General features: G+C 43.2%; 4 protein-coding genes and 2 pseudogenes across 7 annotated transcripts; 2 read left to right on the top strand and 4 right to left on the bottom strand.

Annotated features, from left to right (window-relative positions):
* Nucleotides 1–20,554: 20,554 nt before the first annotated feature.
* SPPL3 (signal peptide peptidase like 3) lies at nt 20,555–158,953 on the top strand. 2 transcript variants are annotated; one of them, XM_023241495.2, is made up of 11 exons: nt 20,555–20,998; nt 109,790–109,867; nt 134,247–134,335; nt 141,969–142,088; nt 143,332–143,410; nt 144,331–144,443; nt 153,894–154,000; nt 154,261–154,424; nt 155,178–155,377; nt 156,368–156,477; nt 157,131–158,953. In XM_023241495.2, exons 1-11 carry the CDS (start codon nt 20,976–20,978, stop codon nt 157,200–157,202), a joined length of 1,155 nt encoding a protein of 384 aa, XP_023097263.1. In that variant the 5' UTR covers nt 20,555–20,975; the 3' UTR covers nt 157,203–158,953. The 2 variants fall into 2 exon arrangements, with proteins under 2 accessions (XP_023097263.1, XP_019670183.1); XM_019814624.3 differs by lacking the exon at nt 20,555–20,998 and adding an exon at nt 119,981–120,124 and having other exon boundaries at nt 109,784–109,867.
* Nucleotides 122,926–128,397, top strand: LOC109493242 (annotated as a pseudogene).
* Nucleotides 136,780–138,091, bottom strand: LOC101098169 (annotated as a pseudogene).
* Nucleotides 158,954–200,482: 41,529 nt separating the features above from the next.
* ACADS (acyl-CoA dehydrogenase short chain) lies at nt 200,483–212,581 on the bottom strand. The gene is made up of 10 exons (XM_023241494.2): nt 212,444–212,581; nt 210,740–210,903; nt 203,605–203,754; nt 203,255–203,366; nt 202,642–202,793; nt 202,171–202,341; nt 201,962–202,099; nt 201,690–201,785; nt 201,432–201,488; nt 200,483–201,272 (listed from the first exon to the last, which is right to left on the bottom strand). The coding sequence occupies exons 1-10, from the start codon at nt 212,487–212,489 to the stop codon at nt 201,120–201,122; spliced, it is 1,239 nt and encodes a 412-aa protein (XP_023097262.2). The 5' UTR covers nt 212,490–212,581; the 3' UTR covers nt 200,483–201,119.
* Nucleotides 212,582–214,735: 2,154 nt separating this feature from the next.
* UNC119B (unc-119 lipid binding chaperone B) lies at nt 214,736–226,699 on the bottom strand. The gene is made up of 5 exons (XM_003994729.4): nt 226,421–226,699; nt 223,657–223,770; nt 220,981–221,095; nt 220,683–220,855; nt 214,736–218,526 (listed from the first exon to the last, which is right to left on the bottom strand). The coding sequence occupies exons 1-5, from the start codon at nt 226,662–226,664 to the stop codon at nt 218,414–218,416; spliced, it is 759 nt and encodes a 252-aa protein (XP_003994778.2). The 5' UTR covers nt 226,665–226,699; the 3' UTR covers nt 214,736–218,413.
* Nucleotides 226,700–232,884: 6,185 nt separating this feature from the next.
* Nucleotides 232,885–248,181, bottom strand: MLEC (malectin). 3 transcript variants are annotated; one of them, XM_011287783.4, is made up of 5 exons: nt 247,903–248,181; nt 240,870–241,048; nt 240,104–240,280; nt 239,940–239,997; nt 232,885–238,530 (listed from the first exon to the last, which is right to left on the bottom strand). In XM_011287783.4, the coding sequence occupies exons 1-5, from the start codon at nt 247,904–247,906 to the stop codon at nt 238,301–238,303; spliced, it is 648 nt and encodes a 215-aa protein (XP_011286085.1). In that variant the 5' UTR covers nt 247,907–248,181; the 3' UTR covers nt 232,885–238,300. The 3 variants fall into 3 exon arrangements, with proteins under 3 accessions (XP_011286085.1, XP_003994777.2, XP_011286086.2); XM_003994728.5 differs by lacking the exon at nt 247,903–248,181 and adding an exon at nt 247,438–247,833; XM_011287784.4 differs by lacking the exons at nt 239,940–239,997; nt 240,104–240,280; nt 247,903–248,181 and adding an exon at nt 247,438–247,842.
* Between the last annotated feature and the right edge of the window lie 216 nt (nt 248,182–248,397).

The raw sequence follows: 248,397 nt of genomic DNA, 5'->3' as shown, positions 1-248,397 counted from the left end.
TTCTCTAGGGCTCCTTTAAATGGACACCCTGACCTCCAGTTTACCATCCCCTCTCCCCCCACCCAGCATAAACATCTTGCCTCAGTTTACACAAAACTTATCTGGAGGGCACCAGTGTTTGAAAAGTCAGGGCATGGGGCGCCTGGGTAGCGCAGTCGGTTAAGCGTCCGACTTCAGCCAGGTCACGATCTCACGGTCCGTGAGTTCGAGCCCCACGTCGGGCTCTGGGCTGATGGCTCAGAGCCTGGAGCCTGTTTCCGATTCTGCGTCTCCCTCTCTCTCTGCCCCTCCCCCGTTCATGCTCTGTCTCTCTCTGTCCCAAAAATAAATAAAAACGTTGAAAAAAAAAAGAAAAAAAAATGAAAAGTCAGGGCAGTCACACCTAGAATCAATCACAAAGGAAAGGGAACGAGGAAAAGCCTGAGTACCTACTATGTGCTACTTCATTGAAGCTCATTCATTCATCCAGAGGAGCCCCCCACCATGAGGCGTGGATCAGAAACAAAGCCGAGGGTTCACCGCACCCCCTTCCCTTCCTGGGCCCTGGCTAGACCACGTTTCCAAGCGCCCTTGCATCTAGGGAGGGCTGTGTGCCTTGTGCTGCCAGCAGAGGGTGGCTGGAAAGGATGTCCACTCCACCCTGCCTGGCCCTGAAACATCCCGCCCCACCTCTCACGTTCTCTCTCCCGGCCACATGGAAGGGAACAAAGGAGCTTAAGATGGTGGACCCTTATGATGGAAAGCAACCCCATCCCTGAGTCTATCACTTGGCAGAAGGCTCGTCTACCTAGCCAGGAACATCTGCATCAGACTTGGCACCAGAGAGAAATGAACCGTGGTTGGGTTAAGCCAGTGAGACTTCGTAGTTGTTTGTTTCAGCAGCGAGCCGATCTTGATTAACACAGGGCGTCTGCGGGTGTCCTCGTTTTATAGATGAGGAAACAGAGGTCCAGGGAAGTTGAGTAACTTAAGGTCACGCTGTTCAGAAAGAGTACAGCAAGAGTCCCCCCCCGCCCCCAGCCCGGTGACGGTTGTTCCCGCTTTCCCTCCACCGTCGAAGTGATCCTTCAGTGAATATACTTCCGGCTAAACCTTCGTGCATAATCCTCGATTTTCCTTTAGGATGCGTTCTTAGTGACGGAATTTCTAGGTCAAAGTGTTTGCGTACTTTTATGGGAGGGGGTGGCTGTGGAATGTATATAGCCGAATAAGTCCCACACCGGTTCCTCTGCCCTGTGCTGGCTCCTAAGTGGGCGGCTGATGATTGGGAGGGTCCTTGAGGTTTCTCTGACTTCTGTGGCCTCCATGTAAGGCATCAAGAAAGCTGGAGTCCAGAGCTTCCGGCTGCGTGTGAACCTAATGAAATCAATTACCTGCTAGGTAAGCAAGCCAGCTGGCCAGGGCTTCTTGTACAAGTACCACGGATAGGTATTCCCCTTTCACGGACGTTTAGGTTGTTTCCCACCTCTTGGTATCATGAGCGCTGAAGCAAGGAACACCCTTCACCAAATATTGGTTAAGCTCCCCCAAGGTGCCCGGTGGATAATGAGGATAAGGTAGAAAATGACACAGATGTGGTTTGTGCCCTTGGAGAACTTAAGGTCAAGTGAGGAAGAGACAATTGACAGTCAACAAGCCAGTGAAATATGTAGGGGCACAAAGGGGAAGTGCATGACGCCTTGGGAGTACCGATGGGGTGCCCAGTCACAGGGTCAGTGCCAAAGGGGACTTGGGGAAGGGCATAGCCTTCCTCCCCATCATTTCTACCAGCAGAAGCCGGGAGGGGATGTATTTGATATTGACATGGACAATTCTTCAGTCTCACGCAAAATGTGGTTATCTTAGGCTGAGTCTGAGGCAGGTGCCTGAGATCCAGTGAAGGAGTGAGGGAAGCAGGATGGGGTGGGAGAGGGGCTAGAGAAAGTCTAGCCTTGGCCTGATTTACCACAGCTGGGGCAGAGGGCGAGGTACCCTGGAGTCTAAACTACACCATAGATTTGTCCCACACTGAGGCATGACGTCTAGTCTTTTGCATCCCTGTATCAGTCGTTGCCTGCAGGCTGCTGGGAGGGGGAGCAGTAGGAGGTGCTGGAACCTCCTAGGTGAGGCAGGACCCCTTAGATGAAGGCAATTCTCTGGAAAAAGAAGCAGCAATGCTCCTAGTGTCTGGACAATGGATGTTGGGAAGAGGGACCCGAACAGAATACCAACAGCATCTTCTACAGCTGCCAAAATGCAGCCTCAAGGCAAACCCCCCACCCTTGCCCTGCTGAACCCGATTGCCCCACCTTCAAGGTCACAGAAGGCTTGTCTGCAAATATGAGTGATTTTTCCCAGGGGACCTAAGGGATGATGAGGAGTTTGCAGACAGAAGAGAGGAAGGAGCAGGAAGAATGCTCCCAACCAAAAGCCAGCACTTGCAGAAGCATGGAGGTGGGAAGGATCATAGCTCGTTTGAGGAACTGAGACCCAGCCAGGGAGGCAGAAGTACAGACACCCTCGGGTGACCGCGGGGCTGGAAGTGGGGTACAGATTGTGCCGGGTCTTCAACTTTATCCTCAGGGTAATGGGGAGCCACTGGAGGTTTACAACAAAGGAATGACATGACCTGACTTCCATGTTCAAAGGACCCCTCTGGCTGCTGTGAGAACAGACCCTAGGGGGCCAAGGGCAGGAGCTTGGACTCCAGCATGGGTGTTAGTGGTCTGGCTCAGGCAAGAAGTAATGGTGTCCCCACAAAAACTGTACACGTGTTCATCGTAGCCTTGTTCATAACACCCCCAAACTGGAAGGAACACGAATGTCCACTGGCGAATTGATACACAAAATGTGGTCTAACCATACGATGGAATATTTGGCCATAAAAAAAAAAAAAACGAGGAAGTACTGACGTGTGATATGATGTGAATGAAACTTGAAAACCTTACGCTAAGTGAAAGAAACCAGAAACAAAAAGACCGTGTATTCTGTGATTCCATTTATATGAAATGTCCAGAGTAGGCGAATCCTAGAGGCAGAATTTAGATAAGAGGTTAACCAGGGCTAGGGGGAGAGACAATGGGAGGGTGCGATTGCTAACAGATGAGGGGGGTTCTTTTGGGGGTGATGAAAATAATTGGGAAGTCAGACGGTGATGATATGGCCCAAGTTGGTGACTATACTAAAATTCACTGAATTTTAAAAGGTGAAGTTTTTAGTACGTTGGGATGGTTGATCTTATGTGTTATGCCAACTCGGCTAAGCGATGCCCAGGTAGCCAGTGAAACGTTACTTCTGGATTTGTCTTGTGAGGGTTTTTCTGGAAGAGATTAATATTTAAATTAATGAGCTGAATAAAGCAAGTATCCTTCCTCAATGGGGGTGGGCATCACTCAACCCGCTGAGGGCCTGAATAGCACAGAAAGATGAAGGAAGGGAGAATTTACTTTCTCTGCTTGAGCCGGGACGGCTATCTTCTCCTGCCCTCAGACCCTGGTGCCCCTGGTTCTGGGCCTTTTGGACTCAGATCGGAACTAGACCATCTACACCCCTGGTCCTCAGGCTTTCGGACTCAGATTGAATTTTACCATGGACTTTCCTGCAGATGGCAGATCATGGGACTTCTCAGCCTCCATAACCATGTGAGTTAGTTCCTAGAATAGATCTCCTTCTTAAAAAAAAGTTTATTTGCTGATTTAAGTAATCTCGACACCTAATATGGCTCAAACTCACGACCCTGAGATCAAGAGTCACACGCTCTTCTGACTGAGCCAGCCGGGCACCTCATACATCTCCTCTTACATGTCTCTATCCCGATACCTACCCCATCGCTGTCTTTATCCCTACCCCTATCGGTGTTGTTTCTCTAGAGAACCTCGGCTAACGTATATGTGAACTATATCCCAACCGGAAGGAAGGGGAGGGGAGAAGGGGAAGGGAGACTCGGACCCAGTGGAGGGAAGTGGCTGGATCTGGGACGTATTTTGAAGATGGGTTACTTCAGGGGACAGAGTGGGGCAGGGGGTGGCTCTGTAGGAGTCCCTGCTTCCCTCAAATGTAATACGGCAGGGGAGCGGAAGCAGCCGCAAGCAGAGAGCCCGTAGCAGGGAGTCCCCGGCTCCACAGTCTGAGCTGCTCAGAGAATAGAGACCATGCAGCTCTGGGATTCAGAAAGTCTGATTTTTTTTTTTCTTTTTAAGAGAGAGAGCAAGAGCGTGAGCAGGGAAGAGAGGCAGAGAGAGAGAGAGAGAGAGAGAGAGAGAGAATCTTAAGCAGGTTCCATACTCAGCATGGAGCTGGGTCCCACGACCCTGGGATCACCACCTGCACTGATATCAAGAGTTAGACGCTCAACCGACTGAGCCACCCAGTAACCCCAGAAAGACTCAGAGTTTGAAGCCTCCCCTCGCCGGCTTCTTGGCTGCCTGTCATTCTACACATAGCTTGCCCTCCTGGGCCTCTGGAGGGACTGGAGGGGTGAGTCCGTGAGGCTCTGAGCCGCCTTCCCAGCATTCCTCAGCACCTTGTAATCTGAGTGCATCATTACAAGCTCCAGGCAGCACTGACACCTGCCAGAGTCCACATGCGGCCTTCTCAGCGTGGTTTCAGAGTCCCCAGGCACAAACCCGACCGCGCCCAGCCAACCCCCCGCTCTTAAACAGCACAGCCCGGCTTCAGAGGAGCGTTTTCCCTCCGTGACCTCACCTCAGTGCCACTGCTTCTGGAGCCCAACCCTGTCCCCAGTTCACCTCCAGAATCACTCCGGCCTCCTGTCTCTGCTAAGTTCGAATTCTGCTGCTGCCCGTCCTAGCTGTATGACCTTGGGCGAATGTCGTGCTCCCCGAGCCTCCGTTCCTTCATCTGCATCATGAGGATTCAGTGAGATCTTAATGGTGCCAACCCAGGACTTGGCCCGTGGCAATGCCCACTAATTGTTAGGTATGGTTTTTACATTTTAAAAGCCATTTTATTGTACGGTATTTGATGTATGCCATGTGACCTCTTCATTCCAAAGACACTTATTGAGGACCTATGGGGTACCAGCCCTGCTGTGGATGCCGGGGATACGGCAGGGATGAAAACGGACCCAACTGCTGCCTCTGCACCTCGTACACAGAGAATCCACAAACAAAAACACTGACACTTTTCGTCTTTCAGATGGTAGTAAGCTTTCCAGAAAGAAAAAATAATACAAATAAAGCAGGAGAGAGGCGAAGGAGCACAGCGTGGATATAATTTTGAACGGTGCGACTATAAAAAGCTTCATTGAGGAGGAAACTCGTGAGCAAAACCCTGAAATATGTTATAAAGCCTAATCACAAAATAAGCATTATCTGGGAGCCCAACCCCTGATTTATGAGCTAGAATATTATCACTCCTGAAGCTCGGGTTTTTGTTTTGTTTTGATAGCTCGGCTCTCCCCCCACTGAGTAAAGCACTGCGTCTCAAGCTTTTGCACACGCACCGCGATCACCTGGGGATCTGGTGAAAAACGCAGGCCGGGCCCGACGCTCTGCATTTCCAACAACAAAGCCACGGCTTTCGTATCAATTATCTCTAGTTCTCCCTTATGGCCTAACCCCGCTTAAGCCTTCTTATGATGTTCCTTCACCTTCCTCTCTCCCCTCCACCACGATGCCTTCTTGCCTGTCACACCCCACATTTCTCTCCTTTCTCGTGACTTCTGAAGCCTTTTACAGCTCAGTTAGAAAGCCCGAGTCAGGAGGTCAACGTGTGGCTTGACCACAAGCTCTATGTGTGGCTTTGAGCAAGCCGTTGGCCTGCTTGGTGCCTCAGTTTCCCCATTCTGAAAATGGAAGCCAAGAGGCTCTTCAAGACCCCTTCCGGCTTAGACTATGGGTTGGACGGTAGGTGTGTGTATGTGTGGCTTCCCAGCATCTGAACCTCATACCTGTGTTTGGGAGGGGTCCACCTTCTGGATCAAACGTCAGATTTTCTATGAAATAAAAGTATCAGATATTCGTTCTCACCAAGCTGAATCATTTGGCTGGAACTTCTGGAAGCACAGGGTGAGGGCTACCTACGAGGAGAGATGATTTAGGCTTCGTGGGGCCTCTGATGCTCAGCGATGGCCACAGGCTATTTGTGGCAAAATCCTTAGGCGTCATTCCATCCCTCTCCCTCCCCTGGGTTTCTGCCAATTTTCTGCTTCTATTCCTCTCACCGGTTCTCTAAGCTTCCAGATACCCTTCTAACAAATTCCTTTCTGCCTGAGTTACCTAGAAATGGATTCTGTTGTTGGCAGCTAATGAGCTCAGACCTTCAAGCAGTCCTGTGTTACAACCATGTGTCTTTTTCTTTTTCTTGTTTTTAACTGTGTCTTTTCTTCAAGAGTGGCACGCCTTTTGGGTGTGCGTGTCTTATGTCTTCCCATCTCTAACCTTCCCTCCCCCGATAGAGGGGTATCTTGAGGGCCCAAACACATTGCAAAACTGGAAACAGCAGATTCATAGACATGGGATCCTTTCCAAGATTGTGGAGCATCTTCTGGTTCAGAGGGCCAAATTGTCAGCCTGATACAGCCAGAAGTAAAAATGCTTTGTTTGTTTGTTTTAAACAAATGGCTTTCATTTATTATTTTTTAATGTTATTATTATTTTTAATGTTTATTTATTTTTTGAGAGAGACAGAGACAGAACGCAAGTGGGTTAGGGGCAGAGAGAGAGGGAGACACAGAATCCGAAGCAGGCTCCAGGCTCTGAGCTATCGGCACAGAGCTCGACGCAGGCCTTGAACTCACAAACTGTGAGATCGTGATCTGAGCCGACATCGGATGCTCAACCGACTGAGCCACCCAGGCGCCCCTAATGTTATTTATTTTGAGAGAGACAGAGACAGTGGGAGCAGGGGAGGGGCAGAGAGAGAGAGAGAGAGAGAGAGAGAGAAACAGAGAGAATCCCAAGCAGGCTCCACACCGTCAGCGCAGAGCCCGATGTGGGGCTCGAACCCATGAAACCGTGAGATCATGATTGAGCTGAAACCAAGAGTCGGATGCTTCACCGATTGAGCTACCCAGGTGCCCCAGAAATGCTTTGTTTGTAAATTTCACACAAAAGTTTCAGATTTCCAGATTTTCTTGAAAAATTAGAAGATCTGGCCACACTGACGCACGGTCCCACGCGCTAACATTTGGTAGAAGATGAGTAGCACCTGTTGCCTTTCAATGGGGTGTGACCTCCTCCAGTTTTCCATGGTCTCCACTCATCCCTGTTGGCCTGGACTGCTTCGCTTATTTAAATGATCTGTTTGGGCCCCGGAGGCTCTTGGGTTTGTACCCCTTGTTTCGGTGAGTAGAGTGTTGTGATTCATGCCTTGTTTTCCTTGAGCGGAAAGTTTATTTATTTTGAGAGTAAGAGAGCGCGTGTGCAGGCGTGTGTGTGTGTGTGCGTGCGTGTGTGTGTACAAGTGGGGGAAGGGCAGAGAGAGGGAGAGAGAGAATCCCAGGCAGACTCCGTACTGTTAGCACAGAGCCCGATATGGGGCTCAAACTCATGAACCATGAGATCATGACCTGAGCCAAAGTCAGACGCTTAACTGACTAAGCCACCCAGGTGCCCCCTTGAGTGTGTCTCTTAAGGCCACAACTGGGGATAGGATGTGACAGGCTGAGACAAGCATGGACTCTGGAGTCAGGTACCAGCTGTAAGCCTAGGAAGGCCCCTTCACCTCTTGGACCCTCGGTCTCCTCAACTCTGAGATGAAAATCCTTCCCAAGAATGGTGTAAAAAAAAGATGAGGTCCATAAAGTGTGACACAGACTAGGTGTTCACCAAAAGTTTATTCAACAGTTAGGGGATTCTGAGACCTTCCGTTTGGAAGGGCCCAGCAGGACGCTTGGCTCATGGTGGGTGCTTAGAAAATATACCTTCTCTCCCCCCAGCCTCTTGATTGCTGGGTTCTTGGGTAGGACTGTTTTGGCTCAGCGAAAGCAGAGCCATCCGGCCACAGTACCCTCCAGAGGGGCCCGTGGGCTAGAAATAGACTGGTTCCCAAATGGCTGTGGAACATTAGGTGGGAGGCGGGGGGCACGGTACCTCCTGCAATATGGCTGGACACACCCTCTGATCTGCATGGGACCCATGGGCCTCAAGGAAAAGAGCTGATACCCTGTCCAGGTATCTGAACCTAGGGTTCAGACAAGGTCACACTAACCCAACAGCATCAGCAGGGATAATAACTACATGCAGGGAGGAAAGGCCCCTGAGAGAGAAAATCCCAGGAGGAAGACACCAGGCGGAGAGGGCCTGACAGAGGACTAGGCTGAGAGATTGTTAGGAACAGGTGTTCAGGGAACAGCCTGAGGATGCGTTTGCCCTTCTTCGTCCCCACATAGCCCTCATTTGTTCTGGGATGAGGAGGCTGTGGGGTGAAGGCAAGGAGGGGTTCACGTGGGGCCCAAAACGCTCTGCTAAGGGATCCCCCTCTCTGACGGAGCTCACCAGGAGACACTACAGGGGACTGGCCACAGAGAGGAGTGAGCATAAAGCCTCCCAGGCAGGCAGGCCCCGAAGGGAAGTCAGCAGTGGGGCAGCGCCTGAGCCCCACGGACAGTGGGCAGAGGGGCCTCGAGCCAGCAAGGAGCAGCTCCGGCCGCACCCGAGGCGTCTCCTCCCTTCCCGGACCTCGGAGGGAGCCACAGCCCCTACCGGAACCCAGAGCATGGCCGGAATCCTTGGTGAAGGGGACCCACGTCCGGGTCAGGACTTCCTGCTGGCCCAGCTGTGGTGCTGCTGGTGGGGGGCAGTTGGGACACCAAGACCGTAGGTGGAGGCGTGGTCCTGTCATACTCATGGCTCATCCACCGCTATTCAGCACGTGCTCTGTGCCCAGTTCCGTTCCACACCTACCGTGAACAGGGAGCAGGAGCTTCAAAGCAGCAGGGAGATACCAAGCAAGTGCGTCAGATGGGTCAAGGTCAATCCTGTGGTGAAATGTGTTGTGAAGAAAATGTGATACACTGGAGCAGCTGAGGTGGGTGGGGCTGAGTGACCAGAGCAGACTTGGTCATTTGTGTCACCAGGGGATGAGCTAGGGGCAGAAGGGTCGCAGCTTTTTCCTTTTCTTGGGTGTTACCCCAGCCCTTGCCCTGTTGGGGCCTCTGTCCCATCTGAGAAGTCAGGTCCACCGAATGCTTGCCCAGGAAGGCAGGCCAGCTCTGTAGCCCCCTCACCAAGACGACCCCAGGGGTCTCACCTAAGAATGAGGCCAAGTGGGTGGGTGTCCTCTGAACCACTGATGGGGTTTTCGATGTGCTCCTACCTGCCCAGGTACGCCCAGACTCCAGGGCAGGGGCGTCACCTTTGACTCATCTCAGGCGGAGCTGGGAAGCTGCCTGCTACTCCCCACCTCCCCACACTACCCTGACTCTAGGACTCTGGGAGAGGATCTGACCAGAGGCACAGAAACAGGGGCTTGTGATCACCGGGGCAGGAGCCATACCCCTCTGCGCCCTGTGGCCGTGATGAAATTTAAGGTTCATTTCTACCCTCTTCCTGTAGGAAGGGGGTGTGGTCCTTGAGGACAGGATGTCAGCATTCTTCTTTTTTTTTTTTTTAAGTTTATTTATTTATTTTAAGAGAGACAGAGAGAGAATGCATAAGCAGGGGAGGAGCAGAGAGAGGGAGAGAGAGAATCCCAAGCAGATACTGCCCTGTCAGCTTGGAGCCCGATGCTGGACTCAAACCCCACGAACCGTGAGATCATGACCTGAGTCGAAATCAAGAGTCAGAGGTTTAAGCGACTGAGCCACCCGGGTGCCCCCACGATGTCAGCATTTCTTAGGGGACTGGCCTGGGTTTGTAGTGCTGCATGTGAAACATATGCTCTAAGGGGTGGCCAGCTGGCATCGGCCCCCACCAACATTCGCTGGTCTTTGCCCCTTCTTCCTCGGAGATGCCTCCTTCAAAACCCACTAGGTTTTTTCCCTTTGCACCTTTATCTCATTCACTCAACCCAGACCCTCCCTTCTACTTCCTGGGATGCCACATTTCCCTGGATTCAAAGCCTGGCCCCACTATTCATTTATTACCTGTCTGCCCTTTGACTCCCTCCCCCCCCCCCCCCCCCCACTTCTCTTTGTTTCAGCTTCCTCTTACGTAAAATAGGAATCAAGAGTCTAGCCTCATAGTGTTGTCGTATTTTTCGTTCGGCAAATACAGCATGAGTTAAGACATATAAAGCCCTTTGAACAGTACTTGGCATATAATAACCACTCAATAAATGGTACCTATTTTACTGTTATCACGATTAAGTATTTACCTAGTGTCTATTCCGCTGGGCATTGGGGATTCAGTGCTGAGGAAGACAGACACCTCACAGTACAGATGGAGTACGATAAAGAATGTGCAGCATCTGGCACATAGAGGGTCCCCAGTAAAACGGGGGATCCTTTTCCCTTCCTTCCCGGGAACCAGCCGTGGGAACCCTTCCGGTCCTCGGTGTTTCCTGAAACCTACAGACCTGACATATGATGAAAGCAGAGGGAATGCTCTGGCGGGCATGTGCCACATTGGAAAGGCTTCCCCGGCCAGGCGTCCTGTAGTGAAGTCTACCAGATGGGGCAAGCTTCAAGGGTGGCGGGTGAGTCCTCTCATACCCCCAGCTGTTCAGCCAGTGTCCAGGAACAGGGTGTGAGAAGCTTGCCTTCCTTGGATCTTCTTGGCCAGGCCTGGATTCCCCTTAGGACGCTCTGACTCAGGCCTGACTCGGGAACAGAGGTAGTTAGTTTCAACAATGTAAATCTGGTTTTGCCATTGTAACGCCCCATTCTGGTATTCAAAGCTGTCACTCAGGGCTTCACAGAAGGTGTGGCCTGTAAGGTCCAACGCACAGGCAAGAAGGGGCACAGCCTGACGCTAAGGGCTACTTAGTCACTGCTAAGAAGTTCTTTCAAGTTCTAGGCTCGATTTATAAATTATTTTTAATATTTATTTATTTTTGAGAGACAGAGACAGAGAGAGGGAGCTAGAGAGCAGGGGAGGGGCAGAGAGAGAGAGAGAGAGAGAGGGAGACACAGAATCTGAAGCAGGCTCCAGGCTCTGAGCTGTCAGCATAGAGCCCAACGTGGGGCTCAAACTCAGGAACCGCAAGATCATGACCTGAGCGGAAGTCAGACGCTTAAGCGACTGAGCCACCCAGGTGCCCTTCTGGGCTCAATTTAAAATGCCTCCTGCTGCGGGTGCCTGGGTGGCTCAGTCAGTTAAGTGTCCGACTCCAGCTCAGGTCCTGATCTCACAGTTCCTGAGTGCGAGCCGCGTCAGGCTCTGAGCTGACAGCTCAGAGTCTGGAGCCTGCTTGGGATTCTGTGTCTTCCTCTCTCTGCCTCTCCCCTGCTCGTTCTCTGTCGCTCTCTGTCCCTCAAAAATAAATAAACATTAAAAAAAATTTTTTTAAACGCCTCCTGCTCAGGGTGGGAATGGATCGGTTGCAAGGTCAGAGATTGTGTTAACTTTTGGGAGAGGGGGATTTTGAAGTACCTTAGAAAACACGGGTGTAGTTTAACTCTAGAAGCTGGGTTTAGATAAGTGATAAAACACAGTTTATGCAAGCAGAAAAGCTAAGGGAGGGGGTTTTCATAATAATAGTTGCTATCAACTGAGGGCTTACCAGGAGTCAGGCACTCTGTGAAATGGTTCAGCTGAATTATCTCATGTAATCCTTACAAGAGCCCTGTGAAGGTGGTGCTCTTGTGATCCACATTTAAGATAAGAGAAAGCAGGAGGCTCAGAGAGGTGGGGCCACCTGCCCAAGGCCACACAGCTGACCAGTGACAGAGCTGGGATGTGACTCTAAGTGGAGTGACTCCAGGGCCCACAGCCTTAACCAGTGTCAACACCAGTGTTAGTATCTTGGTGAAGCATGATGGAAAAATAAGAATCCTGAGCTGCGAGAGACAGAAGAATCCAGGTGGCGGTTACTTTGCCTTTACCAGATAGGTTTGTAACCCTGCCTGGGCATTAGAATCATTAAGAAACAGTATAAAATGTAGATTTCAAGTCTCTCCCACTAGAGATACCTCTCCAGGAAATGGGGCTTAGCATCTCTATTTTTCATAGTTTCTCAAATGATTCTGAGACTGTGGGTTGAAAATTACTGCCCTAGCCTGAACAGGCGTTTTCAGGGATCTCACCTCTTCCCATCCTCGAATATTTTCCAGGGGGCTCTAGGGTGGAATCCAAACCACCTTAAAGACATATAGGAAGTACTGGGAATTACAGCAAGGATAGGGTTATGTCATCTGGTTTGTTTCAAATCCTGGTTGTGCCATGAACTAGCTGTGTGACCTTGGGCAAAATGCTTCTTTTCAAATTCTTGGTTTCCTTAGCTTAAAAATAGGACTGATTATACTGACCTTGAGGTGGTGCTCTGAAGAATAAAAAAGTTAAAGAGTGTAAGGGAGAAGGGGTGGTAATAGGAGACTAGATTGGGCAGAATAACCCTCCATGAGATAACAATGATAAAATCTGAACAAAATATAGACCGAAAACCTCCAATTATTTGATGGCACTGTAGAGCACCCAACAGGAGGCAGAAATGTGAGGGGAGTTGATACTTGAGAGACAAGAGCTACATTGGGTGAAATCTGTATTGTGGCCTCTTGCCTGAGGCACTCTCTAATCTGTGTGGGAGGTAGGGAATGTGTAGAGAGCTGTGGTCTTACTAGTTTGAGGTGTCAAGGGTACAGAATTCCATGCAAATTGCTGGAAAATTAAGGCGTGGTGGTGGTGGGGAATCCCAGAAAGACATGAGCTGTAGAAGAGATGGGTCCCCAAATCTGTATACAAACTCTGTCCAAATCCTTAGCTGTCCACTGACCTACACACATGCACAGGAGGCTCCAGAGATCCCAGTGAAATCAGCACCTGGAAGCTCAAAGAACTGAGTGGAAATTTCAGGGGTCACCCTCTACAAGGGGGCACAGTTGGGAGTTTTGAGTCCAGCCAAGTTAGTTGCCTGCTGAAACCAAACTAAACGCTCTTGAGAGGAACATAACATAATCCAGGGTGTCTACAATGGATCATTGACAATGTCCAGCATACAAAAACCAAGTAACTTGTAGTAGACCTGTGAAGAAACAGAAAATTGACTTATACTCAAGACTCATTTTCAAGGAGAAAAGCGATGATCCAAATGTTGGAATTAAATATCGAGGATTTGAAAGCAACTCATAAATATTTTCAAGGCCTTAAAGGAAAATATGGTCACAGTGAAGAAACAGATGGAGAACCTGAGCAGAGAAATTGAAACTATAAAAAAGAACCAAATGAAAATCCAAGAACTAAAATGTGCAACAAATGAAATGAAAAATTAACTTGATAGGTTCAATAGCAGTATGAAGATGACCAAAGACTCTGTGAATCCTTCACAGGGCTATTGTAAGGATTACATGATCAATAGAACCCCATTCTGGGGGTGCCTGGATGGCTCAGTCGGTTAAGCATCTGACTCTTGACTTGGGCTCAGTTCATGATCCGAGGGCTGTGAGATTGAGCCCCCTCATTGGGCTCCATGCTGAGTGTGGAGCCTGCTTGGGATTCTCTCTCTCCCTCTTCCTGTCTCTCCCCTGCTCATGCTCTCTCATGCATGTACTCTCTCTCTCTCTTAGAATAAATAAATAAACATTTAAAAAAGAAGCGTGAACGATCTTCAGAAAAGAAAGAAAGAAAGAAATTACCCATTCTGAATACCAGAGAGAAAAAGAAAATTGAAAAAAATTAAACAGAGCTTCATGGACCTGTGGGAAAACATTAAAAGATCTATATACAATGCGTAATTGAATTTTTAGAAAAAAGAGGGAGAATGGGGCATAAGAATATTTGAAGAAATATTTGCTGATGATTTCTCAAATGTAATTAAAGATAAATTTGCACATTCAAAAAGCTCAGTGGAGCCCACACAAGAAAAATACAAAGAAAGCCATACCCAGCATAGCATAGTCACACAACCCAAATCCAAAGAGAATGAGAAAAATCTTGAAAACAGCCACAGAAAAATGACACATTATAAACAGGGGATCTATGATATAAATGACAGCTGACTTCTCATTGCAAATGAGAAGCTGGAACCTAACAGATCGACATCTTTAAAATGCTGGAAAACAAAACAAAACATAGCAAATCCCTTCTTGAACCAGATATCTATATCCAGTGAAGATATACTTCAAACATGAAGGCAAAATAGACACATTTGCAAATAAACAAAAACTGTGTTTGTCACCAGCAAACCTGTATAATAAGAGATGCCAAAGGAAGTTTATCTGGAAGAAGGGAGATGACATCAGATAAACACTCAGATCTAAAGGAAGGAATGAAAAACACTTGAATGGTAAATATGTGAGTAAATAATTTTTAAAAAATTCTATTTTCTCATTTCTTGATTTCTTTAAAAGACATAACTGTTTGAAAGCTAAAATTATGACATTATATTATAGGGTTTATAACAGATGTAATTTATGTAGTAACAACAGCATACAGGCTAAGAATCCATATTCTGGCACTGTATATATATTCCTGTATATATTGTTGTGAAGTTCCTATATTTTATGTGAAGTACTACAATATTAATTTTAAGTAGATTGTGATAAGTTAAGGATTTGTGTTATAATCACTACAGCAAATACACAGCAAATACACTACACAAATACAATTCACAGAAGGTGTAGCTAAAAAGGCCAATAGAGGATTTAAAATGAATACAAAATATTATTCAATTAAACCAAAGGAAGGAAGGAGAGGAGAAACAGAGGAACAACAACAACAACAAAAAGATGGGACAGCAGAAAGCAAATAGCAAATGGTAGAACTAAACCTAAATACATCAATAACTACATTAAATGTAAATGGACAAAAAGCACAAATTGCCAGAGACAGCGGAGAAGCAAGATCCATGTATATGCTATCTACAAGACACATTATTTAAACACAAACTACACATAGGTTGAAAGCAAAAGAGTGGAAAAAGATACAAAATAAAACCACAGATCATAAGAAAGCTGGAGTGACTATATCAATACCAGATAAAGTAGACTTCAAAGCAGACTGTAACAGATATTTCACAATGATAGAAGAGGCACTTCATCAGGAAGATATAACACCTTTAAATGTATATTAACCTAATCACAGAGCTTCAAATGTATAAAACAAAAATGGATAGGATTATAGGGAGAAGTAGACTCACAATTATAATGAAAAATTTTAATACTTCTCAATAATTGATACAAAAAATCAATTACTAGACAAAAAAATTAGTAAGGATGTAGAATATCTGAACATTATCAACTATCTTGACTTAATTGACATTTATAGAACATTACACATCAAATAATACAAATTCTTTTTAAGTGCATATGGAATATTCATCAAAATAAGCCATATCCTGGAGCACCTGGGTGGCTCAGTCTGTTGAGTGTCGGACTTTGGCTCAGGTCATGATCTCACAGTCTGTGAGTTTGAGCCCTGCATCAGGCTCTGTGCTGACGGCTCAGAACCTGAGTCTGCTTCACATTCTGTCTCGCTCTCTCTCTGTGCTCCTCCCCTGCTCGTGCTCTGTCTTTCTCTCTCTCTCTCAAAAATAAAGATTAAAAAAGAAAAAAAAATATCCTGGGCCAGAAACAAGTTTTAGCAAATTTCAGAAGGTTAAAATCTTATAGAATATATTCTTTGACCACAGCAGGATTAATTAGAAATAAATGGCAATAAGATATCAGGCAAAACCCCAAATATTGGGAAATTAAACAACACACCTCTAAAAAACCCATGACATTCTGCATTAAGTTGAAAACGTATGTCCACACAAAAACCTGCACATGAATATTCTTAGCTGCTTTGTTCACACTTGCCGAGATCTGGAAGCATCCAAGATGTCCTTCAGTAGGTGAATGGATAAACAGACACTGGTACATTCATACAGTGAAATATTATTCTGCGATAAAAAGAACTTTGAAGCCACAAAAAAGACATGGAGAACCTTAAAAGCATATTGCAAAGAGAAAAAAAAGCCAATCCAGAAAGTCTGTATGATTCTAACTATATGACATTCTGCAAAAGGTAAGCTTACAGAGACAGTAAAAAGATAGGTAGTTGCTAGGGGTTTGGAGGGAAGGAGGGATGATGAGTAAGTGAAGCACAGGAGATTTTCAGGGCAGGGAAACTATTCTGTACCATACTGTATTGGTGGAGACATATCCTTATACTTTTGTCAAAACCCACAGAACTGTACAACGCAAAAAGTGAAACCTAGGGGCTCCTGGCTAGGCTCAGACGGGGAGCATGCTACTCTTGATCTCCGGGTTGTGAGTTTGAGCCACACGTTGGGTGTGGAGATTATTTTTTAAAAAAAGACTTTAAAAAGTGAAACACAATGTAAACTATGGACTTTGGTTAATCATAATGTATACCATTATTGGCCCACCAATTGTAACAAATGTACCACACAAGATATAAATAATAAGGGAAACTATGTGTTGGGGGCAGGGGAGTATGCGGGAACCCTTGGTACTTTCCCATCAACTTTTCTATAAACTTAAAACTGTTCTACAAGAAATTAAGGTTTTTTTGAAAGACCCATGTCCAAAGATTGCAGGTGACCTGATACCTAAGCTTACCATATACCTTCCTTCCAATCTTTTGCCTTCCCATAATATTTCTAACTGAGATTTATCTGTCTTGAAGGATTCTCTTTCTCAGTCAGGGAGGGGGTTTTGGAGGACAGGAGGGGATGCTGAATACGAACAAGGTCATGGAGAGAATCATGGGAACATCAGGCGAAACCAGTTGTTCTGGTTCAAAACCTGGTTAGCCTCTTGCTCACTCAAGCATTCATTCCACAATATTCAAGCTTCTCTGAGCTAAGTTCTGCACTGGGAACTGAAGGTGTAACTGGCAGCAAGCCACAGTCCCTTCCCACAAGGCATTCACGATCCAGAGGGAGAGAATGACAAGTAAACAAGCAGTGACAGTTCAGTGTGCTAAGTGTTACCATACATGTAGATTCAGGGGCCTGGGGGAGGCCTGGGGAGGAGTATCTAACCGAGCTTACGTTTGGTCAAGTGAGACTTCCCTCCTGGGTGACAGAGAAGCAAACCTCAAAATTATGAGCAGCAGTGAAGAAGCAATGGAAATGCCTCCCGGGCTTGGTCAGAGATCTAGAAACAAAAAAGAACAGAGCCCATCAGGAAGTGCCATCCACTCACTGTGGAATGTAAATAGAGAGCATGTGTGTGGGGGTGGGGAGTGGACGATAGAGGTGAAAATGGGTCGGAGAGGCAAGGGGGACGGTCGGACCCAAGCCTTTTACCCTCTCACTAGTGCCTACTCAGCCCAACCAGACCTGCAAAGCCTGCTCCCAGGAGTCTGTGCCTAAGGCAGATGACAGGTCCTGGGGAGACTCACCAAGTCTCTTTTGAACACAGTTGATAGAAGAAGTGATCCTATAATTACCGTGGTGATAATTAGAGGAACTCCCATTGCTTCTTTCAACAAACATTGCATAAAATGTGGCCCTCTTATCTTCGGGGATGGGGGGGGCGGTGCGGGGGGAGGAAGCCAGGCATCCCCCATGGGGGAAGCCAACACCTGCATCTATCTCCTCCTGCCAAGGCCAAGCACACCTGACTACCGGGCTGAGGCCCAGAGGTGCCATAGATACACCTGGGACTGCTCCAGGTTGGAGCTGAGTGCTGCTGGCAGAGTGACTGAAAGTCACTCCCCAGAGATCCTGCCCGGGACCTGGAGGTGCTTTCTACATCTTGGCAACCTTAGCTCCAGATGCTCAAGCCACTAGCCTGGGCTCACACTCCATCCTCCTTGGACCACATACACAGGGTTTCTGTGGCCTAGACACTCTCTTAGTCTTGTCAAATGCTGTTTGTTTGTTTGTTTTTTTATGAAATTTATTGTCAAATTGGTTTCCAAACAACACCCAGTGCTCATCCCAACAGGTGCCCTTCTCAATGCCCATCACCCACCCTCTCCTCCCTCCCCCCCTCCATCCACCCTCAGTTTATTCTCAGTTTGTAAGAGTCTCTTATGGTTTGGCTCCCTCCTTCTGTAACTTCTTTTTTCCTTCCCCTCCCCCATGGTCTTCTGTTAAGTTTCTCAGGATCCACATAAGAGTGAAAACATATGGTATCTTATGGCTTCTTATACAGTCTGCCTTCACTTGTTCACCCAGGAGACACTATGAGGACCCCTGGTTTAGATGGAGAGACAAAAACCTTTCTTTTCGTTTCTGACCCCATGCCTTTACCCAAACCTCTTCTCCTTCCTTTCTTCTACCAGATTTTTCTCAGTGCAATGAATGGTCCCATTGCTTCTGGGAAAGCCTTGACTTTCTTTCCTCAGCACCTCCTGTCCCATCCAGCAGATACCAACGTTTCACTTGGCTTTGCCTTTAATGACTCACTGGGAACTAAAAACCAAGTGAATTTCCCAGAGGCTCTCCATCTTTTTGTTTCATTAGCAACACGTCTGGTCTGTTTTGTTCTTAGCTTTCCAGGCAAGAAGCTTCTGCACCTCTCAAAGCCACTTGTACCAATGGCTTCTGGTCTTTCCCATGGGGTCTGAAACCTCAACTCATGCTCCTCTGAGACTCAGAATGACTGTATGTCACATTCAAGGGAATGTTTGGCATTCTGTAAGAGCACCTGGCAAAGCTGTAAGAGCTAAGTGAACATCAAAGTGTAGGCTCTCTGCCTTCCTATCTCCCCATGATATCCCTACATCCAGTGCTATTTACAGCTGGGAAGATATTTGCAGGCTGGTATCTTTCTGTCAATGGTCAGAGGAAGGGCACTTGGTGGCCTGGCATTTTCTTGGGGCCCTATCTCAAACCCTCTTTGGGACTTTGATCTTATCAGCTGGCCCTTTCCCAGGGCTCTGTGGTGGAGCTTCAGGAAACATGTCGAACCTGACTGGTCTTGGCATCTGGCAGTGGGGCAAGGAGGAAGAAGGAGAGAATGCCTCTGAAGGAAAAGTGTACTTGGCTTTCTCATTAATGGGTTCCCTTTGGGGAACAGGCAAGCAGCAGATGTATGGGCAGTGGCCAACTGATCCATTTGGAGATAGATTCGGGGTGTGGTGTTCCCTGTAAGCCCGGGCAGGCCCTGGGAAACTGGAGCAGAGCTAGATCCCGGCCTGAAATTGGCCAAGCTGCAGAGGAGCTTGAATATGCTGGTTTCGGGTGTGCAAGGTCTGCTCCCTCTGGAGATTGGGGTCCAGGGGGCACTCGTGTGTCTGTTGCCCAAGCATGCTTCTCAAACCTGGAGCTGCACTGATCATTTTCATTCATGAACATAGTAACTGGCTTATCTTGGCCCTTCAGAGTCTGGCCTCAATGCACCTTATCAGTCCCTTCTCTCAACACTCCCCAGCACAAACTATCCACTCCCACTCCCGGATCCAAGCTCACTCCAAGCCTTCACGTCTTTGGGCCTTGCCTCATGCCATTCTCTCTTCATAGAATGCCTTTTCTCCTCATAAGCCACTCCTGGAGAGGCATCCCCTGATGCCTAGAAGCTCAATCCATCTCTCCTCTCGCCTCCTACGCCCCAGATTCACTCTGTTGGTCTCTGGTCTAGCGCTGTTATTTTACTTTGTGCCTGCCTCCCGTCATCCCGATGGGCAGTTCCCTGAGCTTTTTGCTTTTGCAGGACCAGCTCCTTCCCATCCTTCAGGTGTCCACTCAAATGTCATCTGCTCAGCTAAGCCTTCCTCGACCACCCTATCTAAGGGTAGCCTCCACCCGTACACACTCTGTCCCATTCCCTTGAGTTATCGTCTTCACGAAACAGCACTTGACATCATCTTCACCTATTTGTCGGCTTGGACTATGTCTCTTCCTCTGGAACGTAAGCTCTTAGAGGGCAGAGATCCAGCAGAATCGGTGGATTTATCGTTTGGTTCCCCATAAATATCGGATGACGGATTAAGTGAAGGCAAGTGGGGGGTATTCGAGTTGGCACCCCGAGGACCTGGCACAGAGCCTGGCGCAATAGAGGCTGGCAGCACGGAACATTTGCTAAACGAATGAATGAACCAACGAACGAAGGGATGCGGCGCTCGGCCTGCGGACTGACAGGTTGACTGACAGTTGGGGGACCCGCGGCCGGCACACTGTTGATTGACGGCTGACAGCTGACTGGCAGCCAACGGACGCTTCGGGGCTCCTGATTGGCTGGCTGCTGCAGCCCCCTTAAAGGGAAATGGGAGGGGGCCCGAGGCGACGGCTCCGCGTGGGGAGGAGGCGGCACCAGGCGGCGGGAGGCGGCCCATCCGCCAGAAGCCTAGCGAGCCACAGTCGCCTCGAACCAGCGAACCGACGTCCCCGCGCAAGGGCCTGGCGCGAGGGGCGGGGCGCGCGCGTCACGTGAGCGTGTTTTGGGCACGTGACCCGCGCGGGTCCAAGGCTGGCCCCCGCCCCCTCTTCTCCTCCCCTCGGCGGGTGTGAGCCGAGCGGCCTCGCCTCAACGCCTAGCGCCCCCCTCAGCCGCCGCCGCCGCCGCCGCCGCCGCCGCCGTCTCCGCCTCCGCCCGCCGGCCATGTCCCCCGGCCGCCGCCGCCGCCGCTCGAGCGCGGCGCTCCCGCGGCCCAGCGCGCAGTGAGCGCGGGGCCCTCTCGCCGCTCGCCCGCCCCGGGGCCCCCTTGTTCTCCGCGCCGCCGCCGCCGCCGCCATGTTGGGTTTAGAGCCGCAGCGGAGCCGCCGCCGCCGCCGCCGGTGAGGGAGGCCGAGAGCGGAGCCCGCCCCGCCCCGGGGCCCAGGGAGCGGGGCCGCCTTGGAGCCCGGCCTCTCCCCGCCAGCCGCCTTCCCGGCCCGCCCGCCGTGCGAGCCAGCGAGCGAGCGCCGGGCCGCGGCCGCGCCTTCCGCTCCCGGCCCGAGCGAGTCCGCCGCCCGCCCGTTCGTGCCGCCGCCGCCGCCGCCGCCGCCGCCGCCGCCGCCGGGCCCGGCCAGAGCCTGCAGCGGAGCCCACGAGAGTCAGCGCCATGGCGGAGCAGACCTACTCGTGGTGAGTGCGGGGCTCGGGAGGCCGGGGCGCGGCGCAAGTGGGGGTCGGGGCGCCGGCGCGGCCGGCTGGGGGCAAGAGGAGGAGGAGGAGGAGGAGGAACAGGTGCGCGTTGCGGGGGGGAGGGCACGGGTTGGGGGTGCACGCCCCCCTCGTCCCCACCAGAGGGGGCGGCTGGCGCTGGAGGGAGGCGGTCAGCGGCCGGGGACCCGGCGCCCGAGAAGGGGGATGGAGGCGGCGGCGGCAGCAGCGGCCGCGGCGGATGTCATCTGGTCATGGGCGGAGCAGGTGATGGAGAAGGGGAGCATGACCCCAAAGGTGGGAGGCCCGCGGATGGGAAGTTGAAGCCCCTGGGCACCCCGGAACTGACTTGAGCGGGTGGCTCCCGGGCAGGAGGAATTGAAAGGGTGGGCAGAGGCGGGCCGGGGCAAGGGTTGAGCCACTGGGCTGCGAGGAAGCTGGTGGGAAAAACAGGTGATAAAAGAGGACGAAGTTGGAAGTTGTGAGAGAGGAGGAGCCGTCTAACTGGGGCCGCTGCTCAGCACCTGGAGGGCGAGTGAGGGAGAGTTGGTAAGGTGGGCAGAGGCCCGGGCATGACGGAAGGGTTAACGGCGGAAGGAGCGTCTTGGGAGCCATGGAGGGAAGTCCCTTGTGAAGAGTTTGGAAGGGGAGCCTGTTTGGATAACCACGTTCTGGAAGGGAGGTCGTTGGTGGCGGTGGGGCATGAGTAGAATCTTTGTGAGGGTCGGTACTCTGTTCTTCAGAATTTAAAGTGGCCTGGTGCCCTGGGTCAGGTGTGGAGATGGAAGATCTGCAAGATCTGCCCATTTTTATAGGACTTTTAAAGTTATTAAATAGCTTATTAAGGACTGAGAAGCGTTACTATGTAGTTTATAGAGTGAGAACATACCTGTCTTGAGAAGGGAGTGCGGTGTTTGGGGAGAAGGGGGTGAGAGGCCTCCCTGTAGCTTGTGGAGGTGGAATATTTGCAGGAGGGGTTGAGGGAATGATGATAGTTTCCTTGAAGGGTGGAAATTGGATAGTGCGGAGGAGGTAGTAACGGGAGGGTGAGGAGGCAAGAAATGGGATGATGGTGTGGGGATGGGGAATCCGGTTGCAACCTAGAGAGATTGAAGATGGTTTGCCTTTGGTTTGAAGCAAATTTGACTTGGGACAGAATTGTGTGCTTTCCCTTGTTAGAAAAGGGCACAGTGGAGTAGGAAGGGCAGGGCATTTGGAGTTGGAAGACTTGGTTTGGAGGTCCGGTTCACCACTAAGTTGCTTTATAACTGGGCAGGATAGTAAGCTCTCCATTTCTCTTCCCTTACTACTCGATAGGAGAATTGCCTTTTTCTTGGGTTGTAAAGATTAAATGAATAACTTTACAAAGCACATGGCAAGCTGTAAAGTGTTACATTTTACTACATTATAGTTAGGGAAACAGAGAGTGGGTAATAAGTGAAAACAAAGAATGGTTTTAGGTGGAGAGCTTTAATTGAGTGGATGCTTTGTGGTGGTTGGCGTTAGGATAAGTCAGGAACTCATTCTGTCTTCACAGAGGGAAAGAGGGTTGATGGTTGAAGATGATCATTCAAAAGGGAACCTCAGTGATGTATATACAAGCTCAAAAAGAAGATAACGGAAAGACCGAAATAAAGCAACACTAAAAGAAGAATTAAAACGTTGGTAAACAGTTGTGACCGCATATGTATTTTTAAAAGCTGTTTAATTGGATAGTTTTGAGCAACAGCGAGCTGCCTCTCCCTAGCAGGTAATAAGGAACACAAGACTGCGGCTGGACAGAGTAAGTTCGCCTTGTGGTAGCTAACTCATCTCAAGCGCTTAACACTCTGGCCCAGCTGAGAGTCCTGATGGCCACCCCGCTTTGTGCTGTATACAGGCCGCGGATGGTTGGAGGAAATACACTGGCCAAGAAGTGGGGGAAATGAGAGTGTTTCACTAGGTAGGTTGGCCACACACTATCTCTGTGTGATGTTGGACAGCTCTGCTCGTTCAGTAGGGACTATTTTGTGAAGTTTGATAGTTTACAATATTCATGCTGCTGAAATACTTCAGTCTCCGCTCCCTTTGGCTTTACAGGCAGAGAAGCTCCTTGAAATCAGAATGCTTAGCCTGTCATCTTTAGTATGTTTTGAGATGGAGAAACTTTTTACATCATCTTGAGAGAGGGAGTTGTCTGAGGCGAGAGGACTGGAAAACCAGGCAGCTTTCTAGGTTCTGATAGTTACCAGAGGTAATGATCCATGTGGCAGTAAGGTACTTGTTTAATTCTCCCAAGGCCCTGAGGTCGGTGGTCACTCCCTGTTTTAAAGAGGAGGAAATGTATGCTCAGGAGGACAAGTGATTTGTCTAAGATACTTCATCTGTGATGCTTTATTTTGTTGGACATGAATTCTCCCATCATTTTATTCATTCTCCTTGAAATGTAAGTATGGAAAAGGTATTCCAAAAGTACATGTAAACTGAGTTTTGGAATATCTCTCATTTGCAGTATCTTTGTCACCATTCCTTAGGTTCAGGCAAATAAGAGTTGATTTTTTTTTTTTTTAATAGACTTATGCTTTATTTGTATGTGGCCTTGAGGAAAATCAACCTCGTGGAGACCACTGTGGCAATATAGATTTGTCTGAGGATGGAGTCAGCGAAGAATGTAGAAGTCAGAAGAATGAAAATAGGTTTCTTTAGGATTTTCATATAATAAGATAATGTAAATCATAAAGCAAGATTGGCCATGAGGTGGTAATTGTTGAAGCTTAGTGATGAGTACATGGGGGTTTATTATTTTATTCTGTATACCTGGACATATTTACATTTCTCATAATAAAAAGTTAATTTAAAAACTCTACACATGCTGTTCATGCTGTTTTCTGATTTCTTGTGCTTGCTTTCTGTGTTGAGAAGCTTTCTGTGAGTAGGTGTATTAAGAATATGTAGGTTATGACCTGATGAATGAGGGGGCACGAGCCACCCAGGTAGTGGGCAGGTAGCTCCCTGAGCATGCGAGCTTCCAGTTTGGGCACATGAAATCCATGGGGTTGCTCTGGTTGAAGGTGCAGTTTCAGTACACCCATACAACAGAAGTACAGAGTTCCCCTTGTCTGTGGGGTTTACATGCCAGGACTCCAGTGGATGCCTGAAACCAAGGATAGTACTGAACCCTAATATATCCTATGTTTTCTCTATCCGTACATACTTACGATAAAGTTTAAATGCTAAATTAGGCCTAGTAAGAGATTAACAACAAAAAATAAAATAATTATGATGGCATACTATAATAAAAGTCATGTATGGTCTCTCAGAATATCTTACTGTACTGTACTCACCCTTGTTGAGATGATAGGAGATGATAAGATGCTTATGTGATGAGATGAAGTTAGGTGCATGAACATAGGCATTGTGATGTAGCATTAGGCTATTATTGACCTTCTGACGGTACGTGAGGAGGAGGATTATCTGCTTCTGGACTGTGGTTGACCCTGGTAACTGAAATCGTGGGGCCCCATGAGCCAGGGAGAGGGTAGACCTGTGTCCCAGGTCATGAGCAGGAGATACATAGCCGGGTAGCAAGCACCTGTGATTGGTGTGGTGGTCAGTAATTTGGGGGGCTTAATGCTAGTGGTTATTTTCAAAAGGTGCCCAGGGAAAAGCAAAGCAGGGACTTGTGATGAGTATCCCAAACTTGAGTCCTTATCTGAATGTCCAGACTCTGGGTGTGATTATGGATATCATACTAAAAAATGGCTAGGTAGCAACTCAGAAAAACAAAGTTCTTGTTCTCAATAGTTGCTTTCCTCATCACACTTTCTTCCTAGCAAATTCTATCAAAATCCTGTCACCCAAGGGTTCACTGCAAATTCCACTGAGCTGTGAAGCATTTTCTGAACCCCCCAACTGAAAGTGATCTCTTTATTGTTGATACTTGTAGTCTGCATCATTCCTCCCTTTACGTGTGTGAATACCTAAGCCTCTTCATTAGATTGTAGACTCTTTGAGGGTAAGGACACTATTAACACTAACCTTTGTCTTGCCCATAGCTCCTACTTAGGAGCTGATTGAGTGAACATGATTTTCAGAGTGTTTCATCCTTTGTTGAAAGGATTTTTTTTTAATTTTTTAATGTTTGTTTATTTTTGAAAGAGAGAGAGAGAGAGAGTGTGACAAGAGTGCAAGCAGGGGAGGGACAGAGAGAGAGGGAGACACAGAATCCGAAGCACGCTCCAGGCTCTGAGTTGTCAGCACAGAGCCTGACGTGGGGCTCGAACTCACGAGCCGTGAGATCATGACCTGAGCCAAAGTCGGACGCTCAACTGACTGAGCCACCCAGGCACCCTTGTTGAAAGAATGTTTTAAGTGTAAAGGGAAGCTACAGTTAGATGAGTGTTTATTATAATCCATATACTTATAGAAGAGGGCTTTTGGTAACTTAGTTTCCTGGTATCACTTGCTATAAGAATGAGTAATGCCATCCTTAATAAAGTTTTAAATAAAAGCTATTGACATGTGAAATTAAAGTTATTGGTAGTAACACCACAGTCTTTATCATGATTAAACCACAAGATTCTGCTTGTATCCTTTTTACTTGTAAAGGGAGGAAGTAAAGGAATGCATGTGAAAACACAAATAGAAGGTGCAAACTAGACTTTTATTAATTTGAGAAAAATACCTTGCTTGATAAATATTTTTGAGCAATTGTTTTAGCTTAAGTTCTGTGGGAAAGGGGAACTTGTCTCTCTTATTTCTATTTTTTAATTTTTTTTTAGGCTTGTCTCTTGATGGAGTCAATGCAGTACTTACAAAATTTATAAGTGCACTTGAATCTTGGTGGTAAAAGTTACTTATGTTAGGGTTAATGTTGGTGTAGGGGGAAAAGGAAATAAGTACATGTGAACCTCATTGGGATGAATTTTGTTACCAAAATAGTATCATAATAATTTATTGTGTTTCTCCATGCTAGGGCTTTACACGCATTGCTAAGTAAGGAAACTGAGGCTCAAAGAATTTAAGTAACTTGCCAGATAACATGTAAATGGTAAAAGGGCTCAAAGTCCAGACTGACACGAAGATTCTGTCACTGACTCTACTTTCATTTCCACAGTCGCCACTCAAGCCAACCCATCTATTTTTTTTTTTTTTATTTTTTTTTCAACGTTTTTATTTATTTTTGGGACAGAGAGAGACAGAGCATGAACGGGGGAGGGGCAGAGAGAGAGGGAGACACAGAATCAGAAACAGGCTCTAGGCTCTGAGCCATCAGCCCAGAGCCTGACGTGGGGCTCGAACTCCCGGACCGCGAGATCGTGACCTGGCTGAAGTCGGACGCTTAACTGACTGCGCCACCTAGGCGCCCCGAGCCAACCCATCTATTGAGTGAGTTCCTTGTTAGCCTCCTCACTGGGTTCCCCCCATTCTCCACACGATGGCCCTTCTGAGTGGCCTTCTAACTCCTTGACTCAGATCCTGTCAATCCTCTGCTTTTAAAACCCTTTGGTGGCCACACTTAGAATAAAATTTAAGTTCCTTAGTAGACTCTTCATAGTCTCATCTTGTGTGTGTCTCTGAGGGATGACAGACCATAAACAAACTAAAAGTTACACAAGGGTAAGAATCTATTTTGATACTCTCTCCAGGGCCTGGCACGTAATGGGTAGCTCGTAAGTATTTACTGAACAAATGAATGAGAATGCTTCCCTCTGGCCTACGTTTAAGATCTGCTCTAAGGATTGCATTATGTTGAGGTGATACAGTGTTATGATAATGGACTTTATCCTGTGAGGTATTTACAAATAGTGCTAAACCTGAGAGTGAGAAATAACACAGATCTCTGGAACTCACGGAAGTCACTTCTACTTTGCAGTTACTGTTGTGTGTCATTTTATCTCTAGTGATCATATCTGATTGTTGTATCTTGTGGTCATTGCATCTAATACAAGTTTTTCAGAGAGAAAATACTCAGTTGAAAATATGTCTCTAGTATTATAAACTTTAGATTTGCTCATTTAAAAAAATTTTTTTTATGTTTATTTATTTTTGAGAGAGACAGAGACAGAATGTGAGTGGGTTAGGGGCAGAGAGAGAGACACAGAATCCGAAGCAGGCTCCAGGCTCAGAGCCGTCAGCACAGAGCCCAACGCGGGGCTCGAACTCACGAGCCGTGAGATCATGACCCGAGCCGAAGTTGGCCACTCAACCAGCTGAGCCACCCAGGCGCCCCAAGATTTGCTCATTTTAAAAACATGTTTTGCTTAGGGTTAAGGTGCTGTAATAATGGTTTGGTGATGCATGATTCAAGCTGAAAATTAACCGAAACTAAAACCAAGAATTTGTACCAAAATCATTTTCCTCAATGTTTCTTATGAAGCCTGGGGAGGGGCAAGGGGGAAGCTGGAGAGTTTGTAGCCATATCAGCCTATAATTTAGCAAGTAGTATTACGAATTAAAATGCCTAATGTCCGTGGATTTCTCAAAACAGATTTCTACGTGACCACTTATTTTAGAGATGACCAATGCCACTGAATTGAGGTGTTATGTAGTTCTGTATAGTTGTATTTTACTTCAACATAATAACTTCATTTTTATCATTCTCACGTTTCATCAGACTATCTCAGGGAAAATCCAGGGGTGTTCTAAGAGGAGAGAGTGTGTCTAACCAAGTGCTGTTTTAGTTGGCTACGTTTGGCATCTGAACTTCATGTGGTTGCTGTCCCTGGCAATAGAGCCATAAGAATGACTTGATTTATTAAATTCTATAATATATTTTCTGGCGTTTAATGGTTGTTTCTTGAGAGTTAAAGGGAAGTATTGGTTTTATTCGTTGTATGTTTAAATCAAGAAATTTTTGGAACTTTGCAACAAGTTTCTGTAACACATTTTCCAATCCTCACTTAAAAAGTGAGAGGTAGAGTTCTCCTCTTCCGTAATTTTAACCTCTTAGGTGTGTAGAGGGGCTTCAGGTGACCAAATTCAATTTTACAGGGAAAATCTACAGTTAGTCCCGATAATCCTCACAATGAATTCTTACCTCTCAGATTTTATTAGTAGGTCTCACTAGGTCCACAGCTTAACATAAAACAGACCTACTCATTAGCTGTGATTGGACTAGATTGAGGACCTGTGAAAAGATTTGAAAGTATTTTTAAGATATTAGACTGATGAATATGCAGTCGCCTAATAGAGACCTAGTAGAAAATCCCATTTCTTGGTTTGTAGGTTGCACCCTAGCTTGGTAAGAAAACTCAATAATCTCTATTTTGGGCTTCTGGTATTGATAGTGAAGAACTATTAAGGGATAAAAAACAAAAGTGCACTAAAGTAGAGGTGTGCCCCCGTTGTTTTTTATGTAAATTGTATTGAACGTAAGTGATGGCTCAGAAAGTACTTGATTCTGCCAACGCCATTCACTAAATTTTTGTTTGAAATTCTAAAATACGAGGATCTACTTCTGTTCTGTTTTTTTTTGAATTGGGAAACATTTGTTGGGGGGTGATTTCCATCTCTGATGAACTGTGAGCTAGTCTTGTCTTGGTCCCAGTATTATATTCTGTACAGTGGTTATGCCTGTCCTCCATAGAATTGTTGCAAGGATTCAATGAGATAATGTAAGTGCAAATGCTTTGTAATTGCTAAGTGAAATATAAAAAGCAAGGTATTTGTTCTCTGCATTGTAAGATCCAGACAGGTTCCAGATACAGGTTCCTCACTACAGAAATGATTTTTCTCATTTCACGAAATAACTAGCATTTAACTTTGAGATGTTCAAATAATGTTTTATAAAAAGAATGAGAATAGTTTGCAAATTGTCATTGATTTGTATTGTTGCCTTTGAAATGTGCTGTAAGGTCATCTTCTAGTCCTGTTTTGAAGTCCAACAAACAAGAAAAACCATGAATAAAAGCTAAGTTTTTTCATAAAATAGTTTTATTTTGATCGCTTGAAGGCAGTTTCCTTCATAATGTATTCATGTGAGGGGAAGAGAGCAGTGGTATGGATAAACCTAGTCTTTTCCTGGTTTTCTCTGGAATGGCCAGGACACTTGGACCCTAAAATGTGTGAGGAGGGGCTGTTAGCAGTTTCTTATCTGTTTCCCTACTCCGTACCAGGTCTGCCAGGCACACCCATTTCCCTTCATCTGGAGGCCTCAGATTTTGGCTTCACTCTTGACCTAAATAGGACATGTGCAGCAAAGTTTTAATTGTTTCTTCAACTTAGTTATACAGACATTTTGACTTAAGTACAGTACTTGACTTTGTTGTTTCCTTGTCTTAAGTTTTGCTTGAGTTGTCTAGCTTTACTCTCCAAATCTGTAAATCTTCAGGCTTTGCCTGACAGCCTTAACTTTTAAACATTGGACTGTATGCTTTACTGACTTTATAACCCCCAGAAATTTACATTCATTTCTCAAAAATGCTTGGAAAAATACTACTATTAGAAGTAAAAGTTAGTTTTAGAGAGTGAATTCTTTTATCTATGCATTGATTAGTGCAAGCACCAATACCTTAAAAATATTTTCAAACATTGGGGCGCCTGGGTGGCTCAGGCGGTTAAGCGTCCGACTTCGGCTCGGTTCATGATCTCGTGGTTTGTGGGTTCGTGCCCCGCGTCGGGCTCTGGGCTGACAGCCCGGAGCCCCGAGCCTGGAGCCTGCTTCCGATTCTGTGTCAACTTCTCTCTCTGCCCCTCCCCCACTTGTGCTCTGTCTCTCTCTATCAACAATAAATAAACGTAAAAAAAAAAAATTTTCAAACATAGCTTTCAGAGGGGCTAAGTCTAGTCTTGTTACAGAAATGCCACCTGATACTGCTGCAAGGCTAGCGAGAGTGAAAGATTTGAGATAAGATCAGTTAATTAGGAGGGAGAGAATAGAGAGGGCAGAATGGAAGACCGGAAGTTGAGGCTTGGGAAACTCACAACTGAGAATGGGAGGAAGAAGAGGAATCAAAGGAAGTTCCATCAGAAGTAGGGTAATTAGCAAAGCTCCATGGCAGTGAAAGAAAAGGCACAGAGAATTTGGGGGGGCAAGAGTGTAAAAAGCTACAAGGTTCAAAGAGAATGAAGAAAAAACAGGCTATTGAATTTGCAAAGGAAGTCATTAGTGAAAGTGCACTAATAAAGATCAGAGTAGTGAGGGTGAAAGGCAAATTAGGGAAGGGTAATGAAGAAATAAAGGCATCCTTTGGGTACTGGCCATTTGTTTGCCAAATAAGATGGGAAAGATGTAAGGAAAGAGTATGCTTGGTATAGACAGGACCATAGGGTCTTCTGTTTTTATTGATAAGGTAGAGAATTGTATATTTGAAGCCAGGGAGAAAGAGAAATTGATCTTGGAAAGAGATTATTATTATTTTACTGTAGTTTAAATTTAGAGATTTTTATTTATTTATTGCAGTCATGGATTTCAGTTAGGAGTTGTGAAGGGAACTTAATGGGAAATGAACAACACTTAATGGGGATGTGACATTTAGTCTTTGATTCTTTGGATCTTTACATTAGTACTATTTCGGATTGTATTTCATTTGGATGTCTTGTTTTCTGTGTGTGTGTGTGTGTGTGTGTGTGTGTGTGTGTGTGTGTGTGTGTGTTAATTGTGTCCAACCTCTTTGGTCATTTGAAACATTGTTGCCTTGTAATCCTACTTCCCTGTATTTTCTTTAAAATACTTGTTATTTCTGCCAAACTGGATTACTCACTGTTTCCCCTTTTATTCAAGCTCTTATACCTGGTTAGCCTTTTTCCCAAGTCTCTAAATATGTAAGTCCTATGCATCTTTGAAGGTCCAGCTGAAATGCTTTCCTCTTGTTACAGAATCTTTTTGATTTGTCTAGAAGAAATATTCTTCTGATGCCTGTAGTTCTTTATCTGATCCTGCCATGTGGCAGCACTTTGATGATTTTCTGACCTTGCATTGAATATATTTATGTGGCTATCTTCCTACCTTGACCGTGAACTCTGGGTAGAGGCTGAGGTTTTCTTTTTTTTAAAGAATGAATGTTTTAGACGTGACAGTTGCCAGGTGCTGGATTTTAGAATATAATGTTTCCTTAAAAATATAATGAAAGGGCACATAGAAGAGAGGAGAGAATACTTACCTAACATCTCACAGCTCTTTGAAGAAAATACAAAAGTAAAATTGTTATTGTTAAGTTGGATCAAGTGCTGTGGCCAGGTTTGCCTAACTTTCTAATATCCGTATAGCACCTTGAGAAGGAAAGTGGCTCAGCCCCCGAACCAAACACCTATGGGAGGCGTTTACAGAGGACCACAGGCTCTTTAGAGTCAACGTCTTCGTTTATCTCAGTCTTCTTCAACTGGACTGCAGACCAACTGCTACCAATTTATTTATACTTGATCTCCCAAACAGGCACTTTGTGATATAATACTATTTTTTTTTTAAGTGGAGAAGCTCTGCTTTTTTTTTTTTTTTTTTTTGGTAATTAGCAGGGGACGAGTTTCAGTCACATGCTCAAATGAAAATATTTTGCAGGAAACTTCCTTTGAGGTATGAGGAGCAATAAGTTATGTGGAAACCAGCTTCTGAGCACTTTAACATTTTCTCTCTTGCTTCTATTTCAGAGTTTCATATTCCTTGTATTTAAGCTTTTGTTTAAAGAGCTGATAGCATGATCAGTACCTCTGAGTTACAAGAGAAATGTTTATATTATTGGTTGCATTCACATGAGTGTCTTTTTAAAATTGCATTGCAGTGTTCAGGTACAATTTGGTGGTGGTATAGGAGATATCTGTAAGGGGTTGGATATCAGAAGTTTAAGAGAGAAATTGTTTTTGGAAAGTAATAGATTTTATAAGTAAGGATCTAAAAGATATATTTCTGATGATTTATCTTAAGAGGATTTTATCATATTTTTTCCTTAATTTTCTTTATATTTTATCTGAAAATATTCAGTTCCTTCATATTTTTGTTGCTTTTACTATCAAGAAAGTATATATGTCTCACAATAATATTATTTGTTTCAATTTACAAATTGTTCCTTATGTTATAAAGAATGAACCTCCAATGTAGTCTAATATTTAGATTAAAAATACAATTTTTTTCTGGAAAAAAATGGTGCTAGTTTTTTTTTTTAAATAGAAACTTATTTTGCCTTCATCTTTTCCCTGTTTTTAAGAGACTGTTTTCTCTTTTAACTCATTTCTTTTCTCTTGTTTAATAATTGTAATTCAGAAAGGGCAATTAAAAAAAATCTCGGCCTAGTGAGTACATATTTTAAATTGCATAGATACAGCAGTGCCTCAGTCTTAGTTTAGAGTTCAATAACCTAGTCGTCTGGATAGGGATAAACCAGGAGTTTGGGGGATTAGAAATTTGTTTTTGTTTTGCACCTTTGTATGCTGTGCAATGGTGAAAATAACTGACAGACCTAAGGATGATATATTAGGCTGGTATTCATGGATAGCAAAGGTTCCAAGACCTAATGCTAAAGGTTACCAACCAATTTAGAACAAAAGGGACTAACAAGTAGAAGTGAGAGAGAACAGTGAATAGCAGATGTGATTGGACAGTAGAAGCAAGGCAAAGGTTACGAGACTCACGCATCAGTAAACTCAAGTAGTGAGACCAAATGGAAAAGATAGCCAGCTACTAGAATAGGAAACTCAGCCAGAGTCATCATGTGGCAAAGGTGCAAATAGCCCCATACATCTCTGCAAATCCAGCTTTGTGCTTCAGTTTAGGCTTACCAAGTTGATAATGAGTCAACATTTGGTGATGAGGCAGTCTTAGCCTGTCCCATAGCTATCAAGAGCTTCTGGTGGGGCATCACTGCTAGAGACCTTGGAGACATTCTTAATCCCCGTCAAACAAGTCAGTAAGTCCTGCTCTTTATATATATATATATATATATATATATATGTATTTTTTTCTTCAATTTTAGAAACAATTTGTCTCCTCTTCATTCCCATCGTTGTCCCTAGATGACCCTTATTTGTGTTCCCTTAATACATCGTACTTACCTTTTTCTTTTTTTTTTTTAATTTTTTTTAACGTTTATTTATTTTTGGGACAGAGAGAGACAGAGCATGAACGGGGGAGGGTCAGAGAGAGGGAGACACAGAATCGGAAACAGGCTCCAGGCTCTGAGCCATCAGCCCAGAGCCCGACGCGGGGCTCGAACTCACGGACCGCGAGATTGTGACCTGAGCCGAAGTCGGCCACTCAACCGACTGAGCCACCCAGGTGCCCCCTGTACTTACCTTTTTCAACTGTTGTTTGTTTCCTTATTTGTTTCCTTGTAAAGTATTGAGGGCCTGATTATATTTTGTGTCTTTATCCTCAGTGGCTTGGCACATAGTTTATTTAAGTGTTATTCTAGGGGCACCTGGATGGCTCAGTTGGTTAAGTGTCTGACTTTGGTTCATGTTGTGATCTCATGGCTTGTGGGTTTGAGCCCCGGTTCGGGCTCAGTGCTGAGAGCCCAGAGCCTGGAGCCTGCTTCAGATTCTGTGTCTGCCTCTCTCTCTGCCCCTCCCCTGCTTGTAATCTGTCTCTCTCAAAAATAAGTAAACATTAAAAAAATAAATATTCTGTATTTTATTTTTTAAAATAACCCTAAAAGTAAAATTAGTAAGATGGAAGGTTATGTGATATCTTCTGTTGCTTTCAACTTTCAGTTTAAGAGCTTGAAGGGACAAGCATCAAATATCATTTGGGTCTATAGGTCAGTCTTTTACACTAAGTAATTGAAAATATTATTGTTGAAGATGTTAGGCTGGACCTACCTTGGTTATAACTAGTTTATGGAACCTCTTCAAAATACAGTGGGAGAATTGATCACTGTGTTGGTTAGCTGTTGCTGCAGTAATACTGCATAACAAATTATCCCCACACCCGGTGGCTTAGAGTAGCAGTCTGCAGGTTGGCTGGGCACCTTTGCTTCTTGCTTCAGATCTGTAAGTCAGTTGGACGGCTCTACTGCATGTGTGTTTAATTTGGGGTCTAGACAGAATGGGCAGCAGCATCTGCATGGGTGTGTCGGGGGCAGTTCTTCTCATGACAGTGGCAGAAGCATAGGAGGGCAGGTGGAAACCTACAAGACTTCTTGAGGCTCAGGCTCAAAACTGGCATACTGTCATTTCTGCTTCATTCTTTCAACCGAAGCAAGTCTTTGGTGGAAACCAAAGACAAGGAGCCACAAAACTAAATCTTCCCCATTTGTGGGAGGAGCTGCAAAATCACATGGCTACAGAGTAGATTCTGGGAGAGGCGAGGAATTAGTGCCAGTAAAAGCAGTCAACCACAATTGGAAGTTCCCACTTCCCTTTCATGTGACTAGGTGTCACTTTTTCATTTTGTTCTAAAATGAAGCATATCATATAGTCAGATTTCATGCAGGTCTCTTTCTCTAGCATTCAGGTTTTCTCTCTAATCTTTTATATTTTTAAAATAGCATTTTTGAGGTATACTTCACATACCATATAATTCATTCATTTAAAGTGTACGTCTGGTGGTCCCTGGGTGGCTCAGTTGGTTAAATGTCCTACTGAGCTCAGGTTGTGATCTCACAGTTTGTGAATTTCAGCCCCTCATCAGGCTCTGTCCTGACAGCTCAGAGCCTGGAGCTGTTTCGGATTCTGTGTCTCCCTCTTTCTCTGCCCCTCCCCTGCTCTCACTCTCTCTCTGTCTCTCTCAAAAATAAATGAAATATCAAAAAATAAAAATAAGTGTACATCCAGTGGTTTTTAGTACATTCACAGAGTTGTGGAGCCATTGCCACAATCAATTTTAGAACATTTTTTTTTTCCACCTCCAAAGAAACCCTGTCATTAGAAATTACTCCCTTTTCCCCCTTCTCCCTAGCTCCTGGAAGCCACTAATGTACTTTTGGTTTTTATGGATTTGCCCATTTCGTATAAATGGAATAATACAATATGTGGTCTTTTGACTTCTCTTAGCATGCTGTGTTCAGGATTCATCCATGTTGTGGCATGTATTGGTGCTTCGTTCCTTTTTATTGCCAAATAATATTCCATTTTATGCATATACCATATTCTGCTTATCTGTTCATCAGGTGATGATTGTTTTCATTTTTTGGCTATGATGAATAAATGCTACTATGAACATTCATGTAAAAGCTTTTGTGCAGATGTATATAAATTTACGTTTCTCTTGGGTCAATACCTGGGAGTGGAATTGCTGGCTCATTTTGTTTCTCTGTGTTTAACATTTTGAGGAACTGCCAAATCGTCTTCCAAGACAGCTGTACATTTTACATTCCTACCCACAATGTTTGAGGGTTCTGATATCTTCACCTCCTCACCAGCACTTGTCATTGGCCATGTTTTTTTATTATAGCCATCCTAGTGAGTGTGAAGTGGTTCTTACTTGTGTAGTGTTTATATTTAAGGGTTTATAGAGGATAAAAGCAGTGGTTTAAAATGTTAGATCTGTTTGCACTTAACAGGGTAGTACCAGAGTTGCCACCTCAGTTTTAATTACCTAAAAAAAGGTAAATTGAGGGGAAAAAAATATAATATTTTGACTCAGATTTTTCTTCAGGCTACTCCTTATTTTACATGCTAGAATCATTTAGCAAGAGATTAACCTCAGGTGATTGTTAAACTAGTTCTTTACCTTTGAGTAAGTGAATGCCCAGATTACTCCGGCAGCCTGCTGTGTCATCAGTAGTCTTGGGACTGTGACTGGTTTAATGACTGAAGTCGTTGGTTTTTTTTTTGGGGGGGGCGGGGCGGGGGTTGCATGGAGGGAGTCTTCTGTATCTGTTCTTTGCCAGCAAGGTAATCACTAGAGGAGTTAGTTGTAAAATACGACCTTTTTTGGGGCAGCACTGTTCAATAGAAATATAATGAGGTACACATTAATTGAAAATTTTCTAGTAGCTGCATTCAAAGCAAAAAGAAACTCATGAAATTAATTTTAATAATATAGTTTATTTAATCCAGTATATAAAAATATTTATATCATTGATTATATGTAATCAAAACAAAAATTAAGATGTTTTACATTTTTTTAGTACATAGTCTTTTCAGTTCAGAGTAGCGACATTTTAAAAACTTAACATCTACAAGTGGCTGGCAGCTGCCATATTGAACAACAAACACCATTTTGGAGGTCTAAGAGTTTATGATCTGGATTTCTGCTCACATGTATGATGATCTGTATCATTAGGAAAAACAGATGAGTGCTTGATCAGCCTGTATTTCTAGTTTCTCAGTTTTATGTTATTACTGCCTTTTCTTTTTTTAAATGTGGAAGAGAATCTTCAGAGGGGTACAGAGAGACCAGCTCCTTACAGCTCAGATTCTTGGCTGTGAGTAGAGATTAGTTAACAGGAGAAAGAAGAACTTTGGTCTCCCTCATCATTAAGGGTGTGTACCAGGTTCTGTAGTTCTTGGCAAGTGAAAGAACTGCTACCATTTGGTTCTTATTCTAATTGTTCTTGTACATTCAGGGTCTCATTTGGCCTGCTGTTTATCAGTTATATACCACTCATACTGTTTGACCACATAGTTCTCTCTTGGTTAGACAAAATAAGGCTGTGGGTTTGATCTCTGTAATTAATGACTGACTCTTTGCCTGCTGGGGCTTCACTATAGATAGTAACTAATGCAGAATAAACAGGATTCTCTCTTCCATGAGTTTACACTGTTGATAGAGACTGCTGGCATTTTGCCAGCAGATGTAATTAAGACCACTTCAAGAGAAGAGATTTCAGAATGGGCTATTGTATGGATGGTGTGTCCCAGTCAATCATTTGATTACTAGAGGGACTGAATTTGGTCAAGTGTCTTAATATTTGAGTGTCATTACTCATAGCTTATATTTTCTAGTTTGCCTCAGCCCTCACCACTTTCTGTTGCCTCACACAGATTCTGTATATTACTGGTTTATATCGTTTACCTAGCCCCTGCAGGCAGTTGAGTGTTGACCCCCTCCTGATGTCTATGATCAGTTGTAGGTCATTGCCACAAGGGTGGGTTAGGGATAAGGAGATGGCTGATCAGTGCCCTAGTGACAGTGGATAAAAAAAGACTTTATCTTATGAGTACTTCCATCGTGAGACACAAATACTCCATACTTGACCACTGTATTAAGTTTTGCTAACTATTGGATGTCTTAATGTTCTAATAAATGTTCCATCAGCTTCTTCTTTCTCTCTGGCCCCACTGCTGACTAGGGCATGGCCCCGGGCAAGTCTTACCCTCTCCATTAGTGCTGAGACCTCCCACCAGTGTCCAGATACCAGACGCCAAATTCCCTTTCTATTTTTTTTAAAGTTCATTTATTTTGAGAGAGATAAGAGCGTGAGAGAGCAAATGAGCAGGGGAGGGGCAGAGAGAGAGAGAGAGAGAGAGAGAGAGAATCCCAAGCAGGCTCTGCACTGTCATCACAGAGCCCGATGCGGGGCTTGAACTCATAAACTGTGAGATCATGACCTGAGCTGAAAATTAAGAGTTGGATACTTAACCAGCTGAGCCACCTAGGTGCCCCTTGAGTTTTAAAAAAAAAATTTTTTTTTCAACGTTTATTTATTTTTGGGACAGAGAGAGACAGAGCATGAACAGGGGAGGGGCAGCGAGAGAGGGAGACATAGAATCGGAAACAGGCTCCAGGCTCTGAGCCATCAGCCCAAAGCCCGACGCGGGGCTCGAACTCCCGGACCGCGAGATCGTGACCTGGCTGAAGTCGGACGCTCAACCGACTGCGCCACCCAGGCGCCCCGCCCCTTGAGTTTTTGATACACATTATGATTTTGATAATTTCCAAGTTTAGTTTGACACTTGTTCATTAACTTCATTTTTGAAATGTGCTTGAAAGAGAGAAATAATGCTTTTTAGTTTAGAATTTGAAATGCTTTGATTTATTGGTATTATAAAATATTCATTTAACAGTTTTACCTGTTCTCAACTGAGTGCATAGACTGCAGTGACTAAGCTCCAAGTTGGTTGAATCATCAGTGGGGATAGAATTGGAAGCCTTACTTCTTCTCTGGTCTTAGGCACTAAATAATTCCACTCTTCCGGTGGTAAAACCTAATTTAGACTTCTTCTGATGGCAAAAAAAAACAAGCCCTAGCTGACATGAAGTTCTTTATATTACCTGTTTATCCCTGTTAGGGTGACTCTTTGCTTTGCTGCAGAAATATTTGTGTTTGGTTATGGGGTACTGCCTGAAACCGTGCTAGGGTAATCCTAGTACAGGTTCTTTGTTTTCTTTTTCGTGGGTGTGTGTGTGTGTTGCCTTTCTGAAAGCCAAAAAGGGGTGCCTGGATGGCTCAGACAATTAGGCATCCAACTCTTGATTTCGGCTCTGGCCATGATCTCACAGTTGTGAGATTGAACCCCACATTGGGCTCTGCCCTGAGCATGTAGCCTGCTTAGGATTCTTTCTCTCCTTCTCCTCTGCTCCTCCCCTGCACTCTCTCTCACAAAATAAAAACAAAAATAGATTTAAAAATCAGGATTCCAGGGACGCCTGGGTGGCACAGTCGGTTAAGCGTCCGACTTCAGCCAGGTCACGATCTCGCGGTCCGTGAGTTCGAGCCCCGCGTTGGGCTCTGGGCTGATGGTTCAGAGCCTGGAGCCTGTTTCCGATTCTGTGTCTCCCTCTCTCTCTGCCCCTCCCCCGTTCATGCTCTGTCTCTCTCTGTCCCAAAAATAAGTAAACATTGAAAAAAAAATTAAAAAAAAAAAATCAGGATTCTGAAACATCCCTGGCTGCAAGAGTATCAGATGAGGAATTATGGAACTCTAGTACTACACATTTTATTGGTGCAGTTTTAGAAGATGTAGATAAACAGAAAAAGAAAAGAAAAACACTTCTACCTACCCCCCCCATCCCTCATTAAATTTGCTGTGTATCTTTCAGGTCTTTTAAAAAATGCATATGCTTGTGACTGTTGTTGTTTAATTACACACTAGTTCATAAAAAATCAGAAATCTTGAATAAGTAGTAATAAAAAAAATTATCGTTACCTAAAATTTAACTTACCTAGAAAATTCGTGGCAACATTTCATGGTACCCTTCTGGGTATTATAGGAAGTATAGATTATTTTTTACACAAAAATAAGGATAGATTCATACTGTATTTTCCTTCTTGTGTCAAACTTAATATCTACAGAAGAATAAATGTTCTGTGTATGTTAGTTATGAGACATAATAAACACTCATGAACTTCACCAACCACCTAAAGAACTGCAGGATTACGAGTACTTTCTTGAAGCACCTGTGTGTGTACTCCTTGATCCCCCCTCCTACCTACCCTCCTCCCCCTGTCACGAATGTGATGTTTAACATTCCCTTGCTTTTTAAAAAACTAGTTTTACTATGTTTTACTGTATGATATAATGTTTATTTTTACTTTAATTTTTTACAGTTGAGTATTGTAAAGATATATATGGTATCTTTTATAATTTGCTTTTTTAAAATCAATATTATTTCCAAGACGTGTCCCACTTTTTGTACTCATTTTCCACTAATGTATAATATTCCAGCCTGTGAATTGTATCATAATTTATTTATCTATTTTCCTGTTGACGGATATGTAAGTTTCTAGTTTGGAACCGTTTCAAAGATTTCTGCTGTGAACATTCTTATATATATTCTTGGTGTTCTCTTTTTTTTTTTTTTTTTAATGTTTATTTCGAGAGAGAGAGAGAGAGTGAGCACGCAAGCACTAGCATGGGGAGAGGAAGAGAGAGAATCCTAAGCAGGATCCACACTGTCAGTGCAGAGCCTGACACGGGGCTCAATCTCACAAACTGTGAGATCATGCCTGGTGTTCATGTTTGAGAGTTTTCCTAGGATTTATCCCTAGGGCTAGAATCTAACCATCTCTCCTAGGTGAGTGCTTTTGTGTCGTAAGAAATCCCTCTCTGGCCTGAGGTTTTAAAGGTATTCTCCTGTATTTTTTTCTAAATTGGAGTTAGTGTTAATACTTTGCCTTTCATGTACAAGTTTTTAATCTAAAATCTAGATTAAATTTAGAATTTTGTCTAAATTAAGATGGATTTAGTTAAGACTAAGACATCTGGAATTGTTTTATTTAACCATAGGGTAATAGGACTATAAGATTATTAATTATATTATTATATCCTGTTAGTAGAGGATAATAGGAATCCAGTTGTCACAGCTACATTTATTGATAGTCCCTTCTTTTCTCACTGATCTCCGATGTTACCTCTGAGAGTCTTTTTGGTGTGTTTAAGTAATGTTAGATGGTAAATAGTATTTTTTACTAAACAGCAAATAGTATTTTGTTATCTGCCTTTTTTTCTATTTAAAATACCTTGAACATCTTTTCAAACCATTAAATATAGGTTAGTTTTTAGTGTGTACATAATAGACCACTATAGCCAGCCCTTCTTTATTATGTCTTATTCATTCCTGATCCTTCAGTCTCCCTCTCCAGGAAAATATAGCCAGCTTTCTCTCCATTCTTCTAGAAATGTATGCTTGAAAGCACATGTATAAGTATAATCCTATGTAATCCTCCATTTTTATTGTGGTAAAATATACAAAATATAAAATTTTCCATTTTAACCATTTTTAAATGTGCAGTTAGTTCAGTGGCATTAATGAGTGCATTCAAATTGTGCAACCGTGGTGTCACCACCACCCATCTCCATAGCGTTTTCATCTTACAGAATGGAAACTCCATACCCATGAAACACTAAACACTAATTCCTCATTCTACCCTCCTCCCTTCCCTTCCCCTTCACTGTCTCAGTGAACTTGACTACTGTAAGTATCCCGTCTAAATGGGGACATACACTATTTCCCCTTTTGTGTCCAGCTTATTTCGTTTAGCATAAGATCTTCAAGTTTCATCCATGTTGTCGCATGTGTCAGAATTTCCTTCCTTTTAAGGCTAAATAATACTCAATTCTGTATATATGCCACAGTCTTCTAATCCATTATCCTTCTGTTGGCTTTATATTATTGAATAATGCTGCCATGAACATGATTGTACAGATATCTGTTCAAATCCCTGCTTTCAAATCCTTTGAATATATACTCAGAAGTGAGATTGCAGATTGTGTGGTAATTCTTAGTTTAATTTTTTGAGGAACTGTCATATTATTTTCTATGGCAGCTGCATCATTTTACGTTCTCTGCAGTGGTGCATAGGGTTGCAGTTTTTCCACATCCTCTCCAACACGTGTCGTATTCTGTTTTTTGATCATTGCCATCCTAATGGGTGTGAAGGGTATCCTTGTGGTTTTGATTTCCATGTTCCTAATGATTGATGGTGTTGAGTGTCTTTTCATGTGCTTATTGACTATTTATATATATTTGAAGAAATGTCTCTAAGTCCTTTGCCCATTTCTTACTCAGGTTGCTTGATTTTGTTGTTGAGTTGTAGTTGTTTATATATTCTGGATATCAGTCTCTTATCAGTCATATGATCCGCAAATATTTTTTTCCCGTTCCATAGATTGCGTTTGCACATTGTTAATAGTTTACTCTGGTGCTCAAAATTTTTAATTTTGATGTTTATTTTTTTTTCTTGTTGCCTGTTTATTTTTGCTTTTGGTGTCCTATCCAAGAAATCATGGCCGAATCCAAGGTAAGGCTTTTCCCTTGTGTTTTCTTCTACGAGTTTTCTTGCATTGGCTTTTATGCTTAGGACTTTGATCTATTTGGGATCCATTTTTTTTTTTTTTATGGTAAGCATTCAACTTCATTCTTTTGTGTAATCCCTTTTTGATGAAGTGATAGTGTGTTCTACACACTGTCATGCTATGTCTTGCTTTTTTCGCTTAGTAATGTATCTCAGGCCCACTAACTTGTTTCTTTTTTGTTCTATCCAGCATTCAGTTGAACAGTGTAAGTCAGTATGTAGGAGAGCTTTTTGAGTATGGCTGGCTACCTTAACGAACAGTTAAATTAAAAGAAAATCACATAGGAATGTTAAACCCAGGAATGAAAACCGAAAAGAAAAGGCAAAAGCAAGGAAGGGAGAAAGAGGGAATATAAGGGAAAAGATCATTAACTTTTGCTTTCAGGAGGACAAATGCAATTTTGTTGAAAGTTTATCAGGTTTATATATTCTTAACACACTGTGTGTATATAATTTATCCTTAAATCAGTCCTCTGAAGTGTGGGTATTGCTCCCTTCCCCCGGCCATTTTACAATTGAAAAACTGATTACTCACCCAAGATTATATAGTTAATGAATGGCAGAGCTAGAATTTGAACACAGATATTTTTAACTCCAAAGCCTAGGCTCTTTGCCATTAATGGTTCTCTGAGAATAAAGGGAACCTTTAATCAAGTAAGCCTGAGAAAGGCTGCATATTAAATTCTTCTCTTGGAAATTCATAGTCTGAATTAGCATATCATGAGCTCTGGTAAGTCAGGTGGTAAAAAAGAAATCTGTTTGATTTTGTTTTAAATGTTAAAAGACACTTGCTCAGGGGAAGAGTTTGGCATCTTAACAGTACCTAGAACAATTCCCCCTTAACACTATTTTGGGAAGTTCCAGTCATGCTTGTGTTTTCTTTGTTGTATCAAATTTCAAGAAAGGCTAAGGACAGGAAATTAAATCCTAACCTGGTGAAGAAACAATCTATAGAATTACCTAACACAGAGCAGGCATGCAGCATTTTGGAGCTTTTTCCCAAAATCTGTAAGGTAACTCAAATGGGCAGCCAGCTGCTTTTCCAGAGGTGAATTGCGTGTGACTACAACTTCTCTTGTCCACAAGTAAATAACAAGCTCTAGCTTTATTTCATTGTGTATGATATGGTAAAATTACAATACAATAGAAGAATTTAAGAGGTTCATTTGGAAATATTTAAGAAAAAAATAACACTTTGACCCGCAGTTCTTCTTACATGTGAGCTTTCAGTTAAGGATTCTATCTTGGTCATGAATTGTGCATTTTAGCTGTACCACAGATGATATAAGCTATGATTTAGGAAATGAAAGATTGTCTCTATTATGAGTGTGCCGTTTAAACATTGAACAGAAACTAGTGTCAGAGATGGTCAGCAAATGAATGAATCAGCAGCCTATTTGCATTTATTTTGCAAGAGAAAGCCATTTTTCAGTTTGAGACCCAATCCCTTGCTTAGGCATTGCTTTTAGTATTCCATAGGCCTAATCCTATCTTCATGATTTTACAGAATGTTCTTTGATTTTCCCCCATTTATTTTTCCAAGTTCTCAAGTTGTGTAACATATCTTGTTAGTGTTTAAAAAAAATTTTTTTTAATGTTTATTTATTTTTGAGACAGGGAGACAGCGCGCGAGTCAGGGAGGGGCATAAAGAGAGGGAGACACAGAATCTGAAACAGGCTCTGGGCTCTGAGCTGTCTGCACAGAGTCTGATGCGGGGCTTGAACCCACGAACTGTGAGATCACGACCTGAGCCGAAGTCCGACGCTTAAGCAACTGAGCCACCCAGGCGCCCCCGTTAGTGTTTTAATTGGAAGTACATCACGTTTATTTTTTAACTTGGACAAAATTGTCTGCTTCATGATACTGTGGCATATTCCTTTTCTGTAACTAACCAAGTTTTCCCGCATTAAAGTTTAGGTTTTTTTATACATTCACTACACCAATTAACAAATGTTTTATTCTTTTTGTTGCTGTTTTAACGGAGATACTTCCGCGTTCTTTTTCTAGCTGGTTACTACTGGTGTACAGCATTACCATTGGTTTTTGCAGACTTGCTTTTTATATCCAACAAGTATAGTAGACAAATTATTCTAATGATTCTTTGCTTAGCTTCTATACAGACTCAGGTAGTGATCTGTATATTTCAGTAGTTTCTGTAATTCTCTGTTTTATTGTCCCTTAAAAATTAATCTGGAGTAAAGAATATGTAATATGTTATTACGAATAGCTAAATCAGGTACCTCTTGGTCTGTTAAGTGGAAGACCACTAATGTTCAGCCATCAGATTTGTAATGTGGATTGTTTTAATCACATTAAAAAAGAAATCAAAAGTTTTTTATTGCTTTTTATAGAAAGGAGTGGGATTGATTGAATTTTATAATATGTGGAGTCTATTGCTATCATGACATTTTGCTCGAATCTTTCATGTGCTATCAATAGTTTTACTTGTTTAAAACCCTTGCATTCTTCTAACAAAAGCTATATAGTAGTTCTTTTAAATAAATCTCTTGAGATACTGCTTTAATTGCTTAAATTTTATTTAAGATTTGTCACATCATTATTCATAAATAAGACTGTCCTGTAATTTTCTTTTTTAATTTTATCTAAATGGTTTTAAGACCAGGATAATGTTTACTTCACAGTACTTTGAGGTCAGTATGCCACATTTTTGTAAGAAATTTAAAAATTTCTGTGTAAAGCTAGGTTTGGGGTTTTAGTGCTCTTGTAGGGATAAAGAAGAGGTGGTTGGGTAATTTGTTATCTTGGTCAGTGTCTTCTGTTACAGATTTGTTTAGCCATGTCTTTTTGTATCAATTTTGGTATCTAATATTTTAATAGTATATCTATTGAACCTAAATTTTAAAATTTCTTTTTTTTAAATGTTTATTTTTGAGAGAGAGACAATGGGGAAGGGACAGAGAGAGAGAGAGAGAGAGAGAGAGAGAATATCCCAAGCAGGTTCTGTGCTGTCACTGCAGAGCCCAACATGGGGCTTGAACTCACGAACCATAAGATCATGACCTGAGCTGAAGTCAGATACTTATCCAACTGAGCCACCCAGGCGCCCCAGAGTAGTTTATTTTTTTTAAGTGGTCCAGAATATGTTCATGTTGGTGAATGTTTCAGGTACACTTGAAAAGAATGTGTATCTTGCTGCTATTGGGTGAAATAGTGTATGAATATCTATTAGGTCAAGTTGGTTTATAGTGTTCAAATCCTTGCTGATTTTTAAAATTCTATCCATTACCAAGAAATGTGTGTTGAATGTTGCCGCCTTTAGTTGCTTTGTGTATTTCTGCTTTCAGTTCTGTGACTATTGAAGCTTCGTTATTAGATACATGCATATTTCGGATTGTTATTTAAGTCCTTTTAATGAATCGATCTCTCTATCATTATTTATATCCCTCCTAATAGTCATTGTTCCAAAATCTACTTTGCTGGTATTTATATTGCTTCATCTTTGTGTTTGCCTTCATTTGTATTCTCTCATCCTTTTACTTTTAATCTGTCTGTGTTTTTATATTTCAACTCTGTTTCTTGTGGATAGCATATGGTTAGGGCTTGCTTTTTTATCCAGTTTGACAACCTTTGTCTTTTAATTGGAGTAGACTGTTTAAATTTTCTGTAATTATATGTAATTTAATATGCTAGTATTACACATATTTTCCTTCTTTTTTTTTTTTTTTTTCTTTTTCTTTTTTAAGTAAGCACCATGTGCAACGTGGGGCTTGAACTCATGACCTGGAGATCAAGAGGCTCATGCTTTCTGGCTGAGCCAGCCAGGCACCCCCTGTATTTTCTTTCTTGCTATTTGTTTTCTATTTGTTCCATCTGTTCTTTCTTGTTTCTCATTTTTCCTTCTGTCTTCTTTTTATTAAAACATTTGTTGAGATTTTTTATGGTTTCATTTTATCTTCTTTCTTGGTTTACTTGGTTTATGTCTTTGTTTTATATTTTTCGTGGTTGATACAGGGCTTACAGTATACATCTTTAATTTCCTACCATCTGTGTTAAAATAATGTTACACCACGTCACCTATAACTTACAGGGTTTACAATGGTACAGTTTAATTTTTCAGCTGCCTGGGTTCCAAAGGCACGTATCCTAACAAGAAACAGACAAATAGAAATTTTTTTGCCTTTTATGACCTAACTTTGATCTTGAGTCAGGCAGTGTTTCTCCTGCTGTATTCTGTAGGTGGAGGCAGTTATAAAGATTTGCCCAGATTCAGGGAGAGGGAATATAGACTCCCCCCCAGCACCCCTCACCCATCTTAGTGGAGGAATATTAGTGTCTCATTGGAAGCAGAGCATGTGGATTGCAACAGGAGGCAACCTTTGGAAAATGCAGTCTGTTACACTCTCCTGTATCTCTGTGCCTCTATTATCATCCCATGTAATTTTTTGTATGTTGTAAACATCACAGTACGTTTTATTTTAAACATGTCTTTTGCTTTTGCCCACCTATTTACCATTTCTTTCACTCTTTATTCCTTTTTGTAGATCCAAATTTCCATCTGATATTCTTCTGTGTGAGGACCTTCCTTTAATGTTTGTTATAGCAGGGGTCTGCTTGTGATGAATTCTGTCAGCTTTTATTGGTCTAAAAAAGCCCTTATTTTGTCTTTGTGTTTAAAAATACTTCACTGGATATAGAATTTTATGTTGGCTAAGTTTTTTTTTCTTCAGAACTTTAGAATCTTACTTGTTTTTGTCCTGTGTGATTTCTTTCTTTTTTTTTTAATCCTACATGATTTCTAATGAGAAGTCTACTTTCATTTTTATCTGTGTATCTGTTTCAATAGTGTGGCCTTTTTCCCTGGATACTCAAAGTTTCTCTTTTTATCAGTTTTTTTGTTTTTTGTTTTTAAGCAGTGTTGTGTGCGTTGGTGTTTTTTTCCTTTGTGTTTCTTCTGGGACTTGAGTTTCTTGGATTTCTCATAATTTTCATCAATGTGTCAGATTTTCAGCCATTATTTCTTTGTTGTTGTTGTTTTTTCTGCTCTCCCTTCATTTTTTCTGGACTCTAGTCATGTGTGTTTGACCACTTGACAGTGTCCCACAGGTTACTGAGGTTCTTTCCTCCCCCCCCCCCCGCCCCCCAATCTTTCTTTCTGTGGATAGTTTCTATATTCTGTATCTTCAAGTTCACTGTTATTTTCTTCTGCAGTGTCTCATCTCTTTTTCCCATTCAGTGTATTTTTCATTTTACCTACTATACTTTTTAAAACTCTGCAAGTTCCATTGGGTCTTTTTTCATCTATTTCTCTTTTTTCCACATCACATTTATGTGAACCATATTTATAGTATCTGTTGTAACATCTTTGTCTTCTAAGTCCATCATGTTTATATCATTTATGGTTCTGTTTCAGTTGATTCACTTTCCTTCTGGATGTGGATCTTTTCCTCTTTGTATGGCTGAACATTGTGAATTTTACATTTTCCATCTTTTTTGAATTTATTTAAAAAAAATTTTATGTTTATTTTTGAGAGAGAGAGAGAGAGAGAGACAGCGTGAGCCAGAGAGAGGCAGAGAGAGAAGGAGACACAGAATCTGAAGCAGGCTCCAGGCTCTGAGCTGTCAGCACAGAACCCAATGCAGGGCTTGAACCCACGAACCGCGAGATCATGACCTGAGCTGAAGTCAGATGCTTAACCAACTGAGCCACCCAGGCACCCCTTGATTTTTTTTTAATGTTTATTTTTGAAAGAGAGAGAGAGAGAGCGTGAGTTGGGGAGGGGCAGAGAGAGAGGGAGACACAGAATCCAAAGCAGGCTCCAGGCTCTGAGCTGTCAGCACAGAGCCCAGCACGGGGCTCAAACCCAGGAACCATGAGATGATGACCTGAGCCGAAGTTGGACACTTAACCGATTGAGCCACCCAGGCATCCCTACATTTTACATTTCTGGGCACTGAATTCTGCTATATTCCTTTAAAGAATGTCAGACTTTACTGTCATACAGTTATTAAGTAATTTTTTGGTCAGTTTGATCCTTGGGAAGCTTGCTTTTAAGGTTTTTATGGTTGGTCACAGCAGTCTTTTTCCTTAGACTAATTTAGCCCCACTACAGAAGCGTGGTCCTTCTAGTGATTCTGAGGTTTCTACATTCTGACCAGTAGGATCACAAACTAGTCCCAGCCCTGTGTGAGCTCTGGAGATTGTTGGGCTGATTACTTTTTGGCGGTTTGCTCCCTGCTCTTGAGAAGGTTTCCGAGATTGAAGAGAATCCTTATACGGATCATCAGATCTCCACATGCATGCAGCTCCTTGCTCTTCAGTACTTTGTCCCGCAAATTCTAGCTGCAAATTCCAGGTGCTTCAGCTTCCCCCACTCTCGTCTCCTCAGTGCAGTCAGAGCCAGGAATCCTGTGTCAAATTTCTGTCCCTGCAGTGAAGTCTGGAAATTGCCTCCAGGCCATAAAGTTTGGTCAGTCATGGAATTTACTTTCTTTGTTTCCTTTCTCTTGAGGATCACAGTCTCTGCTGCTGTTTGTCCAATGTCTAAAAACTGCTATTTCATGTGTTTTGTCAGGTTTTCTAGTTGTTTACAAGAACAGGGCAATTCCTGTAGCAATTAGAACTTTATGTTCAGAATTTCAAATCTTCCTGTTTAAATTGTATTAATACTTTCAATGATTTAACAGTTTCATTTGCCAACAAAGTGTATGTCATTTCTACTTTCTGATTTTCCAGCTTTCCCCCCCATTTAACTTTTTGTTTTAAATATATAAAATATAAATAAGTAAGAAAATATAAATATATTTTAATATGTGTTCATACAATATAAAAATAAAAAGTTATCATTTGTAAGCGTACAGTTCCATGGCATTAAGTATATCCACATTGTTGTACAACCACCACCATTGTTCATCTCCAGAACTTTTTCATCTTCTCAAACTGAAACTGAGTACCCGTTAAACACGTATCACTATTCCATCCTCTCCCTAAGCTTTGGCAACCAACATTCTACCTTGTGTATCTATGAATTAGACTATTCTTAAGTACCTCATACAAATGGAATCATATAATATTTCTGCTTTTGTGACTGTCTTATTTTCTTAGCATAATGTCATCAAGATTCATCCATGTTGTAGTATGTGTCAGAATTTTCTTCCTTTTTAAGACTGACCGTTGTATGGATATACCATATTTTGCATATCCATTTGTCTGTTTGTGGGCATGGGTTATTTCTACCTTTTGGCTATTGTGAATAATGCTGCTATGAACATGGCTTTACAAATACCTGTTGGAGTCCCTGCTTTCAATCGTTTTGAGTATATACCTTGGCCTTACTAAGTTTTATGGACACATATCCTGAGAGAATATTGAGACATTCAGGAGTAGTTCCTAGTACTGAGTAGATTGCTGATCCAGTAAAATCCAGTTTTTAAATATTCCTATTTTTGGATTCTCAGCTGTATATTTGAAATCAACTACATTCGAAATTCTTTTGTTCCAAAAGATACATATTTCCATTCTGGTTTGTATTTAAATCGTGTTTGATTACATATATTTGTGATATGCTTAGATGTAGTATTTGTTTCTGTTTTTATAACTACTTTTATGTTGATCCATTATAGTGAATTATAGCTACAGAATAATACTGTGTAGTAGCAAAATGCTAATTTAAGAAATAGAAATAGTAGCATGCCAGTGATTTTTAAATAGCCTAGTTACTGAGCTCAGTAGTTCTCAGCTAGGGCAGTGCTTGCTGTTTGGGAGAGGGGGGCATTTTTGGTTGTCACCACACTGAAGGTTGTCACAGGCATTTAGTGAGCAAGGGGCTAAGTTTCTAGATGCCTTACATTGTTCAGGACAGTGCTGTACAAGGAATAACTGTTTTGTCTCATTTCATGTAATTATCTCAGTCTAAAATATTCTACCTGTATACACAAGGCATTTTTTTACATGATATTAATATATAACGTAGTCTATAAATGCAACTAGTATGTATGTCAAGGAGTGAGTAATGTCCTTTCATGTAGAGCTTTACCAAGAGTTGTTTACCGTTTTGGAAAAATGCATCACAGTGGTACCCCTCAGAGTATGTTAGTCACTGTTTCACATACCTGATTCAGTTGGCGTTTGTAGCTGTCATTTTCATTGTGATTCTTCGTATTGGTGCAAACATCTTATATATCTTATGTATCTTCTAGTGTAGTGATGCTCAAGTTTTTACATTTTAGTGCTTTATTAAATTAATTTCCTTTTCCTTTTCTTTTTCGTATTTATAGTTGGGGCATTGTAATGATATTTTAAAGTTAAATGGATAGGTAAGTTATCACTTAATATAATTTCAGGGTAATAAAGGGACTGTTAAAACGTTTTTTATAAATAGGAGCTTTTGAGTTTGGTAATGTTGGAGCCGCTGAACTGATTAAATAGCAGAAACAACTGAACTCCATAGTCCCTGTGACACATACACAGCCTTTAAGATTGCTTTAGTATTTCTGTGAAGTTACCACTAATACTACATTTCAGATATGTATGAAAATATTCTTTTATCAATATTCTTTGGAAATTACCACACTGTCTCATGAATGACTGGGCAATACCAATAGTACTTTGAGAGGCATTGCTGTATATCTTGTCTTGCTTTTGTACATTGACCTTACTTTTCTCAATTACCGTTTTTGTTCTAAACTCTCTATATAGTTTTTATTGCAAAACTCTGTTTGTTTGTTGATTGTTGTTATTGTTTTAGAGAGAGAGAACATGAGAGTGAGGAGCGGGGAGGGGTAGAGGAAGAAAGGGAATCTTTTCTTTTTTTTAAGTTTATTATTTTGAGAGAGAGATGGAGAAAGAGAGAGCATGCACGCGAGCACACGCATGTGAGTGGAGGAGGGGTAGAGAAAGAGGGAGAGAGAATCTGAAGCAGCCTCCATGCTCAGTGCAGAGCCTGATGTGGCGTTTGATCCCACGACTGTGAGATCATGACCTGATGTGATACCAAGAATAGGCTGCCCAACCAACCAAGCCACCCAGGCGCCCTGGAATAGAGAGAATCTTAAGCAGGCTCCACCCTCAGCAGGGAGCCTGATGAGGGGTTCTATCATGATCCTGAGATCATGACCTGAGCCAACATCAAGAGTCAGACACTTAACCAGCTGAGCCACCTAGGCTCCCCTGTTTTGTTTTAAATTTTATTTTATTTTATTTTATTTTATTTTATTTTATTTTATTTTATTTTATTTTATTTTACTTAAAAAATTATTTTTTAATTTTTATTTTTGAGAGAGTGCAAGTGGAGGAGGGGCAGAGAGAGAGGGACAGAGGATCTGAAACAGGCTGTGCACTGACAGCAGTGAGCCCATTGTGGGGCTTGAACCCACAAACTGTGAGATCATGACCTGAGCCGAAGTCAACTGACTGAGCCACCTAAGAGCCCCTAAATTTTATCTTAAATTAATTAAGATAAACTGACATACAATGTAGTGGTTTCAGGTGTACTCCAAGATTATTTTAGTTTAGTTTAGTTTTATTTTGTTTTAAAATGTTTATTTTTGAGAGAGAACGAAAGCAAAGAGTAGGGAGGGTAGGGGCAGAGAGAGAGAGTGAGAGAGAGAGAGAGATTGAGCATGAATCCCAAGCAGGCTCGAACTCACAAACCATGAGATCATAACCAGAGCCAAAATCCAGAGTCGGATGCTTAACAGACTGAGTCATCCAAGATGCTTTTAAACTCTACCCTTCAGGTGCCTGGGTGGCTTAGTCAGTTAAGTGTCTGACTTTGGCTCAGGTCATGATCTCGTGGTTCATGGGTTCCAGCCCTGCATTGGGTTCTGTGCTGACAGATGAGAGCCTGGAACCTGCTTCGGATTCTGTGTCTTCCTCTCTCTTTGCCCCTCCCCCATTTATGGTCTGTCTCTCAAAAATGAATAAACGTTAAAAAAAAAAACAAACTTAAACTCTACCCTTTAGTCTATCTTTTGTGAACAGTTTGTAATTGAATTTGGGTTTCAGTTCATTCTGCTGTAACTTTTTATAAAGAAATCTGATCCTTATATTTATCACTGTAATTTTCTTATACATAAATTATCTAATACCATAATTGCCCAACTGTCGAATGAACCTTTTCAGTGCTTTTAAATGTTTTTGATGTGATGTGGCACCTGGGTGACTCATTTGGTTAAGCATCTTACTCTTGATCTCAGTTCAGGTCTCAATCTCAGGGTTGTGAGTTCAGACCCCACGCTGGGCTCCACACTGGGTGGGTGCCTGCCTAAAAAATGTTTAAAACAATTGTGTTGTTTTAAATTGTTTCAAATTGTTTTAAATTTAAATTGATGTGCATTCGCAGTCCTTAATGGCAAACAAAATTTGTGATGTACTGGCAGATTACTTTGTATTACAGATGTTATTGCCTGCGTATATATCAATTTAGCCACGTGTAGAGTTGTCTTTTCACCCACTTGCCACCTCAGTTATTTGCACTGACAACATTACACATGGTTGAATTTTAAGTTAAATGTAGATATAGAATTTGTTTTATATTTCTTCAAAAGGAAGAAGATACAAAGATTATTTTATGTGCAAGAAACAGCCTGTGTACCACGACATGATATAATTAAAAGTGACAGAAATCACTAACTCATTGGAACACATCTTGAGAGTTTGAGAGATAAGGGAGTTGAGTGTGACTGATTCATGACTTGTGATGGATTATAATTCAAGTGCTAACATCTTTAAAAATCCTTCTGATTCTTAACAGAAATTGCTCAACTTCTGTTACTATCTAGTTAAAAATGAAACAGAGGATAACTACATGTAAAAATTAGAGGATTCCCAGATATTCCTCTATACGCCTCAAAATTGTGCTGTCAGTTCTAAAGATGTCAAAGAGAACAGAGTTATGGTTTTTGAAAAGTGATGTGTTAATCTGATATTATGCATGGTTGCTGATGGCCAGAAGTTCAGAAAAATTGTTAAACTCTGAATTTGAAGATAGTTTCAATCCAAACTTGGATCAGAATTTGAAGAGGAAAGTGGTATGTAATTACTTTGAGAAATTCTAAAGATAGCATCTTAGAATGGAAGAAATGAGTTATTTCTCCCTTTTAAATGTTTCCTCCTTTCAAACATGCCTTCTTCAGGATAGATTATGCCTTACCATTTCAGTTTATTCAGAAAGTGACTTTATGTATCAAACTTTTCTTCTTTTCTTTTCTTTTCTTTTCTTTTCTTTTCTTTTCTTTTCTTTTCTTTTCTTTTCTTTTTTTCTTTTCAGTAGGCTCCATGCCTAGTGTGGAGCCCAGTGTGGGGCTTGAATTCACGATCCTGAGATCAGGACCTGAGCTCAGTTCAAGAGACTCTTAACAAACTGAGCCATCCAGGCACTCCTGTATCAACCTTTTAATAGTCGTGTTTGTAATGAATTTCACACTATCCACAAAATAAAATAAAATGTGTAAGTTGTGTGATGATAGCCATGATCTAAATCCTTCAATTACAGTATTTCCTCCAGTGGTATGTTTCCCACCCTCGCATGACAATAAGAATTCCCTAATGTGTTATGCAGGATTCCTAGGCTCTTTCCTTGAAGTTTCTGATATACTAAGTCTAGGGTAGAGGCCAGGAATCTAGATTTGTAGGCACCCTAAGTGATTCTTCCAGGATAGTTGGCAAGTACTGCTCTAGATACTGGGCTTGTTCCTGGGGGTGCTGCCTAATTTTGACTGCTATACAAAATTTCTTTGCTATAATTTAGGATACATATGTTCTAGTACAGTGATATTTTGAATATTGCTGGTATCTTGCAAGTACTTCCTTTGTATCAGGCCCCATGCCAAACACTGCATGGGTTGAATCCTCAAACTCTTGGAGATAATGAGTACTGTTATTCTCATTTTGCAGATGAGGCTAAGTAATTTATATAAGGTTACTTAGTAAGTGGTAGACTTAGGATTGGAACCCAGGCAAAATGACTTAGAGCCTGTGCTCTTAGTCACACAGTATTGGCTGTTGCAGGGCAAATGCTGAGCTAAGCTGGTTGTGCAGTACATTGTAGAGTAGTGTACAATTTACCGTGTGTATGAAGTGAGAGACGTGGTAGAACGTAAGGTTGAATGCCCAACAGAGTGTGGCCTCCTAACTATATGAGAGAGTTAGAGTCAGAGCAGAAAACAATAACCAGTTCTAAAGGGCCACATAGGGATCAATTAGATAACTGTTAATGCTTCTGTGGATTAGCAGTTCTCGGTGAGGCCTCTATTCTCCTGGAAGCCCTGGAACTCCTTCAAGGGGTCCTCAAGGTCAAACTGTTTTTATAACATTACCGAGAAATTGTGACTTTTTATGTGTGCTAATATTTGTACTGCTGATATAGCTGCATCGGTGGGTAAAGTGTTGGTGTCTGAGCAATTCCAGTGCCCTGGAACCAGATTGTCCTGGAAGCCATTATACTCTTCACTGCCATACACTCTGCAGTTTAAAAAAAAAAAAAAAAAGCCGGTTTTATTTAAGAATGCCTTTATTGAAGTAAAAAATAGAGTAAAAGAGAACACGTCCCTTTATTAGTCTATATGATATGATGAGAAATACATATATGGAGCTTCTGCATATTGAAGTACTGTGGTTATTTTAAGGAAAAAGCACTTGGAGGTTTGGAGTTGCATGCTGACCTAGCAGAATTTTTCATGGAACATCATTTTTACTTGAAAGAATAATTGACAGAAAAACTATGGTTATTCTGATTTGGGTAATTAGCAGACATTTTCTCACAAAATGAAAGAACTGAGAAATAGGAGGTTCTGGGTGACTTTGGATGTCTGTTCATCCTTGGTGTAGGGACTGCTTAGTGCTGGGCCTTGCGGATATGATCTTTTCTCCCTGTAGACCTGAGGCCTCTGCTGCAGCCGTGTTATGTTGGATCCTCAGGCATCTGAGCTTGATCCCCCTCTTCGTATTTATTGGAGCGGGAGGTACTGGAGCAACGCTCTCTGTCTTGTGCCTGGCATTGTTCAATCCAGATGTCAGTTTGGATAGGAAGAGTAACTCAGAACCCTGGAACAAACGATCTCCGTGATCAATACAAGTTCCACTCAGTGAATGCAGATTACAGCAAACTGATAAAAGAGGTCCAGACTTCTAAATGAAATGTTTCACCATAAAGCTGCTTAGAATGAAGGTGTTCCAGAAGCTGTCCGCACAATTTTCCACTTATCTAGGAAATATCTTTCCTCTAAATGCATGAAATCATGTTGGTGTATTGTGTGGGGATTTACACTGATAAATAAATGTCTGAAACTTGGAAAAAAAAAATGAAAGAACTGTTGCCAGTGATAAAATTTGGACTTGACAGCTTCCCAGTATTTAAAGGCTTCTCTGAAGAGATCAGTGGCAATGTTAAGAAATAGGAATTTTTGATATTGAATAAGGAAGTATATCAGTGTTTTGAAGAGCTGTATAACTCAGTGAAGTAATATTGGCTGAGTAAAGATGCCTAGTACAAGATAGACCAATGGATTTTAAGGTAACGGTGTACAAAAAGTTCATTGATGTGGTTTCAGATTCTGTATTGTATGTAACCTTTAAGAAAACTACCATCTGTTAAGTTTTGTGGCAGTGTTGAAGAAGAATGTTGACAATTTTCTTAAAGACTATTAAACTCCCTTTTATTTTATTTTATTTTTTATTTATTTTTTTTTTTTAATTTTTTTTTCAACATTTATTTATTTTTGGGACAGAGAGAGACAGAGCGTGAACAGGGGAGGGGCAGAGAGAGAGGGAGACACAGAATCGGAAACAGGCTCCAGGCTCTGAGCCATCAGCCCAGAGCCCGACGCGGGGCTCGAACTCACGGACCGCAAGATCGTGACCTGGCTGAAGTCGGACGCTTAACCGACTGCGCCACCCAGGCGCCCCTATTTTATTTTATTTTTATTTATTTATTTTTTTTCAACATTTATTTATTTTTGGGACAGAGAGAGACAGAGCGTGAACAGGGGAGGGGCAGAGAGAGAGGGAGACACAGAATCAGAAACAGGCTCCAGGCTCTGAGCCATCAGCCCAGAGCCCGACGCGGGGCTTGAACTCCCGGACCGTGAGATCGTGACCTGGCTGAAGTCGGACGCTTAACCGACTGCGCCACCCGGGCGCCCCTAAACTCCCTTTTAAACTACAGATTTGTGTGAGGCTGTATTTTCTTTATATACTTCAGCCAGAGCAAATTATCGGAACAGATTAAATGCTGAAGTAGATAGGAGGATGCAGCTGACTTCTGTTAAACCAGACATTAAAGATATTTGTAAAAATGTGAAACAGTGCCACAATTTTAACTTTCTTTAAAAGAAAACTTATGTTTTAATTAAAGCATGTGATTTATGTGAGTATGTAATGTGTGTTTTATTTCGTTTTTTATTTAAAAAACGTTTTTAATGTTTGTTTATTCTTAGAGGGAGCGAGCATGAGCGGGGAAGGGGCAGAGCAAGAGAGGGACACAGAATCCGAAGCAGGCTTCAGGCTCTGAGCTGGCAGCACAGAGCCCGACGTGAGATCATAACCTGAGTTGAAATCAGACATTTAACCAACTGAGCCACTGAGGTGCCCCATCGGTATATTCTTTTAAAATAAATATTTTTAATGTTCTCAGTTCTGATTCTAATGATACATATCAGTAGTTATAATGTACATAAACAGGAGCCTTTTGGGCCCCCAGTAGGAGTTCTGAAACCAAAAAGTTTGAGAACAGCTTCTCTAGACACTGTGGGTATTATTTTGCAGTAGTACGGGTTGTATTAGAATTATTGTTGGCTTATTTACTGTTGTTTTAAAGGCCTAATCCCTTCAAGTATGTTGATCAAAATTCTAGAATTGAAACCATGTGCAAAAAATGAAAATGTTCAAGAACTACCACCCAGAGCCATGTTGACAGTTCTCTCTTACCCCTGAGTCTCCTTATTTTCGTTTTGGGGTCTCAAAACTTTTAGGTTTCGGGACTCAAGAGCCTACTTTGGAGGGTACTTTCTGCTCTTCCCTCCTTCCCTACCACCTCTGTTATGCTTGTCGTAATATGCTAGATTACTGTGATATAGTTATTGGCCCTCAGTTTGGGAGATTGTTCTTGAGAGGTATTGCAGATACCTTTAAGGTTTTATGGTTTTATTTCAGATGGTTGAAAGTCTGAGTGCTGATGGGATTTTGTTCTTTGTATGTACTGAGGAAATCATGGTCTGGTTGGAAAACCTGAATAATAGAGATTAGGAAACCTGGATTGTGGTCTTGAATCCACTTTTAACCAGATGAAATTTTTTGTACCCTTGGTTTCCTTATCTGTGAAAAGCAGATACTAATTACCCACCCTTACTCACATCTTACTCAGTAAATAGTTGATATTTTTTAAAATGTGTTTGGTAGAGAAGATGCAAAGAAGAATCAGGCATGAATCCTGCTGTCAAGTAACATAGGGTATAGTAGGAGAAGTATTGTCATTTTTGCCTTGCATTTGGGTTATTTATAGTTTTTTTTGTTTTTGTTTTTGTTTAGAGAGAGACAGAGAGACAGAGACAGAGAAGGAGAGGATCCTAAGCAGTCTCCATGCTCAGCATGGAGTCCACCTCAGGGCTCAACTTCACAATCATGAGATCATGACCTGAGCCGAAAGTGGCTAAGTCAGACACTGAACCGATGGAGCCACCCAGGCGCTCCTAGGTGTCTCTTATTTTAATTATTAGAATGTAACTGTTTTGAAGGCAAACCTTATTTTTACATCCTTAATAGTGGATACCACGAGCAGACTTTTGTACTATTAGGTACAGGAACTGTTTCAAAAAACAAATAATGAGGGATAGGACTAACCTGTTAGAGATTGGATTGTTTTTTATAAGTTATGATTTCAAGAATGTGATTTTTTTTTAATCTACTAGAAATTTGATTGTATGCTAAGGGTAATAGCAGATGGTGTTCTCCCCTGCCAGATAAACCAGGGTTCAGTCCTTTGCTCTGATGCATATAAATGAAGTCATCTTGCTTATGTAGTATCACCACAAGGCACTGTAGTTTAGTGTAATAAAGCAAGGATCCATCACAGCCTGGTTAACATATGACTAGAAACGTGACTGCTGGCATAGCTAAACAAAATCTAGACTACATTGATAACAACCTCTTAAGGATTGGATTCCAAAATTCTTATTTTTTTCCCCCTTCCTTTCCATTGCCAAAACCTTTTGTCCTTTTGGATAATTTTATGCTTTGTCTCCTTCCTCATTCTGTTTTTCTTGAATGTTATAGTACAGGGATCAGTGAATTTGGCCTGCAGGCCAAATCTGACCCACCAGCTATTTTTATAAATAAAGTTTTATTGTAACAACCATGCCCATTTGTTTACATACTATCTATGGCTACTTTCATGCTGTAATGGCAGAGGTTAATAGTTGGAGCAGAGACCCTATGGTTTGCAAAGCCTAAAATATTTACTGTCTAGCCCTTTACAGAAAATTTGTTGGCTTCTGCTTCTCATGCTGTTTCTGGTAAAGTACCAGTTCCTCCTCTGTCCCTGCCCCCAATTTGTCACGAACAGATTTTTTTGGTAAAATACATTAAAGTAAATTACCAGAAAAAAAGGAAATAAGAGCTTATAAATGTATGCCCTAAAATTTTGTTATTAGAGGCAACAGACCTAAAATTACCAAACTACTGTAAAGGTTTCAAAATCAGTTTACTCTGTTTTTGTGCTTAACTTGAAGTGGGTCACTTGCCAATAGTTTCTGAACCAACACCAGGGGCGCCTGGGTGGCGCAGTCGGTTAAGTGTCCGACTTCAGCCAGGTCACGATCTCGCAGTCCGTGAGTTCGAGCCCCGCGTCGGCTCTGGGCTGATGGCTCAGAGGCTGGAGCCTGTTTCCGATTCTGTGTCTCCCTCTCTCTCTGCCCCTCCCCCGTTCATGCTCTGTCTCTCTCTCTGTCCCAAAAGTAAATAAACATTGAAAAAAAAAATTTATGAACCAACACCAGTGCTGAGTCGCACTTTGAATAGCCCTAGTAGTCAATCTATTATTAAAAACTGTTGCATTTAAATTAGTGGTTTCTATAGGATTTTTGTTTCAGGTACTTTTTTGGGGGGTCAAAATAAAACATATATACACAGACATACTACTATATATGATGTATATATTATCACAATTTTAACCTCAGTTATTGCTTGAAAACATTTGGATTCAGTAATCCTTACCTTATTTAGGAAGATATGTGAGCACTTATTTTTATATTTTGCTTGTGACACAATATAAGTTTTCTTTATAGATAAAATCTCCCCATTGGAAAAAATTTTTAGTGTGCCTCCAGGAAACATGATGAGACAGAATAAAAAAATGAAAGCATAACTACTTATATTAAGGACCCTAAATAGAGTGACTAAATAAGGAAACACTAACAGACGATAAAAAGAAACTGGTTCTTAAAAAGTTAAACATATTTACCATATGACCCTGCAGTTTCACTCCTACTAGGCGTGGCTGCCGATAAATTCTTGGCTCACATTTGTTTTTCTCTGTTGTCTTCTGCCATATTGTGTCACTGTCAAAGACTAAAGATATTCTGATAGTTGTTTACAAGTGATTTGGTCTTTTTTCCTGGATGCCATGATTTTTGCTGTTTTCAAAATCTAGTAATTTTACTAAACTGTGTCTTAGAATTGGTCATTAGGGATTGATTCAGTATACAGTTTCAGTCTTCTGTTTCATCAAATTTTTCTTAAATTATGTTTTTTAGTATTTTTTAATAATTTATTTTTTAATTTACTTCCAAGTGAGCATATAGTGCAACAGTGATTTCAGAAGTAGATTCCTTAGTGCCCCTTACCCATTTAGCCCTTCCCCCCTCCCATAACCCCTTTGTTCTCTATATTTGAGAGTCTCTTATGTTTTATCTCCCTCCCTGTTTTTACATTCTTTTTGCTTCCCTTCCCTTATGTTCATCTGTTTTGTATCTGAAATTCCTCATTTGAGTGAAGTCATACAATATTTGTCTTTCTCTAATTTCGCTTAGCATAATATCCTCCAGTTCCATTCACATAGTTGCAAATGGCAAGATTTTGTTCTGATTGCCAAATAATACTCCATTGTATATATATACCACATCTTCTTTATCCATTCATCCATCAGTGGACATTTGGGCTCTTTCCCTACTTTGGCTCTTGTTGATAGTGCTGTGAACATTGGGGTGCATGGTCCCCTTCGAAACAGCACACCTATATCCTGTGGATAAATGCCTACTAGTGCAATTGCTGGGTCATAGGGTAGTTCTATTTTTCGTTTTTTGAGGAACCTCCATACTGTTTTCCAGAGTGGCTGCACCAGTTTGCATTCCCACCAACAATGCAAAAGACATCCTCTTTCTCTGCATCCTCACCAGCATCTGCTGTTGCCAGAGTTGTTAATGTTAGCCATTCTGACAGGTGTGAGGTGGTGTATCTCACTGTGGTTTTGATTTGTATTTCCCTGATGATGAGTGATGTTGAGCATTTTTTCATGTGTCATTGGATGGTAGTGTACAGGTGGTTGGTTTACTATTAACCATATCTATTTATGTTTCTTAGTAGTCCGGCCTTAATACACACGCTGATAAAATTATTTTTAGCAAAGTACTTGTAACCCGTTATTTAGGATATATTTGTTTTGAGGTACAAATTTGGAATTGACATCAGTGTCTGATCTTTAAATACATAGGGTTTGTTTCACTCCTGTACCAAGGAAAACAGTTTATTTCATCCACTTTTACTTTGCTTATCTTATGAATTGCTATATCTTCAGCTACAATTAACAGCAATCCTGATTTGACTGATATAATAAGACCTTGTTGAATTCATATTGTCGGGAATTTTTATCTGTTGTGCTCATCATTGTAGGATCTTGTCAGTGCTTAGGACCTGAATAAATGAAAATATATAAAATATCTGAATGAGTAAATAGATGAAAATATCTCCATAGTACTGGTTGGGCAGCTCAGTGATCATATCAGGGGCCCATATTCTTCCCGTTCTTCTGCTCTGCTCTTTTCAGCATATCTGTCTCATGTGTAGGCTTGCTACCCTACTGTTTGTAAGATGACTGCAACATTTCCTAGACATCACTTCCTCAAGACCACATCTAGAGGCAAAAAAAAGAATCTTTTCTTCTTTGTGTGTGTGTGTTGTTTTGTTTGTTTGTTTGTTTGTTCTAGATCAAGGAAAATATTTTCCTCCTATCTCATTGGCCAGAATTATTCTAGATCACTGTCGAGGGCGCTGGAATCTCCAGAATTTGCTTGCATCTGTGCTATCCAGTAAGGTAGCCTTTAACCACATGTGGCTGTTTACAGTCATTAAAATTGAATAGAATTACAGATTCAGTTCCTTAGTGGCCCTCAAGTGGCACTCATCACATTTCACTTATTGGACACTGCAGATACAGAAATGTTTTCATCATCACAGAAAGTTCTAGCTTACATTAGCATAAGCACTGGCTTACCTTAACATGATTTATCCTCTGGGCCTTTCAGAATTACACTCACCCTTAAGACTGGAATTCTGTCCACTGCCTTCCAGCCTTCTAGGGACATCTGCATAGTGAATAGACACAGTATCTAACAGTGATTCCACCCTGGTGTGACTCTTGGGCTGTAGGTACACCTCTGCTCCTTTGCAGGGTGATATATTTCCTCTGTGTATGAAGAAGAGTAAGATTTTTACCGCCTGAGAGAAGACCGCACACATTTCTGAAGCAAGTATTGTTTTACTTGAGACCAATAACTTTATTTGAAAATAAAGCTTTGGAGTCATAATGCTAAGTAGCAGAGACCTGTGATTTACTTGATGAAAAACTGGTTTATATACGTTTGTCAGTTTCTAATTGAGTAGTTGAAAAATGACGTTATACTGTGTTATTTCTGTTCCTTTATTGTGCTCTCCAGAAGGTCTTATACCAGGGGATCTACTTCATAAATTATTAGAACTGTGGACGTGGATGTGGGTTACCCTGTTCTGGTGCTTTCCATCACCTAAGTATTATTTCTTTACTCTATTGCTCATCATGGTGGCAGAAAAAGGATGTAGTCATTGATAGTCTTCCGTACCTCTCTGGTCTAATTCTAGCGCTCTCTGGGGTCTTGTGATCATTCTGTATAAAGAGAAGAAAGAGTGGCTGGAAGGATACTGATTTCCCTCTCCTCTTTCCTGAATAGTAGAGGTAGGATCAGGCAGGCTTCTTCTTTCTCTCTTTCTTTCCCCTGTGGAGTGCCACCACTAGTTACTCATATGCGCTGAAAATCCTGATTTGCTGTTAGGTCCATGTAAGTAGCATAAATATCATAAATATAAGAATAGGGGTGCCTGGGTGGCTCATTCGGTTGAGCATCCAACTCTTGATGTAGGCTCAGGTCATGATCTCAGGGTCGTGGGATCGAGCCCCATGTCATGCTCCCTGCTGAGCAGGGACCCTGCTTAAGATTCTCTCTTGGGGGGTTGTCTGGGTGGCTCAGTTGGTTGAGCATACAACTTTGGCTCAGGTCATGATCTTGTAGTTCATCACTGTGCTGACAGTTCAGAGCCTGGAGCCTGCTTCAGATCCTGTGTCTCCCTCTTTCTCTGCCCTTCCCCTGCTTGTTCCCTCCTCCCCCCCCCCCCCACCTCTCAAAAATAAATAAATATTTTTTAAAAATTTTAAGATTATGTCTCTCTTGGGGCACCTGGGTGGCCCAGTCGGTTAGGCTGACTTCGGCTCAGGTCATGATTTCATGGTTCATGAGTTCAAGCCCTGCATTGGGTTCTCTGCCCCTCCCCTGCTCATGCTCTCTCTTTCTCATTCTCTCTCAAAAATAAATAAACATTTTTTAAAAATTTATTTAAAAAAGAATAAAAACTTTAATAAAAAGATTCTCTCTCTCTCTCTTCCGTTGCCTTCTCCCCTGCTCATGTGCTCTCTCACTTCTCTCTCTCTCTCTCAAATAAAAAAATATATATAAATATAAGGACGTTCTCATTATTGCACTGTTTTTCTCAGTGGAACCAGTTTTGATTGTACCAAAGACATGCTCACTTTGGAAACACTTGCCAGTGGTGGTTATTTAGAAGGAATAGGACTCGGGTACCTGGGTGGCTCAGTCGGTTGAACGTGACTTCCACTCAGGTCATGATCTCGCAGTTCATGAGTTTGATCCCCACGTCAGGCTCTGTGCTGACAGCTCGAAGCTGGAGCCTGCTTTGGGTTCTGTGTCTCCCTCTCTCTCTGCCCCTCCCCTGCTCACGCTCAGTCTGTCTCTCAACATGTGAATAAACATTTAAAAAATTAAAATAAATAAAAGGAGTAGGACTATCAGGAGATTGAGTTTTTCATTGTTGATAAACTTTGTAAAGTTCTGTAACTTAATGGTACTTAGGCTTTGGGGCATTTGGGCTAATTTTAGATTGACTCAGGTAACAGCTAATTTTGTTTGAGGTTTTTTAGTATCATTAAGATGCTTTCTTGCTTAATAAAACATACTAACGCAATTTAGCATTTAATTGATTAAGGATTTGATAGCACTTCATACACTTGCCCATTGTTTATGATTTCACTGATTCTATTTTATTTTTTTATTAACTTGGTTTTATTTTTTATTTATTAAAAATTTTTTTTAAATGTTTGTTTATTTCTGAGACGGAGACAGAGCATGAGTGGGGGAGGGGCAGAGAGAGAGGGAGACACAGAATCCGAAGCAGGCTCCAGGCTCTGAGCTGTCAGCACAGAGCCCGACGCAGGGCTCGAACTCACAAACCATGAGATCACGACCTGAGCTGAAGTTGGTCACTCAACCGACTGAGCCACCCAGGCGCCCCATATTTTTTATTTTTTATTTTTCAAAATTTGCATCCAAATTAGTTAGCACATAGTGCAACAATGATTTCAGGAGTAGGTTCCTTAGTGCCCCTTACCCATTTAGCCCATCCCCCTTTCCAACAACCCCTCCAGTAACTGTCCGTTTGTTCTCCATATTTATGAGTCTCTTCTGTTTTGTCCCCCTCCGTTTTTATATTATTTTTGTTTCCCTTCCCTTATGTTCATCTGTTTTGTCTCTTAAAGTCTTCCTGTGAGTGAAGTCATGTGATATTTGTCTTTCTCTAATTTCACTTAGCATAATACCCTCCAGTTCCATCCACGTAGTTGCAAATGGCAAGATTTCATTCTTTTTGATTGCCAAGTAATACTCCATCATATATATATATATATATATATATATATATATATATATATACACACACACACACACACACACACACACACACAACCCACATCTTCTTTATCCGTTCATCCGTCGATGGACACTTGGGCTCCTTCCATACTTTGGCTATTGTTGATAGTGCTGCTATAAACATTGGGGTGCATGTGTCCCTTTGAAACAGCACACCTGTATCCTGTGGATAAATGCCTAGTAGTGCAGTTGCTGGGTCGTAGGGTAGTTCCAATTTTAGTTTTTTGAGGAACCTCCATACTGTTTTCCAGAGTGGCTGCACCAGCTTGCATTCCCGTGGTTTCACGATTTTAGATATAGATTCTGTAAGAGAGTAGTGACCAACACAGCACATCTCCCCCTGATTAAAAAGTGCTGCCTGCTTGCGTACATCTCCATTTTATGTCAGCGGGACTAGATTTACTTATGTTTAACTATTAGAGTGTAATTTATTTACATCTGACTATTAGAGTGTAATTTGGCAAACACCAGCAAAACTTATTTGTTTCTTCATTCTGAAGCAGTTTAGGGATGGACAGGCTCTGTTTACAAATTTAATGCCCTCTCACTAGATGTTGAAAATTATTCTGGTGCTTAATGGTGAACTCTTGGCTTTTCTGAACTTTGGTTTCCTCTGGCCACATTACAGAGGGCTGTTACATGTATGTGTTGTCTCATTTAATCCTTGCAGAGCAGTCAGTGAAGGGTAAATTGAGAACTTGCACAAACCATGAGGAGCTCAGTTTGAGTTAGCTAAGTTTTCTTATTTGGGAAAGTATTGACTGTCAGCGTGTTTTCTTTTTTCTGGGTGTTTTTTGTTGTTTGTGGTGGGTTTGTATTGTTTTGCAGTTTCGTTTCCTCGCTAGCTTTCATAATGCATTTAGTAGCTTTTCGAATTGCCATGAAAATGTGAGTTTCATCTGAAACAGTGTTTTTTTTTTTAAAGTGTGGTCCCTGTACTAGCAGCATCTGCATTGCCTGGGAACTTTTTTTTTTTATGTGTATTTTTGAGAGAGAGAAAGAGAGAGAGGGAGGGGGCAGAGAGAGGGGAAGACACAGAATCTGACTGAAGCAGGCTCCAGGCTCTGAGCTGTCCGCACAGAGCCTGATGTGGGGTTCGAACCCACGAACCGTGAGATCATGACCTGAGCCGAAGTTGGCCACTTAATCGACTGAGCCACCCTGCCGCCCCACCTGGCAACTATTTAGAAATGCCCCAGATCTACTGAACCAGAAACTTGGGGGTAAGGCCCAGCAGCCTGTGTTTAAATCTTTCGGGGTGATTTTAGTGTACCCTCAAGTTTGAGAATACTCATTTAGAAGATCCCTGAATTTGTATCATGTGGGACCAACTCTGAAACTTTCTCTACATGTGCTTTGATTTACATCATACCTTCCTTCCTAACATTAGGTTTTTTTGAGAGAGAGAGAGAGAGCGCGCGTGTGCAAGTAAGAGTGTGAGCGAGGAAAGAGCAGAGGGAGAGAGAATCTTAAGCAGGCTCCATGCTCAGTGCAAGCCTCACATGGGCTTGATCTCATAATCATGAGATCATGACCTGAGCCAAAATCAAGAGTCAGATGCTTAACCTACTGAGTCACCCAAGGTGCCCCCTAACATTAGTCTTAAAATGATACCAAAGAATCAGGAAATAAGACAGTTTATGTTAACAGTTTTTTACTTTGCTAGTATTGCATACATTTTTAAGGTTCTTAAATATTTTTTTGGTGTTTGGTGTCAGGTGTTCTTGTGATGTCTTAATGAGTAAGTACCTTTCATTTGGGCAGATGAAAATGTCAGTGTATTTTTTTTTTTTTTCAACGTTTATTTATTTTTGGGACAGAGAGAGACAGAGCATGAATGGGGGAGGGGCAGAGAGAGAGGGAGACACAGAATCGGAAACAGGCTCCAGGCTCTGAGCCATCAGCCCAGAGCCTGACGCGGGGCTCGAACTCACAAACCGTGAGATCGTGACCTGGCTGAAGTCGGACGCTTAACCGACTGCGCCACCCAGGCGCCCCAAAATGTCAGTGTATTTTATTTGTCTCACACAGTTCTCTTTCAGATGTAACATGCTCCTAGAGACATAAATAAAAATCCTTACTATGTACAGGTATTTTCCTTGATCTGGTCGCTTTTCTCAGGAGAGTATGATGAGCACATGTGGTAATAGAGAATGTATCTTTAATAAAAAATGTCAAATTGGCATGTCAATATGTATGGAAACAGACTGGGAGTTCCCTGTATTGTGTGTCTTAGCCCATTATTCAGAGATGCAGCTATTATTTGCATACCAAATACATAGGCCCACAGGTCCAAATAGTTTGCCCAGACACTGAGGGGTGCCCCAGCAAATTCACATGGGCATCACAGGATGCTTTTAATTTTCTGGGAAACACAGTGACATCTGTCAGACATCACACAAACTGCTAGTTTAACGTAGTTTACAATTCAGCATTAAATCACTGCATTCCTTTTGATATTTTGTCATATTTTTGTGAAGCTGGAATTTTGACCATTGCTATAACTAAGGAAGTACTGTGGTATGAAAGTCAATGTGAAATAGGAAGTAAGGGTGGCGGTGTCTAACCTGATGCTAAGAATCAGAAGTTGAGAAGCTGTGGAGTACCCAAAAGGTGCTAAGTTGTTAGGACATAAATACTTAGTGTGATTGGAGCTAACAGAATATTTTGGCATTTCTTTTGGCCCAGGGAATACCATGAGAAAATGACCAAGATTATAAGGGAACGGTGACCTGAAAAAGTGTAAGGACCTGTGCTGTGGGTTAAACTTTTTTGATAAATTGCAGTTTGGACTTCAGGTATGGTAAAAAGTCGTACGAGAAAATGGGAGGAGAAAGGCAGGGGAATTGTAAACAGCACGGCTGGGGAGAAGGCAATATGTGATGATGGTGTATATTCTCTGGTTCCTTAGGGCCATATTCTCCGGTTTTAAGTCCTGGTTCTTTGGCTAACTCTATGACTATGGCTGAGAAATTAACTTTTCTAGACCTGCCTTAGCATTTATAAAATAGGAATAACACCTCATAAGGTTTAAATGAAATATTCTAGGTAAGTATGCTTTATAGAATTTAAAATCTCTAGATAGGTTTGTGGTAAGGTGAATAGTGGCTACTCAAAGATGTCCACATTCTAATTTCTGTTACCATAAGTATGGTAAAAGAGACTTTGTAAATGTAATTAAGTTAAGGATCTTGAGGTGGGGACATTATCCTGGATTATCCAGGTAGGTCCTTAGAAGGAGGCGAGAGATCCGAGTGAGTAGTAGGAGAGTTGATGATGGAAGCAAGAGGTGGGAGTGAGTGGTGTGGTGAAGGGGACCTGAGCCAGAGTAGAGGAGGGCCCTAGAAGCTAAAAAAAAGCAAAAAAAAAAAAAAAAAAAAAAAAAGCAAGGAAACCAGTTTTCCCCTCAGAGCCTCTGGAAGGAACCAGCCCTGCCACCACCTTAATTTTTAGCCCCAAACGGCTCATTGTAGATTTATGATCTCCAGAATGACAAAAGAATAAATTTGTGTCAAGTCACTAAGTTTGTGGTAATTTGTTACAGGAGCAAGAGAAAATGAATACAGACAGGGTGTTACTTAAGTTGAAAAGGGGACAGTTTCTTTAAGAAACCAGTAGTCCAGGGTCAGAAGACTCCTCATTCTTTTTTATAACATGGAGTCTGGAATAGCAGCAGTTGGCTTTTTCGAGTTCTCTACACTGTGGCATAAACTTCTATGGTGTGTACGTGTTGAGAAGATTTCCTTTGGTCTTAACACTCAGATGGCTCTAGAGACTTAAGAAATTAGATTGGATAGGGATAGTAGGGAGGATTCCTAAACCTCTGGAACATCTCAAATAAGAGCTTCTGTAGGAGGTTTAATGCAGTGGAAAGGGTTCCAGGGAGTTTCCTTGGCAGCTCTGGATCTGTCCTTTACCCACCATCCATCATGATGCATTTGATGCAGCAAGTTACTTTAGAATGGTTTCTCCAGGCCTAATGTATTTTAAGTTTGCACACCAGAGGGTAGTGTTTCAGAGCCTCTCTGAAATGCAAAGTTGGGGTTTTCCATGGACTGGTGATTCAGCTGAGGGAAGCATCTGATCGGTATCTGCTTGTGTGTATCTCATATACTGTTAAGAATGGTTATTTTTTACTGAGTCTTTGTCAACATCTTTTCAATCTCAGATAGAGAAAAGTTTTTTCACACTAGGGCACCTGGGTGGCTCAGTTGGTTAAGCATCTGACTTCAGCTCAGGTCATGATCTCACGGTTTGTGGGTTTGAGTCCCACGTCGAGTTCTGTGCTGACAGCCTGGAGTCTGCTTTGGATTCTGTGTCTCCCTCTCTCTGCCCCTCCTCTGGTCATACTCTGTCTCCCTCTCTCTCAAAAGTAAATAAACATTAAAAAAATTTTTTTTTCACACTAGACTTAGAGATGTATGAAGCAGCAGTTGTCATAAAGAAGTGATAAGGCTTGAGGATATGAAAACTTTAGAGGGCGATGGTATGTGTGAGATAATTTAGAGCCTGTAATCCAGAGTTGTTTTCAGGAATCTCTGCTTATTAGGATTTTCCTAGTCCCCAAAGGTATAGACCATATGTATTATTCACTAGTCAAACCAGTTCACAGCCTAACTGGAATGCCTAGTACAAGCCAGACATTTTCTTGGACATAGTCTCAGTACCATATGGAAAAATCATACAAAATATGTTAGTCTCTGGTTTTGAGCAATTTGGATTTTTTTTTATATATTGTTAATCGAACTGCCCCAAATCTCTTAAGCAGTTGCTGGTATAAACAGATCACTCATTTCAACTGTCTCTGTGGTGGCTCGTTAATCCATTAGTAGCTACCTAAACAGTAGCTCAGGAAACTATCCTCCAGTTGACTACAACTTTGTAGAAGTGGGTCCTAATTACATGAAATTATTATTATTATTATTTTTTTTACCTTTAGAAGACTGACTTAGATGGTTTGATACACAGTACAGCTTTTTAGAGTTGATGATTCCATCTCTGGTAGCTTTGTTAGAGGGAAGAGAATATCAGAGGTATGTTTAGCTTTAGTTTTACTTTATTGATGTAAAAACATTCACACAGTAACCAAGTTAGTGTTTTGTCCTGGGCCCCGAAAGATAGTTTAAAAAAAAATGGGATGTCATACAAATCCTCTCTAGCTTGCTCATTTTTTAGTTATCAGTGTAATTTATCATATAGAGATGATAAAGAGTAGTTTCTGCACAAATTTGTTTAAATTTTTTCCTTATTGTTTGCTTACTTGCTTTACTATTTCCTTATACTTTAGATATAATGAGGTATGCTAAAAGAACAATAAAGTACCTGTAAGAAACAATAAAGTACCTGTAAGAAACCTAGCTTTTCGTTTTGTAACCTTCTGGATTTTTGTGACTTTGGAAATGAAACAATCAGAAAGTAGTTATGAAAACTATAAATTTGGCTTCCTTTAATCTTAAGTATATAGATTAATTCCACAAGTCCATGTAAAATATGTTAGGTGATTAAAGTAATATAGCAATTCTAATATAATACTTGTTAAGCTAGTTTACTTGGTTCAAGGGGGAGCTAGTAAAGTAGTTAAAATAAACTCTTACCATTCTCTTAATGGTACCACTGTTCTCAGTCATTCAGACCAGACAAGAATAGCAGTGCTCGTGTGCCACCTCCCTTGGGTCTTCCCGTGTTGGAGGACTTTAACTTGAGGGCTCAGTTCTGTGAGTATGAGAATAATTGGAGACCTGTACACTTCCATGTAGTCCTCAGCTTCATTCCAGGGCTTTAGGAATGGTTTGACCTGTGTTCTCAGACCCTTTCCTTGAGATTTATATCCTGTGGAGAAAGTGAGGTTAGAAGCTGCAAGTACAACTTTGTTTACAGTGACAAGTTAAGGCAGCCTTGAGCTTCTCTGTCAAGGCAGTGCTAATAATGTTCTTTTAACAGATTCTGGCCACTCTTTTCATCAAGAGGTGGTAAATAATCTAGGTCAGAAACTACTCTTAGACACATGTAAACCCTCTCATCCCACGCCAGTGTTCATGGACCAGGCTAGTTTTGAGGGGTTTTTGTGGGTTTTTGTTTTTGTTTTGTTTTTTTGTTTTTGTTTTTGTTTTTTGTTTGTTTGCATAATGTCTTCTCCTTTCTGTCACCAGACATTCAGTTGATTATAAAAATCACTCCTACTGATGCATAGGGGCACTTGTACCCCAGTGTTTATAGCAGCACTCTCAACAATAGCCAAATTGTGGAAAGAGCCTAAATGTCCATCAACTGATGAATGGATAAAGAAATTGTGGTTTATATACACAATGGAGTAGTACTACGTGGCAATGAGAAAGAATGAAATATGGCCCTTTGTAGCAACGTGGATGGAACTGGAGAGTGTGATGCTAAGTGAAATAAGCCATACAGAGAAAGACAGATGCCATATGTTTTCACTCTTATGTGGATCCTGAGAAACTTAACAGAAACCCATGGGGGAGGGGAAGGGAAAAAAAAAAAAAGAGGTTAGAGTGGGAGAGAGCCAAAGCATAAGAGACTCTTAAAAAGTGAGAACAAACTGAGGGTTGATGGGGGGTGGGAGTGAGGGGAGGGTGGGTGATGGGTATTGAGGAGGGCACCTTTTGGGATGAGCACTGGGATGGAAACCAATTTGACAATAAATTTCATATATTGAAAAAAAAATCACTCCTTGGGGCACCTGGGTCGCTCATTAGGCTAAGCATCTGACTCTCTTTTAATTTTATTTTTGGGACAGAGAGAGACAGAGCATGAACGGGGGAGGGGCAGAGAGAGAGGGAGACACAGAATCGGAAACAGGCTCCAGGCTCTGAGCCATCAGCCCAGAGCCTGACGTGGGGCTCGAACTCAGGGACCTCGAGATCGTGACCTGGCTGAAGTCGGACGCTTAACCGACTGCGCCACCCAGGCGCCCCAATCCGACTCTTGTTCTTACCTCTGGTGTTGAGCTTAGGGTTGTGAGTTCAAGCCCCAAGTTAGGCTCCCTGCTGGGCATGGGGCCTACTTAAAAAAAAAATAAGCAAACACTCTCCCGAACCAGAGATTATTCCTTTTATCTCGTCAGTTAAAATGAACACAGTTCGTATTCACTGTGGCAATTTAAAAGTGAGGGCACACACACAAAGTGATTATGGCATGTAGTTACAGGAGAACAGGAAGACCAGTGCTCTGCTATACAACATGAATTATGAATATCAGCACTATCTTTTTATTAGATTGAAAGCCATTTCAAATGGCTACCTTAAAAAATCAACCTGATCCATATTTCTAGCTTTCCTTAAGAGACTAAATTTGTCTTTTTCTCTCTCTTTTTTTTTTCCTTTCTTTCTAGTTAGCGTTGAAATCACTGTTACATCTTCTTTTCTTTTGGTTTATTTTGTTTGCTGAATTTCCTTTTTTCCTTTTTTTTATGTTTGGTTCTGTGCATAGTGAAGCTTGAGGCTGTTGGTGCAGGCGTTCAGTAACATAAAACTTGATTTATTTGTGTTTATAAGTCAGAATCCTGTTTCACTTCTTCCTGAGCCTGAGGGGAATCTTAGAAAAATCCATTGAGATTTAAGTTTTAAACACAGTACTTAATTACTGCACAGCCTTAACCACAGAGTTTGCTGTCACAATATAAACACCCAGACAGGGCCTGAAGGAAGCCTCCACACTTCCACCCTCGTGAACTCCCTGGGGTTTTCTATTTTTCTATTTCTGCCCTCTGTCTGACAAACAAAAATATGGACTCCATTCCAAGAGCTTCTGTGGAACTGGTTTAGAAACTTTATATGTCTCAACTAAATGCCCAAAACTCTATGACTTCTCTTCCATTTTGCCAGCTTTCTCCAGGCCGTTCTTTAATTTAATTGTTTGAAAACTTTGTGATTGTATTCTTAAGACATTGTACTTAATCTGCTGCCAAGTTTTAAAAACTCCCAATTTTAAGACTTGTTTCTCTTTCTAGCCTTAAGTAACATACACTAAATAAGCAAAAAACATCCTTGGCTCACTATTTTACTCTCCAGAGCCCTTATAGGATAAAACATGTTCAGGCTTTAAAATTCTAAGACAACTATTGTAAATTGAAATCGCAGCTATGTAAGTAAACCAGAGACTGTTGTTTCATCAATTTAAAACAGTAAAGTTTCATTGCCTTCAATGTAATTAAAAATCTATTTGAAGAGCCCACCGTCCATCTTTGGTAAAGTCAAGTGACACACTAAACAACGGTGCCATACTGTGCATGTGTTTGAAATGAATTTGTGAAATTAGTAAATTATTTTATCAATTCTCTTAGAGTGTCCCTCCTTCTCAGTTCTTCAGTCATTTGAAATATTTACTGTGCTGTATTTATGTCAGGCACTGTTCTAGGTGCTGGGGGTACAGTAGTGAACAAGGTGTCAAATCCCTGCTCTAGTGCGGCATACCTTCTAGGGAGCAGTAAACAAATAAGGAAAATATCAATAATGAGTTGTAAGCAGAGAATTAATATAATTAATGTTAATATAGAATGATACGGTGATTGGGATGACTGAAATTGGACAGGCAGGAAATGGCTGAGCAGGTGACATTTAAGCTGGTGTCTGAATAGCAAGAGCCAGCCATGCAAAGATCAGAGGATATATATCCTAAACAGAAGGAATAGTCCCAAAGTGGAAATGAGTTTGAATATTCAAAAACAGAAAGGTGGCCAGTGAGGCTGAATCATAGTGTTTGTGTAGCTAAGGGATGAGGTGTGGGGTGCTAGGGAGGGGTCATGTAGGAAATAAGAGTAAGATTGAGGTCAGATAGGGAGACAGGAGGTTGGATGTTATCCTTTTGATGGGATGCCATTGGAGGATTTTAAACAGGCACAGCAGTGCTGTTTAGACATAAAGAATTGGTTGTGTGTGTATTGGAGGAAGGAGAATGGAAGTAAGACCAGTTAGGAGGCTGTTGCAGTGGTTTAGGATAGAGATGGTGTTGAGTTGTATCAGGATGCTTATAATGCAGATAGAAGTGGAAGGACTGGGGATATATTTTGAGGGCATGCTTGATTTACTCGTGTTGTAGATTTTGACTTAAGTACCTGGGTGGGTAGTACCTTTACTGATCTAAAAACTGGGAAAGAGAAGCTTTTTGAGAAAAACCAAGAGTTTCTGTTTTGTCCATTTTAAGATACCTGTCGTTAGAAAGCGAACTGGAAATACCAGATTACCAAATGACCCCAGAGTTCCAGAGAAAAGCCCAGACTGACAGGTATTAAGCAGTAGAGAGTGTGTATTTAAAACCACTGGACTTGAGGGGTGCCTGGGTGGCTCAGTCAGTTAAGCGTACAACTTCAGCTCAGATCACGATCTGACGGTTCATGAGTTCAAGCCCTGCATCCGGCTCTATGCTGACAGCTCAGAGTCTGGAGCCTGCTTTGGATTCTGTGTCTCCCTCTCTCTGTGCCCCTCCCCCGCTCACACTCTGTCTCTCAAAAAAAAAAATAAACGTAAAAAAAAAAAAAATGAAAACCACTGGACTTATAAGATCACTGAGGAAATTGTGCAGATTGAGAAAAGGAGGAGAGCTGGTACCCTGGGGACCCCAGCAGGAAAAGAGCCAGCAAAGGTAAACTGAGGAGGAACAACCACTGAGGTGAGAGGAAACCAGTGATAGTGGCATCAGAAACCAAAAGTTGAAAGTTTCAAAAAGGAAGGATAGAAACTGACAAACACTCCTGGGAGGGCAAGTTAAATAAGAACTACAGTAATGTTGGCTTTGAGAGCTATTCATGATCTTAATGAGAGCATTCTCAGTGGAGTTGATATGAATGAATGGTCACAGAGAGAACAGAAGTGAGGACAGGGACAGTTACAGACAACTCTTATATCAGGAAGGATGATGTCCCGAATAGATACCACAGCTAATTATGTTTTGTAAGAGAGAACTGGGATAACAAACATACTTTGTTCCCAGTGCAGATCTATAGAAATACCCCTATATGGTTTATATATGTGTACCTCCCACCTGTGGACCCAAGACATGTATTAGTAGATCTATGATCCATCACAGTGTGAATGCTGTTGAATGTGGCATAGGCTGTATTGAGAACCTTACTGTACCAGTTTGAGGCTGTAATTCAGTATATTTCAAATTAGAAATAGTACAAAATGTGTAGTTGAAGGAGTGTGTGTGTGTGTGTGTGTGTGTGTGTGTGTGTGTGTGTGTTGCCTCCTGCAGGTTCCAAATCCTTGATTAGCAGGTCCTTCTGCATTTAAAAAACCAAAACCAAAAAACCTTCTTGGTGTTTTTTTCCATTTACTGAATGTTTGCTAGAGTTTTATCTTCAACACTATATTTTCCCCTTTCATTATTTTTGAAAAATAATTTGTTCAGGAACATTTTTAGAGGAACATTTTTATAAGTTCTTGGTAAGATTCCCCTTCTTGCCCCTTCTTGGTGTGTTTTATAATGTTCTGCCACTATCTAAGGTTGATGAATAAGAGTTTCTGATGTACCCATCTTTAACTTTGTGGTGCCTGTTAGCATCAACCAAGTAGACCTATCATGGGTCTTTTAGGACTACTTTTTTTTTTTTTTTTACTCTCCCTAAAAAGTATCAACTTGCTGTGTGTGAGTCAGACCCATCATTTCAAAGTTGAGCCTTTCTGTTCTTTTTGCTATCACAGTTTGTAGCTGTGCTTTTTCTATCTGTACTGTGATAGTCCAGCAGAAGAGACCTAGACAGTCTGTGTTGGTGATCAGAATTAATTCAACCTGTAGATCCTTAGACTTACTGTTTTAGATGGTAAGATAGTATTGGGGCGTGATAGAAGTTTAAGACATAATAAAGTATCATATTTTGCCTTACATGCCTAGTAGCACTGGTGCATGTTTAAAAGTACAAACCAATAGTTCTGTGATTCAGGCTATTGATTAGTAGTAAAAGCAGAAAAGTCTGTTGTGTTGATGTTTATTTTGCTTTGAAGAAAGAAGTTGTATTGCTGAGACTCTGTAACTATAAGAAAATAGTTATCACTCTCTGTCTGACCTTTCACTTTTCAAACTCAGAAACTGAATAGATTTGGACAACAAGGGGTACTTGTTTTATAACATTGGGCTGATTGTATAAAGCACAGACTGGGACTTGCCCAATTAACACATTTTGTTTCATATTCCAGAACTTCTGATTGATACAGTCAAGTAAATTAACCTAATTCACACCAAAGAGCAAACTGAGGGAGCGTCTCTTTTTACTCTTTTAAGGAAAATACGTAACTTGGCTCTTTCTCATCCTCTTACAGCATGAAGGTCTCAGAAATCTGTAATAATGAAAAACAAAGTTGGAGGAAGGAGACATCCCAGCATATAAGTAATCTGTTCTTTTCACTTAAAAGGGCATGGCAAAGAAAGTCAGTGACTAATAAAGATTTGAACAGTTCAAAGCTTTTATTGTTTTTTTTTTAATACCAGCTTTATTGAGAGATAACTTATATACCTTAAAATTATTCTCTCCTAATACGCAGTTCCGCTTTTAGTTGTGCAACCCTCATCATTATCTCATTTTTTTAAGATATATAATTTATTGTGAAATTGGTTTCCATTATCTCATTTCCATCCCCCCTGCCATGGGGACCCATGCCTACCAGGCTGTCAGTCTCCATTCCCTTATCCCCTACCCCAGCCTGAAGCAGCCTTAATCTCTTTTCTGTTGATTCACCTCTTCTGACATGTCATAATTGGACCCCTACAATATGTGGCCTGTGTGTCTGACTTTTTTCACTTAGCATAATGTTTTCAAGGTTCATCCATGTTGTAGCACGTATCAGTGCTTCATTCCTTTTTATGGCCCCAGATAGTCCTTTGCATGGTTTATGCCACAATTTGTTTATCCATTCTTAAGTGGTGAACATTGGATTGTTTCCACTTTTGAATTAGCATGAATACTGCTGATATATGAGCATCTGTGTATATGTTTGTGTGTGTGAACATGTGTTTTCACTTCTTTTAAATATGTACCAAAGAATGGAATTGTTCAATTAAAAACATTTTTTTAATGTTTATTTATTTTTGAGAGAGCACATGAGAGCATGAGAACGGGGGAGGGGCAGAGAGAGAGGGGGCACAGAGTCCAAAGCAGGCTCCAGGCTCTGAGCTGTCAGCACCGAGCCCAATACGGTGCTGGAACTCACAAACCACAAGATCATGACCTGAGCCCAAGTTGGACACTTAACCGACTAAGCCACCCAGGTGCCCTAGAATTGCTCTATTTTAAAGTCTGTCTTATTGTTTCATAAATAATATCATTGTTGACTAGTCCAGTGAATGGAATGTGTTAAATGTATTTACATACTGAGAAGCAATTTAGCCACAGAGCTAGGGATATTATTATGCCTGCTGTTTTCCACCTTTGGTTATTTAAAGAGAAAGGCTCCTAAATTTAAGATGAGTTGAGGAAAGCTCATTGGGCTTTTTGAATTTGCCTACTTTCTTAGGATGATGGCTATGTACTTTGGTAATACCTCTAATTCTGATTTCACATTTGCTCCTTGATAACCCTGAAAATTTTATCAGTTGAATGTTTGGATACAAATAATAAAACAGAAAGCCCAATGGCTTAAGTAGTAATGAGGCTTCTCTAGTACAATGACTGAAAAGTCCAGGTGGTACTGGCTTCAGGCAAGACTTGTTCTTCCACTCTAAGATAGAGTTCCCTGATGGCTTAAACAGAAGTCCCAGTTGAATCTTACGGCCCTGATTGATCTGCCTTGGGTTGTGTGCTCTTGTTTGGTCAGGATTTGGGATAAGCTAGAGCTGGGAGTGGGTATAGTCCAAGTTAGGGTTCTTTTAGGGGAAGAAGGGAGAATGTATGCTTGAGATGTATCCAATAAGAGTCCACTGCAGAGTCACACATCTCTTTCTGTAGAGCTGATAAGGAAAAAAAAAATTCATATCCAACTGCACTTGCACTTGAGCCTGCACCCGATAACGTACTGAATTCAAGAAGCCCATCTTTCCTCAAGAGACCAACCCTTTTCTTTTTCTAGCCTTTGTGGCCAATCTGTGATATCTGTGCCTCTTTATTATTATTTGGGGGGGGGGGGGTGGAGGGAGACAGAGAGTGAGTGAAGGGGAGGAGTGGAGAGAAAGGGGGAGAGAGAATCTCAGGCAGGCGTATGTCCAGCGCAGAGCCTATCATGGGGCATGATCTCACAAACTGTGAGATCATGACCTGAACTGAAATCAGGAGTCAGATGCTTAACTAATTGAGCCACCCAGGTGCCCCTGTGCCTCTTTATTCTTAAGTTTTGTTTTGGTAAAGTATTGTATAACTTTGTTAAACAAAAATGGTTCCTTTGTTTTAAGTGATAAGTATGGGCTATATTCATAAATCATTGTGTCTGAGATTTAATACTAAAGAAACATCTGTCAGCAGTGAAAAATGTTTTATTTTTGTTTAGTGATAGTCTTGCTCGATACAGGGGTTGGGTTTTTAGTGACCAGTCCAACTTGAATTAAAAAAAAAAAAAATTTTTTTTTAATGTTTATTCATTTTATTATTTTTTATTTTATTTTATTTTTTTTAATTTTTTTTTCTGTTTATTCATTTTTGAGAGATACTGACAGAGCGCAAGTGGGGGAGGGGCAGAGAGAGAGAGAGAGAGAGGGACCCAGAATCTGAAGCAGGCTCCAGGCTCTGAGCTGGCAGCACAGAGCCCGACACAGGGCTCGAACTCACAACACACCAGATCATGACCTGAGCCAAAGTTGGATGCCTAACCAACTAAGCCACCCGAGGCGCCGTGAGTCCAACTTGAATTTTATGTGAAGCAGCATCCCTATATGACTCTTCCAGCTTATTCTAATAAGTACAGGTCAAGGCAGTAAATAGGGTGGCTTAAACATTCTCTTCTGGGCATCAGTGACAAGAATGCAAATAAGCATTCTGAGCATCATATGAATTTTATCCAGTTTAATAACTTTCCTTGCGTAGATGTTGTTAGTCTTCTTTTCCCTTCCTTTTTTTGGGGGGTGGTGGGGGGGGGGCCTGCTGCATAACCTTGAAGCCTCAGTGGACTACAACCAGCAACATTTATTTTTGTTCCTATGGGTTTTGAGTTGGTTCAGTTCCTCTACTCATCTGGGCTTTGCTCATCTAGGCCAGGCTGAACTTCAAATCTCTGGCCAAGGTCCGGTCTATTTTGTAAGTTTTTATTCTGGGGCTTGAGCTGAGCAGCAGTGGCTACCTGGGCATGTGGCTACGTGTTCTTCTCATATAGGATCATAGGAGTATGAGAAGGGTGATTGGAAACGTGCAGTGTCTCTTAAAGCTTTATCTGGGAATTGGCACACTGATACTTCCTCCCAGTTTTATTAGCCAAAGTAAATTATATGGCCACGCCCAAAACTAATGGGACCAGGAAATACACTGCTCCCACAGTGGGAGGCATTATAAAGTCACACAGCAGTAAACATGGGAGTATAATACTTTTTTTTTTTTAACGTTTATTCATTTTTTTGAGAGACAGAGTGTGAACAGGGGAGGAGCAGAGAGAGAGGGAGACACAGTATCTGAAGCAAGTCCAGGCTCCAACAGAGCCTAACGCAGGGCTCAAACTCACAAACCATGAGTTCATGACCTGAGCCAAAGTCGACCACTCAACTGACTGAACCACCTAGGAGCCCCATGGGTGTATAAGTCTAATGAGGGATTGAGTTTTACTCAATTGGGGAATGCTAATCTGCTGAGCCATAGGTATTATCCTAGGAATAAAGATGCATGAAACTGTCATGACCAAAGCAGACTTCTTCTTAGAGTGGGTAAATTAGGATTATATAAGAGCATAATTGGGTACATTTTAATAATCTGATTAAAACCACAAGTGTTAAAACTAAATTAATGATATTTTATTTACTGCTTCCTCTGAGAAAGCAATGATGGTACTGTGTTCAACTCCTCCTCTCAGTGTCTGAAGACATTCCCTAAATTGCTTTAGTGATTCTTAATACTGGTCTCTTGTGTAAATTGTAAAAAGGGCTGAAATCCTTGTTCATGGTCAGTCTCAAATTGTTAACCAACTCTTATTCCTATTATTTCTCTAGAATTTAGCAAATACTAATTAGTCAATTTATACATCAGCTGTTACATGGATTTCATTAACAGCTAGAATATAGAATTGGTGAAAAGGTGAGGCATCTAAAATTACATTTAGAAACATCTAGGTCATCTAGGAACCTATCAGGAACATTGTATGCATTCCCATAGAAAGAATTGTAGGTTTGTTTTTGTCCTTTAGAAAGTTTCCAGTGCTGGTAGAAAAATGATTTTGTAGACTTTGAAGAATCTTAGGTTTTAATGGGTAAGACAGTGTTTTCCTACTCAAATATGCAACTCTTCCACAAGAAAAGGATATTTTCTGTGGAATCTTTCCTAAGATGCCATGGGGATATATTTTGGATAACATTGTTGTAGGCTGGATTTATTAGTTAGGATTAGGTTTAACTATATATGATAAAAAACTCAAGACCGGAGCACCTAGGTGGCTCAGTCAGTTAAGCATCCAACTCTTGATTTCTGCTCAGGTCATGATCTTGTGGTTCCTGAGTTCGAGCCCTGCATTGGGCTGTGTGCTAACAACATGGACCCTGCTTGGGATTCTCTCCTTCTTTGCCCCTCCCCAGCTTGTGTCCCCACCCCACCCCCAATGAATAAGTAGACATTAAAAAAAGAAAAAAAAAAAAACCCTCAAGACAGTAGTGGCATATATATGGGAAAGAACTATAGAAAACAAAAATCTTTGGTGTTTTAAAGTGTGGCTCAGTCAGTTAAGCATCAGACTTTGGCTCTGGTCATGATCTCATGGTTCATGAGTTCAAGCCTTGCATCAGGCTCTGTGCTGACAGCTCTGAGACTAGAGCCTACTTCAGATTCTGTGTCTCCCCCTCTCTTTGCCTCCCCCCTTCTCTGTCCCCCTCCCTCCCTCCCTCCCTCCCTCCCTCCCTCCCTCTCTCTCTCTCTGAAAAATAAATAAACATTAAAAAAATTAAAATGAAGCTAAATATATATTTGGACTTAAAAAAAAAGAGCTCAGATTTTAATATAATGTGTTTTGGCTAATCTAAGACTATTTATTTAAAATGGACCATAATGACTAAGGGAAAAAAAATGCTGTCAATTGTAAAATACATTCCAATTTTAGAGATGTTAAAACATGGGAAAAGTGTGTCTTTGATAGTATTAATCTTTCTCATAACTGGTTTTTGCCTCCTCCCATTTCTCTCTAGCCAGTTGAAGGAATAATTATTGTATGTAATTGAGAAATGTTTGAACAGATGCAAATAAAAAAGGCAAAAATAATGTACCGTAGTAATAATAGCACTTGTTAGCATCAGGGTTTTTTAAAAAATTTTTAAGTAGGCTCCATGTACAATGTGGAACTTGCACTCACAACCCTGAGATTGAGAGCTCCATGCTCTAAGGACTGAGCCAGCCAGGCACCCCAGCATCAGTTATATACCCAGTTAGTGTTTTCTTAGAAAGCTAAGCTAATTAGTTCAATTAAAATGTTGCTACTCTGTATCAGTTATCTATTGCTATATAACAGGCTACTTCAAAACCCAGTAGCTTAAAGTAACCATTTTTAATTGACATTTTTATTGAGATAATTGTGGATTCACATGCAGTTGTAAAAAAAGTAATGCAGAGAAATCTCACATATCTTTTGCCCATTTTCTCTCGGTGGTAAATTTTGCAAAACTATAGTGTAATATCACAGCCAGGATATTGGCATTGACACAATCCACTGACCTTACTCAGATTTCAACAGTTTTACTTGTACTTGGGTGTGTATGTGTGTTTGTGTTAGGTCTGAATAATTTTTTTAATTGTATTTAAATCCAAGTTAGTTAACATACAGTGTAAGGTCTGGACAGTTTTATCACCTGTGCTTTGTATATCCACCACCATAGTCAACGGGACTAACACTAAAAGTACCCTTCATACTGCTCTTTTGTAACCGTGCCCCATACCCACCTCTCAGTGCTGATATTCCACTCTCCCTCCCATCCCTAACCCTTTGCAACCACTGTCTGTCATTTCTAAATTTTGTCTTTTCAGAAATACTTGCTCATGGTTCTGTGGATCTGCCTTTGGAGCAGGGCTCAGTTGGGATGGTTTGTCTTTGCTGGACTCTAGTCGCACTGGAGAATCCCAAATGGTCTCCTTCACGTGCCTGCAGCCTTGGTACTAGCTTTCAATTAGTGTGTAAGTGCTCCTCCTCATAACCTCTCTCATACAGTGTCCTCTTCCATGGGGCCTCTATTTCCACATGGCCCTTTGTTTCTAGCAGAAGAGCTGGGACTTCCTTACATGTAAGTTCAGGGCTCTAAGAAAGCAAAAATTGGAAGCTGCCAGGTCTCTCTCAACCTAAGTCTGGAACTGACAGAACCTCACTTCTGTAAGCAGCCTCTCGGTTGGCACAATCACAAGGGTAGCCCAGATTCAAGGTTGGGGGGGGGGGCGCGGAATAGATGCCACCTCATAGTGGGAGGAGCAGCAGGTGTGTGCAGGAATAAGTGAGGCATTGTTGGTGGTCATCTTTGCAGACAGTCTGCATGCTCCAAACAGGATAGTCAGGGTATAGGATTGATGGCACATGTGTGTGCTTGGATCTGTTGTGTTACCTTACTTCATTTTGAAATGTGAATTAGTTTGAATTCCATAAAAAGTACATAGAATGTAAGATTCATAGTTTTCGGCTGTTAATGCCTATTTCAAGTAGAACATTGCAGGGCAAGTTGCCAGAGTTGAAGTTACCGACCAAATCTAAGGATTCTCAAGGGGCCTGTGGTATTTACAGAACAAGTGGTTGCTTGAAGTGGCTGTTCAGATGTTAGGAATGGTTCACCTCTCTTTTATTTTCCCAGGCTAGCTGTTTTCTTGTGATCATAAAATAGCAAGGGCTTGTATACATATTTCGGATTTCTATAATGCTGACTTTGAAAGACTATACAGATTTTCTTCTTTGTATTAAACTTTTTAGGTAAGGCATAAGGGTATTGTTTTTTAAGATAGTTTGACTTCATAGAAAAGATCTTTTTATAGGGAATAAAGTTGTAGGAGAAGAATTTGAAACCAGAAGAGCATTTTCTCTTGAGATTTTTTTTTTTTTTTTTTTTTTGGACTGTGAAATGTTACTGTGCAAGCCTTTGTTTTGTTGTGAGAGCAGCGGTAGAGTGGGTCAAGGGTTAGGTCCTGGGCTTTTTGGGGAAGAATTCTTGTTTGTCTGTTACACTGTAAGGACTAAGCGTTCGTAGAATTTCTGGAATGACAGGTAACTAAAGGAACATTGCCCAGTGAGAGTCACATGCTTAGAGAACCTTTAGTGAATCATGAGAATATGTAGACTTGTGGTTTTAAATATGGATATCAGTTTTTCACTCTGAGTTGTAGAATAGTATGTTATTTGTTTGCGATTTTCCTTCCTGGTTTCCTTTTGAGTGATAACTGAGTTCACAGACATTTACTGTATACTGTATGTTGAGACACTTTGTTAGACATCATTAAAAGAAGGTTAGAACAGGGTACCTGTTTTTCAGGAGGTTGTGGTCAACAGGGCAAATAAGATGCACATGAATAGCTGATATATAATACCAAGGTGATAACGTAGAAGTTCAACATGAGTTAGTGAAACACAGAATTACATTTGTTAATGAAATACAGAAAGGGAAACAAAAAGGTTTTATTTTTGGTTAAACTAGAGTAGTTCAAGACTTTCTGTAGTGCTTCTCAGATACTAGGGGTGAGAATAGCACAGCTGATTCCTGTTCACGTTGATAGAAAAGGAGAATGAATTTAAAATTGGAGAAGGCAGTATTGCCTAGATAGTGGACAGGAAGTGTCTTCCTTTGTTTTAGTAGACATTGCTAACTTCTTCTTTGGCAACACCCATGGTCCAGTCCTCTTTTGCTGTCTACCTCCTGAATGTTAGTTGTTCACATGGAAGCTGTTCATGGTCTGTCTGTCTTCCCAGCAGTCTCTCAAAGAGTGCTTCAGAGGGCAGAATCCCTGCCACCCTCTCCTGCTCACCACCCACCTCAACCCCTGTTGGAGACAACCATGGAGCCTTCACGGACCCCTGAGCCCTCTCACCAGCCACGCTGTTACAGCTCCCTGTTAATCACGGCACAGTCAGCTTCAAACTGCTTAGCATACATGATTGTGCTGTAGACATCAGGGAGCTACACAGGAGTAAAAATGAATTGAAAGATTCTCATACTAGCCTGGTTGCCTGTTAGGAACAGAAGACTTTTGAAACTCTTCAGTGAGATTTCCTTTGTTTCTGCATTCCAGATTGTGGTTAACGTAAAACTAGTTCTAACTGTGAAGTCATTAGCTAGGAAGAATTTATAGACCGAATATTACAATTTCGGGAAACAGTGATAATCATATGAGATAAATGCTATCTGTTAGGATTAAAGGCAACTATAAGTGAAAGTGTTTAATCCTTGACACATGTGTATTGTGAGTCTTCAAAGATCAGTACTATGCAGATTTAACGGCACTTTCCTTATGTATATGTTAAGGTGAAATCTCAGTCCTGAGCGTTAGCCCCACATTTGCAGTCCACTGTAGTCATACAAAATAAAAGTGGATCTCACCACTGCAGCGTCTGTCACTTGAAGCTCAGTATATGCAAAGCAGCACTCCTTTCCCCGTCCCAACTCACATGCGTCGTCTTCTCCTCCTTTGCTGCATATTACCATTCTGTCATTTACCCAGCTTCATTCCTATTTCTCTCTCGCTCCACCACACCAAGTCAGCTGCCAGACCATGTCTGTTCTGCCTCTTACTATGTCCTTGGTATCAGCCTTCATTCAGGTATTTGCCTAGTGTATTCTAATAGCTCCTCCTCTATGCTCTCTCCCTTTTTTAAGGCCTGTCATGGGCCAACTTCACTTATCTGGCCAACCTTGTTTTCCTGTATTTCCTCTCAGGGCCCCGTGGTCTACATGAGCTCCAAGTACTTACCAACACCCCACACTTCCTTGTCCTGTGCCATCATTCCTGTTGTACGCTTTGCTTCTGAATGTTCTTCTCCTTGCTGGATTCCAGATATCCAGGTCTCGCTTATCCTTTGAGAACGTTTCAAGTATTACCTCTGCAGAAGAGGCTAATTTGACCTCTGCAATTGGAAGTAGTCTTTTTCTCCTCTCCTGTACCTGTCTGTTCCTTTTATTGAAATATAATTCTCTCTGCCTCATTTAGAGTTATGTATGTACATTTTTATCTCCCCACTTAGATTGTAATCTTGAGGTCAGGAGCTGTGAGTTATCACCATATTCCCATAGTGCTGATGTGGTGCCTAAAGTAATCCCTTATACTTTGGAAGGGTTCAGTAAAACATCTGTTCAGTGCACTGCTTTAAAAGTCTTCCTGTGCAGTTAGATCTCTGATATTAAATTGCAGTGTGGAAACAAGCTGCCCACTGTGTAGTATAGTGAGCTCTCAATTGCTGTGAGGGCAACCTTGAGTTCTCCCTTTGATTGTAAGGATTTCCAAGTAAAATAAATTTTTGTTTTTATTTCCATAAATGTGATGTTTCCAAGTAACTTGTTTTCTTTAAGAGCAGTCACACCGGTATTTTTCTTCCCCCACCACCTCCTCCTCCTCCTCTTCTTCTTTTTTTTTTATGTTAGAGCCAGAAAATAACATCATAAGGCAAAAACCACTTTCTCTAATCCTTTGGGAATTAATCAAATGTCATACTCCTTAGTATACTGCCAAAATATTGGTCATTAAAACCAAATTTTAGATAGTTGGTGCTTGCTTATTTTTAAGGTTGGCATATCTCCTGTTTTTATAAATGTTACCTTAAATGCTAATTTTACATGAATAAAATAGGAATAATGATATAACTTTGTCACAGGGTTATTTCGAGTATTAAATTGGCTAATTTATTTAAAGCACTTTGCACAGCACCCCACACATACTAAATGGTCAGTAAAACTAAGCAACTATAATTACTATCAGGAATTTATAATTTGAGATTTTAGATTGTTGTTGGGGTAAAGGCAAGTGCTGCTGCTGGTTTTTATGTTTTGAACTGTGCAGAGTAGTTTCCTGGGAATTAGATTAGCCCTGAAATGTTATGTCAGCTGAGAATTTTGGTTTCTAGGTGACAGTACTGCTGGAGGAAAAAGGACTGGCTCTCCCTTCAGAGAAAAAAGCTTTCAGTGGGAATCCATAGTAGCTTTTTTTTTTTTTTTTTTTTTTTGATTCTTCCTTCCCAACTCTCAGATTAAAATGATAGATTAAAATGGGTGGCTCAGTCGGTTGGGCCTCCGACTTCGGCTCATGTCATGATCTCACGGTTCCTGAGTTCAACCCCTGTGTCGGGCTCTGTGCTGACCAGCTCAGAGCCTGGAGCTTGTTTTGGGTTCTGTGTCTCCCTCTCTGTCTCTGCCCCACCCGTGCTCATGCTCCATTTCTCTCTCTCAAAAATAAACATTTAGGGGCGCCTAGGTGGTTCAGTCGGTTAAGCGTCCGACTTCGGCTCAGGTCATGATCTCTCCATCTGTGAGGTAGAGCCCTGAGTTGGGTGCTGTGCTGACAGCTCTGAGCCTGGAGCCTGCTTCGGATTCTGTCTCTCTCTCTCTCTCTCTCTCTCTCTGCCCCTCCCCACCCTCTCCCTCTCTCTCTCTCTCTCTCTCTCAAATAAATAAATAAACATTTAAAAATAAACATTTTTTAAAAATTAATAATAAAAAAATGGGTAAAAAAATAAATTAAAAATGGGTAGCTCAGACGGTTAAGCATCTTGATTTCTGCTCAGGTCATGATCTCCCCGTTCATGAGATTGAGCCCCACGTCTAGCTCTGCACTGACAGCTTGGATTTCTCTCTCCCTCTCTCTCTGCCCCTCCTCCGCCTGCACATGTGCATGCTTGTGCTCTCTCCCAAAATAAATAAACATTTTAAAAAAAATAAATAAAATGTTAGTGTAAAAGAGAATAGGGAGCCTCTGCAAAAATGATCAGGAACTACAGAACTTCAGAGGAAATGACTGCTTGAAGAGATGGGAGAAACGAGAAGCTTTTTTTTTTTTTTTTTTTTTTTTTTTTTTTTGTGTATTAAGCAAACACTGGTGGAAATAGTAAACTCCATAATAGGAAAGGAATACTGAATCAGAGATACAGGTGATCCAACAGGAATTCCCAAAGTATCCAGCCTCTCTCTCCCTTGCATAAACAGTGGGGCATATACAGTGGGCATAATAAGTGAAATACAGAAATAGTGACATGGAGGAATTTCTGCTAGAGGGGTGTGAGTAGGACCTAATTAAGTTGGAGCCATGGACAGTGAACACATTTTGCCTTTCTTAGAAGAAGAGTATGCTTAACTTGGGGATGAGAGCTGGTCAAACCATCAAGCAGAACTGTATGTGGCTAGGCTTCCTTCTGGGGTCACAACAGAGTCTACATGATGGGATTTCTAGCTAAAATGGAGGAATACAGTGATGTTTACACACACACACAACCTTGGGATCAGTAATGACATTATTTTTCTTTGATAGCAGACTGGAGCTTAGAAGTCTACTCCTAATCAACATCCAGTTCCCCCCCTGTCCCCACCCCCACCCCACCATCTTCCCCATGTAGCCTTCCAATGTCAGTTGTTGGATGCTTCATGTTTCCAGTTACTCAGGCCAAACCGTAGTAGTCATCCTTAGCTTCTGTCTCTTTCATGCGTATCAGGAAATCCTGTAGACTTTATCTTCAGAATACAACTAGAAATCTGATTATTTCTCACCACTACCATGACTTTCACTTGGTAACAGCCACCATATATTGTCGTTTGCCAGGGCTAGCTACTACAGTAGTCTGTTTTCTCTGCTTTTGCCATACCCCCTGTAATCTGTTCTCAGTATATCAGCCAGTCATCCCCTTTTTCCTCCACTTTTTAGAAAGTCAGATTTCTTAAAGTATAATTTACAAACAATAAAATTCACTTTTTAAGCATAGAGTTTTATGAATTTTGACAACACGTAGTCTTGTATCGACCACCATAATCAAGAAGTAGAGGGAACATGAGTCAGGTTTCTACCTCAGTTGTTGCCTCCTAACTTTCTGTTTTGTTTTGTTTTAAAATTTTTTTTTGTTTATTTTTATCCTTGAGAGAGAGAGACAGAGTCTGAGTGGGGAGGGGCAGAGAGAGAGGGGGAGCCAGAATCTGAAGCAGGATCCAGGCTCCGAGCTACCTGCGCAGAGCCCGATGTAGGGCTTGAACTCATGAACGTGCAAAATCATGACCTGAGCCGAAGTCGGACACTCAACCGACTGAGCCACCCAGGCGCCCCACTGTGTCTCCTAAATTTCTAATTGCCCAAATAAATGGCTGTTTGTAGGAAGATGGAGGGAGGGAGAGAACACTTCAATTGCCCCCCAAAAGTTCCTTCATGCTCTTTTGTAATCATTTTGTAATCAGTCCCTTCATCTGATCCCTGGTCCCTGGCAACAGGTTTCTTTCCTCTCTCTTTAGTTTTATGGTTTCTGGAATGTCTTATAAATGAAATCAGGTTTGTAGACTTTTTAGTCTGGCTTTCTTGACTTAGCATATATAGATCCATCAACGTTTCATGTGTTAGTAGTTTGTATTTCTTTATTGCTGAGTCTACTCCACTGTGTAAAGGTTCCATAATTTGTTTATCCATTCACTAGTGGATGGACATTTAGATTGTCTCCCAGTTTTAACAGTTCTGGACAAAGCTGCTGTAAGCATTCACATTCAGGATTTTGTGTGGCTGTGTATTTTTATTTCTCTTGGGTCATATGGTAACTTTTATATGAAACTGCCAAACTGTTGCTAAAGTGAGTACCATTTTGCATTCCCACTGGCAGTGTTTGCAGTTTCTGGTAGTAGCTCAGCTTCCTCAGAGCACTTGTTACGAACAATAACAAGTTGTAATCAACTTGTTTTTAATTTGAACCATTGCAAAAGATGTATAGTTGTATCTTGATAGAAGTTTTAATTTCCTTTTTTTAATGTTTCTTTTTGTTATTCAATTTTGAGAGAGAACGAGCAGGGGAGGGGCAGAGAGACAGGGAAAGAGAGAACCCCAAGCATATTCTGTGCTGTCAGTGCAGAGCCTGTCGTGGGGTTCAATCCCATGAACCAAAATCATGATCGGAGCCCAAATCAAGAGTCAGATACATAACTAAGCCATCCAGGTGCCCCAAGTTTTAATTTTCACTTCCTTAATGACTAGTGGTGGTTGAGCATCTCTTTATTTATTTGCCATCTGTATCTCTTGGTGAAGTGTCTCTTCTGATCTTTTGCTCAATTTTTTATATTGGGTTATCTGTTTTCTTACTGAATTGAGAGAGTCATTTATATATTGTGGTTAATCTTATCTTAATGTCCTTTATCTTATATGTATTTTGCAGAATTTTCTCCCGGTCCATTGCCTGACTTCTTATTTTCTTGACAGTGTCTTTCGAAGAGCAGTTTTTATTTTGATGAAGTCTGATTTACCAAATTCTCTTTTAAGATTTCTGTGTTTTGTGTCTTAAGAAACCTTTACCTAACCCAGTGTCCATGAAGGTTTTTCTCCTCTCTTTTCTTCTAGAAGCTTTGTGGATTTCAGTTTTACATTTAAGTTTATGGCTCATTTTGAGTTACTTTTTATATCCAGTGTGAGGTTTTTGTTGGTTTGCATTTGGATGTCCAGAACACTTTGTTGAAAAAGACTGTTCCTTTCCACGTGGTATTTGTGTCTAAGTATCAGTTGATCATAACTTTTCGATTTCTGGAATCTCTCTGTTCTGTAGAACAGTATGTATATTCTTCATCAGTATCACACAGTGAATAATGTAGTTTTAGAGTAAGTCTTGAAATCAGTTCATGTGAATCTTCCAATTTTTCTTCTCAAAATTGTTTTGGCTATTGTAGTTCTTTTGCTTCCATAAAAAGTTAGGGTTGGCTTGTTGATACTTATAGAAATTTTCTAATTATCAGTTTTATTGATTTCTGCTCTGTATTTTTTCCTTCCTTCTACTTGCTTAGCATTTCATTTTCTGTTTTTTTTCCTAGTTTCTGAAGGTGGAAGCTTAGGTCATTGATTTTTAAACCTTTTTTCTTTTCTGATATAATAATTTAATGCTGTAGATTTCCCTCTATACACTGCTTTGGCTGCATTTTGCATATTTTAGTATTTTTTGTTTTCATCTTCATTCAGTTCAAGATACTTTCTAATATCCTATGTGATCTCTCATTTTGACCTATGGATTATTTAGAAGTGTGTTGTTTATTTTTTTATTTTTTTATGTTTATTTTTGAGAGAGAGAGATAGAACGTGAGTGGGGGAGAGGCAGAGAGAGAGGAAGACACAGAATCCAAAGGAGGCTCCAGGCTCTGGGCTGTCAGCCCAGAGCCTGACATGAGGCTTGAACTCAGCCATGTGATCATGACCTGAGCCATAGTCAGACACATAACCAACTCAGCCACCCAGGCACCCCTAATTTCCAAATATTGGAAATGTCACAGATTTTCTGTGGGTGATTTCTTCTAATTTAATCCCATTGTAGTTGGAGAATATATTTTATAGGATTTCAGTTCTTTTAAATTGCTTTTATGGCTTAGCACGTAGCCTATCCAGGAAAATGGTCCGTGTGTGCTTTGTTTCTTGTTAGCACTCAGAACATGCATTTTGATCCATCGTACAACTTAATGATCAGGGCTGAGGTTGGGGAACAAGCAGAGTTGAGGATCGTGAAATGGTTTAGAGCATGACCTCTGGATCTGGAGGCAGACTGCCTGGATTGGCTTGCTTAGCTCTGCTTCCTCCTTAGGCAAATTAAAATTAGTTTGTCTCTCTGTGCTTCCATCTTTTCATCTCTAGAGCTGATAATAATAGTGCCTTCCTCAAATGGATGTTATGAACGTAAAATGAGTTGGATGTAAACAGCTAGTACAATGTCTAACACATAGTAAGAGCCCCCAAAATATTTGCTGTTGTTATTGTTACTGTTATTATATGACAGCAGTGTAATTTCTTGGTCTCACAGACCTGTCAGATAGGGCCTTGTTTGGTTGCCTGGATACTTTGTAAAAAAATTACTCCCCTTTTAAAGGTTTTTCTCATTTATTATTTATGAGAAGCCAAATAACACTTATTTGAGGGTTTGTGTCATGTATGTGTCGAGGAAAATGGAAAGTTTGGGAAATCTATATAACCCAAGCTTTTAAAACACTGTAATTTAAACTCTAAACAAGAATTTGACTCTTAATCAACAGTTTCCTCTGAAAATATTCTTACAAGTAGCAGAAATCTCCAATTATAAGAGTCCAGTACCCATTATAACTACTAACTAAAAATAGTCTTTCTTTGTGTGACTTTTAAATATTGACATTCATCTTATGAATGTCTCACTTTTTGTCAAGATTAATCAGAAAATTCATAACTGAATTAACCCAGGGCTTCTTGTTCTTGTTTCTGTTTCTAATAGTATATTTGTATTGTTCCCCCACCCCCACCCCCAGAGTCCTGGACAGTAGTTATTTGATCTGAATCTTTTTAGAGGAGCAGAAGTGGATTAATTCCAGCTAAAGACCTCAGTCACTGATTCTTTGCATGTATCTCTGAAAACAAACAAACAAACAAACAAACAAGGAATTAAATATTATTACTGAGGACAGAAGAGTCCTCTTTAGACCATGAGTTTTTGGAGTTATTTAGCACAGATTATTTTAGAGCTCCTGGCTCAAATAGTCTAGATTTGAATCCAGACTTTGTCACCTACTGATTTTGTACCATTGAACAAGTTCTTGAACACTTTTCTGTTCAGCAGTTTCATCCTTTTAATCTGGGGATAATAAAAGTTGCCTGTCTCATAGGGTGGTAATGAAAATTAAGTCATGAAATTAAAGTACCGAATAATACTTAGCACATAATAAGTGCTTAACAGTTATCATTTTCTATTATTGTTGCGGTTATTATTTGTGTTTAGTTTCTGAATCAAGAGTTAGAGACCAGGTTTTTACCAGGCTTGTGTTGGAAAAAAGATTTCTTCTTTTAGAGCGGAGCTTCTCCAAGAGTGTGCTGTGGGTCACAAAAGCTGCTCCAGAAAAAAAGGGGAGAAGTGGTATAAGTTTTGCCAGAAATATATAATGAGCTTCAGGAAGTTCTCTATTTAAAAAACAAAACAGTAGTCAAGTTTATTTCGTTTAGCTCAGCATTTAACAAACCTACTTGTCCATTACTACTTTTAGTTATGCACATCAGTTTAAATGCCTAAGAAACTTATGTCCCATAGAATCTGGGAAACACTATTTAAGAGGCTTGGTGGTGTTACTAATGCTGAAGTTTGCCAGATATTTTCCTATTATCACCCTTATATTTGTCTTATGACATTAGCTCAGCTGTGACCAATTTTATTAAGGTTCTGGCTTACCATTTCTGTTCCTTCTGAATCACTAAATCCTCGTATAATCAAGGCAGTGGTGAAGTAGACAACTGCATTTCTCTTTCTACAAGGGGCTATGCTGTGCGAGCTCAGGAGTAGAAGTTGGGCTCCTGTCCAAATGAGGGTGGGATGGGGCTGAGGGGAACTTGGAATTCAAGTATGACCTTACAGTAAACATATGTTTATAATATTGGGAAAACAGCAACAAAGCTCTTTTTTTTTTAAATGTTTATTTATTTTTGAGAGAGAGAGAGAGAGCGCATGAGCATGGGAGGAGCAGAGAGAGGACACACAGAGTCAGAAGCAGGCTCCAGGTTCTGAGCTGTCAGCACAGAGCCCGACATGGGGCTCAAACTCACAAACCGTGAAATCATGACCTGAGCCAAAGTCGGATGCTCAACTGACTGAGCCACCCAGATGCCCCAGCAGCAAAGCTGTTTTTATAAGAGTTGGAAGACTTGTGTATTACATGAATGTTGCACAATGAATTGCACAACATTGAGTTGATAAATGTTGGCCATTTTTAACATGCTGTTGTAACTAGAACATTGTTTAGATTCTGAAGTCTCAGCACTGTTGGTCTTAGATTCCTTATAAAATCTATTGGAAATAGAGTAAAAGTAATGTTAAAACTTTCAGAACACTATAAGCTTTTACTTTGAAATCTATTATTTGGAAACCTTACCCTTTACGACTGAATTGGAGGCAAATTAATGAATTACCTCCAGTTTAGTTGTCAGACAAATTAACGATGTTTTCCTATTGTGGACCTTCATCCATGGCCAGTCCTGGCATCTGGTACATTAAATGTAGGTATGCCTTTTCCTCATACTCTGTAGTAATAGCTAGCTGATGCAGGTAAAAATCCAGTTGAATAAATTGGGTGGGTTCAAGTTGAAATAGAACATTAGCACCTGAAAATGTGGTAGTACAGCTAGAAGTGAAAAAGGATTGAGGGACTAAGTAGCCAAAAGGTATACGTATAAGTATATGGGTCTCTGTGGAAAAAATTGGGCCCTGGGGCTGATCTTGAATTGTCTGCTAGAAAATGACAAGTAATTGTATCTACAGTCAGTCCTTGAATATCTTCACTAATAGAGGGAAGCCTTTTCTTGGGAAATCCAAAATGGCAACTATTCAGAGTAAACAGAGTACTTTAGAGCTTCTGTACCCAAACTGTCTGGATTTGAATCTGGACTCTGTCACTTAATACTTTGTAACCTAAGCAAGATATTTCATTTCTATATTCCTTAGATTCCTTATATGTAAATTAGAGATAATAAAAGTTAACTATTTCCTAGGGTGGTAATGAGGATTAAATAACTATTACTCAGAATGAGCCAAATCTTTGGTAAATGTTAGCTCTTATCCCCTGTAGAATTATTAAAATAAATTTTCTTACTTTTACCCTTTTCATCATCTCTTAGCTGAAGAATATGTGATTCCCATTGAACAGTGAACTTAAGTTATTAACATTCCATCTACCAGATCACTTCATTGAGAGCTTAACTCTATGAGATAGATGGTGTTATTATCACCCTCATTTTACAGATGACAACATTGAAGAGTAGAGAGGTTAAGCAACTTGCCCAAGGTTGCAGTTGGTAAAGGACAGGGTCAGGATTTGAACCCAGGACATCTGACTACAGAGCCTTTTGTCTTAACTGTAACAATCTCACAGTGCACTTCTCTGTACGCTCCATGTTTCATTGACCCAGCTCTCATAACTTTATTAGGTGTTTATCCTCCTCAATTTCTGCATTTCCATCTTCTTACCATTTTATATTTCATCTTTTCTGCTTAAAATACCTCCATTTTTCAACCAGTCTTCTAGGAATCCTTCCCCAGTTCACCTCATCCAACTCTTGATATCTTTCTTTGGCATCTTTACCTGGCTGATTTCCACAGCACTTAGATACTCATTATTCTTTGAAGGGAATTCAAGTGTCCCTTTTTATATATTAATTCAGTATGAAGAGTTTCTAACATGAATTTTATAAAAGTACATGATTAATTTGAATTTAAGGAAATTTCTGCTTAAGATACTTCCAAGCCTACTCTTTTCTTTGAACCTGTTGTACTTTGTTCACTTCATACTGAATAACTAACTCTAGAAAATCACCTGTAATCTCTCCTAAATCAGCCTTCATCCTCATCTGCTTTTATGAGAGGTAATAACAGGGGTAATGGTTAGAACTGTGGACCTTTGGAGCCATACTGTATTCACATCCTGTTTCTGCCACTTTTTTTTTTATGTTTAGTTTTGAGAGAGAGAGAGAGACAAAACGTGAGTGGGGGAGGGACAAAGAGAGAGGGAGACAGAATCTGAAGCAGGCCGTAGGCTCTGAACTGTCAGTGCACAGGGCTTGAACTCGTGAACCACGAGATCATGACCTGAGCCAAAGTCGGACCCTTAACTGACTGAGCCACCTAGGCGCCCCCTGAAACTTTCTGTAGGACTTGGGGCAAATTTGTTAGCATCTGTCTCACAGCCCCAGTTTGCTCAGTACATATGCTCAGCCTTTAATGTGATCTTTTTTCCCTCCGCTCTAAGTTCTCCCCGTAGTAATTCCTAATTTCCATTGTGCACTGTTCAGGATAATTGAAACCAAAGATTAAATACTGAGTGAAAACGTTTTGCCATCAAAAAAAGTGAATCCAGTCCAGTCCAGAGTCTAGGCTCTAGGAGATGAGATTTGAAGTAGAGGAAATGGATTGGGGCTTTTGAAGACAAAAGATAGTAGAGTACCATGTTAGAAATTGGAGTGTCTAGGTTTTGTAGGTTGCTGAGGCTTGTTGATGAATGAGGTAGGCATGGGGCCAGGAGACGGTCTGTGTCGAGGTTCTTCTGCCTTGGTTTGAGACTTCTGCCTCTGGTACTGATATGTGAGGTACCTGGACCTGGATTTTGGTGCCCAGTCAGGTGTCTCCACTGTCAGGCTAAGTGGTCAGGTCACTGTCATATTATAGAAATTTTCACTCTTTGTCTCTTCTTCATTCCCTTTGCCCAGTGTGTCACCAGATCTCCTTGGTATTTCTTTCAAAATATAGTTTGTAACTGTTTACTTCCTCCATTTCTACTTCTTATTAATCTGGGCTATAGGCCTGGATTCTTTTTTTTTTTTTCTTTAAAAAAATTTTTTTTTAACATTTATTAATTTTTGAGAGACTGAGCATGAGCAGTGGAAGGGCAGAGAGAGAGGGAAACACAATCCGAAGCAGGCTCCAGGCTCTGAGCTGTTAGCACAGAGCCCAATGCAGGGGCTTGAACCCACGAACCATGAGATCATGACCTGAGCCGAAGTCAGATGCTTAACCAGCTGAGCCACCCAGGTGCCCCTAGGCCTAGATTCTTGTAAGAGTTTTAGTTTGTCTCCTTCATTCCAGTCTCCTCTCTTCTGCCCCTTCCATCTACACTGGATATTTCTGTCTAGTTGATTTTCCAGAAATATTATTGTGTCGTTTTTATGATTTTACTTCATTGATAATGGTAGTATTTCTAGATGAGATTAAAATTTCAACAGATAAAATTCTACTGACAAACCTAGAATCTAAGTATACCATATTTTAACCTAATCACTAGATAGAAACTCATCTTCCAGTTAATCTCTTTGGAATTTCACTCTTCTGTGAGAGAAGATACTTGCTCCTAATGATACTATTCTCCCTGTGTACCTATGTCCTCTTCCCAGAGTTTGACTTTAGTAACAGAGATGTTCCTTTTGTGTTACTAAATATAATGACTGTACAATAGATTTAAGGTTTGTTTGTTTGATTGTTTATTTTGAGAGAGAGTGCACACACATGGGCACACAAAAGTAAGGGAGGGACAGAGACTGGGAGAGAGAATCTCAAGCTGGCTCCTTGGGGTCAGCACACACCCCAAAGTGGGGTTCCATCCAGTGAGCCATGAGATATGACCTGAGCTGAAACTGAGAGTCAGATGTTTAACCGAGTCAGATGTTTAACCAGCTGAGCTACCTCCATGCCCCTTGACTGCCCGATAGATTTAAGGTAGTATCATATAGGAGGACATACTATGGGAAAGGGACTGGGGGTCTGTTTACTCTTTAATGTTTGTTCAGCCCCATCTACAAATAAACTGTCTATGTTAAAAATCTATTACAGTAGCTACTTAAAAATTTTTAAGTTGGGGCGCCTGGGTGGCGCAGTCGGTTAAGCGTCCGACTTCAGCCAGGTCACGATCTCGCGGTCCGTGAGTTCGAGCCCCGCGTCGGGCTCTGGGATGATGGCTCGGAGCCTGGAGCCTGTTTCCGATTCTGTGTCTCCCTCTCTCTCTGCCCCTCCCCCGTTCATGCTCTGTCTTTCTCTGTCCCAAAAATAAATAAATGTTGAAAAAAAAATTTTCTTTAAGCTGTCTTTTCAAATGAATTACAGTATGAGAGTTTGCTGCCATTTCCAGTGTGAAAAGGGGTCAATAACCAGAAAACTAACATCTAGTAGCATTTAGTGCTGAATCAAGATCTCAACTGATGTGATTACATGACTAAATAAGACTTAAAATATATATGTAATTGTAACGTTGGTGCTTTAATTTTAAATTTATGTATGTATGTATGTGAGAAAGAGCGTGAGCCTGTGCAAGCTGGGGAGAGGGGCAGAGGGAGAGAAAGAGAGAGAGAGGGAGAGAATTTCAAGCAGGCTCCAAGCTCAGCATGGAGACCAACTTGGGGCTCAGTCTCACAACCCTGGGATTACGACCTGAGTCAAAATCAAGAATCGGGCACCTGGGTGGCTCAGTCGGTTAAGTGTCCGACTTCGGCTCAGGTCATGATCTCACGGTTTGTGAGTTCGAGCCCCGTGTCAGGCTCTGTGCTGACAGCTCAGAGCCTGAAGCCTGTTTCAGATTCTGTGTCTCCCTCTCTCTGACCCTCCCCCACTCATGCTCTGTCTCAAAAATAAATAAACGTTAAAAAAAAAAATTTAAAAAAAAGAATCAGACACTCAACCAGGCCACCTGGGAGCCTCATGATGTTGGTGCTTTTAAAAGTTTAAGAAAACGTTTGTCTTTAAATTTGGCTTTTTGAAAATAAATTCTACCATAGATGGGATGTTACGTTTAACTGAAGGATATAAGCTTTTAGCATATGGTTAAAAATAAATGAAAAAATGTAGCCTATTCAGAAATCACAAGCACTTTCTTTTCTTAGCATATCCTCCTAAGATCCTAAATGCAGTTTTTATTTTTTATTTTTTTAATGTTTGTTTATTTATTTTGAGAGAGCTTGCGTGTAGGAGTGGGGGGAGGGGCAGAGAGAGGAGAAAGGGAATCCCAGGCAGGCTTCCACTGCACTGTCAGCACAGAGCCTGACACACGGCTCAATCTCACAAACCGAGATCATGATCTGAGCCGAAGTCAGCGGTTGGACACTTAACCAACTGAGCCACCTAGGCACCCCTAAATACAATTTTTTAAAATGTTAGTGTCATGGGGCGCCTGGGTGGCTCAGTCGGTTAAGCATCTGACTTTGGCTCAGGTCACGATCACAGCTTGTCGGTTCGAGCCCCGTGTCAGGCTCTGAGCTGTCAGCACAGAGCCTGGAGCCTGCTTCAGATTCTGTGTCTCCCTCTCTATCTTCTCCTCCCCCATTCGTGCTCTGTCTCTCTCTCAAAAATAAACATTAAAAAATTAAAAAAAAATGTTAGTGTCATTTTAAAAATTCACATAAATGCAAAAATGTGAAATAGTCCCATTTTAAATAAAAGTGGTATTATGTGACATATTGGTCTTTAGCCTGCTTCCTCCTGTAACGGTTTTTCCATGCTATTCTTTTAAAATTTCTTCATAGTGGAGTGAAGTATACAAAATACAATGACTATAGCAAAAGGAAAAAGGTTGATTAACCTCACTGTGTTTCAGTTACTTCATCTGCAAAAGCATTTTATGCACTACTTGACACACTACTCAACAGAAGATTGTTATTGTTTCGAGGAGGAGGGAGCCATCAGCCTATAGAGATGGTAACTGAACACATGACAGTAGACAGTGTCACACAAAGACAATGCGTGGAGTAAGAAGTGAGGGGGCACTGATGACAGAAGCCATGATGAGCAGAGGAGAAGGAGACTAAGAACTTTTAGGAGCCAGAGAGATAGGAGGAAGTCCAGAAGAAAATCGTGAATGCTGGGACAAAATTGTTTTAAGAAAGAAAGCGATCGCTGTTTTCAGATCCTGCACGGAGCCAGAGAGAGCATGTCAAGTAAGATACTGACTAAAGTTTACTGGATAAAACAACAAGATTGTTGCTGATCTTGGGGAGAGGGAGAGCATGTTCCATGGAGTACTGAGGGCAGAAGCCAGATTGTGTCAAGAAGACACTAGCAGAGGGGCACCTGGGTAGCTCAGTTGGTTAAGCGTCTGACTCTTGGTTTTGGCTCAGGTCACGTTCTCGAGGTTTGCAGGTTTGAGCCCCGTGTCAGTCTCTGAGGACAGAGCCTGCCCGGGATTCTCTCTCTGCCCCTCTTCTGCAAGTTCTCTCTCTCCCTATCTCTCCCTCCCTTGCTCGTGCTCTCTCTCTCTCTAAATAAATAAACCAAAAAAAACACAAAAAACAAAAAACAAAAACCCTAGCAGAGACAGCAATCCACCCCTGAGTCCCTAGAAGGTTTGACCTGGCCTGTTTCACCTTTCTGGTCTTTTTTCTTTTCACTACCTCGTACCAGTCCCCCCACACCACCCCCCACCCCAGCAGATACTCTTGTGGGAGTGCATTGTAGCTCTTGCTCTCTCTCTCCCACCCATGCGTGCTCCCTCACCTCTCTTTCTAGCCTAGCTGAGCTACTGGACTGTTGGTCATCTCTCAGTAGACCGTACTCTCACGCAGGCCTCCAAGCTGAGCTTCTACACTGATCCATAGTATGGCTTAATTTGATAACCTTTTTACTTTTCTGTTCCTTATCAGACAGTTCTCAATGGGTGATATGGGGCTGGGTCTTTATCTCGGAGTGCCGCACTTATGAGAGTACTAATGTAAATAGTCCTGCATGCATTGATGCGTAAGATAGGATGGAGCAGTGACAGAAGCAGTTATTACCGTTAGAGCCTGTAACAGACGTTACATTTTGCAAGATAATGGGGAGATTTGTTTGGTTTTAGATGTGTTGAATTTGAGGTGATGCAAGTACCCCCATGGGCATTGGAGACTTCTTACTGAAATTCGGTCTGTCTTAGAAATCCCCTTGTTCTGGGACATTCCTTTTGAACTTCTCTAGTTTATCTTGATAGAAGTAAAGGAGGCACTGTGACTTAGGTCGTCAGGCTTCTTTTTGCTTGTCCACAGAAGTAGGTCTGTCGTGAGGAGAGGTCAGCTACCAGGAAATGACTAAATGTCAACCTGTAGCATCCAGTTTTATAAGTCATTGGAAAATCTTCTTAAAGTCCAAATTTTGGAATTGTGTGGATGCTTTCAAGACTTTGTTTACAGAATTATACATAAAGCTATTATATTGTCAGCATTAAATGGCAAAGAATAATCTTTTAATGAGACTCATGAAGTGAAAATTTGCTGAATGTTTTTAAGAACAGTGTTAAAAAAAATCCCCTTCTTGTTTTTTTTTTAATTTTACTGTAAAATAAATGTAAACATAAAAGCTGAACTGCTAACTTTTTAAAAGTTTATTTATTTTGAGAGAGCAAGCATGAGCAGGGGAGGGGTAGAGACAGTGGGAGAGAGAGAATGCCAGGCTGTCAGCGCAGAGCCCGACGTGGGGTTCAAACTCAAGAACCATGAGATGATGACCTGAATGAAATCAAGAGTCAGACACTTAAAACTGAGTCACCCAGGCGCCCCCAGTTTAACCATTTGTAAGTGTACAGTTCAGTGGCATTAAGTCCACTTACATAGGTTGGGCAACCATCACCTCTGTCCGTTTCTGGACCTTTTCATCGTCCCAAACAGAATTCTGTACCCATTAAATAAGAATTCCCCATTTCACCTCCATCTAGTCCTGGTAACCTCTATTTGACTTTCTCTATGAATTTACCTGTTCTAGGGCCCTCATATGAGTGGAATCAAACACTATTTGTCCTTTTCTGTTGGACTTATTTCACTTAACGTAATGTTTCCAGAGTTCACCTGTGTTGTAGCACATATCAGCATTTCCTTCCTTTTTTAAGGCTGAGTAATACTCAGTTGTATGCATACACCACATTTTGTGTATCCATTCATTCATTGATGGACACTTTGGTTGCTTCCGCCTTTAGGCTGTTGTGAATTATGTTGCTGTGAACATGTGTACAAGTATCTCTCGAGTCCCTGCTTTCAGTTGTTTGGGGTATATACATAGGCCTTACTAAGTTTTGTGGACACATATCCTGAGAAAGTATTTAGACATTCAGGAGCAGTTTCTTTATGAAATACTAATCTTGACCAGCATGTTAACACAAATTTTTGTAAGTTTTTAAGGAAATTTATTTAGTTCAAGTTCTAAAGCAATCTTGGCTTGGCTAGTGATACAAAAATGTCTTCAAAAGCTGCATTATAATTTTCTTTTTTGAAAATGAGTCCCTTGGTCAAATGGAAATGCATAAACCACTTTATTCCAGCTTGTTTCTGTCTACTTTGAGAAAACCAGTTGCCTAGGTTTTTCCCTTGCCTTAAAAATGTATGTTACAGCCAGTACAGGGCTATTTCTGGCTGCTGGTGTTTTAACACAGGAGTCACAATTATGTTGCTGGGTGTGTGCTCAAATCACCAAAAAATGCACATGCTTTTGAAATTGTAATATGAGGATCTGTCTAAAAGAGTAATTCATAGGAAAGAATGGAAGCATCTTACCATGGAATCCGTCAGCGTGGGGTCTTCTTTCTGTTTCACTGGAACCCTGTAAACCCTCTCTTACCTATTGTAGGCAATAAAATGTGTCTGAAAACAAAATGACTACAGATCATCTTTACTGCCTTAGAGACTAATACCTTTCTTTCATAGGAATATGCTCAGTCCTCAGATTTTGCATCTCTGATGGAAATAATTTTTCACCGTGCTAGCTGGATAAAATAAAATAGTAACATATGGTGCATCTCATATATGTTTTTTTCCATAAAGTATTTGGTGCTAATGAAGAGATAGGAAGAATGAAAATTCTTCATTTCTAATCCAAAAATATTTTGATATTGGAAATCCACCCATATTCATGGTATGACTCAGAGATGTTCGTGACTCTTGCTAGACTACACACACACACACGCACGCACGCACACCCCTCTTTGTGCAAAACAGGAAATAGTGCCTCCCTGACCAGATGGGCTTGGCTCAAAAATTGTCACCTTTGTGAAAAGAAAAGGTGTCCCTCCCACCAGGTGGCTGCATCCATCCTGTAGGACTCAAGGTTCTGCTCATCAAGCTTTGTGCCCGAAGTCCTGCTGCATCCTCCAGGAGGGAAGGGTAGGATGTATTTCAACATTCGTTGGCCCTCTTAGTTGGGTGGCCTTATTCAGTAACAACAATATACAATAAGGGTGAGCAAGCTTTTTCCATATAGGACCAGTTAGTAAATATTTTGGGCTATGTGAGCCATGTGGAGACTGTCACAACTCTACTGCTCTGCCAGTGAAGCACCAGAGCAGCCATAAACGATACCTGAATGAATGAGCTTGGCTGTGTTTACTGGAATAGCAGTAGGCCATAGTTTGCCCCCTCCAGTACGTGGCAACCCATAGCACCTCCCATAGCACTTTATTTCTCTATTAGAATATTACATTCTGTCACCTTGTACAATGTGTCTTTCTTACTAGATCGTCACTTTCTTAAGTGACTGTCTTACTTTGTGTCTTGGACATAAAGATTAAATTTAACTTATTAAAATTTTATTTCATAAGATTATCTATTCCATTATTAAGCGTAGGATACATATTTGGTTTTTTTCCTTAAAATAATGGAAAAATGTGGAAGGGAATTGTGGATACTATAATGTTAGATATTTTAGATGAAAATACAAATGAAGTCCTCTTTGAACATACTCTACCTTAAAGGGAAAGCTAGTATTGCTGAGGCCTGGAATGTAAGTCATGTTGTGCATATCCTATTTAAAGCCAAAAATCTTGCATAGCAAAATAATTTTAACTACTTCTTGGTGTTTTGTGATTTTAGAAGTTCATATGAGAAAATGCTAGGAATTTGTAAAGCCAGTACCTGTGGGTAAGTGTATAAGGCAGCTGTTCTCAAAGTGTGGCCCACAAATCCCTCAGGGTTCCTCAGACCCTTTTAGGGGGGCTACCATTAAAGTTATTTGTCTTTTTCATTTTGATAGTTTTTCCTTGTCTTTTTCATTTTGACATTTTTTCCTTATGGTGAAAAGCAGTGGTGGGTAAAAAAACCAAAAAACTCTGCTGTGCGACATGAATCAAGGCAGTGGCACCAAACTGCACTAGTAATCATAATGTTCTTCACCACTGTGCACACACCGTTCATTTATTTATTTTTATTTTGGGGGACACCTGGGTGGCTCAGTCGGTTAAACCTCTGATTCTTGGTTTCAGCTCAGGTCATGATCTCGTGGTTTGTGGGTTCAAGCCCCGCATCGGGGCTCCATACCGATGGTGTGGAGCCTGCTTTCTCTCCCTCTCTCTCTCTGCCCCTCTCCTGCTCTTACTCTGTCTCTCTCTCTCAAAATAAATAAATAAACAAATAAATAAATAAATAATTTTTTAAATGTTTATTTATTTTTGAGAAAGTGCAAGTTGGGGAGGGACAGAGAGAGGGGGACAGAAGATCTGAAGCAGGCTTTGCACTGACAGCAGCCAGCTCAGTGTGGAGCTTGAACTCACAGGCTGTGAGATCATGACCCAAGCCGAAGTTGGATGCTCAACCGACTGAGCCACCCACGTGCCCCTCACACACTACACTGTTTTGTTTTGTGTTTGTTTAAAAACAGAAAAACAGTTTCCCTTAGGGTGAAGCAGTGAAAATTACTTTTATTAAATCTCAATCCTTAACACATTTTTAAATAATAAAATAGAAAGTTCTCAAGCATGTATGCTGTATACTAAGGTACCATTGGTTTTCTTGAAAAAATACTTGTGCAGTCATTTGAGATGGTAGCTGAACTAGCTCCTTTTTTCTTGGAACACTGTTTTTACTTGAAGAATGACTAGTGGACAAACTAGAGTTATTCACACTTTGATGTTTGGCAATTTCTCAAAAATTAATGAAGTGAGCCTGTCATTTAAAAAAAATAAAGTCGTTTTGCCAGTAATACAATTTGGGTTTTTTGGTTTGTTTGTTTGTTTTTAGAGTATTAGTTCTCAGTGATTAGAGATTGTTTATTTATTTATTTTTTTTTAAGTATGAAATTTATTGTCAAATTGGTTTCCATACAACACCCAGTACTCATCCCAACAGGTGCCCTCCTCAATACCCATCACCCACCCTCCCCTCACTCCCACCCCCGTCAACCCTCAGTTTGTTCTCAGTTTTTAAGAGTCTCTTATGTTTTGGCTCCCTCCCTCTCTAACCTCTTTTTTTTTTTTTTCCCCTTCCCCCACCTTTCCCCCCCATGGTCTTCTGTTAAGTTTCTCAGGATCCACATAAGAGTGAAAACATATGGTATCTGTCTTTCTCTCTATGACTTATTTCGCTTAGCAGAACACTCCAGTTCCATCCACGTTGCTACAAAGGGCCATATTTCATTCTTTCTCATTGCCACGTAGTACTCCATTGTGTATATAAACCACAATTTCTTTATCCATTTATCAGTCGATGGACATTTAGGCTCTTTCCATAATTTGGCTATTGTTGAAAGTGCTGCTATAAACATTGGGGTACAAGTGCCCCTATGCATCAGCACTCCTGTATCCCTTGGGTAAATTCCTAGCCGTGCTATTGCTGGGTCATAGGGTCGATCTATTTTTAATTTTTTGAGGAACCTCCACACTGTTTACCAGTGATACAATTTGAACTTTTAAGTGAAAATTAGAATTTTGGAAAACTGTATCTGTTATCATTAGTCTCAGGAATGATGTTAACAAATGTGGTTTTTCAGATACTGTGTAATGAAATGTGACCACATCTGGAAAAGCTGCATAACTCAGTGAACCAATATTTTCCAGATGACCAGTGTATGATGTTACAGAATCATTCATGGGTAAAGGATCCATTCAAAGTATAGCATAATCCTTTGGATTTTAACATAATATATTTTTTAAAAAACTTAACCGATACGGTTTCAGATTTCACATTGAAAAAAAATAACCTTTAAGAAATTACCACTTGTTGAAGTGCAGTGTAGCATTAAAGAAGAGTCTCCTCATTTACCTAAAACTGTTGTTATAATACCCCTCCCTTTTCCAGCTACCCATATGCGTCAGGCCAGATTTCCTTCTCCATAGCCTTCATAGTGTTCAACTAAAGCAACATATGGCAACAGACTGAATGCAGAAGCAGATATGAGAATCTGGTTGTCTTCCATTTAAGCCAGACATTAAAGAGGTGTGTAGAAATGTAAGAGAATGCCCCTTGTCTCACTAAATTCTTTTTTGTTTTGGAAAATAGTTCTTTTTCCTTTAAAAAAGAATTATGCTCATGTGTAATGGTTTTGTTACATTTAAATGAGTTAGTAAACGTTTTCATTTTTTCTCAGTTTTAATTTCCAGCAGCTGTTACCCATAGGAACAAAAGCTCTAAGGGGTCTTCCTTGTGTAAATAGTTTCAAGACCAAAAAGTTTGCAAAGTGCCAGTCTAGGGCACCAGACAGTGCTAGGTTGGAATATTAGTTGCTTGGTTTGTTGGGTGGACAAGAATGCTTTCATTGTATAGCTGGAAGGCTGACACATAGAACACGTTATAGAACAGTACTCTCTGTGTCTCAGTTTGGCATGATTTTTAGCAGGATATGTGTTATAAGCACTTGCTGGTAAAGCAGCTAGAAATAGATGTTTGACTGTAGAGCAATTACTAAATAAAATCCAGCATGGTTCTAAAAATCTTAGGGTGTAGAATATAATCTTACTGTATATGAGAGAACTTTCTGGTAGCTTTCTGTCTCTATTAAGGTTTGGGGGAATATGGTAAAAGAATTAGGGGGTTTTGTAGTGACCACGTAAAATATCTCAACAGCTAACCTGTACTAATACATCACTTGGCAAAGTCTCCCGAGTCTGTCTTCAGTACATTTGGCCAACCTGATTTTGGCCTATCTGAAAGGCATGTATTTAGTTTCTTTTTGCATTTCAGTAGTAGTTCTTTTGTTTCAGTCTGTAGAGTAAGTTCCTGTCTTTAATGTGCATTGAGTCTCGGGAAAAGACGCCTCACTAGGAGAAGGTCCTGAGAGATGATACACATCTGCTTTTGGCCGTGGGAGAGCCTGAAGTGTGGGATAGGAAGAGGCTGTGAAATAAGACTGTGGGCTTTGCTTTCCTAGAATTGGCCAGACTACCTACCCTTTTTCCCTGGAATACCTTTCCCTCTGCCTGCCCTACTCTGGTCGTACCCCAGAAGCCCAGACCCCAGTCTCTGCAGTAAAATTCTTGGGTCTTCGCATACTTGTGAAGTGTTTCTGATTCTTTACTTCTCTTTGCAGGCAAAGAGAATAATAGAGGTATGGATGAGGCCCTCTTCTCCCTATCGTTATCAGCAGTTAAAACCTTTATTAAACAATCTGATAATGAAACAAAAGAGCTGTGGGTTAGACCCTAGAGCTGGCCAGTTTTTGTAAAAAATGACTCAAGAGAAGAATTCTCCCTTGGTTGATTAAACCAACCAGTTATGGAATGAGTTAAGTCACGGGAATAAAAGGCACAGCTTAAGGAATATTATCAAGGATATTATAATAGTTGTATGGTAACAGATGGTAGCTACACTTGTGGTGAACACAGCATAATGTATAAACTTGGGGAATCCCTATGTTGTACACCTGAAACTAACGTAATCTTGTGTGTCAACTATAGTCCAATGTAAAAAAATTTAATAACAGTTTTCAGTAGTCTGGAAACAGTGCTGCCTTTGTCAGCTCATTTGCCTATAAACATGCCAGTGATCGGCCAAACATATTTATATGGTAATATTTATTATTTTTGGAGGAAAAACACAGTATAAAAACCTAGAGTCTTGAAAATAAAAATTAGCTGGGCCTTCAAGTTTGTCTAGGCCAAAAGAGGATTTTATAGAGACCAGGAAAATGTAAAAAGCTTGCCTACGGAAGATCAAATGGCTAGTTATAGAATAATTAAAGATAGAAACTGGAGCTTCCTGACTCCCAAGTTTGTCATCAGATGATCAAGTCAGTTTGAGAGATGATGGAGTAAGTCTGCCTATGTTCAGAACTGCCCCCGGCTCCTCAGCTCAATGGTGACAATCACACAGGTCCACAGTTTCCATACCTCAAATTCTGAAAACCCAGAGTTTTTCTGTAATTCACATGGAAGCAAAACCTGACCCAAGCTTATGAAGCGGTTTCTAATCTTTATTTATCTTATTTAGTGTGGTTATTCATGTGTCACTACAGAAATATTAATATTTGATTATAGGGTACTTGCTGCTCTAGACCCCAGTGAGGGGGTTTTCTGCAACACATCTATCCTCAAGGTATTTTTTTGAATAAGGGGTTGTATACATGTAGGACTTAATGTCATAGAATGGTTGTGAAAATTAAGCACTCAGTAAAACGTTAGATGTTGCTCTTACCACCAAGAAAATCCCAGAAGCCCAATTTTGAACTATAACAGGGGTGTCTTCCTATACAAGTATACATCAGTGCAGTCATTAGAACTTGCTACATTGATGGAAATGTTCTTTATCTGGCCATTCAGTAGAGTAGTCATCAACTATTGGATACTTGAAATTCAACTAGTGTAACCAATGAACCAAATTTTTAATTTCATTTAAATTTAAATTGCCACGTGTGGCTGGTGGCTAAGTGGCCATTTTAGTGCTAGTGGCTGCTATATTGGACAGTGCAGTTCTGTATTTGAGTTCCCGTTCCATTTATTCTTTACTTTGATATTTTTGTAATTATCTTATTATCTCTTTGTATTGATTAAGTTACATGATCCAGCAGATTATTTATTGGCTAACACAGCTGGTATGAGAGAGAGAACTTATGTTTCTATGTCCGTCCTGGGCTTATCATCAGCTAAATAGGTGCTTCTGTCTTCAGGGCTTTTTAAAGACTTAATAGTAAAATGTACATGTTTCAGCGTAAACTTGACAAGGGCAACCTCTAATGAAATAAACTTAAATGATGCGTAACGCATAATGTATCTATGCCAAGAAGTCCCTAAACTCAGAGACTGTAAGTAGCAGAAGGTTTTCTGGTAAGTGTGGAAAAAGAAAAACTTCATTGTCAAGTTGTCTTAGGATAGCAGGATGTTCTAACATGTTCAGTGTTAGTGACAAAATGTGCTAGCATGTTCACATTTCTTAAGCAGATGTTATTTTGCAAAAATGATTTCCATACACATTTTAAATGTAATAGTATGTATAATATCAATGTTTTTGATAGGCTCTAGGCTAGACAAGAATTGTTTTTAAATTTTTAATGTTTTATTTTTGCGAGAGAGACCGACAGACAGTGTGTGTGTGGGGGGGGGGGGTGCGGGGAGGAGGGGCAGAGAGAGAGAGAGGGAGACACAGAATCCGAAGCAGGCTCCAGGCTCTACGCTGTCAGCACAGAGCCAGACGTGGGGCTCGAACTCATGAACTGCGAGATCATGACCTGAGCCGAAGTCAGAGGCTTAACGGACTGAGCCATCCAGGCGCCCCAAGACAGGAGTTAGGGTGCATCGGCGAGAGTACAAGATGCAGCTCTTCCTAATATTTTTCACAGGATATTTGACTGTTCAGTATCATGATGTGGATGTTATCTTTACCTGTGGGATTCCATGATTGCCTTTGAAAAAAGGGCAATGGAAACATTCCTGTATTCACTAAATCTTAAATTGACGAAAAAGAACAGCAAAGGCGGAGGCATCCCCGTGTGTTTCTGTTGACGTTAGAAACAACAAGCTACCCTCCTAATTCAGGAGGTCAAGTGAGGTGAAAAAGTGTGGTATGCTGTGGTTAATAACTCAGAAATGAGAATTTGTAGACAATATGTATATGGTTAAAAGTTGTGTTTATTGAACCTAGGTGATTTCTCTTAAAAAAAGAAAGAGTACAGTTTAAATTATCAGGTTTTCCATGTCTTAATTTTATAGCAAAAGGCCAATAAATTAAGGCAGTAGAAAAGAATAGCCCCTGTTACATAGTTGAGTTTGAAAAAAGAGCAAGTTACAGAAGGACACGAAGTGTGTATCCCTTTTTATGGTGTGTATACATTCTGCATACACACTTTATGTGGAAGGATACACATACCAACTTGTAAACAGCGTCTGCTCCTAGGGAATGGGCATGTGGACAGGGGGGAGGGGCAAGGCACTTGTACCTTTGCTTCTTACCTGTTATTTGGATTTTTACAATGAACATGAATTATTTTTGTAATTTTTAAAAAATAAAATTGATACTATTTTTAAAATGCTAAAATTGGCTAAAATTAATTTTAAACCATATTCTGCATAATAAGTTCTTTGTGTTAAAAAGCTTTTTGTAAAACTTCCAGGGCGCTTGGGGGGCTTAGTCGGTTAAGGGTTGACTTCGGCTCGGGGCATCACCTTACGGTCATGAGTTTGAGCCCCGCGTGTCAGCCCCACTGATAGCACAGAGCGCACTTCAGATACCGTGTACCCCTTTCTCTCTGCCCCTACCCTGCTTGCATGCACGCACACTCTTTTTCTCTCAAAAATAAATAATTATTTTTTTAAAAGCTTTTTGTAAAACTTCCATAATGATAATTTGAGTTGAAAATATATGACATTTCAAAAAGTTTTATTATAGGGGTGCCTGGGTGGCTCAGTAGGTTTAGTGTCCGATTCTTGATTTCGGCTCAGGTCATGATCTCATGGTTGGTGAGGTAGAGCCCCATATTGGGCTCTGCACTGACAATGTGGAACCTGCTTGGGACTCTCTCTCACTCCCTCTCTCTCTCTGCCCCTCCTGCCCCCCCCCCCAATAAAGTAAACAAAAAAAGTTTTATTATAAATTGTGGACTAGATTTGGAGTCAGCTTTTACCAGATTTTCTTGTATAGATTTGAAAAATAAAACTGTTCAGGCTAGAAGAAACCATTTCCTGAAAAAAGGCTCCCTTTGTTTTTTATAGCTCTGGAGTTGGAAAAAAATGTTTAAATTCTTTTAAAAATGCTTGTACTAGGGGCGCCTGGGTGGCGCAGTCGGTTAAGCGTCCGACTTCAGCCAGGTCACGATCTCGCGGTCCAGGAGTTCGAGCCCCGCGTCAGGCTCTGGGCTGATGGCTCAGAGCCTGGAGCCTGTTTCCGATTCTATGTCTCCCTCTCTCTGCCCCTCCCCCGTTCATGCTCTGTGTCTCTCTCTGTCCCCAAAATAAATAAACGTTGAAAAAAAATTAAAAAAAAAAATGCTTGTACTAGCCTTTAATCATGTGAAAAGCTGCTTAAGCTCACTTTTAATCAATTTTAAATTTTAATTACGTCAGAAAATTAATGCAAATGAAAACCATATCGAGATACCAATTTTCATGTTTCAGATTGGTAAAAAGTCAAAAATTATACAACATTCACTGTTGACAAGGCTTTGGAAAAGAGGAACCCTAACCTGTTACTGGTGAGAATGCAAAATGATAGAACTTCTCTGGAGGGCAGTTTGGCAACATCTATCCAAATTGCAAGTACATTTCCTCTATGATCCAGCAGTCTCACTTTTAGGACCTTTGTTCTGCACAGACGTGTCATTTCATGTGTGCGTTGCAGGTATAATTTACAAGGCTCTTTATTACACAGTTGTGGGTAACAGAATTTTTGGAAACAACCACAGTGTCCATCTAAAAGGGATTTTTTTAAAAAACAAAAACTGTTTTTCAATGTGTCCACACAATAGAAATCTATGTAGATGTTTAAAGAAAATAAAAATAAAGAAGAGAAACTCTGCACATAGTGATATAGGAAGATCTCTAGGTTATGTTGTAAAAGGAGGGTGGGGGGAGTACAGAGTGTTAATCTTTTGTGTGAGAAATGGTGAGAAATAATATGTGTTGATACTGTATGTTCTAGAACGCTATACAAGAAACCAGCCAGTAAAAGTGGTTATCTCAAGAGGACCTGGGGGGAACTAGATGGGAGTAAGACTTCCTGGTTGTATACCTTTTGGCATATATAGTTGTGATTTTGGTACCATATGATAATCACTGAGACTTTATCTTTGGTACGGTAATGGTAGATATCTTGGCATATCTTAAATTGGGAGTGGATGTTGTAAGCATCATGTGGTATACGGAGATGGGATTTTTACATTGATGTCATTTAACATCCTATGAGTGTTAACTAATAATAGCTGTGAACCTACACATGTATTCTTTATGTTAAACTAGCAGGTCTCAGTTATGTTATTTTGTTAATGCTAATTTACACCTTTTTTTTTTAACTTAAAGACAATAATGAAACTTAGTGAGATCGAACTCCACCATACTGTAAACTCCATGAGGACTTGCTGCCATGTGATTTAACTTTTTTTTTTCTCATTTCTCTAGGGCCTATTCCCTGGTGGATTCCAGTCAAGTGTCTACATTTCTGATTTCCATTCTACTTATAGTCTATGGTAGTTTCAGGTAAGATGCTCTCAGGATGGGACAAATTTCAGTTGGAGGTGGAAGCAGCATTGTGCGGGAAGTATGAAAACTTGCTGCTGTGTGAAGGGAAACATGACTTTGACAAGAATCGAGTGAGAGTGGGATAATTCTGAAATTTGTTCTTTGGTTGGCTGCCGGTAAAACACTTCATTTTAATGCAAACATGTAAATATTGCTTGAAAATTAAAATTTAAAATTGCTTAAATTCTGGTTCTGAAAGTAATGACTCCCATAAGTGTACTCATTGAAAAGATCAAGGAGAGAAGCCTTGCCAACGATTCTACAGTCTCAAAGGGAACGGCAAGTTTTTCTTAATACAACGGCATTGACTTAGGTTGAGCCACATTGAGCAATTGCCAATGATTTCATATGGTTCAGCCTACTATTATTAGGATCGTGCCCAGTATCATTCCCCAAGTATTCTGTCTACTGACCTTGGAAATGCTGAGACTGGATCCTCTTGAAATTCCTGTCCTAAGCAGGCAGCCATAGGAATACAAAGGAAAGTCAGGAAGCTAGATACTCCCTTCTTTTCACACTCCTTACTTGAGGGAGGAGCTTTAGTGGTTATATAACACAGATGTCTTGTGGCTTATATATTTACAAATGGAGGCTGATAATTTTTAAATTGAGAACTTGAAAGGGGGTGACTGATAAATAATCAGGCATAAGAATTTTGGACTGTCCAGTATTATATCTGGATTTGGATGAGTATTTGGTAAAATCAGACCTCCAGGCTTTATCCCAATACTGGCTAGAACAAGTAAAATACATTGATAATTCCAGTATCAGCTGATAAAAGTTTTAATCATTGAGATTTCTGCCGAGAGCCCTAGGTTCATAACCACTCTGAGAAGGCCTTAATCAAGCCAGAGCAATTTAGAACCTTATCAACATAATCTTGATATTTTGTTATCTGTCCTTTGGATGAGTTTCTGATTTTTTCTCTTTGAGTATATCATGTATCAATATTTCAAAAAACTTTGTAATTAAAACCAAAATCTTTTAGACTCAAAATTCAAATACTTACTTTCATCAGTAGAAATGACTTTTTGTTTGGCGTGTATTTATATACGGTGTACATTTTCGTAATTTAACTCATTTATATTCTGATTATTTTTACATAACAAAAAATATTTTCCTTGATCTTCTTCATACTAATTTTTAGTAATTTGATATTTCTTTGTGTTACTACTCTTATTCTACTATTGTTGGACATGTAGATGGTTAAAGTGACCATCTTTTTATTTTTACGTGTTCTGTGGTTGGTTGAATTATATCCTTAAGTCAAATATCTGAAAGTTGAAATACTTTGCCAGAGAGTATGAGCTGGCTGTTACTACATACATATTGCCATATTGTTTTCCAGAAAGGTTATAGCAATTATACAATCGGACAAATTTTAAACAAAATTCTATGTAGTAAGTATACCATGGAATTAGATCATATAGATGGAAAGGATTTCGCCAGTCAACCTTCGTATTTTACAAATAGGGAAACTGAAGCCCAACAAGATGAAGTAACTTGACAAAGATTACACAACTAGTTGGTGACAGACTCTGGATTGGAACCCAGCTCCTGATGCTTCTGGTCCAATACCTTATGTCTTTTATACTTCAGTGCATTTCTGCAAAAAGTAAATCATGATGCCTTTGATTACACATTTAAATTGACCTCAAAAATAAAAATAAATAAATTGACCTCACTGAATAAGTTTGAAAGTGTTTTCTTCTGTTTCCTGGAAAAGATTGTGCAAAATTTTGTTATTTCTTCTTTGTGTATTTGATAGAACTCACCAGTAAAGCCATCTAAAGTTGGGCTTTTCTTTGTGGGAAAAGATTGTTTCTGTTTTTTCCTACTTTGTTCACTACTTTTTTTTTAAGTATTGGTAAGCGCTTAAAATTTTTTTTCATTGTGATAAAATATACATAACAATTTACTGTCTTAACCATTTTGAAGTATACAGTTCAGTAGCAGATTTGAGGGTTTTTTAATACCCATTATTGTACTTTTATTTTTTATTATTTTTTTATGTTGATTTTTTTTGAGAGAGAGAGAGACACAGAATCCGAAGCAGACTCCAGGCTCTGAATTGTTAGCACAGAGCCCAGCGCAGGGCACGAACACACCAACAGTGAGATCATGACCAGGAGCTGTCCATTATTTTACTTTTATTATGACTGTTTTAATACTTGGGTGTGAAATGATACCTTATTGTGGCTTTGATTGCATTTCCCCAATAATTCCAATTAAAATGTTGAAAAGATGTTGGGCATCTTTTCATGTGCTTATTGGCCACGTACTTTTCTTCTTTGGTGAAATGTCTATTCAGATCTTTGGCCATTTTTAAATTGGGTTATTTTTGTTATACTGAATTGTAACAGTTCTTTAAATATTCTGGATACAAGTTCTCTGTCAGTCGTAGGATTTGCAAATGTTTCCTCCCGGTCTCTGGTTTGCCTTTTCATTTTCTTCATACTGTCTTTCAAAGTATAAATGTCTTGGGGCACCTGGGTGGCTCAGTTGGTTAAGCATCTGACTTCGGCTCAGGTCACGATCTCATGGCTCATGGGTTTGAGCCCCACATCAGGCTCTGTGAGTGCTGATAACTCAGAGCCTGGAACCTGCTTCAGATTCGGTGTCTCCCTCTCTTTCCACCTCTCCCTCACTTGCACTGTCTGTCTCAAAAGTAAACATTTAAAAAATCAAAGTGTGAACATCTTTGATTCTGATAAAGTGAACCCTACCAATTTTTTGTTTGATGGATCATGTTTTTTGGTATTGTAGCAAAAAAGTCTTTTCCTAATCCACGGACACAAAGAGTTTCTCGTATTTTCTTTAAGAAGTTTTCTACTTTTACTGCTTACATTTAAGTCCATAATTCATGTGAGTTAATTTTTCTTTGTGGCATGAAGTACAAATAAATCTAAATTCATCTTATGAATATGGCTGTCCAGTTGTGCCGTCACCATTTGTTGAAAAGGCTGTCCTTCACCCCATCAAGTTGCCTCGGCACCACTGTGAAAACACAGCTGACCATAAATGGAAGGATTCATCGCTGGATTCCCATTTCTGTGCTTTGGTCTATAGGTCTTTTCTTAGGCCAGTACCACAGGTCTTGATTGCTGTAGCTTTTATAGTAAGTGTTGAACTCCAGTAGTGTAAGTCTTACAACTTAGTTCTTTTTCAAAATTCCAAATACTCTAGGTCTTTTGGATTTCCATAAAAATTTATATTTAACTGGTCAATTTCTACCAAAAAAACATTCTGCTGGAGGTTTGCAGGTATTGTGGATCTACAGACCAATCCAAGAAGAATGGCTGTCTTCATAATAGTGAATCTTATAGTTCAGGACCTGAAATGTCTCTCCATTTATTTAGATCTTTAGTTTTACTTAGTAATGCTCTGCAATTTTCAGTGTACAATGCTTGTACTTCTTTTGTTAAGTATTTCATTCTTTTGATGTTCCTGAGTATTTCCAGTGTTCCTAAGTACTCCTTTTTTCTTGGATTCATTTTTGGATTTTTCATTGCTAAGCATGTGGAAGTGCAGTTGACTTTTTGTATATTGATGTGGTATCCTGTAGCTTTGATGAACTCATTTGTTACTGCTAGTAGTTTTTTTGTGTACAGACTCCTTAGGGTTTTCTACACACAGGATAACATGGTCTGCAAATAAAGACGGTTTTGCTTCTTTTCATATCTGAATGCCTTTAATTTTTCCTCCTCCTCCTTTTTTCCCCCTTCTTGTATAGGATAGAACCTCCAGTACAGTGTTGAATAGAAAGTGACAAGAGCACACATCCTTCTTTACCTTGTTCCTGATCTTAAGGGGAGAGTATTTAATTGTTCACCATTAAGTATAGTGTTTGCTGTAGGTTTTCATCAATGCTTTTTATCAGGTTGAGGAAATTTCCTCCTGTTTCTAGTTTGTGGAAAGTTTTTATCATGAATGGATTTTGTCATATATATATCATATATATGTATGTATATATATATATATATCGTGTATGTATGTACATATATATGATGTATGTATATATATTTAAAGAAGATACAGAATGAATTAGTATATCATTCTTGTCACAAGAGCATGAGGACCAAGGTAGCTGGAAGACACACAGGGCTTTTTTTTTTTTTTTTTTTTTTTGAGAGAGGGAGAGAGAGAGAGTGAGAGAGAGAGAGAGAGAGAGAGAGCGCACACATGTACATGCCACGGCACACACGCAGGCCAGTAGGGGAGGGTCAGATGGAGAGGGAGAGAATGAATTCCAAGCAGGCTCCACACTCTGCCCTGAGCCTGATGTGAGGCTCATTCTCATGACTGTGAGATCATGACCTGAGTCAAAATCAAATCAGGAGTCGGAGGCTTAACCAACTAAGCCACCCAGGCGCCCCTGGTCATATATTTTTATTATATATATAGACATATATCTATCTATCTATATACATATATAGATATATATATATATATATCTATATATGTATAATATATATATACATATATATACATATATATGTATATATATGTACATATATATATGTACATATATATACATGTATATATGTATATACATATATATACATATGTACATATATAGATATATCTATCTATCTATATATGTATATAGATAGATAGATATATGTCTATATATATATGTCTATAGATAGATAGATAGATAGATATAGATATATGTCTATATATATCTATATATATCATATATACAATTATATATATCTATATGATTTGTGTCTGTATTCATGAGGGATATTAGTCTCTATATATGTATATACATATACATATATAGATATATCTATCTATCTATCTATATATGTATATAGATAGATAGATATATGTCTATATATATATGTCTATATATAGATAGATAGATAGATAGATATATGTCTATATATATCTATATATATCATATATACAATTATATATATCTATATATATGATTTGTGTCTGTATTCATGAGGGATATTAGTCTGTACTTATGTCTTCTTATAACTTTGGTATTTGGAAAATATTGGCCTCATTGAATGAGTTAGAAAGTGTTTCTTCTATTCCTTGAAAAGATTGTGTAGAACTGTATTGTTTCTTCAAGTATTTGATAGAGTTTAACTGTCTAAAGCTAGGCATTTCTTTGTGGGGAAAATTTTTTTGGTTTTGTTTTTTTCCTGCTTGGCTCACTAGTTTATTCCTTCCCCATCCCCCGCCCCCTTTTTTAAGTATTGGTAAGGTGTGGGGTTTTTTTAACAGCTTTATTGAGATATATATATATATATATATACATATATATATATATATATAGTGTAAAATTCTTCTATGTAAAGTGTACAATTCAGTGGTTTTAGTATGTCTACAAAGTTGTGCAATTATCACCAATTTAGAGCAATTTTATTATACCAAAGGAAACCTTGTACCCATTAGTAGTCATTACCCTTTGCTCTCTCTCTTGCTCTAGCCAACTACTAATCTGTTTTCTGTCTTTTATATAGATATGCCTATCCTGGAAATTTCAATTTAAGTAGAATCTTGCAGTACGTGACCTTTTGTGACTGGCTTCTTTCACTTAGCATAATGTTTTAAAGTTTATTCACGTTGTGGCATGTGTCAGTACTTCATTCCTTTTTATTGCCTGATAATACTCTCTTTTGCTAATCCACGCATCAATTGATAGACATTTATGTTTCCACATTGGGCTGCTATGAATATTCCTGTACAAGTTTGTGTGGGGACATAAGTCATCATTTCTCTTGAGTAGATACCTATGACTGGAATTGCTGGGTCATATGGCAACTCTATTTTTTTAACATTTGGAGAAACTGCCACTGTTTTTCAGAGGAGCTGCATCATTTTACATTCCTACCAGCAATGTATGAAGGCTCCAATTTCTGTTATTATCTGTTTTGATTATAGATACTGTATTCTGTTTTGGTGGATGTGAAGTGTATTTCGCTGTGGTTTTGATTTGCATTTCCTTAGTGGCTCGTGATGTTGAGCATCTTTTCGTGCTTATTTACCATATGTGTGTCCTCTGTAGTGAAGTGTCTATTCAAATCTTTTGCCCATTTTAAAATTACATTGTCTTCTTATTACTGATTTGAGAATTCTTTATATATTGTGGGTACAAGTCCTTTATCAGATAAATGCTTGCAAAGAGTTTCTCTTGGCCTGTGGGTTTGTCTTTTCACTTTCTGTATGTTTACAATTTTTATATTTTCCTGATAGAGTGAGATAAAATATCACTCTTTAGCAATAATTTTTGTCTTAAAAGTCTTAAACTGTCTGATGTCAGTATAACCATTCCAGCTCTCTTTTGGTTGTGTGTGGGAAGATTTTTAATTACTAATTTTATTTCTTCTTATACGTCTACTTGGATTTTCTGTTTCTTCTTGAATCAGTTTTGGTAATTTGTGTCTTTCTAGGTTTTGTGCATCTTTTCTAAATGATCTCATTTATTGGCATTAGCTTGTTCACATCGCTCATGTATAATTAATTTTTATTGGTCGGTAGTAATGTTCCCTCTTTCATTTTTTTATTGTAGTCGCTTGTATCTTGGTTTTTCTTTTCCCCCCCTTGGTCAGTCTAGCTGAAGGCTCTCAATTTTGATCTTTTCAAAGAAACAACTTTTGGTTTCATTAATTTTTCTTTTTTTTTTTTTTCTATTTTCTAATTTCATTGATTTCTACTCTAATTTTTATTATTTTCTTCCTTCTGCTTGCTTTGGGTTTAGTTTGTGCTCCTTTTCCTAGTTCCTTAAGGTGAAAGCTGAAGTTAGTGATTTGAAACCTTTCTTCTTTTTTTAAGTTAGGCAATTAAAGCTGCAAATTTCCCTCTAAGCATTGCTTTAACTGCATCCCGTACATTTTATTATGTTGTATTTTCATATCATTCAATTAAAGATACTTTGTAATTTCCCTGGTGATTTTTTTCTTTGACCCATGGGTTCTTTATAAGGATGTTGGTTACTTTCCTACTATTGGGGGATATCTCAAAATTCTCTCTTTGAAAGGAATTTTAAGAGCCTAATTCAATTCCATTGTGGTCAGAGAGATACTTTTTATGATTTCAGTCCGTTTAAATTTATTGAGACTTGTTTTATGGCCTAGCATATGATCGGTCCTGAAGAATATTCCATGTGCAATTAAAAATCAGCCTTCAACAGAGGGTTGAGAGCAGGAAGTGCCATAATCTGGTTTGTGTTTTAGAAAGATTGTTCTGGATTCTCTATGAGAAATAGCTTGTTGGGTAAGGGGAGAAAGTGACATAAAGGAAGCAGTGCCCTAGTACAGACAAGAAATGATGATGGCTTTAATGTTTTGTTTGCTTGGGTTTTTTAATGTTTTTGAGAGAGAGAGAGGGAGAACAAGTGGGGGAGGGACAGAGAGAAAGAGAGACACAGAATCTGAAGCAGGCTCTAAGCTCTGAGCGGTCAGCACAGAGCCCGATGCAGGGCTCAAACTCACAAACCGTGAGATCATGAACTGAGCTGAAGTCAGATGCTTGCTTAACTGACTGAGCCACCCACGAGCCCCAAGAAATGATGGTGGCTTTAACTAGGTTAATAGTGGTGGAGTGAAATGTCAGTGGGTTTAGGACATGATTGCTGATAGAATGGATAGTGTGTGTGTGAGAGGAGGCAAGGAAGCCTCCAAGGTGTATGGCCTAAACACCTGGATCCAACGATGATGCAGTTTCTGAGATAGAAAGCTCTGTAAAAGAAGCTGATTTTTCATGGAAACTTGATCTACAAAACAGATACAATTTGTCAAGAGACTGATGTTCGTTCTAGTTTGGCTCTTCCCAAACTGTTTAATTTGGGGTAAGTTAAACTTAACCTCTGCAGACCCCATCTGGAAGATTGTTACTTGATTAATTATAAGTATTACTATAATTTATAACAATAATAGTGTCATATTAACTATACTCTGACTGTAATGCTATCTCTCTTTAAGCTTCCAGAGGGAGTTGTAAGTATATTTTAGTAGTGCTTAACCAAACGTATTTTTACAATAAAATTTCACATCTCTTTGTTTCTAAGTATTTAATAAACAAGCAATACTGTAATTATTGCTCTGGTAGATCAAAACTTGTCAAATGTTAGCAGTTTCATGTAGTTCAACCTGATAGATTCTTTTTACTCATTGACCTAGGGTCACGTAAGGGTGTTTATGCCTCTTCTCAAACACATCTCTTTGTGATAATAGAAGTGAGAATTGAAATATGAGGTAAAATCAGTAGCAAAGTAATTTCCTTGATTTTTGCTTTCACATAAACGCAGGATAGCTGGTTGAAGAACTGGCCTGTGACTTATTTCAACATAGATTCCTTGATGAAAATATTTACAGAGACTTCTCCATTGAGGCGTAGCCAGTTGGGTACCCTGTGGGTTCTGCATGATGCTTCATAGCCCACTTGCTGTCTGACTTCCACCATTTGGGTTTTCTACAGCTTAGATGCTTTTTAATTATTGCGAGTTGATGTCTCTTGGCTTGCGTGAGCAGGTTGGGTAGAGATGTGTGGTTTCTGTTGGCTGTTAATAAATTTTTACTTTGACATTGACTATATTAAAGAAATCTGATGAAGATGAAGAAAATAGCTAACATTTTACTAAGCATTTATGTGACAGGTACAGTGCCAAATGTGTTACATAAAGTCTTGTTTAATTCTCATATTAATTCAACGAGGTAGATATTGGTTTTTTCTTTTTAATGTTTATTTATTTTTGAGAGAGAGCAGACACCTGAGAGGGAGAGAGGCAGAAAGAGAAAGAACCCCAAACAGGCTCCATGGCATCAGCACAGAGCCCTACATAGGGCTCGAACTCACAAACCCTGAGATCATGCCCTGAGCTGAAATCAAGAGTTGGATCTTAACCGACTGAGCCACCCAGGTGCCGCAAGATAGATATTGATATTCCCATTTTACAAATGAGGAAACTGGTCCCAAAAATGTTAAGTAGTAATGTAGTAAGTGATGGAGCTGGGATTTAAGTACTTTACTGCTTTTGGCCATTGAGAACAATAACAAAATTTCATTTCTGAACCAAATACATTGATCTCATAGTAAAGCCCGAAGGAATGAGAAGCTTTCTTATAAATCCCTTTTTGGTGAATTTTTTTTTCTTCTTTAACAGTGGTCTTCAGGCTTTATTGTGCATCAAAATCACCTGGAGAAGATTGCTTCACTGGGCTTCACCTGGGGGCCCAGGACCCAAGCCTATTCAAGTGGCCTGCACAACACACTTTCTGGAACCTTTCTTGACTTTCTAAGTCATTAGTTCTTAATTGCTGATAGCATTTTCAGGGCCCATTCATTAATATGTTATTTACCCTTTACAGGTCTATTTGAAACTCTCCAGATGTCTCAGAGTTTTTCCCTTTTGCTAAAAAAAAAAAAAAAAAAAATTCCCCTCCAGGCTTCATTTTTGAGCTGTCCTTGATGGTATGCCACCACCTACTCTTGAAATTTTCTCCTCTCTTAGCTTCCGTGATTCACTTTTATGCTACCCTCCATAGACAAGCACAAAAAAATGTTCCTTGAATTTGAATAGAACTGTGTCTGTATTGCCCCCAGCTACTCAACCAAATATTTTCATATCTCCCCTGAGACCATAACAATATGTTATTTGCTCAGTTAAATTACCACATTTTATTATTTTTTAAATTGTATTTTAGAGAATGTGTGTGAGCAGAGGAGAAGGGCAGAGGGAGAGAGGGAGAGAATCTTAAGCAGAGATGGACACAGGGCTCAATCCCACAACCCCGGGATCATGACCTGAGCCAAAATCAAGAGTTGGGTGCTCAACCAAGTGAGCCACCCAGGTGTCCCCACATTTTATTTATTAAAAGCTGTGAAGACATGGTGAATATCATAAAATTTAGGATAAAAGATTTGTCAGTTGTACTGGTTATTTCCCATCAGGCTTTCACGTTTTTAAGTACAGAGGGGAAAACTATACCGCAGAACACCAGATTCTAAAAGCCAAAATAAATCCTCAGTTTAGGAATCCTTATGTTTGCCATCCCGTGGCTGAGCTCTGCTGGATTTCCTAAATTACTTCAACTGACACCTGTCTCTCCTTAGTCTTTCCAGCTACTCAGAAAAAACATAGCATAATTACTCATCTAATCAGTATGTCCCCGAAGAGTTTGACAAACTATAGAAGAGCATTAACAGAAGGAGAGAGACAGAGAGAGAATACGAACTTCTAACTGCAGCTCATTACTGGTAAGACACTTGACTTCTGTCCCGTCAGGAATCATAGAAAAATAACAGGTTTGAGATAGACCTTAAAAAATCAAAAGGGAGATATACTTTATTTCCTCTCTCCCTAAATAATTATATATTTATCTATAATCTCTAAAGTTGGCTATATGAAGGAATAATGAAACTTCTATAACTGCAGGGTAACTACTACCTTTTAAAGACCTTGGGGCGCCCGGGTGGCTCAGTCAGTTGAGCGTCCGACTTCAGCTCAAGGCATGGTCTTGTAGTTCGTGAGTTTGAGCCCCGCGTCAGGCTCTGTGCTAATAGACAGCTCAAAGCCTGGAGCCTGCTTCAGATTCTGTGTCTCACTCTCTCTTCCCCTCCCCTGCTCATGCTCTGCCTGTCTCTGTCTCTCAAAAACAAATAAATGTTAAAAAAAAAAAAAAAAAAGTACCTGTGCTTTCTTTAAAAAAAATTTTTTTTTAATGTTTATTTTTGAGAGAGAGAGAGACAGAACATGAGCGAGGGAGAAATAGAACTTGAAGCAGACTCCAGGCTCTGAGCTGTCAGCACAGGGGCTCGAACTCACAGACTGTGAGATCATGACCTGAGCCGAAGTCAGATGCTTAACTAACTAAACCACCCAGGCGCCCCATACCTGTGCTCTCTTTAATGACAAAGCAGTTTATTTGCTTATACCCTAACCTGGTCTAGGAAGACAATGTCATCAGGTTAATGAGACTACAGAGATAATAAGAAATGTACTTTCTATGATTGTGTTGCCCTTCAAACTAAACTTGTATAATTGTAAAATCAGACCAGGTTAACAAAAACAAGTCCCACCATGCTTGACAGTGTCAGAATGTGTGTCTATCACACAACGGTGTGTGATGTTTTACCTTCTGAGCTGCTCGTTGCCTTCTCAGAGCCTGTCCTACTTTAAGAAAACGTCATATACAGAAATCTGACTTACCAGGTAATGTAGGAAACGGTTATGTGTACCTTGTAATGTATATGGACAAGTTCCTTGATATATTTAACAATTTCATCAACTCTTTTAAAAATACCATAAAATATAGGGTAGGATGCGGTATATTTTTCCATCTATAAAAACCACTGAGTTTTTTAGGAACACACACTTAGCTTAAATCCAGTTCAACCATATAGTGTTTACCCTGACCAAGTGCATCTCTCCTTCATTGCACCTGCTTCTGCTCTTAGGATGATCAAAAAACGTGGTATTCTTAAAGTAAAATATTAAGATAAAAAGTTCCAATTTTCTTCTCCAGTATTCAGTGTACTCTGTTATCAGAATTCAAATGAATGAACAAATGTAACTCAGTAAATACATTCTCGGCTCCGTTTTGCTTCCTGCGATTGTCTGTTTTTGCTCTGCCCTGTTCAAAAGGATTTCAGACCATTCGCTGTTTTCCAAGTTGTGATGAGATAAGGTAAATTAAAATGGGGCCAAAGAAAAGAAAAAGTATGGGTGGAAACAGAGAGCCAGAAATAATTCTAAAAATGCAAACCATATTGGCCAACACCTTTACTACTGGTTGTCCACAAATACCACAGTAAGCTTTCCAGCAGCCAACTTTCAGAAGAAAAAAAAAACTTCACAGTGCCTTTGGATAAAAAGAACCCAGTTCAGGTGAGTTGCATCTGTTCTTGGTCTTAAGATCAGACAGACCTTTATCCCGAAGGTCCTCAAAAAGAGGATGCAGCTTTGAGTTTTGTAGCATTTCACAGTAAGCACTCAAATGTTTGTTGAATGAATTATAGTGCCCTTCGATATAAGCTAGTGGCATTTCATGAAAATACATTTCAGCAACAGTAATTTTGCCAAAATTAGAGCACACAGGGGCGCCTGAGTGGCTCAGTCAGTTGAGCGACTGACCAGCTCAGGTCATGATCTCCTGGTTTGTGAGTTCAAGCCCCACATCGGGCTCTGTGCTGACAGCTCAGAACCTGGAGCCTGCTTCTGATTCTGTGTCTCCCTCTCTCTCTGCCCCTCCCCCACTCGTGCTCTGTCTCTGTCTCAGAAATGAATAAACATTAAAAAAAAAAAAAGGCACACAGCCAGCAGCAGAAAGTGGTGGTCCAGATTGCTAGCTTACGCTCGTCTAATATTATGTTTTAGAATATCTAGAGAAATGAATGGGTTGTTAGTTCATCAACTGATTACTCCTGAGTATTGATCTCTTGATAAATGTTGGCAGCAGTCTAGACATGTAGTCTGTTGCCAGCTGAATATAGACCTCTTTGTCTTAACAGTGCTCACAGCACATTTGTATCTTCATCAGAACCAAGGAACCTAAAAAGGCCTAACGACAAGCCCATCTTTCCCCTTATGCTGGGCAAGCAGTGGGAAGTTCCCACAGGCCTAGGACTTTGCTCAGAAAATCCTGTATGATCCAGTCCAGTACATAAAGACATGAGTAGTTGATTTCCTAAAGTTCTGTTCCTTATAGCTGAGTTAGCTTTAGTCCAAAAAATTTAGAGCAAATACGATGACCAGATCTCCACCTTAGCCAAAATAAAATCTTTTAAAGCTCTCAGGGAATATTAAACCACTTCCTGATGTAGTGTCTGTGATATATTGTGTTGTACATCAAAGTGACCCCAAAAAGGCACACTTAGGATTTATACTTATACGCTAATTTAAATTGGAAGAACCTTGATCGGTGGTTGTTCGTTTGTTCTTTCTTTCTTTCTTTCTTTCTTCCTTTCTTTCTTTCTTTCATCTTTATCTTTGAGAGAGAGAGACAGAGTGTGAGCAGGGGAGGAACAGAGAGACAGGGAGACACAGAATCTGAAGCAGGCTCCAGGCTCTGAGCTGTCAACACAGAGCCTGACGTGGGGCTCGAACTCACAAACCATGAGATCATGACCTGAGCCGAAGTCGGATGCTCAACTGGCTGAGCCACCCAGGCGCCCCTGTTGTTCTTCTGACACTAATTAACTGGCAGGCTCAGTTGTCAGTTGAACCCCACCCAATTCAAGATAAAACCATATCATCTGCTTATAAAACGTTGCTTGTCTTAATATTTCTCTGTAACAAGGCAGGATATATGCAGTTCATCCAAAAATGATATTGGATCACATTAACTCAAGGAGAAATACTGTGTATTTTTTTTTAATGAGAAAAAGCAGTATGTATTGATGTAAAAGGATGCCCTTGACGTACTATTGAATGAAAGCTTAATTTGTGAAATAATATTAATCCTCATTTTTAAAAAAGGCAACTTTATGCCAAGTGCATTTATTTCTAGAGATTATTTCTAGAGATTATGGGAATCCATTATTTTGTACCTTTTTCTATCATTTGAGGCTTTTTGGTAATCATATATATTCTCCCCCCTCCCCCCCCAAAAAAATAGATGTTCATTTGTTTTAGAAGGGAAGATAATATATAGCCAAGGCAAGGTGTACAGTGAGAACCTTGGTTTCCTTAACCATGTAGGGATAGTAATAGAGCATCTTTGTATTAGTTTGCTACAACTGCCATAACAAAGTAACACGGACTGGGTGACTTAAAAAACAGAAATGTATTCCTGGAGGCCAAAAGTCCAAGATCAAGGTGTCGGCAGGGTTGGTTTCATTCTGAAACAGCTTGTAGATTACTGTCTTCATATGTAGATGGTGCTCTTCCCCTGGCCTTCTGTGTGTGCATGTGTCTGGTCGGTCTCTCTCACCTAATGTCCTCCTCTTATAAAGACACCAATTATATTGGATTAGCGCCCACCCTATCTACCCCCATTTTAATTTAATTACCTCTTTAAATGCTCTGTCTCCAAATACAGTCAACATTACTAATTATAGTTATTCTGTGAAACAAAAGAAATCTTGCCTATAAAGCAGTTACATAATTAGCCTGACAGTATAAGCTCAGTAAAGGTGAACTATTATCGTTATTTTAACCTTTAGGAAGTTTTCAGTTTCCTAGACAAAAGACCATCTCTTCTACCTGGATTCTTAGTAGTAGATTCTTGGTGTAGCTTCTTTGCAAGTATCAATAACTGGAAATTTGTCTGCCTCCTAAAGCTTGACCCATAACTATTTCCTGTTCAGTCATAGTTGATGACAAGGCAACTAACAATAGCAAATAATATGCTATAATTTAGATGGCTTTTTCTGTGATGGTAGATAGCTGTCTGTGATGAAATAGCAATAGCTCAAGTCTTTCAGTGAGTATTTAAACATTGGTTTCAGTAACCCAGACTTAGGTTAAGTGAATAGCCCACATACAGTTTGGCTGGAATGTCTAGTAATAACATCATGATGAATTAATGTATGTTATTGTGTAGTAATAACAGTAAAATTGGGATGGCAGGGAGAGAGGGGAGAAGAGTGAAGGGTAGTCTTTTATGAAGATGGAATAAACTGTTCTAGATCCAGCCAAGCAGTTTCATGTCTGTAGAGTTAATAGAGATTACCAAGTAAGGCAGGATAAAGGCCCATAATTCAGAATGGTCCCTGGATAGCTCAGGAGGCAGAGTCTTCAGCAAAGACTTTACTTAAACTGCTTAAGTTGGTTGTTAGCTATGCGGTATGGGTAACTCTTATTGGACTTCAGTCACAGTGACTTGGAATCTGTTAAACCCAGGTTCATTGATCTTGTTTTGTCAAGCTACAATACATGAACCTCCTGTTTGAGCAAATGTGTGGGGCCCCACAACTTCATCTAACCAACTTCATTCTGTTTTGTGTAGTAGTCACCCACGGTCTGCCTCTAAGGATCAGGCAGTGCTTGATTTTAGCTAAGTTTATTTGAGGCAATAAGAAATTCAGAGTAAGCTTCAGATTATATGACATGCTTGCTGACTCTGCACCCCACCACACCACCACCCCAGTACCTCATTAGTCTGTCTAAAGCTTTCACGTCCTTTGCAACAGTTCTTAAATTAGGTTCTACGAAAATGGAACAGTTAAAACTGGTTTTAAGGTAACCACAGCCTACCAGTGTTTGAAAAGAAGAGGAATCCTTGTCTTAAAACAGCCAGGATAGGGGCACCTAGATGGCTCAGTCAGTTAAGCATCCAACTGCAGCTCAAGTCATGTTCTTGCAGTTTGTGGGTTTGAGCCCTGCACTTGACTCTGTGCTGACAGCTGGAGCCTGGAGCCTGCTTCGGATTCTGTGTCTCCCTCTCTCTGCCTCTCCCCGACTTGTGCTTACCCTCTCGGTCTTTCTCAAAAATAAATAAATAAACACTTAAAAAAAAAAAAAAAGCCAGGATAGAGTCTTAAATAGTCCTCAGTTAGTAAAAATTGAACTAGACTTAGATACTACCCCTAAGCCTATCTGGCAGTACTCTCAGCACCCTGTTTCATTTACCCAGTCTTAAGACAGAGGCTCTGTACCAGCTGTGCCTAGGGTCAAATCAGAGATGACTGGCAACTTTCCAGTCCAGACATCAATATATAATGCCAGCAGAAAGCATAGGAGAAGCTAACTATGCCTGCTAGCCTGTCCCAGTGGTAGAGATGGGGGTTAACAATTTCTGTAAATTTACTATGCTGTCTCCAGGATTCTGAGAACCAGACTGTGCATAGTAAATGTTGTTGTCAATCCATTCATAAGTGAATCTGAAAAATGCAGTTTAAATTATTACAGGTCTTTTCCAAAGCATGCCCACAAGGAAGAAGCAGTCTTCATGTCCCCGTGGCTCCACACAGGCCCTCATGACTTGCACCACCAGTCTTAGAGTTTAACTGTCCACAAATCGTTAGCACTTCCATGAGAAACATGAATTAAAGTTTAAAAACCATAGAAATGAAACCGTATACTGAAAACTAGGGCAAGTGTCTTAGCAGGGGAAATATATGCAAAACATTATGTCCAGTTTGTTGTGGAACTAACCAGAATTGACAGGGTAAAGTTTGTCCCCAGAGCTAGTCCTATAGCAATGACCAGGGCTGACTGAGGTGAGAACAACCCGTATACTTGCTAATCTCCGTTAAAGTGTCTTCCTCTGATTGCCAGAGAAATAGAAGCCCCCAGTATTAGATAGGAAAAGATGAATGTTCCAAAATACGGGGCCTTTTTTTTTTTTTTTTTTAAATTAAAAACTCCCAGGAAGGCCAACACATCAGAGTCCTGACCGTATTCAGAAGAGGAGAGGTAGCCATATTTTAGGGAGTCTATCACATCTATATACATACGTATATAGTCTCCTTTGGTCCTATTGGAGAATTTGTCACCCATTAGGGCTGCCCTTCCAGTGGGACAGTTTGCTAAGCAACTAATTAGCCAAGTTTACAGAGGACCAGGGTGAAAGGTACCTAACTAGTCAATACTCCACAGGCTTTTCTAGGCAGGTCACCAATTCTAACTGAAGTCATAACCAATTGAGGCTTCTTCAGCACCAGTAACAGATAAGGGAGTTTTAGACAGTGGTTGATAGAACAGGAAGCCAAATGGCAAAGTCAAACTATTACAGTAGGAGGCAGATTTCCTGTATCTAGCAGATTTTGAGTTGTAAGTGTAGGAAACTATAAAGTGAAGAACATTTCGAGTACCACCTGAGCCTCATGGTTTGGTTAAGAGTCCCTTCCAGGAAGAATTCTGACCTCTCCAAGACAGCATCCTGTATTCTTCCTAAAAAGACAAGGTTCCAGTACCTCAACAATGTTCTAGTACCTCAAGGACTTAAAAACAGCATGAATAAGAATAAAAGGGGACCTCTCCTTCACTTCAAAATCTGCTCAGTTTGGAACCTGAATGTTTAAAAGAACTACCTAGAAGCACTTCTGCTTCCAGCCAAGATGGAGTAACAGGAACTGGACTTACTATCCCACCTGAAATAATGATTTCTAAGATACTGTTCATCAGACAACAAAGGACAAATCCTGAGAGATGATAAACTAGTTTTCTAGCTGTATTAAGATAGTCCTCTCTGTCCTCTTCACCTCCAGAAAAGTTGAATTGATAGTAACAGAGTTGAGTGGTAGTACCAGAGGCTGGAAGGTGGGGGAAAGAGGAGAGACTGATGAAAGATCTAGGATGAATAAGTTCTAGAGACCTAATGTACATTGTGGTGACTATAGTTAATAATAATGTATTTATATACTTAAAATTTGCTTAGAGAGTAGATCTCAGGTATTCTGACCATGAAAAAAGGTAATTATGGGAGGCAGTGGGTATATTAATGAGTTTTATTGTGGTAATTGTTTCATAGTGTATATACACACGAAAACATCATGTTGTGTACAGTAAATAGTACAGTTTTTACTCATCAGAAACAAATTTAAGAAAAAGGGAAAACATTAAAGACAATTTGTAGGAGAAACATTCCCTGCCTGGTGGAGACAGAGCTGGGAGTCTGGAAAGCCTGAGGCAGCCAGAGTTAATAGGACAGAGTATGAAAGACAAGAGCAACAAACAGAGAAAGTCCCAGAGATCTGCAGGTGCGCTCCTTGAGCATTCATCAGAGTATCAATCAGTGCGTGCATGTGAGGAAATCACCTAAGGCTAAGGAAGGAATAATGTGAAGGGGTTAAAAGAGTACCTGCTCCTGTCAGCCAGATTGGGAAACCGTATGACTCACGTGGCATTCAGTAGGGTAAAACTCACAATATCTGGAGTACAAAGATGACCAGGCAACAAAGAAAAAGGAGAACATGACCAATGATGGAAATAATCAAAACCAACCCAGAGCTGACACATGTATGTTGGAATTAGCAGAGAAATACATCAAACCTGTTACTATAAATTATATTCCATCTGTACAAAAAGTTAGATAGATACAGATGGAAGATGTTTTAAAATACCCAAATCAAGCCTCTGGAGAGGAAAACAACGATGTCTGAGACCAAAAATACACTGAATGGGCACTCAGTGGCAGCCACCACTCAGACCAGACTCTGCATGCTCATGTACTTCACTCTGCTTCCTCTGCAACCATGTCTGACAAACCCAATGTGGCTGATAGGGAGAAATTCAAGAAGTCAAACTGAAGAATATAGAAACGCAAAATCTACTTCCTTCAAAAGAAACAGCTAACCAGAAGAAGCAAGCAGGCAAAATGTAGTGAAGTGTGCACTAACAATATGCACTGTACATTCCACAAGCATTGCCTACTTATTCTGCTGCTTCTAGCTCTTTAACTTTGTGAATTGTAAAGAATTTGGATCAAGTTTAAATGCTGCCCCTTTTCACATCAAAGAATCGATGGCTGGGGCACCTGGGTAGCTCAGTCAGTTAAGTGTCTGACTTCAGCTCGGGTCATGATCTCGCAGTCTGTAGGTTTGAACCCCGTGTCTGTGCTGTAAGCACAGAGCTTGGAGCCTGCTTCCGATTCTGTGTCTCCCTCTTTCTCTGCCCCTTCCCTGCTTGCACTCTGTCTCAAAAAATAAGTAAACATTAAAAAAAAAAAAGGGGGCGCCTGGGTGGCTCAGTCGGTTAAGCCTCCAACTTCGGCTCAGGTCATAATCTTGTGGTTTGTGAGTTTGAGCCCCACGTCGGGCTCTGTGCTGACAGCTCAGAGCCTGGAACCTGCTTCAGATTCTATGTCTCCCTCTCTCTCTGCTCCTCCCCTGCTCAAGCTCTGTCTCTCTCTGTCTCTCAATAATAAATAAATGTTAAAAAAAAAAAAAAAAGAATCTAGGACTACTGATGACAAAGGCCACACCTCCCATCTGCCTCTCTGGCTGGCAGGAAAGGAAAAGAACTTGCATGTTGGTGAAGGAAGAAGCTAGCTGGGACAACAGTGAAATCTAGAGTAAAATTCAAGCTTTCCAAGATGTCCTGCAGGCTGTAAAATGCAGTTGCATCAGAGCATTATTTTTTTTGTTCAAATTATTTTAACTACTAGAATGCACAATTTTTTTAATGTGTAAATAAAAAGTTTTAAAACCTGAAAAAAATACACTGGATGAGATTAACAGCAATTAGACATTACAGAAGAAAAGATTAATGAACTTGAAGTCACAGTGACAGAAAATATCCAAAATGAAATAGAGAAAAGAGGGGGAAATTGTTTTTAATGGAAAGAGTGTCTTTGACCTATCATTGAACATCAAAGAAGAACCTCCAGTGGGCTAATATATGGGTAATTGGGGTCTCTACAAGAGAGAAGAAAGGGAAGGAAAGAAAAATACTTGAAGGGGCACCTGAGTGACTAAGTCAGCTAAGCATCTGACTTCGGCTCAGGTCATGATCTCACAGTTGGTGGGTTCTAGCCCCGCATCGGGCTCTCTGCTATCAGCACAGCCCGCTTCGGATCCTCTGTCCCCCTCACCCGCTCACACTCTACCTCTCTCTCTCTCAAAAATAAATAAACATTGGGGCGCCTGGGTGGCTCAGTCGGTTGAGCGTCCGACCTCAGCTCAGGTCACGATCTCGCGGTCCGTGAGTTCGAGCCCAGCGTCCGGCTCTGGGCTGATGGCTCGGAGCCTGGAGCCTGCTTCCGATTCTGTGTCTCCCTCTCTCTCTGTCCCTCCCCCATTCATGCTCTGTCTCTCTCTGTCTCAAAAATAAACAAATGTTAAATAAACAAACAAACATTAAAAAAAAAATACTTGAAGAATTAGTGGCCAAAATTTTTCCAAACTTGAAATAAACTATAACCCACTGCTCTAAGGAGCTTAATAAACCCATAGTACAGGAAACATGAAGAAAACTACTCCAAGGCCCATCATAATCAAGTCACTCAAAACCAGTCATAAAAGAAAATCCAAAGGAGCCAGAGGTGGATGGGGGAGTGGGGTGGGAGTAGGCAGAAGAACACATTACACAGAGAGGAACAAAAATAAGGGTGAACACTGGATTTCTCACTGAGAATAATATAAATGAGAAGACAGTGGAACAACAGCTTTAAAGTACAGAAAGGAAAAACCATCAACATAAAATTCTCTGTTGACAAATTCTGTTGGCAAAAGTATCTTTCAAAAATTAAGGCAAAATAAAGCTGTTTTCGGATACCCCAAACCTGAAACATTTATCACCAACCACTTTCCATTATAAGAAGTGTGAAAGGAAGTACTTCAAACACATTAAAAATTGTACCAGCTGAAAGTCCGGATTTACACAAAAGGAATAAAGATCACCAGAAGTGGTAACAACGTTGATAAGTATAAAATAATTTTTCTTATTATTTAAAGCTTTTTAGAATATAATTGACTATATAAACAAAATTAACAATATATTGTGGAATTTGTAGCATAACATGTAAAAGTAAAACGCGTGGTAATAGTACAAAGATTGAGTGAGTAACAAATGTGAACTGTTGTCAGGTTTTTATACTTAGGTGAAGTACCATAATATAACTTGAAGGTACACTGTATTGGTTAAAGATGTTTAATATAAATGTTATAGTAACCACTAAAATAAAAGAACGAGTACAGATAATAAGACAACAAAAGCGATAAAACAGAATCATTAAAAATACTGTATTAATCCAAAAGAAGTTAGATAAAGGAGAACAGCAAAAAAATACAAATAGCAACATGATAGTCTCAAATCTAATCATAACAATAATCACGTAAAATGAAATTGGCCTAAACACTACAATCAGAAGGCAACAATTATCAGATTGAATTAAAATGCATGATCCAATTACATGGTGCTTACAAGAAGCAGATATGAAGCCAGAAAAAGATTTAAAGTAAAAGGTTGGGGAAGGATATACCTTATAATCATCAAAAGAAAGCTAGAATAACTATATTAATACCGGACAAAAGCTGCTTTCAGAGCAAGGAATATTTATAGACAAGGCTATTTCATAATGATAAAGGGGTCAATTAAACAACAAGACGTAATAATCCTAAATGTTTATGCATCTCATAAAAGATCCTCAAAATACATGAAGCAAAAATTGATAGAACTTCAAGGAGAAATAAAACGGGTGCCTGAGTGGCTCACTTGGTTGAGTGTCCGACTTTGGCTTAGGTTGTGATCTCGTGGTTTGTGAATTCAGCCCCCCACATTGGGTGCCCTTTTGTCAGCCTGTCAGCGCAGAGCCCACTTTGGATCGTCTGCTCCTCCCCCACTTGTGCTGTCCCCAAAATAAATGTTAAGAAATCCACAAGTGTAGCTGAAGATTTCAGTACCTCTCAGTATTCGATAAAACAAGTTGTCAGGAAATCAGTAAGGATATAGTGGCTTGAATAGTATTCTCCACCAACTTCACCTAATTGGCATTCATAGAACACTCCCTTCAACCGGAAAATATGCATTCTTCTCAAGTGCCCATGGAACATTTACCAGTTTAGAACATATCTGGGGACATAAAATAAGTCTCATAAGTGGATACTAAGCATACAAAGTATGATCTCTGATCTCTGTTAATTAGCGGGGGGCTGCCATAACAAAATACTACAGGCTGGGTAGCTTAAACAACAGAAAATTATTTATTTATTTTTTTTTTTACAGTTCTGGAGGCTGGAAATCCAAGGTCAGGGTGCCAGCAGGATTGGGTTTTGGTGAGCACTCTTCCTGGCTTGCAGAAAGACCCCTTCTTGCTGTGTGGTCACATGGTCTTTCCTCAGTGTGTGCCCACTCAGCAGGCTCTCTGGTATTTCTTCTAAGAAGGATACTAATTCCGTCATGAGGGCCCCACCCTCATGACCTCAACAGAATTACATCCCAAAGACCCGGTCGCCAAATACCATCATACTAGGTGTTAGGGCTTCAACAAATGAACTTTTGGGGGTTAGAGAATGACACATTCAGTCCCTAACAGATCACAGTTGAATCAGATTGGAAATCAATAGCAGAAAGATGTCTAGAAAATTCCCAGATATTTTAAAACAAAAATAACACTTCCATGCATCAAAAAAGAAGTCATGTAGAAAAACGGAAAATATTGTGCATGAAAAAGTGAAAAACACTAAATTTATGGAATTTTGCAAAAGCAGTACTCAGAGGAGGGATTACAGTTCTAAATGCCTGGATTAGAATAGAAGAAAAAGGTGTCAATGATCTAAACTTTAAACTTAATAAACTAGGTGGGGTGAGGGGGGGTGCAAATTGAAACCAATTTAGTAAATGGACAAAAGGTAAGAATGAAGATCAAAGCCAAAATAAGTGAATTATTTTCTCTAGGGGTAGAGAAAAATCAGTGAAACCAAAAGCTAATTTTTAAAGACCAATAGAAGTTGGTAAATCTCTAGCCAGGCTATGGGGCACCTGAGTGGCTCAGTCGGTTAAGCATCTAACTCTTGGTTTTTGGCTCAGGTCATGACCTCACAGTTTCATGAGTTCAAGCCCCGCATTGGGCTCTGCACTAATGGTGTGGAGCCTGCTTGGCATTCTCTCTCTCTCTCTCTCTCTCTCTCTCTCTCTCTCTCTCTCTCTGTACCCCTCCCTTATTCATGCTGTCTCTGTCTCTCTCAAAATAAACTTAAAAAAAAAAAAATTTTTTTTTAACCCTAGTCAGACTAATCAGGAAAAAGAGAAAACCTAAAACCAGTATCAGGAACAAGAGAAGTGATGTTACTAGAACCTACAGGTATTGCAAAGATAATAAGGGCCTACTGTCAACAACTTAATGCCAGTAAATCTGACAACTTAAATGAAATGGACCGATTCTTTGAAAGACACACCCTGCTAAAGCTCACTTAAGAAGAAATCGATAACCTGAATAGCCTCATATTTATTAAAGAAATTGAAAATTGTCAGACTGGCTTCCAAAGTATCTGCACCAATTTCCATTCCCACCAGTGATGTCTTTGCTGACACTTGGTTATTATCTGACTTTCTGCTTATAGCCATCGTCATGGGTATGAAGTGGTATCTCATTTTGCTTTGATTTGTATTTCCCTGATGACTAATGATGTGAAAAGTCTTTTCATGTGCTTATTGGCCATTTGCATAGCTTCTTTGGAGAAGTATTTATTCAGATCCTTTGTTTATTGTTTAATTGGGTTGTCTTTTTATTATTGAATTGTAGGAGTTCTTTATATGTTCTAAATACAAGGCCCTTAACAGACGTATAAGAGCAGATATTTTCTCCCATCCTTTGGGTTAGAGACTTTTTTGATAGTGTCCTTTGAAGCACAAGTTTTAAATTTTGATGAAGTCCAATTTATCAATTTTTTGCTTGTATCTTTGGCATCATGTGTAAGAATCTACTTCCCAATCCAAGATTACAAAGATTTATTCTTATGTTTCACCTAAGAATTTTATATAGTTTTAGCCCCCAAATAATTTAAATTACTTAAAATTAAATGTAGAATTCAGTTCCTGTTGCACTCCCACGTATTCAGTGCTCATGTGGCTAATGTCTACCCAGTTCAGATACAGAACATTTCCATCATTGCAGGAAGTTCTTTAGGGCACAAACACCTTAGAGTAACATAGTAGTTGAAGATGAGCTAAGGACTTAAATAGTTTACAAAAAAGGAAAAAATGAGTGAGCTCACATACACAAAATTGTTTAGTAGTTAAAGAACGCTAACTTAAGAGATTGCATTGTTCATTCCCCAGCTGGACAATGACCACTTCCTTCATGTCTTGACATGGAAATCATGCCAGTGTTGACTCCCCAGCCCACCCTATTTAAAATTTCAAATCTAGTCTTTTCATTTCCTGCATGTTCTCATTAGCTGTTACCATTAATATCCATTTAACATACTTTTCTTGTTTATTGTTGGCATCCCCCCTCTGTGAATGTACAATCCATGAAAACTTGTCTTATGCACTATTTATCATCCCTCCACTGCCTAGAGCAGTCCTATATATAGCAGAAATTCAAGTGTATGCTGTTGTTAAATGAAAGCTGACAAGGTATAGAGAAGATGCTTTCATACACTGCTAGAGAGAGCAAATTGGTATAACTTTGTTGGAAGCAGTTGTGTAGTATGTTAAAGTCTCAAAATTGTGCTTGCCCTTTGACCCAACATTTCTCTTTCTAGGTATTTATCATAAGTAGGTAATTAAGGATGTGCACGGAGATGTGTCTGGAAGATCAGCCACAGTGGAATGCTTTTAATCTTCAGTCAGGAGAACTCTTGAACTGACATAATGGAAGGGATGTAGATGGTTTTTCCAAAATGTACCAACAAGAACTGTTTTGCAGAGTTGTTCAAAAGAGACCTTCCTATCTTCCCTGATGCCTTCCATGTTAAAATATTATCTCGTAACAGACTTTTCTGACCTCATTTCTTAAGCAAAATTAAAACTTGCCTATACATTTTTCCACAGGTCCCTTAATATGGACTTTGAAAATCAAGATAAGGAGAAAGACAATAGCAGTTCTACTGGGTCTTTCAATGGCAACAGCACCAATAATAGTAAGGCCTTTTATGTCAATTAACTTTCATACATGCACTGGGCTTAATTTGATTGTTTCTATAACCCAAGTTAATTTACTGGGGTTAAGGATTTGTTTGGTGTAATAATAAAATCTGTATGGTAGAATTTGTAAAAATGCTTACATTCTGAATCTGAACTACAGATTTCTTGTGTACTTTGTGTACTGCTTTTAACTCATGCCTGAAAGCTTACTGCTGAGATTCTTTATTTTCTTAAAAATAAGTAGGAAAATAGGTATCCGCCTGCTTAAGACTTCATTTAAATCCTTTGGTGAGGTTGATAGTTTTGTATGTGTTGATCATAAATTCACTCAGTGGTTCTTGAAGATAGTTACTTCTGAAGTACTTGTAAAGCTAAGTATTGTGGCAACCTGATAATAAAGCTTGCTTTATAAAAAATAGAAGTGTGCTATATGGCAAATGTTTAGCAGCATTGTTTATTATGGCCAAAAAGTAGAAACAGCTCAAAGATCAATAAAGTAGTGGGTGGAGAAAGTATCCACACGAAGGAATACTGTTGAGCGTTAACAAGAATGAGGTGCTGGTAGATGCCCCGACATGGATGCCCTTCAAGACATTATGAAAGGAGCCGTACAGGAAAGGCTGCGTATTGTGTGAGTCCACGGGTATGAAATTTCCAAAAAGGCAAATATGGAGAGACAGAAAGTAGATTTGTAGTTATGTGGCAAGTACTGTACAGTGAAGATGGATGAATATATATAAGTTGTGCCTCAGTGGAGTTATATAAAATTGGTGACGTTTATTATAAAGAGAACTGAATTATAAATAAAGAGACTTGATTTGTTAAGAGCTTGATGCTGGGTTCCTATCATGCACTTTATTAGATGTGTATTTTTTAGATATTCTATTATATATATATATATATCTATATCTATATATATATATATATATATATATATATACTTTTTAATGTTTATTTACTTTTGAGAGAGAAAGAAAGAACACAAGTAGGGGAGGGGCAGAGAGAGAGGGAGACAGAATCCAAAGGAGGCTCCAGGCTCTGGGCTGTCAGCACAGAGCCCGACGCGGGGCTCAAACCCACGAACTGTGAGATCATAACCTGAGCTAAAGTTGGATCCTTTACCAACTGAGCCACCGAGGTGCCCCCGGATATTCTGTTACATATTTTGAAAGCTGCAGAAGTACAAGAGATTGCACCCAAGCTGTCACATAGGCAATGTGGCCAAAGTACTTTCTCAAGTGTTAATAAAGTACTGAGACGGAGATAGCAAATACCACTTCCTGTCCCTAGAGCAGGTACTTCCTCTCACAGACCCTTACCATAGCCTTAGAATACTTCTGAATCAGCATCTACTATCAGTAGATCAGAATACACACTAGAGATGAAGTGATTTTGACATCCATGTACAAAGAGAGTAAAGAGGCAAGTCAGGGTGTGAGCCACAGAGGGCCAATTTAATAAGGGACTTCCTCCCAGACAAGGTGAGTGTGACTTGAAATTTGAAACTGTGAACTTGGATTGCTGGAGAAGAAGGCATTCTGGGTGGGAAGAGCATGTAATAGGCACAGGGGAGAGAATGAGCATGACTGACAGGACAGATTAAAGTCCCCACCTAAGGGGGTGGAAATACTAAGGATCTAATATAAAACTAGAATGCTGATGGAGAATTTTAGAAGTTAACTTAAGAGATCACTTTCAGTTTCTCTAGTTACTACCGCATCAGCCAAATCACACTTGCCCAGTTTTCACCCAGTTAAATGTGTTTGTTGTCCCTAGCAGTGTAAAGTAGGCATTATAAATCTAGTAAGTAGAATCACTGAAACATAATGAGGCTTTTCTTAGGACACAGATCCTTATATGAGGTAAAAGACCATGCCACCAACTTACTAGGAATCAGGTAAAACCCAGTGTCAATATCTAATTTTCAGGTTAAATTATTACAGAGCACTTCTCTTCTATCAACATTTTAAGCCAAATCACCTTATACAATTGAAACTCCTTTATAAGTCCTGTGTTACATAGCATATATGCAAATGATGTACTTAAATCAGATTATAAATCCATTGTACATTCCATCACAGAAACCTAAGAGAAATCGATACTGTGTGTCTAAGTATAATTTTACCCTCAAATAAATAAATCCTCAGTCCATACAGTGAAAGGGTATCTGGTTATGTCAGTTTTCTATTTCTCATTACCAGCATCTGAACTGAATTATAAATAAAGAGACTTGATTTGTTAAGAGCTTGATGCTGGGTTCCTATCATGCACTTTATTAGATGTGTATTTTTTAGATATTCTATTAGATATATATGTATTTTAATGTTTATTTACTTTTGAGAGAGAAAGAGAGAACACAAGGGAGGGGCAGAGAGAGAGGGAGACACAGAATCCAAAGGAGGCTCCAGGCTCTGGGCTGTCAGCACAGAGCCCGACATGGGGCTCGAACCCATGAGCTGTCAGATCATAACCTGCTTTAAATAAATGCTTTAAATAATCATTTTTGGTTTGTTTTGTTTTAAACATCACAAATAAGATTTTTTATTTATCACCATTAAATGCCTGAATTTTAAACAGATTCTCGGACTGGTGGCTCATATCCATCAGTTCATTCAACTTTAGCACCGGTCTCATCCCCAGTAGCTTTTCCAGAACTACAACCTTCACCATGAAGCTCCGTGAGCTTTCCCAGTTCAAACTTGGGCTTCTTCAGCATTTTAAATTTTCTAACGAAGACATCATGGAGTGGATAAATAGACTGGCAAGCCTTCTCTACATCTTTTCGATGCTGTCTGGAATCAATTTATTGACGCACTTCTTTCAAGTCATTTGTCTGCACCTCTAGGGTCATGATTTCCATCATCTTTTTCCGAATTTGGCAGACCTGTTGGTCCTGAGTATAAGAGGTCTTCTGAACCTGATCGTTGCGTTTTTTAGTAAAACCAACACAAAAAAGACGAAGCAAACACCCATCAGTGGTCTTGACATCAACGTGAGCTTCAATCATGTCTGCCATTTTTTGACCATGGAGCACATTTTGTCCCGGGTAAGATCCATGCCATGAAAATTAGGCAGTTTTTGCCCTGAACATCTTCAGTAATTAGCTTGAATTTCTTAAATGCAACTTCATCATGCTGATCAACAAGGCTTACTTCAAACACAGGACCCTGGAGGCCATCAGATGTGATTTTGGTTCCTTGAGTTCTCATGACTAGTGTTTTTCTCATATTTCTTATATTAAACATTGCTGGTGCTTTTACATCGTACCCCTCTTTCTTTGAAAATGGATCGGCCACTCTCGGCTCCCTTTTTGCCACCTTTCTTAAGGCGCTTGTTCTTGCCTGCCACCATGGCGCTGCTCAGGGAGCCAAATGGCTAAATAGTCATTGTCTTAAATCTGTCTCCTGTGTTACACTAAATTATCCTCACAGATGTATTTCCTCAGTGCCTCGTCTGGGCCATGGATACCAAAAAGGGATAGATGAGGAGAGAATGCCTTCCACTTCCACATAATCAGAAAAAAACATAAAGAAATGGCTGTTGCTGCAGGGAAGGCCAGCACTTGATCATGGAGCACGACATCATTCCAGATTGAAGGGATGGCATGGAAAACATGGTACATTTATCAAACTCAAGGAAATAACAGCCAGAAAGATAAACAGAGAAATACAAGAGATGGTGTAGGCACCAAAGAGATTGAAGTCCTGAATGATAACAATTAAGGGGAAGTTCTCAGGAAAGGAAGGTATGAATTTAGTGTTCAGATTTTGGCAAAAGTGTTCTGAACTGATTGAAGGAAAAAGTGTAGATAGATGAGGTGGTTTTTAAAGGTTGCAGAATTAAAAATAAATAAATGTTGTGGTTGCTTACTCCCAAAATAAGTAAGAATCAAGGAATGTGAAAAAGACAGGAAAATGAGTGATGTACAGCTACATAAATAGCATGGAAGTTGCTCACAATGTTGGGCAAAAGAAGCCAGATGCAAAAAAAAAAAAAATCCTAGTAATTCAATGCATGTAATAAGTTCAAAAACAAGCAAAATAAATATTAGTATTTTAGGATGCATGCTTGGGTGGAAAACATATCAAATAGAGCAGAGAAGGAAGTATAAAAACCAGGGTAGTAGTTCCCTCTGGGAGGAAGAGTAGTGACTGGGAGGCACAAGAAAGACTTCTGGGCTTGGCAAGCTTGACCTGGGTGGTATTAGCCATTTGATGATTGACTGAACTCTGCATTTTTGTTTTATGTACTTTGCTGTATGTGTGTTATGTTTTGAAATAAAAAGAGAAAGTGGGGAGGAGGGAGTGCCCTCCAGGGCCTCTCTAATTCTCCCTAACCTTGTTCTAAATCCTGTTTCATCCCTACATCTGCTCCAAGAAACCTAGGTAGATACTTTTTCCCCTGGCGCACCAGTCCTACATTGAATCAGTGTTAGGTGGGTTGAAAAGGACAACTCCCAACCTCACCCCCATTATCTGACATCTTGAAGGCCTTTACCAGGCTACCCATGTAATATATCTGAAGATTGTGCAGGTTTTTCAGTCCCTCGTGTTACCTACTGTGTAATCCAGTAAATAGCCAAAACATGCTTCTCTCACGGAGGTGCTAAATCATTAACTTTCTTAATGATTATCAATAATACATTGATTGGTGTATTGTTCAGTATCTATTTCACGACCATGTATTTAGCCTGTAGCCTTGTTCACTGAATGCTAAAAATAATTTCTCTGTACATATTTTTTTCTGTCACCATGCCTATTTCTTTTGTTTTGAGACTGCCCTCTATCTCTTTGTGCTCCAGCAGCTTCTTGCCTTTGTCCTAAAGCGTCTTATCTCTAGGGTCCGCCTTGAAGAGAAAACCATGCCTATTTCTTACGATAATTTTGGCTTTAAAGGTAATGCCCACTGCATTTGAGTAACTCCTCCTAATTATGAGGAGTGACTGACAGGACAGATTAAAGTCACCACCTAAGAGGGAGGAAATACCAAGGATCTAATATAAAGCTAGAATACTGACGGAGAATTTTATTTTGTTTTGTTTTGAAGTCACTGAAATTTCTTTTTTTTTTTTTTAATTTTTTTTTTTCAACGTTTATTTATTTTTGGGACAGAGAGAGACAGAGCATGAACGGGGGAGGGGCAGAGAGAGAGGGAGACACAGAATCGGAAGCAGGCTCCAGGCTCTGAGCCATCAGCCCAGAGCCCGACGCGGGGCTCGAACTCCCGGACCGCGAGATCGTGACCTGGCTGAAGTCGGACGCTTAACCGACTGCCCCACCCAGGCGCCCCTGAAGTCACTGAAATTTCTAATTAATTAGCTCCATCTCCCTCAGGACCATTATCTCCAGACCTTTAGGAAGTACAGTATTGAAATTTTGTATTTTTGGGGGAAGCATATTGTCAGCAACTAAAGGAACTTCACTTTACCTGTGACATTGCTGTTTGGTAAACTCCCTTAGGCATTCTTCTATAGAACTAATGGAAGCAGTGTCTTAATACCTCTTGCTTTAAAATCTGTGCTTTCAAAAAACAAAAATCTATTCATTCTTATCTAATATTCTAGAAAGGCTCTTTGTATTCAGCTTTGCATTTTAATGGCAGACTAAACTGATAAAATTTAGATTTATTATAAACACATACTTCTCATATACCTGACTTACTAAACAGTTTTTGTTTTCACCAGCCATTTAATTTTTCTGCATGCTGTCCGTGCAGAGCCATTGAGAAACCATTATTTTCTGTTGTGAAAGGCACCTGAAATCTGTAGTTTCCTCTAGTAGTTCTTTGAACTAGTGTAGAGCACTCAGATAAAAAACTAGGTGAAATTCAGTTAGAGATTTCATAGAGTTTTACCTTGTAAATGTCCGTAAGACACTTTAAGATACCACCCCCCCCCCCCCCCCACACACACACACGATCAAGGGGCCAGGAAGACAAGTTTGACTGCACTTCTGGCCAGCTGTCTTCTGAAGAACATCTCTATTTGTCTTGACACATAGCCATTCCTCCTAAATTGAAATGCCCTATTCCTAAGTGAATTATTTGACTCATGTATCTAGCCAGTAGGAAGCAATTGTGTTTTGTAGAAATATTTAATAGTTTATTTAACTAAAATCCCTAAATAGCTTTCTTGGGACAGGTAAATTCAAATATCAAAGAACCATTTTTAAATATTGGTTGATAATTACAACCCTTTGTGCCTAGTTATGTTAATCCTGGTCACATTATATTTTATTCATTGCCTTAATTTAATGGAGAGAGATGTTTACTTATAATTTTTTTTTTTTTAATGTTTATTCTTGAGAGAGACAGACGCGCAATCTGGGAAGGGGCAGAGAGAGGTGGGGGGAGGGACACACAGAATCTGAAACAGACTCTGAGCACTGAGCTGTCAGCACAGAGCCTGACGTGGGGCTCAGACTCACAAACCATGAGATCATGACCTGAGCAGAAGTCGGACACTTAACCAACTGAGCCACCTAGGCGTCCCTAGTATTTCTTTATAATAGCTCATATGAACATTTTTTTTTTTTACTCCACTCAAGAACTTTATATCTCAGCAGTGTTAATTTGGAAGTAGCACACAAGATTAGTAATTTTTTTTCTTTTCATTCAGTAGTTACCAGATTGTGCTGTGTTTCTCTTCTCTACCAAATACTTAGTGTTCCTCAACTCTATATGCAAAATAAAATTTTGTGGAGAGTTTTCAGCTGGGCCTAATAACACCCAGAAATTTCAGTTTAATTGTTCTGGGGTTGTGCCTGGGCATGTAATTTTTAAAGCTCTCCAGATGATTCTAATGATTAACCAAGAATCCTATATCCCAAGTAATTATTTTCCCCCATTTATCTCCTGTTTGGTCCTTACGATGCTCCCACAGAATAATCTTTCTGATTTTTGATTTTCAGATGTCTTGTTCCCTCCACTCTTATGCTCCACTGAGAGTCAGTTCTCAGCAACAGTGGGGAAGAGTGAACATGAGTAAATCTGTAGATAATGAGAAAGGATTTTAGTCAGTGGCTTTAAACTACCTTTTACCAAACCTGTACATGAGATTACAGATGTACTCAGATTGACTAATCTTTTTACTACCTGTTGATGTTCTTAGTTTTTGTTTTCCCTCCTTTCGTCTTTCTACCCCCCCATCTCCCTCCCCCTCTTCTTCCTATTTCTTCCTTCCTTCAGCCTGTCAACCAGATTGTTAGCACCAGGAGGTAGTAGTTCAGTTCAACAAGTATTTGAGTACCTGCTATAACGAATGCACCATGAGGAGAGCAAGGACCTCATAATTTCAGTGGGAAGGAAAGAATCAGAGGTCCTAGATAATCTATATCTTATATACTAACTCCTAGAACTGTCTGTACTTTTTTTTTTTTAGTTTATTTATTTATTTTGAGAGAGGGAGAATCCCAAGCAGACTTGGCACTGTCAGCACAGAGCCCCACTTGGGCTCGATCTCACCAACTGTGAGATCATGACCTGAGCTGAAATCAAGAGTCAGAAGCTTAACCAACTGAGCCACCCTGGCGCTCCATAGACTGTCTGCATTTTAATGGGTTAATGTCTCTGGAGTACATGGGCACAGTACTTATCATATAAGTCATTAATATGTCCCTTATTCTCTTTCAGGTATCCAAACTATTGACTCTACCCAGGCCCTATTCCTTCCAATTGGAGCATCTGTCTCTCTCCTAGTAATGTTCTTCTTCTTTGACTCAGTTCAAGTAGTTTTTACAATATGTACAGCAGGTAAATAAGTTTCTCTGTTCTTTTTTCTTTTAAGTTTATTTTTGCGAGAGAGAGCATGCACACACCAGTGAGAGAGAGGGAGAGGAGAATCCCAAGCAGGTTTTCTACCGTATCAGTGCAGAGCCCAAGAACTTGGGGCTCAATCTCACAAACCATGAGATCATGACCTGAGCTGAAATCAAGAGTCATATTCTTAATCAGCTGAGCCACCTGGGTGTCCCATGTTTCTCTATTCTTGAACATTAACCTAAAAGGAAATTTTTTCACTTTTTTTTTTTTTTTTAAGTTTATTTATTTTTGAGAAAGAGGCAGAGTGCAAGTTGGGGAGGGGCAAAGAGAGGGGGAGACACAGAACCCGAAACAGGCTCCAGGCTCTGAGCTGTCAGCACAGAGCCCAACACATGGCTCGAACTCAAGAATTGTGAGATCATGACCTGAGCCAAGTTGGACATTTAACCAACTGAGCCACCCAGGCACCTCTCACGTCTTTTTTTTCTTTTGAAAGGAAACCAAGGTAAGTTTCCTGGAACCAAGGTTCCACTGAGACTCGAACCCAGGATCTTCTGTGTACTTCTTTTTAATCATCATTCAAAACTTAAGACCTATACAACCTGCCATGCAAGTTTTTTTCCATAAGTCTGGCTTTTCTTCCCCATCTTCTCCTTGAACCATTGGATACCCGTATCATCAGTTCAGGACTGTCAGCACAGTCTGAACAAAAGGCCAGGGGTTTGAAAACTTGTGAGCTTTATGACACCAGAACAGGACCACTTTGACTCCTTGTCTGGAGTCAAAGTGTCCAGAAGGTCCAGTGTGGCGAAGCGGTCATTGGCAACCCCCACCAATGTTTCTGTAGACAGACGCATTGGTAACTAATCAGAGTAATTTGACTGTCAACCCTCTGATCAGTTTTCAAGTCAAGAGATGATGGAAATGTATAGAACATCAACAAAATGCCAGACATGTTAGATCATCCCCTGGCTCGCCATTTATCTTTCCGTGTTAAGATAGAAAAGAATGAGAAAACCTGTCTATGCTTCCCATTCCTTCAAATCAGGTACTGTTTGTTTTTCAAGACTTTATTTGTACAGTGCTAAAGGAAGATATTTTTCTTCTGTAGTTAATTAATTGTATCTACTTATTGAGAAGAGTATCCTGGTCAGTGTTTCCATAAGTCCTGCCATTTTTCTTATAGGTGTTGAAAATAAACAACAAAACTTAACCATGTATTTTCTTTCTCTAGTTCTTGCCACAATAGCTTTTGCTTTCCTCCTTCTCCCGATGTGCCAGTATTTAACAAGACCCTGTTCACCTCAGAACAAGTAAGGACTTGGGATTTTTCTCTAAATTTTAAATGTTTTTATGTCGCACTTGATAACATTGTTAGGAGTCTAAATTTCTGGTATGGACCAGAGCACACAAATGCTAGAAGACTGGGAAGGGAGACGTTTGATCTTTAAGACTGGAAGGTAGTACTTCCTTTTGCACCTTTTCATAGGAGAGGAAATATACACAAATCTTAGGAAGTCGGAGTCGTTGAAACATGCTTCCTGCTCAGATTATTGAAAGATGAGCAGTTTCATTTTGAAGCAATGCTTTTGTCTCTTGACTAGTGAGTTAATGGGATGTGATCAACTCAGACATTCTTTACCTTTTGTCTTTGGTGACCAAGAATATATACTAACCACTTGGGTTTAAACCCAGTGTGCACACCTTTCACACCTCAACTCCTAAAGCCATTGCTTCATGGACACCAAGTGCTGTGTTAATAGAGATCCCATATGAACGTAAGGAAACCAGTCACTAGGAGCAGCTGATTTTCCCAGGAATTCGTGATAACCAGATAGAGTTGTTACCATTTTATAAATATGTATTCATCATCACCCAGTGGATTGAACTGTTGACCTTCTTCATTTTGCTTTCCTCATAAAAACAGAATTACCCTATAGTGTACTTCATTCTCCTAAGATTGGTATTGTCACTTTAAATTGTAAACATCCATGTTGATAATTCGGGATAAAAACTACAATATCAGAGGGCTGCAGAAGGATCATTAATGCCTTTGCATTTCCTGTAGCCTACTCCAAAGAGGTTTGGGTGTTTTCAATTTCTGGAAGTCTAGGTATTGCCTGCTATTCTAATCTGGGCCTGATGAACTCTGATCGTGAAGAACCAAGGGAGAGTTTGATTATTGAATATAATGTATCAGCTGTTAGTCCAATAAATATCATGTGTTTTCCAGGATTTCCTTTGGTTGCTGTGGGCGTTTTACTGCTGCTGAATTACTGTCATTCTCTCTGTCTGTCATGCTCGTCCTTATCTGGGTTCTCACTGGCCATTGGCTTCTCATGGATGGTGAGTAACATGTGACAAGTTGAAGTGTTAATACAGTTTATAGTTAAATTTGTCCTCCCTTCCTCTGCTTTTTGTGTTTTAGTAATATTTCCTCTGATTACCATGAGTATTAGGTGTCCAAAGGTGGTGGCGTTACATATTGTTGAGTTATTATTTTTACCCACATTCTCAAGATATTTTTAATAATACAGCTTTTTGAGGTATAGTCCACATTTTTACTTACTTGAAGTGGCTTTTAGTATATTCAGAGAGTAAAATCATAACATTATATGACCTATGTGTCTGCCTTCTTTCACTTAGCATGATGTTTCCAACGTTTTTATTCATATTGTAACCTGAATCAGTATTTCATTTCTTTTTATGGCCACTCTTCAGTTGTATAGATATGCCACTTTTATTTATCTATTCATCAGTTTCCACTTTTTTAGCTATTATGAGTAATACTAGTATGAACATTCATATGTAATTTTTTGTCTATAGACTATATATTTTCTTACATAAATGGAATACTGTAATATAAAATACATATGTGGAATATATGCCATATATGTATTATATACAATAGACTCTTTTATGTAATGATACAAATACATGTCTGTATCATTACATAAAGACGTATCCTATCCTTTTTAATAATTCCAGAGTATCCCATTGTATGTTGTTTATTGCTGGGCCCTTAGATTGATTTTAATCTTCTCTTATAAATAATCCTGAGGTAAACACTCTTGTTCCACCTCATGGTACACATGTCAGATTACTTAATAAGATTATTTTTCTATGGATGAGTTCCTATATATTAAATTCCTAGATTAAAGGGTTTTTGTAGTAAAAAGTTTTTTTTATCTGTTATTATACTGCCTTTCAGAAAGGCTGTGGCAGTTTATACTCCTGTCCATAGCATGTGAGGATTTCCCTTCATTGGTGATGATAATGATGAAATAATAATGGCAGTATTATTCAGCTAACATTTATTGAGTGCTTCTTACGCATTGGGTGCTTTCCTGGGTGTTTGCGTGGATTATCTCATTTAATCCTGGAAAGTCTTTGAAGTAGGTACTGTTATTGTTCCATTTTACAGACAAGGAAACGAAGTTCAGAGAAGTCACTTACCCAGTCACAGAACTCCTGTGTATACTTGATACTTCTCAAAATATCTTGGAAGGACATTTTCAAAAATCCCCCCTTACTCTTTTCTCTCCCCTAAGACGTTTTTCATTTTTCTTAAAGACCATGTAAGCACCTCCATCTCCTTGCTCATTCAGTCCTGACTCCTGTTCTCACAGTTCATTTTCCTGATCTCAAGAAACTTTAACCATTGCTCTGCCCCACAAGGTCTGTTCACTTTCTCCTTTCCTCTGGTGTTTCAGAAGGGAAGGAAGTTAAAATACAAAACATGATTTTATACTGTTTGTAGTACTATCTAAAGAATTTTTAAAGGAGGAATTTAAAAATCAGAGATTATGGGTATGGATTGCACTTACTCCCATTATCCATTCCAAGCAACTACAAGGCTAATCAAGACCTTGGAAACAGAGCTCTTTGGAAGCAACTGCCAGGTCTGAGAGGCTCGTCTCCACTAAGGCACTGGTCCCTGCAGCTCTGAGGATGGCTTAACTGTGGAACTGTCATTCAGTGTTGCCTAAGCACAGAGCCAGCGAGAGTGATGCTCACTGTCCATGCCTCAAGTTCAGGAGTAGCTCACACTTGTATCGCAATATTCTGCTCATGGTCAAATCAGATAGAACTTGACAAAAAGGATTTTAAACTTTGTGTGCACGTGTGATCCAGAATTAGTAATATAATCTTGATAAGGAGGAAATTTTAAACCTTGAGGAAAATTAAAATCTTATTCTTTTGTTTCAAGGGTTTTTTTTTTTTTTTGTCTTGTACCAGTTCAAGAATTTGAAATTTATGTGTGCCAAGTTAACTAGTGAAAAACTCTAAGAAACTGAGTATTGTAAGGAAACAAGCTATAGAGTGGATTGAGAGCTCTGTAAAGCTATAGGTAAATGGCACATGTGATTTTAATCGTAGGTGATAATTATAGAGAAAGCGCTTTTTAAATTGTAAATCATGCAGAGATACCCAGTATACTTCTTCAGCAAAAAATAAAAAATATTTTGGGGCGCCTGGGTGGCGCAGTCGGTTAAGCGTCCGACTTCAGCCAGGTCACGATCTCGCGGTCCATGAGTTCGAGCCCCGCGTCAGGCTCTGGGCTGATGGCTCAGAGCCTGGAGCCTGTTTCCGATTCTGTGTCTCCCTCTCTCTCTGCCCCTCCCCCGTTCATGCTCTGTCTCTCTCTGTCTCAAAAATAAATAAACGTTAAAAAAAATTTAAAAAAAAAAAAAAATAAAAAAATATTTTTAAAAACAATAAGACAAAATTATGGTGATGGAGAACAGACAAGTGGTTGTGTGGGGGAGAGGGTGTGACTATAGCTCAAGGATTTTATTGGGGTGATACAAGTATTCTACACACTGAGGGTGGTGGTGGCTATATAAGTCTATGCCTGTGTTAAAATTCACTGAATTACCTCTAAATAAAAACTATCAATATTACTGTTTGTTAATCTTCAAATGTTACACATATTCATAAAATATTTAATACTTAAATATTATATAAAATATGTATAACTTTATAAATACATAATTTGTTTGTATATAATTGTTGTCATAGTTGTTGTTCATCACTTTTATTGAGTGCCTACCATATACCAAGCTCTTGAGACCCAAAAGGAGTTCCTGGAGCACCTGGATGGCTCAGTTGGTTAAGCACCTGACTCTTGATTTCAGCTCAGGTCATGCATGATCTCATGGTTTGTGGAACGAGCCCTGCATCTGGCTCTGCGCTCACAGTGCAGAGCCTGCTTGAAACTGACTCCCCTCTCCCCTCTCCCCCTCCTGCCCCCACTCCTGCTTGCACATGCTCTCTCTCTCTCAAAATAAATAAATGAACTTTAAAAAAAAGTTCCATGAGGTTGCAGACCACATTACCCCTTAGATTTATTTAGAGGCCTTTAATGAGTCAGAATGGAAAACAGTGTCAAAATCTGCCTGACCATGTGATAATTCATATTTGCTGATTTCTGACCGGTTTGGTCTCTTATTTTAGCATCTTAAATTGCCTTATAAAAAAACATTTCTGTGATCATTTGCTTTGGAATGTATATAAGCATCCTGAAGTGCAGTGTTTAGGTTGTTTGTTTGTTTGTTTGTTTGTTTGTTTGTTTTTGAGAGAGAGAGAAGGAGAGGGAGAATCTTAAACAGGTTCCATGTGTGTGTTCTATCTCAGGACCGACCGTGAGATCATGATCTGAGCCAAAATCAAGAGTTGGACGCTTAGCCGGCTGAGCCACCCAGGCGCCCCAGTGTTTAGGATTTTTAAGTAGTTACCAGAACTATTAAATTTCCCAAATCTAGTATCAGTGCTTGCAGTATTCTTATGGATTGGTGCTTGATACTTCAGTGCTTGTGGAGGTTGATAAAGAATAAGTTCAGAAAAAGAAGTTACATCTGAAATCACATAAATTGCTTGCCCGGCTTATTGTAGAAGAGTAAATGCCTATTTTTATATACTAGGTATTAAGAGTATTGATGAAGTAGCAAGTGTGTATGTTTGACTTTTCCTGAGATTAAGTCTTGATTTCTGCAGAAGAATGACATGTTAACCTGAAAAGCATGTAGGTGATTTTGAAAGACTTTCATAGAGCCTAATCTCTTTTTAAATCTGTTACAGAAAATTAGGGAGTCTTAATCATGATAATGACTGGAGTAGAGATAGTAAGTATTAGTCCACATCAATCTCATAGCTGCTTTTATGGTTACATCCTTCAGTCTCACCTAAACCAGTGCTTCCTGATGAGAAAGCAGGCAGCACAGACATTTCTCCTCTACTACTTTTGAACAAAAACTATTTAGAAATGCTCGTTAGCTGGTTAATACCTAAACCAGATTATTTCAGTCCATATAAAATGACTTTTAGCTATATATTCTGAAGAGAAACTGTTTTATGCTAATGTCCTTAAATGAAAGAGTCCACTTCTGTAAACACCAATCCATAAGAATACTGCAAGCATAATGATTCTCCCTGTACAAATATTATGTGAAATGAGATGATAAAAAGCTTCAGGTGCCACTGCTTTAACTAGAGTAATATAGGGCAGTCATCACCTGAATCATCACCACATTGATTCATCTCAACACTGGAAAACCCAAAGTCCTTCTGATGACAAATGGTATGTAAATTACCTTGAAGTCTTGGGGCACCTGGGTGACTCAGTCGGTTAAGCGTCAGACTTCAGCAGGTCATGATCTCAGCAGGTCATGATCTCATGGTCCAATCCATGGGTTCGATCCCCACGTCGGGCTCTGTGCTGACAGAGCCTGGAGCCTGCTTCAGATTCTGTGTGTCCCTCTCTGTCTGCCCCTCCCCTGTTGATGCTCGTTTGCGCAATCTCTCTCTCTCTCTCTCTCTCAAAAATAAACATTAAAAAAAATTACCTGAATTCTGTCAGCCCCCTCTGTGGTCTGAGGTTCTCTGTAATCCCACTAACTTTTGGTGACTCTGCTTTCGTGGAGCCCTTTATTCGTGTGTCCAGACACACATGATACTATTTATAGGTTTTGCTAAGGGTTTTAAATTTACCAAGCTGCTGACCCAAAAAGGGATACCTCTCAAAACAGCAAGCAATGTTCTTTATACTCTCTTGTCTACTCTTCCCAGGCATTGCATTGAAGAGAAAAATACCTATTTTCTAGTAGTATGTCACTAAAAAAAGGAAAAGTTGGCATGATAGAAGGTGACATTCTTTTCAAGATACACTGATTTACACAGCCATCTGAAACACATACTTGAGAACAAGTTAGCAGAATTTTCTTCATTGTACCTTTACAGGCAGGGGCAGGGGCCCGGGCCAGGCTTACTAGACTCGCTGACAGCAGAATGGGGTAAGCAGTTGTCTGTAAGATAGCTGCAGAGTACATTTCACGGCAACATTTCCTCTAGACTGTGGAGCCGATAGAAAGCTGCCCATAAGAGGCACCTTTATTTTCCCAGTGACCCATCAGAAATACATTTCCATCATGAAATTCACCTGATAGCTAAAATTCTGAGTGTCCAGTGAGGTTCCCCAAACCCTAATCAACCCTAACATGTAGACGTTTCCATCACCTTTTGTCATTATTGATATTCCCCAACATTTACCCAGGAGTCTCTTTTCCCTGCCAGTTTGCACTGGTTGAACTTCCCGTGACCAAGAGTAGAATTTTCCCCACCCCCAAAAAAAGAACTTTTGAGCTTTTTAAAAATTTATTTTGATGATAGTTTTTAATATTTATTTTTTAGAGAGCGGGGGTGGGGCAGAGAGAGAGAGAGAAACAGGATATGAATTGGGCTCCGCACTGATAGCAGAGCCCGACACAGGGACAAAAAACTCACCAACCATGAAATCATGACCGGAGCCAAAATCAAGAATCAACCGCCTAACCAACTGAGCCACCCAGGCACCCCCAGTTTATATATTTTTGAGAGAGAGAGAGAGAAGGCGCGCGTGCTCACCCCTGCGAGTGAGAGCAGAGAGACTGGGAGAGAGAGAATCCCAAGCCCACGGGGCTCGAACCCACGAACCGTGAGATCACGGCCTGAACCGAAACCAAGAGTTGGATGCTCAACCGACTTAGCCACGCAGGCGCCCCTGAGCTTTTCTTACAATTACTGTTTCTCAGATTCTAGTGTTTGATGTTTGTTTTCTGCTGTTACAGAAAATGTAGCTTTCTAGCCATGGTCTTTAATGTTTTGAAATAGGTTCTTCTCTGACGTGGAAATTATCTTTACAGACTTCTCTGCACAATCAGAAATCATCTTGTAGGCAGTGATAATTTGGTAGTAGAAATTTTTTGAATGAATGTTTCTCAGTTAAAGCCTGTTCTTTGAAGTTAATTTAAAGTGAAGACAGTTATAAATGTGGTTGTTTTAGGGCAAGGCATGAAGTATGGTTTAAAAAAAATTTTTTTTTAACGTTTATTTTTGAGAGAGAAAGAGACAAGAGTGTGAGCTGGGGGAGGGGCAAAGAGAGAAGGAGACACAGAATCTGAAACAGGCTCCAGGCTCTGAGCTGTCAGCACAGAGCCCGATGCGGGGTTTGAACCCATGAACTGTGAGATCATGACCTGAGCCGAAGTCAGACGCTCAACCGACTGAGCCACCCAGGTGCCCTGGCATGAAGTGTGTTTTCAGGATTTTATATACTAAGAAGCGTTAATAGTAAGAAGATGTTTCAGTGTGTTCTTGAACTAAATCTAGAGTTTTATCTACTTTCAGTTTCATCTGGCAAATTAACCTTTTAAATTTGGGAAATCTTGAGAGAATTTGACCAATAGGTGGTATCATGCGTTAGCTAAAAGCTGATGAATCTTGTGCACACACATTTACTGTTCAGGGATCGTTAAACCAGGTTCACAGTGTGGATCCACTGACCAGCTCAGGGACTAGAAGAGTCTTGAACAGATGTCTAGTTCAGCCCCCTCATCTAATACACTTGCTACTAATCTGTGATTAGAAAATGTTCAGTGCCAAAAATCTAGCAATTGATTTGTTTTCTTGTTTTAAAATGCTAGACGCTGGTACTTAGTCCACATAGGGCTTAGCTATCTACAGATCCTTTATCTTAGAACTGAGCACTGCTTAAGAATTTACAGGTTGCATGTTGCTTTTCAAGAACATTTTGGCTTGGTTTGGTGTCATTGTCTTTGTCCCTGACCCTACTGGTTGTGGAAGACAAAGCGACGCAAAGATTATATCGATACTAAGTTGAAAGTAATTCTAGACAAGTGGCTAAGATTAATAATTTACTACTCTTAACGTTTTTGGTTAATTTTAAATGTAAATTAACCCAAAGTGAAGATGGTTGGTAAAGCCATTTGGGAGAGTCTTGAGTCTCTCAAGCAGCATGGAATGAGGGAAAGTTATCACTTCTCTTAATTTTGGCTTGGAAAAGTGCTAAGGAGGAGGTAAGATTATGAAGAGTTACTTGAATGAAAGAATGGAGAAAAAGAGAGGCAAAGTAGAATACTTGAGGGCGTGTTCCTGTGATGTGACAGATTGTGGCAGTATTCTTTTGGGGGTAGGAGTGATACTCGTTATCTGAAACAGTCCGAAGGGATGCATTCTGCTTCAAATGTGGAACTCACAGCACAGCTGGCGACGCTTGGTTGGCATGACTGGGAAGAGGGTATTGCTCAGCTTAACTGGGGAGGAGTAGGAACAAAGGAAGACAGACTCTGGGGACACGCCATCCCGTGAGTTGTGCCCAATGCTGTGGGACTTATAATTAGACTTGATCCATCAGCGTAGGGAGCCTAGTGACTGTAAGGCAGGAAATGATGCAAAGTGAATTGTTTACAGTGGCAGTGAAGAGTAAGTGGGAAAGAGAGAAAGTGAAGAAGGACGCACATCAAACTAGGGAAGTGTGACCGAGGTGTGCTGTAACAACAAAGGGTGGTACACAGAATGGCCGTGGATGGAGTGCACGTGATGAAACACTGATAAATTGAAAACGAATCTAGAGTTTCTTGTATGGAAGATAGAGATAGAATGACAATGTCCCTGAGCAGTTCTGTCTTGTCCGTGTTTGGTTGTGACTCAGGTGGGGTAGGATCAGCATAAGAGGAGTGACAAAGCAATGAGTGGATGCTTAGACCCTGTGGCCTGTAAAGGCTTCTCCCAGTTTAGGGTTAAGGGACTGTATGGTAAATTGAAAAATTCTGGAACGGACCAGTCACCTGCATGTGTCACAGAGGCATATACATTTAACCTTGGGAACCTAGCCCTTTGGTTATCATCAGTCAGCCCTCTGACCTTTACTGCCACACACTTGTCCCTGGTCTGTCCATTAGGCTTTCATCTCTTCCTTTGTTCCCTTGGTGCACTTTGCACCCCACGTTTGCACTTGTAAGTTCCTGAACAGATCACTTGCTACCCTACTGCCCTCACCCCTTCCTCTGCCCCAGGGGCTTCCCACCCTCCACTGACCACTGTTGTTCCTCAGGCCAGCTGAGCTTATCCCTGCCAGTGCCCTGTTTATCGATTCACAGCACAGCCAACTATTTGTTTCTGGAGATCATTATAATGGGAAACCCTGTTTAAAAAAAATGCATATGGGTTGATTATATCATGGGCCTTGGTTCTGTTCTTAGAAATTTATAAAAAAAAATAAAGGAGACCCTAGTAAAACAAGCACATCCTAGATTATCGTAAAATCAGAAATTATGTTCAACCACATCTCTCCAAAATGCATACTGCAGTACACAGCGTGGAGATCACCGAGTGCTTGATAACGGTATGACAGAGGAAGAATCCAGATAGTTTGTTCTTTTTCCCAGTGTTAGCACTGTCTTCCAGGGTTAGGAATGGTTTTTCTCCTCTTGTTTGTGCAACACCATTCCCATGGTAGGAACTCCCCAAACATGAGTTGATTTGACATGTCCAGGGTCTGCCAGACTGCTCTATTTGCCCACTTAGCTACATGTCCTGACAGTTTACCACCAATTCTATTAAAATGATATACATGTGTAATCTGGCCTCACTTTTCTAACTTTCCTTGGAGTAATTTTAAATTTAAAGTAGATGGAACATAATTTTTCATTCATTCTGAAAATATTTATTGAACATCTACTCTGGTAAGTGCTGGGGCTTCACAGAAAGAATAAGCCATGGTTTTGGTCAACCAGGAGTACCAAATTTAAGCAATAAATTTGCTTGTATATAAATAATCACACTGTTACAGAATGGGTGAGCAAGTTGAGAGAGATTTCAGAGTTCTGTGGTGTCAAAAAGAAAAAAAAAAAACCAAAACCCTACTTAATCTGATAGATCAGGAAAGACTCCCTGAAAAAGAGTTTTCTGACCTAAGAATGAGGATAGGGGCACCTGGGTGGCTTAGTCAGTTCGGCGACTGACTTCGCCCCAGGTCATGATTTCATAGTTCATGAGGTTGAGTCCCGCGTCGGGCTCTGTGCTGACAGCTTGAAGCCTGGAGCCTGTTTCAGATTCTGTGTCTCCTCTCTCTGCCCCTCCCCCGCTCATGCTCTGTCTCTCCCTCTCTCAAAAATAAGTAAACATTTAAAAAAATTTTAAAAAAAGAATTAGAAGCTTGACTGACTGAACCATCCAGGCACCCCAGAGCTTTATCATTCAAAACAATCTCCTGGGTCTTACACAGTTGAGCACTATCCAAGAGCATGAGAAAAGGGATGTCCCCGAAAACCAGTCCGTCAGAATGGGCTAAAGTGGGCACTTTGCACAAGTAGGGTGTAAATGTCTTAACTTGGAGCTTAAACTGGGCTGCTTGACTTTTGAGGGGACTTAGAGACTGTTAGGTTTATAAGCAGAATAGCTTGTGGAAAGAAGATGAGTCTACTCCACACTGACCAATGTCTGTGGCCTCCTCCCCAGCCCTGGCCATGGGTCTCTGTGTCGCCATGATCGCCTTTGTCCGCCTGCCCAGCCTCAAGGTCTCCTGCCTGCTTCTCTCAGGGCTTCTAATCTATGATGTCTTTTGGGTAAGTGTCTGTTTCCCTGAAGCCACTGTTCTCTTTTGTGTTTAATTGGAGTACGTGTGTGTCTCTTGGGGTGGAGGGAGAGCAGGCAGGCAAAGTTCTGTGCCCTGGGAGCAAAGATTTTCTTTCACCTCCAAAACATGCAGTCAAAAAAGCTTGATGATGTAATATTCTGAGACTTTGCTCTTAAGAACGAGGAGGGCTGATGCTGAGATCAGGTTGCTTCTGGCTCCCTCTGTTGAAGACGTCTCTCCATTCGGCAGGTGTTTTTCTCCGCCTACATCTTCAATAGCAATGTCATGGTGAAGGTGGCCACACAACCGGCTGACAATCCCCTTGACGTTCTATCCCGGAAGCTCCACCTGGGGCCCAATGTTGGGCGTGATGTTCCTCGCCTGTCTCTGCCTGGAAAACTGGTCTTTCCCAGGTAGGACTAGCATGTGTTGGGCCTCGTCTTGTGATGGTTAATACACTGTCTTCTCCCTGTGCCTCTGTGCTCCTTGATTGGTCTTTGTCATCAGCATTCTTATCCTAGACTGGAAAAGGGCTGTGAGTCATCTGTCCATTATACAAATGAGAAAGAGAATATTGATTTGACTTGCAAAGATTTGTCACTAAATGATACAGGTGCTACTTTTTATTATTGATTAATGTTCTCAAATAACCATATGTTACTACTGTTACCATATTTTGGAGTTGGCTGAAGGGAATTCACAGGAGAATCTGGATCCTTTTTTCTTCTAAGATGTTTGTAAAAATATGTCCTAATGCTAAAATTATACAGTGGCTGGTAATATAATCTTGGAAAAAATTGTGTTGCTTTAATATCCGTGTCTGGTAGTAGTCAGGTGCTTGTTTGAAGTCACAGCAGTGAATGTGTGACAAATACTGAATTGCTTGACATTTCTAGAGGAGACAGTACTTAAACAGATGACTTTAGCAGTCACTTTAGAGGTGCTCTCTTAAAGCAGTGAGGGAGCCTGGTTAAAGACATTCATCGTCAGTATTCTTCTGGCTTGTAATCTCTGAACTCTTACAAACTAGTGCTGTTCCACCGCTAGAGATTGCCTCCCATTCAGGTAAGTCCAACTTCTTAAAAAAAGCTGACAAATGACTCTGCACAGGAGGAGAAATGGGATTGTTGAGGGTGGCATCCCTGACCTGTGCCACTGCATTCCAGCTCCACCGGCAGTCACTTCTCTATGTTGGGCATTGGGGACATCGTGATGCCTGGACTCCTGTTGTGCTTTGTCCTTCGTTACGACAACTACAAAAAACAAGCCAACGGTGACTCCTGCGGTGCCTCTGGACCCGCCAATATCTCTGGACGCATGCAGAAGGTCTCCTACTTTCACTGCACCCTCATTGGATACTTTGTAGGTAAGACAGTGGGAGAGGCACGTGATCCACTAACTGTCCTCCAACCCGTGGAGTTAAATCAGGTCTTCTAGCTGCAGACGCTGGATGGAAGGAGTGCAGTAACTGTGGTTGCTATTACAGACAACCACGAAGGACAAGTAACAGTGGCCTGTGAGATGACAGGTGCTGTCCTTACTGGTCAGCCCGTTCCCGATCCAGCAGTAATCTCTGAAGAACATTGGAAGAAGAGTATGGTCAGTTCTACCACACAGTGATCATGGATCAGTCTGTGTGCCTAATTAAATCTTCGGCTTGAAGTTAATTCATGTCTTGCTTAATTTCCCATTTTTTTAAACAGGTATTTCCCTTCATTTGTTATAATATGTTTATCACCTCTAATCTCAGACTCTCACTAGGCTAGTTTTTCTCTAGGCAGCTCACTTACGGACCAACAGTAAGAGACCTGTGTGATTGGGCTAGGAATAGCGGTAACCTGTCTGCACCTACAATGGCTACAGCGTAGTGGTTCATTTCAGTACAAAAACTCAGAGACAGGCATGGCAAGTGGTGTTAGCCCCACTGAACAGTAGAGGAGGCTGAGGCTCAGAGAGGTGAAGTGCTGTAGCCAGGGTTACACAGCTTTTGTAAGTAGCACAGTTGGGACTTGGACCCAGGTCTTTTGCCTCCGAGTCTGGCATCACATACCACACAAGACTGAGGAAGACCAGGCACGCTCAGTGCGGAAGTGAAGGCTTGAACCAGGAACCTGAGCACAGAAAGGGACTTGAGCCACTCACGCGTCCTTGCAATGCTAGCATTTTTAAAGCTGTAGTGTTCCATGCTTCTTTAACTGCTAGGGCTGGGCATTTCATACCCTACCTATTGGACAGAATGTGTCACAGTAGAGCTGTCCAGTCTGAAGACCCTGGCAAGCAGCAGCCATATTACAGGTTCTTTTCTCTCGGGGCTGGCCCCTTGGCATTATTCACGAGTGTTTTTCTCTCCTTATAGGTCTGCTCACCGCTACTGTGGCATCTCGCATTCACCGAGCAGCCCAGCCTGCCCTTCTCTATTTGGTGCCGTTTACCTTATTGCCACTCCTCACGATGGCCTATTTAAAGGTGAGAGAAGCAGTTAAAAACCTATGAAAGCAATAACTTGGCATATATTCTCCTTGCCAGAGGTGGTTCTCCTTAAGCCCCAGAGCTCTTGGTCTTGACAGTGGGTTGATGGGTTTTTGCTAACCTGGTATTAGCAACCTCTTCCAGACTATTACAGCCATTGGCAGAAAATGATAGTGAGTTAGACTACTCACGCCACCTGGTCATGGATGGACTAACTGAAATCCCTAGAGCTCAGCTGCAGAGACTTCCTGTTTCCCTTAAAAGCAGCTCTCTATTGTCACTTAACAGCTTTTTTTTAGTACTCTGCCTTAAAGTTTGGAAATAAGAAATGTATGATTACAGCTAGGCTTGGAGCATTACCTTATAATATTTGCGTTATCCCCATTTTGCAGAGGAGGAGGCAGAGAGGCAAACTAACTCGCCTTTAGCATCTCACTGAGAAATGAGAGAACTTACACCCTTCTTGGCGTAAGGGGCCTAAGAGCTCTTCTAGTGAGTTCTTCAAAGAATGGTGGTTATCTTTCAGTGCATGAAATTGAAATGTTCTTTGATTCTCTGCAGAAGCAGTGTGGTCTGAGATCAAAAAGGACTTGTAGATGTGTGTGGCTCACGTTTAAACCTGTAACTTAGTAAAGTCCCTTCTTTCCCAGGGTGACCTTCGGCGGATGTGGTCTGAGCCATTCCACTCCAAGTCCAGCAGCTCCCGATTCCTGGAAGTATGATGGATCCCAGAGAGTGACCAGAATGGCCATCTTAGTCCTTTTCTGTCAACGCGTGGTTTTGTTTCCTCTTAGAGCTGGCCTGGTACTCAGAGATGTACCTGTTTAAGGAACTGACGTGTGACTGGATTTTGCGTTTGCAGGGAGCTTGTTTGCAGGAGCGAGGTGCTGGAGCCCTGCTTGGTTCTTTCTCTTCCTGCCGTTGTAGAGGCGGAGCCCCTCCTGAAGTGACAGGCCCTCTCCAGCGCTCCTTCCTCCCCCGTTTTTATGAATCTGCACCAGACTGTTACCCGTGGGGGATGGAGATGTGACTGTTTAAAACTGACAACGGCAAGGAGTCGTTCTGTACCTTTTGAACACTAAAAGGATGAAAAATATTAGCAAACCGAAGTTTCTTCAGTGAACCCTCAAGAACTTTGGGACCAGTTTCCTATGGGGGACTCAGTTTCAGAGAACTGAGACAGAAGCTCTTCTGTCGTTCTATTCTTTCCTTTTTTTGGATTTATTAAATATTTTCTGTGGTGTGAAGTGACTTATTAAATCCACAGACATTGAGTGACTTCTTACAACATAAACATTAAGAATTTGTTGTAATGAGTTCATGTCCACCCAGATGTTGTGTTGGCAGTGAACGAGGGCACGGTTTTTATACATACACACACACGCACATAGGTATATATGAATAAACAAAAATTAAAACCTGCTAAGATCATGCTGTGTAGCAGACAGGGACTTGCTGTAATTTTTAGCATGTAGAGCAGTTTACTCTGGCTTTCTTGTATATGGATAAGCTGCTGTCTTTCCCTCCACAACTGAACGTGCAGTTAAAAACCAGTATAGTATTTGTACTGATATACTCATGGACTTTAGGGGGCTCTCATTTGGTTTTGATCAGTGTAGCAAATTAGGGATGAAAAGTTAAAACTTTTTGGCCCTTTTTTTGTTTGTTTTTACAGGCTTCTCCCTTGCAGGGTTTTTAGTAGTTTCTTCTTGAACCAATGCATGTAATATAGCAGCAGGTGTCTTTGTGCTTTCTGATCATAGTAATGTACTACTTGTAAATACATTTTTCTATTTTCTATTTTTTTTTGTATTTTTTTTTTTTTTTGGCATTTTGTTTCATTGGTGTGCTGTATTTTCCATGCCCTCACTCCTTTAAGAAAAAAAAAGGAAAAAAGCAACACGATCCTGTCCTTGCTGTTGTGATTATGGTCTTGGTTTACCTGTGGTGACAACTGGGTGTTGGGGACAAATGTCAAATGCCCCTCTGAGCTGGGCCCTACATTCTAGAAGTTGTGGAAGGAGCGAGCTGCTCTGTCCCCTTAGCATCTGACCATGTGCTGTGGTCTTTGCTGGAGAGCTGGCATTCTGGTAGTAATTTAAGTGTGATCATGTCAGCTCGCCTTTGCCTCAGCAGCCCCAGCCCGGTAAGAAATTGCCCACTGTACAGGCAGAGAGAATCCTGGCTACCTGACAGCAGAGGTCGGAGAAGGGCCCACGTGTCCTGATTTCTCCCTTTGGCAGGTGACGTGCCTCTGCCTCAACCTGTGTGATGAACTGGTGTGCTGGGCTTCCCGTTGCCAGAAGCCACGGTGGACAGAGCTCGTAGGCCGTGCGCGTCGCAGGGCGTGAGGGCGGGAAGCGATCAGGATGGTGCGTTCTTCTGTTGTGTCTTCAAATCCTGCTGAGGGCTGTTTTGTTTTTTGTGTTCTGTTGTTTTTGTTTTTGTTTTTTTAATAAATGACTCCTTTCTAGCCTTTGTCACCTCATCTTCACTTTTGGTTGTTGGTACCACACAGAGCTCCCGTCACCTCCTACCTGCTGTGCCTGTTCCAGAAGACTGATGGGAAGACCCTGTCTCCAGACAAGGTCACCCGTGGCTCTGGTTCAGTCCTAGAGATGTCAAAGAATTGAAGCTTCCGTTGCCCACAGCACTCATAACAGCCTCTGGATTTGGTGAATACCAAAGGTACACTCATGTGCTCGCTGCTCATCAGCTGTATCCTTCCTCAGCCCTCGAGGATGCTAATTAAACAAGGCAGGGGGTGGGGGAACTCTTCCAAAGTGACTAAGTGCTAGTAATGGTTAGAGGTAGTATCCTGGCAGTGATTATCTTTATTTAACTCTCTTTTCGTGAAAAACCTAAAATCCGGACAATATAATTTTTTGTCATCCTTGCTCCTGTGCAGGTTTAGGGGGAAAAGTACCCACACGGGTCTCCTGAAAGTAATTTGGATTACAGCTGCTAGTCCTCAAAGCCCTTAAAACTTTGGCACAGGAACCGCAAATATTCCCTTTGTTTTAAATCAACCACAAAAGACACATTAGAATTTCCCCTGGTTCTGGAAATAACAGGACTCTTGGGGGGCAGGGAGCAGCTACAGTTATAGCACATTATTTCAATTTCTCCTTACAATCTTCTCCCCTCCCCTGCCTCATACAGACTTCTGTCTTCCTCTTATTTTTTCTGTTTTCTCAGATGCTCTGACTTCTGGTGTTTTCTAAGAAGTCTTGTTTGCATTAGGCAAGGCATGTTGACAAAGCTCTAGCACAGTCCCCCTTCCTTCCTCACTGGTCTGAGGTTCTTCCACCTCCAGAGAGACTGCACTTTGAAACTCTCATAGTAACTGTCTTCTAATTTGAGCTAATGAAGATAAGACAGCAAAGTTTACCCAAAGTCTTGTATGTTCCATCACTGTTCCTACAGCTTCTGTTTTTCTGAATAAGACAACTACACAGCGCCTTGTGTGGGGATGGTGCAAATCAGCACTGGGGGCCTTGGGGGGGGTGCCTTTGTAGCATGCCAGCACAGGCCTTGGTTAAACAGGTAAGTTACGTTACCTACAAGAAAAAAGGCTAGTTCTCTGTGAGGCTGGAGCGAAGGGAGTTCTGTTTTGTCAACAAAGTGTTAAAAATAGATTCTGCCGTGTCTGCAGAGCAGCTCTCACGTTACCGCTAACCAGATCCAGCGTTGTATGTAGACATTTGTGTTTGGTGAAGGCCAACATTTACGTCAGAGCCTCGGAATGTAATCGTTTTGTATATACATGAAGCGCACTCCTCAGGAATCTCGACTGCGGTTCTTTTCCATGGAAGCAAGGCAGGCCAGGCCGCACAGGCTCCGAAGGAAAGCAACGCATCCTACTTCTGGTGTTCCAGCGCACAATGGCCTGCACGGCCTCCTCCCTTCACTCCGTCACATCACCTTGGCAGTTTCCGGCCGTGAAATCACTTCAAGAACAGTGGCTCTTAACACGGGTGTCAGCCTTGCCATGGAGTCTGTATGAAGTCCTGCAGGTGTGGCCACAGAACCCGGGCTCTTCTCTCTTCCGGGAGGGATAAGCCAGGTAAGACCTTTTTTACCCATGAGTTATTTCTATTCTGGTGCAATTTACAGACTGCTCCCTGTTTCCGAGACTGAATGAACTCTTCACTTCTGCAGGTTCGGAGTCTAACTTCTCATGTGAATGGAGCCTCTCCCAGAACAGTACTTTGTCCACTCCTCCTTTTCGGCCATGTAATCGGTTTCCTTCTTGGCCTTTCCTTTGGAACTCAAACCCTTTCCCACCCATAGGTGGTAATTCAGTCATGTTTCAACTTAAGCCGTGTCAGGCACTGGCTGCTCCGGGGAACAAAACCCAACAGCCGATGCCCTACTCTAGTGGTCTGCTGCAGGGGCTGCTTAACCATGGAACGTTGTCCCCGCACATGATGTTACCCAGCAGCACAGCACTGAGTTTCAGAGTGCATCAACCTAAAATTGTCAGGAGGCAGTAGTAAGCAGGGGTGTTTATTTGGGATCAAGGAATTGCAATTCGGGGTACACCGATTTGGGTAGCATCCCAAGTAGTGTCCCACTAGGGGGCAAAAACCAGAGGATTTTTTTGAGCGAATAGATACTGTCTACGAAGAGTTCTCATTGGTGTTGGCGGCAGACAACTAATCTTGGCAGAACATAATGGGTTGTTAAGGCTGTCCCCTGGAAGGCGAAAGCTTGTCACTGTAGCAAGTTGCAGGTCCCAGCAGAGTCCTTGGGAGTATCTGCAGTTTAGCCCAGTTCACGGCCCCACCTGGTGAGGATGTGCCTGAGGCCCACCTCCTTAATGGCCTCCCGGCTCCATTTTATTTCACCTTTGACAAGTACATTCTAGAGCTTTCAGTCCAGGACTCTGGGCTTTCCCATAAATAGCAAAGACATAGTTGGGAATGCTTGTTCACGGGACTGGATGCGCCCAACTAACAAAGTTGAAAGCAGGGTTATAACCATGGTGCAGAAGAAGCCATGTTCCTGACTAAATGTATAAACGACACCGAAGGAGCACCGAGCACATTCTGTCTCTGAAGCATGGTTTGGAAGTCTCACTACCAAGAGCCAGCAGTTCGTTTGTGGCAATTCTAGCTTTCTGCAGTGCTTTCTAGTGGTGAGCACTTTGGTGTGCTATAGAGCTCTTGGATACTCGAATTATTAAAAATTCATGTGGTGGACTCAGGCTTATGGCTCCTCTCATTTGGATGCTGCATAGTCAACTGTTTAAGTTCCAAGAAGTCTATCCCCTGTTAAGTAGAACTGTGTAACTTTCCGCTGGTTCGCAGGTGAACAGTGGTCCTGAAATAGAGGAGTCCGTGAGCTTGCTCCAGCCCCCACTGAGTCCTGGGATCCTCACTAGATCCACAAGACTGAGGAACGGGAACCAAGTTAGGGAGAGGAAACAAGGCTTGAGACTGGGAGTCGGGAAGTATGCCAACCAGTGGGCTTTTGCCTCGTGAGGAATGAAAGAAAGGAAGGGGTGTCCAGAGAACAAAGAGATGGAGAGAGGGCAGCAGGGTGGCCGCATGCCGGCATCCCAGCCTCTGGGTTCTGAGTGCCAGTTCCTCTGCCTTGCCGAATAGACTGGCTCCAAGCAAGTTACCTATCCGCCTTCTTTTAATTTTCTTTTAACGTTTATTCACTTTTTGAGAGAGTGCGAGCAGGGCAGGGGCAGAGAGAGGAGACACAGAAACTGAAGCAGGCTCCGGGCTCCGAGCTGTCAGCACAGAGCCCGACGCGGGGCTCGAACTCACAAACCTCGAGATCATGACCTGAGCCGAAGTTGGGCGCTTAACCAGCTGAGCTGCCCAGGTGCCTCTACCTAGCCACCTTCTAATGAGACCGTTCACACAGCTCGCCTGGACTTTGAGATGCAGGTAGCATGTGTACCTAACTTACGGCCTTTGTAGTTGAACCTTTTCCCCTAGAGACCGTGGATTTCCTCATACTTCAGTTGGTGGGTATGCAGTAGCACATCCTGGGCTGCTGTGCCCACTTACGCAGCTTCCTGGGGAGGGTAGACAGATAATTTCAAAAGAGAGGTTAAGGACCTGCTGGTACAGGAAGGAGCACCGCTGGCCTCCAAGATGACAAAGCACTGTATGGATGACAGCAGTGGAGACAGTGCTGCCCCCCCCAAGGCTGCTGGCAGCTCGGGCCATGAGCCCCAGCCCTACCCAGAAGCTCGGGGAATGGAGAGACACCCTCTCCCATTCTCCACTGCTCTGGCCCTTTCAACAGCCACAGGTGCAATCAGGGCCTGTGCCACTGGATGTCACCTAATGTGTCCCCCTGCTGCCATCCTGTCTGGCCTTCACCGTGGTCTTCACGGAGCTGTTGTACCAGCAGGTCCCCTGCTGTGCCGTCCCGGTGCAAGGTGGCTGGGACTAAGGGTTGGGAAGAACCCTCTGCCATACTGGATGGAGAGGATGGGGACCGGAAGGAGACCCCTCAGCTTTTGACCTGAACAGCTATTTGCCAGAACTGAGAGAAAGGAAAGATAAAGGAGAAGAGTTCTGGTTTAGCCAGTAGAGCAGCTAAAAAAGAACCGGGATGTCTTAAAGATAGAAACATACATTCCCCGAGGCTTTAAATACCAAGGTGAGGGCAATAGTGAGAGGCAGGAGAGTGACTCCCATGACATTCTGTGTGGTAAGGCATCGTCAGCAGTTAGCCTCACATAGCCACATGTGGCCTGGGGTTGGTGACAAAGCCCCTCTGAACCTTGGGGATAACAATGCCTTATTTAAAGTATTAAAGGGGCACCTGGGTGGCTCAGTGGGTTGAGCGTCCAACCTTGGCTCAGGTCATGATCTCGCGTTCGTGACTTTGAGCCCCACATCAGGCTCTGTGCTGACAGTGCAGACAGAGCCTGCTTCAGATCCTCTATGCCTTTCTCTCTCTGCCCCTTCCCCAATCATGTGCACTCTCTCACAAATAAACATTTAAAAATCTAGCTTTTAAAGAATAGAATATTAAATAAATACTAGGCACTACACTGGTCTATTGAGTTTTCATGTATTCCACACAATTTACCAGTCTTCGTGGAGTTAGAATACAATTAAGATAACCCTATTTAAACAGATGTCACACTTTCATTATCTAAACAACCACAGCTTCTGTAAATGCTTCCAGTTCATCACTGAAGAAACTGGTTATCTTTCCACTGTTGAGACGTGAAGAGAGAGCTGGCACTTGAATCCTAGTCCAGTCTTCCAAAACAGAATGGATTCTGCGTAGGTAGTAGGATCTTTACCATAAAACCAGGCCAGACCAGGGTCTTGACATTTTCCTGTAAGCACCGAAGGACTTGATACAAAGCAGGGATGATGGGTGGGAGTGTGTAGCAGTTTCCCACATCTGCATATCCTGGGATGTCTGGGTGGGACCCAGCGGTATGCCTCTCCCTGGCTAAGTTTAAGGAATGGCCTCCCAGAACCTTTAGAGCCTTCCCTTAGCCATTCATTATGAGGCAGCTTCGGCCTTAATTTTTTGCAGCCCAGACTGAGCAGAATGCTCACAACAGAAACGTGACGTGTCCCCACATTAGTCTTTCCAGTAACACAGTTGGGATAGGTTCTGCCTAATAGGTCCTTAAACATTTTGGCCGCCTAGGCCAAGGGTATCAACCTGTAACCAGATTCTGCAAACAACCACTGGTGACGTTTTCACTTTTTTGTAGTACATTTCTTTTCCGTAATAAATGCCACATATGCCCTCTTTTGCACTGGTGTACTTTAGAGTCCTGCTATGTGTTTTGAGGGAAAAGTTAGCCGCTGCACTGTGAAACCACCCCTTCAGTCATTGTGGGCTTGTAGTAGCTCCCAACTCTGTAGGCTTTTCTTGAACACCTTTGGAACAAAAGACTCAGTGGGCCAAACTTGCAGTCTGTTTTAAAATAAAGAGCAGCGTCATTCTAAGCCACTTGGCTGCAGTCCACAAGATAGAAGGGGAACAGGAGCCAGTGTAAGTAAAAAGTGAGAATGCCTTTCTCTCTCTGCGCCTCTGCGCCAGCGAGCATTTGGAAAATTATCCTCAGGGACAAGGTGGGGAAGTCAGGGCTGAGTATCACTGATGCTCATACGTCATTGTTGTAGTGGACTAATAACTGGTTGAATGGCTCTGTTCCAAATGAGCAGAGGAATGGCCTGGCAGTAACTGGGAGGAACGGCCTCGTCTTTGTCTTGAGCCTCGCCCAACATTTCTCTTGCCAGTGTGGCTAAGGACACGACTGCCAGGCTAGCAAAGTGGAAGAGGACATGAAGCAAGGAGAAAACGTAACCATGATCCAGACAGAGCTCAGAGGGCCAGGACAGGTCATTGAACACCGGGAAATTGGATGGAGAGAGTCCTGGCAAGTGACAGCCAGACCCCAGAGATGAGGACCGCCTCGCCTGACAAGAGTCCTCTGAGGTGAGTGCCACCACCGCCACCAGTTTTACAGAGGAACTCGCCAAGCCCCCAAGATCTGGCAAGTGGCAGAATTTGCTCTAAACGCTGGCCTGTGACCTTAACCACTGTACTTCCTCTCCAGCACAGAACTACAGATAGTCCCCACCCTCAAAATACAGCTAAGTCATCAGACACTCTGTCACGGCTCTCTGGCCTACTGGGTGCGAAACATTTGAAGCCCAACCACTGCCCAAAGCAAATAATGATCATTGCAACCACTTCTGCCTGGATCTTCCCAAATCCAGCGCATGTTCCACCTCTGGGGGCCAAGATGGTAATCACCTCATATTTTTAATAAAATCTCATGATACAGGGAAGACAGATTTTATTATCCATTTTACACACCAGAAAAAGGAGTTTCAAGGTCAGATAATTTGCCTCAGATCTTCCTGCCTCCTTGCCCAGCTTATCGGAAAGTAGTCCCACCCAGGTTTTGTAGATAGGACTCATGTGGCTTAAACAAAGGGGGTGGAGGGCCCGTAAACAGGGCACTGCGCAAACAGCGTCCTGTTGGAGGTCAGTGACCACCAACCCTGTTAGGCAGGGAAGAGCTGGAGTTGGGCTGCCCGGGGCCCTGTTCTGACCCGGCTGCTGTTCAGAGGCATAATGCGAGGCCTTCCTCCCAGTAATGTTATGGCAGTGTGGACTAACTGAAAGACTGTTCTTGTACAAATCAGGAGTCCCTAGAAGGAGGGGCCAGGACCAAACAAAACCTCTCTTTGAGGCATCTGAAGCAACCAGATTTTAATGTTAAAATGATGAATCCCCCATTGCTGTCATTAAAACAAAACAACAAACCATAAAAATAAATGAAAACAACTGTCAGCTGCTGTTATGATCTCCAGTAATGGTGGGCTGTAATTCAAACCAATCCTCCTGCTAAAAATAACTTTAAAATCTAGAAAGTGTCTTCTATAAAGCAGTAAAGAAGATTCTGCTTCTGCTAAGGGTAGAAGTATTCATTCAACCCTCCCACAAATGACAACTATAAATTCTCAAGAAAATGAAGAAAACCACCACTGTAAGGCAGTGAAGAGCAACCAAACTGGAGAGAAACTGAAAGGGAGTTAGTTGACGGTTGGAAGGAAATGTCACGGAGTGAGTTCCCATGTTCATGGCTTTTTGCCTGAGGTCAGGTCCCAGGTGTCAGAGGACCTGGTTATTGCTTCAGTCACCAAAGGAAATGGTTTAGAATGACCCTAGCACCTTAAAAGATGAGGGAGTAAATCCCAGAGAGGTCCATGTTCTATGTATAAACTCTGCCTAAATCTTTTATCTCTAAATACACACTTAGCAGACTCCAAGCAGCCAACTAGAAGAACTTAAAAGGAATAGCTGCTGCACGGCACAGGGGAATCAAATTTTTAGTCTGAGGTCAGCCAACCTAACTGCCTGTTTTCAAAATAGTCTTCAGAACTTCTACAGTATCTAGGATGGAATTCAAAATTACTACACATAATGAAAAACAAGAAAATGTGATCCGTACCAAAGAGAAGAGGCACTAACGGAAAGTGCCTTTGAGATGACCCAAATGTTAGAATTAACACTTAAAACTTTTAAATCAACTATTTCAATGATGCCAACAAATATAAAGGAAAATATAATGAATGCACAAGGAGGAATTGTCAGCAGAGAAAAAGTAGTGAACCAAATAAAAATTATACAACTGAAAAATACAAGACCTGAAAGTAAATTCAGTAGGTGGGATTAACAACACATTGACAGTGACCTGTTAAAGGATCATTCAGCTTGAAAAAGAGCGGGGTTGGTAAAACTTTTCTGGGATGAATCATGGTAAATACTTTTTGGCTTTGAGGGTCAAAAGTCTTCATTACAACTACTCATCTCTGCCATTGTAGTGTGAAAGCAACTATGGTAAATGAATAGGGATAAACAGATGTGGCCTGGAGTGATCCAGTTTTTCAACCCTGAAATAGAACAATAGACATCCAATCTGAAGAACGGGGCGGGGGGACCCTGAAAAAATGGTCAGAGCATCTTTGATCTGTGGGACAACAAACAGTCTAACATACAGATACATAATTGGAATGAGAAGAGGGAAAGAATTAGGTAGAAAGAGGAATTTTTTTTCTTTGTTTTTAAGTAGGCTCCACACTCAACGTGGGGCTTGAACTCGGGACCCTGAGATCAAGAGTCACATGCTCTACAACCAGGTGCTTCAGGTTTTTTGCTTTTTAATAATGGCCAAAACTTTCCAAACGTGGAGAAAGTTCAAGAATCACAACAAACCTCAAACAGAATAAATAAAAAGAAAGCTGCACTCAAGAACTTCATAGTCAAATTGCTGGAAACTAAAAATAGAAAATCTTAAAGGCACCAAAATAAAAATGACGCTTTACAAAGAAACCACATTCCAATTATATGAAATACTGCAAACTTCTCATCAGAAGTCACAGGGACCAGAAGACAATGAGATAACATATTTAAAGGTGTGAAAGTAAAACATGTCAACCCAGAATCCTATACCAAGTGGAAATACTCTTCAAAATGCAGGTAAAATATTGACATTTTCAGATAAACTGTAACGAGGAGTCAGCAGCAGCAGACCTACTTTGCAGGAATTACTAAAAAGTTCTTCAGGTCTAGGGAAATGAGCCCAGATGGGAATCCAGATTTACAGGAATTAAGAAGTCAGGCTAATCTCAAAATGGTCTCCAGTGATCCTTTCTTCCTGGTATTTATGTTCTCTTTATCGTCCCCTCCCACACTGTCAGGACTGGTCTGTGTGGCCACCACAGAATGTGAAATGACAGTGTAAGATTTCCAAAGCTAGGTCACTAAAGACATTGATATAGGCATAAATCTTCATAACCTTGGATTAAGCATGATTCTTTTAATATTTTTTAATGTTTGTTTTTGAGAGAGAGAGAGAGAGTGGGAGCAGGGGAGGGGCAGAGAGAGAGAGGATCTAAAGCACTGCCAGTGCAGAGCCTGATGCAGGATTTGAACTCAGGAACCATGAGATCATGACCTGAGGCGAAGTCAAACGCTTAACTGACTGAGCCACCCAGGCACCCCAAGCATGATTCTTTTAGACATGATACCTAAAACACAACCAAGGAAAAAAATAGGTAATTGCACTTCATCACAATTTAAAACATTTATGCTTTAAAGACACAACCAAGACTATAAAAAGCCCAAGGAATGGGATAAATTATTTGTAAATCACCAAAAAAGATTAAGTATCCAGAATATTTAAAGAACTCTGACAACTCAACAATAAAAATATAATTCAATTCTTTGTGTGGGCAAAAGATTTGAATACACATTTCTCCAAAGAAGATATATAAATGGCCTATAAGTACATGAAAAGACGCTCAACATCATTAATCACCAGAGAAATACAAATCAGCCGTGAGATACCACTTCACATCCACTAAGATGACTATAATTTTAAAAAGCAGGGCAGGAGGGGGTCCCTGGACAGCTCAGTTTGTTAAGCATTTGACTCTTGATTTCAACACAGATCATGATCTCATGGTCTGGAGATGGAGCCCCACATCAGGTTCCACACTAAGTGTGGAGCCTGCCTGCAAGTCTCTCTCTCTCTCTCTCTCTCTCAAAATAAACAAACATTTTTAAAATATTTTTAAAAATAAGTAAATTTAAAAAGCTAGACAATAACAGTTAGCAAGGATGTGGAGAAATTGGAACTCCCACATTGCTAGTGGGACGGTAAAATGGTGCAGCTGTTTCGGAGGACAGTTTGGCAGTTCCACAAAACGTAAAACACGGAGTGACCATATGATCTAGCAATTCCACTAGTGGTTATATACACAAGAGAATTTGAAATCTATATCAGCACAAAAACCTGTGCACAAATGTTCACAATAGCACTATTCATAATAGCCAAAAGGTGGGGCCCAAATGTTCAGCTGATGAGTGTCCATACAATGGAATGTTATTTGGTAAGAAACGAAGTGCTGACCCATGATACAACATGGGTCTCAAAAACATTATGCTAAATAAAAGAATCCAGACACAAAAGACCACATAAAGTATTTCATTTATGTCAAATGTCAAAAATAGGCAAATCCATGGGGGCAGCAGAAGGGAGATTAGTGTTTGCCAGGGGAAGAGTGAAATGGGAATAACAGTTAACAAGTGCAGCCTTTGCTTTTGGAAAGGGGTGATTCCATAATTTTGTGAATATTGTATACTTTAAAAGTATGAATTTCATGGTATGAGAGTCACATCTCAATTTATCAAACACGCACACAAAAACAAACCCTGTCACTTTCATCTTTCTCAGATCATTCACACTGGGAGAAGTCAGATGCCATATTCATGAGGGCACTCAAAACAGCTATAGAGAGAGGCTCTGTCTATACGGCGAGAAACTGAGCCATCAATATGCTGTAATGTGAGAACTCGGAAACAGATCCTCCAGTTGGAGTCAAGCCTTCAGATGACTGCAACCCTGGCCATTATTTTGACTATAATCTCATTCTAAGAAACCACAAGACAGAATCACCCAGCTAAGCCAATTCTGATTCCTGCCTCTCAGAAACTGGACAATAATATTTATCATTGTCTTCAGTCACTAAGATATGAGGTAACTTGCTATGCAGCAATAGATAACTAATACAATTGGCAATGGATTAAATATAAAAGACTTTTCTCTAAATTTCATTAATATACCTATAACTGAGTAAAAAACTTAACATTGTATAGTGAGGTTTGTAATATATGAAAATATAATACCTGTAACAACTATTGAATAAAATGTGGGTGGTAGGTAAATGGACCTATATGGTTGCAATATTTTTATGTTTTGGTGAACTGGTAAAATAGTAACTCTAGGCAAGTTGTGAAAAGTTAAGGATGTATATTGTAATCCCTAAAGCAAATACTTAAAAAATAAGTAAATGCAGATGAGGTGGCTCAGTCAGTTAAGTGTCCAACTTTTGATTTGGGCTCAGGTCATGAACTCACAGTCATGAGATCAAACCCCACGTCAGGCTCTGTGCTGGGCATGGAGTCTGCTTGAGACTCTCTCTCTCTGTCTCTCTCTCTCTCTCCCTCTCTCCTTCTGCTCATGTGTGCTCTCTCCAAAAAATTAACAATAAAATGAATAGTAAAAATAAAATGCAAAAGAATAACTTTAAAAGCCAATAAGAGGATTAAAATGGGATACTAAAAACTATTTGCTTAAAAGGCGGGAAAAGAGAAAACGAAGATAATAGCAAAATGACCAATGATATCAATAATTATATTCAATATTAATGGACTAAAAAATAATGGACTGACAACATATTTCTGACAGAATAAAAAGGAGATTAAAGCTCTCCCCTTAAACAATTAAAACAAAAAAATCTACCTCCCAATGCAGTGATTATCTGTGTCACCACTCTGCCATCAAAACACCTTTAATACTTCCCTACTCCAAATCATCTGTCAATTTATAATAATTTTTGAATTTGAAAACACAAAACTAAAATGTTGCTACATCACTGTTCTGTGCTAATGCTTGTCTATGATGAGACTAGGCTGAAGAACAGGTATCAAGAGAGAGCTCCAAGATTAGAGCCCTGAGGACTTGAAACAGGGGTGCTCCAGGATAGTGGATGAGTTTGAAAGACTATTAAGGCTTTTAGAAAAATTATAGATCCAGAATGTATGCAATGCCAAACGGGCACTGGTACTTCATAGCAGGCAGTTTGAACGTTTTCAAACTCAAGGAACTTTTGAAGTGGCAGAAAAGGTAGAGCTCATTGTGGGGAAACACTATTGGGAAAATTGTCTGCAAGCCTCTAGAGCCAGTGGCTTTACTCAGCACTGAAATAGGGAACAGAGGGAAGATAGATGGAGGTAACTTCTGAAGGGCCAGAAAAGGAATCGTCTCTTAAGAACATGCAACCAGAAATGACTTTATATGCCTGAGTTATATGCAAACTTGCTATTCTCCATATTTACGTACATTTTGTACTACCAAAGACCCAGAAATTGGCCTGAGTCTATGTACATTTTTTAAAAATCTGATATTATGAAAAAAAAAATCTATGAAACAACAGGTCTCAGACCGGTCTCAGACAACAGGCAGCACAGGACAGTGGTCTTTGAGAGAAGGAAAACTAATGAAGTAAGCCCTACAATTGCCCCAACCTACAACATGTAGAGAGTTTCCAGACCATGGATCAGAGAGAACAGAACAGAACCCAGGAGCACCTGGGTGGCTCAGTTAAGTGTCCAACTTTGTCTCAGGTCATGATCTCACAGTTGACGGGTTCAAGCCCCGCATTGGGCTCTGTGCTGACAGCTCAGAGCCCGGAGCCTGCTTCAGATTCTGCATCTCCCTCTCTCTCTGCCCTTGCTCCACTCATGCTCTGTCTTTGTCTCTCAAAAATAAATGAAAATGTTAAAAAAAAAATAAAAATTAAAAAAAAAAACAACAGAACCCAGATGTTTCCTTGGGTTGAAGAGAGTGCATGGTTCGGTAAGACCAAAATGCCTAGAATTGTGGGACAGAGTAAAAGAGAAGAAAATTTCAGAGAGCAAAAGATCACTGAAGATCTGCAAAGGCTCACCTTTGACTTTAGTACATATGTATGAGAAATTATCAAAGTCAAGGAAAGAACTGGAAGAAAGGAGCAGAAAGAACAATCCACAGCTCACACATGGCCAGGAATATTTTATACTGTCAACATCAGAATAAAAAGACATCCTAATACATGAGGCAGCAATTAGAGTTCTCAGGTATCAAGTAGGGGCAAATTAGCCACAGATGAAAGGATGTTCTGGATCCACCTAATAAAGCATAAAAATAATCCTTAAAAAGATCCAACTATTTCCAAGTAACTGTCCCAGGACAAACCTCAAGAATATTTAAATGAAAACAAATGATACAAAATATCCAACAAAATGCACAAAATGTACATTTTACATTACAAAGTACAGTGTAAAATACACAATGTCTGGTATCCAGTAAAAAATATGTATATGTATATGTATATGACCCACAAAGGAGAGAAAATTCCATCAATAGGAACAGACCCCAAAATTATGTAAGCAATAGAATTAGTAGATGAGAATGTTTAAAAAGTGATTATATTCTACATATCCAAAAAAAGTAAACATGAGCATGTTGAAAGAAAAAGTGGAAGACAGAAGGAAGACCTAAATCACAATTACAAAAATGAAAACTATGATGTCTGAGATACAAAATACACTGGATGGGATGAACAGTACTTTGGATATTGCAGAAGAAAACATCAGTGAACTTAAAGACAGCCTACAATAGAAACTACCAACAAATGAAAAACAGAAAGAAAAAACAGCATCAGTGAATTATAAGACAACATTAAATAGCTTAATATATGTCCAATTTGAGTGTCAGAGGAGAAATGAAAAATAGAAAAAGACATTTAAAAAAATAATGGCCAAATTATTCTCCAGATTTGTTTGGTTGCTTTTTTTTTTTTCAATTTTGGAGAAAGCTATAAACCCCAAAATCCAAGAAGTTCAATTAACCCCAAGTGGAATAAACATGAGGAAAACTACACCAAGGAACTCATATCAAATTGCTGGGAAGAAATGATAAAAAAAATTTTAAATAGCCATGTGGTGATGGTGGGCAGGGCAGGGTGGGGAGGAGAATACAGAACAAAAGTGAAAATGACAGCAAAATTCTCATCAGAAACAACTCAAACCAGGAGACAGGGGAGCAACATCTCTAAAGTATTGAAATAAACAAGTCCCAGATCTAAATTCTAAGGAATTCCAAATTGTCTCATAATTCTAAGAGAAAGACTTTCAGAAATGAAAATGAGGGGCCCCTGGGTGGCTCAGTTGACCATCTGACTCTTGACTTCAGCTCAGGTCATGAACCCTGGGTCATGGGATCAAACCCCACATTGGGCTCTGTGCTGAGCATGGAGCCTCTTAAGATTTTCTCTCTCTTTTCCTTTGCCCCTCTCCCTGCCTTGTGCTCTAAAACTTTAAAAAAAATTTTTTTTTTTTTTAATGAAGATGAAATACACATAAAACTTACGGGCAACAACAAAAGCAGCACTCTAGGGAAATTTATCCTTATAAATACCTACATTAAAAATGAAGAAAGATCTCAGGGCACCTGGGTAGCTCAGTTGCTTAAGAATCTGGCTCTTGATCTCAGCTCATGATCTCACAGTTTGGGGGATTGAGCCCCATATTAGGCTCGCACAGTAGACCTGTGTATCAGGCTCTGCGCTGAGCTTGCTTATTCTCTCCCTCTCTGTCTGTCCCTACCCTACTCATGCACTCTCTCAAAATAATAAATCAATAAACTTAAAAAAATGAAGATTTCCAATCAGTAACAGTTTACACCTTAAGCAACTAGAAAAAGAAGAGCAAGCTAAACACAGAGCTAGCATGTGGAAGAAAATAATAAAAATTAAGATATAAAGTAGAAAATGGAAAAACAAAATCAATAAAACCAGAAGTTCCTTGAAAAGATAGGTGAAATTGACAAAGCTTTAACTGGACCAACAAAGTGAAAGAGACAAATAATTAAAATTGAAAATGAAAGTAAAGACATTAAATAATGGCCTTACAGAAATGAAAAGGATTACAAGTGAATACTATAAAAACTAAATGCCAACAAATTATATAATCTATAAAAAATGGACAAATTTCTTACAATACACAAATTACTTAAACTGACCCAAGAAGAAATAGAAAATCTCAGCAGACCTCTAACAAGTAAAGCAACATAATCGGTAGTGAAAAATCTCCCAATAAAGAAAAGGCCTGGGCCAGATGGCTTCACCAGTGAATTCTATTGAACAAAGAATTAACACCAATCTGTAATGCCCCAATTTCGAATCCAAGAGACCACCAAAGAGCCGATACCGATGCAAACGCACGAGGCTTTATTTGCAAGCTCGAGCTTGGGCCCAAGTATACCCGACACAGTGGAGCAGGGACTTGGACCCCTAGGTTAAAAGGCGTAGCAGTTTTATAGGGGGCAGTGGCCAATGAGATTGTAACACACACAGAAAGTTGCATAGTCATGCCAGTCCACACGCAGTGGCCAATTGAATTACAATTTATCCTATAGTAACTGTTTGAACTAGCCTATCACTCTGGTCAGAATTTGCGTGCAAGTTTGGCGGGCAAAAGGCGGGGTTTACATTCTTTGGCCGTTAGGGGTTCCACATTCATATTTGAGCCGGTTTCCAGTAAGGGTATGCTCAGCGGCTTGACTAGGGTGGGGGAGTGTCTTAAGCAATAAGCAGGTCATGTGGGGGTTATACATGAGATGGTGGGTGTAGCACAAAATGAAGTTAGTCTTGCTCTGCTTGTCCAGGGGTAGGGGATTTTTGTTAAATTCCTTGGATCCCACACAATCCTTCTCAAATTTTCCCCAAAATTGAAGAGGAGGGAACACTTCCTCTCTCATTCTAAGAAGCCAGCATTACTCTGATACCAAAGCCAGTTAAAGACATCCCAAGAGGGGCGCCTGGGTGGCTCAGTCGGTTAAGCCTTGGACTTCAGCTCAGATCTTGCGGTTCTTGAGGTTGAGCCCCACATCGGCCTCTCTGCTAAACCTACTTCAGATCCTCTATCCCCGTCTCTCTCTGCCCCTCCCCTGCTCACACTCTCTCTCAAAAAATAAATAAATAAACTTCTAAAAGTTTTATGAAAGTAAATAAAGACATCACAAGAAAGCTACAGACCAATATTCCTTATGAATATAGATGCAAAAATATTCAACAAAAAGTTAGTAAATCAAACCCAATAGCACATTAAAAGGCTTATTTGCCATGACCAAATGGGATTCATCCCAGGAATGCAAGAGTGGTTTAACATAAGAAAATCAACATTTACAGAATGAAAGCACCCCCCACGACATGATCATCTCCATTAGTGCAGAAAAGGCATTTGACAATTCAACACCCTCTCATGATAAAGACTCTTAGAAAACTAGAAATAGGGGGGAAATTCTCAACATGAAAAATGGTATTTATGAATATTCCACAGTTAACCTCATATGCAATGATTAAAGCCTGAAAGCTTTAGGATGAGGAATGAGATAAGGATGCCCACTTTGACTGCTGTTATTCAACTCTGTACTAGAAGTTCTAGCCAAATCTATGAGGCAAGAAATAAAAGTCATCCAAATTGGAAAGGAACAGATAAGACTATCTCTATTCACAGATGACATGATCCTATGTAGAGAAAATGTCAAAATCCACAAGTAAGCTATTACAGCTAATAAACAAGGTCAGCAAAGTTGCAAGGTATAAGATCAACACATGAAAATCAGTTGTATTTCTATATACTAGCAATGAACAATCTGAAAAGGAAATTATGAAAGCAGTTCCATTTACAATAGCATTAAAAATAATAAAATACTTACTTAGCCAAGAAGATGAAAGATGTACACAAACTATAAAATATTGCTGAAAGAAATTAAAAACATAAATAGAAAAATCCCATATTCATGGATAATACTTAATACTGTTACATGTTAACACTACCCAAAGCAATCTAAAGATTCAATGCAGTCCCTATCAAAATTCCAGTAGTCTTATCCGGATGGCCAACAGGCACATGAAAAGATGCTCAACGTCGCTCCTTATCAGGGAAATACATATCAAAACCACACTCAGATATCTCCTCACGCCAGTCAGAGTGGCCTAAAGGAACAAATCAGGAGACTATAGATGCTGGAGAGGATGTGGAGAAACGGGAACCCTCTTGCACTGTTGGTGGGAATGCAAATTGGTGCAGCCACTCTGGAAAACAGTGTGGAGGTTCCTCAAAAAATTAAAAGTAGACCCACCCTATGACCCAGCAATGGCACTGCTAGGAATTTACCCAAGGGATACAGGAGTGCTGATGCATAGGGGCACTTGTACCCCAATGTTTATAGCAGCACTCTCAACAATAGCCAAATTATGGAAAGAGCCTAAATGTCCATCAACTGATGAATGGATAAAGAAATTGTGGTTTATATACACAATGGAATACTACTTGGCAATGAGAAAGAATGAAATATGGCCTTTTGTAGCAACGTGGATGGAACTGGAGAGTGTTCTGCTAAGTGAAATAAGCCATACAGAGAAAGACAGATACCATATGTTTTCACTCTTATGTGGATCCTGAGAAACTTAACAGAAACCCATGGGGGAGGGGAAGAAAAAAAAAAAAAAAAAGGAGGTTAGAGTGGGAGAGAGCCAAAGCATAAGAGACTGTTAAAAACTGAGAACAAACTGAGGGTTGATGGGGGGTGGGAGTGAGGGGAGGGTGGGTGATGGGTATTGAGGAGGGCATTTTGGGATGAGTACTGGGTGTTGTATGGAAACCAATTTGACAATAAACTTCATATATTGAAAAAAAAAACAAAAACAAAAAACAAACAAAAAAACAAACAAACAAAATTCCAGTAGTCTTTGTAGAAATAGAAAAGCCAATCCTCAAATTCATATGGAACTCCCAAAACAATCTTGAAATAGAAGAAAACCGGAGGAGTCACACTTCTCAACTTTGAAAATTTACTACAAAGCTATAATAGTTAAAACAGTATGACAATGACATCAAAACATAGAGACCAATAGAATAGTATAGAGAGTCCAGTAATAAACCTTCACACAAATAGTAAATTGATTTTCAACAAGGGTACCAAGGCCATTCAATGGGAAAAGGACAGTCTTTTCAACAAACCATCCTAGGAAAACTAAATATCCACATGCAAAAGAATGAAATTGGACCCTTACTTTACACCATTTACAAAATGGATCAAAGTCCTAAACTTTAGAAATGAAACTATAGCAAACCATAAGAGATTCTTAAATAGAACAAACTGAGAGTTGCTGGGGTGGGGAGGGGTATGGGCTAAATGGGTGATGGGCATTAAGGAGGGCGCTTGTTGGGATGAGCACTGGGTGTAAGTAATGAATCACTGGGCTCTACTCCTGAAACCAATACTACACTGTGTGTTAACTAACTTGAACTTAAATAAGTAAAATTTTAAAAAGAGAAGAAAAGATTGGAGAAAATCTTTATGGCATTGGATTTGGCGACAACTTCAAGGATATGACACCAAAAACATAGGCAACAATAGAAAAAAATAGATTTCATCAAAATTAAGATTGTATCAAAGGATACTATCAAAAAAATTAAAGACAACCTACTGAATGGGAGAAAATATTTTCAAATCATGTATCTGATAAGAGGTTAATATCTAGAATATATAAAGAACTCCTCCACTCAACAACAACAAGCCAATCTAAAAACTTAGTAAAGGATTTGAATAGACATTTCTCCAAATAAGATATACAAATGGCCAATAAGCACATGAAATGATGCTCAATCTCACTGGTCATTAGAGAAACACACATCAAACCTACGAGATACCACTTCACATCCTCTCATTAGGATAGCTATTAAAACACACACACACACACACACACACACACACACACACACAGAAAACAAGTGTTGGTGAGGATGTGGAAAACTAGAATCCTTGTGCATCACTGATGGTAGTGTAAAATGGTAAAGCCACTGTGGAAAACAATGTGGAAGTTTCTCAGAAGGTTAAACATAGAAATGCCATATGATCCAGCAACCCCACTCCTAGGTATACATCCAAAAGAACTGAAAGCCTGGACTCAGATTATTTGTGCACCCATGCTCATAGCAGCATTATTTACAATAGCCAAAAGGTAAAAGCAACTCAAGTGTCCAACAGCAGATGAATGGATAAATAAAATGTGGTATATACATACAATGGAATGTTATTTAGCCAGAAAAGGGAATGAAATTTTGATACATGCTACAACATGAATAGAGTTTGAAAACATTATGCTAAAAAAATAAGCCAGACACAAGAGGAGAAATAGTGTATGGTTCCTCTTATATGAGGTACCTAAAATAGGCAGATTCATTGAGATAGAATAGAGGTTATCAGAGGCTGGAAGAAGGAAAGGAAGAAAGTTATTGTTTAACGACTACAGAGTTTTTGTTGGGGACGATGAAAAAGTTTTGGGTATAGCTACTGGTAACAGTTCTACAACATTGTGAATGTATTTAATGCCACTTAATTGTACACTTCTGAATAATTACGATAAACACTATGCCATGTATATTTTACATATACAAATAAATTTATTTAAGTTAAAGTGAAATAATGACTTTTTCAGTTCAGGTATGCAAAACCAAAAGGAATTCATCATTATCAGACCAGTACCGCAAGAAATGTTAAAGTAATTTCTTCAGGCAGGATGATGATACCAGATGGAAACTGTATCTACACCAAAGAATGATTAGCACTGGGAATAGTAAATATGTGGATAAATATAAAAGACTTTCATATTTTCAATCTCTTTAAAAGATAATGGGCTGTTTGGAGCAAAAGGATAAGATATAATATATAAAAGTAAGATATAATATATAAAGATAATATATATAAGATTATATTATATATATATACATATAAGATATATAAAGGTAAAATGTATGACAGCAATCATAGAAAAGTTGGAAGAGAAGAAATGGAAATATACTGTTTTAATATTCTTATATGTTAGTATAATGTTTAAACATAAACTAAGACAAATTAAAGAAGTATACTGTAAATCCTAGAGTAAATCCTAAAATAAGAAAGTAAGCCAACAAATGAGATAAAATGTAATCATAAAAATAATCTAAAATAAGGGAAGAAACAAGAGATGAGAAGAGTAGAAAACCAATTGCAAGATGGTAGATTTAAAACCAAACATTAATAATCACATTAAATGTAAATGGTCTAAACACACAATTAAAAGGCAGATTCTCAGGACTTTAAAATCACGACCCAGTTATATGTAATCTGAGAAACCAACTTTAAGAATAAAGACACATATAGATAAAAAGTAAGAGAATGGAAAATATATATCATGCTAACACAAATCATAAGAAAACTGGAGTGGCTATGTTAATATCAAAATAGTTTTCAGAACAAGGGGTATTACCAAGAATAAAGCAGATCATCCCATAATAATAAGGTGATTAATTTATCAGAAGCCCAAATTCTGAGTGTTTATGCAGCTAATAATACAATTTCAAAATACATGAAGCAAACTGATAGAGATAAAAGTAGTTTAACTCAAAATTGTAGCTGAGATTTCAATATCCCTCTCACTAATTCAGAGTAAGTAAATAGAAAATGAGGACAAACAACATAGTCAACCAATTAATAGGTTAATTTGACCTATTAACACTTCTAGAACACTCTACACAACAAAATTAAATAAAAAAATCATTAACAAAGATCTAAAAATATCTTCAAATATTTGGAAACTTAAGTAGCTCTTTTTTTTTAATGTTTATTTATTTATTTTGAGAGAGAGCATGTGAGCACGGGGGAGGGGCAGAGGGGGAGAGAGAGAGTCCCAAGCAGGCTCCACACTCAGCACAGCGCCCAATGTGGTGCTCAATCTCATGACACAAGATGAAATCAAGACCTGAGCTGAAATCAAGAGTATGACACTTAACTGACTGAGCTCCCCCAAGAGCCCCTTAAATTGCTCACTTCTGAATAACCCATGGATCAAGAGGGAGAGGGGAGCAATCACAGGAAATTTTAGGGAAAAAAAGACTCTTTGAATGGAAAGAAAATGAAAACATATTTCAAACCTATGGGATTACTGCCAAAGCCGTGCTTAGATGGAATATATAGCATTAAGTGTTGATATTTGAAATGAAGAAAAGTCTCCAATACCTAAGCTTTCACTTTAATAAACTAAAATGTGAAGACCAAATTAAACCTAAAGTAAGCACAAGAGGAAATAATAAAGATTAAAGCAGAAAGAGCAATGAAATCAAATACAGAAAAATAATAGAGAAAAAAAATCAGTTAAGCCAAAAGCTGATACTTGGAGAAGATTGATAAAATTCATAAACATTTAACCAAACTGATCAGGGGCACAAATTACTAATACCAGGAATGAGACTGGGAACATCCCACAGAGTCTACAGCTTTGAAAAGGATATTAATAAAATATTATGAACTTCCTGCCAATAAATTTGAGAATTTAATTGAAATGGAACAATTTCTTGAAAGACAAAAAACTACCAGAGCCCAATGAAAAAACAACAGATGACATGGGTAGTCCTGAATCTACTAAATGGAATTTATAGCTTAAAACCTTTCCACATAAAGAAAACTCCAGGCCCGATGTCCTCAATAGTGAGTTTTACCAAACATTCCAGAAAGAAATAATACTAATTCTCTAAAATTCTCCCAGAAAATTGAAAAGAAGGAAATATATTTCCTGGGGAGGGGGGTGGGGTGGGGGCAGGGTCAGTATTGTACCAAAACCAGAAAGACAATACAAGAAAACTACAGATCAGTATCCCTTTTGAACCCAGACATAAAAATTCTCAACAAAATTTTAGCAAATTGAATCCAACAATATATAGAAAGGACAATATATCATGACCAAGATGGGTTTATTCCATGAATGCAAGTGTGGCTTAAGATTCAAAGATCAATCAATGTCATTCATATCAATAGACTCAAAACAAAACAAAACCATCACACTTATTGAAAGAAATCAGAAAATAGAAGTATGAGGAAAAAAGCAAATTCAGGAATCCCTGTTTTGGGGTGTCAGGGTTTTTTTTTAATTTTTTTTCAACGTTTATTTATTTTGGGGACAGAGAGAGACAGAGCATGAACGGGGGAGGGGCAGAGAGAGAGGGAGGCACAGAATCGAAAACAGGCTCCAGGCTCTGAGCCATCAGCCCAGAGCCTGACACGGGGCTCGAACCCACGGACCGCGAGATCGTGACCTGGCTGAAGTCGGACGCTTAGCGGACTGCGGACTGCGCCACCCAGGCGCCCCAGGGGGTGTCAGTTTTAAACTTTGCTCAGGATTCCTCCAAGCACTGCTTTAATCAACTGTATAATTGACATCACATTTTTTTTTTAGTTTGCACATGCTTGTGCTAATAATTATCCTTAAAATCTTTTAGATATGAAAACAAACTTCTAAATTCTAAAACAACAACAACAAAGTAATTTAATTGATGGACTGAAATATGGAGACTGAATTACTAAACCTGAAATAGCTGAGGAAATTTTCCAGAAGGGAGCGCACAGAGACAGACGACAATGTGAAAGAGAGGTTATAAAACATAGACAACAGGACAAGAGGGTCCGAACTGCATCTCCCAGGAATTCCAGGTGGAAAGGACAGTGCCTGCCACTCACATTTGTTCTGAGAACAAGAAAGACAGTCATCAAAGCGAACATGCACAGTGTTTACTAGGTGCCAAGGATGTTCTGCACAGTAATCACCGTGGCTAAGAACCGGCAAAAATGTCCTCAAATCAGGAGATTTAAATCATGGTACATCCATAAAAGCGAGTGCCATGAAGTTATTAACAAGCACAAGGCAGATCTCCAAGTACAGATCTGGTAATCCGCAAGCGACATTGTTAACTCGAAAAAGCAAGATGCAGAACAGTGTGGGCCTGTTCACGCGAAAGTGATCCAGACCGATACCATCATCCACACACAGACGTCTCCAGGAAGTTGTAAGGATGCATAATAGCTGCTGCCCTGCGGGGATGTGGGATGGGAAGGAGACTGACTTCACTATAGCAGGCACTTTTGTACTGTCTGAGTTTTTTAACTTGGGCCTATATTAAGTAATAAAAAAAAAAAAAAAAGTCACTGAAAGAACGTTTGGCCAGGCAGCAGGAACAGCCAGTGCACGGCCCAGAGGCGGGAAAGAGCCAGTGGGTCACCAAGTATACCCAAGGAAAGCCATGCTATTAACCACAGACTCAGGCCACAGGCCAGGCTCTTGGCCGAACCAGGCTGCACACGCCGTCCCATCGCAAACACCCTCCTCTTGGGGCAGGGGTGCCTCAGGCCAGTCATTCCCTGTGGTGAAAAAGAGCAAGACAGACCTACCTCCTCTTCTTTCCTACGGAAGAGAATTAAGATCACAAAGTGATGTCACTTGTCACCATTCCTAAAGCGGATGATACATGATGCAGTAATAATCTACTGGGAAGCACCAACAGATGTGTGAGGTACAGGGCAGAGAAGAAAGAAGGAATGCACGCTTATTTCTTCTTCCTCAGAGAAGTCAGCATCCTGACCCATTTCTGAAGAGGAGAAACTGGAAATATACACCTAAATATATTAAAGTTAAAGATAGCAACTAGGAGAACTAAAAATGTCAATTTTCCAAATTACCCAGGTGAAGACACTACAGCAAAAGATGAGCAAAGAAAATAATAGGGAAGCATTTAAAAGGGGACAATGTGAAAAAGGTGAAAACAAAGATCAAGAATCTGGTACTGACATAAGTGGGATAAAGTCACTTGTTAGAAGAAAAAATTCAAATCTGACCAAAAAGATAAATCCAACCACTGAGAAGTGACTCAAAATTTCCAAAGTCAGAGTTCAAGCAAAGATGTACCAAGCAAATATACATGAAAAGAAAGGACATGATAGGTCCAGCAAAGTTGAATTTTGGTAAATTAAGCAAAACAAAAGTTTCATAAAGGTGGAGACCTTAATCCACACTGAATCTATCATTGTCCAACCCAAGCTGTGAGCCAAGGTTTCTTTTAGAGAGGGAAACAGGACTGGGAGCCATAAATAGGGACTGTCCATAATTTTGAGTGCTTCATGACAGTGTTTTCAGTTATTATTTTAGCAATTAAATATAAAAATCATGGGGCACCTGGGTGGCTCAGTCAGTTGAGCATCCGACTCTTGATTTCAGCTCAAGTCGTGATCCCAGGGTTGTAGGATCAAGCCCCACGTTGGGCTCTGCACTGAGTGTCGAGCCTGCTTGGGATTCTCTCTCTCTCTCCTTCTGCCCCTCCCCCTCACTTGTGCCTGCATGTGCGCACACTCTCTCTAAAAAAAATAGTAAAATAGAAATCTTAAAATCTGATGTTGTTACGAACTTTTACTGCCAAACATATCAAATTATATAGGCAAAAATGAAACACAAGAAATTGATAGAAATAAAAATGTAGTTGAAGATATATACAGAGGGGTGCCTGGGTGGCTAAGTTGATTAGGCATCCAACTTCAGCTCAGGTCACAATCTCATAGTTCGTGAGTTTGAGCCCCACATCAGGCTCTGTGCGGACAGATCAGAGCCTGGAGCCTGCTTCAGATTCTGTGTCTCCCTCTTTCTCGGCCCCTGCCCTCCTCTCAAAAATAAACATTAAAAACATTTTTAAAAGAATGTATATAGAAAGGCTCCTAATGTTTGCGGCAGATCTTGTGCTCTCCCCCATGACCAGTCAATCCATCACTGACCCCTGTCGTTTATACTCCTAAACGCCCCTGGGATCTATCCATTTCTCTCCATCTCCTCTGTCTCCACCCTGGTCCAAGATAATACCATCTCATCCCTAGATCATTACAGGAGCCTTCTAACTCACTCTGACCACCCTCCCCTTCCATCTCCCATTACCTGCTTTGTACAACGCAGCCAGAGTGGTCTTTCCAAAATGGACATATTCTCATACACCCCTCTGAGTCAAGTGGGCCAGTGGTTTCTTGTTGCTCTCAAGGCAGAAATTTGTAATGTGACACAAAGGGCTGGGGCCACATGGTCCTCCCTGCCTCTCCAGCTTCCTTTCACACCATGCTCCCTCCCTCCATCCTCGAGATGCCCTTCCATTCCTTAAAGACCATGCTCCTCTCCCGCCACAGGACATTTGCACAAGCCGTTCCCTAGACTGGGACTGTTCTCCTCCAGATTGTCTGTCTTATTAATGCCATCTCATCTTTCAGATCTCAGTTCACCTGTCGCCTTGGCAGGGAAGCCTGTGACCTACCATTCGAGCTCTGATTCCTCTATGTTATGCTCTCATAGAACTCCATTCTTTTCTTGCACTGTATTTATTCAGGCTATTACTTGTCTGTCTGCTTCCCATCCCCACCCCCATTATCCTATAAGGACTGTAAGAAAAGGAATTTTTGGTTTTTTCCTATTTCCCCCAGTGGCTTGTACAGTATCCCAAATGTACTAGGTGCTATAATAAACACTAGTAGAACAAATCTGGATCAAATTACTAGCATTTATTAGATCAATCTTATGAATACCTATTTACTATCCTAGAAATCATAAGCTTTTTAGTTCTTACAGAATATTGATGAAAGTCGCAATCCTCACAAACCTCGTAATCTGAAGAGTGAAGACAACTGACCACTTTCTCTATTGCACAGTAGGACTAGAAGTAAACATGAAAAATAAAACCCAGCAAGGGCTCTGTCTCATTCACTGCTGTCCAACACCTATTCCAGGTGCTCAATATGTGTTTGTCAAACAAATAAGAACAGGAAGATGGAATTAAAGGGCCCCAAAAAGTAGGGCGGAGAGACAAAGAAGGAAAAAAGGAGAGAAAAAATTCGAGTTTCAATTAACAAGAGACTGAACATCAGATTCATGGGAGTTTTAGAAAGAAAACCAAAAAGAGAATAAAATGAATAAAGAAATAATGTAATATTTCAGAAGCTCAGAATATGAATCTCCAGCTTGAGAAAGCCCAGCAAACGCTCAGCTAAATGGATGCAAATGACCTACATCAGGACACACTGCCTTGAGTGCCTCGATGGCTCAGTTGGTTGAGTGTCCAGCTCTTGGTTTTGGCTCAGGTCGTGATCTCACATTTCGTGAGTTCAAGTCCTACATCGGGGTCTACACTGACAGCTCGGAGCCTGCCTGGGATTCTCTCTCTCTCCCACTTTCTCTGCCCCTCCCCAGCTTACTCACACTCTCTCTCAAAATGAATTAAAAAAAAAAAAAAAAACGTAAAACATCTCTCAGAACACTGGAGACAAGGGGAGGGTGCTACGCACTCTCAGAAAATACATGTCACCTACGAAGATTCAAGAACAAAATGGTTCTGGACTTCTAAATGGTAACATTGGAAGCTAAAAGACAACCAATGCCTTCAAAATTCCGAAGAATCATAATTCCAGACTAGAATTCTATACCCTGCCTCACTACCAAGGGCTCAATAAACAATAGACTAAAAATATTTCAGATATGCAAGGCCTTTAAAAAATTGCCTCTCGGGGCGCCTGGGTGGCGCAGTCGGTTAAGCGTCCGACTTCAGCCAGGTCGTGATCTCGCGGTCCGGGAGTTCAAGCCCCGCGTCGGGCTCTGTGCTGACGGCTCAGAGCCTGGAGCCTGTTTCCGATTCTGTGTCTCCCTCTCTCTCTGCCCCTCCCCCGTTCATGCTCTGTCTCTCTCTGTCCCAAAAATAAATAAAAAACGCTGAAAAAAATTTTTTTTTAAAATTGCCTCTCACTCATCTTTTCTCAGGAAGCTCCTAGGGAAAATACTCTATCAAAACTACTTAATAAAACAAAAAAGACCCAGGATCCAAGAAACAAGGAATCTAACGCAAGAAAGATGACAAGGAAAGTTCCAGAATGATACTGTGGGTAGTAGGTCCAGATTAACATGAAGATGGAGGTTGGGGGCCATGAAAATGGACTTCTCAGACTCCCAAGTACAGGGAATACAACTGACTGAAGACTTCAGCCGCTTTCCTCTAAAATCTGCGCTGGCATCTGCACCAAGGCCACCTCCCACAAGGTGCTCCCAGTCAGTGTCTAGTGCCACAGGGAAAGAGGGCAGACCTTTTCCCAGGAGACGTGAGACTCCCCTGATGGCTCAGTTCGGCTGGAAGACTTCCCGAAGGCTTTGCTGAACTTTCCTGATGCTGCACAAAAGCCTAGGATGCTTCCACCCAAACTTCTCTCCTTCCCTTGGGGCTGTTGGCTCACCCAGCCTTCTCTAACTCCCTCCCTGTTCTCCATCACAGAGACATTTCTCTTAATAAATTCTCGCATGTTGGGGCGCCTGGGTGGCTCAGTCGGTTAAGCGTCCGACTTCAGCTCAGGTCACGATCTCACGGTTCGTGGGTTCGAGCCCCGCAACAGGCTCTCTGTCAGCACGGAGCCCACTTCAGATCCTCTGTCTCCCCCTCTCTCTGCCTTTCCTCCACTCGCTCTCTCAGTTTATTTTTATTTATTTTATTATTTTATTTATTGTATTATTTATTTTCAAAAATAAGTAAACATTTTTTAAAAAGTAGAATTATGCCTACCACAACACTAAAGAAGTAGCTGGCACGCACCAGCAGGAGCCTGGGCAGTGGTTCTGGGGTGGACTTGAAGCAAGAAAGCTGGAACGTAAGGTGAGATACACGATAATTAGTTGACTTGCTTGCACTTCTTTCGGGATTGGGGTTTAACACCCAAGCAAGCACCCAGGAGTTGGAGCCAAGTTACTGCTTGGTTAGCTCTTAGAATCCTGGAAAAGCCAGAAATGATTGGGCAAGAGAATAAAGAGCCTAAGTTAAGTGGGCATGCTGGAATAGATATTTCACGCACGGCCAGAAGGAGGCCATCAGGAATACAGTGGAGGGGGGGCCCGCGTCGCTAAGAAGTCCAGCGGTGGCTCTTCTCTGCGGGCCAGCACTGATAGGAGAGGCCATCACAGAGCTGGCCTCGTGACGCATCACATGGGCCAGGGGTGGTGCCGACAGCAAGAAGCCGGAAAGCACAACTGCTGGAAGACCAGCCGGCTTGGTGGGGGAGTCAGGGGAGCCTGGCGCTGTGAGGGGGTCAAGAGAGTATGATGTCCCTGTTATTTTTCTATTTCTGCTGCACCAACCAACTTAGCGGTTTAAGACAATACAGACGTGTTACCTTGCAACTTCGGAGGTCAGAAGTGCCACACTGGTCTCACTGGGTAAAATCACGGCATCAGTAGGGGCCACGTTCCTTCCTGGAGGCTCTGGGGGACAAACCACTGCCTTGCCTTTGTTAACTTCTGGAGGCCACCCGTGCTCCTGGGCTCCTGGCCCCCCTCCTCTATCCTCAGAGCTAGTGATGTTGTGAATCTCCGACAGCCCACCCCCTCTACAGCCCATCTCTCCCTCTCCAACTGCAGCCTGGAAAGGCACTCCGAATCCAGGACACTCTCCCTTCCTCACAGTCCAACCCTTCATCGTGCCCGCAAGGTCCCTTTCTCTGTGCATGTCCCAGGAATTAGGATGTGGATGTCTTTGGGGGGTGGGGAGGCGTTATCCTGCCTGCCATAGTCCTCCCTCTAGCCCCCAGTGATTCATATGCATCCACACGCAAGATACATCCATCCCATTGCTTTGGTCCCTAAGAGTCTCAACCCACTGCAGCAGCAACTCAAAGCCCCAGATCTCGTCTTCTACAGCACTTAGGTCAGCTGTGAGCCAGGCTCCAAGCAGACTCCATCCCAGAGCACAGTGTACCCGTGAAACTCAAAAACCAATTATCCTCTCCCAAAATCTGGCAGCAGGAAGCTACAGGATGACAAGTATACAGACATTCAAAAGGGAAGAAAATGGAGGAAAAGAGGAACCATGGTCCCAAACCATTCTGAAATCCAGCTGGGCAAACCCCCTTAGGTTTCAGGGCCTGGGAGTAACTCTCATGGCCCACGGCTCTGCCCTCCCTTCTTTGTGAAATGCGGCATGTTTGCTCAGGTGGTTTCCCGCCTGCACAATTCTAAAAGACAGCCTCCTTTCATTTGGTCCCTCTCTCTGTCCCATTCAGTCCAAGCTGGCAGTGGTATAAAACTCTCAAGAACTCTGTGGGTCACCCGTGCACACAAGGATTCACACCAGTGGACAAGAGGGCCATCCACAGATCTTTCCCAGATAATCTCATCTCTATTTCTCGCTTCTGCTGAGGTGACTCCAGGGATCTGAGTCACAGATTTAATCTCTTCACAGGGACTGGTGTGGGACCCCTGGACTGAAAAGTGGCCAGGTCCTGAGAAGCAAGGACACCCCAGCCATCACCATGGACCCTGTAACATCATGGCAAGCATATAAACCAGGAGAATTCCCCTCAGTCATTCCCCAAAAGAAGAAGGGTCATTTACTTGGGTGAACGCAGACCGGGGGAAAGGGACTAACCAGATATTTCAAGGACCACTGGACACAGGGTCTGAGTTGACCCTGATGTCCAAAGGCCCAATGTTTCATCGTAGTCCACCTCCTTTTTTTTCTTTTTTAAATTTTTTTTAACGTTTATTTATTTTTGAGAGACAGAGATAGAGCACGAGCGGGGGAGGGGCAGAGAGAGAGGAAGACGCAGAATCCGAAGCAGGCTCCAGGCTCTGAGCTGTCAGCACAGAACACGACGCAGGGCTTGAATCCACAAACTGCGAGATCATGCCTTGACCAGAAGTCAGATGCTTAACCGACTGAGCCACCCAGGCGCCCCAAGTCCCCCCTCCTTAGAGTGGGGGCTGACAGGGTCAGGTCCCAGATGGCATCCTGGCTAGAGGCCACCTCAGAGTGGGTTCAGTGGGTCTGTAGATTTACTTACATCCAGGTCGTTGCTCCAGTCCCTGCTTGTATAATTGGCATCGATAAACTTGGCAGTTGAAATGATGCCCATATTATGTCCCTGGGTGTGGAATGAGGGCTGTCATAGTAGAGAAGGCCACACGGAAACCTCTGAAACTCAGACCCTCACACAAACACGCAGCTACCCACTAAGGAAGAGGTGCTGCACAACCAAGCAGACAAAATGACCCAGTGGATCAACACTGGCCAGTGTTCACCACCAGCCACCCTAGAACTGGCACAGCAGGTGCATGGATGGAAAGGCCACAAATGCCCTCAACAGCATGGACTCCCACCTATCAAGACTGATCTAGGGGCACCCGGGTGGCTCCGTCAGTTGAGCGTCCAACTTCGGCTCGGGTCATGATCTCAAGGTTGACGAGTTTGAGCCCTGTGTCGGACTCTGTGCTGACAGCTTGGGGCCTGGAGCCTACTTCAGATTCTGTGTCCCTCTCTCTCTGACCCTTCCCCACTTGTGCTCTCTCTTTCTCCCCCCCAAGAATAAATAAACATTAAAAAAAAAAAAGACTGAGCTACTTGCTCCTGTCTCAGGATGTCCAGCTGGTCAGCAGCAGAGACCAACCCTGAGCTCCCCTTATGGCATAATTCCTTGGGAAGACCACTTGGTAGCAAGTCAACATTGACCCTTTTCCATCCTAGAAGGGCCAGTGGTTCGTCCTCATGAGGACAGACAACTACAGAGCCTCAGCCAGCACCACTGTCCAGGGGCTTATAGAAAGCCTGATGCCCAGGCCTGCGGGCCAAACAGCAAGCACAGCATGTGGCCGTGACGGAGGCGTAGAAGTGCACCCACGATTCGGGGAGCCACTGGCTGTGTCACACACTGGGCCTTCCAGAAGCCGCCTCACCCAAAGCTTCAGTGGCCTAAAGGCACAGCTGAAATGCCAGCTAAGGAAATGTTCTCAAAGAATAGGTGTTGTCGATCAGAATACCGTGTTTTTATTAAAGACTTCTGGGGCGCCTGGGTGGCTCAGTCGGTTGAGCGCCCGACTTCAGCTCAGGCTATGATCTCACGGTCCCTGAGTTCGAGCCCCATGTCAGTCTCTGTGCTGACAGCTCAGAGCCTGGAGCCTGCTTCGGATTCTGTGTCTCCCTCTCTCTCTGCCCCTCCCCCACTCGTGCTCTGTCTCTCAAAAATAAATAAAAACATTTTTTAAAAAAATCAGAGACTTCTATCTAGTTCTGAGACCTCATAGGAAGGATACATGGCTCTCGATCGGAACGGAGTGGGAACAGGAGTTGCCCCATTTGCCATTTTTGTGCCTCCCATGCCACCACCCTGGGGCTCGGCAGGATAGGAAGTCCCCGTCACCAGAGGGGCGAGCAGAGAGAATCCTGGTGCACTGCAAGTTCCGGCCGCTGCCAGGGCACGGTGGACGTCTGCAGGAGGCAGCAGAAGGAAACAGGAATCACCGTGTTGGCCGAGGCGACGGATCAGGAGGAAGGAGGCTGGGAACAATCCGTAGGGAATCCAGGTGATGCCACGGGGCACCTTCTGGTATTCTCTCGCCCCATTCCCACCGTGGACGGACACGTGCAGCAACCCCAGGCTGAAAAGGGTCTGCAGGTAAGTGTTCAGACCCGTCAGAAATGAAGGTTTGGGCCACTCCACCAGGCAGAACCACCAACACAAGGTGATTGCTGGGGCCAAGATGAATGTAGAACGGACAGTGGAGGAGAGTGAGGAGGAATTTGCAAACCCAAGGTCGACCGCAGCACCAAGAACCGTAGTTCACCTCACTGACTTCCTCCTGAGTTTCCCCGGAAGAAGAAAGGCCCACAGAAACCACAGAACTGCTGCTCCCCACACCTACGTAGAGAAACAACTGAAAATGTGCCTCGCGGACCTCCAGCGTCAGGGAGAACAGCTGACCAATAGCCCCCGCGGCCTAGTTTTGAACTCCGTCCTCCAGTTTGCACGGAGGCCTCGCCTGCCATGGGCCCCTCCCGGGACAACAGGGTAACTGAGGTAGGTGACTCCTGGGGGACCCAGGACTCCTGTGATAGCCAATCTTAGCTTCAAGACTCCCTGATGGCTTTGCAGAAATTTCCTCAGGATGCGTCCACCCGACCTTCCCTTCTGCTCTCCTCCACGTGGTGTAATTACATCTCAGTCCCGTGGCTCTCCCAGCCCGGGGCTGGCTCCCTCATTTTCTCTCACACAGGTATTTCCTCAAGAAAAAATCCCTGCATACTTAATCCCATCTTGGTGTCACTTCTTAAAGGTCCTAGACCAACACGGGAAGCCTCCTACAGGGATGGCACCAACAAAAACATGGAACTTACAAGACATACGATGTGTGTAAACATGTAGAAAATTAAATCAGAGGAGTTTTTCACTTTGTTGGAGAGATTGGAGAAATCCATGACAGATTCACAGAAATAAGCAAGTAGAAAAATGAGACAATTACTAACTCCAGAAAAAAAAAACATTGGATGAGAAGGAGAAGGAAGAGGAGGAGGAGGAGAGGGGGAGGAGAGGGGGAGGAGAAGGGGAGGAGAAGGGGAGGAGAAGGGGGAGGAGAAGGGGGATGAGGGGAGGAGGAAAGGAGGAGAAGGAGTGGGGGAGGAGGAGGAGGGGGAGGAGGAGGGGAGGAGGGAGAGGGGAAAAGGAGGGGAGGAGGAGGAGGAGGAAGAGGGGAGGAGGAGGAAGAAGGGAGGAGGAGAGAAGAAGAGGAGGAGAAAGAGGGGGAGGGGGAGGGGGAAGAGGAGAGGAGGAAATCACTCCTTGGCTTGGTGGTAACAGTAGTAACATGGTCATAATGAGGTCAACACTGAATACTGATTAAGCCAAGAATCATGACATAACTCGGCTGAGAATGTTGGGGGAAGGGAAGTGGGAGGGCAGGCTGGGGAAAAAGCTAAAATGGCAGCCTTTATAACCAGGACATGACCCTATAGAATCCCAAATTATAAATCAAGAAATTGAGTGAACAGCATAAATATGTATATACCAAAAGAGCCAGGAAATGAAAAGGAAATGAAAAAGGCAGGGCACTGAGGTGTCTGTTACAGCTTTGCAATGCTATTTAATCTTTGTACGTTTTACTTTAATGTATGTTTCCTTTTGAGAGAGGGAAAGAGACAGAGCACAAGTGGAGGAGGGGCAGAGAGAGAGGGAGACACAGAATCTGAAGCAGGCTCCAGGTTCAGTGCTGTCAGCACGGAGCCAGACGCGGGGCTCGAACTCACAAACCGTGAGATCACGACCTGGGCCAAAGTTGGGGGCTTAACTGACTGAGCCACTGTACTTTTTACTTTAAAGAAAAATAACATACAATGAAAACATTACAGGGGCGCCTGAGAGGCTCAGTCGGTTAAGCGTCCAACTTCGGCTCAGGTCATGATCTTGCAGCCTGGGAGTCTGAGCACCACGTCAGGCTCTGTGCTGACAGCTCAGAGCCTGGAAACAGCTTCTGATTCTGTGTCTCCCACTCTCTCTGCCCCTCCCTTGCTCACGCTCTGTCTCTCTCACTCTCAAAAAAATGAGTGTTTAAAAAAAATTTTTTTAAGGAAACACTGCACATCAAAACCTATAATAATTATGCTGGTTAGATTTAAAATCTATGCAAACAGTCTGTTGTCTAGGAAAACATAAATTAACAAAATTGATCCTAGACAAGGCAGACAAAAAAAAACCCGAATGGACTAGTAAGTCTAGAACAAATTAAAAAAGCAGTTAAACATCTGTCCTGAGTGCAAATACTCTGCATGATATTATGATGGTGGATATATGTCATTACACATTTATCCAGATCCACAGAATGTACAACCAAGAGTGAATTCTAATGTAAACGATGGACTTGGGGTAATAATGACATATCAGTGAGGTTCGTTGATTGTAACAAATGTACCGTTCTGGTGGGGGATGTTGATAATGGAGGAGGAGGCTGTGCATGTGTGGGGGCAGAAGGCATATGGCAACGCTCTTACCTTCCTCCCCATTTTGCCGTGTAAAGTCTGAAAACTGAAAAAAAAAAAAAAAAAATCTGTCCCCTGCCCTTAAAAAGCCATCTCATAGCAGGCGTCAGTGGGGATCTGGGGCAACTCTCTCGTCGTGGATGACAGGGTAAGTTGGTAAAACTGCTGGGGAGAAATGCTGGGCAGCAGCCACTGAACACACGCATACCCTATGAGCAGCAATTCTACCCCCATGCTTACATCCGACAGAACAGAGTGATCGTGTCCCGAAAGCCAGGGGCAAGAATATTCATATCGGCTTGATTTGTAACAGACAAAAACTGGAAACCCAACAACCCAATAGTAGAACGAATGGGTAAATTCATACAGTGAAGAGACAACTGTTTTTAAAAAATGAACTAGTGGGGCGCCTGGGTGGCTCAGTCGGTTAAGCGTCCGACTTCAGCCAGGTCACAATCTCGCGGTCCGTGAGTTCGAGCCCCGCGTCGGGCTCTGGGCTGATGGCTCAGAGCCTGGAGCCTGTTTCCGATTCTGTGTCTCCCTCTCTCTCTGCCCCTCCCCCGTTCATGCTCTGTCTCTCTCTGTCCCAAAAATAAATAAACATTGAAAAAAATTAAAAAAAAAAAATGAAGTAGTGACCGTAATTCAATATCATGGATGAATCTCACAGATGTAATGTTGAGTGAAGAAAGTTAGACATCGAAATAGTTCATGCTGTATCACAGTGTTATGTGAAGTTGAAATGCACGCAAAACCAATCTATGGTGATAGAAATTGGATTAGCGGTCACCTCGGGAGCCACTCACTCATCAGGAGGCGCGAGGGGAAGTGCGGGGTGCTGGAAACGTTCCATAGCCTTACCTAGATGGTGGCTATTCCGGGACAGTCATGCAGGAAAATCCATAAAACTGTACCCTTAAAATTGTGGAACTTACCAGTTACACCTCTTTTTTCTTTTTACTAGAAAAATAAAGTATCGGGCCCAGATGGTTTTACTGAGAGTTATAACAAAACTTTTATTGCTAATTAAACTATCCCAGGGCGTATAAAATGTTGGAAACAACCTAACTCTTCTTCAAGTTTGGCATAACCCTGTGGTCAGAATAAAAAGTAAAAACTTTACAGATCAATCTTGCTTATGAATATATATGCAAAACTGCTCATATTAACAAACTGAATCCTGCATTATATGAGAATAATAAACCATGACCAGTTAAGCTTCATAGCATAACAGCCATACCGAACAGGAGAAAAGTATTAATGTAATTCCACACATTTACAACTGGAGAAAAGCCATCACCTTCAAAACACATCTTAAAAATCTGCAACCCTTTCCTCGTTAAAAAGAAAAGAAAAACAAACTGTCCATAAACTAGAAACAGATGGAAATTTTCTGAAGTCACTAATGGCTACCTCCCCAGAAATGTGTAACAAAAAGATGTCATACCCAACAGTGACACCCCTGAGGCGTTCCCATGAAGCAGAGGTGGCCATGCAGGTGTCAATGCAACATGATAAGAAAAAGAAATGAGAGGCATAATACAGAACAGATCATTGGCAGTGATGACTTAGCTTTTCTGAGTAGGCAGTCCATTGAGAGAACAAACAAGAAAGCTCTTCAGCATAACCAGATAAACACACAGAAATAAAAGAACTTAACTACATCAGCAATAAACAATTTTCAAAAATATAACGGATGATTAGGCGCTTGGGTGGTTCAGTCAGTTGAGCATCCAGCTTCGGTTCAGGTGATGATCTCACAGTTAGTGGGTTCGAGCCCCACATTGCACTCTGTGCTGACAGCTCGGAGCCTGGAGCCTGCTTCAGATTCTGTGCTTCCCTCTCTCTCTCTGCCCCTCCCCTGCTTGTGCTCAAATAAATAAATAGATAAATAATAAGTAAATAAATGATAATAAATAAAATAAATAAGTAAATAAGATGATTTCTGGTTTCCTGCAAGACAGTAAGCTGGCCTAGGTTGCTGGTCCCCTCCTTAGCCAAACCCTGAATGCTCTACAGAGGTTAAAGGAGAGCATACAGCGTTAAGGAACTCGAGTGAAATTCCAGGGACAGAGGGTGGTTGACACCAAACGCAGAGGGATCAACAGCAGCCCAGAGCAGAGTCAGGGGCTATGCAGTAGATAGGTCAGGGGTCCAATGACCATCCTCTACTCTTGTGATTCACTAGAAAGATGTGGACGATCTGAGATCAAGTTACAGCACAGCTAAGGCTTATTAAGCAAAGGATACAATACAGAAGCAGCAGGAAAAAGATACACACAGGTGACGTCCAGAGAGGTCAAGAGCAGACCCTCTACAAGGGCGGCACAGATTTTCTTTTTAGATGAAGTGCTTTTTATTTTTAGACCAAACATACTTAATATAAAACCCCTTCAATACGCCAACTGTAATCACAACAGCATCCACAGAGCCGCAGGGGAATGGGGTGCAGCAGGGAGGATGGCAGGGGGACGGAAGGTTTTCAGGGGTCCCGCTCCTTCCCTGGCCTGCAGTCACTCTGTGGCCTGTGAGAGCATGAGTTCTCAGCCAAGGGCACCTACAGGCCGAGGGGTCCCGATGCCGACACTGAGCCCGGCCGAGCACAGCCAGGCCCCTCCCAGGTGCCACCTCCCCACTGTGGCAGCCTCCAGGGAAAGCCAGGTCCGGCTAGGAGGTAACAGGAGGTGGTTGTGACCGACGGGAGAGGCAACCGCCGTTCCTCAACATCCCACTGGCTGTGTCTTTGGGCACGGTCTTCCAGGGGCCCTCTGTGAACCACAGAGATGTGAGACGTCTCTGCCCCGGGGCAGCCACTCAAGCCTCAGAATCCAGAACTCTTACGAGATGCCCACCTAGGCGCATCCCTGCTACGTGACTAGCCGTGGTAACTACAGCTCAGGACCCAAAATAGATACCAGGTGCACAGCATAAGCCCTAATGTTAACGGTAAGTATTCTAACATCTGATAATCGGTTCCATCATACCCCAAGGCCCTAGAGATCACAGAATACATAGCTACTCAATCATGATGTTATGTCCAAGAATGTTACAAAATTAGACAGATATGGGGCGCCTGGGTGGCTCAGTCGGTTGAGCGTCCGACTTCAGCTCAGGTCACGATCTCACGGTTTGTGAGTTCGAGCCCCGCATCAGGCTCTGGGCTGATGGCTCAGAGCCTGGAGCCTGCTTCCGATTCTGTGTCTCCCTCTCTCTCTGCCCCTCCCCCATTCATGCTCTGTCTCTCTCTGTCTCAAAAATAAATAAACATTAAAAAAAAATTCAAAATTAGACAGATATAGGCAGGGGCGCCTGGGTGGCTCCGTCAGTTAAGCATCTGACTTTGGCTCAGGTCATGGTCTCGTGGCTCCTGAGTTCGAGCCCCACATTGGGCTCTGAGCTGACAGTGCAGAGCCTGCTTGGGATTCTCTCTCTTTCTCTCTGCCCCTCTCCTCCACTCTGCTCTGCCTCTCTCTCAAAAGTAAATAAATGTTAAAAAATAATAAGACAAATAAAGACAAAGACTCATTGAGTGCTATAGAAGCCAAATGATAAAAACCCCACCACCAAGCACATTATGATAAAACTTAAGAACCTCAAAGATAAGGAGAAAAACAATGGGAAAAAAATGGAAAGCCTTCTGGAGATCAAAGAGATAAAGAGCAGATAATTTACAACAGAAAAGAAAAGAGATAGGGTCAGACTCTTCAAGAGTGACAGCAGAAGCGAGAAGACAGAGATCTGCTCTCAGAACATTTTCTGTATGGACCTCAATGGACCTCAATGAATCAACCTTGGATAAAGTCCTTCAGCAAGAATATTAATAAATGCAGCAGAATGTGGAGACACTGGGGAAATAAGGGTGACAAAACACCTTGATAGTTCACAGTGACAGGGAGGGAGGAAACAGGAGGGGAGGAGAAATCTCAAACAACCCTGAACTAATACACTGGAAGTGAATGCGGCTGGTGGGGGAGGGGCGGAGGGGGGCACAGAAGAGTAAGGAGACCAGATGAGAAAATGCTAAAATTCCTTACCTGAGGAAAAGGATGTAGATGGAAGTTAGATAAATTGATAGGAAAAATGAAGTCTAACTGCTGGCCTAAGTTACCTCAACCAGCAGAAGAATACAATTAGAATGCATGACTTTAACAAATAAAATTCAGTGCGTGTAATCAAAGGCAGAGAGGGAGAAAAATGAAAAGCAAAATAAAATGGAGAAGGGAAAATATAAAATGGCAGGAATCAGTCAAAATATAAAATAATTACAACAGATGGGAGCGCCTGGGTGGCTCAGTGGGTTGGTTGAGCATCCGACTTCGACTCAGGTCATGATCTCACGGTTTGTGAGTTCGAGCCCCGTGTCGGGCTCTGTGCTGACAGCTCGGAGCTTGGAGCCTGCTTCCGATTCTGTGTCTCCCTCTCTCTCTGCCCCTCCCCCCCTCACGCTCTGTCTCTCAAAAATAAAATTAAAATGTAATTTAAAAAAATTTTTTTTAATGTACTGACGTGAAAAAAATGTAAAGTGAATAAAGCTAAATAATGCATGGAGTATGCATCTTGTGGGGGCAGGGACACATAAATGAGATGTTCACAGATGCGCAGGGAAAGGTCTGGAATGATGCACCAGAACTATCGCTGAGAAGGGATGGTCATTTTACCACAAAATATGTATTTGAAATGTTCGCAGAAAACAAAACTTAGTTCTAAAACAACTTTTTAAAGAGTGAACATGAAAATGTGAAACCATTTTAAAAAGTGGAAGCCACACGCTGTATGAGCCTTTTTGCAACTAGACAGCTGACGGATGATTAGCATCCAAAATATAACCCACGAGACAATTACAAGTCAGTAAGGGAAGAAGGAGACGAAAGACAGGAATGGCCATTCACAGCAGAAACCACAAGGGTCGATAACCATGTGAAAAAGCTGTGCGGTAATAACCAAGGAGATGCGAGTTAAAATCACAATCAGAGTGAAGAAACAGTGTAAAGTTGATGGCACCGAGGGGTAGACACGCTCCTGCCCTATTAGAAGGCTGCGTTCTAATCCAACTGCCGTGGAAGGCAATGTGGCAACATCTGGGAAAGCCGAAGAAACAGTCCAAAGTCCAGCAAAGACCGCTTCTACTTAAATACTCAGAAGCTGTCACACACGAACAAGGAGACACATTCCAGAACGTTCTCTGCACCGGTTTGTGACAGTGCAAAACTCGGAACTTCCTAAGTATATTTATACAATGAGACACCAGGCAGGAATCGAAATAAACGAACTACAGTCGACGTATCAAAGTGGGAAAAAGAATCTCTTAAACACGATTCGGTTTTTACGAAAAGGTGACTTAGGGGCCATGAAGTAAATCTCAACAAATTTCAAAGAATTTAAATAATCAGGAAATGTTCTGAGACCACAATCGCAATTGAGGTGAAGATCAATACCGATGGGTGCAGAATTTCCTTTTGGGCTGACAAAAGTGTTCTGGAACGAGATGGTGTTGATGGTTGCACACTGTACATGTGCTAAACACCACTGAATTTACCTTGAGGAAAAACGGTAAGTTGTACATTACATGTATTTCACCACAAGTGTATAAAAAAATCAGTAACAAAAAATACCGAGGAAAATCCCATGTTAATAAAATAATACTCTTCTCAATAACTGGTAAGTCAAAGGACAACGCATGCGCAGTGGGACTCAGAACAATGGAATAATGAAAACACGGTATCAAGATTTACAAAGGGAAGCTAGGGGGCGCCTGGGTGGCTCGGTCGGCTGAGCGTCCGACTTCAGTTCAGGGCATGATCTCACAGTTCATGAGTTCGAGCCCCGCGTCGGGCTCTGTGCTGGCAGCTCAGGGCCCGGACGGAGCCTGCTTCAGATTCTGTGTCTCCCTCTCTCTCTGCCCCTCACACGCACACCCTCACTCTCTCTCTCTCTCTCTCTCTCTCAAAAAGAAACATTAAAAAAAAAGAAAGACTGAAATCATTGATAAACCTCAGATTAATTCAGAAGAAGGTAACCTACCAACAACAGAAGTCAGCAATAAAATAGCTTCACCACATTCTCACTGCCAAAAATCCACAGCATGAAGCCAGTCCTGAAATGATCAGACTAATCTAGACCCAGGGGCAGTCTACAAAATGACCAGCCTGGACACTTCAAACATGCCAATGTCATGAGAAACAAACACCATCTAAGAAACTGTCCTGGAGTGAAGGAGACAAGAGACCTCTCAATGCGGCAAGTGACCCTGGACCTTGAAAACAAATGAGAAAGACAATGGGACAACGGATAAATTGTGACCGGGGTCTCTGTATGACAGTTGACCACTGTTACGCTGCCCCTTCGGTAACCATCCTGTAGGTGCATCAGCAAATGTCCTCGTTCTCAGGAAATACATGCTGGGCACAAAGGGACGTGATGTCCGAGACCTCCTCCAACAGTTCAGGTCCAAACAGACGCAGGGGTGGAGTTCAGCACTTACTCGTGAGCTGGCTTCATCTACCAGAGGCCCGCTCCTTGTCAAAGCCAAGGGTTGGTGAGCTGACTGCCCCACCCCCCGCCACCCCCACCAGCCCCTTTAAGGACTAGAGGGCAGACTGGACCCTGGCTCAGCTCCCGGCCCTTCCTGACGCTGTGAGGCTCTTCCCACCGTCTTCCCAGAAAGGCCCAGACGGTTCTGAGAAGCAGATACCCACCTGGAACTTGGAAACAGGCCCATCCCCTGGCGTGCAGCCCTTTGACTCAGTAGTTGTGTCTGCGGCTCCAGCCCGAGGCCCATCGGCCCTTCAAGACCCACACACTTTGGAGCAGGTGGGGCAGGTGGGCCTAAAGCCAAACCAGAAGGGGCCGGAGTCCTGAGGAGAGCTGGGTTCCAGCTGGACTACCCCTCCCCAGAACTAAGGCTCAGTTTGGGCTCCCTCTGTTCCCCTCTGGGCCTCGACATCATTAAACTCCCTCACCCCCCACCCCCCACCCTACCTAGAATAATGGCCCAGACAACATGAACCACCTGCCCGTTCCCTCATCCTTCAGCTGGGCCAGGAGCCAGTGCCATCTGGCTGAAGGGGTCAGGGAGCCATAGGAACACCCCTTCCCAGCTGTTCGTGGGGTCGGTGTCTCGGGAGTGACAGACCTTCATCTGCTTCGGTTGGGGTAGGTCTAACTTGGCCGCTGCTGGGGAGAAGCCCCGAATCCCACCCGCACCCCCCACCTCAGGCTCGCACCTGAGCCCAGGGCGGCGACAGGGGCAGATCTGGGAGCCCCAAAGAGGGTGCGAGCTAGGACCCAAGCCCCTGGGCGCTCACCTGGAGCAGGAGGGGGCGCAGATCACCCAGATGTCCACCGTCCGCCTGCCGCCTGCCAGCCCGGGCCGCAGCCTGACCGAGAGAGCGTGCGGGGAAGACGCATGCGGCCACAGGTGCGGCTCGGTAGCAGGACGCCCGCACACCTGCGGCCAGGCCCCACAGCGCGTGCGCTCTGCTCCGCTCCGCCACGCAGAGCTGACCTGACCTCCAGGACCCGCAGTGGGCGGCGCACCCAGCCAGCCCCTCGCGTGGGAGCAAAGGAAGGGCCCGGGGATAGGGCCACAGGCTCCCGGCAGCTTCCGCCAAGAGGGTCCCGGCCGGTCGGCGCCCGCGCGATGGGGGCTCCAGATGGGTCACGGCTCCGCCTCCAGTTCCCTCCCGAGGCCTCACGGGGAGGGCCGACCCCGGCTCCTCTGAAATCTGTCTCTGTTCCGTTTTTCTTGCCGCTGCCTCATCACGTTGGGCGGCAGTCGTTCAAAGCTGAGGACACCAGGCCCGTCACCAGCAGCTCCAGCACAGCCACCCTGAGCAAAGGACGCTGAGGCCCCCCCTTCCACAGCCAGGTTTGCAGGCCTGTTGAGCTTTGCCCAGTCCCTGGTCCCATCCCCACCCATCAGGCACCCTCCTTCCTCCTGCTCGGGGGCTGGGCCCAAGTACGGGCCCAGAGGCCCTGACCTGCCCTCCCTACCTGGCGGCCAGGGTCCTAGCCCCTCACCCCAGCCCCAGCCCCAGCCCTGCATCCTCCTTAACTGAGTCAACCCTGCCTGGTCCCGGAGCTCTCCCGTGCAGACGGCCGCCCCTGCAGTCAGCCTTACACACGCAAACACACACTCATACTCACATGGGGCAACAGAAGCCACCAGCGGGCCATCTCCCCAGCAGCACCCAGACAAAGACGTGAGGACCAGAGCACAGGTATTCTTTATTAGTTTCCACGCTCAATTGTCCCGAAGAGTGATTCGGAGCCCTTCCCACACAAAGTACAGGGTTATGGGGCGCCAGGTCGTCCACAGTCACCCAGCCACACAGCCTTCCCGAGACGTCCCTGGGAACCCTGAGGAGAACACAACTTGTGCTACAATGAGGCCCGGTCATTCTGGCCCCCAGCCAACTCCTCCCCCTGACTCCCGACCTCAGGGAGAGGAGCAGACACTGCCAAGAGCCTGGCCCACCTGAGAAAGGAAATGGGGGCCCCATGGTGGTAACTCAGCCGCCAGGAGGCCAGGGCCACTCAGATGAAGAAAACAAGGCACGGTTGTGAAAAGGTAGCAGAGCCAAAAAACCGAGCTGAAGATGGGTGTCCTCCGATGCTGGCCACTGCCCCTCGCCTTTCCTTTCTCCCAGACTTAACCCCCAGGCAGTCTGGTCTGGGGCGGGCAGAGTGAGGGCAACAGGTGAGTCCACAGCAGAGGGCAGGCACGCCCTCCGCCTGTCCACCCCCCCCCCCCCCAGCATCCCTGATGGGAGCCAGGGCTAAGGCCTCATGGCTCCTGCCCCCTTCCCCTCGGTCCTCAGGTCAGCCTGACACCTGAGTGGGGCTCAGCTCCGGTAGCTCTTGAGCAGGTGCCCAGCGATCACCAGCCTCTGGATCTCGCTGGTGCCTTCATAAATCTCAGTGATGCGCGCGTCGCGGTAGTGCCGTTCGGCCGGCATCTCTGTCACGTAGCCCATGCCACCCAGGATCTGGATGGCCTGCGGGGGAAGCAGGGGATCGGGAGGGAAAAGGCCGTGTCAGGGGCGGGATCGGCCACAGTAAGGGACCAGCGAGGGAGGGGTAACCGGCCCACTTTCAGCTACTCAGTCCTGGGGACCTCACACCCAGGCACCTCTTCATGCACCCAGGACACTCACCTGGTGGCTGATGGCAGTTGCAGCCTCCGACGCAGCCAGCTTGGCCATTGCTGCTTCCTAAGCACAGGGGATGGTGGGGTCAGAAACTACTTTGGGGAGGAGCCCCCAGCTCATGGCCCTTCAGCAAGGCCGGGCCTGGGGAGCCTCCCCTCGAAGCAGTAAGCCTACGAGGCCCAAGGAAGCGGGACCCCACCCGGACTTCTCCCTCGGCACACGGAAGCTCTGGGCCATGCCCAGGGACCCCCTTGCCACAGGCACCTTGGTAAAAGGCTTCTTGTTATCCTTCAACATGGCAGCACGCCAGGTCAGCAGCCGGGCACTCTCCAGGGCCAGGGCCATGTCCGCCAGCTTGAACTGCAAGAACCCAGCCCCGCCTCAGTCAGTGGCCGCCCCACCCCCCCACCCCTCCCTCCCAGGACAGGAGGGAGGAGGAGGGAGAGCCTGCAAGCAGGTAAAAGCTCACCTCGGAGCCAGAGAGGAAAGGCCGGGCTGCCCTCCCTCCGGCATCCAGGCTAGGCTCCACTCGTTACCTGGATGCTCTGGAGCTTGGTGAGGGGGGCCCCGAAGGCCTTGCGATTCTCGGCATAGTTCACAGCACAATCGAGGGCGGCCTGGGAGATGCCCAGGGCCTGGGCGGCAATGCCAATGCGCCCCATGTCCAGGGTTTGCTGTGGGGAAGGCCCCGGTCAGTGGCTGGCCAGCGGGGCCCCAGAGCCCCTGCCCCCACTGCCGGGCTCACCATGGCTATCTTGAAGCCCATCCCCAGCTCCCCCAGCAGGTTGTCCTTGGGGATGTGGCAGTCCTCAAAGATGAGGTTGGCCGTGGATGAGGCCCGGATGCCCAGCTTGTCTTCCTTCTTCCCCAGCGTGAGCCCAGGCGTCGGCATGGGAACCAAGAAGGCACTGATGCCCTGCGAGGCATAGCCAGCGAGGTTCTCAGGGGCTGGCCCAGGCCACACCCCTTGATCCCCCACCAGACACCGAGCAGCCCCTTCCCTCCCTCAGACCTCAGGCCGGGACGCCCTCTGCTGGCCTCCCTGGGGACGGTGCAGACTCCAGCCTCAGGCCAACCACCGGCCAGAGAGGGGAAGGGGCAGCCCCAAGGTGGCCAAGAGCAGAACAGCTCCACGGAGCCGAGGGGATTCGGGTGAAGAAACTGCGAAAGGTCTGCATCCCGGAGGTCTCATCGACCCTCCCCCTGGGGTCCCCACCTTGTTGTGCAAGGATCTGTCTGTGCTGGCAAAGACCACAGTGGCGGAGGCCTCCCACGCGTTGGTGATCCAGGCCTTGGTGCCGTTCAGGACCCACGAGTCGCCCTCCGCTCGGGCGGTGGTGGAGGCGGCTCCTGCGTCGCTGCCATTCCCTGCCCCACGCACAGACTCAGAATCCACCGCCTCCACCCTGCAAAGGGCGCTGCCACCAGCAAGCAGGGGACCCGGGCTCTACCCACCCCCCACTTGTGAGCACGAGGCCCCTGCCACCTGGCCTCCAAAGAATCAGGGTTCTGGCTCCTAACAGAAAGCTCCCAGGCTGCACCAGCTCCCAGAGTCCTCAGAGACTAGTCCAGGAGGGGAGGGGGGTGGCACAGCAGGGCGTCTTCACCCCGAAGAGACCCCAGAGCCAGGCATCCCTCACCGGCTCAGCTGAGGTGACTGCGTGCTCCTTGGTCGCTCCCAGGCGGCCCGCATGGAAGACCTGTGCCCTCGCCTCTCACGGGCCCCCTTCCTGCCTCTGCCCTGGGGGGACAACCCAGCTCCAACCCAAGTCTGTCACTCTGACCCTGAGGTGAGGGGATGAGGGCCGACCACTGTCCCACCGTGGTACCTGGTTCACTGAGTGCAAAGCAGCCAATTTTGTCACCACCGGTAAAAGGGGTAATCCACAGCTGCTTCTGCTCCTTGGAGCCGAACTTCAGGAGAGGCCCCAAGTAGAGGGACTGGAGGGGGTGGGTGCGGGGAGGCAGTCAGAGGCCACCTGCCTGCCTGTGGACCCCACCCCAAGACCTGTTCTCTCCAGGGCCCTACCTGAAAGGACCAAGCCCAGAGGAGGTTGGGGGCTGGGCACCAAGGCCTGGCTGTGCCCAGGGTGCCTGGACACATAGCCAGGGTGCCCACCTGCCCACGGGAGCCTCCCCTCCACCTGTCTGTCCCAGGGACCCAGGAGAGGGAACTCACGTTGTTGACACTCATGATGACTCCTGTAGAGGCACAGCCCCGACTGATCTCCTCCATGGCAATGGCATAGGCCAGGTAATCAAGGCCGGCACCATTTAGCTCCTCGGGCACATCCATGGCCAGAAGCCCGAGCTCGCCCATCTTCTTCACCTGGCCCCAAGGAAGGATGTCATGGCAAGGGCCATCGGGCGAGCACCCCTTAGCTCCTGGGCCGGTGTCTGCAGAAACAGGCCATGTGGCCCCATCCACCCGCCCCATGATGCCCGAATCCAGACACTGAAGACCCAGCCTCAGCTGAGGTCTGCATGACAGCACCGTGGACTGAAGCTGTTGTGCCCCCACACTCCACACTGGCTCACCTCTGTGTCTGCAGCCACAGCCAGCGAGCAGGCAGAAGGTACAGGAAGCCTTCAGGGGCCTCCAAGGTAAGGAGCAGGGCAGCATAGTGTCATACTGACCTTCCCAGCCCCACGCACATACTCTGCCGCCCCACCACAGGGTCTTTGCACATGCTGTTTCCGATCATTTGCAAATGAGTTGTTGCGGCCTCCTTCCTTTCAGACCTCAGCTCGAGCCTCGCCTCTTCCAGCTGCCGTCTGTCCTCTAACTGCGTGCCCTCCCAGAATCTCCGCCTTTCCAATGCGGTGCTTAGGCGGGTGCAGGTTCACACCTATTACCCTGCCGGTTTCGGTTACGATCCTTCTCCCTGACCATGACGGCAGAGACTGCTGTCTGCCCACTGTGCTATCCCCAGTGCCCGTGAAAGAGCGAATAAGTGTAAGAGTTTGGAATTTCTGATGCAGGACAACAATACTAGTAATGGTCAACCATCAAGTGACTACTACGTGGCCAGCTCTGCATCTGAGTCTTGCCAGAGCTCAGACACATGAAGCAACCTGCTCGGGGCCAGAGCCCGGAGGCAGTGCAGCTGGACTGCACCCCAGGCCGTGACCCCAGGGCCATAACCAGCTCAGCACACCACCCAGCTCCGCCCCTCTGACCTGGGACGAACTGCCTACCCTCCTTCAGCCTGCTCTCCTTCTGCCCAACGGGGACCACACACAGCCTACCGAGCTTCAAAAAGAAGCAAATAAAACCAAGTGACTGTGGGGAGCAGCAGGGGCGGGGGGAGGAGAAGGGCACCGTTGCTTTCCACGAGCCCCTCTATGTCACTAGATTCTTGTAACCGTGTTCTTACGTTATTTTAACTTAAAAGAAGCAAACATAAGAATGTTCACAATATCTTCTCACTTTTCTATAATATTATTTCCATGATTATAAAATTGTTACACTTCCTCTGCAAATAGGATCTTCGTCACAGAACTGTTTGAGGACTGAGACAACATATATAAAATGCTGACCCCAGTGCCGGGCACAAGCTGATCAGTGAATGGCACTTACTATCATTAAGTAGCTGACAAGTTGGCATCCGGACAAGAATGGATGGGAGGAGGGGCACTTCCATAATGATCTGTGCGCCCCTCTATGAATCTCTTACCAGATTCTGCCTTGAACCGCTCCCGGGGAGACTCTCCTGTAAGACTACACACCTGGGGTGACCTTACTCGCCTCCGCCACTCCGGAAAGACCACAAGTGTCTGCCGAAAGGCAGTGAGCTGCAGAGCCGCAACTGCAATGAAGCTCTGCAGCCACAGGGGGGCGACATGGGTGGGAGGCTCTGCAGGTGAGATTAAGGCTGGTGAGATGGGGGTTACCCTGGATTACCCAGGGGGACCCAATGTCATCTCCAGGGTCCTTACAAGGGAAAGAGGGAGACAGGAGGGTCGGAGAACGGAGATGGCCTCTTCTCTGGAGCCGCCAGAAGGAAGCGGCCCGGCCAGCATGCGGCTCTCAGCCCAGCGGGTCCCACATCAGATTTTTGATCTCCAGGAGCTGTCAGATAATAACGTGGTGTCGTTTCAAGCCGCTAGTCTGTGGACACCAGCAAGAGGAAACTAACAGACGGTGATAAAGTACCCAGAGGCGCCAGGGATGTGTCATTTCGAGAACCGCTGAAAAGACAAATGTTCTGTGCTGACCGCACACCTGCCGTCAGAGGGGGGCAGCGGCCTGCTCGGAGATGCTGTATCGCTTCAGCAGGTGGGAAGCACCCGGGGGGGGGGGGGGGGGCGGGGGTTCAAGGCAGAGTGACCTACTCGGCGCTGATCTGAACCCATGTGGGGCCTCACAGGACGCTGTGCCAGCACGAGCGTGGCCTCCACAGAAACCATCAGACCCACACTTGAAGGTAGCCAACTCACCCATGCCAGGGGGAGAATCGTGGTGCCGGGTTAGGAGTCCGGGCCACACTCCACCAGGTGCCGGAAACACGCAGGCCTCCAGGACGTATGCGCGAGCCTAGAAGGGCACCCCGCTGGAAGGCTCTCTCTGGCCTACCGGCAAAACTGCCCCACGCTACCTACCAGTGCCACCCAACCTCCTCCTCATGCCACAGCCCTTCCGGGTTCGGCCCGGAAGAAAGGTCGGATTAGTCCAACGTCCCACAACTCCACCTCATCCCCGGAAACAAAAAGGAAACCCAAATCCCAGGTGGGGTTCCAGGACACAAGGAATCAAGCCAAGTCTCCGCTACAAGGAAGCCAGAGTTCCGGGCACTCTCCCCTCCGCAGCGCCTCCCGCTGGCTATCCAGGCAGCTGTCACTGTAGGAGATCACTGCACCCCTGACCGGTCATTCCTCTTGAGAGTCTCACCCATGTCCCCTCCTCCCCCACCTCCTGCCATCAGTGTCTGCTTGAAAAACCTCCAGCCCCAACACGCTTGAGGGCAGGCACTCACCCACGCCAGGCCCAGAGCCTGCACACAACCAGGTTCCCCCAGTTTCATCAGGGATGCCTGGGGCCTGGGGCTGCCCTTTCCAACCTTTCTATTCTGAAGCAGATCGTGAGAACTCTGGCAAAAAGTTACGGCCAGAGGCAGGAATGTTCTAGGAGCCATACGGAGGCAGAAGCAGTAATGGCCACGAGGTGCCCTCACCCAAGTGTGTCCTGGAAAAGAGACCGGCATCGAGGGAAAGAACCAGCGGGGCCGTGGAAAGAACACGCAGTATCATCAAAAAGAGAAAGAAAGCAGGGCCGAGATGGAAAGCAGCAGAAACATAAAGAACACGTGTCCAGTGGTAGAAATCGTTTCCGATCTAAGTGCGCGGATGGCCACCGGCTACCAGCAGAGGGGCCTGGGCTTCAGAGTCGTCCCGAGGGGAACATCCCGGAGCTACTCATATGGCCACCCTCGGTCTCTTGTGTCTGTGAGCCAGACCTGCAACCCAAAGAGAGGCACCAGCCCCGACAAGGCCAAGCCTACTGGTCTCCAAACTCCCAAGACTCGAGAAAGAGTAACACCCCTTTCCTGGTTGCGACGGAACGAGCCTTCGGCACTGCCTGCCTTGGGTTTGGGAGACGCTGAGCAGGTACTTCATACAAAGCCAATGCCTCAAGTCGCCTCTAGAGCTCACATTTTTACAAATCAAATGGATCCTAAGTATGTGTGTGCTCACTAGAGCCCAAACTAACCCCCTTAGAAGAATCAAATCTCCCAGCCTGTTGGAGATTGGCTGCGTATTCGAGGGAAAGAGGCCCCGCTGGCCGCCGCCTCTAGTGTCCGCTGTCGGCTCGTGGGTGCTCCGAGCTGATGCAGCAAGGACATTCGGGGCTACCTGACAGCTGGGTGACCATCTGCTGAAGGTCGAGCACTCATTGAGAGCAAGGTGTTGTGTGCACAGGGACGTGCAAACACAAATAGGAGCTCACTGCCTGCAACATCCGTGCTGGAAGACATACGCCCGGCGATGTGCTGAGCACAACCAGGATCATGGGTTATGAACAGGATGCTCCCGGAACAGAGACCGATGAAGTCCGCTTGAGACACATGGGAGGCGGCAATCAGGACACATTTCCAGGGTGGAATTAACAAGAGTTGGTGGCTATGAGGAAGAAGAAAATGGGGTAGGGCCCTAGAGGTTTCTATGTGGCTAACCAGGTCAGCGTAGCACCATCACCTGCCAGGGCATGAAAAAGACGAGGTGTTGCACCTGGTCTATTAAAGTTATTCAATAAACAGTCACTGAGTGAAGAAGAAATGGGGCTCAGTTTTGTTTTGTTTTGTATGCTCCACACCCAACAGGGGGCTTGAACTCATGACCCTGAGATCAAGAGTCGCATGCTCTCCTGACTGAGCCAGCCAGGCGCCCGGGCTCAGTTTTCTACACATAAAGTTTGGGGAGTCCAAAATCAGTTGAAACACCATTTTATTTCTTGCTTCCCTTTATGACAAAATAACATTGTAAGTTTATATTTACACCTTTTTTTCTTCTTTTTTCTTTTTTTTGGTTTGGACCCAGGAAGAATGAAGTTGCACTTAGGTTCCCAAACCAGCCAAGTAACCAGACATTGGCACCAGCCTTCCACCTAATAGTTGGTCTGCCTCCCCCAATTCTTCTCCCCTTGACCCTTCCCCCATAAACCCACATTTCTGGGCGGTGGTGAAAAAATATTAGAAATCATTAACTAAGCATCTACTATAGGCCAGGCCGGGCTCAGGAGTCTATAGACTCCTACTGACTCTATATGTGTGACTGGGAAGCAAGAAGCTTAACCCGTGGCTTCCGTTTTCATCTAAAAACCCCACTTACTCTGGTGTAAGTAACTACCCCCAGATGTTGTGCTGAAGATGTAAGGCATAAGCACCTAGAATACGGTAAGCCCTAAATGATAGTTATTCCTGTTCCTATGTCTATTTTATCTGGAAACACTAGTGGGATTATTATCTTGAATTCCGCAACCTGCCGTATCCTCTGTGTGGCTCGAGCTCTGTTCCCTCTGCCCGCTTAAGCCCTGGCCTTGCTGCTGCAACTGGGAGATGAGCACCCCACCCCCACCCCCCGAAACACAGAGAGGGAGGAAGCAAAAACCCAGCAGGCCTCCTCAATCTGTGGCCAAGGGAATCCAGTACTGATTAACCTCCATAATCCCATCAGCCACCAAGACAAGCGGGGTGGTGGCAAAATCCGAAGATTTAGCACAACTCCTTCCTAGCTCTGCAACCCCAGGCAATTCAAACAACGGCTCCTTTGTCATCTACGAAAAGGGGATAATAACAGCAGGACTCGGGACAATTTGATGACATCACAGACACGAAAACACCCTGACCAACACAGACCCAAATACAGATGCCATCGCGACCCTGAGCCATGGCCGTGCATTCGGCAGATCCTGATGAGCTGCCCCCACCTGCCAGAGGGAAGGAGGCTGCCTGCCGCCCATGGTCTCCTCCCCCCATACCTGTGTCTGCCCCTATTCCGGAGGGTTAGCTTGAAAAATACCCAGCACCAGGAAGCAGGGAGGAGATTATAAAGCCAGAGGATTAGTTCAGAGGAGCTTGTCAAAAAGTCTGTTTCTTGCCCAGAGCAAATCTGTCTGTAATATTAGTAAGAATTTGAGGGAATGTAGGAATAGGATAGGAAAAGTAAATCAAGCCGACTGTCTTTTGGTGGGAAAAGCCCCAGCACACAGCCACGCTCACATAACCGCTCTGGGGAGAGCGCCTCTGAGCTCTTCCTGCTTGTCAATGGTCATCCACTCACTCCCATCCTCTGTCTGCAGAGAGATGGCGTTTGTTCACATCTCCATTAACGGCACCGAAAGATGAAGGGAAACTGCCAGATAAGGTTACTGAGAGCAGGGCATGTGGGTACAGAGGGCAGAAGGGCAGCTTAGACCTTTGACGGGAATATTCCGGGGGAATATTCCCAACTAGAAGCGGGGCTTCTGGAACAACCACGTAGATAGTGTGGATGGAGAAGGGTTTTGGAGCCAGCCAGACTTGGGATATGAAGTCTAGCACCACGGATCAGTAACCCCGGAAAATCACTTTACCTCTGCCTCAAATTTCTCAACGTAATGGTATTAATAATAGCTACCATTTCCCAAGGGCCAGGAGGCACCAGAATTTGACAGGCATTACCCCACTTAATCCTTGTAAGCATTCTAGAAGCAAAATGGAGATTAGACTTGCAGGTGAGGACGTCCTCAGGACTAGAATAAGAAGGTGCACATGAAGTACTCAACAGCTCAAAAGTTATCCCCCTGATGCCAGTGCCCAGAATGCCAGGTTCTACCATACCTGGAGCTCCCCGGGGACTGCCACGGTTCTAAGCACAGTGCCCAATATGCTGTGATCAGCACAGTATTTTCTAAGCTGGAAAAGTGGCCCCAGAGCCCAGAAGACATGGATGGCAACTCTTGAACTCCTTAAGAGTGAAAAAAAACAGGCCAAGAGAAGAGGCCAGAAAGGTTTCCTCTTTTACAAGTTACTGACTGAACAAATAGCTATTGGATATTTATACCATGTGCCACATGGCTTGCCAGGCCCGGGAATACAGCAGGAACAGCTTTTTTTTTTAAAGTTTATTTACTGGAGGCTGGGGGGGGGGGGGGGGGGGGGAGGGCAGAGAGAGGGAGACAGAGAATCCCAAGCAGGGCCCTTGCTGTCAGCGCAGAGCCCGACGTGGGGCTTGATCTCACAAACCGTGAGATCACGACCTGAGCTGAAATCAAGAGTTGGACGCTTAACCTCCTGAGTCACCCAGGCGCCCCTACGGCAGGAACATCTTAAACGTGAAATTACAGATGCGCCGACGTCAAGGGAAAGAGCACTCGCACTGAGAGCTCCGGGTCTGGCGAAGAGCTGGGTCCCAGGCCTAGTTGTGCAACTCCCGAGCTCCGTGACCTGGGGCCCATTATTGAACCCTTGAGTCCCTCTGGGTTCACCAACCGCACAACCGGATGTAGGATACCAGCACCCTCACCTCACAGGGCTACGGTGAGACGCAGATGGGCTGGCACACCTCAGAACCGTGCCGAGCACCCTGCAAACGTTAACTCTTACTACAGGCACAAGGCCTGGCACACAGTGAGCATGCCGACCACGCACCATTATTACTGTTATTCCAGGAGTTAAATCCAGGCCTCGTGCTGAACGAAGGAAACCTCCAGAACATTTTCTGGGTCCCAGGGTTCCTGGCTTCGGAGCCTCGGTGCCTCTGGCTGTCACTGTCCCCACACATCCAGGAGCAGCTGGCAGACCACCATCAGGGGCTGCCGAGGTTGGAACTCTCACCTGGGCTGTCGGGAAGCGATGCTCCTTGTCCACCTGGGCGGCAATGGGAACCAGCTCCTTCTCGGCAAATTCCCGGCACGTCTGACGCAGCATCCGGTGCGTCTCGGGAAGTTCCACAGACTGGTAGATAGTGTGCAACTGACGCCAGTCCCGAGGACGCAGAGCTGCCGGCAAGAACAGGTGTTGGTGGAAAGGGATTGCATCATCATCACCATCATAAACCAATGACTTGGTGGGCCTCCACCGGGAATGTCCCAAAGGACATCTGGCAACGTCTGGAAACAATTCTGGTCGTTACACCTGAAGAGCGAAATGCTATCGCTGTGAACTGGGTAGGGGCCAGGGGTACTAACACCCTACCTACAATGTACAGGACAGATCCCACAACAAAGGATTATCTGCCCAGGGATGTCTGGGTGGCTCAGTCGGTTGAGCATCTGACTCTTGATTTTGGCTCAGGTCATGATCCTAGGGTTGTGGGATCGAGTTCTGCGGCCAGCTCCATGCTGAGTGTAGAGCCTGCTTAAGATCGTCTCTCAAAAAAAAAAAAAAAAAAAAGATTCTGTCTCTCAGGGCACCTGAGTGGCTCAGTCAGTTAAGCATCGGACTCTTGATTTCAGCTCAGGTCATGATCTCACAGTTCCTGAGATAGAGCCCCACATCGGGCTCTGTGTCTGCCCCTCCCCCATTCTCTCAAAATAAACATTAAAAAAAAATTTTTAATAGGAAAATAAAAAGTTTGTCTCTCCCTCCATCCCCCTCCTCAGCTCACATTCACTCCTTATCTCTAAAAATTTTTTAAAAAGTACAAAATAAAAGAATCATCGGCCCAACATGTCAATAGTGCTGCTGTTCAGAAATGCACACCAGCGGAATGCTTTCTCCACTTACTAAACACTTTGCACACAACTATCCCATTAGGACACTAATGGTAATAATAAGACAGCTTTGTGTCCTTAGGCAAGGATCTTAACTTCACTGGGTCTCAGTTCCCAGAAAATGTGGAGGCCAACAGTACTTAGCTCCTGGGGGTGGAAGGGGTAAAGAGATCCTGACTGCAGCACTCAGCACAGGGCCTGACAGAGACAGACCTCAATGGGGGGGGGGGGGGTCCCCTTATTGCAGTCCTGCAGGGTGAGTTGAGTCTCTGGCCAGGCAAAGGAAGCCCTGGCCACGTGTGTCACTGCGGCTACAGGGAGAGAAAGAAGCTGGGAAAGGTGCAGTGTGAAGCGCAGTGTGAACACCTAACATTCACTGGGCACCATATGCCAGGCGCCGAACTGAGTGTGTTACACAGGCTGTGTCTGATTCGACCCTTGTAACAACTCCCTGAGAACAGGAACACATTGGCGGGACCATTTTACCCACGCGCCCGCCATATGAGGAGGACGGGCCGAGCGTCTAGTCCAAGGTCAACGTCCCAGGGTCAGGGTTCAGTCCCAGGCCTGGCTCGGGAGGAGGGACGCGCCCCGGACCTGAGGGGGCGGGGAAATGACGCTCGGGGCGCCGATACGACTGCGAGAGCCCGGCGGCAGGCGGGGGTCGGAACTGGAGCCGGGGCCGCGCAGGCGCCAGCAGCGGCCCAACTAGGGCAAAGGCCGCGCGCGCTCCCGGAGGGGGCGCCGCCCGCCCTCCCGCCGTTGCCGGGGAGAGCCCGGCCGGCCCGGGCCGCCGCCCCGCTGAGCGGAGCGGGAGCGCACTCACCTCGGAGGCTGGGGCCGCAGGCCCGGGCGAGCAGCGCAGCTGCCATGGACGCGAACACCGCCAAACTGCGACCGCAGGCGCGCGGGCTCCGGGCAGCGCGGGCGGGGCCGGAGGCGGGACGTCACGGGCCCCGGCCCCGGGGGCGGGGTCCGCCGCGGCTCTTCCCGGCCCCGCCTCCCTCCAGCTAGCGCAAACCGCACTCTCCGGGGGTCCCGCGGTCTCCGCTGTCCACGGACGTCCGTTCTCAAAACCCTTGGACGGTGGCCCGCCCCTCCTAAAATCCAAGCCCGCAGCCTAAAATGCCCCATATGGCCACCCCCCGCCCACTTCTCCCGCCCCAAGCCCACCATGCCCACCGGGCCCTCGCTGTCTTTGCTCTGGCCGCACAAGGCAGCTTTTCTGCAGCAGCTTTTCTGCAACAGCAGGGCTTGTTCCTGCCTCCGGGACTTTGCAAGCCCTGTTCCTCTGCCTGGAATACTCCGTCCCTCCATCCAGGCCTGACTCACTGAGGCCTGCCCTGACCGCACATTCTCCATCCCAGCGTTTGTTTTCCTTATTCATGGCACCCACCATCTGACATCTTCTCCAGTCCTCACACTGGTCTGTGAACTCCAAGAAGCACAAGGGCCTCGTCTTGCTCTGGTGCTCAATATTCAGGCCCGGGGAATCAGGTTGCCTGGGAGGGAGTTCTCCTTCCCCCAGCAGCTGTGGGGGGCGGGGGGGGGGGGAGGAGTAGGGATGTTACCCCCTTGTTCTGCTGTAGTTCCCATCTCACTCGCAGTTGTGGGGCACTGCTCCCGATGCCATGCATTTGGTCCTTAGCATCCGCCCCAGGACGCCTTCACCCTCCCCAGGAAACTGGCAATTCCAGTTGCTGACAACGGTCTTCCCTTAACACAGTGTCAGACCTCCACACCCTCCCAAGCACCTACACATCCCTCCATCCCTGTCTTTCTCCCGCTGTAACTCAGCCAGGCACCTGTCCGCAGCACTGACCCGCAGGTCAAAATGTGCCTTCCACCAAGGCCTTACCCTGCATCCCCGGAGATCAATGAAAAGATGTGGCAAAGTCCTTAATATGTTACCTTTCATTTAAAAGAAAGCCTCTAAATCCACAATACTTTAAAGCCAGATGAATGACTGTGGTTGGCAAATGCTCTGAGGCCTTCCTCACCTTTCTATTGGCCCACCTGAGCGCCAGCCCTGGGTGAAAGAAGACAGGAAAAAGCAGGAGAGGGGGAAATGAGTGAGTGAACAGAGGCCGATAATTGCTTTGGGTGCCACAGACCATCTAAACCAGACATACTTTACAATTGTATTGTCACCTCAGGGTTCCTGGGTGGCTCAGCTGGTTGAGCATCTGACTTCAGCTCAGGTCATGATCTCACAGCTCCTGAGTTCGATCCCCATGTCAGGCTCTGTGCTGGCAGCTCAGAATCTGGAGCCTGCTTCAGATTGTGTCTCCCTCTCTCTGCCCCTCCCCTGTTCGTGCTCTAAGAATAAGTAAACGTTGAAAAATTTTTTTAATTTAAAAAAATAAAATTGTATTTTCACCTTAAACAAGAATGTTGTTTTATATTAAAAGTAGGCAAATTTCCCAGTAGAGACAGAAACCAGACAATGGTTGCAGGAGGTTTGGGTGAAGGGAACTGGAACTGCCCTCTGCCAACACCAGGAACCTGAGGGAACTTTCTGGGGTGACGCAAAATCCCTGTATCAGATTGTGATGGGGTAATAAGATTGCGTACTCATCCAACTGTACCCTTAAACCAGGTCAATTTTACTGCAGTTAAAGTACACCTTAATAAGCCTAACTTTAAAATACACAAATGTTGGGGCGCCTGAGTGGCGCAGTCAGTTGAGCGTCCGACTTCAGCCAGGTCACGATCTCCCGGTCCGTGAGTTCGAGCCCCGCGTCAGGCTCTGGGCTCATGGCTCGGAGCCTGGAGCTTGTTTCTGATTCTGTGTCTCCCTCTCTCTCTGCCCCTCCCCTGTTCATGCTCTGTCTCTCTCTGTCCCAAAAATAAATAAACGTTGAAAAAAAAAAATTTAAAAAAAATAAAAATAAAAATAAATAAAATACACAAATGTTTAATTCCCAAAGTTCCCCAGTGAAACAAAGCAAAAATATAAAATATAAAGCCACACACTGTTCCCTGTTCACCCTAGAAGCCACCTCTACTCATTATTTACAGAAAGGTCACATAAAGAAACTCAGAGCCCATTCCCACCCCACACCTGCTCCCCCCAGCAATGCAAAGGGCCCACTCAGGACACAAGAGAGGATGCGTGTACTGTGAAAATCTTTTATTACTGTCTCTTGTGACAAAATAACATTTTATACAAATAAGTCACCTAGTTTACTTTGGACACAAAGACAATACAAACTGGAATGAGGATCTTGGGTGAAGGGGAAAGAGGAGGAAGGACAGATCAGGTCATTGATGTTTCTTATATTCTGTGAAAAATAGATTTACAGGGGAAAAAAAAAATAGACTTTCACAACTTCAATGACTTTACATGATCCTTTGTAAAACAAGGGTAAATCCGCCTCCACCAGACCCCTCTTGTGGCGAAGATGTTCTGTAACATGGAATGTAAGTGATGATTTGACGACCAGGCTCTCACACTGGGGACGGCAGCACCTCTGCACAGGAACCCCTTGCCCCATGCCCTGGCAAGGAAATCTATGCTGGGATTCTGGGGGCAGGCTGTCTCCAGTCCCCAAACCTCACTGACATCGTGGTGACAATAGCCACCAAAAGAAAGTGACATGACAGAGAAAAAAGAGTGCCCTGGGAGTCTACAGGGGTGGCAGGACACTAAGGCAAGACTCACCTACTTCATCCAGTCCACATAGCCTATGAAATCCATTCCAGAAATGAATGCCCCTTGAAGGCATTCCCCTTGAAGATTCCCCGTCACTGCCATTTCAAGAATCGATGGTCTACAGTTAGCCCCAGCTTCCCTGAATCACTGGCCCTCTCTGAGAATCAGATGGCCCAAAGGCCGTAGGTGTCTTCAGGGAGTCTGCATGCCCCTGAAAACTGCTTTCTCTGCAAGAGATCTCCGAGCCAACATACCAGGACGGGGAAGCCTACGTTAGCCCACAGCTACTTTAAGTTGTTATTTCTTCCGCGGACTCTTTAGGACAGAATGAAATCAACAGGGATCTTCTTTGGAGAAGCAAGAAGGGCATCTTAGCCCAAAGGCTCCACAGGAAAAGAGATACTCTTCCTGGAGATTCCAAGGCAGAGGAACAGGAGCAAGACAGGAGAGGAAGAGGTGCAGGCGTCAGGCCCCGTGGCAACAGACGGGCCCAGCGGTCTGCTGGAATGTATTCCTCCGGGAGCTGCCGCTCAGATACCAGCTCTGAACAGAAGGCAGGGTCTCCCCGTGCAGGTCGTCTTCCCCCTCCAATGGTATGATTACCCCCAAGACAAGTGCTATCAACAGTCCAGATAACTTAGTAACATGGCCTCCTGATTCAACTCCTGATTGCTTCAGCTACTTTCAGAGAAGATATGACTTCCAATTCTCTCCCCAGTTCAGGAAAAAAACTTGAATTTGAAACTCACCCTGGTTAACACCCCAGGGTGGTTAACTCTGATTTCCTGAGTAATGAGACATACGAATCCAGACTCCCAGGTACAGCATACCAGACAGACCTTCTGGAGCAGAAGGTGGGCACAGACTGAGCACATGGCCTCAAAACCGTCCCCAGTGAGACTAAGGCAAGCCAGTGGGGAGGAGAATACAGCACTATTCAGGCCAGAATGCCTGCCTCCTCTGCCCTCCAGGCAAAGGCTAACACTGCATATAAGAGACAGCCCACGAGTCCACAAGACATGATCTATCCTGGGACACGTTTCCAAGACACACTCAACTGAGCAGAGCTCTGGAAGCTCCAAAAACCACATCCTAGATACTAAGTGAATATCAAATAGTAGAAAATCTCCTGATTAGGCCGCTGTCACATAGAGAAGGGGCGATTCTCAAGCTCAATATGCACACACAAATATGCTAGAGGAGAAACCGAAGGTAAGGAAGCAGTGCTGACGTCTGTCCACAGACGAGGAGGGAAGGAGGCCAATGCAGCTTTCCCCAGCAGCATGTGGGACAGAGCCACACATAAGGCACCTAGATTTGTAGTGGACTCCGGTTCTAAGATTCACCCGGCCTGGCGATGAGTAAGCCGTCTGCAGGGTGCCTGGTCTCTTCCCTCCTCAGCGGTTGGACCCAGTGCCAACACACACAAGTAAGGGTTTTCTCAGTGAGAAAGCTGCCAGCACCTGGCACAGCCCAGATTCTGGCCTGGCACAGAGCACTACTAGGCCAAGGTTCAAGGCCACTCACGCTCTAGAATCCAAACAGGGAGAGACACTGGTTAGTGAATGCACAGGGGCTTTCTGTGGCAAAGCGCTGGCCCTTCCATCCTGGGCCCCGCATGGCTTTTGTCCCAAGCATCTTGGGAGACTGCTCTCCGTCAGTTACTATGATGCTTCACAATGACTATCACCACATACTTGGGCCCTTCCTACTGCTACCTTTCTATCGATGCAAAATCCTGGCCACAGCAACAATCTTATCAGAGGGTCAGCTAAAGCCACCCACAGTCAGACAACCATACGGAGCTGAGGTGGCAAGAGTCTATCCAGTAAGGGCCTGAGGACAAACATAACCCCCAAGGATGTGCAAGGAAGGTATTTTGAGAGCACCCTTTGAGAGCCACCTCAGGCTAGTTCATCCTTTCCAAACAACCAAAAGAACTCCAACTAGCAGTATGAAGGATCAGAATATGCATTAGAGGTCTGACCTGCCAGGATGGTTCCAGAAACTACTTCAGTAGAAAGGCAGACAGGAAAATCCTCCTAAATAAGAAATCTACAGAGTTTCAGACGCAAATCCCCATCAAAGCCAATCCTGCAGGCTCTCCTGTGTTGAAAAATCAAATCCTTCCTTTAAGTAGCTGTTGGTCGGTAACTATATCCAGTCCCAACACGAGCCAGATTAGCCCCAGGAACCTGATTAATACTATCAGAAGTCTAACCACACATCACATATGCTGGGAACACCACTGACATCTTATAAAACCTCTCCGAAAGAAGCCTAGAAATAAAAAAATGAGACAAAAAACACAAAATACGAGGCCTGATGTGGCCTCAAGAGATCCTACTGCTCCGAGAGCAAACACTGCCACATTCTATTTCAGGAGATACTCAAAAGTCAGGAGGCAGGACACGCAGAGCAAGCTCGTCTTTCCTCCAAAGCGGGAACAGAAGGCACTGCCAGGCTGAAACCTTGTCGTATCCCCGGGAGGGCTGGCGGAGGATCCTGGAAGTCAGACAGAGAAGCAGCCCTCTCCACAACATGGACTTTTCGGTTTGGCAGCCCTGCCGGCCGCTGGTGCCTCCACTCCTGGCACCCACACACACCCCCTTTTTTTCCAGTTGCTTTCGAACTACGCTCAAACTGAGGTCAGACCGTCCACCGGCAATACTGCAAGTGAGAGGGCGAGCTGCCTGGAAGAGACCCACCGTTCAGCTTCTCACAGCACCCAGGAACCTATGGAAAAGCCGCTGACTGGCAAGCCGGCTGGCCAGAGCCTCCTTACCCTGACACAGCTGTGCCCGTAGCGGCCCGGGCTCATCAGCACAACCAGCAGGCAGCTATGACTACGTGAAAATAAATTTTCTTTTTTCTCTGGATTCCAGTAGCCTTACCCTAATCCTTCACATTACTATAATACGTCTGCAACCTAAGGGGTAGGGGAAAAGGGAAGAAAAAGTACTGGGGAAGAAAACACAGCACTGCTTGGCACCTCTCTTGGAGCACAGGAAACCACCACCCCAGCCTTGGCTTCCTGGGACCAGGTTCCAGATGTGTGTTGACGAACAGCAGGTTCAACCACCTCCATGTGCCAGGACTTCGGGCCACAGCAAAGCACCTCCCCGTCCACTCCCACAGCGGTCACTGGCCTCCATTATAGGCATAATCGGCCTTGTTGTGCATTATCAGCTTGTTGTCAACAAAGTAGAAGCTGTCAGAACGGGTCTCATAGGGATTTTCAATCATCAGACGAACTGCAGGTCAGAGAAAGGGAAAAAGCAAAGACTTACGTGTGAGTCTGCCCCACAGAATTGGTGGGGGAAAACTTAGTATCCCCTCTAGGGGCACCTGGGTGGCTCAGCTGATAAGCATCAGACTTCAGCTCAGGTCATGATCTCACAGTTTGTGAGTTCGAGCCCTGTTCAAGCCCTGCATCAGGTTCTCTGCCGTCAGCACAAAGCCCATTTTGAATCCTCTGTTCCCCCCATCTTTGCCCCTTCCCCACTCTCTCCCCTTTCCCCACTCTCTCTCTAAAAAAAAAAAAAAATTTTTAAAAAAAACCTCTTTAAAAATTAAAATTAGTGCCCCCTCTAAAATTCATAGACCAGCCCTCCAGAACATGTGCGTATACTGTTAGAATAACGAGGTCAGAACAGAGGGGGCCAGGCTTAGAGAGCTGGAGAGAACCAAAGAGGCCCCCAACTTAAACATGATACCCACTTCAACACAAGGATGCAATCCTCCCTCTGACATGGCACTCCTTGAGCATCTCGAGCCTGGACTCGTACTCAGAACCCCAGGAAAACAGGATTACCCTTTGCCGAACATGGACTACTGCACGTTGTTTATTCAGTACTTCTGGTCTGTTCCCCACCTCTAGACATTCTGGTCCAAATTCCAAAAGCTGTGCCTCACTGTGCCCACTTCCCGTGGGCACTCCTGACAACCAAAGGAATCCTAGGTATACATGAGTGAGGGGTGACAAAGGGCAAGGAGCCTTTTCCGGGGATGGCTCAGGGTATTAACTCGCAAAAGATTCAGCAAAAGGTCTGCTTGTCTTGGGATCCAGATTTAAATCTCATTTGTCCAGGCAGCTGCCCAGGCCTCTTTAACCATTCTGGAAAGTCAAGATAATTAACAGTCACTACCTCTGATCAGTTCTGAGTTAACGATCACAAGCTATTTTGGTTCCTCTGGAGGAAACTCTCTCTTACCACAGGTCTCAAAAGATGAAACTGACTGTTGAAAGTCCTTTGGACCCACCGAGGCCAAAGTTACTTGGTTTATATCCAGAATATTGACCTCCACACCTTTTAGCTTATGTGTTTTCAAGAAGAAAAGTCCTACCACCTTGGGTAAAAACTTGTACTACTATACATAATCTTTCCTTGCAAGTATCTACATATCCTGGCACAGCTTGGGGAGCGGGTTTAAACCAGGACCAGATGCTGTCATAAACAGCCCACCCCAGGCAGCAATCCTCATTTTACCTAAAAGCAGCACTGCCATGTGAGTGAAGAACATTCTGGCTTTCAGAATACAACAATTTTAAGGACATGGGATTCTGAGAAAACCGGTCAGTATATGCAGATCCTTCCCTACAACTCAGCCAAACCCCCACACTATTCACAGGCTCCCGCTCATATTCTCAATGTTCTGGAGCCATTTTCCCTGGTTACTAACAGATAATGCCAGCCTGAGAGAGCTCCACCAGAGTCATGGGAACTGATAAAGCCTGCTCTTCCCCTGTCCACCTCTTCCCCTGCCTCGGCTCCTCCCTCTGGTGCCTCCCCAGCTTTTCTTCCACAGGACTACAGGATTACTCTTCCTAAGACGTGACTTCCATCCGGCCATTCCTTCTGTTCCAAACCCTATAAGAGCTCCCTATTTCCTGTGGCTCTATTCTGACAGTTTATCTACGCAACCTCTACTTGCAGGGAATGGGAAAGACAAGGCCCCCAGACCTCTGATTCTATTGAGTCCCCAGCTTAGCTTCTCCCTCTAAGGAGAAAGGGGAGGGCAAAGAAGGAGCGCCGAGCAGAAGCCAATGACTAGCACACAGTGGAAAAGCAAGCCTAACGGAGGCTCGGAGAGGCGCTCCGGCTAACCCTAGTCCCAGAAATCATCATGGCCCTCTCTTCCTCTTCCTCAGTCACCCCCTTTCCCTGCAGCAGGCACCCAAAGCAGATGGCCTGCATTATTAAAACCTCTGATGCTCCCATACAGGCCGAATTTGAAACCCTAGACAGGAGCACTAGGAAATGAGAAGCCTGAGGTCAAATGCCTGGAGAGGCATCATGTCACTACCTCCCTCCTCTGCCAGATGAGGGTGTTGGACCAGATAGACTCCAAAGTTTGTTCCTTCTAGTCCTAAGAATTTAGGACGGGGAAGAAGTCAGGGGATACATACTGACATCCTCAGAAAGCTGGGGAAACTCATAGATATGTTCACAAGTGTTTCTACTGCTGGGGATGCAGAAGCCGAAATCAAAGTCAAAGTTTTTCAGCAAGCGTTCCCGGAAATAGTGCCGCTCGATCATCCGGAAGTTTGACACAGGTTTGTCTCCCACTGTGAACTCCACTCTGCAAAATAAATCTCTGTGAGCCCTACTTTGCCTCCTCCCTTCTTTAAAGCCAACCCAGAACCCAACCGAGAACATTCTTTGTGGACAAACCAGTGTTCTCCCTCCAGAAATACTGGTACTCACGTAGCCCCGACTGTGCGGAGGCGGAGAAATGCCGGTGTGAACTGATAGCGGACAAAACGTCCCGCGCTGATATCCACATCTCCACCTTCCTCCTCCTCCTCCTCCTCCTCTTGGTCTGAAAGAGCACAAGGAATCCTGAGCGTACTGTCTCAGCGCCACCAAACAACACAATCAATTAACAGCACTAACACCAACGGCAGGACGGCTGATATTTACTGGGCACTTGCTACATAGCAGGCCCTGCGCTGATCATTTCACAGAATCCTCCCAACCCTGTGGAGAGTCATCATTATCTCCATCTTATAGATAAGGATGCAGAAGCCCAGAGGGGTTAAGCAGCAAGTTCAAATTCCCCCAAACAGTACATGGAGGGAACAGGGATTTGAACCCAGGTCCATCTGACTTGAAGCTTGTTCTTATAAACATTAAGCTATTTACCTTTTATGTAGTTGAGTGGCTTGGGCCGTATCCTAAGAGTGAAGCTTGAAACACAGGCTGGGTACTAGTTCCCTGGCATGGTCTATATTATACATAGTTATCAGGTCGCAGTGCTAGCTGCTAACCAAAAGAACGTGCCTACGAAGGTTGAAAATAGGCAAAAGGCGAGTTCAGAGAACACAAAACTTTCTGACAGGCAGCAAAGACAAGCTCCAAGACATAATCTTGTCATTTAAATGGAAGACATGGGCCTACAGCCTTGTAACGCCTATCCCAGGCCATGCCAAATCAGACACTGACAACCTGGGAAACAGTGAGGTAGGTAAGCAATGAGCCAACATGCTGGACCTGACTGAGGGTGAGTCTAGTCCATTCCTGAGCCCAGGAAATGGAAGTTTTGTAAAATGAATCAGAGAACCATTTTAATGTGAACAAGGAGATAGTTCCCACTAGTAGACATCCAGTATCCCACAAAAAAATTTTCTCCAGGTATTGGCTGAATGTGGGTGCAACTTCTGTCTTTTTTAACCCCAAACATCCCTCTGCCTATCACAAGCCCAAGAGCAAATGGGGAACCAGACGGAGCAGGCGTTCAGAGCCAGAGACTCTAGAGCCCTCGCTCCAACAATGTGATTCAGAGAGAATCAGACCAAATCTCAGGGATTCAAACTCATCAGAACAAGTGTAGTAGGAGGGTACTGATTCAGTGTGAGCATATTCTAAGTGAATCAAGATCCTTACAGGTAAAGACTGGAGAAGTTGAAAATCAAGGTGTCTTTTTTTTTTATAAATTTTTTTTTCTTAACATTTATTTATTTTTGAGACAGAGAGAGACAGAGCATGAACAGGGGAGGATCAGAGAGAGAGGGAGACACAGAATGTGAAACAGGCTCCAGGCTCTGAGCTGTCAGCACAGAGCCCGACGCGGGGCTCGAATTCACGGACCGTGAGATCATGACCTGAGCCGAAGTTGGACGCTCAACCGACTGAGCCACCCAGGCGCCCCAAAAATCAAGGTGTCTTTACAAGTTCTGTAGCCTCCCTGTTTGAGACAGTTCAGTTTTGTACTGAAATGACTACTCTGGGCCCAGCCTAGTCCAAGTCCACACATCTGAAATGGCCATGAGATCCTCAAAACATCCAAAGTACTGGGACATTTTGCGTAGGGACGTGAATACCACAGACCCAGGAGGCTGCCTGGCCCTGATCCTCCCAATACCAGCTAAGTATCCACAAGCTGGAGCCTTCAGGTGCCTTGGTCAGCACTAGATTATGAGAGCATGAAGGATGCCAGGTGGGGTGAGAAGACCAGGGCTCTAGCCTTGCCTGTGCAATGAACCTGAGCCGAGACCTTCTCAGGAAAGCCCTTCGACCTGTCTGGGCTACTAACACCTGCCTTACCAAATTTACAGGCTCTTTCTGAGTAGCAAATCATATGAGAAGAGTTTTGCAAAAAGAATTCTTGATTCAGACCTCAGTGGATACTGCAGTCATCTGTGCTGGTGTTCCAGTAACTAACTCCAGGGGGTGCTCCGTCTCCAGTGATGAGCTCCAAAGACTTTGATGTGGCCTGGCTAGCCAGAGAGGAACCACCCTGGAGCTGCGTGCACTACAACACAGGAAGCATCTATTCAAGGCTAATTTAAGGAATCCCAAGTAGATGAGTTCATAGGTCTGGGCTTTCTGTTCCTCCAGAAAATGGTGGGGATTAACATCCAAACTAGGCCTTACAAGAAAATAGAAGGCACTGTTGAAAGGAAAGCGAGCGAGAAGACAGGTGAGCCTGGAATGGGACCCCCAGCATGACCCTTCCAGTGTCCCCAGGACACACGGCTCAGGTGAGCTTTCTTCATTGTACTTTTAATTCCAAGGCTTCCTTTCCTAAACAGAGGCAACATGGTAAGAGGAATGAGCACAGGACCGTGGGAAAGTCACTTGGAAATTCTGAGACTCAGTGTCCTTATCTGGAAAATGGGAGTAATAGCTCCTCACAGAGACGTGAGGATCACGTGACCTGATGTAAACAGAAACATGTGGGACACAGCGCCCAGCACAGAGCAGATACTCGGCAAACATCAGCCTCTTAGCGCAGCTGCAAACCAGGGCACCTGGCAGCCCACGCTTCAGGAGGAGGCAAGGAAGTGGACACGCTGGAGTCCACGCCACAGGATGCAATGGTACACACAAATTCGAGCCTCAAGGACCTTTTGAAGTGACTGCTACAGTACTGAGGCCTACCTGAAACACAAGGTTTGGCAATCTCAAAAAGCACCGTCCCTGTCTCCAAATCTCGAATTTTGAAGCGGGTGAAATCAATACTGTAGATGTTATCTTCAGGTTTACATAAATAATCTGAAATGAGAGAGAGAGAGACACCAATGCTGTTAAATAATCATCCAAAACTACCATTCATTTCTTCCTCCAGTTTTGAAGCAAACTCAGGTTTTTTTCTTACACAACTCACTTAAAATACACTTAAAAACTTCCCCTTACGTTAAAAGCAAATGTTGCAGGAAGAGAATAAGGGGATCAAAGAAAGAAAAAAAAGAGCATGGATTTGGTTTGCATGAAAGATTATCGTAACACTTTAAGAAACAGGGATAGTATAAGGGGACTCCTTTGGAAACCCCTTGAATATCACAACAGGACAGAATTTGTTTTAGAAATCCATTTAGGGGCGCCTGGGTGGCGCAGTCGGTTAAGCGTCCGACTTCAGCCAGGTCACGATCTCGCAGTCCATGAGTTCGAGCCCCGAGTCAGGCTCTGGGCTGATGGCTCAGAGCCTGGAGCCTGCTTCCGATTCTGTGTCTCCCTCTCTCTCTGCCCCTCCCCCGTTCGTGCTCTGTCTCTCTCTGTCTCAAAAATAAATAAAAACGTTAAAAAAAAAATTAAAAAAAAAAGAAATCCATTTAAAAACATTCATGCTAATCTAATGGCTAATATAGTACTTGTTTGCCAGCCATTAGTATCACAAAGCAGAGAGCAGCAAACTTTTTCTGCAAAGGGCCAGATCATAAATAATTTAGACTCTGGGGCCACACTGTCTCTATCACAACCACTCAACTCTTGTCACTGTAGCGCAAAAGCAGCCACAGACAACGCACAAATGAATGAGCGTAGCTGTAGTCCAATAAAAGTATTTACAGATACTGAAATACGAATTGCACGGAACCATGTGGGGCAAGACTTCTCCCCCTCCCCCGCCGAACTATTTAAAACTGTAAAAACCATTCTCAGCTTGTGGGCTGTACCAAATCAGGCAGTGGGCCACATCTACACAGGTGACAGGACAGACGGGCTGCTGAGGGTACTGGGCCAAAGTAACGTGGAACCTCTGACAACCTGAGCAGCTGGTCAATACAGTACTGATCAGAGAAAACTCTGCTGATTTCTTTCTACGGTGACTCCTGACCGCATGATGGCAAACTGAAGAGCTCCCGATTACTTCCTAAATCTGAAAAAGACTGAGGAAGGTTCTGCACCTTTAGAGGGTACTCCATACACAACTGAACGGAACAGGCTAACAAAATCCAGAGGCCACCAAGCTCTGACCTGTGGCTTTCTCCAGTAGGCTGCTGACATGAATTTGAGCCACAGCACCAATCCCAAGCCCCTACACAGGACCTCTGCCCACCAAGAACACTGCTTAGGGCCAGGCATTACAACGGCCTGATTCCCCCTTGGTATGAGGAGAAAGTAGGAGGTTAGAAGGCTCAGGTGATGAGCACTTCTATACATTCAGGGCCCCGAATGAAAACTGGGTCAGAACTGAAGAGCAAGACCTACTAAAGATATACTCAGGCATGCAACGGACAGGCCCGACCCAAACAGTGATGGCAAATGGGGACATGGAAATATCCAGAATCAGGTTAAACCTCTTAAGAGATGGGAATTCCTTTTCATACTGGCTGGACCAAGGCCCACCGCCTGAACTCCCATCCCCACATCACTGGAGCTGCCACCAGCTCCCTGAGTACACCCGAGCGGCCCCAGGCTGACAGCTAAAGCCGTTCAGCAGAGGACACTGTGGCAGCCTTAGGTCCGTGGCGGGAGTGCGGGTGCTGCAGGGTTAGAAGTGTGGAGGGCAGCGGGGTCTAACAAGGTGACTGCAAACTCTGGGGAAGAAATAGCAAGACAAAGGGCATCAGGTCAGGGCTCGGCTTGGAAGAGAACAGAGAAAGGAAGGAGAACCAGGACAGGGGGGTGGGCAATATGTTTCTTCCCACCCGTACCTACATCCATGAAAAGGTGTAGAATGGTTGCACCACACATCCTCAATTCACTAGAACACGTGTCAAGAGCAGGAGTCACATTTTGGATCGTGTACATAAACTGAAACTTTATCAACATACTTTTTAACGTGGCTGTTTAAAATCTGCGTGAAATGCCACTGTTTGAGGAAGGAAGAACGCCCCTGCACACAAAGGGACAAGGCTTGGGACCAAAAGAGGTAGGGCGGTCAAGGCAGGCTGGAGAGGGGGGCTGTCAGGGGCCGGGGTGCAGAAAGGCGGAGGAAGAAGGTAGGGGTGTGGGCAGGCAGACGCTGCAGAAGCTGGAAGTGGGCAGGCTGAGGGAGCCTGGCTCGGCAGGAACTTCACTGATACCTGTGGGTCTTCCAGGATGAAGGGGCAGCAGTCCCACTTACCAGGGTCAAGAGGATCCAGTTAAGCTTAAGGGGGGCTCCCTACCCACACAGATCCAGCTGAGGAGGAGAACGGCCGGCCTGGAGGCCCAGCTGCGGCCGGCCCAAGAGCAGCCTGGCGTGGCTGGACGCAGGGGAACGCAGTCAAGCTCAAAGAGAACCCCTTCCCAACCTAGGCTAGTTGAGGGTGGGAGGCGCAGAGCTCGCCCGGCGGAGTGGCCGGCGGCGCGGCCTGGCCGAACGAAGGGGCCACAGGGTGGACCCCCGGGCCGGTCAGGAGGCGAGCGGCCGGCTCCGCTGAAGGCGACAAGGGGCCCGGGGCCCAGCGCGAGGGCAGGGCGCGGCCGAGCGGGCACTCACTCTCGGTGACCCGGCTGAGGCGCAGGACGTGCTCGGGCCGGATGGTGTCCAGAGCCAGCAGCTCCTGCTCCGTGACCGCCGCCCCGATGCCGTCCTCTGTCGCGTGGGGGGGCGCCTGCCGCCGCGCCTTGAGTCGGTTCAGGACACCGCCGCCTGCCTTCTTCTTCTCCTCTTTGCCGGCCACCAGCGCCCCCGGCCCAGCCGCTGACCCCGCGGCCGCAGCCTTCGGGTTCGACCCGCTCATCGCTCCGCCGCCAAGATGGCCGCCGCCTCCGCAGCGCCGTAACTATGGAGAGCGGGGGCGGGGCCCGGGGTGGCACCTGGGGAGGGGTGGGGCGGGGGCGGGGGCGGGGGGGGGCGGGGGCGGGGGGCGGGGCCTGCGGGTCAGCGGCCGGCTGCCGTCTCGCCTGCTTGGGCCCAGCCAGGTGGTAAGCCACAAGGGTGGCTGGGGTGCCAACCCCTCAGACTCTCCATCAGGTCCCCGAAGTCACCTCACCTCAAATGTCTTTAAAATATTTCATACAGTCAAATGACTTTCTGTCATATAAACTGTAGACAAGGCATCTTGAGAGAGTTTTTTAATCTGTAGCACAGAAGTTAAAAGTGCTTGCCTTGCAAAAGCACCTTTCCAGATTACAGTTTCTAAATCCTACTGTGCCAGGCTTTGGGCTCGACCTTGTGCTAGACTACAGGGAATGTAAGAATATGAATGAGGACTGGGATTGGGTCCACCTTACTCACTATTGTATTCTGGCAGTCCAGCTAATGCCTGACACAGTAGGTGCTCAATAATGAGTGAGTGAGTGAAGGAATGCTCCACTATGAAGGAGCTTCCCCTTTGCTGGGACAGACTGTGAAGTACATAATTCATTATGTGGCCCTTCCTCTTGACCAACCCAGTAAGTATGAATGAACTCAAAGAGGAGCCAGATGGCCGACTGCTCTAAAAAGAGGTAGAGCAAAGATGCTACCGGAACACACAGGAGTGGTCTGGCCAATCGGGAAGAGGCTTCACAGAGGCAACATCTGCACTGAGCCCTGGAAGTTAACCATGACTTCACCAAGTGGAAGAGGTGGGCCAGGGGGTTGAGTGGGTGAAGGGTGGGTTGAGGCCATCCTCTCACACCCCGGGTTGGCTCCTTCTCTAGGGATTCTGGATCAACAGGCTTCTGTGTCAGAGGCCTGGGCCTACAACTGATGTAGTGTGTCTGCTAAGTGTGGTATCACATCTTACCCAGACTTAGGCCAGAGTGAAACTCCACCTTTCTCCCCATGGCCAGCCTCAATACTTAATTTATGCCAGGCTTTGCTGTGTCCTTCTCACCTTATGTAAGGGGCTTGGGAGGGGCTGACAGACCTAGCCTCGTTCCTGGACAAAATCCAAACCTTACTACACCCCAGCTGCCCAGCCTGGTGGAACAGTATGTGGCCAAGTTCCTATCTAAAAACTGTCCTGTCTTTGAGAGATTACCACGGTGGCATTTACCAAACCGTTCAGGAAAATTTTAATAGATGTGTACAAAGAATTAAAGTCCTTCCCTTTGCAAACAACTCTTTTAAAACCACTCAGCAGTGAGTGGTTACTGAAGAATTTCCAGAACTTTTAATATGCTACTTAATTGTGAATCACCAGGAGGGAGGCTCAGAATGCAGCCATTTCCCACTCACTTGCTCACTGAACCTTTGTTCTCAGAGTTCTCAAGAATAGTTACCTGGATCCCCCACTTTTCTCTTTCTAGGGATGGTAACAAATGTATTACCCCTTTTATGCACAGAGTTGTTTAGTGCAAAGATGTTTACCACAGGACCATTTGCAACATTGAAAAATTACAATAAATTACAGTTGCATCCATTCAAGTTATGCAGCTGTTAAAAAGAATGAGATCCCAGGCCCCTGGGTGGCTGGTCTATTAAGCATCTGACTCTTGATTTCAGCTCAGGTCATGATCTCACGGTTTGTGAGTTCCAGCCCCCACATCAGGCTCTCTGTTGTCAGCACATAGACTTGCTCAAGTGTGCTCGGGCATGTGTGCTCTCTCTCAAAAATAAACGTTAAAAAAAAAAAAAAAAAACAACCTTAAAAAAAAAAAAAGAATGAGATCCATCTATATGTACCAGTATAGAGAGAGCTTAAAGACATATTGGGGATAGGAGGAGACAGGGGGGACAAGGCACAGAATCCCATTTGTTTAAAATAAAAAGGACATGAAAAACAAAAGGGGGGGGGCACACCTGGCTGGCTCAATTGGTTAAGCATGGACTCTTGATTTTGGCTCAGGTCATGATCTCACAGTTCATGGGTTCCAGCCCCTTCACAGGCTCTGTGCTGATATCACAGAGCCTGCTTGGGCTTCTCTGTCCTTCACCCCCTGGCGCTTGCATGCTCATGCTCTCTCTCCCAAAATAATAAACTTAAAAAAAAGAAAGTAAAAATAAATAAAATAAAAAGGACATGAATCTATGGATCTGCATTTGTAACTGCAAAGGAAGAGATCTTGAGATACACTAAAGTGTTAAGCGTAGTTCCCTCGGGGGAGGAGACAGTATTAGGAGGAACGAACTAAAAAGAGAATATAGTCACTTTTGACATGAGAGCTACTTATGCACTATTTTGTCACCAGCATACGATCATGAGTTGCTTATATATTTAAAAAATATACATCTTAGGATCTTTGTCCGGAAGGAAAACGTTAAACCAAAGTAGCCTTATCTTCTCTTAAAATTTAAAAGCAACTTCACATGTGATCACTTTTTCCTGTTCAAAAGAAAATTAAATAAAAACTCCTACATGGGGAGCTGGAGCTGGGGCCTATACTCTCTCGGGTCACTACCTATGAACCTTTGTTCATACACATACACACACACACACACACACACACACACATATACATACATGGAAGGAGTAGGAAGAATAAGGGCTATAAACTCCAATCTGTCGCTGCTTCTCTTCACCAATCTTTCTAAGGTGTATCAAAAGGCTTTTTTAAAAAGTGTTTTTTGAAAAGTACATAAACTAACACCATGTTTGGAGAAAAGAGGACAACACAGAGCTACCGGATTAGCAAGTTTTAACCCAAGGTTTCCCTGGGCTAGATGCGGGAAGGCCAGCATGGACAGGCCAGACTCTTTCACCCCAGCTCTGAGCTCTGCAAGTCCCTCTCCTGGTTGTTTTCCTTGCTGTAAGAGGTGTGACAGTGGCTATTTTCCAGGGCAGTCCCAGGGTAGCCAGGCAGTCTGACTCAAACCAGGCCAGGCAGGTGGGGCCTGGTGCTGGTGCAACCAAGGTAAGCAAGACATCAGAGGGCTTTTTCTGCAAAGACTGGGAACTTCAGTCCTCCTTCCTACTCCCTCCTAAAGGTGGCATGCATCGAATTGGCGGGTCAAAGCTGGGACTGCAGGCATGCCTTGTGGTCTGGGACTGAGAACTGGTAACTTCCCTAGTAGCCAAGTCACCATCTCCCTGGCTGAGGGCTGTTTTTACAAAGCAAGAATTTATATTTATATCCCACCTGTTTCCAAAAGGGATTTCTCGCATATTCCCAAGTCATACAGCACAAGCTTGGTGAGTGAAAACTCATGGAGCCTTGTGGAGGGCAGTACTTCCAAATTTTTAAATGCATACAATGTTTGACCCAATAATTCCCTAATGGATTCTAAAGAAACATGTGCACATGTGCAGAATAAATCTGTGTAGGGGCACCTGGGTGGCTCAATCAGTTAACCGTCTGACTTCCACTCAAGTCAGAATCTCACCGCTTGTGAGTTCGAGCCCCACATCGGGCTCTGTGCACGGACGGTTTGAGCCTGGAGCCTGCTTCGGATCCTGTGTCTCCCTCTCTCTCTGCCCCTCCCCACTCATACTCTGTCTCTGTCTCAAAAATAAACATTAAAAAAAAATTCTGTATCAATATGTGTATATGTATATATGCGCATACATATAAATATATGTACATATAAAATACATATAAAAGGAAAGATATCCACCAGACCATCACCTATATTCTCCTCTGGGGATTAGATGAGTAGGTATGAGAATGAGAAGTTTTCAGATTTTGCATCCATATAACTTTAAATTAAAAAAATGCTCATGGGGGCGCCTGGGTGGCACAGTCGGTTGAGCGTCCGACTTCAGCCAGGTCACGATCTCGCGCTCCGTGAGTTCGAGCCCCGCGTCAGGCTCTGGGCTGATGGTTCAGAGCCTGGAGCCTGTTTCCGATTCTGTGTCTCCCTCTCTCTCTGCCCCTCCCCCGTTCATGCTCTGTCTCTCTCTGTCCCAAAAATAAACATTGAAAAAAAAAATGCTCATGTATTTCCTGTATCACTACATCTTAAAGAGTTACTTTCTTTTTCAGAAAAGGAATGATATAATAAACCTCCATTTAACCATCACCCAGAATCATCAGTTACCTTCATTTAATTGTTTTTTGTTTTGTTTTGTTTCTTAAAGAACAGCACATCATGGCATTAAGAGCATGAGTGTGTGGTTAGTCCCACTCCTCACTCTGTCACTTACCAGCTATGTGACTTCGGGCAGGTCATCTATCCCCTCTGAGCCTTTGTTTCCTCCTTTATAAGTCAAGCTAGTCACACATCTTCCCTGGATGTAGTGAAGAGATCAAAACCAGCAACGAAAGCACGATGCTGGTACCAGGGGGCGTGAATCGTGAGTGGTCACGATGCCAATATATTTCAGCGGCCTTTCTCCAGGACCCCTCAGCAGAGGGCAGGCACACCAGATGGGGAGAAGAGGTGGAGCTGGATGGGAGAGCATGGTGACTGAAGAGAGCTGAGGGGAAGTGAGCTGGGGACCAGGCTTGAGGAGGCCACACATGGATTCCAGTGGCAGCGGCAAGGAGACCCAGGACAGCAAGTCTTAGCACAAGGCCAAGCCAAAAGAGCAAGTGGGGTTATTTTTTCACTAACATATAAGTGGGTGGCAACAAACAAAACTAAGACTCTAGGGCCAGAGTCCTGCAGTGAGGTGCCGACCACCTCAGGCTGTCAGAGAACAGAGGCAATCCCACTGCAGAACCTCCCTGCTCCACGTCCTCTCTGCCTTGACCCCTCACCACTGCTAATAGCAACGAGCTTTCCAGCAAATGTGGAGAAAACTCCTCTCTCTTCCTCTATACGGGATGGAGGGGGGGTGGGGCACTAAGCATGGAGAAAGGTCCGACACACCGGCTCCAGCCAACCGGGAGCCTGATTTCCTTCGCGAGATTAAGATCTGGACCCAAGGAGCGGTTTCACCCAACCCCCAGCACTTGGCCCAAGATCTTCTGTCAGTTTTCCTCCCTGCAACTCCCTAGAGCAAGGCTTCTTCAGGTCTCTTCCCCCATTTGGCAGCTCGCGGAAAGCTACTTGAAATAGTAACAGCTAGGTCTGAATTAGTAAAGAGCTCCAGTTATGGGTGGGCTCGAGCTAAGAAAGAGGCTCTGTGGGCCTCCTGGTTTATTTGGGCCCTGAGAACAGACGCCATCGACACTGGCCTCATTCTTGGAGCTGAGCAATGAATTCTGCCCTTTAAGGGATAACTGAGGGAAGTAGGCCAAACTCTCCTGGTACCAGCAGCCTCCATTCTTGCTGGAGAAATACAGCAGGTAGGTTCTGGAGTCTGGAGCCAGTCACACAGCATGGTGGGGAAAGGAAAGGTAATCGGAGTAATAGAGAGTAGCGATGAGCCAGAATCCTGGTGTAAAGTCCTAGCTCCGTCTAGGCTGGCTCTGTGGCCTTGGGCAAATCACTTCACCTATGTAAGGCCAATACCAACTGTTTTGTTGAAGATTAAACAGAAATAACTTCTGTAAAAGTGCTTGGCATTGTGCCTCATCCATTTCAAGGGCTCCATTAAGGGATAGCCACAATTATCCTTATAGCTTAGAGAGCACAGGGGCTTTGCAGGCAGATAGACTGAATTTGAAACCTGGCTTCACTGTTTACTGACTAGCATGGGGTAAATTAAGTTTTTTGAGTTTCATGCTCCTCAGCTGTGAACAAGGTAGATTCATTACAGGGGAAAAAAATCCTTCCTGCTCTTTCTGCATTTACATCCTTCCCAATGTATACACAACACTGACCACACACCTGAAAAGGAGAAAGAGAAAATCGTCCCAGGGCTCGGTCTGTCCACGGGCTGTCATGGAAGCTGAGGGAAAGATGTGCATTGGGAGGGAGAGTCGAGTCATGGCCCGGCATTCCAGTGAAAGTGGAAACAAAACAAAACAACTGTTTATTTTTCCTTGAATGCACTGCTGGCTGAAATGGCCAGGCAGTTTTACAGAACTTCATTCTCTTAACCAAACATCCCGGCGAAAACAAAAGCAAGAGACACGAGGCTAAAACGGACAAAAGCCGCTGGTCTTGTCCCAGGAGAGCCCTTTGCAGCTAAGTGAGCCCCCATGTCTCCCTTTTCCCACCCAATCACTTCACCTCTTCGCAATCAAGTTCAAACTCAATCTCAACAGTGTCACTGCAAATTGTTTATTAAAACACAAAGCAATGGACAGTGAAAAACATCCTGATTTTTTTACTTTTTGGTGGGAGTAGGATGGGGCATGTAAGGGGTAGGGACAGATGGAGACAGCCCAGAAGGAAAGACAGCTCTATCCACCCCCCACTGCTTTCCCGGGCCAGCCAGGTTCAAAGCCCCTCAATCACATCTCACTGTGCTGCTGTAAATGCATGTTGTGGCTACAGTTTGTTTCGCCGTGGCAGGGAGAGGATGGGAATCTAGGAGCTACCAGGCCTACTAAGAACTTGCCACTCTTCTCCAGTACTTGGTATAGAACAGAGCAGCCAGGCCCAATGGGGGGGGGGGGTGGGGAGGGAGGCAGGGGTGGTTTCCTGACAAGCCAGGTTAGGCCCATAATTGTTGAAGAGGCTGCTCTGAGCTCAGAATGGGCAGCTGGTCCTAGTGTGTGAGAACATGGTGGAAGGAGGATCCCAAGAGGGAACTAATCCAGGGTCAAATTTCTTTTCATTCCCTGGATCGTAACACGCCAGGGAAGAGGAGTCAAGAACGCCTCATTCCTGGTTTTGCCGTAAAGACTCTCCCTGCCAATTCTCCCCTCCCACCTGGCAACTCGGCTCTCCTTTCCTGACAGTTGTCCTTTCAAAGGACGGAAAGCACACTTCAGTTTGTTGTTGTTTTCCCTCATACTGAAATAAAGCACTGAAGCTCAAAATAGAGGTGAGAACGAAGTTCTGCTTCTCCTGGTGCTGTGTGCCCCCACCTCACAAGACTGCCTGGATGTGAGAGGTGCCAGGGCCCTCCCTGCCAACTCTAACAGGACTACTGTTTCCCTGGCTGCCGGCACAATCCTGGCTCCTTGTCTTTATGATCCTGGAGGGGGTGGGGGGTGGGAGGGGACTGTCCCAAGAGATCCATCCTGCTCTTTTTCTGCCAGTCCAGCCAGTCCCCAAATTATCTGCTCTTATCAAAATGATTTGGCAGCCGAAGGCAGGCCCCCCAAAAGGCAGCTGGGGAAGGACAAACTAGATCGGCAGCAAGCCACCCACGTACAAAGAAGAAATCCGCCCTAGCTGGGCAGCTGACCCACTGATGCCAATCTGGTCTCGTAATAAAATGAGGAAATCTAGCCCTCTTGCCCCAGAAGAGGTCTAAATACAGAAAGAGTCCTAGCTCGGACAGAACGGGAGAAATTACTCTGATCTCTCTGAAGCTTGAACATTAAGGCTTCTTTGCAATATTTTTAGAGCTCTTTGATCCCTAATTATATCTTTCCATAGAAGAGAAGCAGACTTCTAAGATTTCTGAACAGATCCCGGGTGTTTCTGGTTCTGCTTCCGCACTATCACTGAGCCTTACCCCAGGCTCCTTTCCCCCAGGGCCACAGCAGAAGGAGGCCCAAGCATCTCCTCCTCCTCCCCTTGTTTTGAACAGGAGCATCTGTTACTCTCTCACTTTGGAAAGTTCACCTGCTCTCCTAGGTCCTTTGGAGAGGCATAGAGGACAATATTACATGTTGCCACTTGATGCCATTAAGGCTCCTCGAGGCAAGAAGACACTTGAATTAGGTTAGAGCCGGCCAGCAAAGGGGAGGGGGAGAAAGGGATGGGGAAGCAGCCCCACGGCAGGGACTGTAAGACCCTGCCCAGACCTGAATCTAAAGGGAATGCCCACCCTGGCTCAGAGCAGGAGAGGAAAAGGCACTGTGCTGACCGGGGTGGGTCCTGCCCCAATCTCCAGGGAGGGTAGAGAACCCGTGGACTCTTTCCCTGGTCTTCCCAAGGTGAGCCAATTTCTAGAGAAAGGAGTATATGTGCTAGGAAAGGGAAAATACTGCTGCTGTTTTCTGAAGTTCAACTGGGATTCTAGAAGCCATGGCCAGGTCTTCCCAGGAGAAAGTAGAAGCAGGATAAGAAGGAAGAGAAATTCCTTAAAACAGAAGCTTCTCTAAAAAGATAAAGAAGTCAAAACACAATTCCAAAACCAGATTAGTTTCCAGACACAGAAAGGGGCAGGTAAACTTAACTTGAACTTCACCCCATCTCTTCAAAGCCTAATTGACCTCTAATGTGCTCTCCCAATTTCAGGCCAGTATCTCTTAGGCAAACAGTGGAAAAAAGAGAAAAGGTTACATTCTCAAACCAGCCGGTAGTGACCCTACAGGCCCTGTGCCGCCCCCCCACCCCCACCACCCGGGAGTCTAACACCACTGACACTCGAAGATAACCATTTTTCAAGTCACCAGAATTCAAGATATCCACTGAGCAGCTTCTCCTCCATAGTGGAGATGTTACAGAAATATGGATCTGGTTTAGGGGACATGAGTCCCACAGATTATTTCCTGGCAGGATGTTTCAGTCAGCATGAGTGAAACCCAAAAAGGCCAGCTGGCCCCTGACCCAAATCAGAGCTACACTGAAGACTCTCAGTCTATCCCCAGCAGAACATCTTAATGTGGTCCACCCAGAAACTGAACCGAAGCCACATTCCTGGCAAAAGGAGTTTCATCTTGGCCGTCTGCTCTTGGCTTTGGCCAGCTGGGCTCAGGGAGATCTAAAAACCTAGGACAGTGCATGGATCCAGTAGAAGAGTCCAGGCCTCCCCTTCCCCAGAGCTAAGTGGCATCCCTCATCACCTCCCCAACCCCAGATAGACTCCCTACAGCGTAGCTGCCTGGTCCTAGCACTAGCTCAAAATACAGGCAGGAGAACAAACAGTGCAAAAAGCAAACGACGAACTGAGTAATTGGTGACGTACACAATACAAAAATAAAAATAAAGAGTGCCCCACCCCACCCCTTTAACCTAAACTTCATGTACCTATATCATCTTGAAGGAGCACACCCCCCCCCCCCCCCCGCTCCCCGAACAAAAAAAAAAGCTTTCAAGTTCAGCATCATGGGCCAGCTATGACCAGCCCCGGGCAGCTGTTAGCTGGGTGGACTTGGCTCCAGGGGACTCTACCCCAGCCCCCCACCATACTTCTTCCTGTTTCCTCACTTCTCCTTTAGTTTTTGTGAGCCATAGAAAGATGTTCCTTCCTTTCGGACACAAGCAGAGGAAAATGCCCATCCCTATCCCTGGGCTCAGGGGAAAGGAGTGAGCTTGGAAACAGGGGTGGGCTTGGAAGCAAAGCTGCTTGGCTTACAGTACCGTTAGGAAATGGCCCCAGGAGCCAGGGTTTCCTTCTGAGACTCTGAGTCACTGAAGGGATGGGTTGAGGTGAGTAGGCGGGACCCCTCCTTCCTCAAAGACCCAGGCAAACTAACAAACAAGGCAAAATGGAGGCAGCGAGTCCTCCTTCCTCCTCTTGTCTACTCCATTGACAGTGGCCTACAGCTTTGAGGAGATCTGATGGAAGGGGAACCAAAGCCACTGTCAGAAGCCCAATTAGTCAGGACGTCCATTGCCCTGGGCAAGGGGTGCCCCGGACCAAGGCTACAGGATGCCATCCTTCAAAGCAGGGAGCTTTGTGAAGCACTCCAGGAAGTGTTCCTCTTATTGCGGCCTCAGGCCACAGTCATCCAGATGCCTGACTCAATCCCCTACTACTGAGGCCTAAGTCACAGCTAAAATAAAGGGCTCCCACTCTCCAAGGACTAAATGCTGGCCCAGAGTAACTCATTAAGAGCCAAAACCCAGGCCATGAGCCCAAGAGCTACTTACTTTGTCACATAAGCAATTCAAATGCGTGGAGCTCTTCAAACACATTAAAAAAAAAAAAAAAAAAAAAAAAAAAAAAAGACAAAATTCAACACATTCTAAAAAGATGAGCCTGGTCTGAGATTCTATGCTGCTCTAGCCCAAGCGGAAGCTAACCCTGCTGCTTTCCATCCACAAAACTCTGTGTAGCTTGGTTGGGTCCTCCCTCATTGTTGCTCTAACTGGGAAAAGAATAACAGTGACCAGAAAGAAAGGCAACAGGGAACCTTCATTTCCTGTACAAGTTTTTCCAGGGAATTGAAGACAGCCACTTGATGCTAAGGCTGGCTTCAGAGCTGCCAGGACTATGGCTGACTAGAAATCTTTCAGCTCCGTCACACCAAGAACCCAACTGCAGCTCAGACAGGGAAATGAAAGGAAAGGGGTAGACTGCTAGGATCGGGAAGAGGCGCCAGTGGGCCAGATACAGACAATGAGTCTAATTTCTCGGGGCAGCTCTAGGCATAAACCAACACTGGTTGACTTGTGACACAGAAGGACAGGGGAATAGATGAACATCAGATACTAGATAGACACTCTAAACAGTGGTCAGTCACTTAGTAGGGCTCAAGTCTCTGAGGTGGCTCTTAAGTTATGCTAACATAAGCCTTTTCTAATCCAAAGACCAGAAAAGACTTTTAAGGTCAAGTGTTCTGTTGCTGCAGGCTGGAAAGCATCCCTGTCCCCTGGCAGCAAGACCCTACAAAGGGGCCAGTAAAAGAACTGCTGGGTCAGGTCCTCCTGGCTGCTGGCTCAGAGATCCAGGGAGGGAGGTACCAACAAGGTGAGGTGGTAGAGGATAAGACATTCAAGCAGAGGGAACCCCAAATCCCCAGGTCGCCTTCCCTTCTTGGCAATAACTTAGCGGGATGACTGAGAGAGAGAGAAGAGATTTCAAATGGGCCAGATTAAAGGGGGAAAAAAATGAGAAGAAATCAAAGTCCCCAACAGGCACTGAAATCAAAATGATTTGTTGTGGTAACAAGTCAGAGGCAACTTGAGGACCTGACATAAACTAATCGTCTTGGATACCAGACAGTCCTCTAACTGGCATATGTCAGGGAGACAAGCAATGACAAAGCGCAAACACTTAAGGTGGAACCATCACTGGGCTGAAACCAGAAAGGCTTCCAAGTAAGGAAGTATCTAATTTTCTTTTCTTTTTTTTTTTTTTTTTTTTAATCCCCCTTCTGTTTTCGTCTTTATCATACAAATTATACACCTTCACACGTACACAAAGCACACACACTTTCAATCCCAGGACATCTGAAAACTTATCTGGACATAACTTCAGAACATACCCAACTCCCAGCGCTGGTCTTCTCAGGTAATAAGATGACATTTCCCTGCTGTTAATTTCTAACCTAAAAAAAGGAACCACGTCTGCTCTGGGTTCAGAGTCCTTTCCACTAGGTGTGCAGATGGGGCTCCTCGAACACGGAGGATCTGCTTCACCTTAAGTACCCTGGAGAGGAAAGAGACGGCTGGGGCCAGCCACAAAGAGAGCACGAGGACTGAAGCAGGGCTGGGACCAGTGGTGGATAAGGGCTGCTCTCTACCCACTCTGCCTCTTTTTTTCTCCTTTAATCTTTGTGTGTGGTTTTGTTTGTTTGTTTGTCTGTTAATCACTGTGAAAAATACAGAAACCAAAACCAACATGTTCGGTTTCTTTCCCACACCCCTTCACCCTGTTCAGGATGGTATTTGTTCTCACAACCGGCAGAGGCAGAAGAGGGTTGGAATGAAGACTCCAAAGGCCACCAGGATGGGAAACATGAGGCTGCTGTTGTCCGAGGCATAGGGGTTGGGCGTGCGGGGGCCTGACTGCACCCGATTCTTATTGGTCTGTCTTTTGAGATTAGACCCTTCATCGTATTCTTCTTCTTCTTCTTCCTCTTCTTTCTTCTCCAGTCCTGGATGAGGTTGCAGCTTTGGTACATCTGACACAAGAAAGTAGACATCTTTTAAGTAAGACCCACACCATTTAAAAAAAAAATTTTTTTTAATGTTTATTTATTTTTGAGAGAGAGAGAGAGAGACAGAGTGCAAGCAGGGGAGGGGCAGAGAGGGAGACACAGAATCCAAGGCAGGTTCCAGACTCCGAGCTGTCAGCACAGAGCTTGACGCAAGGCACGAACCCACAAACCATGAGATCACAACCTGAGCCAAAGTCGGATGCTCAACCGACTGAGCCGCCCAGGTGCCCCAAGACCCACACCATTTAAGTGAGACCCTTAGGAGCCATAAATGAGCCACAATAAAGAGATGCTATGACCTATGCAAGGTCTACAGCAAAAAAACAGATGTAGCAGAAACAACTCCTGGCCTAGAGAATAGCAGATGGCTGTAAACACCAGTCTTCTTTAGATTTAACTAAAATGTAGTAGAAGCCCTACCCCAGGGAGGCTTCCTATCACCTTCCTTTTCTCCTTCTTCAGAACCGTGAGGACTGGACTGAACAGTGGCAATGACTCGACACCCAAAACTTAACCTTTTCAAATCCCTTCTGCAGCCTCCACAATCCCATGTGCCCTTCTGATTCACACAGCAACTGAGGAAAAGCTGAGCTACAGGGCCCTGGGTTGTCAGCACACACCGCCCCTCTGTTCTGCCTGCTCCTTAGGGACTCAAGCTACAAATCTGTTTTTGTGGCAAGACATCTGCCCAGATGTCATACCACCAGCATCTTGGGACACATCAAGACAACAGGATGAGCTCCTTGTTGCATTAAGGATGAGTTTCGGGAAAGGGTACAGAGGCCGAATGGAAGAGTAAAGTCACTAAGACACCAGCTTTCTGTGCAAAAATCAGCCTGGGAAGCTGGCAGCCAGGATCATCTCAATGCTGAGAAAGTGATATATCCGAAGGCTGGATCCCAAGGACAAGGAGACATTCGGAAGTGGACTTTTGTCCAGTGCGGTTGAGCAATGCCCGAGAGCACACCGAACGCTGAAAGACTCCTCCCTCTTTTGCCTTTTCCCTTTCTGCCCCCAGGAAATTGATGTCAAAGAAAGAGAATAAGGACAGGTTTTAGGCGATTCCAAGACTAGAAGGGTCAAGGCACACCAGTAGGTACCATTATCAAGCCCCATTGACAGTGAACTTAAAGGAATTTGTCCAAAACCAAACAGCTGATTAAGTGGCAGCAGCAAAATCTGAACACAGACCTTACTCCAAAGCTGTGGTCAGCACCATGCTGCGCTCCATCCCCATCCACCTGACTTTGGATTCCCCACAGTTTGGCTTTAAGTGTTTATACAAAAGCGAATGGCTAAATTATTCCCCCAAGGCTTTCCTCAATCATATCCTTCAGACCAAGGCAAAAAAGCAAGTTAAAAACACCACTTACCATCCACTGTCCCAGCCATGATGTAGAGTGCACAAACTTTGGGATTGTCATAGTACCCCTGGGAAATGGGAGAACCGGGGTCAGCACCACACAGCAGTAAACATTCCCCCACCCCCACTCTTTTAAACATCTCCTCAGCTGGGAAGGCAGAGGGAGAGCATTACCTTTACAAACTCGATGTAGAGTTTCCCTGTGAAGGTGGACACCTCCCCTTGGACACTCAGCTTTCCCTTTCTGATGCTCATAGGGATGATTTCATCATGAGCTGTGCTGTGCCCAACACGATCAAAGATGTCCAAGTCCTTCACCACGACATGGCCATTCAGTCGCACATCAAATACCTTCCACGATTCAAAAAAAAAAAAAGAAAGAGAGACAATGCCAAAACCATCAGCTTCATACTCCCTTTAGCAGCTGGACGTCATGTACCTGCTTGGGCTTCAAGTTCAGAAATAATTTTTAAAATGAAAGAGCTGGATATAGTCAAGGGTAAAGAGTTCTTTACATGAGCCAAATCAAAGCCATGTTCCTTCACGGTCAAGGTCTCATACTGGCCTTAGGAAACAAAGAATATAAACAAAAAGCTCAACATGGAAAAAAAAAAAAAAAAAGCTCAACATGGAAAGAAGGAAATTCATAAGAAGAGACAGGAAAAGAATAAGGCTGAAAAACAAGAAGGTGCTGACAAGTAAGGAAGACGACCAGGATCAGTTAGTTGCCAAGAACTAAGATTCTGGCATTGCCTTCTGTCACCAACCCCCAAGGCAAGTGCAGCCTTGTGAGCAATGGGACATCGCTTCTCGAGGGGCAGAAGGAATCCAGCTTTCCTCAAAGCTCACCTGTTCCTCCCTTCTGGGGAGGCTCTTACATTCTCTGGCCCATAGCAGGGGACTATCCAAGAGTGGCAATGTCCCACTGACCAGGCCTCACCTTCTGCTGGGACTGTGCAAAGTAGACCTCAGCAAATTTCAACACCAGCACGTAGTCCCCCTCCTCCTTGATGGGCACTTCGTAGCCAAAAGTCTCCTCATTGTACCGCTCTGTTTGATACAGGATCTGGTCCTCGGGGTTGGAACGCAGGATTGGCAGTTTCATACCATAGTCGGAGGCTGGGGACAAAAGACAAAGAGACACCACATCAGAGGCAAGACACACAAAAACTGCAGAGACCCCACAACTGCCAGAGCCGTTTCTGGGGCGATGCTAGTAACCCTCCCAGGGGAAGGAGCCACCCCCTCTGCATCTGGCTTTAAAGCGACCAGACACAAAGGCAAGCATCAGAGAGCCTCATGGCTCTAAGGAAGAAAAAGTGAAAGAAACCAAACACTAATCACCCCGACAGCTCCCTAACCCTCAGAGAAGAACTTCTTAGAAGCTTGTTAAAATGACTTTCCTCAACCGCAGAGAGTGACAGGAAGAAAACAGGCAAAAGCTACAGCTCCTGGCTCCCTGAGGGGGGAGCTTCAGAGAAACCTCATAAAACAGGGGGGATGGCCAAGAACTCTGCAAGACCATTAAGTTCAAAGAGTTTTTTTCATTCAGAAAAGCTCAAGGGTCTAAAACAAACAGGAAATGTTAGGCAAGTCATTCCGCATTGTCTTTACTACAAATAAGATACCAGCTTGGTTGCTTTTTATAATTTTCATTCACAAAGTTCCAAGGGTGGTAAATACCAGAGAAACGTGCTCACAAAAAGAAGTGCGTGATACTCTCTAATTTCTTTTACATGCAAGCACCTTACTTCCCACAAACTCACAAAACTCAACCTCACCTACTCTCTCCTGAACGTATCCCCAGTTAATCCAAAAGAGTTTAGAACCAAAAAGTTCCTAATGTAGCCCCAGCACCTAACAAAGTCGCTGGCACATAAACAGGCACTCAAGATGATTCGCTGAACCAACAAACAGCAACTAAGGAGGTGCCTGAGGAGCAGTGAAGCCATGCTATTCTTTCCATAGGGCTAAGCCATCCTCGCAGGAAAAAAATCTGCCAAGGCCCTATTGGCACCTCTGGCCCAAGATGCCCAAGTCCTGGGGGAGCCACCTTTCCCATCTCACACACTGATAAGGAATAAGGCAGGGTAAAAGTAAAAAGTTAGAGGTGCCTGGCTGGCTCAATTGATACAGCATGTGACTCTTAACCTCAGAGTCATGAGTGTTCATGCCCCACACTGAGGGTAAAGCTTACATTTAAAAAAAAAAAAAAAAAAAGGTAAAAAGTTACATACCTTGAGTCAGTATCAAAAAGTCAAAAACCTCTACTGCCCCCAGCCTTCTTCCCCCAACCTTAGTAGGAGACAAGATTACACGTTTTTCTCCCCCGACCACATAAAAAATTAAACTGGGGTCTTGCCTCAAATATTAGACACTGACCGCACTCCAGCCTCAGAGATGAATAGCTACGCTTCCTCCTTCAGAGAGTAGCCTCTCTGACTCCTTTATCCTGTAAACACAATGAGGTTTCCCAGTGCTCCATAATCTACTTTCCAAACTGCAGACTTAGCAATGATTTCAGTACACCCGCCTCGTCTCTCCTCCAGCCTGGGATTAAGATTTCAAGACCACCTTCCAATCTCGCATGATGACTCTGAAGACATTTGGCACCTAGATCCTTTGGGAGATGTCCAAGAGCAGTCATCCCTGTTGCTTTATCATCTGAATCACCACAACTCCAACAGGATCTTTTATCTCTAAGGAAGGTGAAAGAGTAACTAAAAGAGCCAGTGGCTAAGGTCAAGCCCTCAAAAAAATAAACATAACTGTTAACAGTTCCTGTAAGTGAACAGTTAGCCGTGACATCAGATGGACCTGATGAGACAATGCAACAGGAAACTCATTGCGCTTTTGTCTTCAGGCTTTTTTCTTTTTATTTCTTCTCAAGAAATCAAAGGGTGGCCAAGTAGCACTACAAAGGACGGACTGCCAACATGCCTCAGCTCTTTCCCAGGCTCAAACCCTTATACCAGGAAGATTAAAAGACTGCTATTTCTCTTCCACTTGAGCTCTAAGAATTCCCTCCTTCCAGGAGGACCATGATCCTTACAAATTTGGAACATTAACTACATTTGCTTTTTACATACACAGGAAATTTTGTACATGTGTGGGGAATCTTTTTTCTTTCTTTCTTTCTCGTGAGCGGAAAAAGTGAGAAACTGACAGTAATGTAATCTGTAAGAGCCGCAGTCTCACAACTCACAAAACTCAGCCATGTGAATAAAAACTACTTAACAACCTTGGAATTACCTTTAAAGATTTTTCCTGTAAAGCCCAAGTGGCTTTCCCAGGAGATCTGCCACATGCAAAGTTGCATTTGTCCAAGTCCCAAGTGATGCAGCAGTAAAAAGAGTTTCTTTCTTTCCCCTTTAGACTTTAGGTATTCACAGCTAAACAGATCTCTCTAAAATACAGTGACGTGTACACAGTCAGCACACTGCTGAAGTTGGCACAATATAGCTCAGACAGTTAACCAGAAAGGAAGGCGGCCAAAGGGCCTACATTATGTCTGCTGCTTCTTAGTTCGGGACAATGGAGGAACCAGGCTGTTTGAAAAATTCAGCCCCAGTTTGAGAGTAAGACAGGCCTGGATTTGAATCCTGGCTCCGCCGCCTACCATGTGGTGTGGAACGATTTGTCTTCTCACCTACAAAATGGGGATAACACCTATCCCACAGGTTGCATGTAGGGAGATCTGTAAACAGCTTAATACAGTGCCTCATAGAGACACAGACAGACATAAAGGTATGCCACCCAGGCAAGCATATGCACACAATAAGCACCAAAAAAAAAAAAAAAAAAAAAAAGATGCCTCCACTCCCAGGAGTTTAGGGAATGGACCAAGTGGAAATGGAAGTAATAAAAAATTGGAAAACTGCAGTGAGGAACCACAGCAGTGAAAAAGCCAGAATGAGCTGGAAGCTGTCCTACACGAGACCACCACTGCAGAGCTGCTGCGGCACTCCACCCTTGCCACCCCACCCTTGCCACCCCGAGGTTAGGCCTCCCACCTGACCGCTAGCTTATTCTTCTCAGTCACTTCCTTCTCACGCAAGGCGAGTCCATAAGGAATTATTCTGAATGCACTGAGGCGGGGAACCTTGAGGATTCGGTTAATCAAAAAGGAAGGGCCAAAGGGCCTACATTATGTCTGCTGTTTCTTACTTAGTTCAGGACAATAGAGGAGCCAGGCGACTTAAAAAATTCAGCTCCAGTTTGAGAGTAAGACAGGCCTGGATTTGAACCCTGGCTCTGCAAACTACTATATGATTTGGAACAGATTATTATCTCTAGGTGTTTTTTCACCTGTAAAATGGGGATACCGCCTACCTAAGTTCTCTACCTGTGAACTTCTGCTACTTAGAGGGCCTGCAGATGAAGCCGGCCTCTTAGGCGAAAGTATGCAGAGAAAATTCTAAACAAATCCCACAGCCTTAAGCAAATCAGACACAGCAGTGACCCTCAGCGTCTTTCATGCTCTAATCTCCCCAGAGCCAAATCCCTCCCCAGCCAAAAGGAAGGTTGCCCAGAAAAGGGTCTTCCTTAAGCCTGCAGAATTAGTAATCTAATAGGTTCAGGCCCTTAGCCACCTTTTTTTCCCCTCTGGAACCATGTTCTGCCCTACTTGTAACTTCATATGAAAGGTTATCAAGAACAGAGAAAGATAGAGACACTTAAACCCACTCTGGGCAAGAGAGTTTTCAGACTCAGGTCACTGATTTCTAGAGCACGAGAAGTTATAGTACAAAGGAAAACAAGGCCCAGAGAGGTAAAGCCTGTTCTTCAAGGTCATACAAATGATTGGCAGATATCTTTCTATGAAGAGGAAACAGCCTCTCCTAAAACCAGGCCAAGTCCTGGGCCCTCAGGCCAAATAACCAGGCCTTTTCCTCCTGAGTCAGGAGGAACCCAGAATGAGCAAGAACCTGGAATTTGCAGCATGCCAAAGCCCCAAGTTGAGCACTCTATAGTGGTATTTCCATCTGGTGAAGCCCACAAGTTGAAAAAGCCTTTCCCGGGCTATGAGGATCTCCTGTGAGCACTAGCTACCCTCAAGGCAGAAATGAAATTCAATAAACATTATGAAGTGCCTTTGAAAGCAAAAGCCACTAGGTGCCCTAAGCCACTCACAGTTACAAGAATGCTGAACTACAAAGACACTATAGAGAAACATCAAGTTCAAAAGCAGGCCAAACCCTTATCTGGATTAACTTGGCAACAAATGCCTAAATCCATTCAACATAAAACGAACCAATGCTGGAAACAATATCGCCGGCATGTGGCAAAAGAAATTAGACATACAGCTCCTACTGCAATTAGTGGAATAGCTGCATGGAGCAAGGGTCTCCAAATACCTGGCACATCCCACCCAAACAGTGCCAGGGAAGGGAAGGCAGAGTGAACAGCTACACTTCCCTTGGTGGCACCGACTCCTTAGCACAGAAACTACAGAGATGCCTCCGGAGAATGGAAGCTGAATCGAATCTAAGACCCAGATCTAAGGCCACCAAAATGCTACTCTCAGTCAGGAACCCAGTAAGTGCAATGATGCAACAGGCTGGTCCAAGCCACAGTTGACAACCAGTCTCCACTCTCCATCCACCCCTTCCTACGGCTACAATTCATGGCCCCTGTCTGTTACACTCTGACAGAGTGGAGCAGGGAACCTCTGTTTATAGAGCACCCCAAAGGCTGGGGTCCAAGACAGGATTCCAGTACACACGAGCTTTGGTAGGTCTCATGTAATTTTACCTGCTACAATAAACCCCTCCAAAGAAATTGCAACCATGAGCCAATAACCCAAGGACAGAGAGCCTGGCTGACTGCTGACCAGCACCACACCCTCCCCCTGCATATCACCTGCACCAGCAAATTAAAACCAGGATTTCTGAACTGGGAACTGAACCTGCATGGTCTTAGCTTTTTCCTCTGCACAATAAACCTAATAGGATCACGTAATATGTAAAGCCTGGTATCTGTCAAGTGAAAGAAACCATCTGCACGCGTCCTCACCATTCCTATCTCAAGAGGCAAAGTCCACAAACGGTCTCTAGTTTCCTCAAGAGCTCCTTCCTCCCTGCCCACACCCATGAAGAAAGAGGAAGGGTCCAGGATGGAGACAGCAGTGACCTCGTGCTTATGCGAAGCCTGGCTTTGGCTGCTGTTACAGCTGCTAAAGACCGGGGCCCTGACTCAGCTGAACCCAGGCCACTGAGACCTACATGCCAGGGCCAAGTAAATTCCACGACAAACACAGAACTTCAGAAAACGGCCCTGTGTCCCAACATCCTCACATGTATGGAAGCAATAAACCCTCGAATACAACAAACTCCGGGACACAGCAATGAACTTGGAGGAACGAAGTTAAACCCTTTCGTAAAGGCAAGAGCCAAATCTGGGCATCGTGGAAAGAATGAGAGAAAGTCTCTTAGTTTTCTGGAGACGGCACACTGCCAATTTGGCAGCCTCTGAACCCAGCATACAACATAAATCTCCTTCCAACACACGAAATAAGGAACTTCCCTCTTAAACCTGTTGTCCAATCCCACTTAACAGAAGAAAAGAGTCTAGAGCAGATTTTCCCAAAGTCTGGTCTGAGGATGCCCAACGTCAGAAGCCCCTGGTGCAGAAACGTGGGTTTAATCTATTAGGTCTGGAATCTGCATTTTTAGCCAGCTCCCCCCCCCCCCCCCCCCCCCCGCCATTCTTACACTAACTTTGAGAACCGCGCAGCTCTGTGAAAACTACTGTTGCTGGTCAGTTAAGTCAGAATCATTTTCCCCATACACTGGAATCCTACCCCTCAAGACTTCTTAGGGTAGGCGCTACACGCTCTACACACTCTCGGATAGAATACTCCGATGGTTCCACTGGCTGACCCAGTTGACACTCCACCAGCCTCACGTGCAGGATGGCTTCAGTACAACCACCCTCTGGGGTGGCCTCAGCTTCTACTTTTGAGCACACATAGTCCTCACTCTAAAGGGGGGAGCAGGAGGAGGCTACAATCAAACTTTCCTGGCTCATCGTCTTCGAAGATTCCTTTCTATTCCGGCTAAGAATCAAGCCCCGCTCCTGCAGAAGGGGTAAGGAAGGCGGCCGATTTCTGGGATGGCAAGAATCTAGCAGGAACGGTCGTAACACAGCACAGCAAAACCACCCAGGCCTGGGACACTGATAACCTACGACCCGCGAGGCCTCGAGGTGGCAACAAGCCGCCCTCGTCTTTAGTTTCCCAGATCGGCTGGAAGAGAGGGGTTAAGAAAATGCAGGATGTGAGGTCCAAATATAACTTCTCGCCAACTCTGCCTCAATCTCTCTTCGTAGCTTCGAGACCGCGCCAGGCTCTGAGCTCTGACCGGGTCCCTGAGGAAACCGCAGAGACAGACTTGGCTCCGGAGACGTGGCCCCAGGGTCGAGGAAGGGGCTCAGAGCCCGCAGCCCTCGGTCGACTGCGCCCAGCACGGCAGGCCCCGGATCCCACGGCTCGGCTGAGGGGCTCTCACCTCGGCCCACCCGACCTTCCAAAGGGTCCTTGCGGAAGTGGATCCCGTGCACGTCCACATGCGCCTCGCCGCCCGCGTTGACGGCCCAAATGACGCTCTCGGGCAGCCCGGCCCCCGCCGAGCAGACCACGCCGAGCCCCGGCCCCCGGAGCGCCGGCGGCAGCAGCAGCAGCAATAGCAGTTGCAGGAGCGCCACGCCGGCTCCCTCAACCGCCCGGGCCTCCAGCATGGCGGCCACCACAGCGGGGGCAGCCTCCGCCGACCCTCGTCCTCAGTCGGCCGCCAGGCCGCCCAGGGCTCAGAAAAACAGCGCCACGGGCCGCTCTGCTTCAGTCGCCGGGGACATGTCGCTCTCAGGCCTCCTTCTCAGCCACGGGTGCCGCCTCCCACCTCAGGAACAACCTACCCCGCCGCCCAGCCCCCCACGACCCTACAGCCAATCAGCGCCCGGCCCTCATTAATTACCCATCGCCCAGCCGGGAGGCGCCCGTCCATTGGCTTCCGGGCGAGGAAAAGGGCGTGGCTACTCCCAGGAGCCAGCCCAACCAACAGGCTCGAGAGGGAGCGCGCGCAGAGGTGGGGAGTTCGGTTGAAGCGGCGGTTCAATGCGGAAGTGGCGGGGTGCAGCGCCCAGGCGGCCCCGGAATCCTGCAGCTGAATAGGAAAGGTGGCCTGGGAGGGAAGGTTTAGAGTAGGGCGCACTGACACGTCGCCAACACTTCCGGTGCTCCAGATCCTGGGACCGAATAGGCTCCGGGTAGGGGTGCGTTGCCCACTTTCCCGCCCCCTCTTTTCTCAGGGAGAGGCATGAACATAAGCTCTAGTAGGAGAAGCAGTGGAAACTCTTTCGACCCGAGCCTCAGTCTTTTTCTCTGTGTGAGGCAAAAAACCCATCCTCTCCTAGACAGGTTGCTAGCACAGGTCTTCAGGGAGAGAGTCCTACGGGGACAAGACCCCGCC

The sequence above is a fragment of the Felis catus genome, chromosome D3 (assembly GCF_018350175.1).
Source record: "Felis catus isolate Fca126 chromosome D3, F.catus_Fca126_mat1.0, whole genome shotgun sequence".
Classification (NCBI taxonomy): domain Eukaryota; kingdom Metazoa; phylum Chordata; class Mammalia; order Carnivora; family Felidae; genus Felis; species Felis catus.
Note: the sequence above shows the minus strand (reverse complement) of the source record. Positions and strands in the feature narration are given on the sequence as shown.

Coding starts and splice junctions, on each gene's coding strand:
- SPPL3 (XM_023241495.2), top strand. CDS start 20,976: ATGGCGGAGCAGACCTACTCGTG. Junction 20,999..109,789: donor GCGGAGCAGACCTACTCGTG/GTGAGTGCGGGG, acceptor TCATTTCTCTAG/GGCCTATTCCCTGGTGGATT. Junction 142,089..143,331: donor TTTTACAATATGTACAGCAG/GTAAATAAGTTT, acceptor TTCTTTCTCTAG/TTCTTGCCACAATAGCTTTT.
- ACADS (XM_023241494.2), bottom strand. CDS start 212,489: ATGGCAGCTGCGCTGCTCGCCCGGGCCTGCGGCCCCAGCCTCCGAG. Junction 203,367..203,604: donor TCATCATGAGTGTCAACAAC/GTGAGTTCCCTC, acceptor CACCCCCTCCAG/TCCCTCTACTTGGGGCCTCT. Junction 201,273..201,431: donor CAACTGCCATCAGCCACCAG/GTGAGTGTCCTG, acceptor CTTCCCCCGCAG/GCCATCCAGATCCTGGGTGG.
- UNC119B (XM_003994729.4), bottom strand. CDS start 226,664: ATGAGCGGGTCGAACCCGAAGGCTGCGGCCGCGGGGTCAGCGGCTGGG. Junction 223,771..226,420: donor CCTCAGCCGGGTCACCGAGA/GTGAGTGCCCGC, acceptor CTCTCATTTCAG/ATTATTTATGTAAACCTGAA. Junction 221,096..223,656: donor TGCCAAACCTTGTGTTTCAG/GTAGGCCTCAGT, acceptor GTGCTCTTTCAG/ACCAAGAGGAGGAGGAGGAG.
- MLEC (XM_003994728.5), bottom strand. CDS start 247,666: ATGCTGGAGGCCCGGGCGGTTGAGGGAGCCGGCGTGGCGCTCCTGCAA. Junction 240,281..240,869: donor TTGCACAGTCCCAGCAGAAG/GTGAGGCCTGGT, acceptor GAATCGTGGAAG/GTATTTGATGTGCGACTGAA. Junction 239,998..240,103: donor TCTACATCGAGTTTGTAAAG/GTAATGCTCTCC, acceptor CCCATTTCCCAG/GGGTACTATGACAATCCCAA.